The following is a 288,358-nucleotide window of genomic DNA, read 5'->3' on the forward strand; positions in this document are numbered from 1 at the left end:
TTATTAATCATATTATGTAATATCTGACTAATGAAATTAATTTTCCACATAACACTTTACAATCCATATACAGTTATACAAATATGTACCTAGTTTATATACCTATCCTTGATGTATCCGTTGATGTAGTATTAACAATTCACTGCGTGCGTTTTATGTTAACGATGAATCAACTATTTTTGAAATATTATTTATTACGTATTTATAGTATTTTTATCGCATGCAGTTCCATACATCGACCATGAACATGTTCATGTAACTCTATATGTACAAACGAATCTTCTGTTAAGCATAAATACATATTAAATATTAACGATTTTATTAGTCATAATTTCGTTAATTAGGTAAAATTATTCAATTATTATATATTTGACAATATAAAAAAGAAAAAAAATAATTTTTTATATCAACTGAGAAATTTTATTAACATTTTTAATAAATCGAAAAAATGTGGTTTACTGACTAACGCAGATAAACACATTTTAAATTTCAAAATAATTATACAGATAAAAAAAAACCGGTTGGCTCAAAGTGGCACAAAATTTAGTATAAAAAATAAAAAAAAATATAAGCATCAGAAAAAAATTGCTATTATGTAGCTTTAAGAAAAAAAAACAATTAATAAGGTGTAGAAAAATAGAAAGTGTAGTTGAAAAAAGTTGCCAAAAGTGGCTTATTACAAAAAATGAAAAAAAAAATATAAATACACGAATCAAAAACACAACAATAAAACAATAAAAAAAACACATCGGACGACAAAACGACACAAAAAAATCGATGATATGTGGTGGGGGGGGGGGGGGGGTACGAGATGGCGAATTCGGTGCAAAATATCGCGAAATAAAGGCCACTGGTCACCTCTGCACATTCTCGCGACCGGTCCTGCGGGCAAACGACGAGTATCGCGGGACCGTTTGTTCGGGCGCGCGATGCGTCGACCATTGCGGAGGACGAGGCTCGGCTGCTCGGGCCGCGCGGAAGCGACGGTTAACGGCGATTGTGGTGCTAGTGGCGCGATGTCGTGCGCTACGACGTACAGTGGAGACGAATGACGATTCTGGCGACAGCCGGCGGTGACCGGAACACGGGAAGAGCTTATATAAGTCGGCGCTACGGAACCGGCGGCGGGACCCGGTCGACGGGATCGCTCCGCAGGACGAAAAAGAGAGTCGGCGGACTGCGCCACGACGCGCGCCGCAGTCCCAATACTCTCCTTAGATCCCACAGGATCTCGTCGGCCGCGTCCGGTGATCGCCACCGTCGGAGTCACACGCGCCGCCGAACCCTGAAACCACGAGTTTCCGCGAGTCCGGCGTCGCTGACGTCCGAGTTCCTAACTCCTCTACATATAAACTCACCCCGCCAATCCTGAGTCGCCGCCGTCCCCGCCGTAACGAGTCGTCATCATCAACGCCGCCGTCGTCGTCGGTACCGTCGGGGCGGAATCGTTGCCCACGTCGGTACCATCACTAGCCACCGAGTCGCCGTCTTCCGTCGTTCCGCGCGTCCCGGACGTCCGGGTGCCCGCACAACCACTAGAGGGTCAACCGCATCACAGCGACCGCGAGCGCGCGACCCCCGCGAACCCTTCGTGCCCGCAGGTGACCGCGGAGAATGTGCTCGGGCGACATACCACCAACACCGTCCGTGCACTTTCTCGTACCCCCCCCCCCCACATCACAATTCGTCGTCGTCATCATCTTGCGACCGATGTTTCCGGCCTAGGGGGCCATTTTTCCGGGACGCTATCTACGCCGAATGCAGCACGCTCCCAACACAAAGCGCTTGACGCTTCGCCAAGCCGTGGCAAAACGGCGCGAACGGTGCGGAGCGCTTTGCGCGGGCGTCTCATCCAGGCGAAGGCAACCCACGATCTCGCCGAGACTATTTCCGACTTCCGGTCCTTTGGCCGGCTCCGAGATCACGCACCGGTCCTCCGCGACTTTCCCGTCGTCTGATTGCCCGTTTCCGTCGACTGCGGCAGGCGTTCCTAGTGTGCAGGAGGTATCGATGACGTCCTGCTGCAGCGCGTCATCGGGCGGTGTGTCCACGCAAGCCGGCGGTCCACATACCGACGACAACAAATGTTCGACGATATCGCGAATCATTAATTCAGCGGACTCGTCGGAAGATTCATCAGCGGGCTTTTCGGCGGAATCGTCGGCAGATTTGTCGGCGGACTCGTCGGCAGATTTGTCGGCAGATTCATCAGCGGACTCGTTTGTGGACTTATCAACTTCAATCATGATGTTTTCGATTTCTGAGATACGGTCTTGGATGATTTGAAGCTCACGGAACGCATAGTCCAAGAACGCATTGATATAGGTGAATTGAGAAGCCATTTTTTAATGAATAAATGTGCAGTTGTGTATACACGTCTTGCGATAATGATTGACAAATAAACTTGTTTAGAATATCGTCGGTAGCCGCCGTGGCAAAATCACCCTGACGACGAGCACAGCGTTGTTTATTACAAGCCAGCAAATACCTGTATGTTCATCAATTCTAATTGCAGTCGACATTAGAAATTTGCGGACCCGTTTGTTTTTCCGAACACTATTATTTTTATTCATATATTATATTATATAGTAATATATCATACAGATTTCAAAATAGTCAAGAAAATACAATATAAAACTATTTAACTGTTTAGACATTTTTCAAAATGTTTAACTTAAATACAAAAAAGTTAAATGTCTTTAAATAGCGCATACATTTCCAAATTTCAAATATAAGTTTTAAATTGAGTTATGAAGATGATACTACCAAAAATTCTTCTTTTTTTCCGCGGTGCCATTTTTTGAACCCAATTTAGCCACGATGCCCTGCTGTGGTTAACACGAAAGACAGAACAAAAAAAAAATTCTCATTGATAAACAATTTTACGTAGACCACGGTGCCCTTAGAAAGTGCTCGCGGAACCTCTAGGGAACCGCTGGTATATAATAATTGGATGTACTACATGTCGTATGTTGTATGTCAATATTGTCAATTGCACCAAAAAGTATCAAGATGAATTCCCAAAAATACATATTTTGTGTACAATATTAATTTCTATTACCATTGATTTTAGAACTTAAAGAATTACAGATAAGTTGTGTTGATCATTTGGTAAATTAGTAATTTACAAATATATTTGGTAACCGTGAATCTGTTTTTACGTGTTGGGTTACCTAGTTTCATCTAGTTTTTATAGTTATTAAAAATTGATACTCAAGATATTTTTCAATGACATTTAGTACAACACCAATTGCAATGGCCATACAACTCGATAATTTTTGTACCGTATAGACTCCGATATCAAACTAACAACGAATTGTAAATTATAATAACTATATTAACCATACTATTTATATAAATTAAAATTATTAAAATTAAATCGACAGACGATTTTATAATAATATGGTTAAACTGTTATTTATTTATGGCGTAATTGATGTACATATAATATTATACAGGTAGTGTCCCAAATTCGGCGCAACTAACAAATGCCGCACGTTAGCCAGTATAGGGCACTATTAAGTATAGACTGTATAGTAGAACACTAGATTATAAGTAAAATAATTATATTATTACAGGATTAAAATAAATAATAGATGACACTTGACTATATTGAATACAAGATTCCTCGTAAGTTATCCTTACAGAAATTGAAACATTTTTTTTTTAATGAAAAACAACAGAACAGTAAATTTATTCATGAACCTCTTACGATAATAATTAACAACAAACACATATCAATATTATAATATACTGGCTTAACACTATAAACAGTATAAATAGTTAAAATTATATTTGGCTGAATGAACGGTTGTCAAGTTCTAATTATTATAATATCGCCCATGACGACAAAAACAAACAACATTATTAACGCAATTTATATTTTTGTTTCTCATTGTCATTTCATATTTATTTTCAATTCATATTTATTTTCATTTCATCTTTATTTTCATTTCGCTAGTACTGTGATCGCAAACGAGTCTGTGCAAAAAAGAACACATCTTTGTCTTCTATACACACAGATTATTTGTAAAGCGGATCCATACTAACGATGAATCGGAATTATCCGAAAGCGATGAACGACACTCCGAAATGGACGTCCATCAAAAACACTAATTTATTAAAAAAACCAAATTATACTACTCGGTCTGGAAAAATGGTAGAAGTGAAATACGGCCTTAACCAATGCAGATTTTATGATAAAAAAATTACTTTAGCGTGCACCTACTTTGTGGCCAATAAAAAGTAAATATTATTAACATGAATTAAAAAACAATTTTTAGTATTTTATCCAACACGAATGTCGTTTGTTTCCGCTGACAATGAACTTTCCATTTTCCACCAATACCTTTTTCTGTCAAATTAGAACATTTTTTCCAGCTCAGATACAAATTCTGAAAATAAAATAAATGTTTATATTGGATATTTTTGTTTTCCTGTTGGTTTAAATATTAAATTCTTACTAATTATTATTTTAGCTAGATAGAAATTATTTTAATAGGGATTTATTTAAAGTTAATAGGTTTGGACCTAGGAAGAGAGTCCCTCAATTACCCTATTTCCATAGAAATATAAAATTGATTTTTAAATTTTACATACGTTTTTATAGGCATAATAGACGTCCAATTAGAAATAAATCATTAGTTGAAAACAATACCTCTAGTGATAACTTCTATTCGAATAAACACAAATTATGTACCACAGCGATTCGCGATGATGAACAAATTAATCATATTACGTAAGTAATATTAATTTATTTTGTTCAAATATAGGTAAACTAAACTATTTCATTAAACTAATTATATAATAGTAAATATTATACTAATTATTTACTGCTCCACCTAAAATATTTATGTTGAAAATTGTCACATTAGTATACATATATATAATATGAATATTGTTTACTATATAATTTTTATAAATAAGTATTCTACATGCTACAAATCAAAATTGAATATATTTCTTGAACACCTATACTATATAATTACTTATATTGCACTATTACAGAATAAAAATAAAAATTACAATTTGAAATTATGAGCAATCAAATTTTTAAATAAACCTATATATATTAATTATTTTTTCGTTACAGGGGATTGGACGATAACTTAAAAAATATTAATTCGGTTCTTGAGGATCTAGGTTTTTTGTCTACTTTTGATGATGCGTATACTCGTACAGTTTATCCATTAAAAATAAAATGTTTTAATGTTAATAAACAGTTTAATACTGGATATGGTTCAAACTCTTATACTTTGACAACACTAGAAGTAAATATACATATTTGCTCGTTAAATAAAATATTTAAGCGACTAATTGTAGATTAAATCACAAGTCTCGAGTTAATTGTGAATAAAATACTTATAGAAAAATTATGAGTGGCGAGTGTTAGGCACATAACTATAATCATTTAGTCTTTTTACATAGTTATATTGTTAGTCTTAAGATTAGGTGTTACATTTCAATAATATTTTACATTTTAGCAATTTGTATTCGAATGGAAAATTAATAGTTTAGAACAAATTTAATATTTAAAGTTATGCAGTTATTGTTTATGTTATACTACATTTATAAGTGCAGTATAAAGCTTGCTCAGGGAGGCCGATTACAAGGGATATTATAATATATATATTTATTTATAATATTATTCGCTGTATTAAATTAAAAATAATTATAATAGTTTATGAGACTGATTTAATGTTTGAGATTTATTTTTATCTTAAATCACAATACAATAATGTATCTTACCCATATTATTATTTCTATATAATTTATTTTTAAATTTAAACCGTTTTTTAACAATAATTGAGAAATTCTCAGAAAAATACAATAAATATAATGTATATAAAATAAGTTTTCAATTTAATAATAGTTTTAAACATTTCTTTTTCTCGGTTGCACTCTCGGGTAAAATTTAATAATTCAATTAATCGACAACTATTTTGTGGATAAATTTAAGAATAATTTCAACTTTTTAAATAATATTGTGATATCCGAAACTTAATGCATATCATACAATGATTTTTTTAAGATTTATAATACTTAGAACTTTTTAAGTTAAGTAACAAAATTAATAAATCGAATATTTACTTTGTTGTTTATATTTTGAATACAATTCTTTAAAGACTTAAAAAATATAACATAATAACATATTATTAAGATTAGTTATGGAAAAAAAATGTTTGTAAATAAATAGTTGATTATTTTTTTTTTTTTTTTTTGATTTTGATTTTTAATAATAATTTTTAACGTTATTTGTTATATTTTAGAACTTAACTGGTAATCCTGATAGGGCCCGGATTTTTATGCAACATTTTTTGTTAAATATGCACATATATATGCACTCAAAAATTAAAAAATATGCAAATAATATGCAAAAAAATTTATTGTTTAAAAATACAAAATTTAAAAAAAAAATTAAAAAAATAGTATTAAGTGAAAAAAAATACAATTTAAATATATTTTTTAAAATTGTATAAAGCATAAAAAGTTGTATTAATTATTGAAAGAATACCAACATGATGAAACAAAATGTGCTTTTAAATTATCAAATTGAAAACTTCTACGATTGTCGCGTAGCATTACCTTGTATTTCGAAAAACTTCTTTTCACATCTGCTGACACAATTGGTGCGTATTTGAAACAAGAAATATCTTCTGGTGACAACTCTGCAAGGTCTTCATTGTCGTTTCTTATTTCTCCACTTATAATTTCAGAAATTTTTTTGATTTGTGATAATCCGGGATTTTTTGATAATACTTCCGATAACTTAACTTTAGCAAATTCAATACCTCGTCCTCCTTCACTCAATTTATTTTCTACATTTTGAACCAATTCTAGACTTTTTCCAAGATTGACAGCCGATTTTTCTAGACACGTAATAGTGTCTGTTATGCATTGGAAATTTGACAGAATTATCGAAAGTTCATTTTTGATCGAGTTATCATTAAATAATTGTTGTGCATTTTGAATAGACTTTGCATCATTTGGGTTAAATGTTTCGATAACTTCTTTGACTTTTTCAAAGTTTTTACCATAATAAAACGCTGCATCAAGCCACGTTCCCCATCGGGTAATAATAGGTTGTGGGGGTAAACTTAAGTTTGGACATTTTTCTTTAAAAGTACCTACACGACTAGGTGCTTTTAAAAAAACTTTTTTTGTGTTAGATATCAACAAATCAACATTTGAGAATTCATCCCTAATAGCTTCTGATAATCTATGAAGCCCATGGGCCATACAAGTAATATGGATTAGTTTAGGATAAAATACCTTAAGCGCATGTCCAGATTTTACCATATAAGGAGCGGCGTCTGTGACATATAATAACACTTTGTCATGCAATACTTTTTCAGGCCATAATATACTCATTGAATCATTGAATAATTTTGAAATTGTTTGAAAATTTGTCTTTTCTAAATGTTCAACAGTTAAAACAATTGGTTTTGTTGAATTTTCAGAATACAGAGAACCAATTATTACACTTGCGACATATCGTCCTTGGACATCAATAGTTTCGTCTATTGATACCCAAATAGAGCTATTCCCTATTTCCTTCCTAATCTTACGTAATACGTCTTCGTAACATAATGGAACATAGTTTTTACGTACAGTCGATTCATCGGGTAATTTTAGTTTAATATACTTTTCAAAAAAATTGTTAAATTCTGCGTTTTTTAATTTCCATAAAGGGATATCATTTGCTACCATAAACGTTGTTAAATCATTGTTAAACTCATTTAAATGTTGGTTATTTGTTCTAGCTTGAGTAAACGATTTTTGAATAAATTGTTGACTGACCTGTTCTTTATTAGACTTCAACTTATAGTTTCCGATGTGTTTTGAAGTTTCTAAATGTTGTGTAACCTGTGATTTTCTATTACACGACACGTTGATACCACAACAAATACAAAATAATACACCTCCGCCTGTTTTAAAGATGCCTGGATATTCGGTTACATAATAATGTGCTTTATTTGCCTTTGGCATTTTTTTAAATGTTGATAATTGATATTAAAAAAAAAAACCGTGGACACACTACACCGACGAACAACAGCCAGTAACTAATATTACTATAATATTATGTTAGCTTAATCGTATGTCCCAGAAATAAGATTATGATATATATATATATATATTATATATATATTTATCTATAAGATAACGTCTATAATGCGTCTATACGTCTGTCACGGAATTCCCTTTTATAAAATATTTTGTTTTATTCGGTCGAATTATATTTGTCAGGAACGTCGGCGATCGGGCAAAATCGGCATGTATATCAAACTTTGAGTAAAATTTAAAATATTTTATCAAGTATTTATTAAATATGCACATTTTATGTAATTACCTCGAAATATGCAATTATTATGCATTTTGATGCAAATATGCAAAAATATGCAAAATAAAAAATTAACAGTAGAATCTACGTTTTACGAAACGTCAAGATATTTAATCAGAATTATTATACGTCAAATGTAGAAGAATATGCATTTGCATAAAAATCCGGGCCTTAGTTATAACGATTTAATTCGAGTAGTGACCCAAATAATTATGTGCACACACCACTTGGTGTTCGTGTAGCAGTGCATTTCAATTTAAACACACAACACACACATAGCTGGTACACGCAGAATACCAAAATGTCGAGGTTACCGTCCCGTCCACAGACTCCACACTATGTACGATAATAATTTGTGAACGCTACACAAAATTATTAAATTTTTCACTTGACATAGATGTATTTACCCAAGACCTATATAGTATAAGTATATTACCTACGGATTATAACATGTGTCACACTGTCTAAATTTATATCTCGATAAAAATTGATTCTTAAGTTCAGAAATTTTTATACAAAATTTTTCAGATTAGAATATAACTGAACATAATTGTGAAAATATGGTATTACTACAGGCACGGATGCTGTATACAGGAAGGTTTTAGGATTCAAACATCTTGTGAAATGCTTTCAAAATATATATATATATTTTTCGACATAGCTATGTAAAAGTAAAATACAATTTTTAATTTGATTTATTAATCATATTATGTAAGATCTGACTAATAAAATTAATTTTCAACATAACAAGTTTACAATCTATATACAGTTATACATATATGTCCGAGTTTATATATCTATCCTTGTTGCATCCGTTGGTGTAGTATTTACAATTCACTGCATGCGTTTTATGTTTACGATGTATCAACTATTTTTGAAATATTATTTATTACGTATTTATAGTATTTTTATCGCATACAGTTCCATACATCGACCATGAACATGTTCATGTAACTCTATATGTACTAACGAATCTTCTGTTAAGTATAAATAAATATTAAATATTAACGATTTTATTAGTCATTATTTCGTTAATTAGGTAAAAAAATTTAAGTATTATATCCTCGACAATATAAAAAAAAAAAAAAATAATTTTTTATATCAACTGAGAAATTTTATTAACAAATTTAATAAATGGAAAAAATGTGGCTTACTGACTAACGCAGATAAACACATTTTAAATTTCAAAATAATTATACAGATAAAAAAAAACCGGTTGGCTCAAAGTGGCACAAAATTTAGTATAAAAAATAAAAAAAAAATATAAGCATCAGAAAAAAATTGCTATTATGTAGCTTTAAGAAAATAAAACAATTAATAAGGTGTAGAAAAATAGAAAGTGTAGTTGAAAAAAGTTGCCAAAAGTGGCTTATTACAAAAAATGAAAAAAAAATATAAATACACGGATCAAAAACACAACAATAAAACAATAAAAAAAACACATCGGACGACAAAACGACACAAAAAAATCGATGATATGTGGTGGGGGGGGTACGAGATGGCGAATTCGGTGCAAAATATCGTGAAATAAAGGCCACTGGTCACCTTTGCACATTCTCGCGACCGGTCCTGCGGGCAAACGACGAGTATCGTGGGACCGTTTGTTCGGGCGCGCGATGCGTCGACCATTGCGGAGGACGAGGCTCGGCTGCTCAGACCGCGCGGAAGCGACGGTTAACTGCGATTGTGGTGCTAGTGGCGCGATGTCGTGCGCTACGACGTACAGTGGAGACGAATGACGATTCTGGCGACGGCCGGCGGTGACCGGAACACGGGAAGAGCTTATATAAGTCGGCGCTACGGAACCGGCGGCGGGACCCGGTCGACGGGATCGCTCCGCAGGACGAAAAAGAGAGTCAGCGGACTGCGCCACGACGCGCGCCGCAGTCCCAATACTCTCCTTATATTTCCTCCCACAGGATCTCGTCGGCCACGTCCGGTGATCGCCACCGTCGGAGTCACACGCGCCGCCGAACCCTGAAACCACGAGTTTCCGCGAGTCCGGCGTCGCTGACGTCCGAGTTCCTAACTCCTCTACATATAAACTCACCCCGCCAATCCTGAGTCGCAGCCGCCGCCGCCGTAACGAGTCGTCATCATCACCGCCGCCGTCGTCGTCGGTACCGTCGGGGCGGAATCGTTGCCCACGTCGGTACCATCACTAGCCACCGAGTCGCCGTCTTCCGTCGTTCCGCGCGTCCCGGACGTCCGGGTGCCCGTACAACCGCCAGAGGGTCAACCGCATCACGGCGACCGCGAGCGCGCGACCCCCGCGAACCCTTCGCGCCCGCAGGTGACCGCGGAGAATGTGCTCGGGCGACATACCGCCAACACCGTCCGTGCACTTTCTCGTACCCCCCCCACATCACAATTCGTCGTCGTCATCATCTTGCGACCGATGTTTCCGGCCTAGGGGGCCATTTTTCCGGGACGCTATCTACGCCGAATGCAGCACGCTCCCAACACAAAGCGCTTGACGCTTCGCCAAGCCGTGGCAAAACGGCGCGAACGGTGCGGAGCGCTTTGCGCGGGCGTCTCATCCAGGCGAAGGCAACCCACGATCTCGCCGAGACTATTTCCGACTTCCGGTCCTTTGGCCGGCTCCGAGATCACGCACCGGTCCTCCGCGACTTTCCCGTCGTCTGATTGCCCGTTTCCGTCGACTGCGGCAGGCGTTCCTAGTGTGCAGGAGGTATCGATGACGTCCTGCTGCAGCGCGTCTTCGGGCGGTGTGTCCACGCCAGCCGGCGGTCCACATACCGACGACAACAAATGTTCGACGATATCGCGAATCATTAATTCAGCGGACTCGTCGGAAGATTCATCAGCGGGCTTTTCGGCGGAATCGTCGGCGGAATCGTCGGCAGATTTGTCGGCGGATTCGTCGGCAGATTTGTCGGCAGATTCATCAGCGGACTCGTTTGTGGACTTATCAACTTCAATCATGATGTTTTCGATTTCTGAAATACGGTCTTGGATGATTTGAAGCTCACGGAACGCGTAGTCCAAGAACGCATTGATATAGGTGAATTGAGAAGCCATTTTTTAATGAATAAATGTGCAGTTGTGTATACACGTCTTGCGATAATGATTGACAAATAAACTTGTTTAGAATATCGTCGGTAGCCGCCGTGGCAAAATCACCCTGACGACGAGCACAGCGTTGTTTATTACAAGCCAGCAAATACCTGTATGTTCATCAATTCTAATTGCAGTCGACATTAGAAATTTGCGGACCCGTTTGTTTTTCCGAACACTATTATTTTTATTCATATATTATATTATCTAGTAATATATCATACAGATTTCAAAATAGTCAAGAAAATACAATATAAAACTATTTAACTGTTTAGACATTTTTCAAAATGTTTAACTTAAATACAAAAAGTTAAATGTCTTTAAATAGCGCATACATTTCCAAATTTCAAATATAAGTTGTAAATTGAGTTATGAAGATGATACTACCAAAAATTCTTCTTTTTTTCCGCGGTGCCATTTTTCGAACCCAATTTAGCCACGATGCCCTGCTGTGGTTAACACGAAAGACAGAACAAAAAAAAAATTCTCATTGATAAACAATTTTACGTAGACCACGGTGCCCTTAGAAAGTGCTCGCGGAACCTCTAGGGAACCGCTGGTATATAATAATTGGATGTACTACATGTCGTATGTTGTATGTCAATATTGTCAATTGCACCAAAAAGTATCAAGATGAATTCCCAAAAATACATATTTTGTGTACAATATTAATTTCTATTACCATTGATTTTAGAACTTAAAGAATTACAGATAAGTTGTGTTGATCATTTGGTAAATTAGTAATTTACAAATATATTTGGTAACCGTGAATCTGTTTTTACGTGTTGGGTTACCTAGTTTCATCTAGTTTTTATAGTTATTAAAAATTGATACTCAAGATATTTTTCAATGACATTTAGTACAACACCAATTGCAATGGCCATACAACTCGATAATTTTTGTACCGTATAGACTCCGATATCAAACTAACAACGAATTGTAAATTATAATAACTATATTAACCATACTATTTATATAAATTAAAATTATTAAAATCAAATCGACAGACAGTTTTATAATAATATGGTTAAACTGTTATTTGTTTATGGCGTAATTGATGTACATATAATATTATACAGGTAGTGTCCCAAATTCGGCGCAACTAAGGAATGCCGCGCGTTAGCCAGTATAGGGCACTATTAAGTATAGACTGTATAGTAGAACACTAGATTATAAGTAAAATAATTATATTATTACAGGATTAAAATAAATAATAGATGACACTTGACTATATTGAATACAAGATTCCTCGTAAGTTATCCTTACAGAAATTGAAACATTTTTTTTTTAATGAAAAACAACAGAACAGTAAATTTATTCATGAACCTCTTACGATAATAATTAACAACAAACACATATCAATATTATAATATACTGGCTTAACACTATAAACAGTATAAATAGTTAAAATTATATTTGGCTGAATGAACGGTTGTCAAGTTCTAATTATTATAATATCGCCCATGACGACAACAACAAACAACATTATTAACGCAATTTATATTTTTGTTTCTCATTGTCATTTCATATTTATTTTCAATTCATATTTATTTTCATTTCATGTTTATTTTCATATCATCTTTATTTTCATTTCGCTAGTACTGAGATCGCAAACGAGTCTGTGCAAAAAAGAACACATCTTTGTCTTCTATACACACAGATTATTTGTAAAGCGGATCCATACTAACGATGAATCGGAATTATCCGAAAGCGATGAACGACACTCCGAAATGGACGTCCATCAAAAACACTAATTTATTGAAAAAACCAAATTATACTACTCGGTCTGGAAAAATGGTAGAAGTGATATACGGCCGTAACCAATGCAGATTTTATGATAAAAAAATTACTTTAGCGTGCACCTACTTTGTGGCCAATAAAAAGTAAATATTATTAACAAGAATTAAAAAACAATTTTTTGTATTTTATCCAACACGAATGTCGTTTGTTTCCGCTGACAATGAACTTTCAATTTTCCACCAATACCTTTTTCTGTCAAATTAGAAAATTTTTTCCAGCTCAGATACAAATTCTGAAAATAAAATAAATGTTTATATTGGATATTTTTGTTTTCCTGTTGGTTTAAATATTAAATTCTTACTAATTATTATTTTAGCTAGATAGAAATTATTTTAATAGGGATTTATTTAAAGTTAATAGGTTTGGACCTAGGAAGAGAGTCCCTCAATTACCCTATTTCCATAGAAATATAAAATTGATTTTTAAATTTTACATACGTTTTTATAGGCATAATAGACGTCCAATTAGAAATAAATCATTAGTTGAAAACAATACCTCTAGTGATAACTTCTATTCGAATAAACACAAATTATGTACCACAGCTATTCGCGATGATGAACAAATTAATCATATTACGTAAGTAATATTAATTTATTTTGTTCAAATATAGGTAAACTAAACTATTTCATTAAACTAATTATATAATAGTAAATATTATACTAATTATTTACAGTTTCACCTAAAATATTTATGTTGAAAATTGTCACATTAGTATACATATATATAATATGAATATTGTTTACTATATAATTTTTATAAATAAGTATTCTACATGCTACAAATCAAAATTGAATATATTTCTTGAACACCTATACTATATAATTACTTATATTGCACTATTACAGAATAAAAATAAAAATTACAATTTGAAATTATGAGCAATCAAATTTTTAAATAAACCTATATATATTAATTATTTTTTTCGTTACAGGGGATTGGACGATAACTTAAAAAATATTAATTCGGTTCTTGAGGATCTAGGTTTTTTGTCTACTTTTGATGATGCGTATACTCGTACAGCTTATCCATTAAAAATAAAATGTTTTAATGTTAATAAACAGTTTAATACTGGATATGGTTCAAACTCTTATACTTCGACAACACTAGAAGTAAATATACATATTTGCTCGTTAAATAAAATATTTAAGCGACTAATTGTAGATTAAATCACAAGTCTCGAGTTAATTGTGAATAAAATACTTATAGAAAAATTATGAGTGGCGAGTGTTAGGCACATAACTATAATCATTTAGTCTTTTTACATAGTTATATTGTTAGTCTTAAGATTAGGTGTTACATTTCAATAATTTTTTACATTTTAGCAATTTGTATTCGAATGGAAAATTAATAGTTTAGAACAAATTTAATATTTAAAGTTATGCAGTTATTGTTTATGTTATACTACATTTATAAGTGCAGTATAAAGCTTGCTCAGGGAGGCCGATTACAAGGGATATTATAATATATATATTTATTTATAATATTATTCGCTGTATTAAATTAAAAATAATTATAATAGTTTATGAGACTGATTTAATGTTTGAGATTTATTTTTATCTTAAATCACAATACAATAATGTATCTTACCCATATTATTATTTCTATATAATTTATTTTTAAATTTAAACCGTTTTTTAACAATAATTGAGAAATTCTCAGAAAAATACAATAAATATAATGTATATAAAATAAGTTTTCAATTTAATAATAGTTTTAAACATTTCTTTTTCTCGGTTGCACTCTCGGGTAAAATTTAATAATTCAATTAATCGACAACTATTTTGTGGATAAATTTAAGAATAATTTCAACTTTTTAAATAATATTGTGATATCCGAAACTTAATGCATATCATACAATGATTTTTTTAAGATTTATAATACTTAGAACTTTTTAAGTTAAGTAACAAAATTAATAAATCGAATATTATACTTTGTTGTTTATATTTTGAATACAATTCTTTAAAGACTTAAAAAATATAACATAATAACATATTATTAAGATTAGTTATGGAAAAAAAATGTTTGTAAATAAATAGTTGATTATTATTTTTTTTTTTTTTTTGATTTTGATTTTTAATAATAATTTTTAACGTTATTTGTTATATTTTAGAACTTAACTGGTAATCCTGATGCATATAATCAAAAAGAAAGATATCAAAATTCAATACTTTATCAAAAATTCCCGGAAAAGCATTATTACAACAAAAATTATGTATAGAATATATTTTAAATTTAAAAATAATAATTTTATAATTTTTTTTTTATATTTTTCTCTTAGATTCATTATCAAAAGTCAATTACTCAAAACAACACTAACTTACAACAATCAATTTATACGAAAAAACCGAATTACTATCAACAAAAACCAATCCCTCAAAAATATTGGGAAATGAGATACATGCTGTTTTCAAACTTCGATCAAGGCATTATACTGGATGAAGGTAATTAAATTATATTATATGTAACACGTTGACTGCACATAATATGATATTTTCATGTATTTTTTTTTTTTTTTAATAATATATTTGTATTGAAATCTATAGAAACAAGTGGGTAAGACATATGTATTTATACTTTTTTGAAATATTCCTTGACTTTATTCGTCGTTAATATTTTAGCAATCACAAGCCACTAATCAGTGAACAGGAAATGTGTTAAATTTATTTTTAAATCATATTTTATTTTATAGAGAGCTTTTATTCGGTTTGCCCCGAGATCTTAAGCTACCACATTGCAAAGCGTTGTACAAATAACATAGTGGTAGATCCCTTTTGTGGAGCAGGTGGTAATGTCATTCAATTAGCCAAAACATGTAAAAAAGGTATTATTATTATTATTGTGTAACATAATGTTCAATAAATGTTTTAATAACTTGTGTTTAGTTATAGCGATTGACATCGACCCGGAGAAGATCAAGTTGGCACGGCATAATGCTAAGATATGCGGTGTTGAGGACAAAATCCAGTTTATGGTCGGCGACTTTTTTTCGATTTATCGGACGATAAAAGCAGATGTATTGTTTATGTCTCCACCGTGGGGAGGTCCGGGATATGCAATCAATAAAATTTATAGTTTAAAGTCGATGTGTCAAAGTCATTTTGGAGGAGGTTTCGATATTTTTAAACTTGCCAAAACTATTGCACCAAATATCGCATTCCACGTGCCGAAAAACACCGATTTATCAGAAGTAAAATTCGCATGATCACGGTCTTAGGTACATAAATTAAACTTTATGTTATAATATTTCAGTGTTTACGTTTGGCACAAGATTTCGGAAAAGTTGAAATTCAACAAAATATTATTAATGGTAAATTGAACTCAATCACGGCGTTTTACGGAAACTTTAATTGGAGTTGAAAACATTGTCTATTTTTTTTTTTAACTATTATGCTTGTTCGTTAAAATTACAATTTCTTCGTTTTTTCTTCGTTATTATTTGAACGTGTATATTATATTGGAACAATTGTTTATTTATTATTTTGCTTGTTAAAAATTCAGTTTTCATTTATTCTACGTTATTTTTTTAACGTGCATGTATTATAACAATTTCTTATATATTTTATTTATTATTATGCTTGTTAAAAATCCAGTTTTACATTTTTTTTCTTCGTTATTATTTTAACGTGCATGTATTATAACAATTTCTTATATATTTTATTTTTTATTATGCTTGTTAAAAATCCAGTTTTACATTTTTTTCTTCGTTATTATTTTAACGTGCATGTATTATAACAATTTCTTATATATTTTATTTATTATTATGCTTGTTTGTTAAAAATTCAATTTTTTTCGTATTTTCTTTGTTATTATTTTAATGTGTTTATATTGTAACAATTGTTTATATATTTTATTTATTATTATTTTTGTTAAAAATGCAGTTTTTCGTATTTTCTTCATTATTATTTTAATGTGTTTATATTGTAACAATTGTTTATATATTTTAATAATTATTATGTTTGTTAAAAATACAGTTATTTTTTATTTTCCTCATTATTTTAACGTCTATTTATTGTAACAAATTAATAGTTTAATTGGTGTATATATATGTAATTATCATACTTATATCTTCAACCACGGGTTGTGTTGGATACCATAAAAGCGTTTCTCGACGACGTTTGTGTCGCACAATATTGTATTCATGTACATCCAGTACATAGGTGTGTATATATGTAATAATAGGATAATTTTTTTGTAGGTGTATTGATGAGTTATTAGTTATAACAATTTAATTCGAGTAGTGACCCAAATAATTATGTGCACACACCACTTGGTGTTCGTGTAACAGTGCATTTCAATTTAAACACACAAATCACACATAGCTGGTACACGCAGAATACCAAAATGTCGAAGTTACCGTCCCGTCCACAGACTCCACAGTATGTACGATAATAATTTGTGAACGCTACACAAAATTATTACATTTTTCACTTGACATAGATGTATTTACCCAAGACCTATATAGTATAAGTATATTACCTACGGATTATAACATGTGTCACACTGTATAAATTTATATCTCGATAAAAATTGATTCTTAAGTTCAGAAATTTTTATACAAAATTTTTCAGATTAGAATATAACTGAACATAATTGTGAAAATATGGTATTACTACAGGCACGGATGCTGTATACAGGAAGGTTTTAGGATTCAAACATCTTGTGAAATGCTTTCAAAATATATATATATTTTTCGACATACCTATGTAAAAGTAAAATACAATTTTTAATTTGATTTATTAATCATATTATGTAATATCTGACTAATAAAATTAATTTTCAACATAACAAGTTTACAATCTATATACAGTTATACATATATGTACCTAGTTTATATATCTATCCTTGTTGTATCCGTTGGTGCAGTATTTACAATTCACTGCATGCGTTTTATGTTTACGATGTATCAACTATTTTTGAAATATTATTTATGACGTATTTATAGTATTTTTATCGCATACAGTTCCATACACCGACCATGAACATGTTCATGTAACTCTATATGTACTAACGAATCTTCTGTTAAGTATAAATAAATATTAAATATTAACGATTTTATTAGTCATTATTTCGTTAATTAGGTAAAAAAATTTAAGTATTATATCCTCGACAATATAAAAAAAAAAAAAAATAATTTTTTATATCAACTGAGAAATTTTATTAACAAATTTAATAAATGAAAAAAATGTGGCTTACTGACTAACGCAGATAAACACATTTTAAATTTCAAAATAATTATACAGATAAAAAAAAACCGGTTGGCTCAAAGTGGCACAAAATTTAGTATAAAAAATAAAAAAAAATATAAGCATCAGAAAAAAATTGCTATTATGTAGCTTTAAGAAAATAAAACAATTAATAAGGTGTAGAAAAATAGAAAGTGTAGTTGAAAAAAGTTGCCAAAAGTGGCTTATTACAAAAAATGAAAAAAAAAATATAAATACACGAATCAAAAACACAACAATAAAACAATAAAAAAAACACATCGGACGACAAAACGACACAAAAAAATCGATGATATGTGGTGGGGGGGGGGGGTACGAGATGGCGAATTCGGTGCAAAATATCGCGAAATCAAGGCCACTGGTCACCTCTGCACATTCTCGCGACCGGTCCTGCGGGCAAACGACGAGTATCGCGGGACCGTTTGTTCGGGCGCGCGATGCGTCGACCATTGCGGAGGACGAGGCTCGGCTGCTCAGGCCGCGCGGAAGCGACGGTTAACGGCGATTGTGGTGCTAGTGGCGCGATGTCGTGCGCTACGACGTACAGTGGAGACGAATGACGATTCTGGCGACGGCCGGCGGTGACCGGAACACGGGAAGAGCTTATATAAGTCGGCGCTACGGAACCGGCGGCGGGACCCGGCCGACGGGATCGCTCCGCAGGACGAAAAAGAGAGACGGCGGACTGCGCCACGACGCGCGCCGCAGTCCCAATACTCTCCTTAGATTTCCTCCCACAGGATCTCGTCGGCCGCGTCCGGTGATCGCCACCGTCGGAGTCACACGCGCCGCCGAACCCTGAAACCACGAGTTTCCGCGAGTCCGGCGTCGCTGACGTCCGAGTTCCTAACTCCTCTACATATAAACTCACCCCGCCAATCCTGAGTCGCCGCCGCCGCCGCCGTAACGAGTCGTCATCATCACCGCCGCCGTCGTCGTCGGTACCGTCGGGGCGGAATCGTTGCCCACGTCGGTACCATCACTAGCCACCGCGTCACCGTCTTCCGTCGTTCCGCGCGTCCCGGACGTCCGGGTGCCCGCACAACCACTAGAGGGTCAACCGCATCACGGCGACCGCGAGCGCACGACCGCCGCGAACCCTTCGCGCCCGCAGGTGACCGCGGAGAATGTGCTCGGGCGACATACCGCCAGCACCGTCCGTGCACTTTCTCGTACCCCCCCCACACCACAATTCGTCGTCGTCGTCATCATCTTGCGACCGATGTTTCCGGCCTAGGGGGCCATTTTTCCGGGACGCTATCTACGCCGAATGCAGCACGCTCCCAACACAAAGCGCTTGACGCTTCGCCAAGCCGTGGCAAAACGGCGCGAACGGTGCGGAGCGCTTTGCGCGGGCGTCTCATCCAGGCGAAGGCAACCCACGATCTCGCCGAGACTATTTCCGACTTCCGGTCCTTTGGCCGGCTCCGAGATCACGCACCGGTCCTCCGCGACTTTCCCGTCGTCTGATTGCCCGTTTCCGTCGACTGCGGCAGGCGTTCCTAGTGTGCAGGAGGTATCGATGACGTCCTGCTGCAGCGCGTCATCGGGCAGTGTGTCCACGCCAGCCGGCGGTCCACATACCGACGACAACAAATGTTCGACGATATCGCGAATCATTAATTCGGCGGACTCGTCGGAAGATTCATCAGCGGGCTTTTCGGCGGAATCGTCGGCGGAATCGTCGGCAGATTTGTCGGCAGATTCATCAGCGGACTCGTTTGTGGACTTATCAACTTCAATCATGATGTTTTCGATTTCTGAGATACGGTCTTGGATGATTTGAAGCTCACGGAACGCGCAGTCCAAGAACGCATTTATATAGGTGAATTGAGAAGCCATTTTTTAATGAATAAATGTGCAGTTGTGTATACACGTCTTGCGATAATGATTGACAAATAAACTTGTTTAGAATATCGTCGGTAGCCGCCGTGGCAAAATCACCCTGACGACGAGCACAGCGTTGTTTATTACAAGCCAGCAAATACCTGTATGTTCATCAATTCTAATTGCAGTCGACATTAGAAATTTGCGGACCCGTTTGTTTTTCCGAACACTATTATTTTTATTCATATATTATATTATCTAGTAATATATCATACAGATTTCAAAATAGTCAAGAAAATACAATATAAAACTATTTAACTGTTTAGACATTTTTCAAAATGTTTAACTTAAATACAAAAAAGTTAAATGTCTTTAAATAGCGCATACATTTCCAAATTTCAAATATAAGTTTTAAATTGAGTTATGAAGATGATACTACCAAAAATTCTTCTTTTTTTCCGCGGTGCCATTTTTCGAACCCAATTTAGCCACGATGCCCTGCTGTGGTTAACACGAAAGACAGAACAAAAAAAAAATTCTCATTGATAAACAATTTTACGTAGACCACGGTGCCCTTAGAAAGTGCTCGCGGAACCTCTAGGGAACCGCTGGTATATAATAATTGGATGTACTACATGTCGTATGTTGTATGTCAATATTGTCAATTGCACCAAAAAGTATCAAGATGAATTCCCAAAAATACATATTTTGTGTACAATATTAATTTCTATTACCATTGATTTTAGAACTTAAAGAATTACAGATAAGTTGTGTTGATCATTTGGTAAATTAGTAATTTACAAATATATTTGGTAACCGTGAATCTGTTTTTACGTGTTGGGTTACCTAGTTTCATCTAGTTTTTATAGTTATTAAAAATTGATACTCAAGATATTTTTCAATGACATTTAGTACAACACCAATTGCAATGGCCATACAACTCGATAATTTTTGTACCGTATAGACTCCGATATCAAACTAACAACGAATTGTAAATTATAATAACTATATTAACCATACTATTTATATAAATTAAAATTATTAAAATTAAATCGACAGACGGTTTTATAATAATATGGTTAAACTGTTATTTGTTTATGGCGTAATTGATGTACATATAATATTATACAGGTAGTGTCCCAAATTCTGCGCAACTAAGGAATGCCGCGCGTTAGCCAGTATAGGGCACTATTAAGTATAGACTGTATAGTAGAACACTAGATTATAAGTAAAATAATTATATTATTACAGGATTAAAATAAATAATAGATGACACTTGACTATATTGACTACAAGATTCCTCGTAAGTTATCCTTACAGAAATTGAAACATTTTTTTTTTAATGAAAAACAACAGAACAGTAAATTTATTCATGAACCTCTTACGATAATAATTAATAACAAACACATATCAATATTATAATACACTGGCTTAACACTATAAACAGTATAAATAGTTAAAATTATATTTGGCTGAATGAACGGTTGTCAAGTTCTAATTATTATAATATCGCCCATGACGACAAAAACAAACAACATTAATAACGCAATTTATATTTTTGTTTCTCATTGTCATTTCATATTTATTTTCAATTCATATTTATTTTCATTTCATGTTTATTTTCATTTCATATTTATTTTCATTTCGCTAGTACTGAGATCGCAAACGAGTCTGTGCAAAAAAGAACACATCTTTGTCTTCTATACACACAGATTATTTGTAAAGCGGATCCATACTAACGATGAATCGGAATTATCCGAAAGCGATGAACGACACTCCGAAATGGACGTCCATCAAAAACACTAATTTATTGAAAAAACCAAATTATACTACTCGGTCTGGAAAAATGGTAGAAGTGATATACGGCCGTAACCAATGCAGATTTTATGATAAAAAAATTACTTTAGCGTGCACCTACTTTGTGGCCAATAAAAAGTAAATATTATTAACAAGAATTAAAAAACAATTTTTTGTATTTTATCCAACACGAATGTCGTTTGTTTCCGCTGACAATGAACTTTCAATTTTCCACCAATACCTTTTTCTGTCAAATTAGAAAATTTTTTCCAGCTCAGATACAAATTCTGAAAATAAAATAAATGTTTATATTGGATATTTTTGTTTTCCTGTTGGTTTAAATATTAAATTCTTACTAATTATTATTTTAGCTAGATAGAAATTATTTTAATAGGGATTTATTTAAAGTTAATAGGTTTGGACCTAGGAAGAGAGTCCCTCAATTACCCTATTTCCCTAGAAATATAAAATTGATTTTTAAATTTTACATACGTTTTTATAGGCATAATAGACGTCCAATTAGAAATAAATCATTAGTTGAAAACAATACCTCTAGTGATAACTTCTATTCGAATAAACACAAATTATGTACCACAGCTATTCGCGATGATGAACAAATTAATCATATTACGTAAGTAATATTAATTTATTTTGTTCAAATATAGGTAAACTAAACTATTTCATTAAACTAATTATATAATAGTAAATATTATACTAATTATTTACTGTTTCACCTAAAATATTTATGTTGAAAATTGTCACATTAGTATACATATATATAATATGAATATTGTTTACTATATAATTTTTATAAATAAGTATTCTACATGCTACAAATCAAAATTGAATATATTTCTTGAACACCTATACTATATAATTACTTATATTGCACTATTACAGAATAAAAATAAAAATTACAATTTGAAATTATGAGCAATCAAATTTTTAAATAAACCTATATATATTAATTATTTTTTTCGTTACAGGGGATTGGACGATAACTTAAAAAATATTAATTCGGTTCTTGAGGATCTAGGTTTTTTGTCTACTTTTGATGATGCGTATACTCGTACAGTTTATCCATTAAAATAAAATGTTTTAATGTTAATAAACAGTTTAATACTGGATATGGTTCAAACTCTTATACTTCGACAACACTAGAAGTAAATATACATATTTGCTCGTTAAATAAAATATTTAAGCGACTAATTGTAGATTAAATCACAAGTCTCGGGTTAATTGTGAATAAAATACTTATAGAAAAATTATGAGTGGCGAGTGTTAGGCACATAACTATAATCATTTAGTCTTTTTACATAGTTATATTGTTAGTCTTAAGATTAGGTGTTACATTTCAATAATTTTTTACATTTTAGCAATTTGTATTCGAATGGAAAATTAATAGTTTAGAACAAATTTAATATTTAAAGTTATGCAGTTATTGTTTATGTTATACTACATTTATAAGTGCAGTATAAAGCTTGCTCAGGGAGGCCGATTACAAGGGATATTATAATATATATATTTATTTATAATATTATTCGCTGTATTAAATTAAAAATAATTATAATAGTTTATGAGACTGATTTAATGTTTGAGATTTATTTTTATCTTAAATCACAATATAATAATGTATCTTACCCATATTATTATTTCTATATAATTTATTTTTAAATTTAAACCGTTTTTTAACAATAATTGAGAAATTCTCAGAAAAATACAATAAATATAATGTATATAAAATAAGTTTTCAATTTAATAATAGTTTTAAACATTTCTTTTTCTCGGTTGCACTCTCGGGTAAAATTTAATAATTCAATTAATCGACAACTATTTTGTGGATAAATTTAAGAATAATTTCAACTTTTTAAATAAAATTATGATATCCGAAACTTAATGCATATCATACAATGATTTTTTTAAGATTTATAATACTTAGAACTTTTTAAGTTAAGTAACAAAATTAATAAATCGAATATTATACTTTGTTGTTTATATTTTGAATACAATTCTTTAAAGACTTAAAAAATATAACATAATAACATATTATTAAGATTAGTTATGGAAAAAAAATGTTTGTAAATAAATAGTTGATTATTATTTTTTTTTTTTTTTTTGATTTTGATTTTTAATAATAATTTTTAACGTTATTTGTTATATTTTAGAATTTAACTGGTAATCCTGATGCATATAATCAAAAAGAAAGATATCAAAATTCAATACTTTATCAAAAATTCCCGGAAAAGCATTATTACAACAAAAATTATGTATAAAATATATTTTAAATTTAAAAATAATAATTTTATAATTTTTTTTTTTATATTTTTCTCTTAGATTCATTATCAAAAGTCAATTACTCAAAATAACACTAACTTACAACAATCAATTTATACGAAAAAACCGAATTACTATCAACAAAAACCAATCCCTCAAAAATATTGGGAAATGAGATACATGCTGTTTTCAAACTTCGATCAAGGCATTATACTGGATGAAGGTAATTAAATTATATTATATGTAACACGTTGACTGCACATAATATGATATTTTCATGTAATTTTTTTTTTTTTTTAATAATATATTTGTATTGAAATCTATAGAAACAAGTGGGTAAGACATATGTATTTATACTTTTTTGAAATATTCCTTGACTTTATTCGTCGTTAATATTTTAGCAATCACAAGCCACTAATCAGTGAACAGGAAATGTGTTAAATTTATTTTTAAATCATATTTTATTTTATAGAGAGCTTTTATTCGGTTTGCCCCGAGATCTTAAGCTACCACATTGCAAAGCGTTGTACAAATAACATAGTGGTAGATCCCTTTTGTGGAGCAGGTGGTAATGTCATTCAATTAGCCAAAACATGTAAAAAAGGTATTATTATTATTAAGTAACATAATGTTCAGTAAATGTTTTAATAACTTGTGTTTAGTTATAGCGATTGACATCGACCCGGAGAAGATCAAGTTGGCACGGCATAATGCTAAGATATGCGGTGTTGAGGACAAAATCCAGTTTATGGTCGGCGACTTTTTTTCGATTTATCGGACGATAAAAGCAGATGTATTGTTTATGTCTCCACCGTGGGGAGGTCCGGGATATGCAATCAATAAAATTTATAGTTTAAAGTCGATGTGTCAAAGTCATTTTGGAGGAGGTTTCGATATTTTTAAACTTGCCAAAACTGTTGCACCAAATATCTCATTCCACGTGCCGAAAAACACCGATTTATCAGAAGTAAAATTCGCATGATCACGGTCTTAGGTACATAAATTAAACTTTATGTTATAATATTTCAGTGTTTACGTTTGGCACAAGATTTCGGAAAAGTTGAAATTCAACAAAATATTATTAATGGTAAATTGAACTCAATCACGGCGTTTTACGGAAACTTTAATTGGAGTTGAAAACATTGTCTATTTTTTTTTTTTAACTATTATGCTTGTTCGTTAAAATTACAATTTCTTCGTTTTTTCTTCGTTATTATTTGAACGTGTATATTATATTGGAACAATTGTTTATTTATTATTTTGCTTGTTAAAAATTCAGTTTTCATTTATTCTACGTTATTTTTTTAACGTGCATGTATTATAACAATTTCTTATATATTTTATTTATTATTATGCTTGTTAAAAATCCAGTTTTACATTTTTTTCTTCGTTATTATTTTAACGTGCATGTATTATAACAATTTCTTATATATTTTATTTATTATTATGCTTGTTAAAAATCCAGTTTTACATTTTTTTCTTCGTTATTATTTTAACGTGCATGTATTATAACAATTTCTTATATATTTTATTTATTATTATGCTTGTTAAAAATCCAGTTTTACATTTTTTTCTTCGTTTTTATTTTAACGTGCATGTATTATAACAATTTCTTATATATTTTATTTATTATTATGCTTGTTTGTTAAAAATTCAATTTTTTTCGTATTTTCTGTGTTATTATTTTAATGTGTTTATATTGTTGTATCAATAATTGTTTATATATTTTATTAATTATTATGTTTGTAAAAAATGCAATTTTTTCGTATTTTCATCATTATTATTTTAATGTGTATATATTGTAACAATTTCTTATATATTTTATTTATTATTATGCTTGTTAAAAATCCAGTTTTTCATTTTTTCTTCGTTATTATTTTAACGTGCATATATTATAACAATTTCTTATATATTTTATTAACTATTATGTTTGTTTGTTAAAAATGCAATTTTTTTCGTATTTTCTTCGTTATTATTTTAATGTGTTTATATTGTAACAATTGTTTATATATTTTATTTATTATTATGTTTGTTAAGAATGCAGTTTTTCGTATTTTCTTCATTATTATTTTATTATGTGCTTTTTTTATTGTAATAATAATTGTTTAGATATTTTAATAATTATTATGTTTGTTAAAAATACAGTTATTTTATATTTTCCTCATTATTTTAACGTGTATTTATTGTAACAAATTAATAGTATGGTAATTTTATATTTATTTATTTAATATATAAATATTAAATGTATAAACAGCTAATATATTTGAAAACCGCTGCTCTATCTCTATGCATAAAATTTACATTAGACTTGATAATTGTATTTAAATATAATTTATAATTACTAATAAATTAGTTTGGTATTACATGTTTTCATTTGCATTTCAACTTTGTTATTCAAAGAATAAAAAGATGAATTAAAGTATAAGTACTCTTTATAGAATTAAGTATCAGATTTATCATTCAGTTCCCGACAACTACAAAAGACTAGACTGCTAGAGAGTTATAAGTATTTAAGCAATGAACTGCGGTGTAGGTACAACTGTGTGCACAGGCCGTAGAGACAGGGTACAAGAACTACACGATGTAAGATGTTACTGTTATTCTGTTAGCAAATATCAAATACTATAGATATTATAGATAGTATTTGCTGTTAGTGAACAATTTTGTTAGTGATAAAGGATTGACTATATAATAATAAGATTGTTTGTATAATAATTAAAAATTTTTAATAAAAAAAACACATATGCACATGTATGAATGCGTAATTTTACGAGCTATAAAATTTATAAAGGGTCATGGTATAAAATAATGCATATATTTTACAAGAACATTAATAATCCCTATACTACGCAGGTTAAAGTAGCAACCCTAGCATACGCAGTGCCACCTGTGGCTGTTTAATCGTGTGAACGTTTTTTCATACCAGCGGCCGTACGAGTTTGGTATAGGAGATTCTAGTCTTCATTAAAAATTACAATTTATTGTAACCATTTTCATAGGTATTAAATATAAATTGAAGTAATGGTAAATGTATTACTTCCTTGATTTGCTACCTCTCTTTAGTCTCCATGTCATGATATGTTTATTTTTGTAAAAACACATTGTAGTTATTCTATGAATGGCATAATATTGAAAATACTAGGTATTACATTTTATAGGTATATATTTAAAATATTATTACTCAATAGAAATATCTATTAAATTTATGTGTATAATAACAGTGTTTACATCATATTATTCAAGTGTACTCTTTTGAAGTTATTCATTTAAGTACCTACAGCCTGGGAATAAAAAGCGACTACGGCGGGACGGGGTTAGTTTCTGTAGATATGACCCGTCTGTTGTAGGATTATTACGTTAAAAAAAACGCATCAGTTACTATTCCTCTTTGGGTAATGAGGAAAATCAGTGCCATCGGTGGTCAGGGAATTGTTTATTAATGCGTCACTGGCCGTCCAATAAGTGAATTATTGTTCAACTTAATTTGATATTTGTCTTCCCTTTAATAAAAATGATTAATATTTTGAAGACCTATCTGACCGGCCACTTGACCACAATATACTTGGATCTGCTACACCGCCATCGGCCTTGGTTAGGTCAGCCGATCCAGTGACTCCAGATCGAGGTAATGTTTTTGAAGAAATGATCGAAACACTCAAAACTATTGACAAACAAAAATGTTCAAACTAAACAATTAAACTTATTCTTCCAAATGGCGAGTCTGAAAAACGTTTAGACGTGGGTGGTGTTTTTCTAGATACAATATCAGAATTTTAGACCACTATGTATGAAACATGCACAGTTGGTACAAACATCAAAATTCCATGCATAAGACATGACTTGAAAGAGGAAGATGTAGTTAATGACTAAAATATTGTATGTTGGTTGGGTTAATGTTAAATATTTACCTATTAAACTAGCTATACCTGTAATTGAACAAATTCATGTATTAATATGTCGTGTAACTTCGACATTAATTCCTACATTTTTGCTAACACTTGGTGAAAATGATAAGCAAATATTGAACTGTGCGCTGCAAGATATTTCATCTTTTGAATATGATGACCTGTTGGAGGCATTTAGCACTCTTGAGTATAGAGTGGTACCCAATCAATTCAATCTCATTACATTTTTGGAAGAAATATTCTACAAAGAGTTCATACAAAAACCACATTTTATTATTGAGCAGTTCCATATAGAACTAAAAAACATGAAAACACTGAAAACTAAAGAAAATCTACAAGAGATATACAAAATCAATGGAGCAAACTGAACTAACTACTAAAAATATTTTATCATGCATTGAAACCAATACTGATGAAATTAAAACATTTGGATTTCTTAAAAAGTAGGTTTATAGCATTAACACTAATTTTTATAAATATGTATATATATATTTGCTATTTATATAAATTTAATCATTATATTTGGTCATTTTAAGATTTATTAAGGAAGCAACTAGGTACTGAAATTCGACTTAAATTGTTAACATTTTCTACTGGACGTTATCACACAAAATAAAATCAAAGTGGAATTTACAAACACCGTTTGCTTGGCTCGTGCTCCTGTAGTACTTACTTGTGTTCTGGTGTTTTAGAGCTCCCCTTTCCAATCATAGGCGTGAACACGGGTACAGCCTATACGGCCTGTGCCGTACCTGTAATAATTCCTTAAATCTCAGTTTTCTAACTTTCCCTAAAAATATTATGTTCTTTTAATAAGAAATTTATTGTTTTAAAAATAATACAATAATATAAAAATAAGACGGACAATAATCATATAAATGATGATAAGACAGCTGTCCTATACTCCTACCATACAACATGTTCCACAATCAAGAACAAATGTCTGTAGTTATACGATATTTTGATAAAAAATTAAATATACCAGTTGAAAATTTTATAGGTCTTCAAAGACTACTTAAAGTTGACGCTTTGTCCATTTTTGACAGTTTAAATGACATGTCGGCGAACAAATTAAATTTAGATTGGTCTGCTGTTTTAGCTGTGTGTTTTGATGGTGCTTATAACATGTCAGGTTCTTACAATGGTGTTCAAGCTAAATGTAAAGAAAAAAATAGCAAACTAATGTATGTACATTGTTATGCACACTGTTTAAATCTAATGCTTGTTGATTCTATTGGCCCAAGAAATATAATTACATTCAATTATTTTGGCATTATTCAACTAATTTATTCATTTATTGAAGGAAGTTGTATAAGACATGCTGTACTTGAAAAAGTATCCAGAGATACTAATTCAAAATTAGTTACATTGAAATCGCTTTCAACAACACGCTGGGCATGTCGATCAGAAGCAATAGCTGCTATTAAATCTAATTATTCAATACTTTTACAAGCAATTGAAGAAATAAAAAATTCAACAAGAAATCCTGAAATAAAAGCAAAAGCTAAACGTCTAATAATTAAAATGAAATCATTTAAATTTATATTTGCACTTAATATGTTACATCCTATCTTACTCTCTATAGCAAAAGTTAGTTCAAAACTACAAACGGAAAAACTTGAATTATTAACTGCAGTTGACTTGATAACAGGACTGAAAAATACCCTTTCTGAATTTAGATCCTATGATCATGACTTTGATGTGATATATAATGCTACATTAAAAAAATGTGCTGAATTTAACATAGATATTTCAGAAGTTAAGAAACAAAAATATCAAGTAGAGTTGATTCTAATAAAGAAACACAACATTTTATAGAATCTAAAACATGAAGAAATGAAATATTCTTGTTATTTTGTAACATTAGATGAAATGTTAAGTGACTTAAATTCACGTTTTAATCAAGAAACTTTGAGTATAATTTCTGTGGTTGGAAATTTAATTAATCTTACAACCAGTGAAGATGAATACGTTTGTTTATCAAATACATTTGATATTAATATCGATGAGTTGAAAAGTGAAATCAAACTACTAAAAAATTTTTCAAACACAGAAATGCCTAAAGGTGCATCAACGGTAACAATAACACAGTGGCTTCAATGGCTAAGTCATTCTGACAAAGCAGATATTTTTAATAACTTCAATAAAACATTACAATTATTTACTACAATCCCTGTCACAAGTTGTTCATGTGAGAGAGCTTTTTCCAAGCTTAACATTGTTAAGTCAAAATTTCGGGCTAGTATGAATCAAGAGCGTCTTGACAGCTTATTTTTTATGAGTATTGAACAAGAAGTATGCATAAAAATTGATTATGGGGAAATAATCAAAGAATTTAATACGTTAGTTCCAGGAAATCGACGATTAGTCTTATAACTACGTATTTAGTGTATTATGTGTAGTAATGTGTAATTTTGTATAAATATAGTCTTTTTTTTTATTTTAACCGTAATATTGTCATAAAACCATAACATAAACTGAGTACCTACCTACAAGAAAAATTGTGCCGCACCTATACAAAATTTCTGCGCACGCCTATGTTTCCAAGTATGAATACTTTGCCGATTTTCGAAAAGAGCTAAATTGCATTCTTTCATCAAACATTTGGGAAATAGATATAGTGTAAGTTATTACTTATTATATTTTAATTAATGTTGAGTTATTATTTATATAGGTATAACATATATTACGGACATGTATATACCATTTTTTTTTTTTGTTAATAACTTTATTCAAGAAGAATGAAAATACATTATATTATTTTTTAAATTTCTTGTTTTTATATTGATGGTATATAAGACCGTGGGTTGGCCGTTGGCCCTACAACGCTTCCGTACTGTAACCCGACGACTGACACCCAGCAGCTGCAGTAGCCGTCACCGCCACTACTGTAGTTTCAAAAACTAGACACCTGGAGCGCTGTTTGCTCTGCTCCAATTATTAATATTTATTACTTATTTTATTATTTACTCGAATCTCGATTCTTCTACTTATATAATGGTCGTCTCTCTTTTAAGAACGTTTTAACGTGATCGTCGCGCGACTAGCTCGTCTGGTCGTCTTACGTTCGGCCGCCCGAAAACCTTGTGGTTGATTCGTCGTACACGGTACACAGTACACACGGTTGGCGTTAATTTATATGCATCTGATTCACGAAATGGCCACTGCGTGTCGCCGCCGTATGCGGACTAGAACACTTTGTATAGTGTACTGACACATACAAAAATAATTTACGTGTAAGACGTATTTGGAAGACACACTATGGTTATTGATGCTATTTTATCATACAGCTGTACTGATTCTATTTAATGTATAAAGTTTAAACTGATCAATATATTATTAGTAAAATAGTATAGCTATATTATTATGATCAGTTAGAGCGAAAGAAATCATTTTTGATTGGCCAATATTGAAGTTCACTAGCTATGTCTTTAACACCATATATATTATTGAGATGTGAAGAATCAATTAATTGTTCAAATATTGGCTCATTAGTTTCAAATACCTTTCAAATTATTATTATATATGTTTTTTAGCTTCAACAATAGCACTTGGACCATGTTATTGTTTTGAGTTAATATACGTTATACGTATAAGAATCAGCAACTTTTTTTTTGTGTTTATTGTGAACTTTTCTTTATTTATTTTCTGATATTGAGATCCATTTAAATCATTTTTATCAACCAATGGTCAGAATCCAGACGAATGTGAATATGTTTAATTGTTTTTATTGAATGAACGGATGTTGGTTTGAAAATTGTTTTGCTCTTAGTTATAACTTGTTGCAAGGGTTTTTCTTGTTTTCTAATATTTTTTTTTAAGCTTAATAAGACATAATATAGTCTTTGAAAGGAAAACAACTTATGTTGTCTAATGGTCCATAATTATTATACAACTTCATATATTACTATATACAATATACATTATGTGAAATCATTTAGTCAAAAGTTTCAACAAAATATTTTAATAATTCTAAAGAAAAGTCAGAAGTGTACATATCTTTCCATATGAGGATTGAATAATATTGTGATAGCTATACTTGGTACCAAAAAATGTTTTTTAACAAATTTTGTTTAAAATATTTTTGAGGACCAATGAACTGGTTAGGTATCTATTTAACAAAATTAATGTTCAATGTTCTGCAGCTATCCAGTAATGAATTTTATCAAGTCCTCTTGGCTTACATGAAAAATCACTCGTTATAAAAGGTCTAAGTTTGAATAATATAGTAGATATTTCTTTTATTTGTGAGCTGCGAAGTCTAACATAAAGAACATTTACTAATCCACAAATTAATTATTTTTCTGACTACACCCAGACAAATAAGATACATATAATCTAGTAAAAATGAATTTACTGTATCAAAATTAGGTAAATTCTTTAGTATAGATATACATGTACCAATGTGGTGGTCATGATCTTTTTTGTTATAATATTATGATCATTATGGCTGCTGGCAGGAAGTGGCTCTCCAGTAATTTAATGGAAACATATACGACTTAATATGTACCTACCTCCTTATTTTGTACACCGAGTGTTATTTAAAACTTTTTGACCTTTTTGTAAGTCTAAAGCTAAACCGAAATAATAATATTCGCCAGGATTAATCGTTAATCGAGACAACCTCCAATAAATTGTTTACATTCTGTGTTCGCATTATTGTTCTAGCATCTTTTGATAATGTTGATAAATTAAAACAAGCTCGTAGAATGTTAAGTAAACCATTCAAGCTATTTTGGCAAATATTAAATGTTAATGCTCATTTTGCAAGTAATGTTTCTATGGATTCATAATTATTAGAACAGTTATTGTCTATAGTGTTTTTCACACTATTCGATAGTTTTTATTAAACAATTACTAATCGGTTATGTTAAAAACAACGAAAACATTCGAATAGATATTCGATAGTGCCCATCACTATGTTTGAATCATTTCACCAACCTCTTCGACCTGTAATATCATAATAATATAATATAAAAGTTATAACAATATATTTTCAATAGCACACACAATTTTCTCAATATCGCGAACACAACGCGTCTTACATTATACATCTTATTTATTTTAACGGCTACACCACCACTACACATCGATTGTTGATTAGCTTAAAAAAACGTCCACCGGCTGCGCGGTCGTCGGCCTGCGACGCGGCGTTCTGTAGTTGGTAACGGTTATCGAACTCTCGCGTCGTCTATCGTCTTGTATTTTACGAACGTTTTAACCGGACGAACCATCGTCGCGCGTTCGGCTGCCGAAAACCTCGTGGTCGATTTGTCGTACGCGGTACACACAGTTGGCGTTAATTTATGTGCGTTTGATCCGCAATTGCCGACAGCCCGTTCGGCCGCCAAAACCTCGTGGCTGAGCCGTCGTGTGCGGACGATGACACATACAAAAATAATATATATGTCTATAAAGATACGTGTAAGGCGTACTTGAAAGACACTATGGTGTATTGTTGTATATAAAGAAATATATTATAAAGATACGTGTAAGACGTATTTGAAAGACACTGCCGCAGCGTTGTCCAGACCGTGGTCCGCGGACACCTAGGGGTCCTCACATATACTTGAGGGGATCCACGAATGTTAATTGAAAACATTGTACCATATAGTAAATACCGACACGTTCCTAGATTATAAAAAATACTATTGAGTATTGGTAACGCACTACAATAGTAACTAAATTAAAACCATAAAATATTAAAATGCACCAGAGTTGCTTAAACATTTCAAGGCATAATATTTAATATGGTACCTGCACAGAGGCGTGTTCAACGGATGTCAAAGGGGTCGAAAATCGATGGACGTACAGTTATTGTACCTACTAATGTTATTATATTATTAACTATATAAATACTTCTCGATTGGTTTTGGCATGCCCGCATTATTGTGAGCTCGTGAAAATACTAGATACGACTGATATGGCGTGGAAGCAAGCATGCATTTTCATTTTCCCAGTTGTGGTGAATTATTGATTTATTTTTAAAAATCATTTACAAATAACAGTTTTCACTAGAGCCCGGTTATAAATGCACATAAAACCATACAAATATGCTCTAAAAAATAGACAAAACTGCTCTAAAAAAATGCATTTTACTACAAAAATGAAAAAAATGACTTTGAAATGCCATATTTGTTTTATTCAATTTTTAATTTATAAATAAGCTATAATTACTATTTATTATTTTATTAAAAAAAAAAAACGGACCATTTGAAATTATGACTCGATGCTGATAGCTGACGTGCATATGTTTTAACCGTTTTGGGGAAATATTCATTCTAAACATACCAAAATATATATTAAAATGTATGTAAAATTAAAATTCTAAGTAAGCCTATTGTACTTACTAAATTTTGAGCATTGCATTGAACAATAATATATGTTTATACACCAAAGATCTTCTATTACCGAAAGAATATTTTTGAACTTAGAAAGCATTGTGTAAGATCAATCAAAAAAATATGCACTTTGCATTGAAATTCAGGCCCTAGTTATCACTATATTATTATTGTCATTATAGTCACTAGGCAGTGCTTACTAAATAATTTGTTGTCATACTACAAATTACATTGTTATTTTTTTGAATTGAAAAGAGTAAAAAATTAATTAAGATCATTATAAGCAAATTAAAAATTGTCAATATTATCCATTTTATGTATCGAAAATAATATTTTGGAAGAAATACATTGGGAAAACATCATTGATAAATTTGCTACAAAATAAGTTATTTAAAAAATAGTATTTAATATATTAGACATTTTTTGAAATGATCAATTGTTTTCTACAGTTTACACATACCTATCAATCAATTTGCATATTGCTCTTGATAGCATTATAGTATATTTTTTTATTCGTATCTATGACAACCAAATAAAAATTTATTAAAATAAATATAATAAATAAAAAGTTCAAATGTTAATGAAATATATCAAAATTGTGAAAATTTGCAAGGAATTTTGAAGTTGAAAATTCATAAAATGTTTGTAATTTATACCTAAGGTTATAAGAAGTTGTAAGTTTAAATTAAATTCATACATTACTGATTTATAATTGTGTAGAAGCTCATACTTAGATGAGAGAGGTGATCTTTAATATAAAAATTAATCCAATATTATCAGTTGTTGTTGACATTAAGTTAATAAGTTAAAAACTTGTCTGAGCCAATTAACTAAAGATAAGTATTTATTTGATTAGTAGGTATCAATGATAATAAAATAGAAGTAATTTATTATTTTTTTAGTTTACTAAAATAGAAACTTCAAAATAAAATATTTTCAATTGAAGAATCTAGTTTAAGATTTTTACAAATTTCAACATATTATAAATATACTTATTCTTACTTTTCATAGTAATCAAATAAACTTGCCATCCGTATTCCATGATTCACAGCAAACATTCTTACTAAGTCAAATGCTCGCTGAATATCACCAGGTGGTAGCAATGGTAATGCAAATAGCATCCTTAGAACTTTTGAAGCAAATTCATTTGTATAAATTAATCTTAAAAACCCTCTTCTCATATTTCGCCAAACTTAGTTGTAGTGAAACCAACAACCTATGATTCGTACAGTCTGAAATATAAATATTAGAGTATCTCTAAGAGCAGTTTCATGATGTTATTATGACGGATGGATTGAGGTTGAACAAGTTTGCATTAAATTCATGATATAAAATAAACAAATTCTGAAATTTACGAAGAAATAATAAATACCTGATATTCTTGAGGTTCTACGAATGGTGTTATCAGTCAATTTTAGAAATTGCGGTTTTCTTTAATTAAATATCTTGATTTTTGTCAAAACTTTTATTAAAAAGCCTTTAAGTATGAAGTTTTAGTTTTTAAATAATTAAATTAAATTCATACACTATCTCATGAAAGAAAGGTTCCGTATAATGACCATGATTGATTATCATACCTCCACATGATATGGTATCTTTGACGTGAAATTATTCATTTTAAAATGTACCTACTATGTTCGTAATAATAATCGCGGCACTTTAAAAATTAATAAACATTCAAATAAATGCATTAAAATAAGTAAAATGCTTAATAATATTTTTTTTTTTGGAAAAAACTATACATAACATGAATTTATGATTAATAAGAATGTTTAAATGCCATCTCATCCAGCATACCATATTATAATAAAAAATACTAAACATATGTATTAAACAAATATATTACTATAAATTTAAATCTTATAATTTAAATGAAACAAAAATGATTAACATAACAAAATAATTAAAAGAATACTAATAATGTTTCATGTTTAATTTTTTGTCATTAGACGGGTTGTCCTCTTACCTTACAGCTTTGTGTAAAGTAAATTCCATGTAGAATGACCTGAGAAATACAATTGTAAACAATATTAAGTAAAATAAAACAATTTAATATAAATTTAATAACAGATCGAATTCTTCCTTCATTAATAGATACTTACCACTATACTACCGAGGATGTCAAATTAAGTGATGACGGGGTCCTCTGTGAGAATGGGATCTGAAGTATACCACAATCTTAGGAGTGTCATCAAGGCTAAATATGTATTGGATGCCATTGAAGGTGGTTTTGCTCCAATTCTTGATAGCAAAGAATGTTTGCGTTTTAATGAAACATCTATTAAAAACGCTGGATACATGGGAAAAATCAAAATTGGAATGGACGTTGCTGCTTCTGAGTTCTACGTGTAAAGCAATTTGTTTTTTTTACAATGGTAAGGCTTGTTTTTCCATTTCATTAATTTTTTCCTTAAACTCATTAATTTCTCGTAATATTGATTGGTAAATTACTGGAAAAACATTATAATATTATATACTTACATAAGTTACATTAATTACACACTATCAATGGGTCTTCTGACTATGAAATTTAGCGTCGCCGCAGCGTATTCCTTGTGTAAACGGCCGGCCGTACATTACGTATCTCGCCACAGTTTTGGTTTCCGCAAGCCGTCTGGGTGTCCGGCTGGAAGTATTATGTGCTAACTCTTGTCTCTTGTAATAACGCAAAAATAAGAGAAATTATAAATATAGTAAAAAAAAAAGCCTATAGTAAGAATATATAAATTTTAAAGAGACAAATACTAGGGGCACAAGCCTTGAATAAATGTCGGATCTGTAGAACCTTCTTCCCTACACTTATAAGTGCTAGAGAATAAAATCACCTATCAGATGTAAATATTAAAATTATTTAAAATTACACTTTTACCTTCCTCCTGATGGTCGGAGGGCTCTTGAGATCGTGATTCGAGAATATGATCAAATACACTGAAGTAATTAAATGTAGAAAAGCAGATTTACACAAATTAACACAAATAAAATTATGCTCATGCACCTTACCTTATTCGCCATCACAACTACGTGTGAGTTCCTACATGACCAAACAATGTAAATTGTCTCTTTCATCAATGATCAATAGGGATTATTGGTTTTTGTAGACGGCTATCTACGTGTGACAACTTAACTGTTATTTATTTAATGAAATAATAAAATATACAATAAATTATGACGTGTGAGCATATCATTACACTCTATTAACTCTATGAGAGAAGATTTAATAATACATTTTTTGGAATCAGAAATTCGTCTATTGGAGTACAACCTACTATGGTCATACGTGACTCTGATGTTGCAGGCCTAGTAATTACTAAATTGCTAAGCGATTATTCACACTAAAAAGAATATTATGCAAACATACAATTAAAGTTTGAAAAAAGGAAATATTTTTATTTTTTAATACAAATTAACATAATAAAATAAAAATAAAAAAAAAATGATCATAAATATAAATAATACAAAAACAACTTAAATTTTTAAGTAAATTAATAAAACATATTTTATTTGATATAACTATTCAAATAATAATATGCTTAAAAACTACGGGTATCTCATTACAAGTCATTACTAAAATCGTCTGTTCATCTGTAGGATCTGATTCTTCAAGTATGCTTGATTAATAGAAATTAAAATACAAAAAAAAAAAATTATAATATAGAATATTATATTTTTATATCTATAAAATATACACACTTTTGCTGTCTTGCTGAAGATATAATGATATTTGTCAGTTTGTCATGGTTGTCGATATGTTGAACGTGCTGGACACCATTTAATATGACAGCAGTTTCAACAGAGCTTTTGTCGGCTTGCCTGCCATCGTTGTTTGGACTATTAGTATTATTTTGTGATATGTTTAGGCGAGCTTCCTGTATAATGGTTTTACCATTTTTATTTTTAACAGTTTTAGTTTTGTCAGTCGGCGATGATGGCATGTTTATGACGGAAATAAAACAACGCGCCGTTGCTCGGCGTACGCGATAACGTGACGGCTGTGCGGTAATTAAGTTACTGCGGAATTATTACTAATGAACCCGAATTGCATAATATAAGAATTATCAGTGTAATATAATATTACACTCGTGCTATTTATGTATATATATAATGTTTAACAATACATAAAACATATATAGATTTAAACGTAGATATCGAAATCGCGGCGGTGCTTAACGGAGCGACGGAAAGACGTGCGTTAGGTACGGCTGCTCACGCAATGGAAAGTAAAATTAAACAGAAAATATGACTAAGTTGAATGTTCAGTTATTTGAAGATAAACCAGAGATCTAGCCTTATACATTTTGATTCCAATTATTTATGTGGTTTAGGAGAGTTACCAAAGACTGATGAGATGAATGAGGTTGACGTACTTACTAGTAAATAGTAGTAAATCTAAAAGTCTCTATTTTCAAAAACATTTTTTAAATCAATTTATTTATTTGTATTGAACCTATTGCGTTTGGTTACCAAATTACAGAATTACAGTAAAACATCGAACATATGTATTAACGCTTTTATGCAGCTTGGATTCTTAAGTCTTAACAACTTCGTGCCTTATAAAACCCAGCATTTTTTTTTTTTTTTTTTTTTCTTTATTAATATATATACAATCTGTACACAAGGCACAATAAGAATATAGGCTATAATATTACAGGAGGAAAATCTTGAGTGAAGAAGCCACCCACTGATGACACTTCGTCTTTTATTTTACATACGTATATGTTATTTTAACTTATACAAATATTTTTTTTTTTTTTTTTTTTTTTTTTTTTTTTTTTTTTTTTTTTTTAAGGGTTTAGTAGGTCTCTGCACCATTTACGCTTGAGACGCCGAGGAGGGTTACCAGGGATGGTTAATACACCTAGATTTTTTATGAGTGGGTTTGGATGTGAGTTAAGGCGTAGGTGGAACCGTTTGTAGTAATTTTTTGCCTCTTCCTGGATTGTTTTCATATGCAGGTCTTTATGAAGTGTGTGATTTGACACATATGGTGGTGAATTGGTTATTTTCCTTAACGCTATATTTTGGAACCTTTGGATTTTATCTAGATTAGAATTTTTCGCATTGCCCCATAGCTGTAGGCCGTAAGTCCAAATTGGCTTTAAGAGAGATTTATAAAGAAGTAATTTAATATTTAATTTTGAATGTTTGTTGTTGACAATTAGGGTTTTGAGCATTCGTAATCGGGAGTTTAATTGTAATCTTTTGGCTTTGATATGGTGAGCCCATGTAAGACGGCGGTCGAGAGTTAGTCCGAGATATTTAACATTTGGGGATGGGGGAATCTGAGTACCAAAAAGCGTTACTTCAGGACATGGTGTTAATTTAAGTGTAAATGTAGTATGTACAGATTTGGATTGGTTAATTTTAAAACGCCACTTTTTGTACCAGTCTTCCATTAATGAAAGATGGTTTTGTAGGTTTTTGGAGGCTATAGTAGGATCTGGACTGGATGATATTATGACTTTGTCGTCCGCATAGTCTGCTACCAATGTGTTGGGTGTGGTCGGTTGGTCAGATGTATAAATATTGTACAGAATTGGGGAGAGGATTCCACCTTGCGGAACGCCTGCTGCAATTCCTGCTATATTAGAGTCAGAAGTACCAAAATGGACCTGGAAGTAACGGTCTGTGAGATATGATTTGAGTATAATGTAGTAAGTTGGGTGTAGAAACTTTTTTAATTTGTATAACAGACCTTCATGCCATACTCTATCAAAGGCCTGGGATACGTCAAGGAATGCGCAGGTGCAGTAATGTTTTTTTTCGAGGGCAAAGGAGACAGCGTCAACAACTCTATGGACTTGGTGAATAGTCGAGTGCTTAGCACGAAAACCAAATTGATAGTCGGGTAAGATTTTTTTATCAAACATAATAGGAAGGATACGTTTAAGCAGAAGTCTTTCCAGTATTTTGCCGAAAAATGGCAATAAACTGATCGGTCTATAAGAATTTAAGGAGTCAGGTGGTTTGTTAGGTTTAGGGATTAGGATGATTTTAGAGTACTTCCAGAGAAGGGGGAAGTAAGAGAGTCTTAGAGTAGCATTGAAAATGTGGGTAAGTAGAGTGATGGCACGTTTGGGTAAGCATCTGGCGACTTCCGCTGTAATTAAGTCGAATCCTGGGGATTTCTTAAGTGAGTATTTTTGTATTGTATATTTTAAGTCACTGGGCGTCAAGTGTTTAACTGGTGGAGACATAGGGAGAGAAGAGTCTAGATACATTTGTACAGTGTTTGTAGTAGCTAGTGAAAATGTTTCAGGGTGAGGTTGAAAAATTTCATGAAGATGATTTTTAAATAGTTCAGCTTTTTCAGCGTCAGAAGAAGCAGGACTACCATCCGGGTTTTTTATTGGGGGCAATGAGGCTTTGTATTGAAGAGTTTGTTTTGTTGCCTTCCAGAGACTCCCATCCTTAGCCGAAAGGTCAGTTAAATGGTTTGCAAATGAAATATCTTTATTTTTAGATAAAACTTTCTTGAGTGAGTTAGACAAGTTATTGTATTTTTGTTTAAGAGATGGGAGACGGTACCGTTGGTATAGGGCTCTTGCTCTCCGTTTTTCCACTATAAGTGTTCGTATATGACTTGGTAAAGAGGGTTGATATGAGGAACAATGACTTACTACAGAGGAGGTTGACCATGCCGCAGACTGAATTATATTTGTGAAGCTATTTACTGCTACATCAATATCATCCGTGGATTTTAATTTGATATCAAGTTTTATATTTTGATTAACAAGATCATGAAATTTATATCGATCAGTTGTGGCATTGAAGAGTTTAGGAGGTTTCGGGCAAGTTAATGGATATGCGTTGAGTGTTAGTATGACTGAAGAATGGTCTGAATTTAAGTCCAAGATATTATCAGTAGAGTGAAATAGGTTAGATGGGATTTTTGAAACAAATATGTCAAGTATATCTGGGTTTTTACGAGCAGAAGTTGGCCAGTAAGTAGGGCCAGGGGGAGCAAGTATTTTAAGTTTTTTTATACATGTGAAGTCTCGTAAGACAAGACCACGTGGGTTATTCGTACGACATCCCCAACTTTGATGTTTGGCGTTAAAGTCACCTCCAACTATAAAATTGTTGCCAAAAGTACAAAAATAGTTATTAAAGTCTGCAACTGTAAGTATATGTTTTGGAGGTGAGTATAGTGCAGCAATTGTTACAGGGATGTTATTTATATTAATTAAAACCGCACATGACTGTAAGAAATTCTGACAGAAGTTTGGGAGAATTTGGAACGCTATGGTGGATTTAATTAATATGGCAACTCCGCCGTGAGCCGTATTATCTGGGTGATTGGCTTTCAGTAATTTGTAACCTGGAATATGTACGTTAGAGTATTGAGTAAAATGTGTTTCGGTAATTAATGCGATATCAATACGTTGGTTTTGTAGTACTGATTCGATTTCATTTACATGATTTCTTAGGCCGTTTGCATTGAATAATAAAATTAAAAGAGATTTGTTTGTGTATGTGTTATTAATCATTTTTTAGTATCTAAAAGACTAGTTATTACTTTGGTAAGTAGAGATATTAAAGGATTTATTAGAGATTTGAAATCCTCTAGAAAGCTTGTTATTGTTTTATTGATATCAGCTGACGGTGAAGGCAGATGGTGATTTGAGGATTGGCCTGAAGTGGCCTGTGCATAGGATAGGGTGGGGTTTGTATTAGTGTCATGAGCAGGGTGGCTGTCTTTTACAATACGTGACTTATCTCTAATATTATCTGATAAAAAAAAATTATTAGTGGCAGGTTTCTTACGTCTTTGGAGGTCCTTGTATACCGCACATCCTTTATAACTGGCTGGATGGCTCCCGTGACAGAGTGCACATGTTGGTGGGGTATCGCGTGGATTTGGACAGGCGGATGATAGGTGGCATGCGCCGCAGCGAACACATCGTGGAGGATAGCCGCAGTACGTTTTGGTGTGACCGTAGTTCTGGCAATTTAGACATTGGCTTATAGTTTTGGCTTTGAAAGGTTCTTCTACTTTAATTTTTGTATGTAATAGAGATGTCAATTTATAAATATCGTTTGATTGGCTGCAGGGTTCCAGGTCGACAAAAAAAAGTGGTAACGGGTGCTTATTTGTTTTATGTAAAACATTGGTAATATTTCTTACTTCAAATTGACGAAATTCTAATTCAGATTTTATGAGACTAGTAGGCGTCGATGGATGTAAGTTGCGAATTACAACTCGGACAGGTTTGTCTTGTTGAAGTTGGTAGGTGTGGTATTCGGCTTTTTCTTCCTTTAAATACCGTATTAGTGATCTATAAGCGTCTGGAGTGCTGGTTTGAATTTTTAGTCTATCTGTAGATGATTTACAGACAAAGTTTTCAACACCGATTAGCTCTATAAGTACTGTGCATAGTTCCGGAAAGTTCTCGACGCCTCTTACGAAAACTGGAGGAGGAGCTTTGATTGGCGGAACATTTGTATTTGCACTATCAGTCTGTGTGTTATTGGTATCTTCGTTATTTTTGGTATTATCATTGAGCTGGTTGTCATTTAGACCGTCCATCTGATTTGAGTCCTGATCTTCGTTTGAAGCGAGAACCTCAAAACGATTTGCTGACGCGAATATTTTTTTTTTTGGTTTAGGTTGATGAACACTTGGAGAGTTCGGCGTAGAGTTAGAAGAACTAGAGTGGTTTCTTTTAGGTTTTTGCTGTATGGTCCAACTTTCATCTGATTGCCTATTCTTGCTTACAATTTTTATCGGAGATACGATATTATTATTTTTACTGTTCATTTTGATTAAAATGAGTTGGATGTAAATAGAATAGAATTAATGAGTTTCTAAATAGTATAATATCAGTCAATCGCAGTCGCGATAAGAACGATGATGAAGACGGTGGGTTGCGATAGCTTAATTAGATTGTTGTATAATAACGAGACCGCCGAGGCGGCCGCCGATGAGACCGTATGCGTTACACTGACAATATTACTGAGGACGTAATATTTTTATCGTTTATTGTGTGCAGACTTTAGTTAAAATAGAAGAGTAAATAGAACTTAGTCTATGTCACATCTTTGATTAACCGGATAGAGAGAAAAACACAATAATAATAAATTAATGAACATTATAGAAAGATTAATTAATTAGCTTAGGCGCACTATACACACGTGCGTACCGATCGGCGGCTATCGCGGAACTGAAAACCCAGCATAGAGATTTTTTTTTCATATACCTTATATACAAACATTTGTAGGTACACTGTAATTGTATGAATATTTTAATTATGCATACTTATCATACACTTATTGTTATGAATTAATTAAATATAAGAATAATATAGGTACGTACAATTGATATAATCTCATCATTCCCATCATCGCTTATGAGATTTATTATGGAATAATTTTTGTTTATGGTTTTACCAACGATGATATCGTCCCAATAATACGACACAGATAGTGAGGGATTACAATTCCATCTTGTACTCAAGTTGTACAATTTGAGTAGTGTCAAAATGTTTATTTTGATTGGGACCATATGAAGGGATGTGCTTTTTTATTGATAACTGTTATTCTCCAGTTTGCACTGACTGGTCTAGATTACTTATATTATCATTATTTGAATTATAGTTTCAATAAAATAGTATTTTGCTGTTTTTATAATAGATTAATATGGTGATTAATACATACGTAATTATTAACTTCATCATCTACATTCCACTGTTGGTCAATTATTTCAATTTTACTAAGACGAACACTAATACTATTTTGTTCAGATTGCAATGCATCATATACGGGTATGTGCTCGTCAGATCCATCAATGATGATGATCGACAACGAGCAGTCTTTAAGCGTGTGTTTTGTAGCGTAGAACGTAATAATTTACGTTGTATATAAATATAAATATAATTAATGAATGTACTTAATTAATTATTTATACAATCGAAACCTCACAAACGAACTTTACGTTGTGTACGGTGGCACACCCCCCTTCCAAAAAAAAGAATCCTGATTGCGCCACTGGTTTGTGTTAAAAACAAAAGTATCAGTAATACTCAGTAATAGCGATTTACAGGGGACGATGACGATGACGATAATTGAAGAAACCCGAATAGCGAGACGTGTCTCATAGCGAAGATATATAATAAACCCCACTTACATTAAAATCCCCCTGTACCCGCGCACCCATAATTGGGAGACGTTGCATCGCAATATAATAATATAATATTTGGAATTACCCGCACGGCCGTATCGCGCGCATCTAATCTATTTTTATAATTCTTAAAGACTATACAGTTACTGTACAACAAAAAAACAATTTTAACAAATATTAAAACATGACGTATCATTTTTATAATATAAATGACGTTAAAATTTGTATAAATTTTATAAAACAAAATTATTTGTCCTGTGTTCTAATTTTTTAGTTAGGTTAGACGTTGTCTTATTGTCTCCTATGACGCTTCACCACTACAATGAGTAATTACCAAATAGCGAAAACTTTGAGATAATACTTACATCCGGTTTTGATTTTTTTCTGATTAAAATTATCGTCAATATCAATACGTTTGCGCTTATTATTATCCATTTTTCAGAAAAGGTACAAGCATAATAAGCCAAAATGAATTGTATTTTTATTACAATCAATTAATATTTATAGAAAGAATTAATAGATTTTGTTAATAAAGTCATCGTTATGAATAATATTTGTTTGTCGTTCATTATGTGGAAATCAACCATCGGCAATGCCCTCTTGGTTGCGTATTATTTATTTTTAACCAACGAAAAAATAAACATTTTATGATCGCATTTTTATTATTATATTACTTATACACAAATCCACGCGTATAATAAATAAGTACCTAATATATATATATTCATAGGTACGTCAAATTAAGCATCAAAATTGAGTAAATATATCATATGATTTTTTTAAAGTGTTTAATATTTTGAAGAGAGCGATGAATGTATTGATTTTAGTATTTTACAATGATGTGTTTGTTTTTTGTGTGTGTGTGTTTAAGAAGTAGTCGACAAAATGCTTCAATTTTTTTATACGGTAGGTAGGTTTCTAGAAAACCGGATCTAGTTAGTACTTTGGAGGATCAAAAGTAAAAAACTCTTAGTATTTTATATTGTAATAATATAATTAGAGAAAAAAAGGGAATTTTTAAATAAATCCAATTTTCGAAAACATCGATTTTGTTTTTTAAGTGTAATTTGAATACTTTAGATATTTGCAATTCCCATAAAATGATTATATAAACATTTTTTATTTATGATCAAATTTTCAAATTTTTTCAATTCTTTTTGAGCTTTTATAAGCATGAGAAATTTTCAATTGTTTCTTAGTTTTTTTTTTCTAGAAATATTTAGAAATTTTTTGCTAGGTAGAAATGCTTGAAAACTTCGTAAAAAACTCTTCGTAAGTTGTTTCTTTTTCAATAAAAAATATCGAAAATCTCAAATCATAATATTTTTTTTAAAAGGATTTTAAGTTAGAATTTTGAAAAATTCGTTAAAATCGGCAAAGGTATATTTATTTGTACAAGGTAAATTTTAGTTTTATACCTAAGTTTTGAAATAAAATAATATAAGGTTCTTTGTTTTGTATTGTGACTGATGTTAAGATAAAAATAATTCTACCGGAGTTAAATTCATTTTTTTATGACAGTTTGAATTTAAAATTTTTGTGACAAAGGATATTACTCATATAAATATATGATAAATATTTCTTCTAATAACATTTTTGTTTTTTATTGAAAACTAATTAAATACTTGAATTTTTTACTAAAGTGTTGACTTTTTTCAATTTTTTTATTTCATGCTTTTTTAAAACTATACATTTTTATTTTTTTTACCCTTATTTTTAATAGTAAAATCACTATCAACTTTTGATTTTCAAATTGCGGCCTATATTTAAAATTTCATAATATAATAGGGCTTTTGGCTTTTTTTCTTATGAACTGTAACGCTAAAATTATTATTTTTCATTTAACCGTTAGTTTACCTGCTAAAAGTTGGGCGGTTTTCAGGTCTTCGTCCTATATAAGTTATTACGGCTGTGAGGCATTGATTATAACATTGGTTATTATCTAGTTTAGGTATGACAATACATAATATGTTATTGATGGTTGGACGTATCTACTACAGGTTTAAAGTTCAGCTCTGTGTCAATAACGATTTTGTTACATATGAAAATGTGTACCTAACTCTTATTATTTTTTACTCATAGGATTACTGGCCTTTAGAAACAAAAAGTATTATAAAAATCGAAAACTTTCTACACTATACTAATATCGTGTGATTCGTGTAATTACGCGTATTGTCCAATAGGTGTAGTTTAAATGTTTGGCCGCCCTTCAAAATTTGCCACTTGGAGCAAATGCTTCTTTTGCACCTAGGTTAACGCGGCCCTGCGTATGCCTTGTTATTTTTTTGCCGTACGGTGGTGGGGATAACATTTTAACCGGCTGACCGTTTTTTGGTGCCTATAGTATTGTTATCTATCTCGATGACATGCAGCCGATAACAACGCTATCACCGCTATCAGTGTTATTCTGTGCTGTTAGTATCACCGGTCAATGTATAATATAATATTACGATGTTCATTGCTTGACGTCAACGGGGTTGGGGGACCGGAATTGTTGGAATTAGAAATGTAAAAGTGTTTTGGAGCGTTTTCCATTTAGAACGTAATACCTCGGCTAACTCCTAATACTACTGTGTTACCGTCATCCGAATTGAAATTCGTATTTTGTAATGTCAACTGAAGTGAACGATGTACAATATCTAGGTAGGTGGTGATTGGTCAATGACTTAATAAAATTAAATTTAAAATTTCAAAATCCAATGTTCAGCTCTAATATAACTACCAATTATTAATATTGATGTTATACACTCGCATCTCCAGGGTTGCAGGATTATTAATTGTAAAAACCGTACGACAATCTACTAGTGTTAATATTGTTATGTTATGATGGATTCCAATAATGATTCAACAGACACACAGGATTTCGAAGAAATTGTCGAGGAAGCCTTAATTCACGTCACCGTGGATAATGCTGATGAAATATCCATTTTAAATGTAAACAGCAATGTCCGAGTGTTAGCCGTGGACTCAGAAACTCCAGTATTACAAATCGAAAACAAGGTATCTACTTAACTTTTTATTAATTTTTTTAAAGTTGAGTACTAGGTATGTTTTATATTAAATTGATAACAATACGTGCAGATATTGTTTAATTTGAGGTGTACAAAAGTCAAAATCAATTTGGGGTACTATATTGGTACTAGACATTTAACTAAGTTTTCTTTAAATGACCATTATGCAAAAATTTATTTTGTGCATTATAAAAACAATTTCTAAGGACCAATGATATATTAAGCACTGAGAAACAAAATCATTTTTTTAATGTTTAAATATGAATAATAATTAAATTCATAGGAGTACTAATGGTGGTTCAATAGCCCAAAATATTATGTACAGGACAAATTAATCTGTTGGCTGTCACGAATGTGTTATTGTGTTATAATTTTTTTCTTAACCAGGTATTAATTTTTGGAAACGGAAATTCTTATAAGCAATAAAGGCGGTGAAAAGATATGTTATAAAGAATAAACTTATATTATTAAGTCCCTGGGTAAAAATTATATTACTTAGAAATATTACACAAAAAATACAACAAATAGTTCTAGAATACTAAATATTTTGTAAACTTACTTTTCAATGTCTAAAGAACATGTTTAGGTATTCATATAATATATTTTTTTCTTTTTTTTTGAAATTTTAATTGTGAATAATACTAATTTTTAATAATTATTTTGTTAAAAATTCAATAATATTTTTTAAACATGATCAAATCATATGAATTTATTAAAGATAAGATACATTTTTGGTAAATAATATTTTAGTTTATTTATTACTAATAAATTATTAGTTTATTAGGTGTGTTTAATGTTGTTAATTTTTGTTTATAGATTTTCCATTTTAACGAATGGAAGTATATAACTGGGACTGCTATGTTTTTCGAGCGGAAAAACGAGGTGAAAAAAATTGATCCTCTATATGATAATAGATGTGGTACTGTTTTACAATATATAGGTTCCACTCGCAAATGTTTAGAGATGACAAAAAAGGAAAATATGAATACACAATAATTTTATATTTTTTTTCTACTAATTTAACGTATTGTAAATTGATATTTTTAATTCTAACATCTATGTATGTTTTAAACAATTTTGTACATTATACTAGCATTAAAAAAAAGTGTTTATAAAAATTATAAGCAAATTAAATAGATAAAATGTTTAATACGTTTATAATCTATCCATAGACAAGTTTACTTATTCCAATCCTCATGTTCCTTAGTTTAACCTTAGTTTTTTAATCTGTACCAATAATAATAATGAAAATTATAAAAGTGGCATAATGAGGTTAATCTAGGAATAAAGATTAAGTTTAATATCAGTATAATATGATTAATATATTATACGATATGATTAATATATTATACGATATGATTACTATATTATACGATATGGTTGGAAACATTTTCTATGATATTTAATAGTCTTGATTTACATTTTGCATATTATGTTTTGTATACACAAATAATTTTTATTTCTTCTTATATAATGTACCTACTGTACCTAAAATTATTAAGATACTGTAATTTAAACGTTATATATTTATATGTACTTTATTTTATGATTTAAAATTAAATTTACTAATATTTTTATAATCAATTAGATTAATATGATAATTTGATTAATGATTTTATGATATATAATACTTTGATAGGTAGAGATGTCAGATATATTATATATGTTCACTTCATCATCATCATCATCAGTACCTTAACGGTCCATTGAGGACTTGCACTGTCACTATTAAGATATACCATTTTTCTCTATCTGAAGTCCACTATTATTATATTTCCACTAGGAGTCCATCTTATATTTCATATGTTCACTTACCTGTACGGCTGTACATTTCTCATATTGTCACAATATGAAATTTATCCTTATTTAGTTTTAATAAACAGTTTGTTTTACTTACCACTTTCTATTTACTTATATTTAAAAATTAAACCTTATGTTGATAAGTTTCTTTACAAATTATTGTCCAATGGGTGTATACATTTTTTTTTATTGAGCAATTTTATTAAAAATGTTTGCGACAAATATGAATACAATTAATTAATAGGTAGTGAAACATTTGTATCTATTAAATTATTTTTTACGCTAATAGTTAATAAATAAATTATATTACAATAATAAAGATAAATATAACATTATATAATGATTATAATAATATAATAGTAATTAATAAATTATAATATAAATTTATGTTTGAAACATTGATTTACCGTTCAGTCAATTTTTTTAAATTAAAAATACTAGGTAGATAACTAAAAATAATGACTTTTACAAATTAGTCAAAATATTGGTACATACATACAAGTTAAAAGTAGAGAATAGTTAAATTAGGTAATTTATACTTAGTTGGAGATATTGGTAGTATTTTAATGACCAAAAATACAAATCTATGTATGTAATTTACATTTTTAATTTTTATGGATGCTATTGAATAATTAAAAATTTAAATTTTCTCTGGTAAGATAAAACTATAGTAGTAAGTTTAGCCACTAAAAATCCATAAGATTTAAACAAGTCTATCTTAAAGACTGATCTTTGGATCACCCTGTGGACAATGTATAGAATAATACAAGTTATCCAAAATATAACCTAATCTACATGTACTCATAAAGTTCTAAGTTTAAATGTATAGACAGTGTTCAATTCGTAATACATAAGTATAATATATGTCTGTTAAACGCTAAGTGCAGTTATCATACTTGAAAATTGACAAGTTATTACAAATTAGGAACAAACCAATGAGACCCTAATTGAAAAAAAAAACATAGGTCGTTTTGTTGTCCCCTGGTACGGTTACATATTTCAATTTTCTTTATACATTTATCTTCATTTATTTATTTTTAAAAATCATTAGAGTGTAAATACTAAGTAGTATTCGTAAAAATTATCAACATCCTCATAAAAAGTAATAATTATGATGTTCTAAGCAAACACAAATGAACAATGAATGTTAACATTCAACAGTATTGTTCTCTAGCCTATGTACACATGGTAAAACTACTAATAATATAAAGAAAATTAATCAAAGTGAAAATGTATAACTAATACATATATTATCTAATTCATTTGAGTTTTGAAGAAAATATATTTATAACAAACTATAAATTATATAAATATAGTGTAGTATACATAGAATATAAGAATATAATGTAGTACGTGATTAAAACTTATTTTAATAGGTAACAGTTGGTCTATCTATGTAAATATAATTTTAATGTATAGATAAAATTATATGTTTATTAATCTTAAACTAAAAATAATGAATATATCGATTTAAATATATTGAAATATTTAAAAGTAAATCTTTTTACGCTGTTTATGTTGTAATGGTCCAAATATAAATGTAAGAATGATATCACAAGCTAGCTTCATATTTCTGAAAAATATAAAACCAATAGATTTAGTTATCATACTATTTTGGTAAGTTGACAATTTAAACAAGTGCATTATAGTATATTATGATTTAAATACCTACATAAGGTTTCTCTTTTATTGCTTTCCTATTATTATTACTGTATTCGTATCTTAATGTAACTATTTTATCTGTCAGTTCTTCATTTAAATGTATTGAACTCTTTCTCTTTTGCACAAGGCCTAGCTTTTAAAGTGAGAATGAAAAACATAATAACATTTTTATATATATTAATATGCATATTGTTATTTTTATCATCGTTTTTGATATTAATAAGATTATAGTACGGCTTATTTAAAGTAAAATATACAATATTATATTATCTTAGTAAATAATTTGATACGATTATTTTTAAGACTATAATTTATGCAATGGCATTCTTCTTTTAAAAAGTACTATTTTAATATTTGGTCGGTACTATAGCCACTTGGGTCAAAATTAATTACTTAATTATTAATAATAGTTTGTAATAATTTATTATATATTATCCGCTTCATGTATTTTTATATTATGTATCTACCTTCAATTATAATATAATATCAAACATGACAATAATTTAAAATATCAATATTTATTGGTATATATCATTATATTTTAATTATATTATTTTGATAAACATAAATACTCATTAGGTAGGTACCTACTAATACACATTTTAAATTAAGTTATTGAAGAAATCAAAAAAACCTAATAAAACTAATTAGGTACCTATTATCTTAACTCTTAACAGTCTTAACTATTATAATTTTCATAAATAATTGCAATTCTGTTGGTTTTATAGTTGTTAAGTCGTAACAGATCACAATTTTCGATTTTTACATTGTTCTGTGCAATTTGACCTAGGGTAAATATTAGAAAAAATAAGATGAACAATAAAGTAAGTAAGTAATAATAAATGTTTTTGTATTTGTTTTTAATGCTATAGAATTAGTTGAACATTTTGTCGACAATTAATGTTTATTATGATTCGTTTTATTTATATTTTTTAATAATAAAATAATGTACAATTTTTTTTTCGAAATCTACTGAATACTTATTAATAGGTTCCTTAAAAAAAAACTACCTATTCAATTTAAAAAATAAAGTACACCAGTATCGATCTAAAGAGGATTTTCCAAAGAAAATTAATATGATAAATTGTATTATTATTATTATTATTATTATTATTGATGTAACGTAGGTAGATGGTATAATGTATAAAATATATTAAATAGCCAAATAGGTACAATATTTAAAGAGGTACCTAGTTAAAATATCGATTATTGACAAAAGCCACGTAACATTAATTAACCCAATAATGAAATAAAAGATTAAAGAACTAGAATTTATGACCACGGTGTACTACTATTTAGATAAAATGGTTACTATAGGTACCTACTTACTTTTTCCAACAGTTTGATAAAGATAATTTGCAAACTTTTTATGACGTTATTAAATGTTTTAACGTGCACTTTATTATTGGTCAAACGCCGATTAAAAGGCTTGTTTTATAGACGTTCGCGTATTTAATTTATAAATGCATGTTTTTTCTAATAAATTCGTAATCGTCACCGCATCCCCCAGCAGTCTATGGCGAATATGCCAAATGTATAAAATGTGTTTCAATGACTATCTCTAATTATCACACTCTACCATAGTACCAACGATCATGTTTCTAAGTATAATAAACAATAAATATTAACACAATATAAATGGATATGTTATGTTTGAATATTACAAACTACAATTAATTTTAGATGTTTAGACTAATAACTATCACGGATTATGATAGGTAATCTAGATAATTAGATATAAATATAATCAAGAAATTGTTTTTTGTGTTCAAAAGAAAAAAAATAAACGTTTATTATAGACTATTCGTATGTAGGTTTTGTAAATACATTTACCAATCTCCAAGTATAATCCATTTACTATTTAGTAGATTATTTGTAAATACAAAAAAAAAAAAAAAAAATACTGTTCAATTTTATGACAATATAAAATTAATCAAGTTATTAAATTTCGTGACAAAAATAAGATATTAATATAGATTAAATTGTTGAAATTATCCATCACAGTGTTTTATTGAGGATAAATATTTCGATAAATAATAGAGCTTACAAGAATTTAATTATGGTTTATACAATATTCTCGAGAACAATATATAGTCATATACGATATTAAGAGATTGGATACCCAAGAATACTTTTTTTCTTTTTATTTACGATTATATAATATAAACTCAAACCATGTGAAATTGACGGGCTGTTTAAAAATATTCTCAATTATGAAATAATAAAATATCAAAATGTATAAATGTTGACAAAATATAAATCTATATAGTGACGTAGCCAGGACTTACAAATTAGGGTAGGTAGTGGTTTTCAAACTAATAGTGATGATTTCACTTGATAGGTATTGTATATTGTAAATTATATCACACAACCTTACCCCCTCCTAATAAACGATAATAAATAAATGTAAAATTATTAAATATTAACAGCAAAAATAAATTTAATTTAAAGACTACCTATGTTGCTAGTTGTATACAATAAATATAAAAGTTACTTGCCACAAGAAAAACTTACATTATTGGAATTGATCTGACGAAAACTTGTTGAACCCAATATATTATCATGAAACGTTTATCCAACGGTCTATGCTATACTCTAGAGCAGCTATCCATCTAATATAAATCGAGAAAATGTACGATTATTATTAGGTAGGTACTTATCAATAATTGGCTATTTAATTATTATTTTTGTCCATATATAATATCTACCTTCTTTTGTCTACTTCGGTGTCCGTGTAAAAATAAAAATATCGAAATGACAGATCGGGCGGTATAAGCTCGAACGCAAATTTCCTTACGCTAGCGTTAACGGAACTTTGCACTTTGTAACCGTGGAGACAAGCCATTCCTGTGAATTTAAGAAACACAATCACGTCTGTAACGACTTAAAAATATTTTATACGAGTAAATAAATAAATGAATAATAGTTACCGTTGGCAAATCGGGTTACGCTGTCTACGAAAAAATACAGCCTAGCACCTTTAAGAACGCAGTAATATTTTTTCCACGATTTTCCACAGTGGTGAACCAACGTGGAGAGAAAACCCTGGCAGTCCGATTGCGGATCGATGGTGACCACGGATTTTAAGTTGTCCTCGTTGAGCCATTCCATCGACTGTAACATTATGAAAAATTAATGTCTTGTCAACTGAACTCGTATTTAGATACACTACATATGTGATATTATGTGCGTACTCGTGTAGTCGTGTTATATTATTTTTGACTATTGCTGTAATTGTAACATAGGTAATATTATCGCGAATAGGGACAAATAGACATAAAATTAACCTGGGTGGCTGTTTGGACGACGGGAAATTTGGATTGTATATAACATTTTAATTATAATATTTTATATTTGTATGAATTTTTTAATTTTAAACTGATCTATTTTTGGGGCGTCTTATGACAAAATAGATATCGCTTTTTTGAAATTGTGTTTTGATTTTTGATTACTAATTTTTTGCATATGTTTATTTTTTAACGTCCAATTGGCTACGTTTATTTGTCCTGAATCGAACAATTTCATTGCAGACAACTGTGATATGCTTACTGCACATTTGGTAGCTTCATTGAGCGCTCCGATCCAGCGATCCGCGTTTTCTGCACTGTTCGCTGCTATGTGTAACCTTGTTTTCTTGTGATCCTTTCTTTCCAGTCGGAAGCTGAACATCCTTCCCGTGTCCGATGTCTGCATCACAGTGAACCCTTTAAGATTAAGTGCTCCTAGTGGATGTCTGTCCTAAAGGCATAGTAATTTATTAATATCTACAACAAAAAATTTAATACATAACGGGTGCCTCAAAAACGTACTCGCTTCAAAGATGCAGATTTATAGTAGTAGAGACAATTGTCCGTCTTGAGACAAAAATATCTAGGCTGCCAACAGTTTTTCATTTTTTTCGTTCCAATGCTAAATTTCCACAGTTTACTGGCTATAACGATGCGGTTTTCGATTTCGGATGGATTGATCACTGGCGTTAAGATATCACAAGTCCTGGCGACTTCCAATTCCAAGACATCAGAACCACTATGTGCGACATTGACAAATTCCGAGTGTGACGCGTCGAGTACACACATGTCATTGATGCTGATAATTATGTCTCCCACTTGGAGACCAGAGTTTTCTGCAGCCGTTCCCGTTTCAATTGCAGACACTACGACCGGTTTAGCCCCATGAATACGAAAACCGAATTCTCCAGATTCACGTTTTACCATTAAACGTTCGTCGCTATCTGTAAATGTTTGAATTCAATGTTAATGTTTATTTAATATCCAGAAATTTTAAAGCATACCAAAAGATTTTGAAGCGATTCGTTTGAACATTTCTAAACTCGATTTTCTGTGTACCATTCTGTGCGTGATTGTTTGATATTTTACCCGAAACTCGTGTTCTGAACATGTAGATTCAATGGAATCTCTTCGTTTTAATTCGGGTGAACATTTTATATCTAGATTAAAAATAAAAATACGTAATGCATTAGGTACTTAAGTCCTCAAAAACAATAATTAAATAATTTGCATGGACGTATTATTCAATTATTTGATACCTGGCAAATCCGAAGGCTTTTTCCATACATAGAACTCTTCTATTTCATCTATGTATACCCATGAAAAAGACGTAAACGGTGTTGTATATATTCCTGACCAATCATCATCGTCTGAATGAAGGCTAGAACTACTTCCATTTAATCTTTCCATACTTACATTGGTTGATCTAGTCATTGGCCTAGGAATAAGTACGTATTATGCCAAAACATTTTAATATAGTTTAGCTTTTACTTACCTCCCTTTTTCATTTATATGTTTTACCCTTTCTTCAGATTTAGCTCGAGTTTGTTCTGACCTAGTGTTTCGTCTTCTTTCTTCTGAACGATATCGTTTTGTCGATCTTTTTATAGGCGTTGTAGGGGGTTCTTCTGGAGAATCCCCAAAACCTTCCGGCGGCTTAACAATATTAATGACATCGCTATTTGAATTATTAATATAATCTGCATCAACTTCGGTATTACATCGTGTACATCTAGACAATGATATTTTACTGCACGGATCACTGTAGAAAACTGAATCACTTCCCGGGCTAATAGATCGTAGAGATTCTGCGCTCACTGTTTTCAAGTTTAAATTATTTATTTGAGATAAATAATTAATCTGAGACGACTTTGTTTGCGATAAACATTTAGGTTTGTCTTCTAGATTAAATTCAGTTTTTGATTTTTCCATAATATCTAGATTTATTTGTGGTTTTCTAAGAATTTCAGGAAGTGATTCTCTTCGTTTTTCTGGTTTATTTACTACCGATGGTTTCTTATCAATAGAGCTGAAAATAAATATTAGTTGTAATAATGTTAAAAGATTTTAATTTTTTAACTTACTTAATTAATGTTACAGCTCCTATACTTTTTCGTCTAGGACTTGGCCTTCTGCGCCGCTCTGGAGCTTTCGAAGACTCATCAGAAGAATAGACAGGTAATGATATTTTAGTCGCAAAACCGTTGCCCATCAATTTCTAAAATACAACTTTTTTTAGCAAACTTTATTCAAAATATAAAATAATTAATTAAAAAGACATTGCCTTAATTAAATTTGAATTAGTATCATCTGTATGGCATTTTGCTGTTACGCGGTTACCTGTAAATTATTAATAAATTAACGTAGTTCATAAAAAAAAAAAAAGAAAATTAAACTATATTTTGTCATTACTTGATATTAGATCTGGATTATTCAACTTGTTTGATTCTTCTAAAGTCTTCAATTTGGTTTTTGGTATGGACCTGAAATTTTAAATTATTTATACGAAAATAAGTTTGTTTACAAATGGATGTATCGAATGCAAAAAATAGTTCGTAAAGTAAAAAAAAAAGCAATAGAGTAGTGCACAGTAAGCGATAATAGATTTTGAAATTATCTAAGCTTTACACATGCATTTTCATGAAATTTTATATTATTTGTATATTATGTACAATATATATATATAATATATATAGTATAACTCCGAATGTATGTTATTCTTCAACCTCCAATCGCAGCCTAAGATAAGAATTCTATGCTTAACGACCTGCAACGAGCGAACCCTAATAAGCTCTATTTTCTTGTCTAGAATTTTGCTTTATTACAACCTATCGTTAATGTGCTCACTTAGCCAATTTTAAGATGGATTTCGGTCTTATTCTTGTATTCTCGTCTGATGACCCAGAACTCTTATTATCCTCTAAACTGCACTTCACGCTGTAACTAAAATAGTGATTGTATTTATTCACTATCGAAATATAATGTGTTGTTGTTTGTTGTTTGTTTTCGTTGTTTTTTTTTAATTGTTTTTTTTTTTTTTTTTAGGTGAAATAAACTATCAAGTGTGGTAGTATATTATATGAAGTATAGAAAATGTGTGCTTGTCATGCATATAATAGATTGAGTAATAAAATGACAAATGTATAGAGGAAACGTAAAGAAACCAAAAAGTCATACGTGTGAGAGAACGAAAGATTATGAACAATATATTTTCAAAGTAATATAAATAAAATATGTGTACCTTCCTGACGTACTGCTTTCATCATCACTTGAGTCTTCGCCATCTCCGAGTTCTTCATCAATTGGATCAGTTGGATCAATCGTCATCTGTAAACATTTTTAACAGTCATATTAGTTACCTATATATTAGTTTTTACTTTTTTGATACACTTACGTCATGATCAAAAATAGGATGAGGCAAACTGTATTTTGAAGATTCACTGTCGAATGAACTACTTGTAACTGATGGACCTTGTGTTGGGGTAGTAGTGTAAGAAGTACTATCTGTAGCTGTCACATAATCTTCAGTAGAAGTTGAAACTTCAGACGGCTCTACTACCGTTGGACAATTATTTTCTAAAGTGTTTTGACTATTTCCTTGTTCAATTAGGTCTGAAGACTTCAACGGAAGATCGGTATATCTTATTATTTTCTTTTGTACTACATCACATAAGTTATCTTCTTTTAATTTTATTTTCTTGGATGAATTTTCAAACTGCAATACCTATGCAATTACATATATTAGTATACATTTTCTTATTAAATATTAATAGGTAATATTCAAATACTCGATACCCGATATTATAATCTATTTTAGTTTCACGTTAATATTTATAAATTATCAATATCATTAAGGTTTTTGATATTTAAATTATAATATTTATTTAATTGCCTATTGAATAATTAAATAACTAAAAAAAATGTTAAAATTTCAATTTCAAACAAAATGAATTTTTTTAATTTTATGAGACTTACATTCAACATTCTTGTTGGCTCCCAATATAAATTTTTAATCTATATAAGTATAATTAGTATTTACAGTTGGTATAACTATATAATATGTTTACGTTATATTAAAAAGAGAACATTTACGTGGTATTTAAATAGGTATTCTTTGTAGGTATGAGATGACTAAGATTTTTTTTAATCGTAAATGTTATTCAATTATATTTTACAAAAATATGTAACATTTATTACATTACTACAAATAAAATAACTATATTATATTGTTTATTTAAAATATATTATAAATTAAAAGAAAATCAAAAACAAATATTACCTTTTTACAAATAATAATTCTACTCCAATTACCTTAAAATAAAAAACTCATGCTATGATTATTTAAGTTATTTTAGATTCTGAGCAGGGCGATGATTTTATTGATTTTACAAAGATAGTTTTTTTTTGTGTTTGTGTTTGACGATTGGATCTAGTTGGTACATTAAAGTTCAAAAGGAAAAATTCTATGTAATTTTAAAATAGCGGGTGAAAACAGATTGGGAAAAATAGAAATTCTTATGCAAGTTGTTTAGTTTTCGACAAAATCGATTTTGTTGTATGTATCAATTTAAAAATGAATTACTTAGTATCTAAAGGATACTCACAATTTTAACCAAAAATATTCATACATTTTTTATTGTGAAGACATGAACATGTTAATTACAAAATGTTTTTACTAAAATCTTTAGTGAATCTCAAAAATACAAATGTGCAATTTTTATAGGAATTTCAAGTTGAAATATCAAATATTATACATCGAAATGAAAAATAAGAACTATATGGTTAACAACAACTTGTAATATTGTAAAAATTATTATTTATTAATTGTTATTTAGGTATATGCAATATCTTTTTTTATCAGAAATTAGTTCGCTTTGCCAAATAACTGACAGAAAAATAAATTATATTTATAATATAATATTATAAGATATTTTTAAAAATAAATATAGGTTGACAGACTTTCTCTGATCAGAATAGTATTTTATCGAATACAATATGTTATAATAATTGACTTTGAATTTAACACACAAATAAAAGTGATAAACTCATTGATGGAGTACAGTCAACACTATACTACAGGAAACGAATTCCCCAATTTTTATTATGCTATTTTTAATTCGAATTATACTTACAGTAGTTTGAGATAGATCACTTGGATCTTGATCATTCGAAGACGATGGCGTTTTTGTTCTACATTTATTTGGTGACTCAGATAAACAAACACTACTTTTAGACTTATAAATTCCTTCACACAGAATGCTTTCATTTTCGTGAAAATCTTCCAAAGAACCTTCAACAGTCTATGAGTAAAAATACATTTCAGTATTAGTGTTTTTCGACTACATTTTATTTTAAATTAATTTAGTCATAATTATACATAGGTAATTATTTTTATGTTCATAAAATATAATATATACGTATGTGTTTATTATGTTTTTTTAAAAAAAATATTTGATGAAAATATAACAGAACTAATTTAAAAAAATATGGTAGATATTTGCGTTTTAAAAATAATCTATTAAGTATAATAGATACTACTGTTACAAGTTAAACAAATAAAATAAACCATTATTTTTTAATAATTCTAATTATTTAATGGTAACATAGTTTTTTGTTACGGTTTTGATTATTAATTCATAGCTAACAACGTTTATGAATCGAAGACAATTATAAATGTTATGCTTATGATTCATCATGAGTATTGGATAAGTATATTATTAATACAATTATTTAATATTATGTACCTAATATTTGTATAATAGTTATACTTACACAAGAAGCAGCTACTAAATTTTTGTAGCATTGTTCACCGTCAGATACTGATGCTTCTACATCTTCTCGACTTCTACATCTTGCTATCTCGCCAATTAGAATTTCACCATCTGACACGGTTTTGTGTAAGATAGTTTTGTTTTGCTTCCGATATGGAGGATCTTTTGGCTCAAAGTCAATTAATATCTCATTACTGTAAGGTGGTTCTGATGGTCTGTGATATAATATATTAATGGATGTTTAATTAGATATAGATTATTAAATTTTATAATAATAAAAATTATTCATAATATTATGAACATTATGAAACATATTCCGGTGTATGAAAGAAACAGGAAGTTAAACATTATTTTATTAAAATATTAAAAAAAAAAATTCTTTTAAAACGTTTATAATTCTATATAATATTAAAAAGGTATATAATAAGGAATCATTTATTTAATATTAAATATAGACGAAAACAATGTAAGAAGAAAAATCAATACGAAGTGGTGGAATTGCAAGAAATAATGATTAATAAGATTAATGAATTGAATACCATATAGATAATAAATCTATTTCATCATTATAAATTTATAACTTTTATGGGACTATTTTTAATCTAATTTATTTTAACCCACAGATCTTCTAACTCTCGTGTTTTTATCATAAATATATTTGTATGTTGTATTATTGTTAACATCGTATTTATACTAAACATCAACTAGGTATAAATAGTTTATACGAAAATTATTTAAAAAAAATTTCAAAATAGTGATAAAGAATATATATATTCGGTTTATACTTTACCTAATAATTGATTTTGGTATCTCATTTTGTTGTACATTTTTTTTTGTTACTGATTTAATTTTATGCGCCGTTGCTGGACCTGTATCTCGTGCACAGTCTGTTTGCGTAGCTTGCACTTTTTGTGCTCTTTTTATCTTTTCTGCAATATACAAACATACCATTTGATTACTCAGTTGATATTAATATTAATAATAACAACTGTTCAATATTATTATGTTTATAGTTTTTAAATTTTCACTATATTGTTTATAAATACCTAATACAATTATTTTTGGAGACTCGACCGGGCAAACAGGTTCTGGAGTTTTTCTACCATCAATTAACCTTTCTAACGATTTGCTACTGTTGGCTGATTTTAAAGAAACATTGTCGAATGAGGTCACAGTATGTGACCTGGCAAAACTGACATGTCTCATTCTAAAAATATACATAGTAAAATATTATAATAAAATTTAAATTTATTTACATTCGCTCACATTATAAATCTCTGTATAGCATATATTTGTATACAAAAGGTAATAACTAATATTTTAATTTAGATATTATTAAAGTTCTTCCAATATTATCTTATTTATTATCATTTTAAGTTTTTATAGTATAAATTAAAATGGTATATGAAATAATATTTAATACAATTAAATGTTTAATAATTCATTCTTCAACATATAAACCGTTTATTAATAATAATATAAAAATATACATAGGCAAAATAAGAAATAAATGAAATTTATTTAAATTTAAAATTATGTAACAATAATTTAGTTAATAAGGATTATAAATTATCAGATTATCTACACAAATATAAATTAAATAATATTAGAAAATAATTATCATTCTATTTAAAAATAAATATTTAATTTTATCAAAAAATGTGTCTCTTAGTATTTATAAAATTATTTTTAGCGATTATAAGCTTCTAAAAGTACTGTAATACTACACATTTATTTTATATTAGTAGTTGTTAGTTGTTTGCTTTTAAACTTAATTAGGTTGTAAATTTGTAAATATTTAATAATAAAAAAAAAAAATTATTGGAGTGTGAAATGAGATTAAATTCCACATTAGAGTTGGTTGGATGTTGGCATTTATAATATTAACATGTTGATATTAGTGTGTGCACTGAGTGAATAAAGCATACAATATAGCTAATGTATTTATAATCTATGTAAAATAATATTAAATTATGGAATATTCTGAATAAAGATACAAATATCATGGTTACAAAATAATATATGCATTGTACTTATTTTACTTTTTTCTATAATTTAATGTGTATGCGTATATTGCGTGTATTACAAGCTAAGTATGCGAATAAGAAGATATATTTATATATTTTACATGAAAATGCTTAGTAAATTGTAAATTATATAAATTAATTAATAATAAAATAAAAAGTAAAAATGAACCACGAGTTGTATCGATAATATTTTATTAATATGTTTATATGATGCAAATTTATATCAATAATAATTTATTTTATTTTTACCTACAAAATAATAAATTAAAATTTCAGAATTTCAAATTTTCAAACTATTTTGCATTTATTGTGAAATATAATTATATATTTTTTTTCTGTATAGAACGAAATAATACGTATTACGATGTTAGTTGCTATTTTTTCGGTTTTCGATATTAGTTCATTCATCGGCCGGCGTGTTGTATATGCAATTTTGGTACATCATTACAATGTATATGCTTTTTAAATGGTATTTAACTTTATTTTTTATTTCGTGGCTACGACAACAACGTGCTAACTACTGGTGTGGACGAACTCGATTACTGTTTAAACGCAAATTACAGCAATTCACTGAATCTAAATAGTGCGATTATGGAGTGACTGTTTTAGTGATAGAGATTTTTGTAAATGAAGTATACAAACAGAGAAACGTGCTCTGAATTTTTATCTTATTTTTTGCTTCTCCTGCCATATTATTACAACGGTAAATAGAATAAATTTTAAAACATCAGAATACTGTAATTTTTCTTGGGTCACTAAATTATCGGTGTATAACAATATTATAATATTTATCACAACAATTATTATAAACTCGATAAATATGCCACCCCGTGCTTACTACACCTACAAAATTGTATTTTATCCCCGTGTGTAATAATTATAGGTATAATATGATTTTTTAAATATATTATTCATTATTAAACAACGTATCTATTCGATTGTTGATTTTTTTTTCTTTTGAATTTTTAGAGACCATTTTTAACGACATGTAATATCTCGGCGGTCATTGGGATATTTTATCAAAATTTTACTAACCTAAAGCTATTTAACTCGGGAGTCGGTCGTAGTATAATAAAATAATAATTTATAATAGTTTTAATATAGTAATAGTATATCTTAATATACAATATTTTAAATATTTGTATGTAATTGCTTCAATTTACAATTACCCTACTTCACGTCACCAAAAGCAAGTTTCTTGAAACATGGATTATAGCCAGATAAAAATATATAACAGTTATTGTACATTTTTATGAATGATTTTTCGATTGATTGTAATAAAAATATTTTAATTAATAAAGTGTTAATTTAATTCATATTTTATTGATTTTGTCTGGAAATATAATAATAAAAAAAAAAAATAAATAAATAATTTGTCTTGGTATAAATCAGGTAGATAATAAATAGGTAAGTACGTAATATTATAAAAAAAACTTATATCAGAACGACCACTGTACTTAACGTTTTACTTATTTGTCTAGATGTTTTTTTGAGTTCAGTTCTTTGATTTTTCTTCTGATGTTATCCAATTATTTATATAGGTTGGTTTTTATTTAATCGATACTATTAGTTTTATGCTCAGATATATTGTGTTAGATAGCTTATACTTATGAACAAAAAATTAATATCATTGTAAACTGCGATGTAATTACCTGGAAGTAGATTGTGGCGGTGCTGGCGGAGGGGGTGGAGGAGGTAAATAATGAGGCGTACATGGATGGAATTCGGGACAATCGAATCCGCCAGACCGTCCGTGGCACGTCGGATGACACGTCCTGTGTGGACAGCCCTATAAAAAATGTCATATTGTTAAATACTCTATAATATGCCATTAGCTTTATACTGTAGTTCGGGGGTTCAGCGAGAAGAGACTGGCGAGCCACCAAATATATTAATAAATATAGAAGAGCCAAAATGTAAAAAAAAAAGGTCATACATAAATATAAATATACATATAAATTAATGTTAAAAAATGTTTTTTGTAAAAATGTTACGATAAGATGCGAGCCGCGGTTTGGCCACCACTGCTATAGTTATTCACAACAGAGATTCACATTATTTGTATAATACTCTTATGCGTGCGGTATACAATATATATGAACATATAAAAGCTGTAAACCGTAAACTGTTTCATCGCGGTCATGACATATAACCCAACTATATTATTATCTTTGATGTGTTCGGATGTATTCCCTATCATATTCTCGGCGGTTTATTCACTGCTTTTGAACGTATGGCCATCGATACGACGATAAATGGACTTTACGCGGTCATTACCGCAACCGTTCCTTATCGCTAAACACACATACAACGCCGTCGACAACACACACCACACCACACCACAGCGGTCCGTCCTTCGACCGCATAACATGTCGGGGAAACGCGGTTAGGTCCAAGCACGACTGGAGCGGGCCGCCCATCAGGCCGTCTCGTTTTTTATCGTGCACCCGACACATTGACGTTTCCGTAAGACTATACCAACTCCATTATTATTTCCGCTCGCATCATTCGCCGACATTTTTCCTCGGTTCGTCTCTATATACGTTTTAATACCGAAAAGGTTTTCGATTACACAACTACAGTGTTCATCAGCCTCGAGACTATTAACCCGCGCCCGCCTATAAAATAGTAGTATTTTTTTGGTTTTTTTTTTAATTACAAGCCACCAAAAAACGGACATTTTTCTAGCCACCCTAATCAACGATATTCACTGTCACCGTGACGATGAACTATCAATTTTCCCGTGTTACAACCAAAGTTTATAATGTATTATCATATTTTGATTACTTCGTCTTCGGGAGGCCAACATTTGTGACGTCTGATAGCCGGCGATCGTTGACACAGTGGCGGTGGCGGTGCTTCAGCAAGGTCCGATTGGTGGCAGTGATGCACGGGGAATACGTCAGGATGGCAGTGATGGTATCTCGACCACCGCGAATACGGAGCGCAGTCTGCGGGCAGTCGTTTGTACAGGTCCTGGAGGTTTTCATCGCTGGGTATTCGACGTCGAACGCAGGCGGTCAACAGATTCGGCGAGCTTCTAGCACCACAAGAAGACTCCTGGGAAACGTATAAATGTAAAAAAAAAAATACACGATTTATTAAGGACAATACTTTTATTATAAATTTAAGACAATATGTCCCATATTCGTAATTAATATAAACCGCATTAAATATAAGTCACAAAACTATTAGATATTGTTAAGAAATAATAAGTTCTATCCAAATTAAAATATTTTTTTTCATTTTTGAAATAAATGCAATATGTACAACTATATTATAAAACGAATTCCATGTGCATGCAAAAAAGATGTATTCGGAAGTACTTAATAATATACAATAATTAATTTTCTTACTCTGTGACTGGATATGCATCCAAACAATGCTGGAGGCTGTCTAACCCTGTTTAATACTTGTAATTGCTTATCGCTTAGGCAGTATTGTTCCACAATATCTTGTTTGGAATAAAATTGCTGGCTCCGATTTTTTGGCCCTAGTTTTTTACTCTCGTCTGACTCCATTAAATCGGCCGAGTTCATGTTAGCCTATGTAAAATAATTTTTTATTTAATTACAGTAGGTAAAACTTTGATTATTTGCCTTGAATGGCACCAAGAGAGTGACGGATAAAAACAATTTATGTTTATATTTATTATAACAATATTAATTTTAATATTATACATATTAGTGTATATATGGTGATAAGATTATTTGAAAAAATTAATCATTTTGATTTGTTTATATGAATTCTGAGTTTCTTTTATAGATACATTTTTTTATTTTTCTACAAGTACCTACGTGTAAAATATATACCTATAATAAGAGATGGAAAATGCACTTAAAAAAATATGTCGGTAAATTTACAAATAAAGTGGTAAGAATGGTAAAACAACTATATCTTAGAACCATCGTTTCTATTGATAAATACGTTATTATTGTTTCTATTTTTATTTTTGCATACTTGTTGAATTTAGTTCTTTCTTATAATAAAAATAAAGATTTAAAATTTATTCTGTATTAGTAAATATTATGAATATTTAATTATTCATATTAAAATTAAATTATCAAAATTACCACAGCATTTTCTTTCTTTTTTTTGTTAAAATAACAAATAATAATAATAACAGACTATAGCAAGTATATTGGTATGACAAATGAAAAAAATCGCGGTAAGTTTTTTTTGTGGTTTACCTATAAATAGAAAATATGATAAGTAGGTACAATAATTATTGTATTATTATCAGTTGATAAAAAGATATCTCTTTTCAAACATTTTTGATTACATTTGATTAGAGAAGTTACTCAGCTTATTTTTTTTTTGGTAAAAATAATTTATCAATAAAAAAAAGGCTATTACAATTTACGGTAAATTTAAATAACTCACATCTTTATCTATAATACAAGCGTTCAATATTCTATTTATAATTTATGATACTATTATGGCAGATGGTGGTGACAGATAATCAAGGGTTTACTGTAATTATCATCGCTATCACAATGTCGTTGTATTATTAATTAATTCATAATAACATTGATGAATCAATAAAAATTCAAAACTTTGAAAAAGAACATTTATTATTTTACAATTTTAATTATTTAAAACCATACATATCATAATACAAGGTATAATATTTTTCTTTTAAATAATTATAACGTTTTAATTACATTCATAGTATTTTGCAGAAAATAAAAATAAAGAAAGTTTATTTTTATAACTTAAGAAATATATTTGAAATTGTTTTTCTCAGAACAAATTTGTATAGGTATATAATATTTAGATTGTGGTCATAATAAATAATAAAAAATTATTCCTTTACGTTTAATATGCGAATATATTTCTAATATATTACAAATTGGTAGTCAGTTAAATGTAATCAAGTTTTAAATTATACTAATATTATTTAATTTATTCAAATATATTCAATTATATTATCAGTAAGTAAAAAATAGTAAAAGACAGGTGGGGTCATAATACTAGTGTATACAACGACGACGACGACGACGGCATCGTACCCTTTTTTATTTCGCCAAACTTAACCACATTATACCGTCCGTCAATGAAAAAAATTATTTCTCTCTCAAGTCTCTATTTACAGTTAAATCATAAGACGAGCTTAAGACGAGAGAGATACTTAGAACCAAAATGTATCGCGGAAGATGGACGAATATCAGGTGGAACTTATATTTTTCATTTGTAGATGTAATATAAAACTATATCATATCATTGTTAGTCGTAATAATATACTCGATCAAAAAGAGAAGAGCTTAGCGTAGAGGGTACAAATCACGAAACTGTGAAGAATTTAAGAAGGAGCGACCAACACTCCGAGTAAGTTTAATGTGGTCCGGTATGATTATGGATCTGTAGATTTGAGAGGATAGGATTACAGGTGTTACTATATATTATGAGCTAAGATATAGCGGTAATGTTTAAGATTGAAACAAAGGAGTATTAATGACTATAGATTGGATAGGAGAGGGGACCGGAATTCACTGAAATTACCCTCGACTAGCCACGTTTGGCCACAGTGAGATTGGATTAGGCGTAGGTGTAATTCTGACCAAGGTTATTCCTGACGAAACGAGGTATTCTCACATCAAAGCTCGCCTGAGCTCTAGAAGATAAATAAAATATAATGATGTTTAAACTATAGAAGTAAATAGATAAATTAGTTCCTGAAAAATAAAATTTAAATATTTCATTGAATACTCAAAAATATAAGTTTTTAAATAAGTGCAAGTAAATAATTGTTAACTTAAATACATTATTGATTTAAAATTGCATGCAACATTGTAGTGTTAAAAAGTAAATATTCAAATTTTTATTTTTTATTTAATTAACGATTGTTTTGTAGTTTTAGTTAAAATGTTTGTTATAAATTGTTTTACTGTGCCGGTAATAGTAGGCCATAGTACATTAGTACATGCAACTATAATACAAACATTAAAGAGATTTATATTGAATACACAAATGTGTAATTCATCGCATTCATGCATTTTTTTCATAATTTTTCCAGAATTTCAAATACATCTAAATACTGAGTTTGTTTTCTGAACCAGAGTAATTACCCTAATATACGATCATAAAGAAAGTTTTTAATTTACATTTCGTTAGTTATTTCATTGTTGTTCATCACGTAACATAACAGGTAATGAAAATTATTTACATTAAAAACATTTCAAAGTCTTGATGATATTATTACAAGCATAGGTATGTGTTTATTATGTTAAACAAAAGAGCTTTCTAAAGAGCTCCTGAGTATATTATTGAACAGGTGGCATCGTTTTTGATAAAATTAAAATAATGTGTTGAATCATTTTTAATTGGCTTAGATGGTTCACACAATCATTTATGTGGGCCAATACAGCAAATAGGTTATTCTTTTATTAATATTACTACAATAATATAAGTTATAATACGCACGAAGTTATTATTTTATATTAAAGATGATTATAGGTAAGTTATATAAAAAGAAAATATAGCAAGTGATACCTATTTTCTCCAAAATAATATTGACCGTAATCCGTTTTCGCTAAAACCAATTTCTCCTAAAATTTAAAAATGTTCACTGCCATTCTTGCCAAAAAAACGTTTGAAAACAAATAACTATAATGTTTAGGTGATGCATTCTGTGCCAAGTAATACTTTGCGTATATAATAGTGTTTTGAAATTTGTAAATAACCACGAAAAACTTACAGTAGCAGAGATAACCTTCCACAAAGGCATTATAAGTGAGTAATATTTTTTATTAATTTTTAAAAAATAATAATTTTAATGAGTATTTATTTTATATATATACATTTTTATCATTATATTTTAAAATAATTTAATATAACTAATGTGTGATTTTTGAAAACAATAATTTAATTTATAATGTATATTTTTGTCAATGCTTAAGATATATGTAATTATATAATATATATTATGATTGAAATATATTTTTATTTTTATTCTCTTTATACGTAGACTTGTTACACTTTTACAATATTATACGGTTTCTTAGTTATATTTAACCAAAAAACCTTAAAAAAAATCAATATTTTTTAGCGGAAAAAGATGACGCATAAATCTGGAAACTATTTTTTTTGTATGCCTGAAAATAGAGATCATTACTGAACTATATATCCGTGTTATGTTAGCTTTAAGTACATATGACTAATTCAGGGAAAATAGTCGAACTTGCGAACATTTGAAATACTTTACTGTAAAGCAAAGTGTAATAGTAAAACAGGAGATAGTTTATATGAGGTTTAAGTGGTTTAACCTCATTTATAGGGTTGGTTCACGGGTAGTCTTAACAAACGAACAGCTTATATTCCTACACTATTTACATGTTTTCCTATGATAAGTAGTAAAAAAAAAGATACATCGGAAAAACAAAATCCAAGAGAAAAACATATCAAAATTATGTACCAAAAGATGGTTATTATATATATGTGTGTGTGTATGTATTTGTAGGTATGTAATAACTAATGTCTAATATAATTGTATTATGAAAATATCAAGTTTTTGAGGAATGTTTGCACTAATATGCTAAGTTTACTTGCATAACGATGTTCTCCAGATAAAAGGGATCGTGCACTACCTCTCAAGATGACTATATTAAATTATTAATAAATCATATTAACAAACTTCATAGTTACGAAAGTCACTATTGTAGGAAAGTCTTGAAAAAAGTATTAACTAAGTCATTTTGTATTACAACGAGCTTTTAATGAAAACAAAATAAGTGTAGAAAAGCCTGTAAGTCGAACACTGTATGAAAAATATTTTAAAGACGAAGAGCTTAAGTCAAGATTCTCAAAAATGACACTCGCTCACAGTGTGACAAGTATAAAATAGGTACAGCTTACTAATAACATCATTTCACGAGAACAAAGGACTAAAATAATTAAAGATAAGATAAAACATCACGACGAAGCTGAACAAACCTATGAATCAAAAAGAAACGACATAGCCACCACGTCCATGGACCATTGTGTTGTATCGTTTGATTTACAACAGTGTCTTCTAACCCCCTCATTAGAAACCTTTGTTACATTTTACAAACATCAATTGTGAACTTATAATTTAATTGTGTATATACTGAAGCAGCATATTTTACTGGGTATGAAACTGAAGTCAAAAGAGGGGCTAATGACGTTGCTTCACATGTGTACAAATATTTACCTAATTTACTGAAAATATTACACTCGTAATTATGTTCAGCTATTGCTACCCTGGGCCAAATAAAAACAGTGTTATCATGGCGATGTGGCTATTTTTATTGTATTAATAGGAAGCTATTGAAATAATTGATCATAAGTTAATGGTACCAAAAGCTACTCAAGAATGAACCACGTTAAAATTGAAAAAGCTCGGAAAACATTTCTTTCGTTTGTAGACAACCCATCTAATTGGAGGCAACTGATTAAATATCCAGGAGAAAATAAATTGTTGGTTGTAGAAATGTCACGAAAAATGTTTTTGACTTCAACAGTTTGTCCAAAAAAACTTATCAAATGAAAAAAACTGATGAAAATAAGAAAAGATTTTTTTTTACTGTGATGTAAAGTGTATTTGCTATGTATGAAAAATAAAAAAGTCATGGTATATTTCAAAACATCCATCGATTTAAACACCAAATTCCATTAAATGAACTCGAACAGAAGAAATCCAATTTCGATGATCATTCCAAAAGTATATGATTTTGATTTATGCTTACCCGAAGAAAAAAAAGATCTTACGTCATTATTAAAGTATACACGAGAAACATTTCACAATTTTTTATAAAAACTTAAAGTCAACCAAAAATATCGTTGATCCTATAATATATTAATATTAGACGAAATAGAAAATAATAAACTAAAATTTGTTTTGATTTTATCATATTCTTATATTTTATTTTTTATGTTAAAAGTTATTATCTATTTTTAAATCTTTCGTATATTTTTTAAAATAGTTAAAAGATTTCAAGATTTTTATTATAACCTTAAACTAATATTATGTATATACAGTATATACATACCTAATATTATCACTGTATCAGACTGTATCATAGATTCTTTAGAATCTGATCGCATTTATAATATATCATCATTTGTAAAATCAAATTTTGTACTCTGAATATTTCATATGATTTGAATTAGTTTTCTGAGAAATGAAAGTCTTGTATGCAATAATTTGCAATTTGTTTTAATTAAATTATATAACTAAACAACTTAGGGGTAAACTATTTTTAGATTAATCTTTGTTTACCCGATACCAACAAACAACACATTCATTATTTAACATTGACAACTTGATGCCTTTTGTACATACCGACGAGTATAAAGTTGTAAAATTTGATAAAATTTGTGTTGTTAGTATCAGGTAAACAGAAATTATTAAAAAACTATTTTAAAGTTATTATTTTTATACATAAACATGAAACTTATCGTAGTTAACATTTAAATAAAATATCATACAAGAAAAAATATATTGAAATAACGAAACGTTTTATTATTTACTAAACAATTACTGTTTTTGACTTGATACTATTTTATCACAAAAACCGTCCAATTTTATTGGGTAATAGTAAAAAAAGTGCCGTAAACTTACAAATATATACTACTATAATGGATAGACACCGTATGGGGTTAATAGTAAAAAAGGCAAGCAAGTGGGTACCATTCTGCTATACATTAGGCGGCAAGTGGATCTTTGTTGTGGGTATGTTCAATTTGAGTTCAATGATATGATAGGTTAGGATAGGTTTACGGTTAACTGTTCTGAGCAGATTTGCCTATATCGCTAAGTGTATATTTCATATATTTTTTTGTATTATATCTATTAAAATTAATTATTTTACTTTTAGTATCGTGGTAGGTTGATAATATAACCTTTTACGAAAATATTGTTTTTATTATATTATTAGTTTTTAATTATTTTAGTATACCTTTATCATATTTTTTTTTAAGTTGTAAGTCTTATAAAATTCAATTTTTAGGAGAATTTTTCTTAAAATTGTCCAAACCATTATTTTTATATTACATATTATACATGTATATTAATTAATTATTATTATATATACTCATTAATTGGATCAAACAAAAAATACTTTAAACGAGATTAATTTATTAAATTAATAATGTTTGACATATTTTTGATATTTTTTGTATTTATTATTTTATCACAAACTGAAATCCTACAAGTATTTTATAAATTATGCTGAGGTTAAGTTGAAGTATGTTCATATAATTAATACACGTCATTATTTATATTTTTGTTATTTTTTTAATTTCGTCGAGACTACCGTACAAGTTTATTATGACAATCTCCAAAAAAAGAACATGTATAATTATTAACATTAATTGATTATTTTTTATGATATTTATTTAAATCATTTTTCAATTTTCAGTTAATATCATTTTTGTTTATACTGTTGATTATTTTTATAACGTATTTTTCAGAAGGATTTACAAAATTATATTGTATATGTTTAAATATATATGAATTATTTGTTTAAACGGATTGTGTTTTATAGGTACATTGAGTAACTGTTTTAGACATTTAAATACGATTCATAGGTTTGGCAGAGAACAGGAAATAAACTGACTATAATTGTACAATTTAGTACAATATTATCTGTAATTAAGCTAGAAAACTTGATTAAGTTTGGCATGGATATATGAAATGTATTTATTTATTTGTGATTTTGACTCATATAATTGTTAATAATGTAAATTAAAATCCGAGTTAAGGTTATTGCCATTGAAGTCAGAATATTCGTATTACTCATTATGGCATTCAAAATGCCTAGCCTAACCTGATAATAATACTATTCAGTACTCACAAAAATAGAAATAAAAAATAAGAAATACTTTCAAAATACAAATTGTATTCAAAAACAAAATGAATAAACCGCGGCAACCTAACATACAACATTCGCTACGTCTATATAGTTAAACTAACATTTTGGGGCAACAACCACATAAGTTCGGAGCACAGATATGTACACAATAAACAAAACTGTTAATAAATAAAATAAATTGTTTATTTTAGTAATCCGTTTGTTGCTTTGTTGCCTTGGACGACAAACTCAGGTAAGCCCATTTTGTCCAATATTTCCTATAATAGTTATTGGATTTGTACGGTTATACTACAATTGTTAAATTTTTTTTTCCTTTGATATTTTTTTCGTGCAAAAGTCAATTTATGAAAAAGTGGATTTATCCGATTTAACACTAGACCCTTCAATTGTAATATACCTGCAAAATGTTGGTATTTTATATTTTAAAATACATATCAACCTATTATTTTAAACCATCATAAAAAAATCATAGATCTATTATACCATTTTTTTCTGATAATGCAAATTCATTTTTATTACGCTAATTATTGAATTATATTGATGGTTCGAAAAAAGCATTTGGTAAAAGCATTAAAGCGTTCAGTAAAAACAAAAAGGTACGTTTATTATTTTGTAAACATTTTTTTTTCTCAAATTTATCAGACATTTTTTTTTTTATAGGAGTTTGGTTTTAGTTTAGTAAGTTTGTTTTCATTAAAGTTAACTTAAGCTATATTTTAAAATTAATTTGAATTCAATACAACATAAATTAAATTGTAAACGGTAAACATAATATTTTTATTCAACTAAATATTTTAAACAAATTGTTTATCGATTTTGAATAACCTAAATTCAATTAAAAATGGTTTTCTTAAAAATGTAAAGTTTTTTACTGCTATTCGTTAATTTTTTTTTTAGATAAAAATTATCATTAGATTCAAGAATTAAGTTCAATAACCTCAATAATATTAACATTTAAATATAAAATAGTATTTAAAAAATAATAAATAAATTATATAAATAAATATTTTATGAATAAGTAAAATATAGTAAGTCTATAGTTTAATTATGGTGTTACAATGATCTCTAGATATATCTGGTATAAGTTAAAATATAAGTCATATAGAATAGATAAATCCTAGATGGTCGTATGATTATACAAATATATATTCTCTACATCAGCTCCAATTAGTAATTATTGTGACACATTATAATGGGCAGTTTCCACTGTTGCCAGACATACAAAAGAATTTTCTTTTACGAAAGAATAATATCGATTAGGTATCAAAAATACATTACAGTTTACACTATTTAAAAACGGCATAGTCAGATTGAATAACATCACTAATACCTACCAGCAACTCCATCATATGCACATATTAAACCACTAGTATAGTAGCACTTAACACCTCAACTATAAGAGTAAGGATAAATTTCCAGCACTATTAAGATTTTATATAGGCATGATGAACCACTGGAGTCGTTTTGCTGCAGGTAATTATTCTTGACGTCCCTTATTCTAACGAAGTAATTAACTAACGCCCCTTCTCCCAGTACAATTCTTTACTCTTTAGTGATTCAAATTAATGTTCGAATTTTCCAGAATATTGGATTAAATTACAAAGTTAGTCATATAACAGAGAAAGTTGTATAGTTTTTAGCCGTACTGTATTTATTTAAATTAAAAGTTTTTATATTATTTAAGTAAATCCTTAATTTATTGGTGCACGATTATAATATTAACTCTGTATAATAATAACTCGTATTAAAATCTGTTCTTTATGAAGATTCAAGGTAGAAGAGAGAGGTTTTATTAACATTGATACATGCGGGGTCAGCACTAGGGTAAGGTGCTATTTTCAGCGAGGCGTCGAAACTGTTAAATAAAATTATTCACTTTTGGTTTTTAATTATTTTTTTGATAATGAAATGTTAAATGTACAGCTAATAATAAAAATAATTAACAAAAGGTTCGAAGAGAATTATAATTTAAAATAAGATCTAAAATAGAGTATCTCTGTTTTTATGAAAAAATCAAGAAACAAAAATAAAGTAAAAGTAGTTAACCACTCTGGTGTACAATAAGAATTAAATTTGAATTTAATGACAATTAAATGTAATAGTTTGAATCAGTTTAAATTTAACAACTATAGAAAATGGTTTAATTTCAATATAATATACTAATGTATACGTGCATTATGGATCTTAAGCCTGGTAAACTTTGTTTCTATATTATTTATATAAATTTGTTTAAATTGGAGTAATACCTTTAGTTTTTATGTTACATTATATGCTTCATTATAAGTTTACCAACATTATTATTCATGTACGACAAACATAGCAGTATTGTAGCGTTAATAAGACGTGTCAAGTATACCAGCTGCTTATACCTACATCAAACCTTTATAAGTTAATTTGAATCTTGCATTTTTCGAGAAAACTATGATAATTAATAGGCTAACTTTAATAAGTGTCAAGTTTAAATATGTATTAAACACATTGTACAAGAAAACAAAACAATTCGTATAATTATAGGAGTTTTTTTGTTTTTTTTTTTTAAGAGGTGTATTATTAGCGTGTATTGTTGCACGTTCGCGGGTATCAAATGAATAAAAGTAATTTTATTTTCTCAAGATTGACAAGAGAGATCGGAACGAGCAACTTTGTTGTAGCCGCCTAATCAGTATTTCTTCGGAACAAAACGTTTATATGTATATATATATATATATATATATTGGAATACGAATAAGCTCGTATAAAAGTTACCTACACAGCAGCCATGTACACACAATGTTCCTACGCAGACGAATTCAAAACGGCGTTAACGTTTATTTCGATCGAACGATAAAGGCGTGAAACGGTTTTTCCGCAGCAGTCATTTTCTCCTAGGCGTGAAAAAAGCGTTTTCGCTGTTTTCGCCCGGCCTTTGTTTTTTTTTTTTTAGTCCGGCCGATAAATTTTATTGCGACGACGACACGCGGACAAGAGCAGCAGCAGAGACGCATTACCGGAATAGGCGAGCGCTGCGGATGGGGATCGATGGACGAGCAGGACGAACGGAGATACGTATAATAACAGGATATAGCTTGCCCATATAATAATATGCGTTCGAAACTAATCCACTCAAATCGCCCGGACGGGAGAAAATGGCGGCATCGCCACGACCGATTTAAACAGACGTCCGGCTGCAGTAATATTATTGTTTATTATACCTGTGTTGTCGCATGATTAGTCTTCCCTTTGGTACTGGCAGTATCCGGTGCCGCTGCCGCTGCCGCCGGTGTGATGAATATCCGTTGAGACGCACGATTGAATTGCCCTGTAAACACGAACGGCACTGTACAGTACATAACGTTATAATTATTGTCGGGTAATTATAGTGCGATGGCGACGACGAGTTTCGTCCGTTTTTCATTATAAATTCGTGTCAAACACTCCACTACACACATATATATATATATATATATATATACACGGGGCGATGATGTGTGATTAATTGGTTAGGTAAAGTTTGGATTCGAACACGGAGGGGAGTGAAAAACGTTAAATACTTATTTTCGATCAACAACTATTTGTTTGATATTATATTTTTACATCGAAATCGTTCTGTTCACGAATATGAAATTAAAATTAAATGTTTTCATTCAAAAAAAGTTAAATCTTAAAGAATGATTACGAGATTCATTTAAAAAAATATATATATTTATAATTTTTCAAGTATATTGTTTTATGTACTCGTAGTCGTAATAGATTTCAATAATATAAAAGAAAAAAATGCTTTCAAAAACATTATTCTTATCGAGACGATGTGTATCTTTCGTTAAAAGAATCATACTGTACTTTGTACGGCTATTCGTATATCACGATACCGAGTTTAATTTGGACATTTTGATTTTGAACAAACGCGATAAATTCGTTTAACTGATGAAAAACTACACGACTTTCTCGACTTTTATTCGAGTTAATATTGTGCTATTCGCACATGCCAGAAGGAAAATTTCGTAGAATTTAAACTCCTATACAACTATATTCTACGAGTAAAAGTGTTGCGATAAAAAGTTTTTTTTTGCTCAACGGATATATATATATAAATTATGTTACAGTAAAAGGTCAAATAGATACTAGTAAAAATTAGGTTTTATTTTGTAAATGCTAGATTTTACTAGTAAATGTTAGAATTTACATATCGCATTAAGAAAAAGGTGAAAGCGTTTGAATAGTATCGAAATGTTATATTATTTGATAGACCGGTAATCTACATAATACGTTTTAAATCGACTGTTTATTACCGTTATCGCTGTTTCGGTTACAATCTCGATTTTCTTCACTTATAAAGTGTATTACAGTGTAACTATATCGATTCGATAATAATATCGCAGTTTAATTATTTTTTATTTAATTTTAAATTTCACATTAATAATATTGTCAATCAAATATTGCATTTAATAAAATAGTTAAATATAGTTACCAATATCTTGTTAAAAAATAAATTAATAATTATATTTCCAATTTAATTTTTAATTTTTTCTTAGTTTATATAAATTTATAATATTGTAAAAATATATTGGTATCTTTAATAATTTTTCTTCCAAATTTCTTTTAAAATATAAAATTAAACTGAAAAATAACAATGAAGTTATGATAAAAAAAAAAAATGATTGATATTTTAACGGATCATAGACCTTTGCCATTTATATTTTATAATTATATAAGACAGAAAATATAATAATATTTATGCAATCATCTCTTCGTGCATTTTATAAAATGATTAATAAAGTCTTAGAAATGGACAACAAATAATATGCATAATAATAATATTTTATCAAATTGCACAGTTTAAACACACTTTAAGTTTTGAATAAAAAGTGTATGTATTATAATATATGTTTTATATAACCATAGCACCTGTAACGTGAATCTAAAATTATTTATTATTATTAAGAAAAATATTTTTTTCTCATTATATTAATGTACCTATATCATTAGGAAAATGTGTATACTAAGATAACCCTGGGCTTCTCACGCGAGTTTTTTTTAGTGACATCCAGTAACTTGTTTGATATTAATTTAAATAAATAATAAAAAAAAATAAATTTATATATATTTAGGCTAAGTTGATTTCTTTTGGTATTAATTTTGTGATTAAACATTATAGATTGGAATTATTGTATTTTTTTTATAACCTAAGAGGAATAATTTTTTAATATTCTAATGATTATTTATTTTCCCACTTCATTATAAGGGAAATCTACAAAAAAATTCAGATTGAAGGATGAATTTTAAAACAGTTTTTTCAAGCGCTCATAGAATTTATTGACAAAATAAAGAAAAAACCCTCTAAGGACCAACTATATACTCGATTTTAAATATATAGATAGGTAGGTAACAGATATAGCCGCAACTTTTGCACAGTTTTTATTGCTAGGAAAAGCATCCATATAGAAAAAAAAGAAAGCTACATAATTGTTAAATCAATACAATCTTCGCTTCTCCTATATTCTAGAATCGAAACTTGAGAGTTATTCTGATTTTAAAATAATTACCTTTTAAGTAGTTATAAAACTGAATTGTATCAATAATCGTAGGTTAAAATAATAAGTTAAGTACGAGTTCATACTACAATACATATAGGCGAGTATGTTTTGAATTAATGCTAATTTTAAATTTAATACTAATAATTGTAATTTGATAAATCAATATAATTTTCAATATATATTTTAATGTCCACAATCTACTTTCGATCGTTAGTAAATTTAAAAACCTCGTAAAAATCTTACTACTGTTTCCATTTAACCGTTAGGTTAGGTTAGGTTATCAAACTAAATATTTTAACGATTTTCATGGCTATTTATCTATCGTCACTATTTGTAATAGTAAATTTATTAAAGACGATCATTTAGTTTAGGTTTCAAAAATTATATTTCTGAGATAAACATAAAATAATTTTAAAAATATCATCTTAGCTTCCATTCAGAATCCAAAATGACGATCTAGACAAAAAAAAATAAAAATATATCGAAGACTTAAACTCATTATGTTAGTTTGACATATTTAGAAAATAAATAAAAAATGTGCTGAGTATTTTAATTAAATATAGGGGTATGGTTGGTGCCTAAAAGAGACTTTTTTTCATTGACATACGGCGCCTACCCTCCATCTCTGGTAAAGGTCCTTCCATGTATCGATCCTTTTTGCTTTCATTTCCATACGAACCCAAATTAACCCGTTGTTTTGTGGCGAATTCTTGTTTAATGACATCTACACCACACTATCAGCCTACGCAAACTCATGGTCATGATTCTGGGTTGAAATTTATACCCCAACGCTCGTTTTTCAACTACTGCAGCTGGTCACCTCGGCGTCAGCGCGTCGGAAGAATTAAAGAATAAGTTAGCTCAGTAGCTGCTATCATAATTGCATCGATAAAATATGTAGTATGAAATCTGGCTGATTATAACATCAAAATATTAACGAACTGGAAACTAATTATGAATATGCCAAACGTTTAGTTATAACTTAAAAACTCTAATTAAGGATATGGAATATTTAAAAATTATATGATTGTTTTAACGTTACAAATTTATTCTTTTATTTTCAATTGTAAACGGTCCAAAGTTTTAATATCGAATATATTTTTGTCATTTTAAGTGATTTAGTTAAATATTTTTAGTCTGTAAGCTATAGCTGTTAAGTCTATAAATCAAAATTAGATAAATATTCTATAATGTATATTAAATAAACTTAAGTAGGTATCTGGAGTCGTATCCATAGGCATCTACAATGGATATAATTAAAATAATGTATTATAATAATATAGGATACTGAATAAAGTATAGAAAATTATATCTAGACGATGATAAGGTGAAAATATCATGTTAAGCCACTTTAAACAACAATAATATTTCCAAATATTTCTTCATTTTCTCTTGATTTAAAATGAATTTCATAAGATATGCAAATGCGAAATCTATATAATACAGCATAACAACTATATTCATAACAAAATGTATATATTATAATCTATAACTCATACTTATTCTTATAGCACCTTTATGATATTATCGTTGTTTTCGTTCAGTAAATTAATGTTATTAAACACAAACAGTTTGTATATTACAAATTACATATTAATAGTGGCTAGTACAAGGAGTTTACACAACAATATAACGAGTTATAAAATTAATATTAGGTTTTAAAAGAAACATTTCGTATACATTACACGTCATATTATAATAAGCGTAATAAAACTACTGGTCATTTTTATAAGTTTAAGAAAAATATGTACCTAAAATATAAGTTAAGAATTACTGGATTCTGAGAGAAAACCATCGAAATAAAAATATATACCTATAATATTATATCAATAATTGTATGATTGTAATGGTCGTTACTTGTTCCTATATGAATAATAAATATTATAGTGCTTTTGTTGAAAATAATTATACAAAAATTGAATAAGAAATGCGTTCTTTGTAGTAATAGTGTTATCATATTTTTACTATCATTATTATTTAAGTAGGAAGTAATGTTAATATCTAATATTATTAAAAAAAAAATTCTTAACCACTATGAGAGGTTAATACCTACACAAATACATGTTTAATAACTAATTACTATGTGCGATTGTATAAACAGTCTTATTACTCTAAGGTATACTTCTGTGTACTTTATATATATTAACACCATTATTATTTTAGCGTTATAATACTTAAATAATAAAAAAAAAAACAATAGTGACAATAGTGGACAGTGGAAATGTTATCATCGAGTAGATTTTCTAATGAAATTAAATGTTTTTAACATTTGTATCAAATCGGTTGATCAATTGATGCCTTGCAAATAGAATACTACTAATTTCATGTGTTTAATGTGTGGTCTATCAGAGCAAACAAATCCCCGTGTCCAAATGTCCTTTTATGTAACATTTTATACGGTTTTATACATATTAATTAAAGAAATTTAAAACACTTTTTTATCAACGTATTGAACGCGATTCGGGATTACTTATAAAAAGTTAAAAATACGACAAGTAAAATAATCAGTGTATGGTATACGATAAATCTTTATTATCAGGTACAATAATTTATTGGTGATTAAAACACTTATCTCATGTTAGGTGTAATTGCCGTTAATGGGAAATATTTATTTAATGCTATCTAGAGTATACCTATGTAGCTAATTAATTTAAAACATTTCTAACGAAAACATAATACATTGATATATATCACAATACCGACCAATAAGTATATAAACAGCATTAGTGCAAGTCATTATCTTAGCTTGTGCGTAGAGTGGATTGGGAAATTTGGTGCACGTAAGCACAAGTCACCGGTGACATAAAATACGAGTTGGTCGTACTAAGTTTTTATACCTATACACAAAAGTCCGATAAAATTATAAGCACTTAAAGTGTCTCTGTTTACTTTAGTTTCGGAGGAGGTTTAAATTTGTTGTGTTTTTACTTTAAACAGGCATATAAATTGTCAAGGTAGAAGACTTATTAAATTTATATTACATTAAAATGATTACAAAATTAAAGCACAAGAAACTACGATATATATAAGCCATATTAAACCAATATACCTATATATATATATATTAATTAATAAGCAATAATATACACTTATAAAAAACTGTTATATGATAATATGTTTGGTGGTCAAAACATGATAAGTTCTCAATACGATAAATATCTAATTTAATAAATAATAATATATCTAACTTATATTATACATAATATACTCATAATTAATCATTACGTATTATTCCCTTAGAAATATTCCATTTAAATTAAAATATTATGTATAATGAACATTTTATGACAGAACACAAAAATATTAAAAAATAATATATTTAATTAATTTATTTTTTGTGTAGGACATATAGGTGCATAATAATAATGCGATTTATTTACTTCTAGAAATCACATTAATTTAATATTTCATTTTTTTTTCAACTATATTATATTTTGAAGGCATTGTTTGTCTAAAATAATGTACGTATACATGTTTATGTCCTTAGTATTTTGTCTCGTTACAATTAAATTGAGTTATATTCTACATTTATACCATTTATAAAGACGGAATATCTCAAACCTATGTAATACGTAATTTCTTAACTTTAATCCAACTTTCTATTAAATGTCCCTAGAAGACATCTCGAAGGGTTGTATTGTTATAATCTATTTTAATTACTGAATAATGTTTTGTAATTTAAATTAATGTGACGGCGTCACCATTAGATGAATTTTTTCATTTGAATTTATAAGTATTTTATTGTTCTTTAGGATTTTATTAAATTTTGTATATACCTACACATTTGTTATGGTATATATTTCAAACTTGCGTATTAAATAAATTTGATGAATTTTTAATAATATCTTATAATTTAATAAATAATCAAAGTTTATCAAATATTCTGGCTATAAATTAAAATATAAAGATGTTATATTTTAGCATTCAACGACTTCTGTACATCTGAAAATGTTATAATTTATTTTTGCTCTTCCCTAGTGTATTGTAAAAACTTTTATTAGATTTATGAAAATATGCGAATTCCAGTATTTGCAACCCCTTCTTCATTTTATTAAACTTTCTTCATAAGTCTCGTATTGAATAATATTTATCAAAACGACAAAATAAAAATAAAATCCTTATAACTATTTGGATACCTAATATTAATTTACTGTACAAATATTTTAGATTCTGAACTGAGCAAGGATGTTGATTTAACGTTCTATATAACATTCTACTTTGTATATTTTAATATATTATTTAAAACGGATGTTCAAAGTAATATATTATGTATTGATATAAATATATATATATAATCATAAATTCATAAGTTGGAATAAATAAACCAATATTGACAAATGTATTATTATATATTATATATTAATTGAAAAAAAAAAATGTTATTATATTTCGCTTACCTATATTTATTTTGTAATTCACGATAACATAAAAGCTTTTAAGTATTGACAAGTGACATTATATTATAAATATACATGAAATATGTAATTATGAAATCATGTTGACTAGTTTTGGATTGAATAAAAGTTTGTAAACTGTTTATAGGTTTTAATCTAAATAAAATAGCAATTTAAAATTAAGTATACTGTATGTATAATATATTATATTTATGTACATTTATATACATAGTTTTAACTTTGACATAGGGTAACATTATAAGCACCGAAAAATATTGTAAAACTATACTGTTCCTAATGTATACCTGTTATTGGAATCTAAAATTCATTAAGTATAATGGTGTATACCGTAATAATACAGCATATGCTTCAAATATGAGTCATGTAAAATTTTTATAATAATTAAACGCAGCTATTGAGGAATATAATGACTAAAAGTAATCTATAAATTGAAATATGTAAGGTAGAGGCGATGGTAATTTAAATACACTAAAATCATATTATTGAATTATACCAACATTCTGAATAGTTTTTTAATTTGAAGGTTATATTATATTAGTTTTTAAAAATAAACTAAAAATTGAAATTAAATAATAGACTTACACTATAAACCGTAGACTTATCTGAGTATTTTTTTTTCTGTGAACAATGCTAATAAATGCATTTTTTGATAAATAACTTGGATATAAAGCTGGATGAAAATTCAGCAACATCATACGTTTTTTAAACAAATTAATATAATTATCTAATATATTTTGTAGCTTTTAAATTGTATTTTTGAACAACGGCGTTTATTTATACTTGCACAATTAATATTAATAAGCAATGCATCGCATAGTTTCATAACTTTAAATTTTTTGGAACATTAATGTACTTACTAAATCGATCTTAAAAAATATAATATATTATCTAACAATCGCAAAATATTATATTATTCTTAGGAGTTAAGTAAATAAACGATTATGTTGTAATTATTAAAATAGGTCAATGTTATTTTGATTAAATAAAATAATTGAGTTACCTACTAACTTCCTAGTTTTACATACTTAACCGAATAACTCAATTTTGATTTAAAATGTAATTTTATTACTTTATAAGGGTGTGTATAGCTAACTAATATGGATGCAAATATTTTTATTTATTGCTTTGGCTAATAATTTCAAAATTTATTTTCCATAGCATACGACCTATTTTGTTGAATAACTATTATATCCAACAATTGTATTTAAAATAATTGGTTTTTAGATGAAATCATAAAACTAAAAATGTTGATGCATTTCAAAATGACTATATTATAATTATTATCTGAAAACTTATCATCTGTTATAACTATATTTTTTAATATAAGATATAACATTTTTATTGCCAGCATAATTCATTCATAAATTATTAAATTTATAAGCATCACTAAAAACATTTTATTACGTATTTTTATTTTTGTTTACTACTATAAATCATTATTTAACATTCTCTCAAAGAATCTTTAATATTGAAAATGTTATATTATTCATATTATCATAGTTAGTGAATTTATGAATTAATTTTAATACAATGAAGAAGTGTTGAAAAAGTTTAAAATACCTAGTATGTTTTAAAAGCAAGAATGAAATTTATGTGAGCGTTTTAGGAGTTAATGTTTCATTACCTAGTATTTTTGAAAGTAAATAAATATTAGGTACTAAAAATATTGTATAACATTTTTTTACGAAATAAAATCTAGTAGTATCACCAATTCCATTTCAAACCGAGCTCCACTTATAATTGTTTTTTTTTTTTTAATTCAACAATTTATCATTACTTTTAAATTTAATTTCATAACGTGGTAATCATATCATTGATACCAATAAGTTTTTTTTTTTTGTATACAGCCGACATTTTTATTATTATTCAACAGTATTGATTTTTTAAAGGATAGAAAACAATTACAATTTTTACAATTTTTAATTTTTCTTCAAAAGACTTGTATTTAATAAATTAAAAGTTAATCTAAATAATATAGTTATCAGGTAAAATAGGTACACACATTATTGATAAATTAGAAGTAGTAGATTTATCACAAATGTTCAATAGTGATTAAAATAATTTTTAATTATAATTAATAGGTTAACTATTAAAAATCACTTTGTTTTTACTTATTATTTATTAGTTATATACCTACATAATTATTTAATACATAATAATAATTATTATTAATTATTTAATTAGGTTGTTAGTTTAATAAAAATAAATAAATAAATAAATATTATTTAGAATGTATAATAGGTGTGTACCCTTAGGCGCAACTAGACCTCTAAAATGCGGGGTGCTAAAACTGTTGACGGTTTACCAATTGATAGTATTTCACTTAAATAATAATTGTTAGGTATAAAAAACAAGATCTGCTAAATTTTAACTTGGGGATGCTAAAGATCTTTTTGCACCCCCCCTAGCTATGAAACTGGGTATACCTAATGTACCTTCTTACAAATACCATTGATATTTATTTACTTTTACATTACATATTATAAGTATTTTTAATAGTATTATTATTTATTTGTTTATTAATTTTTTACAATTTAGAACTGAGCAATTGAAAAAATAATCACCGAAATAATATAAAATATTCAAACATAACTATTTTAATAAAAAAATGGTGGTGACTATATTTTTAAATTTTAAATTTTATAAGGTCTGCGAAAGTACAGTAGAAAAACTTAATCCGTATAGGTATAAAAATCTGATATAGTGTTTGGTTCAGAAAAGTTTGTTCTTAGTGTCACGGTCCAAAATTTACATTAAAAACTTTTAAAGCACAAAAAATGAAATACATGAAAATATCGTTAAGATGGAGATGAAACAATAGGCAGTATGATGACCGAATATTTAGTCTCATGACATTTTGAAAAATAACTAAAAATCAATATGTAACAGCTAATGAATTTATATTAATGATTAATTATAGTTAAAATCAAGTAAAAAATCACGTAATTTATAATACATTGATTTTTGATATCTTTATTTAAGTAAATATTATTTATGCTGATTGTATTAAAAACTAAAAACCCTTATATAATTTAATGGCGTAAAAATATTTAAAAATATCATTCAAATTATTCTAAATATCTAAAGGTATTTATAAAATATTCTATAACATATTATTATTATTATTAGTAGTACCCTATAAGAAAACTGTATAGTTTATAAAGATCTTTATATTACGAATATAATCATAAAACACGCACACACGCATTGTACATATATATAATTTATTATTTCAAAAGTAGATTTTTTTAAATAAATTTAATTTGTTGATATGAACGATTGTATTTCCAAGTATTGAGACTGCTTATTTTTATAGCTTTTTAATATCTAAAAATATTTTTGAAGAAAAAGTAATTTTTAGTAAATATTTTACCCAGCGTAAATTTGGAAACGGTTTCGTTTGTCTAATTTTATTTATTGTTTTTAGTTATTTGAAGTAAATATTATATTACCTTATTTGTTTGTTTAATTCTAGAAAAAAAACATTAAGATAAAATATGGTGTATCGTGTAGGGTTAAGGTTAGGTGTAGTATATGATATAATTTATGATGACTAGAAATAATGTGGCTTAATCGAATTTTGCGGTATTCTATTTTCTTATGAGATAATAAAAGAGGTGCTTACACCCAGTTAGAGTTACCACAAGCATAAAACAATGGATGTACTTTCTCCATTACATATTTACATATGAATGTTAATGGCGAAATAGTACTAGAAAATTCAAGTACAAATTTCCTGGCATATTTCCGATGACATAGCTTTAATAGAGAATACCGAAGGAGAAGTAAGACAAATATGTAAGTAATGTTTGGAGATAACAGCAAAGGTCGAATTGTGAATCAATAACGAACAAACTGAATATATTGTTAAAATTCAAATGGATAAAGAATGTAAACTGGGGAAATTCATGGATGCATAAGGTAGCATATTTAAAAGGGTTACACATTTCAAGTGTTTGGGTCCCCTTTTAACACAATAAAACAACCTAAAAACGAAAGTTAACACTAAAATATAAAAAGGCAACAAGTGATACTTTGGATTAGGGTTAGCACTTTCAAAAATTTCTGGACTGTTCATAATGAAAATGTTGTGGTTTAAAATAATAAAATTATTAAACAAACAAATAAAAAAATGAAAAAATGAATGTTAATTTTTGTCCTTAGTTCGCGATCTGACATAAATTATATATAATTTTTATGTACAAGGTAGGTGAAACCATGAAGTTTTGATCAATTGAAATAGGGTATCTCAAACTATCGTTCTAAACTTGAATTGAATTATTAATATGTTATAAACACTAATATCAATTCAAAATGTAATTATTATTTTAATTTCTTTAAGTGAAAGAAAAATATGCAGTTAAATAAAATCATTTAATACATCGCGGATCCTTAATTATCCTTTTTAATTGATTTATAATAAAAAATAAACCTTGATAGTTTGTGAAAATAATTTATAGAGTAACAATAGATTAACTTAAATTAGACATTAAAATTAAAATGGTTTACAATAATTAGCATAATTTTTTTTTGTCATTCTATAATATTTTGAAAGTTTTTACTAATATCATTGGCAAAATAAAATTTTTTAAAACGGTCAATTTGACTTAGATACCTTAAAATATTGCATATTAGTTTAAAATTAAATTTTTGTCATAGATAGTTACTATACTTTATGACTTATGTTAGAACACTTAAAAATTGATTTTTATATTTGATATGAATTTATAATTGTATCATAATATACACAAAGCTCATAGATGAATATTATTTAAAAAAAGTGTAGATAACGACTATAAAAGTGTATTGACTAAAGGGATTCATAAAATATTAAACTCTAAAAAACAATATTATATCTTATCAGTATGGATTACAACCCCCAATTGAGTACATAACATCAACTATATCACATTTCAATAGTGAATGAATTTGAAGACAAATTATACACAATAGATCATACCCTCAACTATTTTTGACACAACTATAGCTTTCGACAACGTTTTTTTACCAAGAACTACACTAATCAACTTATTTCAGCAATATACTTATAATTGTTTTGTAAAACATACTTTTCAAGTACGAATAATAGGATCCGATATCTATCGAGTATTACTTAATGTTTAATTGAAATCAATGACCAATAAAAACTAGTCAACTAAACACCTTGTAATTATCTATCATAAAAAAACTTAGTTGGAAAATAAACATCAATAAAAACATAACCAAGCCTATTATGCCACACACGTTTGAAAATCATTAACCGTTTTGTAAGCCGTAGCTCATCAATGCAGATTTTAGATGTGATGTATTCAGTAATATTCTATATATCAGTCATAAAACTACTCCTAAAATACGTATTCCAGAACGAGATGGCGTACTCAAACAAAAATAAATAAGCTGCAAATAATGCTAAATACATTTCTTGGAATAGCTTAAAAAATCCCATTGGTGTATACGTAATAAGCAACTTCAAAACTATACCAGCATACAGCATACAAGACCAATTGGATCAAAGAACAAGTAAAGCCGTTTTACAGAAAACTTAACTTTAAAAAATCTCTTCATTACGAAATTGAAAAAAATAAACCAAAAATAATCGATTGAAATCATTCCTATCACAAGATGCTTTGTTTTAATCATAATCAAAATCTAATGATACCAACTTATTTTTTCATATTTTTATTTAACTTTTATATTGAAATTATTAAATTTATTAAATTATATAATTATTTTATGTATTTAGAATTTGGTATTTACCTAGACTACTGTAAAATATTGAATAAATTATTAATAAAGTTGGAGTCACCCATGACCAAATTCAGTTGAACGAAAATTTCAGCATTTTATTAATGTGTTACTACTCGTATAACAAAATATTTTTCATTCAAACATAAGTATATTTATAGAGATTGATCATGTGTGTTTTCAGAATTGTTTCATTTTTATTTAGACAAAATACATTATAACATAACAGAACCCGACTCTTGATTATCTATTTGAAAGAACCGAAACAAATAATTTATCTTATTACCATAACAAACCTAAACAGAAAATATTCATTAAACTTCTAGTTCCATGTACATAATGTATTATAATATATTGTTTATTTTATCAATTTCACTAATGAAAGTCTGTGACAGTTTAATATATTTGTGATGAGAATGGGGAAGTTTTTGAAATCATTTAATATAATATGGTGTTTTCTCGAAAGGGCGTTTAATTATAGCTAGATCTGTTTTACTTGATAATTATTTCAAATAAAATTGAGTGATACAAAAATGAACGAAAAACAAAATATAAAATATGTATTACATTACTCAAGAAAAAATTATCATGTATTAGAATTGTATCAGTTTCAGAATCAATATTATGCATATGGATTAAGTTACGTTAAGGTAAGATAATAAATTCATTAATTTGAAGTTTAATTACGCATTTGTGAGTAATTTATTATAGCTTTGTATACATTGATTGCACCACACTTAAACACGTACAATTCAGTTTTAAGCATATTGAAGTAATAAAAATTCAATAATAATTCATGTTTAATTTTATTACTCAAAAATAATTAATTTTCTTATACCTAATAACAATTATATTTATTCATTGATATACTTTTAAAGTGATACAATTTTTGTTATATTAAAATTAATAAGGAATGTGATAGTATTTTTACTATCTTATGTGTATGTGTACTGTCAAAATAAATCCCAACATTCTCGGTCCATTTGAAAAATCTAAAATAAGCTTTTAATAGTAATAATGTGTGACATGAATTTGATTTCAGCGGTGGTGTTTTCAAAAAAAGTGCTGTCAAGTCAGGCTTATGAGAAATTTCAAAACAAATGGCGGACACTTGATTTACATAAATTCCCTGTTGAATATTAAGTATATTTAAAAAAACATTTTGTATATTACACATTAGTTTATAATAATTTATATGTAAGTACTATTTTTCAATTAATCAAACGGGTTATTTTATTCTTTGCATTGAAGAAAAAATGACAGTGTAAAACAAATATTATATTTATATCAGTTAACAAGTATAATCATTTTAGATATAAAATTTAGTATAGATATGTAAAATATAATGTAAATTAAATTAAAATTGATGAGCCGAAGATCCATTTGAGTTAAAATAAATATCGTATATTATATATAAATTTAAATTATTATTTGAAAGTCAAAATATCTTATGGCAATTAGAAATAAAAGTTACACATTTAAATTTCAATTTATTAATATGCATTGTTTCAATTCACATCTTTCTTCACTGATAATCACTATCAGGCAAATTATATATTCCCTAACGGGGGCGGGTATAGACATTCAATTTTTATGGGTGCTAGGGCATACTGGCATCGCAGGTAATTAATTCGCTGACAAGTTAGCAAAAGCCTCGGCATCTATCATGGTGCCCTCCGAGCTCCAAAATTCCATGGTCTGACTTTATCTTCAATCTTAGGATTGCACAACCAACCTATGGCTTAAACACTGGGAATCATTTCCTCCTTACTTTGCCACCTGGTACAGAAATATTTCTCCAACCATCTCACCGCTACCTTGGTTTCACAACCTCAATCTCTCCAGGAAAAATATAGTATCATTCTCCCGTCTACGCTTTGGCCACACCCTACTTCCTTCTCGTGCCTTCAAATTTTCATTAAATGATTCTCCTCTCTGCACATTCCACTATGGCCCAATGGTTTGTGACATAACCCACCTCATCTTCAACTGTCCCAGCTTTTCACTTCAACGTAACCACCGTTTATCCCTTTTCAACACCAAATATATCCTCTCTTGTCAACAAAAAAACATCATTGATAACATATTATCTTTTATTAACCATACAGGCTTTTTAATCTAAGTTCTTCTTGTTCTGTTTTTTTCACTTTATGTATATAATTCTTATATTATTACTCATGTTTTAATCTTGCTTGTTATTATTTAACTGTTGAAACTAATTGTAAATAACAAAGTTTAAATGAAAAAAAATATATATATGTATTGTATACGGTTCAAAACCAGAAATATTTACAAGATTTTGTTAAAAATAAAAATTAAATATTGTTACACATTATTTTGAAATACATTTGAGGAATTATTTTTTAATTTTAAATTTGGAAGAAGATATTTTTGAACGCTGTAAATTAAAATAATTGTCCTAGTTAGACTTTTTAGATTCTGAGCTGAGCGTTGATATATGTGCTTTATAATAGTGATGATATGCGTATTTTTGTCCAAGGATACTTTTGTAGTAGAAATAATGCTTCAATCTCAACTTTGAGAGTGATCTCTAGAAATAAATCGGATTTTAAACTTTTGAGGGTCAAAAGTTGGAAAAGTCCTAGTAAGTGTACTTTTAAAAATAATAGAGATAACCAAAAAAAAAAAAATAAATAAATATAAAAAACAAGTAAAATGGATAAATTCGACATTTTATATACAGTAGAGTCACTTCTTTCGTTTTTTTTTTTTAATAATACTATTTTTAACAAATAATTTTAATCATACTGGCATGTAGATGTATTTATACATTTATATTCGTTATATTTTAATTAAAATAAATACTTATCTTTATATAAAAATAAAGTTTTTCAAAAACACTAAGTTTCTAAGTTTTGGTTAGATTCTGAAAGGAGTGAAAAATGTATTGATTTTACAATAATATATGTTTTTATTATTTTTTTATTTTTGTGTCTGTCATCACGTTTTGGAGTAGAAATAATGCTTTGATTTTTGACTTCAGCCTCTCTTTGAAAAGGAAAATTCATCTAGTAATTTTTATAAGCGTTACGAAAAACACTAAAAAAATAACGGAAAAATGGGAATTTTTAGGCATACTGTAACTCAAAAACAAATCAATGTAAATACTTGAATTTTTTACCAAATGTTTATATTAGCGTTATCTATTTACGTTTAAATTTTCGTTTGACTTTTTTTAACTATTTATAAACAATTGAAATGATTTTTCTAATTTTTTTTTCTAAAAATGTTGATAAAAAAAGTTTGGCAATTCAAAAAATCTTTAAATTTAATACAAGGTTTATTATAAGTTATACTTATCTTAAAAAAAAACATCAAAAATCGTTGCTCACAATTTTTGTTTATAAGCATTTAAAGTTCAAATGTTTACGACATACCTATAACAAAATCGCGAAAATGTTCAAGTAATTTTGAAGTTGAAAATTCGTAAAATTTTTAACCTAAGGTTAAAAACCCCAATACAAAGTTATCCATAAGTTTTCCTTTAAGTAATTGTAAAAAAAAATTCTAGCGGCAATAAAGAAAAAAATGTATGATTGTATGAAGTTTAATTTTTTACGAGATCGCGTAAAATAACAATACATTACAATTTAATATAGGTAATAATATAATATTATAGCCTACTAATTATCCTAGACTGACAAATCATCTCCGTTCAGAATCGTTTTTCGTATACAATGATACCCGTACATTGCATTAAAAAAACATCCATTATAGAAACCTACTCTCCATCTCTACTATACTATATCTACTATTGCCCACCTTTTTTTTTTTTAAATATTTAAAATATTTTTAAAATTTTACGTTGGATAACTATTAGAGAGAGATAAAAATCACCAGTAGTATTTATATACTATAAGATAAAATTGGTTATAAATTAGATATATTAAGTTAAAGGTTAATATTGAAAAATGTTTTCTAAAATATAAGTCATTAATTATAAAGAGATAAATTATATAAGTTATGATAGACACTCGTATCAAATTTTATTTTTTTTACGGATCATAAATTATGATTAATAGTTATAAGATACATTCTTATATGTTGAAATCATAATTCATATCCATTTAAATTGTTACATATATAGGTGTATATTATACATACAATATATAGTTATTAAATGTTAGAATAGTTAATAATATCGAAATTTAAAGTTTTAATTAATATTTGTGTTATAAAAACGGTGCGCAAGTGGGTATTGCTTTGTAATACATTAGGTGACGAGTGAATCACTGTATTAGACATGTTAAATTTGAATTTATTGATTGGTACATCACTGACTATAAATAATACAATTCGATCTATCAAACTATATCACTGAGTATATTATGATATATTTTTTGATAATGCTATAAAAGTATTAGTATTTTTTTTTTATTTTTTTTTATTATTAGTAGTTAGTATTAAGGCAGTATAATTTAATTTTTTTTGAAAACATTTCATTTATGATATTATTAATATTTAATTATTATTATAGTATTTTCATATAATTTTATATTATTGTTAATACATTTTGAGTTTATATCACCTGACCGTTAAACAGTGTGAATAGTTTCATGGTAAAATAGCTTAAAATTAATTTATATTTTGAAAATGCATATAATAGACGTTAAGTTTTAATGTTAAAGTCGTTGCAAAAATAGGGGGGATATTTTGGACATTATACGATTTCCGACAAAATTCTAACTTTAAACGATTATAAAAAAATATTGTGACTATTTAAATATTCGATATTGTTTATTAAGTAATCTGAACATTTATGACAACTCTTATATTATATTTTTAGCCAGCATTTAATTGTTTATCTACAATTAAAGAAAAAACTTAAAAAAAATATATTAATTTAAGAATATTTATAAAGTATAGTTAAAAAAGAATTGAAATATTTTGAAAATTGTATCATGCCATAAGATATACTGATATAAATATTTGGTGAATATTTAAATTATTCTTTATTGATAGGTATAGAAATAAAATATTTTTTGTGTAAAATTGTAGTTTTACGTAAATATTCTCGTTAACCGTATTTTTTTTTAACCTAATCTAATTTTAAAGAAAGTACCTACTGTTAAATTTTCACTTTTCATGTACTAGAACCAATTTTTCACGAGAAACTGCCATCAATATTGAAGATTATAGTATTTTTCTATCATAAAAAGTATTTTCCAACAAATATTATTGACCAATAAATTGATCGATACGTTCGGAATTTAAGACGACTTGATCGTCTTATTTTTAGTTTTGTTATGTTCACTGATCAATGGCTAAAATACGAAGTTATTGCAATAAAAATTTTTCAAAAATTAGTGTGGGCCATGAGCTACTAAACGAAGAAGTGGTTTAAGAGAGTAGAAAAACGTCGAAAATCATTTATTACCGACCACGCCAGCTATTCGGAAAACTAGGTCAGGTATTACATTATCTGCTTGGGTCCAGGGATGAATTAAGATTTAAAAATATTTCGGTCTTTATCCGACCCTCGTCAGAAGCTTAATAGTAGTTAATGAGGCTACGAGATAAAAAACTTTTGAGTTTCTGCTTTCATTAAAAACAGAACTGTCACATATATTAAACATACAAGTTTGAGTGCATAATATAGGCAAGTAAATTACAATATATAATTTGATTTATTTAAATACATTGTAGAATAATTTTTCTAAGATTTAATGGATAAACTACAATTTATAAAATAATTAATAAAATTAATACAATAATTATATTATTAAGGCTTTGTTAATAATTTGTTGTTGAATAGAAAACCGTATAACTTATACGAATGATTTGAGTTGCTTGCAAAAATAACGGAATATAAAGTATTTTAGCACTAAACACCATATTAAGTAAATTTTATAGTGTTAACTATATTGATGAATAAATTATAAATATAAAACTTGCTGTGATTTGTTTTTGAATAAACATCATTAAAGTTTTAAATAAAACACTATAGCTAATATTATGTTCCTTGAGGTAATATAATTTATAGAAAATTTAATCAATGATTAATGAATAAAAATATCATTATATTTAATGTATATTACATAATGAAGACAGTATACATTTTGTGGTCTATATAGTTTTAAACAATAGCATAAAAACAAATTTTTCGAGTAAGTACCTAATCATTTTTCATGATAATAAATCATTTGATTTTACCTAGGATTTTTCGTAGTGAATTTCATTGAATTAAACGGTGATATAAAACAAGAGAGGCATAATATCCGAGTACCTAAATTTAATAAATTTACACCATAGTATACAGTTTATATCAAATAGCTATTATACAATCAATATGAACGAATTTTATGTCATAAATAATAATACTTATAATATTGTTCACGCCGATGAAAGCAACTTAATTTGAATATCGTAAAATATATTTAGTTTTACAATAATATGATGTTCATTAAAATATCATAGACAGTACCTATTTAATATCCAAATATATTTCCTATGAATGTGTTATTTGAAATAGTTGAATAATCAAACATCAAAATAGCTTGCTAAACTAAAATAGTTATTAGTTATTCATGTTTAATAGGTTTTATTTTATTGTTCATAATGTATCAAATAAATATTACGATGAAATTATTATAAATTTATAATGTTAAGTAGTAATTTTTAAAAATGATATCGAATTTTAGTGTATTAATTATCATTGGGAAGATATGTAGATGGCCAACAAAGAAATTAATTATAAATATAATATTTTTTTATTAATATTATTACATATTTTTTTTTATTGATACAAAATATGTACTTTATAAATTTATTAGAAATACATGGTATTTAGGTATATTTATTTGATATTTTGAAACCATAGACCTTATAAAGTTTGTGTTTTGACCTTTAATAATCATTGACAAAATAAACAAGCAGACATTGAAATAATAATAAAAAAATATCATGTTTAATATAGACCTGTATCATATCATTTTTTCTGATATTGATGAGAATAGTTAATAAGTACTTATTTTAAATTGAAAAAAAAGCATTTACATCGTTTGACTTCAGATCATTGCTTTGTAATATCTTATTACACACACACAATCAAGTCAAGTGCATTTTTAAATTTGTAAATATAATTAAAAGATGTTGAATTAAACATCACATGTATAATTGTCTGAAAGACAAAATTAATTACAGTGAATGTTTTCATCATTTTCATCAACATTGTCTTCCATTTGAAGGATACATTGTTAAAATAATTAAATTTTAGAATAAATATAAATTTGTATAGACGTTTTACGTATAATAAATTAATATATTTATGAGTTGAACTGTACATGGTAAATTGCATTTTATTCAAATTCTACGAAAAATTAAAATTGAAATATAAACAGCTAACACTGTTAACAGTTATTAAATATTTAAATATAGACGATTTTGATAATTTTTTTGTGTCATTAATTTGATTTTTTATTTATAAATTGTGTTACCTACTAAAAACAAACGTTGAACTTAAAAAATAAAATTCCAATCCAATAATGTATAATACGATAAAATTGATTTGTAACGGACGAATGAAACATGAGACGAAAATTATAAACATCTTATATTGAACTATAAAAAAGGTTTCAGCGTTTTTAGTGAATTTATATGTATTTAGGTTTACAATTGTATACAACTATGAATCCAATAATATGTTATGTCACAATAATATCGGTTAGTAGCAGTTTAGGTACGTCCTACAGTTTTGACGTTGTTTTCGTGTTTTTATTTTTCAGATCTAAAATTGTTTCTAATAATATATGGGTATTTTATGTTATAATAATAGTAACATGCATTTGACTCACCGTTATTATTCGATGCGTTTTCCCTTACCTGCAACAAAACAATACGATTATTATAATATTACATAACTGTTATATTTTCTTTGATATGAACAATGAGTTTATCGGCTGAGGGTCAATCTGATATTCGTAAGACGATTTTTTGTTATACTCGCGGAAAATTTGGTATGAAAACAGAGCACTTGTTATTTCCACAAAATATGCGTAAATAACGTGTAATTAAAATAGGTACACTTAATAAATGGTACGAGTTGATATAGTGTCATCACTCATTACTACGACGAACGTATGAATAATTATAATTATTTTCGTGCAATCGAAAAAACACATTCATAATTCAATGTTTTTTTCCAACAACCTCAACGAGAGATAATTATTGTTAAAGATCTTTGAAATACATATATCATATTATTTTGTTCCACCTTAGAAATGTATATATGACATTTTGAACACGAAACGAACTTATTTATCATTAAAACAAGGAAATATTTTATAATATTCAATGTTGTAATATATATATATATAAATATTGTTATTACATTTTCAATTGTGAGTAAAATATGTTCAAAAATTAATTCACAAATCATATTGTAATAATATTATTTGCATATAAAATATTTTTATTTTATTAATGTATAAGACGGCAGTGAAAAAAAAAAATAATAACTACAAGAACGTTGTAACTCAATATTATATTCATATGACTAACAAGTGTATTCTATAATTTATTTTATATTATATAAAAGTTTGTTTACTTGTTATAAATTCGTAAATATAATGTATTGAAGAATTACTATAAAATAAGTGCATATTATATTATACATCACGTGAACTATACCTAATACATTTTATGACATTCATTTTATTTTATTTCTGTATAAGAAATGGCTGCAGACATATCAAGCAAATATTATTTTTTCAGCGGATATACACAACACGCGTTGATGGAATATAACACTTTCAAGGCGTAGTTGGTTGTGAATTTATTATTTACCTATCTTACGTATTTTCAAAAATTCGCCACACGTGGATAATATTACCTTAAAGCACATTATATACATAGTGAAATATGTTGTCATTTTACTTCCTTCTTTTTTTTTTTTTTAATCTCCTTATATAGGGCTTATATAGGGCAGTGATAATATTCTACTGCGAGAAGTAGTGTAGGTATGTCATATACACCGACATCAATTTCAAACCAGATATATATATGATAAAAAATTCCATAAGCCGGATTATTAATTTAGCTGTATACGAAATATTTTAATCTCGAATTCCATGATTATTTTCATCACAATGCGGTTTAATAATGTTCGTGAATCTTTATAGTAATTACTATAATGGGTTGGGATATCACTATTTTAACAGCTATCTATATGTTATATTATCGCGCAACGGCGGCGAGAACGAATCGGTATAATATTTTGATACACCTAAGTAAAGACCAGTAGTCACGTTGAATAGTATAATTATTATGCCATCATCCTAAATGTTGAAGATTAAAATATATTATAATATCACGACAATACCGATTCGTGAATTCTGTACCTACTATAAAAAATATTCATACTCGATGAAAAAAAAAAATAAACTTTTTTAAAATTCATGGTAAAACGAGGGGAGGTTTATGGGTTGTATAGGATTTAATATCGAATAATGTTTATAGTTATTTAAATATTGAAGTATACATCTCAAAAATGAGATTCATAAAGTGAACGGTTTATATTTAAAGCTTGTGGTAATCACGCTAGAGTTGCGGTAGGTAGGTACATTAGGGATGTATTTAAGTACCTGTATTATTGATTACCTAGCTGGGAACCATTATTGCGTGTAAAGTTGAATGATTCATGTATCAATATATTATACGTAGGTAGGTTATTTTCATTAAATAATAATAATTATTATTTATGATCACATAATACTTATTTTCCTATATTTTTATAATCGTATGATCAAATTATAAATTATGATTATGTATGTTGATGATTCCAGGCATGACAAATTGGGCTTTGCCACGAAAAATACAAAAGTTATACATAATAATAAAAACATGAAGACGTTTTTACAAATTGTAGCTAGTTGTGCTAAACTAATTTTTTTTCTATAAATTAAAATGATTCAAATTGTGTATGTATATGGACATAAATAAATTTAATGGAATCAGTTATTTGCTTAGTAATTAAATTATAAATTCAACGAGACAGACATATTAGACATACCGGACATAATTATGACAATAAAATATAGTTTAGTATAACTACTAAATTGTAGTATAGGTATAGGTACACAAGTATGATTGTACCTAACGTTTTACACGGATATCTAATGCTGCACAGTCAATAATTATGTAATAATTCAATTTAATCAATAAAAATTGTAGTTAAAAATTGTTAACTACGACAACAGTGGTGCGGTATAATATTATACAATTTAAATGGTTTATTATAAACATAATTCGACAAAAATACTGTAGACCGATTGATCACATTCATATTGTATGACCATTGCAGTATGTATATAATGCATTAGTGGAATATTACTAGGAGGGAGTGAAGGAGTTATAGGGAACACATATAATATAGATTGTAAAAAAATATTTAATTTGTACATGCGCAATTCTGTTTTAAATAAACAATAAAGTACATTTGTATAAATTCCAGGTACAAATTTTTTTAATTATTTCAACAAAACATATTTTGTATTCCTAAAACCCGATTCTCTGTTTGCTCATCAATATATTTTGTTGATACTATAAATAATCGTGTGAAATTTGTATTATGTATAATTCCTATAAATCTATGTAGCGTACACGATTAAATATAGTGTGATAATAATTATGATTATATAAACATACTTCTGACGGAACCTAAATAATGCTGTAGATCCTAAACAATTGAATGATGTAAAAAAAATGGTCTGTAAATTAATATTTATCTAGATGTTTTCAATCTGTAATTATAGTCAATAAAAAGTTATGAATGTATAGGTAGTTATTATAATTATTATAATATGGTATGATAGTACTTTTAAGTAATACCGCACAACACGGTTTTGTTTTAGCTTTAATATTTTATCGTGTGTGATGTTTTTTTATGTCTCAATACTAAACAATGATTCCGCCACCTCGGGAGATCACTAGGTTTACTTTCAGATGCTAGTGGATTGAGGTCGGTAGCAAGTTTGAAGTACAGGTGGTCCATGGTGTATTGCCGCTGCATTAGGGATGATAAATAGATTTAGATTTAAGGTCTTATGTACCTACCTCTATCTATAGGGTATAATTGAAACAAAAAAAAGAGAGATTTGGCGATATTCTTAAGGATTTTTTTATTGATATATATATACAATGATATTACTCTAATATTTTATTTTTTATCAGATTGTTTTCAATATAATTAATTACGGCTGGTTTAAAATCATAAAAACCGACATTCCTCAAATGATTAGTATCTGCCATCGACGAACGGAACAAATATATCTACACCAAGTGTCAAACATTATTATTTTGCCATATAATGAATCTCCATCTTTCGCTCAGTTGAGTACTCAGTCGCGTGCATGTACACTTATATAATTAGCGAATAGTCTGGTCCTACTTGCGATGAATGGTCTTATCATTGATTTTAGTCGGGACCTCTTGTGTATTTAATTTATATTTTTAAATACATTACAGATTTCTGTTATTTATTTATTCCTTTCACACCGAGGATCAATAAGTATTCAATGTCTAGAATAAGGATAACATGTATGATTTATATTATTTATATTTTGTTTTTTGATTTTAAACTTTAGGATACTGTGTACTTGCTCAGTTCCAAAACATTTGACCTCGAGAGCTCTTCAGATATTCGGATATAGGGTTTAATGTAAAATTTTGCTCGTTATTATCATTCTATGACAACAGTATATTATTTTCATAACTTTTACGTTGTTATAATACATGTTTGGATGTTTTTTTATTGTTCAATGATTTTGCTGAGCTCTAATTATGTTTTGTATAGGCTAATAATGGTTTAAAAAGGTGTTTATACATACGTATTTTATTGTTTTATTTGACGTTATATTTTAGTGTTTATGTGTATTGCCCGGACGAGACAAAGATAAAATGTTATTTCTTAGTAAATACACTGGGAGTGGTTAGTGGAAAAAGTATAAGGCGAAGTGGATATTTTCTGAGTTTTAAAGTGGAACTGAAATATACGAGTATCGACTTATTTTCGTTAACCTTAATTCCCCATTCGCTGTACCAGAGAGAAAAATATATCTAAATGCGTTTTACACATTATATTGCACAGCTATTTTGTGATCCGTGTGTATGGTGAGGATTTTGTCATCAGAAAAGTCTCCAACGACAGTGCTGGAGATATGGCTGATCTGTAACGGATAGGTTTAATACCACGGAAGCTGTTATTGCTTTTCGATAATCTCCGCTACAATTTCGATAATGGGAAAGTGAATGTGCGTTACTCTAAATGCGATTTTATTAAAAGAAATAATTGTTTTATCTTTAATAATAGATCTAGATGACTGGGCGTGATCAAATACCTGCGCTCCCCCGAGGAAAATACATATAGTATACAGAATATTTTTTTTTCTCAGAAGAAAATTTGATAATAATTATTCTTAATAATATGTCGTACTATGTACTGTATAGAATGTTTACTCTACAAAACTTAATTTGGGATTGTGTAAGATTCCTTCAGTTGGTTAGATATTTTTGTACAACTAATACAATACGTACATAATTTTTGAGCCAAAAACGTCCAATTGGGGTATAATCCGTTTCATTTAAAAAACCATAGTAGTTATTTTCGACATATATTTAATAATAATTATATTATTGATAAATACGATTCAGGTGATAATATTATTTTATATTCGCGGGCTGGCCAACTGCGTAGGTACAGTCGATTTTCGTATATCGGCGTGGGTTTCGAACGGTAATCCGTGTTGATTTTGACCCTAAACGCCTTAACGAATATTATGCTTGTTATGGATATATTACTCGGAGTCAACTGCCAACTACCCGGGAGCGATTACTAAACGAACTACTATCAATGTAAATGGATTTTAAATAGTACGATAACGGAATCATTTTATTTATGATAATATCCCAGCAACAAATACATTTTCGTATAAAATTATATTCATAGTCTGATGAATACAAATAATAAAATCTTTTTACAAATTAAAAAATTTTACGATATAAAAATGATAAATTTTTTGATATATCGATTATCATCGTTATTATTATGCAATGCGGGATATGTATTTAACATACTGCTATAACAGCCTATAATTACCTAACATTTGATATAACAGGTATTATTTCCATTACAAGAAATTTAATATAACTACGTTATAATAAAAATTTCGCGATAAATCACGAATTATAAATAAAATTATATCACTTGCGAGTGTGCAGGGTAATTTTAGTATATTCAGTATTTTATTCTAGATTATATCATCGTATTTAGAATTATATTGTAGTTTAGTGAAATTTCACGATATTAGACGTTGTTTTGTGGACTGTTAAGTCATAGTAAAGAAAAATTGTATTATTATAGTTTACACTGTTTACATAATATATCCAATAGTAGTCTTTATTCGTACTAACTAACCTTTTGAAGTACCTACCTTCCGACTAGTCTTGTACTTCAAATGATGAATAGATAAAACGTAATACATACATAATGAGTTGACGTTTATAATTCAAAAATTTTCCTACAAAATAAAAAGTTCGATAGAAAAATAAAATTGACCTTATTAATTGAAAACTATTTGATTCTTACAAAATAAATAAATAAAATAACTATTTTAGATAACTAGTAAAATAAGTATATATTAAAAATTGTATAAATTACATTCCAGGAGTATTAAATTTGATTAGATATCAGGGTACAAATAAATAAGTTTTGATTTATTTTAATTATAATGATTCACCATAATTTCTTCTCAATTGCTCTTAATGCTTCGAAAAATGTTATAATTTAATTAGATAGTTTTAACGGTGATGAGACTGTATGTTCAAGATTTTGTACATGAGCGGTTTGAGAACTTAATTCTGAATCTATAACGGACACATAAATATATTAATTAGATAACATGATAATGAAAAGTGATGGGTAAGTATTAATTAATATTTATTGTTTTCAACTATAGTTAAAACACTATTCAGTATGATTTACTGGAACTGTTATGGGTAATTGGATTTAGTTTTTGTACGTCCATTGTAAATTAACTGGATATAAGTTCTGACAAAAGCACAAAGTGTAACATTAATAAATATGAAATATAGACAGGTACATTTCAAAAGTTATGCGCAATGTAATTAAAAAACCTATAATAAATGTAAAAAACTGTCTTGTGACATGTATTTTTTTTATTCTATCTAGAACTTTATTACTCGTGGTTATAATAAAAATATACATGAAATACGAAGTTTACTGCTTTCTATCCCTTTTTTGTTGTTACTGTTGTAGCGGTTAGGAACTAAAATATGAGGACGAAGTCACTACATACCGTGTTTACAATAATGCATATATTTTGTTTTCACGTTTATTAATGTAATAGTTTAATACAACATATCAGTGCGACTTATATTCACAAAATAAACTTTAGTGGCACAATGAGTTACACAGACTGTCTGCTATATGGAATGTATAGTTAATTGCTTTAAATTTCATTTTATAATACCGTTTTTCAAAACTTAAAAAATTAGTCATATCCCGTGTTTCCCCGGAAACTTTCTATGGGTCTATTTTTTTTTGTTTTTTTTTTTTTAAAGTTCGCTTGTATAATAGGTTGTAAATCGAGAAGAATAAGCAAACACATTTATTTCCTTTCTATTTATGCAGTGAAATATATAAATTTTATTTAAAATATTGCAGTTTCAAATATGTTTTGATATTGATTTTTTAATATTTTTAACGATATGTGTATTATACTATTATGTATAATGAATACGGAAATAAACAGCTGATGTAATAATAATATTGTATTATTATATTATTTGAAATGTATAGATATTAAAATATAATAATTAAGAGATACTTAGATATATATTATTTTTTATTTCAAATAAAGTATGTGTTTGCAAAAAATCATTTTAAAATTATACATTATTTTTGTCTCATGAATATAGGTACATAAATTGTAATTATTTATTAAGATTTAAGACATTTAAATATATATTTGTTTTAAATGATGGTTATTACTTATTATTACATTATACTATAATGTAGTTCGATGGTATTTAGTTTTTGGCTGTTATAAATTGTAATGTCTTATAATAATATAATCGATCAATTGGAGTTACTCATTGATGTTAAAAGTTTGTTTAAAGTAAATTAAATTAATTTAAACAAACGGATAATTCTTTAAGCAATTATAAGTAATTTTTTATTATAATTAAGTGATTTAATTGTATTTATTTCATCAGAAATCACTGTGAAAAACTGATAATATTTTAAACAAATTATTAAAAATATGACTAATTATTGATTGTTAAACATACTTGAAAAATGTAAACACATTTATTATAAATTGCAGCGCTATTTATTTCTACTTGCTATGATATATGTTTAAATAGTTTTGAAGTTTGAATAAAAATGTTTATGGTAAAATTATTTTTGGGTTAGATCCGATATGGTAATAAACTCAAACTTTAAATGACACCTCTTCTTTCTTTAAAACAAACTTTACAGGCAATTGAACATTGATTTGAATAAGGTCAGCGCAAGGTTTACTTGTTATTGAGTTTATTTTAAGACTTGGCTGGCTTAAAAAAAATGTTAGCTGTATTCCTGCAAATATTTTTAACTCTTGTAGATTTCAGTGTTCTATATTATATCGATAATATTGAATTAAATTATTTTAGAAATGTATTATGTTGAATGTAGCTTAAAACTATTTTTGATAGAAACGAGGAAAATATTAAAAATCCATTATGTCTAATAGCGTTAGATGAATTAATAACACAACTTTCATAAAGATCATTAATAATGATTAATAATGCGATTGGAAAATGAATATTTGATATGAAATTGTATTCACATTACGTATGTGAGTTTTGAACCATTTTTAAATTACAATATTTATGGCTATAAGCACAGAAATATTTCTTGTAAGCGATATTTTATGCTCAAACCGAAAAATATTTTCTTTAACAGAAAGTGCTTAAGCAAGGAATTGAATACTAAAATTCAACAGCTACTGAATTATATATATGTGCGTATAGGTAATATATAAAATAAAATAATAGTCTTTTGCTTGAGCGCTATATCAAATACCTGACAATAGATAGGTAAGTAATATATTATTGACTACTTACGAATGAGCCTTTTCGTAATTAAGAACAATTTTTTAATATTATCCAGTGAAAATGTGACTATAAGAATAAATCTATTAAGGTTCATAAATTATATCTTGACCAAGAGTGATTATATCTCCTAAAATTATTGTAAACTATTTAATAAAAAATGTTATGAATAAATAATTGAAGGCACTGCATGTGCATTATAAAATTAAAATAAAGGTTATACTATTAGGTTGAAAACAAATAACCAATACAGCTAAAATATCACATCACTTTTAACTTTTTAAATGCTAATAATACCTACAAGTCCTTAAAAGTGATTACATTAATTATTGTATGTTCCACATGCAATGAATTATTTTTAAATATAATTATTAATAAAGACTTAAAAAAATTTATGTTTATATGACTATAGTTAGGCAAGTAAAAGTTATGAAATACTAAGAAAAATTTATTTTTTAAATGCACAAATATACAAATATAAAAATATAAAAATATAAAATACAAATAATTATAATAAATTTAAATTTTGTACATAATAAAATAAAATATTTTACACAATAGGTACACTAATACATTACTTTCTTTATAATAAATACATTAATACGTCACACGTCATGAGTAATATGTAGGTATTTGTAAGTCAACAACATTTTTTAGCATAGAGATTTTTTAAGTTTAAAGGAGAATATTATACTCCCCAAAGCCATTTTTTTTCGGTGGAACATAAAATAACAGTTATTTTTAAAGTAAAAGTGTATGTTTATTGTTCAAAGTACTTTTTAACAGAGAGATAATTGAAGCATCAGAATCTCCAAGAGGTGTATTATTGCTTGTTGTTCATTAATTCACGATCGTATTATGGAATATATACCTTTTTTCTAGGAAAGTAAGAAAACTTGTGTGAATAATTTAGAAATAATTTGTTACGTTGAATGTGCAAGTGAAATGAATATAAGTATTAGTAAGTAAAACAATAGAATAAAAAAATATTAGAATATATTATACTATGTTTTATTAATCCATGTTCTCTTATAACTTGAAACAATTATTTTTCGAATAATTATTTAAAAAAAAGGTTTGTGTAAGGCTGACATTTTAGAATCACTATGATTTTGGGTTAAATAAAAAAAATCGATTTAAGGGAAATAATCTCACTTAAACTTTAAAAATTCCCCTGTTACAAAGTACTGTAAACATACAAATATATAATGATAACTTTTATATTATAATAGTTTAATACTATGATACCTTCTTTGGTCATTACCATTATTTAGGACAAATGTCAAATAAATCAAATTTATAAAAATCCATTTAAGAAATTTAGATTTGATAGTATGTAAATAATATATCAGTAAAATTTGATAAACAGACTGACCGGCTGTTGCGGTCTTATATATCTTAAGATTTTATAAAACTCAAGTAAATAGAATAAAATAAAATATCTATTATTTCAACTTTAATTTTAATTTATTATAAATACTATTTAAAAAGAAAATAGTGAAGTTTATTTATGTGGTGTTTTAAAATGAATTTGTCAGTTTAACACTGCCGATTGAGGTCAATTTTAATGTTCCTATAATAATTATAACCCATTTACTCGTATAATATAGAAAACTGATATTGATTGGTATGATTATGAAATGTGATACGTATTAGTCATAACTAATTAGTAATTATTATTTAATTTATCAGCTGCTGCGATTGAATTTTCTTTCACGATTCGTTTCGTATTGATTTTGGTCACGTATGTTTGAATTATTTGATTATATTGAAGAATATAAAAAAAAAAAATGTAAACAACGTGGATATTTGGAATTCATTTTAAGAGTTCAAATTAAATATAAAATTAAGTATATAGGTATATTGTAGGACATCCGTGATATTTAAAGATAATAACAAGCATTGTTCTTGGGTTTCATAGTTTACTAACTACTTACCACTAACTATATACTATACTCACCACGAATATACCATTTTCTAATTTACTTTACAAATTATCTTTATGAAATTCCATTAATGATAACTGTACGTTATCTGTATGTTGTATAGGTGCACGTTCTCATGTGTGTGCTTTTAGAATAGTTAGTTCAAAGTGAATTTCTATATGTGTCTCTTAAATTCACGTGCAAATACCTTAGGTATCCAAGTGAAATTATATAGCATGCCATAATTTCTACTTTCTCCTAGAGGGGTAAAAATATTATCTTCTTACTTTGTAACTTTTGGATAAAAGTTTTTGTTTAATTGCCCTTAAATGTCTAGCGATAACGAAAATTAATCATTGGTGCGATATTAAATTCACACTGTGCGTGACAAAAATGTACTCGAATAAAGTTCTAATTTAATTATTTCAAGAAATAATAGAATATTATTTTTAAATCATATTTGAATGGATAAAATAGATTTTATTTGTTGTAATCTCCAAGCAGAAAATATATTAAAAGAGCAAAACACTACAAATTATAAGCGTTTGAAAAAATAACAGAAATAAGAAAAGGAAAATACAAGCTCAATTTATAAACAATTTTGAATTATTCTAAAATAAATAAGGAAATACATTTTTTTTTCATTATTTATTTTAAATATATCAGCACATTTTATGCTCTAACAAGTTTTACAAATTACAAATGCGCAATAATATACATAAATATTTATTTTATAGACATTTTGATTGTAATGGATTTTTAGGATTAATTCTATGTTTTCGCTGTCGTCTGATGTTACTTACATAAGTCAGTAAGTCTCGTAGAAATCGTGGTTTCATTTGTCAGTTTTTTGTTTTGGTTTATATAGAAGTAGAACCGTGCTTCCTCGGAAGTTTTGAGATTGGTGTGAACATTTGGAAATTAAGTTTTTAACCAGACTTAAAGGAGAGGCATTTCCATATCGTTATGGATTTACTTGTTTCTCATGAACCATGGGACTTAAGAACATATTCTCAGGAACAAGTCTTAGAGTATTTCGATTTTATTTAGTTTTAAATGAGAATCTGATGCTCATACTAGACAAGCGTACGTGAATAATGGATGGATAATTGAGATGTATGGTAAGATTGATGATTTTATTTGGAGCCGTAGATTTTTAGTTTACTAAGGGTTGGAGTGTGCTTAATGCTTATCCAGGAACACACCAAAATTTGTTACTCATTCGACATTTTTTGACGCTTGGTTGTCTGTGAGGATGCAAAGAAGATCTTTGTATCTTATAAGGTAGTAAAGATTTACGTAGTGCTTTTTATTGGATTTAAGGTATGTTTCCATATTTTAAACCAGGTGGTCATAGCGTTTAAAAATAATTGGAAGTTTTGAATAGAGTTTTCCAGGAAGATATCGTGGCAATAGATTTTGAAGAGGCTCGGGTCGAAAACTGAGCGTTGGGGGACTTCATCTTGTATTTTTTGAAATCGGTAGAAGTTCCTAATTGACTTAGAACGTGTGATTCGTTATAAAGTAGACGATGGTTTTAAATCAGTATTCAGGGAGACAGTGGCGCAATTAGAAAAAAAAATTGGGGGGGGGTAACATTATTATTATATATATACATAGATTAGATAAGTTATTTTGCTAGGCCTCGGAGAAATTTCGAGGAGGTTATAAACTTATCATAACTCATTAATCCCCCTCCCTAGTTACGCCACTGCAGGGAGATCTAGCGAGTGCAGTGTTTGATTTTGACGGTTTTGTAGAAATCATTATGTTGGTGTGCGTAGTTATTAACGTATTGATAACGGATTTATCACTCGTAAGAGCTAGTTTGATTCGCGGTAATGTATTACGTTAGTCGACCTTGAGATAATGTAATATACACTATCGAATTGTGATGGCTTGGCGTACACTCGTATACTGGCCGCTTTCAAGAGCTATTTTAAAACGTTTCGTGAAAATAACGTGTGACCTCTGCGATATCCAAGTACCGACTGAAGAAAAAATATAACAATCGCTATATTATTAATATCTATTTGGAAATAATTTTTGTTTCGAACATTTTTTTGTTGATTACCGATGAAATTTTAAATTATTTGAATAAACTATTTTTAAATCAAAATAATATTATTTAGGCACCATAAGTCAATAATATCTTATATAATAGGAGGTAGGTGATACTATAGCGGACAAAAATATTTAATCAACCTGTTATTTGGACTTCTACTTAATATTTTTACCGAATTTGATTTTTAACATACTCGTATAACTAGATCATAATTTTTCTATTAACTAACACTATTTTCGAAAATTAAATTTGTTTCGTGAGTGTAGATATGAGTTTAAAAACCAAAATGTTGTTTGTGTAATATACTATACATATTATACTCTCCAATAGGTGCTAAATGTATAAACAAAATATCAATATTTATTTTAGATATTCATCGATAATACGTTAAGGCAATGTATTTTCACATCTGATATCGATTTAATTAAATTAAAATATTGTATAGGCAATAGCTGTACATATCAATTAACGTAATTTACTAATAAGTATAATAACACGTCGTTAAATAACGTAGATATGTATGAATACGTCGCACGACTCCAACGTCGTATATTTATTATGACAGGATATGCATTTCGCAAATACAATTTAATATTAAATATTTCAACCATTTTTTTTAAAATAAATTATTACATTTAGTTTTTTAGCAAAAATGTACATACCTATAATTGTAAAATAGCAAATTAACTATAACTATTGTAAAATAATATGTGACTATGAATTATTTTTACATTTAACATAACATGTTGCACACAACAACTATATAATATAATTTATAGGTATAAATAAATAATAATAATTATGAAATTAATGACTTCAATGCAATGAATACAATATGTTAAGAATATAAATGAATAGGGCATACTTTACAATATTTATTTTTAATTTTTTAATATTTATCATATTAAAAATATTATTTTTAATATTAGATTTAATGATTGAATTTGCATGTAATATAGATTTTTGTCTTATTGCCGTTTGCGAATGTGCTAATGAATTGTCTAATTTAAAACTAGGCTTTTTCACAATTAATATATACACTTATAGTTCATAAAATACTATTATTATAATTAATAAATATGAAATTATCAACTTGAGTCCATTAAAATATATATAATTAAATACTATATGTGTTTGTAATATAATGTATATTATTTAAAATCATGAAAATAGTAAGTAATTACCTACACATAAATTGCTATAAGTTGAAAACGTAATTTAAGCATTAATGGTATAAAATATAAAAGCTTAATTTTACACATCATGTATCACTGTTATATTATACTGGAGGGAAACATACATTTTCTACTTTATATAATAAAAATGTTTTATGAATCATTATTTACTATCATATAAGCTTAAACGCCATAGTTATATGAACAATATACAATTGTAGAATCCGTCTTTATAGTTTTCATATAAATTTATAATGTAAAAATTATGGTATAATTAAAAGTATCTGTGTAGAAGAAAAGCTCTGTATATAATTGTATTACTGTATAATTAAAAAGTAACTTTTAAACGTGCAATGTGCATATATATATATATGAATTATTATGACAATACATCTCTGCTGTTATTCTGTCATGTATTTTATAAAGTATCTCGTTTGAGTTACTATTATTTTTTTTTTTTTATTTCTTCTATTTATTCATAAATGAGTTATTGTGTAATTGGCTAAATTTAAGAACTGGTTCAATAAACATACAATATTTATACATATTATGATAATATGTATGATAAAAAAAAAATATAACAAGTAAATGTGATAAATGAACAATAGTATGAGGTATGCTTGGATTTCACACTGAAGTTCATACATCACGAACTTTAATGTTCTTATATTATACTATTCGGCAAAATTGAATAACTATGAGATAATAAAAATTATAATAATATGATTATAAAATACGTAGGAAACTAGTTTTATAAAAAATAAGTAGGTATGTGGTAAATGAATATCAATATATTATACGTATTCGCCTACTATTGAATAATTAGTGTTTCACGTTTGATTCAGATAATAGAAAAAAAAACAAAACATATATACTAATCTAGTATTAACTCAATGTATCTTAAATAATCAATCACATTGGCTCATATCAGTAGGTACTATATTTTTTTAATATTCAAGAGACCTATAATTTTAAATATAAGGTTTTGACGATTTGAGCAAAGAATGGAGATGATTATCATTTACATTTTCTATTTTTATTTTTGCAGATAGCCACTTCATCCAAAAATGGTAAACAAGTACTCACAAAATATTTATATGTTTTTAGTATGAAATTTTATCAAAATCACTTATTTATTCTGACTCAGCAGTTTATAAAATTGTTTATAGTTATCAAAATATTATTATTAACAATAATTTGATGTGGATATAGGTTAGTCATAGAGATGCATAACATCTGTGATTTTATTGAGTAAATTAACAATTCCATGATTGCATTCTATTTTTAATTTACGAACTTAGAATGTATATTAATTTATTTAATATATATATATATTATAATTATATATATTAGTGTTTTATTAAAATTGCATAAGTTATAAATTATTTTTTTAAAATACCTATAGGTACTATATTATTCGTATTAGAAAATTGTCTAAAAATGTTACTATAATTTTAACGCATTCAAAGTTAATTTCTTTTTAACAAACCGTTAATACATTGAATCTTACACATAGCTTAATAATTGGAAAAACCTTAAAATTATACAATTTTGTGTTATTTAGTGGAGATTTTTAGATTGCCAAATCCTGAGAACATTAATATAAGAATACCATGGCTAACGCCCCCGAACACTGAATAATCTAAGTTTTTTCGTTTAACATATTTTTCCAATATAATTTTAAAATAATTTGTTGGAATATAAGTGCGTCCAAAGTCTTAACATTCTTGGTTATTTTGAACATGTTCTATGAATTTAAGATTATTATTTACAAAAAATTTTGTTTTTATTAATATAGCGATTACATTTTTCAATTGATTATGGGGATGAAAAGAACGAAATTGTGAAATGTTGTGTTATGCTGATCATATTTTATATTGTTTAAATAAAAGAAATGTATCTATTAAAGGTTATTACGTGTTCTATGTTGGTCTGGGTTTGGTTGTTTTGTTGTCTTTGTCCTCCGCAAGCTTATATATTTTTTTTATAAGCCAGTCTTTACTGAAAGAGTTTATTTATCTTTATAATATATAAATTCATAGAGCTATATGATACAGCTATAAATTATAATGCAGGTAGATATATTAAAAAAAGTTCAATTATTGGTCGAGGGGTTGAAATATTAAGAAATTCCAACTAAGAGAAATTTAGTATGGAATGATGATGACCTCCGTAGACCAAACGTTATTTACCGGTTAGGTCCGACAAAATTGAATCGACAATTACTTGGAACACCGCTAGTTGATAAATCTAATATCGTGATTGGTTATTAGTAATTATGTTGGTTTATCGTTGTAGATACAACGTTGTTACTATAACCACCACGGGGCACGAACGATCGTATCAACCGCATGACGTTTTCCAAACCTTCATCAATATTCCGCAAACTTCAATCTCGTCCGTAGGCTCCATCACGCCGTATTCTATTTAACACACCACCGACCTTTTGAAAACGATTTTCAAACACGTAGGTAGACTTTTAAGATTCCTCAATTTTCGGTCACCAGCTATTAGGTACCTAACCTATCTGTAATGCCGTGATGGCCGTTATTGTTTTCCAATTGACCGGAACGGTAATTTGAAAAACGGCGATTACAAAAGGTAGGTACTGAGGAACATGCCACTGCGATGGTTATAAATGAGAATGGTCCAGATACGGAAAACGGCTTAACAAGGGTGATGTGGGTATTGTATCACTCCCGTGTACCTTTTTTGTTTGTGGTTGTATTTGCAGTATGATAACTTACGTCTTACTTGTAAGGGGTATACATATACGTAATGTAAAATATAAAGATAATATTTTCTACTTAGCGATCGCACTGATCTTGGCGAAATGAGATTAATAAATTATTTATAGCAGACAGTATTGTAAACATTTAAAGAATTAAATAATCATATATCGTGTTTATAAAACATAATTATCTTAAGTCATCGCGGTAGTTACTCACTGTTTTATATTTAAAAACGGAGAGGGGGGAAATCACTCAACCCACCGTAGTAACCAGCCAGTGTTCTCACCACTTGGTCGCTGCACTACGTTTATTTAATGACGAAGGCACGTCTGATAAGTTTGTGGTTAGATGTGATGAACGATTCAAACTCAATTTTTAAATAATTAAATTTAACTTGTGAATCGAGTAAAAAACGTATTGAGTATTTATAATAAGTTTTTCGATAAAATATGGCGAGTATTCTACCGAGGTGTATAATTAGTCTAGCACTGGAAAGGTACTCGTCGACCCACACGACAGCGCTGTAAAGTTGGGATGACGATTTAACAATCTCTCAAGCTCTCTAAAAAAAGGGTTTCTATATTTGTACGGGACACGCCGTTAAGTAGAAGACGATTGACGTCATTACGTAGGTATATTCGTTTTGTGCTGGCTAAGCACTAGCCAATGAGGTGGCAGTATCAGTGGCCTAATTTGGTTGCGTGATGTCGTTGTGATGACTGTGCTTTGGACCTATACGTTTTTCTGTAGGAATCGTGGGTTTACTATACATCTTTAAGGTAAATCACAAGCTACACACAAAAAGCTTTTACATTTTTTTAAGTACGTACGCGTTTATCAATTATTACATGAACGTAATATTATGAAAGAGTAATTATCATTTCAAAAACTATATGTACTCAAGATCATCTGTGGCTCAACTCATCTCATTTCAGGAAAAACATTTTGATTTTTTGTTGTTTCAAGTAGTGATAATCGAATCCAAACCAAAGCTATGAAAGTCTTGATCTTGCTGCAAGATTAATTGTTGCTTTGCTTTATTTAAAAAAACGCAAAAAAAAATTAAATAGGTAGGTATTTCCAATAGAACTAGAATTTTCTAGGGATTTTTATCGTCTAAATATATAACTTTTTATACATATTTTAAAATATACTAACGTTAAGGTTTTTCATACCTTATACGAAAATACTGGCGTATAATTATGATGCACTAACACGCTAAACTACGACAGTATGTTAACATAATACAAAACGGAGTATCACTCGAACAACTCACGAAATAAAAATATACAATCAATTGGTATACCTACAGGCTACGAACTACCATAACGACTGTTATTAGTATTATATTCAACATAAAATGTATTTATGAACACAAATAAATTGTATCGGCGAGTTTTTTAGTATTGGTATCCTATTTATTATGTTATTGTGCTCACGTATCAACGTACAAGTCGATTTCGGGAAAATAAAATAATTATTCTATAATTAACTATAATATTTTATAATATTATTTCCAATTATTTATTATCGTGTTTTCAATAATATATTCGTCAATTTCTCGAACACCGATAAAATGAAATAATAATTGTATGTTATAGGTATTCGTTATAAATAAATAAATTTGACCTAGACTAAATGTGTTTGACTGGGAAAAAAATGTTTAAAAAAAATATTATGGCTTCAACAAAAAAGCTTTGCAGCGTTATACTTATTTTGATATTGGTTATATGTATATTCGACATTGATCTTAGTTTTGCTAGTACCAGTATTTAATTATTACAGATAAAATGTATTTATGTAAAACAAGTACTCTAGTGGAACCATTAAAGTCACATTGTCACTAAAAATCATGATATAGTATCATGCAAGAATTTTTTTTTTTAAAAAAAAAACATTATTTAGTGCTTTCAATTTCAATAATAAATTGGAACTCATAGGACTTTTCAGATATAGCTAGTAAATGCGAAAATAGAATAAATGCGTTTGTATGATATGTAGGAATATAGAACATAAAATTGTGTACCTATTGACGTAAAATGTTGATCATTTAAAGAGATTGAGTATGGCATTTAGAGACAGTCAATTTTGAGATCTAACAAATTTGCTATCGTAAGTCATTAAATTGCCAGATTTCCTATTTTATTCCTGTTTTAGCAATGTTTAAAATTGTTTTAAACGAAATATTTTATAGACCCGTGCTGAATCATTAATAGGTGTATAAGCTTTAAAATATTATAATTTACGTTTAAAACAATTTATTATAAAATATAAATACTTATAATTTATATTATTAAGGGTTAAAAGTAAACATTCAATTGTAGGTATTGTGGGAAATTCTGTCGTTAAACATGAACGTTGAGTATAAATGTTAAATAATGAAATAACATTAATTAAGGTCTCATTATTAATTAAATAATAGATTATATAGACTTTAAAAATTAAAATAGTCATGAGGTTCTGTTAGTTAGTATTTATCTTTTTATTACAGACGGACACGTCGGTGTTTGAATTATTATTTATAATTTAAGTTTAATTAAGCTCTGATTATGCATGTTAAATACTTGTTCGTCATGAGAAACCTTGTAATAATTTTTCAACCCCTTGGGTATTAAAAAGCAAAACTATACGAATTAATAAAATAGTTTACAAATGTTCGAAACCTGTATTCAAGTACGTATTACGCACTATTACGTCTAAAATTATTATTTTTATACGAGAAAAACTAAAATAGGCTTATTTTAAAATAAATTGGGTATAATACTTGGAAGTACAAAGCCGGGATCACGTCATCCGTCGTGTTGTGTTCCGTGTATAGAGTTCTGATCATTGGCCGTTGTGATCATGATGGTGCCATTCACAAAGCAGTCTAACCATGATCTACAGTGAAATTTACAACGTTGGACCAATCTCAATTTTTGGACACAACGCGCGACGGACGACACATATGATATTATGTGAATCCGACTTAATAATAGATGACTTGATTGATGTTTAATTCAATTGAATCTATTGGTTCAAATATTAAATGATAAATGGTCACTGAAATTTGATGATTATTAATTAGCTTTTGCGTCATGTTAACAATAGATTAACAGGTATTTGATAAGGGCCGATTTCCGAAAATCGACAGAACTACTTTTGATTTATAGTATTTAGACAAATTTATAGAAATATTATAATAAAGACCCGTAATGTTAATTTTAATATTGATCACACAAGTATCGTATAATTATTCTTTGTTTAATCAGAAAAGAATATGTTATTTGTTTATTTCACGATTGTTAGATTTTTTTTTTATGGGATTCTCCAATCACAATTTTGTTATTTTATTATTTTCTACTTTTTCTATTCTTTATTTGTACCTACTAATGTGCACCAACAAAAATTAAATCATAGTTAAAAATTTTTTTGAAGTAAGTGTACAGTCTGTATTAATGTTATATAATGCATGTCTATAGAATAAATATTGATTTTCTGCTAACGCTAAATATACACGACCCTATTAATCCAAATTTTAACAGTTCACTATAATATGTTGTACAATATTTTATTTATATAATAGGTATTCAATTCATTATATGTATTATGTCTATATTAAATTCATCGTATACCTTATAATACTTAAATGAATTAAGGATTTCAATAAATTGCGCGTTAGACAGCATTTATTTTTATAAATACGAACCAAGTAAATGTTGTAATATAAAAATTAAATTTAAGTGTTTCAATTTGTATTATCGGGTTGAATTAATTACATAGATGGTTATATTATATTGGTCTGAGATTTATCTATACATAATTTAAGTGGTAACTTGATTATGGTATTTAAATGTCTATACTATTTTTTTTCTATTGAAACTTTATTGATTTTATATTTTCATCAGTATTGTTTTTTTTCATATAATACGAAAGTGAAAGTTGCACACGAAGATAAGATAACGTTAGCTATAATGAATCAAATTATGAATTCCAAATTTAAATGTAATATTAACTTAGCATTTATGGTATTCAGATATAGAAACGTATGCTGTGAAACACGATATTAAGTCACTTGACGTCAATATAACAACTCGAATTGCCTAGAGGGCAACTGTAACGTTATACTTGTAAAAGATAACTTCACGAAACATTTCAAACAATTTACTTTAAATTGCTGTTGGTATATTCTTGTACTCTTATGAAATACGCTATATATATAGACGATTAAAAAAATAAACCTACGCATATTATATTTATATTACTTTGTATTATAAAATATAAGAATAAAAAAAATAATATCAAGGAAAAATGCACGGAAATGAATCAGAGAGAATATCCATTAGAGAGGAGTTGATTTTTTTTATTATGATAAGCTACACTTACTATGATACTAGATTACACATTTAAATGATTAAATAGATTTATAAATTATATTTTAATTGATTAAAAATATAATCAACTATAAATTAACTGAAATGTTTTCAGAAAGTGAAAGTCGTTCGATCTCCAAGAGACGAAATTTTTTTATTTGATTAGTTTTAATATTATACATAAAGATATATTTAGGCAGAGATTTTTTTATATCTAATGGCTTATATGCTGACTTAAAAAAATTAAAAATATAATGATACAATACAAAGAAATATAAAAATACACACCATTTTAGTTTTAATTACTTATTTTTTACAAGTCAGGCACGAAAAACTAGTGCAATTGTAAAAACCTTTGTATAATTTTTGTATATTTATGGTTATCTAAATATGCAATATAGCTTTGAAAAAAATAATACATCAAGTATAAGTAGGTAGCAACCGCACTATTTCACAGTAGGTGTCAAAATATGTACTTCGTCATTGAGTACAAGTGAAATGGAGATGTGTTAAAATTGAATTCGATGATATATCGATGATATGTTGTATACGATAACAAGTGATTCTGAGCTTTGACTTTTTTTGGTAATCATACATGATTACCATGCAATTAAATAATATTAGAATTTTCAATATAATTCGTAACTCTGTTGTATTTTCCGATTATTATAAAAAGTACAAGGAAAATTCTACTTTGACCTACTTGATGTACAAACTAGATCGAAATTCCAGAAACTTCACCCTAAGTTATTGATCGAAGCATATTTTAAACGGGAAAAAATGTATTCAGACAAAAAAACAAACTTATCGCGTTTTAAAATAAGTACATTCATCGCATCGCTCAGAATCTGAAAGATATTAATAAATATAACATCGAGTTTGTTTTTATTTTAGTAATATTGGTAGTAATACTATCTAGTAACTTTTATTATATTGGCGTAATATTGTAGCGTGTAAAGAGGATGTGAGTTCAATTGGCCCCTCAACTCTAAAGTACCTACGTCAATTTCGTATTAGGTACCTATCTATAGCTTGCACATATGCTTGACAATAAGTCTAGCACATTAATTGAAATTCCTATCAAAGCATTGATTACCAAACGTCTAGTACTATACTATTAGTGATGTTATACACCCTGCGAGTTAAACAATTGAAAAATTCATATTTTCTTAACAATATATGTTTGAGGTACAGATTTTGCATTTCGCATAATTTATAAAAAAAAAAAAAAAAGGTATGTTTCTCTGTCTAAATTATGAATGTGTTACTATAATTATAGGTAATTAAGTAGCACAGACTAATGCGGTTAGGTATATAGAACACAGACCATAGTAGAGATTAATAATACTTAAATCAACAAAAATTGTACATATTAGTAAAAAGGTCAAAATATGACTGAAGTAAAAATTATTTACTTTTAAAATTATTTAATTTTGTGTACTAAATATAAACATTTAATATCCATTTCTGATAAATACGTTACTCAAATAATTATTTATTGATAAAAAGTTATTAGTTTTTTTTTTTTTATGACATTTAGACTATTTGCAAGCTATTTAAAAACGTTATTTTTGTCTAAAATAATGTTCGTTTGTTTGTCTGTATATATATAGTTGACTGACATTTGTGACTATTGTGTTTGATTAAATGCTTATAATAATATTAAGAAAGAGACTGGAAGAATAACCTTTTAACAAATCTTTCAATAGTTACGTGTCAATGATTTGGAAATAAAGTGATAAAGTGTATAGTACGTTCAAATGGTTATTACCGTGATCATTATAGTATTCACGTATCTATGTGAAATGAAGGAGAAGTGATAATTCACGATAATATTGAGAAATACAATGCCTCTGAAACTATTTGGTCTAGAGCCAAATGTCATATGTTCTACATTGATATCTTATTCTATAGTAAAATATTATAATTTTAGTAAAAAAAAATTGAGTTGAGAGATTTTTTTTAATTGATAAATTTACATAAGTTGTAGTTTATAAATGTTCAAATATTATTTCAATTGGAGATATAAATTTTCAAATAAAAAATTAAATAAATAACGTTACCATTAAATTAATATAATTTATAAAATTGCAGCATAATGTAAAAATTAATAATTATAAGGTGTCTTAGTTATAAGATGTTGAATCACAGTCTGTGAGTTACAGACCCGAATAACTAGTATTTCGTCTAACTGCAGTAAACATAATATACCTATAAATTACGATATTAATTTGGTTTACAAGTATATACCATAATTTGAGTTTAATTTGTGATGTGTAAAATTGTATTTACAAATATAAATATCATTCATGGGTTTTATTAGTATACTGTAGTGTGCAAAAAACACATTTATATAGTATCAAACGTTAGTTCTATCATTGTTCAATAGATTAATGTTGTTGATTGTAAACAACTGCGTTATATATTTATTTATTTGTATATAAACTATCATTAGTTTCATACTTATGTATAATGGAGGTACCTATTAGATGAAAAACATAAAATTATTTTCATAATCAATAAAAATCAACAATTGTTGTGTATTAACGATATACCTATGTATATTAAGTGATTCTTTTAACAACAGCAAACACGTATCATATCAATAACTAGGTACAACAGTTTTTAAAAATATTATTTTTTAAACAATTTAATGCCACAAGACCTTTTTTTACTGTATTTTATTGTTATTATTTGTTTTATTTTTTGTAAAACATAATATATTTTAAGTTTCATATTTATAAATAAAACTTGAGTTAGAAGTAATAAACAATAATTTAATTTTGACGAAAAGGTCAAAATTAGTTAAAATTAGTTATAATTTTTTAAGTTTACATGAGCTGAATAGTGAACTAACATGTTGTGGCTTAAGCCTGTGTCACACCGCTCAGTTCATTAAAATATTAAATATATATTTAAGTACCTCATTCAAATTCAAAATTCATTATTTTGAAAGATATCATTTCAGAATAAATTGAAAATGTATGGTACCATTGAAGTGGAGAAAACTTAAAGATAACTATAAAAATATATATACATATATAAATAATGTATATATATATATATATATATTAAATATTTTTTGAAGTAAAATCAAATAATGTAAGAAAAAATATGTATTTAAAAATATGTTGATTACTACTTATTTAAGTAATTTGAGTTTACTATTAAGCACGTCAGCTACATTATAATATATGGTTAACCCATATATTGGTACCCATTAAATATTAATTATTGTATTATACAGATATTGAATAGTTATTGTGGACCTAACAACATCAACCATCCTATTTATTAATTAAGCTTCAACTTATCTATATATTTTACTAATATTTCTCTTATACATTTGTGGAACAATGAAAAATAAATATATATTCTATGTAATAATAGTTTTAATAAGATGTAAATGCAAACTCTTTACTTTTATACTAATTTAATTAATATTTGTATTAACTTCTTCGTACCTACTTAAGATATTTAATTTAATGGAAAACTATAATTGGTTTCCTGAAATTAGTGTTCAGTAAGCATAGGTATATAATGTGTATATTATTACTAAAAATATTTATACTATTTAATAAATATTATGTATGCATATAAATATGAATGGTTTCAGAAATAATTTAAATAAAATATATTTTGTGTTTATTAACTTACTGAACTACTTTTTTACTTCATTCCATTCATTATTCAAATAGATAGATAAAGTTTTTAAGTGTATACAGCCATATAAGATTTTGTATATTATACAGCAGATATATGCAGATACAATGACTGAGTGTGTACGATAAAAACCTTGGTGGGTAAGTTTTATTGTATAGCTATATAGGCAAAACCGCAGATATTACTTTTGTTAGTTTTTAGATTTCGTATGATTGTTCCGATTTATTTTTTAATGCTTTGAGTCGGTATTTAATATTTATTATAAGTGACTATGCAGTATATCGTTTTGAAATGATAGTAAAAATAAAATAATGATAAAATAGGTATTTATACCAAAAATATTCATTTTTATTTTAATAATAAGCTTATTGTTTTAGAATAATAATAATCCAAACAAGTGTTTTTTTTTTTTAATGTTTTGATATTTTAATATATTAAATATACCTACATAAATGTAATATAATAGTACTGTATTATAATTCCATTTTTAGGTATGGATAGCAATAAGCTAAATGAGATCATTGGTTTTTGAACTCAATATTGTACATGAATATTTTTAAAAAAAATGTAAATATTTGTAAATTAAGCAGTATTATTGGCTATTGTAATTTTGAGATTAAATTGCAATATGTATCCATATCTGTTTAACTCATTTGGTTAACCGTTGTTCAACAATTTAAGCTTTTTGGGTTGTAGAATTTAGTAATCTACATTCAGATACAATTTATCCATTTTATAAAAACTCTCGTTATGTATCAACATATTTGATTTCTGTACAATATTTTGGTTCCATTTCTTACTCATTATACACTAGGTATTCGTTTTTACTGGGAAATACATTTTATTAACATTATCTCCGCAGTTATTAATTTCTGTAACGATAAGAATCAGTCTATTGCCGATATGTATGATGTATATCAAGACATTGTATACTCTACGCACACGGTTGAACGGTCGAGCGGATACTGGCAATGAGTCCGGTTAATCTTTATCGGTCGGCGTGTATTCTGGTTTTTCAGTGTATACAGTTTTGAAGTTGTGGTGAAGAATACAATTGAAGTGATCTTTGTGGACTTGACTTGTCTTTAGATGGGCGGTCGAGATCTATTTAGAGTTTCAAGCGATTTCCTACGCCTCTGACTGTGTTTGTTTGGGGGGGGGGGTCGTTGTTGTTGGTTTAATGCTGCAACATAAGTTTTGGTGGATAGTTTTAGAGTTTGAAGATTATGAGGATGTTTGTACATAGATGCTTTGTAGAGAAGGGGTTTTACTGTGCGTTTGGTTTCTGCTCGAATTGTGTTCGTGTTGGTGGCGGTGGGGAGAGTTGAGTTTCAAGTGAGGTAGTGTGCACCGGTAATTGCTCTCGGAGCGACGGACACGATTTTCGTCCAGCTTGTGCTGCTGATAAGCTGATAAGCCTACGCCACGTACGTCAATATTAGTTTTATGTAGATTTTGACGATAGACAGTCCGTTATTCGGTGCAGGTATTGGGCTGTTGTTGTTAAGGATTGGGTAGAGCTTTCGCTCTTTGTATGGTTTTTTGGACATGATCGATGAATGAGAGTTGTTTATCAATATTGTGATGTCCAAGTATTTAGCGTTTGACAACCATTCGTTGGCGGAACTTGATATCTGTAGATTGTTCGGTGATTTTGTGTTGGGGCCGTAGAACCCACTACTTCTGCTTTTGCTACGTTGAGTTTGAGTCTGAATTTTGTTATCAATTTTAATATCAGATCTAGTTGCCTTTGAAGAATGGCGCTTGTGTTCTTTAAGTAGCTTTATACAACCTATTTAGAGTGTCGTCCGCGAACAACGAGTAAATCGTGTGTGTATGTTACACACAACAGTGGGAATAGACAATATCCTTATGGGACACCAGCTTCAACGCGGGCGCGGATCCAAGGGGGTGAGAAAGGGATGATAGCCCCCTCCCTATAGACTCTGCCACAATGATGAGTTCTAGGATGTCTGTTTTTGACAGCCGATAAAATATGATGCGCACAAAGTCATCGCTCCCCCCACAATAAATATATTTTGGATCCGTACCTACTACAATATGTTTGGGGGTCGCGAGCTGATCACCGACTTTGACATGGCATGTTCTGACAGTTATAAGCATATAATGAGATGGGTGAGGCAAGTTGGAGTTCTCGATTTGGTGGAGCTTGTGAAGCAGACCTTTGTGCCGAACGCGGTCGAATTGTTTTTCTATATCCAGGAAGACGGTTGAATTTTTTCGGTATTTTTGTAATTGTCTGATAAATCCTTAAGCAATGAGGTTAGCTACGTCGTCGTGGAGTGATTTTCTCTGAAGGAGTGCTGTTCTGCGACCCATATGGAGGCGTACCCGTGTATATATTGTTTAAATTTTAAAAACACCTCGTCGCTGATTGGTCCTCAGTGTTTTGTTCATCATGTTAAACGCGTATTTCCCTTAAAGGCCGGCTATTGTATATGTGCGATTTTATATCAGCATGTTGACCTAATCTAATCCATGTAAGACTACACAAAGTATATATTTTGTTTTATTTCACTCTGTTAAATTTGGTAAGCTTTATAATTGTTAATAAAATTCCTCACGTCTTTCTTATTTCTTTTCTTGTACCCATAGTCTTAAACGTTTTTCTATTTGCTAACTACCTGATTTCCCTCAACGTACATTTTCAATACGTTATTTGGTAATTAATGCTGACATAACTCCTTCTGATATTTTATAATCTCTTTATGTGCTAATTTTAATATTAGTGCTTTTGAAAACGTATCGTATCACACATCTAATTAATATATCAAAATTTAAATTGTTCATCATTATTTATTTTTGATATCGAACCCTATTATATACGCTGAACTCTGATTGAAAGATTTTTTTGTAACTGCACACATATAATATGTTTATTTATTATTTTTACTACCGCGATTACATTGACTTTTTATTTCGTGTTGCTTATCATAATAACCTAATTAATAGATATAATTTTGTAAAAAGTTTGGCTTCGTTTAATAATATTTTATTTTAATTTATTTTAACTTATATTATAATTGTATTACATTCAATTTATACCCTATACTATTTTATTTTATAAGTACACAAGCTTTATTTTATACCGACAACGACGATTTTTGTAGTATGAATTAGTTATTATTTTTATTAGACAATTAGTTACCTGTATTGTTATAATTATTATTGATATTATTTTTATTTAACTTTGATAACATATATTGTATTTTGTATTTAAACAAAAAAAAAACTATGTGCGGACTTATAGCGTTAAAAACAAAACTTTGTATGCGGAGTTAAGGTGATATATTACAAAATGGCTACGATGCATGCGCAGTGACGGTGCATCGAAAAATGCATGTCCCCCGTGAATAATATTTTTAAACTTTAACAAAATAATGAATATCGTTAATTGTTTAAACATGTAATGTCATTCAAAATTGCTTTTAGGCTGACTATAGTTTTATTTTCCCCAGTTATTTTGAAGAACATTAGTCATTTTTAATTTTTACCTTTTTTAAAATACAAACTAAATTAAATTTCAAAGTTTGAAACATTTGACGTTTACAGTCTACTTATCATATATATAGACAAAAAAAAATCATATAACTGTGAAATAAATAAGCTCCGCTCAGAAACTAAAAAATTCAATTTATTTGCACTCAATTTTGTGTTGCTTATTATTATATTGTATACAATGTATCGTTTACAACAGCTATCATTAATACCAATGCGATAATCAAGTGAACAGACTGCAAGATGTTTCTTATTATATGCACATTTTTAATAAAATATATTTTTTTTTTGAAAATTGAAATTTTTAAATATTACGATTGTCGATTATATTACATACATTTATGTAATAAATATCCGTCAATCAATATTTATTTTTTTTGTTTTGCATGGAATATAATATTCACAATAGCACTATTATATCCATCATCTTTAGTACTCATTGTAATTATTTATATAAAAACGTAATAATTAATAATGGTATAATATAAATCTGATAGAGAATTCAAAGCTGTAAATGCAACTATAAATGAACCATAATGGGCATGATGCATTGTGCATAATACGTAAACTGCAATGCACGAGTAGGTACACCACGACGGAGGACGGTGTTCCGGCAATGGCGTTATTGGCGAATTTCTCTCATTTTATTTTCATAAATTTAGGAGTGAGGCAACGTATATAATTCATTAACTTTGATGAACATCTGCTTATTATATCTCAGTTAGAGAATTCTATTGAAGTTTTCTTTATACTATATAAAACTATAATAGCTATACCACTGTTGTATACGAAACTTGTCGTATTTATTTTAAAATGGACAAGTGGATTGGAAAAGTTGCTGTAGTAACCGGTGTATCTTCTGGTATTGGAGAAGAGACGTGTAGGCAATTAGTTAAATGTGGAATAATTGTTGTAGGATTTGCTAGAAAAGAACACAGATTACAAGTATGTGACGAATATGTTATCTAAATTAAATGAAAATGATAAGTTTAATTAATTTTTTAATTTCAACTAGAATAAATGTGTGTTTGAATAATCAAATAAACATAGTTTCGTTTTAAATTTAATATAAATTAATTTAAAGATTTTAAATTCAATTTAAGTAGATTTTAACTGATTTTGCTTTACAGGAATTAAAAGACAATTTTTACTATGTAAAAGTTGATTTATATTCGGAAAAAAACATTTTAGATGCTTTTCAGTCGGTAATAGTTACATTAAAATCCATTGATGTTTTAATTAATAATGCTGAAGTCTTGAAGCTAACTAATATATTTGGTAAGTTTTAATAATGATAATATGTATATTAATTGTGAATGAAATTTACGTGATTAACTAATATGTCTCTATTTTTGAATAGGGTTTTAAAATATTGTCATTGATTTTTCAAAAGAGCTAACATTTTTATAAATTCACAATATTTTCAAATTTACTCAAAGTAAAAATTATACACTCGTTTTTTTACTCTATAAAAATCCAGAATAGCATGGTTTTTAACTATATGAAATAAAATGTATTTTTAGTGTATTAAATTACTAAACTGCTTTTTACATAATTCTATTATTTATTAAAATGTATACAATCATACAACATTTAGTATTATATTATAATAATTATATGAACACCATAAATGTATAAATATTATACAATATTTTAGATTCATTTTCTACTGACTATACTATTCGCTTCTATCGGAAAAGCGTTTTATTAACATTACATCCGTGATGATTTATTTCCGTAACTATAAAAGAGTTCATCACAGACATGTATAATGTCTGTCAGATATTGTATACTTTAAACTCAGAATTTATTATAATTACAATCGTGATACCCACAGATACATGATGTTTTACAATTATTTATTGTCGTTATTATTGTCAGTCCTATGATAAATCATTATACACTATATTTTAAATAATGCATTTTACACATTGAACCAAATTCTACTTAATTAACTGAAATTCAAAACCTATAAGTCTTTCAGAATTACGTTTTAGGTAGATGATTTAGTAAAAAATGTTATTAAGTTAGAAGGAGCACGTTTCTTTTTTCATTTATAATGAATACCGACTTTACCAATGTAATTATTTTCAATAAATCGACAGATGTAAATTAAGTGTTTGCGATTGGTACTAAACTTTTTAGCTAGGTAAAATTCGGTATTTTCCCCCATCTCTAGATCTGAAATTTATGTTTTTTATGGTTATGCAGGCACCATAGTTAATAAGCTGTCATAAAAAATAAATTTCATACATGAATCGATTCTGAAATATCGGTTTATTTTACAATAGCTGTTGAGCTGATATTGTTTCATTACTATAGTCGTTTAAAATACGTAAACATGTATTGACAAATTGAACGTGTGCAGTGTATTTGGTTCATGAGATTATAAAATATTATAAAATTATCGATAGTAAATTTGTAATATAACAAAAATGTATATGAGTTGTTACTATAGGAGACACAAAAGATTGGAAACTTATGTTTGATACAAACGTCATGGGTTTAAATATTTTCTGTAGAGAAGCAGTAAAACTAATGAAGGAAACGGAAATTAAAGAAGGGCACATAATTAATAGGTGAGTACTAAACAAAATATTGTAATTTTAATATTATATAACTGAAATCCCGGGAGTAGCTGGGACCTCAAATAGAATTAACTAATAGAATAGTTCATTATCTAAAATAAATGGAAAAATGTAAATGTATAACAAAATATATAATTTAAATATAAGTTATCAATACCTATCTAGTAGAGTACTATCAATTTTTTGTTAAAGCTTTAGATAAAAAAACCAAAGTAAAAAAAGAATACAACAATTATGTACTGAGATTTTGAGTTAAAAGATTCAATGTGAAAAGCAGACTATATTTAGTAGATCACTTAAATTTTAAATGAATTATTTCCATACCTTAAACAGTATTGAACTTATTAAAATGTGTTATCATAAATTATTAAATATATTTTAAACTCAAATAATGAAATCAGCGAAATCTTAAAATGTATTTATTTTTAACTTGTACAGTTCGTGAAATTATACGCAAATCAAAAACAATAGATGTGTAATATACAATAAAAATAATTAAACCATAGCCACATATTGATTATTAAACCTTACCTTAACATGTTATATTAGATTTTAAAGTATAATCGCATAGTTTAATTTAAACAAAACGTTAATTATGTTTTATGACCGGTTTTACTATTATACAAATTAATATTATAATCTGTAAAATATAATATACCAATAATACTTTTAATTCACAATATTATATTTAATATCTTGAATGTTATGAAGAAAATATTTTTTTTAAATGTATATCTACATAATTTTGAAAAATTTCACATTTAAACAATATTTATTTATTTAAATGAATATTTACTTAGCGAATATTTTATAAATTTTAGTATAACCGGTCATTACATAATGTCTGGAATGAAAGATTTTACAGTTTACGGTTATACTAAGTTAAGCGTAACAGCACTTACAGAATACTTAAGAGAATTTATGAGCATGGAAAAATAACATATCAGAGTTACGGTACGATATTTATTCGATTTATATTTAACAATATTTAAAAGTTATGAATATAATATGCTTATTGATAATATATTAAGTTTTTTTTGTGTTTAGTACTTATTTTATTTTATTTATTTTTACAATAATATGAGAAATTAATATTTTTATGATTAAATTTAAGTATAATATTATTAATTTAACACCGTTTTACTTTAGGAAAGGTTGAATTATATGAAATCATTTATAACAAGCTTTAAACTATATACTTGGATTTCTAGTAATAATAAACATTCTATAGACATAATTTGTATTTTTTTTCTTTTCGAAAAATGCAGATAGTAAAAAAAAAGTATTATATTACATATACAATTTAACCTAACTTTAAAAATTCATGAAACTGATTTTAATACATTCCTAAGAAACTTGAATATAATATTTAAAATTGTTTTATTTAAAATCTACTACATACCATGTATAAAAAATGTTTATTATTAACTGATATCACTTTTAAGTTATTATATTTATTTGTTTACCAATTATTTTATTGTAGTCCTTGTGTAATGATTTTACATAAATACAAAAATATAACATTTAATGATTATAAAAGAAAATTTCTATTTAGTATTTATTATATACTACATAAGTACTTTTAACGAGAATAAATACATTTTTTTTTTTTAACCAGAGTATCAGCCCGGGATTTGTTGATACTAAAATAATCGCAAAATTCAAATTTGAGGATAATACAATATTACAAACAATTGATATTGCTAACGCCATTTTATATGCATTAGATTCACCTAAACGTGTTAATGTAAGTCTAAGATGTTTACATATTCAATTATTATTGATAAAAAATATACATCTTCACTATTTAAAAAATAATAATTATTATAATTATACATCTTTATAACATTATAATATATTGTAATCACTAATCATCAATAACTATATACTATGTATAATATAATATACACTATTTATCTAATGACTTTTGTTTAAACAATGGGTCGATGTTCGGAACAATATTTCGTTAGCAAGGTGTATACATAATAATAATTATAAGTAATATACGGTTAGTATTATATACATAACTAATATCAACCATGTATATAACATAACGTACTTAATGGTATATATTTTTTTTTTTTTTTAATACTATGTTGGATGTTTTGCAGGTTGCTGAAATAATCTTAAGACCATTGCTTGATAATATGTTACATATTGTAAACAATTCATAAAATATATACTGTTAATTTTACGATGGGAAAATAAATATTTTTATATTAGATTGATAAAATAGAACTTTAGTTATAGACTTTTATGTCATTAATAATAATTGTACTTAATAAATCTTTGGAATTATTATTTATTATTTATTTAATTATTGATTGTTTTAATATAATAATTGCAAATTTACTTGGATACGATTAGAAACTAAGCTTAGTAAATTAAAATATAGAACTTTGTTTAAAAACCTCAAAATGAGATCCAGATCAAACATTACTTGAATAGTTGAGTGTCTTCACTAATTAAACGGATTTAAAAATAAAATACAATTGTTTTTTTGTTAAAGTTATCTAAACATATTTAAAATATATTCATGAAATACACATGTTCGTCTTTTAAATTTAAATACTTTTTCATAAAACTAATATAATAAATATTATATAACACAATTAACATAATAATAGTATATACAAATTTGCAATTAATCATATTATTATGGTGTTACCATACACGTGTATCACGATTTTTAAGTAGAAGGTACCAACCATACTTTTATATTTTATTATTTTATTTGAACTAAAAGATTTTCCGAATTTTACATAATCATACCCAATGAAATTTATATGAATAAATAATTATAAATACGAAATAATCAATTTACTTTAATAGAGTAAGCGACAACAGTTTCGAAATCAATATACAGTCAATATTGTATGCATTTAATTATATAATAAATAATCACTATTTAGGACAAGTTAAAATCAATTTATTAATAAATACAAATTCTTCAGAGATCACGTATTCATACTACCACTTCAGATAGATGCATTATTTTAATCAGTGGCCTCATCTTCGACTCAACAGCCTTAGATTTTGATTATTAGAGATCAGTATTAAATTGGATATATACAGAGTACTGTAGTTTTATATAATATGATATCATCATTACAAAATTATAAAATTTATATTTGTTTTGCTTGGAAGATTTAGTCGTAAGTGTTGAAAAAATCTTGTTGAAAATGAATAATAATTGTCCTACAAAACATCACAATGATTACAACGAACCGCGAGCACTATACAACACTTATACATATCCGAGTACTAATACATAATTAATTAGGGACGCACATTAGATTAGAATTGAGAAGGAATTAAATACCGAGAGTCAGTTTTATTCTGTGATAATATTTTGAATTCAACCAAGATTATAGCTTTTAATGCTTTTAACAAACTTATCTATTATTAAAGGGTAAACAAAAAATGCAGTTCGTAATAACTTTTGTACGCTTATTACTTCTCTTGAAACCAAATGTACAATATATCTTGGTCGTGGACTGCCAACAACCGTAACTAATGTTACCTATATCAATAAGGGATCCCGAAAAATTATGTTAATACTACTATGGTAGTCGAACGCTGTTAACATATTAGCTTTATGACTATATGCACTTAAAAAAAATACAATCATCATTCATTCTTTCTTAAAACTATAATTATATAGAAGGATTTATGGAAAGTAGTTACTTTCGTGTTTATTGAAAATTACTTAACCGAGTGTAATTTACGACAGCTAGTAGGATATCGTCAAAGTTAATTTATCCGGTGAACAATAATTTAGTATTCTAATTGACTTTTAATGTTTCACATAGGTGTATAGTTATTTAAGATTAAAATCTATGTGTTAAACCCATCGTTCGTAACATATTAATAATTCATTTTTTATTAATGTTTTTCGTAAGAATTTATTAGATTATATTTAATCAGTAATTTTTTATTGATCATAATAACAACTCAGAAGAAAAGGTCATTAGTTACCATTACTATTACTAATACTTAATTAAAGTACTCACAAATTATATTACAGATTAAATTTTGTTGGTTATAACAATTTCAGAATTATCTTGACTTAACCCCAGGGTTGGGTCAGTATTTAGTTTAAAATACAATAAATTACTTTATATGTTTACACTCGAGACAAAAAAAAAAAAAAATAGTTTAAAATGAATTATTATCTATTTAAACACTTTGACTAGGTATCGGATATCAAGTTAATTTATGACTGTATTTTATTAGTTAAATAATTTAATTATCAAAAATATTGATGTTTCAAACTTTTTACGGATTAATTTTACTTTATAAATTTATACGATCAAAGACGTTTATGTCGTATGTAATTGTGTTTTAGAGTTTAGACTACATCTGTTATAATCAAAATTTTAAATATTCTATTACAAAATGGAAAAGTAGGTAGGAAAAGTTTCAGTAGCCACAGGCGCTGTGTCTCGATTTGTAGGCGCATTAAATAGATCGCCGATTAAAAGTAGAACGATCGTTGATGGATTCGACGTATAAGAAAATATATTTAATGTAATATTTTGTTTTAATTAAAAAATATATATTAAACAGTTGTGTAATAGAAGAGTGAAATCAATAAATCATTTAAATTGTGTGTTTTCAAGAATTCAATAAATAATTTATTAAATGGTGCCTGAAATGTATTTTATCACATTATTAAACACCTATATGACTTATGTCGGGAAAAAAATATTTTGTATGCTTTTGAATATGTAAAAAGAATATTGAAATGTGTTGATAATTCTGTAGTTTTAAATAATTTCTGGGTATCTACACTTTATTTTAACCATATATATTTTGCACATACTACGTAGAACTTATGATTTAATTTATTAGTACTATTAATATTTAAATCGATATAATATGAAAATGTTTAAATGAAAACGAAATGAATATTTTCACAATTTTTCAAGTTCTGGGACTTAACGCGCTATTGTTCTATAAACTTATTTACTTTAGTCTTTAAAATCCGCAATTGTAAAATTGTATAAAGTGAATAAACATGAATTATTATGTATTTATTTTATTATAAATGAATTATATATTTTTATATATAAAAGATACACTTAAAGTGATTGGAAAACAATGTTTGATACGAACGTCCCAGATTTAGTGTTTGTGGTAAAAAAGCTGTGACAATCATAAATGATATGAATACAGAAAGTTATATTATAAATATTAATAACAATAATAGCAGATAATTTTTATAAACTTGAAAAGCCAATTATTTTGAATAGTTTTCAAATAAATCTACTTAATTTACAATTTATAATAACAGATACACACCACATTACGGATAGACTTATACGAACTAAGAAATTACAATATATACTTTACAATATTTTACTTAATATACTAAAATATACACATTATAATATGTATTAATATATATCTGTATAATATATATGTTTAGTCAAGTTGGTCATTTACCATATTACCATTTACTCTATTTAACTTCAATAAGCGAAAGTTTTAAAGAATTTATGTGCATGTCAAACTTTTCAATCAGTCACACGATATTTTACTTAGTTTAAAAAATTTTATTTCATTTTATACCACGCATTTTAAATAAAATTGGAATTTAGCTGTTGACATTCTAATCACGCGCGAGTTTTTAAAAGCATATTTATTTTTCACGGTTTTGAACATAATTCATAACTTTTTTGTTCTTTTCAATTACAGAGTCTCAGTACTGAGCTAATTGACATGGAATTGTCTTCAGGGACCTCTGAAACGGAAGTACCGAAATTGAAAGCCACAAAAGTAGCTGATGCAATTGTAAATATTTTATCTTTCCCACGAAATAAAAGTATAAAAGTAAGTGGTATAAAAATATTTATACGATTATTTGTTAAAGTTAAAAAAAAATAAATAAATACAAAACGTATAATTACTGGTTTAAAAAACTGAATCATTAAATAATAATAAATATATTTATGAGGGTGCTTTATAAATACTGTAATTATATTTCTTAAAATGCATTTAAATTTTTTTTCAGGATTCAGAACTTTTAATTATACCAAGTAGCGAAACATATCAACATTTTTTCAAGAACACATTTAGTATCCAATGGCACTTACTATACTTGAATATTATTAATTTTGTTGTAAGCATTGTAAACATTTGAAAATGTATTTAAGTTATTATTATTGGATTTTTTTTAATTGATAGTATAATGATATACTCAAATAGATGATAATATAGTTATTTTTTGGTTTATTAATTTAATTAAATTTTGTCTGAATTCGTGGAAATGTAAAAATGAAATAATACAGAAATGCAGAAACCTAGAGAAATTTTTAAATTTAACTTCATATGGAACAATAACTGATATAAAACAACAAACTATAAAATTTATTTACATAATATAATAGTTTAGCAATAAATTTTTACGAAATTACGGAATATAAAGCAAAATATAAAACTTAGTAGCTAGAAAAAAAGATATCGGATATAATATTATTTTTTGAAATTTCGATTATTATTATAGACGAATGTATTATATTATAGCAATACAATAAATATCTCACAAGTTGTAACGAAATCTTGTTTTTATTATTTATGTATTACGTTTATAAGCCATAAACTATTAAAACATTTGAAAAATATCCTCCCCGATTAAAATGTCTGGCTATATTTCATGTAGATAAAAGTATAAACATCCTGGCCTATAGAATACGATGTTGAATAAACAGTTAAACATGACGTTTTTACCATATGCGTCGAAAAATGAAGAGAAAAATGCAATGTTTTAGCCAATATTTTTGGAGTAATCGGCTCAGATACAAATAATTCAATAGAGAAAAGTCGTCCGTCTATACATCGTCAAGGTGACTGGAATTATTATACTAACGATACGATCCATTAAATAACTATAAATTTATAAATTAATAAAAAAAAATATATATAGGTACGGGTTTTATACTTTTTCAGGCGATGATAAATGTTACTTTATTTAAATTTAAATACAATATGTACTTTATATTATATAAGCCATGTATAGCTGTTTTATTAAATATCGTATACTAATCATAAAAATTGATTTTTTTTTTCTGTAATATATACAACAGTAATACGACTCATATTAGCGTGTTATTCGTTTATTTCTATTTATTAATATCTTAAATTATTAATGTTAAAACTTACTTTTAATCTTTTAATAAATGTTTGTTTTGTTATTGTTTTTCATTTCTAGTGTCTGTCCAGGATAAATAATAACTGAATTATGTTAACTGTTCAGCTTGTCCCAAAAATAATGAAACAAATACTTTTTTTTTTTTTTAAACCAAATAATATTACTATTTATTTGTTTTATTTGACAATAATATTATTAAGGACTGTTGTCATTTTATATGAATTGGATGGCTCACAAAAAAATAATCAATCGTTATTTTTGACACCTTTAAATTTTTTTTTTTCACAAAATATTTTGTTAAAAAAACCTTTGTATTATATATATATAAATATTACGACTTACAAGGTTATATAAAGTACATATAACACATATATTGTAAGTTATGACAGAAAAGCACAGTTAATAACTTTTAAAATAATTAATGTGTTTTAATAATTAAGTCACAAATTTTAACAAGTCTTACTAAATATTATTAAAAGCAAATGAGTTTTTAAAAAATAAGCTATTTTTAAACTATTTTATTATTTTAATTACTGTCGTCTTAGATTAGTGTAGATTAATGTATATTTATGAATATTAATGAAGCTATCCGCCTACATTATGTAGTTTGTGAATAAATTCACAACATAATACAATATTATAAATTGAATGAACAAATAAAGAAGTAGGGTAAAATAATATTATATTATTATTTTCTGAAAACATTTATTCATAAACATCTCAAATTAAGTCAACTCCACGTCACACCTACTCCACCCATTTTTTCGATCCAAGACATCTGCCAGGCATAAACTATGAATTAATAAAGCAGACCAGTATAAATATTGTATGGCATTCAGGTATAGGGCTATGTAAAATATCCTTCCAATTTATGAACATTTCAGGTCTGCCAATCAATTTACCTCTGTAAAATTGGCTCTGTTCCTCGGTTTATCAAAAATAATAACCTCCATAGTGACTTGAAAATTCTACTATTCACTCAATCAACCAAATCATAGTACCTTTCATTTCATTCAATGTTAACCTACCGTCAACAATTCAAAATCCACTTATAAATCGACTATATACCCGTTCAATCTCTGATAACCCCTAGAGACCTCAAACGGAACTAACCTAGAGATTTACTAATATAAATTATAATCTGTCGGTTAACACAACTTGGTTGGGTTTTCTGAATTGAGTTATTCCTGTCATTTTAAACAGGTAAACCCTAATATTTTTTTTATGTATTTACTGCATTGACGAATAGTCAATATTCAATAATAATAATAACATACATTTTTTAAAATAAATAGATTTGTGGCGTCACAATTATATAAAATATGTATATATATATATATATATATATATATATATATATATATGTTTGTGTAATAGCTTTAAAAAGTAATTAAAATATTGCAATTGAAATAAAAATAGAATTTACATATATTCGACAATTGTATTATTTTTATTACAGGTACTCCAATTTTTTTTTCTTGTTATTAAATAATTTATTATTACCTACGATCAACTTTTATATGGTTTTCAGCATTTATTTAATTTTTCATTATTAAATTGAAATACGAAAATAATCAGAAAACCTCAGCCATCTGAATGCACTTAATTTTATAACCAATTGATTAATCACTACAGCGATATACTATAAATAGTATTAAATACTATATCTGTGATAATAAATTGGATTAAAAAGCTTTAAAAATAGTACACACAAACCATAAACGGGATTTCTATTTGCCAAACTTCGATTCAAAATCCACTTATATTCAAACCCTATCCTCTCTATCGCAAAAACTCTCCACTGTAATAAAAGATAAATTATACGTAAATTATATTACGAATTAAAGGAATAAAATGTACAAAATGCACTATAATAGCTTTATTTCCTAGTGTAAAAATACTAATATTGTTGTTGAGTTAAATTTTTTTTATTTCATTAATTATGAATAATTAAAAATTACATAAACAGATGTAAAGGAAAAAAATTGATTTTAGGTCATATTTATTTTCAATTTATTTATTTACACTTATTTATGATGATAAAAAGGATGAGCCCAATTACAACGGTATGTGGAAACATAATATATTAAATGTAGAGAATAAGATTTTTTGAGAGTTATAAAAGTAATTTAATTGCTAAGATACAAATAAAAATAGATGACGGAGTTACAACATAAAAAATATCTATATTAAAAGTATTTAAATGTCACAATATGGTTCTAATTAAATGAGGGTTTTTACCATATAAAGTACGCTGGAATGGCACATAAAAAGTATCGATCTGTCTAGTCACATGGCCTGGAACTAGAAATGTTAAATTCGAAAACAAATCTGGACAGTAAATATAGCCATTTAATAATTTGTATATAAAATATATATCATATTTTATCCTTTCAACTTGTAGGATATCAAGTTTCAAACATAATAGTAAAGGTTTATGTGATGCGTGGGGCAAACGTTGAATATGTCATGTATTACTAACAAGTCTTAAAAAGCTATTTTGAATCGCCTTAAGAGAATGGATTGGACCAGTAGAGTGTAAGGAGACCAAATTATTGAATTATAGTCTAAAATTGATTTAACAAAGGCACGGTAGAATGATTTAAAGGCTAATGGATTATCAAAATCATTACAACTTCAATTTATAAAACCTATCATTGAGGAAGCTCTATTTTAAATATAGATGTAATGGCCATTGAATGAAAGAGAGCAGTTAAGATAAATACCGAAACGTTTCACGTGATTGACTCGAGCTACTTCAATATTTAAAACATATTTGTTTAATAAAGACGGACGTTTTGTAGAAAAAGTAATAACTTTACATTTTAAAACGTTCAAGTGCAACTTGTTCGTATCACACCAATTACTTATGTTATTATCAAGATCTCGTTGAAGCGATTTAGTGTCAAGTGAAGTTTTTGTCATACGGAATAATTTATTCATTATTTAGCTTATATTATTTGATATTTATATTTTAAAAAATATGTTTGAAAAATTGTTAGTTATTGTGCAAGATTATAGGTTAAATTATTTAATTTTCAACATGTAATGCTCCATCCACTCATCAATTACCTTTCGGTTGTCATTTTCAACTTTTCATGAATGATTTTTTACAAGTATTTCATTAAAAATATTTGAAAAAGTTTTGACATTGTTAAAAATAAGGAAAAAATTAAATTTACAAAAAAACTTTCAATCATTACATTAGTAATTGCTTCTTACGTTGTACGCATAGCAATGAGTTTGTCGATGCACTACGCAGAACTTAGAATGTATATTTCATAAAATATTTGAAATCAGATTTTTTTGATTATTTTTTTTTTTAATTTTTTAAATATTTAACAATATAATAAAATCACTTTAAAGCGAATCTCGAGTATAATTAATGCTTTTGTACATTTACTTGAAATTTCGTATCTCTGAAAATGTCATATTAGTAATACTATGAAAAATAGACGATTTTTTTTTTTTAATAATTTTATTATAATGAATAGATCGTTTAAACGTATTTTAAAAATATTTTCTCTAATTTTTCACTAAAATGTAATATGAGTATTGATTGTAGTGCAAAATATTAATATAAAATATCATAATATTTATAATATCGATTTTTTGATATTCTGTTGGGTAGTCGTTAAATTCTACAATTTTCAGATCATAATTTATTTTATAAATAATACAAATAATATAGTCCTTTCTCCTTGCAATTAATATATTATGGATTTATCGTTGAGAGATTTTTTGTAGGATAATATTATCTCACAGTCATAATCGAGCAAATTTTAGCGGAAGAATGTCCCATACTAGACCTTACCTCCAAAACAAGTGGTATCTGTCAATAATAAAATAGATAAATTTTAAATAGTATCCAATGTGCCGAGTCATTTGTACGTACTATACGTAGTCATTTCATCGCATACATTTAAAATCATATTTTAATATTGTAATAAGATTAAAAATCAAATATGTCAAATGTTTGTATTTATAACGTAAATTTAACATTCTCATTATATTTGTTTGAAAAGCCAAATTGTCCCCAAATCGCACGGCTAAAGTGAAAAAATTACTGTGGCCAAAACACGTATAGATACTCCTATATATTGTACCTCTATATGCGGTCACACTATTAACCTGCAGTTTATAACCGCTAAGGAGTTTGTCTTGATTATATTGAATATTATAAATTTATTTTTTTTGTTGCTGAATAATATAACTGATATTTTATTAACAGTAGATTATTAATTTTGTTAAATTGTATAAAACAATTTTTTATTGATGTATAAAAGTACTACGGACCGTCACCTGATGGCGCAATGATGAATATTTTTACGATACGTTTGCGGGGCAATAACCAACAAGATATGTCTTACTCTGCATTAGCTATAGCTCAATAGAAATTAATTATAACTAATTGAAATTATTTCAGAAAAAGTAGGTCTATGAATTACATGTATATATGTATCTAAAATTATTATATTGGATTTACGAGTAAGTAACTAGTTTGATAAATATATAAAACAGTTGTATTTTTCAATAAATTCAATAATTTATTGTGAACCAATACAATAAAGCTATTGACTCGAGTCAATTAACAACCGTTTAGCTGGAGATTTAATACAAACACAAATTTTGTTTTCAGCGCATATTAGGTTGGTTACCTAAGTTGTACCTATAATCTACAAAAAACACATAACCTGTGTAACATGAATCTTATAATGATAAATTTCTTATTTCGAATGTTTAATGTTTATTTGTACATCTTATTCCTGTCCATTTTCACCAGGGATATAACAAAATGTTATTTATCGATGTATTAAAGAAACACAAATCGTGATGGACAATAATTTGAGAGATTCGCGATTTACCTAAACTAAAAATACTTCCGTTTATGTATATCAATTTAGTTCATATTACCGATATAATGTTATTAACACATATATGAACAAATTTTTAGTCGTACGTTGAATTCAATTGGATAACATTTATAAGTACCAATAGGGAGTGTATACAATAGCTCCCTATTGTTTACCGTATTGTTGTCATGCATCTTGGCGGTCATATTATATATTATTATATATTTCAACTAATGTCCTGATGTAAATATTACACAACTTACACGTATTATGCGTATATATATCATACGTGTATACCAACCCGGAAACAGATAGACCGGAAGAGCGGTTATATTGCAGTATACAAAAATATTGTTATAATATCGTATGCGTCATGTAAATTATGCTGTGCATGTAAAGCAAACAGTTATAATATGACATCGGTTAAAGTCGAGATACGCATAAGACGACCATAATATTATTATCTACTATTTAATGTATTACTTTATGTTCAATGGTAGACTATACCAATGTAATTTATAACTCATATAAGTTATATAATTCTACAATTGGACTTTGGGCTTTAATGGTCGTTATTTCGCTACGATTCGATCTATAATGTTATGTACATATTCAAAACACGAAAAGAAATTGTTTGACAGAAATACATTTATTTCCAAGTCAAGTGACTCCTATAAAAAAAAAAATAGGATAAGGAGAATGTTTTTTTCGTTATTATAATGTAGACTATTGAGGCTTTTATTATTTCAAAAATATATTTTTTGTTCGTTTAAAGTGCAAAATTTACTATTATACATAATATGTATAAATAAACGCAAAAATCTATTACATATTTATTTTAGTTACTTAATTTATTTTAAATTTTTATGAATTTTTTATTAAAAATGTGTAAATAAATATAAAAATTAATCAGTAAGTTTTAATAACGTTTCTACAAAATCAAGTGAGACAAGATATGTACTAAAACTTACCTATACTAACAACTAACAAGTATGAAACATTCGGGATTTTAATGATATACCCTTTTGACTGTGTATATAACATCCTCCTTTTTTGAAACTCGTTGAACACAGATTTAAAGTTTTATAGGCTTAAGAAAAACTCCATAACATAAATTATAGAATATTAAAATTAGTAATTAGGTTTCTGCTTCGTGAAATGTAAAATTAATAAAAACTTATAATCTTTACAATAGATAATATTGTATAAACATACTGATCGAGTATACTATAATACCATAATATAGTGTAGTTATCATAAAAACGTCGCTATATACATTTTTAATGTAGTATAGACGATAAACTATACAGGTACCTAGAATAATTTATAATAATACGTGCCCAACTGAAATGCGGAAAGCCTAGGTCAAAGGCGGAAACAACAAGTTGTTCTTGCCGAATCACTGAAAAGCAAGATTATAATAGGCCACCAGACGATTACACATCGTATTGATGGGACCTATATAAATACGGGTAGAGCGCCTAGTTGTCCTAGTCGTAGTCAGAAGGTTGTCACAGTGTTGGACGGGTTATTCGCCATTTTCGTAAGGCTACTGCTCACCGTTGACCTTATCACAGCCACATCGTAGAAATTACTTAGTCATTCCCCCGTACTAGTATTTTTTCCATAGCAGTTAGATATTTTTCTAGTTTGTTTTATTATTTAAATGTTCAACGCATTATTATGATTTATTTGTACTCTGAAATACAAATGTTCTATTCATTACCTATATCTTTTCACAACCATCTCAAGTCAACCAGGAACGTTCTAAATCGTTTATACTGTTGAACCGTGGCAACGGTCATTATGACGTCCTGCACAGCAATCACTACAATAGTATGACAAAAATATTAATTTATTAATTTAAGATAAATTTTATATTTGGTTGTTATTTTTTTTTACTTTTATTTAAATAAAAATATTATGCAAGTAATTTTAGTAAATATCATTCGTGATTTCATTTCATTTGATTTTAATTTTCAATGTTGGTTTTTGTAGCTTAGTTTCTTTGGTATGATCCTACATCCTAAATTATTTTCGTAATGAATTTATGGTTTTTCCAAAAATGTATTTTTTTTTTTTTGTATTTAAAATAAAATGTGCATAGTTTTCTGTTGAATTGATTAAAATGTATCTACTATTAATACTAAGTATTTATGAAAAATCTAACTACATTTTTTTTTTTTGTTACAGTTATAAATTAGTATTTTATAGTTTAATTTCATAATTTTAATTTTAACTATTTATTGATGATTTAAATGAAAATATACATTGCAATTCAATCAAATCATCTATAACTGTTAACTATAAAATATAATTAAGCAATGTTTACGATATATTTTCTCGAATTATTTACGTATTTGAAGCTTATATTCTGCACACAGTTTTTATTTTTATTATACCTGTGTAAACAATTTATTCAGTTCAATAATAATTATAATATGAGAAGGATAGTGTTGAAACTCGACAAACATAATGATAACAATTTTAAAAAGTATCATTTATTTAAAACACTGAACAGCAAAGTTAAGTACAATAAAGATTCGGAAAACTGATTATTGAGTGTTTAACGAGTTGAATAAGATTATAATAAGTGCTAATTTTGTTTAAAACATTTTCGATGAGAAGATTAAGGCCACTAAAAATACGAATTAATACAAAACTAGATTTAGATAGAAACTTAGATAATATTGATATCAATGATATCGGGTATTTGAATTTAAACCAAAATGTAACTTTTACCTAGGAGACTATAATGGATTAATATAAGATTTTTGGATGTCGATGTAAAACACGGTAAATAAATTAAAAATTATATTATTTGCTTACAATTTTTTATTTTTGTGACTTAATTCATATTAAATTGTTTTCATAAATAATTTATGAATTAAGTCATTATTAGCGTTGATTGTCATAATGATTATTACTTATTAGTTTATTAATATGTACGTTTGGGGTTTCGTACGTTAAATGGACACAAATAATATTATAACCTAAACGTCTTAAAGTTATTTTTGTTGATATGCGAAAAATACTTCATTTTCGAGTGTCACACAAAACTAAATTTATAGTACTGCAAGATGTCTAAAAGTTTTTGGTCGTTTTCGATAGAAATAAATTGATGCCTCAATCTGTAATATCTCTATAGTGCCCGTAATAGTTGAAAACTTTTAAATTGATAGTCACATGTCTTCCAATAAACCAATCATTTTCTTTTATTTAATGAATATAACTTCCTAACGCTAATCAAAAAGAAAGCGCTAAGATAACTTGATTAAATTAAATTTATAAACATTTTTTATTTTGTAAAAAATCGAAAAGAATTGCTGATTTTTAGTGATTGATTATAAAAATTCACTTCGATAAAAAACATTGTAATCAATAGGTCTCGAAAATTTATCAATTCGGGTCAAAAACATTTATTATTGATTTTTGTAGGATCTTGATCATTACGTTGCTAAATTATGACAATTAATTTAATATTTTGTTTATGATTTTCGTGAACGTGATATAAGTATATTCTTTATGACACGATATAAAATGTTGATTGTTTTCACTAAACAGTTATTTTCTCGTTAGAGTGATACGTATTTTGAAGATATTCTGCTTCGAGACATATCATGATGACTTAAAATCGAGTGGAAAAAAAAATGGTTTTCAAAGCCCAATAAATGACTGTTTAGTGATGGTAGAATTAACCTGTGTATTGCGTACGTTATCAGTAAGTTATCACTTATCGATGGTGTTGACCTATACATTCGGGGCTGTTGTAGGCACGTACGATGTAGTCACACAATAAAAATGTAGGACATATTATTTAAAATACAACCGAGTCCGCTAGCGACTTTTTATAAACCCGGAGGAGATGTCATCCGGCGGCAGTGGGCCGTCGTCCAAAAAACGAGTCTAATAAATCGTTTTCGGATGCGTTAAGAATTGTACAGCACTTATCGAAAATTCGAAACAAACTCAAACGAATTTAAACCACCACCGCGCCGATGACACTCGAGGAAAAAAAATAACAAAAACCTTAACGGATCTATATCATATATATTTTTTTATTTTTTCAACACAATGCGGTGGCGTCCGGTAAATCCTAAAATATATTATGCATATAGGAATTTAAAAAATGTATTGTGTTTATCTGCCCGAGTGCTCTTCGCCGGAATTTAGTATTGTAACACGTCGAGTAAAAATGTTAATTTGTTTTTTTTCTACAGTAATTTTACGCCCTACAGGACTGCAAAGTGATTTTGGGCATATTTTTTTCTCTAGTACTAAAAAAGTATGGCTTTTTATGTCGGTACTCGTAAAAATATTTATAACTTAGAAATAATTCGATTGTTTTTATCGTAATCAAATTTCTACACACAGTGCATACTACGTTTCTGTGTTCGATCGACAGACGGTAAAATATTAAATATCATATTATTTTAGTTATTAAGAATTTAAAAAAAAACATAGGTATATATATATAAATAGCACCCTTTTCATCGAAACCATATAATTAAAATATCAACAATACACAGTCGAATTATCAAAAATATAGAATTCATATTATGAACTATGATAACTATGTATTGGTATTATACATTTTGCTTAAATTTTCTCAAATCGAGACCGTTATACAATAATATATTCAATAATAAATATAAACTTGAACGTTATCAGAAGCATTATAATTCTATTGAACCTGATCAATAGGTAAGATTATGATGGGAAATCTGCATTTTTAGTACACAGATATTGGTATTTAAGTAGGTACTACTATTAGGTCGTACCTATATATTATTATCTTCTCGTTTATTCACTAATTACTTCAATACGATGCTGATGTTATCCTGCCATCAATAGCTTATACCAATATAGGCTCCGAGTGAATTCCTTACTGTACTATGCTGAATATTTTTAATATTATAGCCAAACGATGTGAATTTCTGAAATTAAAAATCAAATTTTTTTTTCTTTATTTGAAATATACGATCTATACCTTGAGGCTTAATTTAGTATATTACACGACGAGATAGTCAGTTTTTATTTTATTTTGTTCTTTTATAGGTATTTGTATACGACGAAAAATTGCTCATTAACATTGCCGCAATGAATTAACCTATTATTTAAATTTCCGATCATAAAACGTATGTCAATCATTTTATTGTATTAACGAATAGGCGGCGAGATCGAGTGACGTGAGGTCGCGAATAACCTACTTAACGAGTAGGTACACAACGGTACGTGTCCTGTATAATCAACCAGCAATTATTTTATGCACGTGGCAACAGCTGCATATTATACGAGTATGGTACTCGCAAAGGGCAAATGATATTATGAAGTTATCAGATGACCTGAGGTTAAGCGGCGCAGATAGGTCAAAAACACGTCGCTAACCGAAGACGATAAACCGTAGTAAAACGTCGTAACGTCAGTGTTTTCAGACGTTACTATGCCAGTGATATCTACAGATATGTGTGATACGATTATTTCTCTATATTGACGCTGAATGGGATGTCGCCTTTTTCGATAAAACTGTATTTTAGTATTGGTTTTTGTCTTTGGCAGAGGTTGCCGTATTAGTACTCGAATCAATAACGTTTTGCAGATATACGTGTCATATAAAGTGAATTTTTTTTTTTTGTACAAATCTTAACTCAACGTTTGTGTGGCTTTTAGTTTTTATTTTGAACAAAAAGCCGTCGAAGCCATTGAACATAAAATTAAAATAGGTATAATATGTTAACAAAATGTAATATATATTATAACAAGAAAACTTTATATAGCCACTCTTTACAATAATAAATGTTTACGCAAGTCGTTTTCATCCGCGAGTTTTCTGAAAATAATTGTTCATAAACTGCACATAGAATTAAATAATATAACAGCAGAATATCATTCCGTTTCAATTAAATGTTCCGTCGACTATAATAATAATATTATATTTTTAGTACTCTCGATCGTTATGGCTTATGAATCTCCATTATGATGATTATCGAATAAAAACACATGTCATAAATTATATTATAATCACAATAATATAGGTAATAAATCGTTTACCATTATCACGGGAAATCAAATATAGACTATCGTACATCAGATTTTTAAAATATTTTGAAACAAATGGTCATCGTTTAAACACAGACTTTATCGTACCTATAATCTAAAATATACGATTTGCATTTATGTTACCTACACACTGACACACTGGGGCGTGTGCAAAAGTGTATTCAATATTAAAAGGTATTATATTATTTAATCGGAAAAAAAAACAATCAGTCACGTTGAATTTATCTACGTATACGTGAATTACATTATTATTAAATTTATTGAGCTTATATAGTATAAAATTCAATCAAAACACTCGGAATACATATTTTATCACGTGTTTTGAAAATTTAGTGCGGCTGGTATAGTATATATGCTATAAAAACTATAATATTAAATCTCTTACGACAGATTCAATATAGGTTTTGAACATTAAATTAAACTGACAAATTTAAATGAAAATAATTTAATAGAATTGTATTCAGTAACGTCATCTCCGGTGTATTAATAGAAAATTTTATCTAATATTAGAGATCCGTGGGCGGTGTTGCAAAGAGAGACCATTCATTCAGAAATGTGTTCGTCTGGTTAAGCAACAGTCTCACGGGATGTGTGACGGATCGCCTCATCTTGTTTGAATCACAGATTGTCAACATTCATAATAACATCTTCCAAAACAGATCAAACCACTAAGATGTTAGAAACCATACTGTGGTAACGTTTTCCAACTGTCCCAGAAAAAAATCACGTCAAATTCAAAGCCGTCGCTACATTAGAAACACCATATTTTTAATTATTTCATATTGCTATTAAAGAACTATATGCTTTATAAATTATTTGGTATGACATCTCTACATATCCATAGTATTTATTCGACCAATGAATAATTTAGTTAATGTTTATTTTATAATGAGATGAAATCCACTCAGCTCGTTTTTATTTCTATACCTTCAAATTAATCTGAGACTAGTCCATTAAGAGTAAATATTAATGTTTAAATGTTTATACTTTAATATACTAGTACCATTTCTATTGCAGATACAAAAGTATTCAACTAACAACGTTTTTCATTAATCAGTATGTTGACTAAATGCATCAGTGGTTGAAATTAATTGAAAAATAAAATGCAGAATAACGCTTAACCGTCAAGGACATTACAAAATGAAATAATAATAAAATTACCAGTATTTCAATTATAAGCTTAAAAACGTTTTTAGTTGAAAATTAATTGGTAAGAAATATTTTTGTATATATATTTATTTTTTAATAAAGATTGAAGTATTTTAAAAAGAATATTCACTTTAACATAATCTATGAAATGTTTAGCCCGTTATTAACAATTTGACTACATATAATATTGAATATTATTTTTCGGTTTATTTATGAATTAATTCGTATCAGATTGTTAATTTTCCACCTACAAACAGTTAACTATAATAAATTACACTTCTTTCTGAATGAAATATCTATAAATACATAAATTTATAATCAGAATTGGTTTTATATAAAAATTATAAATACATTTTTATTTTATTTTATAATCATTCATTAGTTTCAAATGTTTTAAATTATATATATGTTTCACAATTATTATTATATTAATAAACCAAAATACTCATTGAAAAAAGTTTATTAAAAATAATTGTATAAATATTTAATAAAATGAATTCTAGCCAAATTTCCAAACATTTTAAACTTTAATATACTTTAAATATAAAAGAAATATATTACTTAATGTAATAAAAATTTGTATATTTTTTATCAATTTCGAATTAAGACATAACTATTTTTTTCAAATTGAAAAATATTTTAAACAATTCTAAAAATAAATATCTTATCTTAAATTTTTAAATCAAAAATCGACCTTGCGGTTTATCTTTTTTCTTTCAATCACCATACATTTTTAGATTAATACATAATGGTTCACACTAAAAAAAACTCTTATTCATTACTTTTACTTTAAGATTTTTGTTTAAATGTGGATTTGAAATATCCACTATATTTAATATTTATGCGTATTATTATCATAATACAGTTTTAAAAATATTTTTTCTCATGTTGAGCTCTCTATGGATTTTTAAAATATCTTACTTTTTAATGTTTTTTTTTTTCGATTTATGTTGATATCGTTTTTGGTTCCTAGAACAAAATTCTTGAAAAAGTATGTAATGTTCTTGATCAGTAGCTCTTACAGCAGTAAAATAATGCCAAAAATGATAACCTTATCCAAACCGATGATTTTTACATAGTTTTATGTTATGCTAAAAACGTTATCTTTAATATCGTTTATCTACGGCGTAAATAAATATTAAATTCGAGTCTAATAAAACGAATAACTATAAGGACACATATTTTAAGCTCAGGCGTGTCGTCACTAATCTAATATTTTCAATGAGTCGCCCGGATGAAAAACGTAAGTGCCTAACTGGCTTCTAAATTGTATTGTTCCCTAAACGTGTTTTTCTTTGTCTAGTAAGATTTTTCCGGATATAGATTTATTTATGTTTTCATAAATAATGGACGGAGCCGCGAACGCGTCGTAAGGTATGTGTGCACGTCAAGGGTGCGGTCTTGAGAAAACAACGAAGAACGTTAAATAAATACTTTGGCGTAAAACGCAATATACACGTGTACCGCAGTTGTACAAGCGTATACGTATAGTGGTACTTGTGCACCACTGAAAGCGTACGCGACCGGCGACGAATCTCTCTCTCTATCTGTTCATTTCGAAAAAAAAAAAATACATATATATATATATATATATATATATCAAAAAGTCAAAAGTTACTGTACGGCGCGCGTTTCGTTTTCTTTAAACCGCGAACAAAGTAAACGAACACGTCGTATACGCTCGATTGCAACAAACAATAATATCGTTTTACTACGCGTGAACGATCATGCGAATTCGTTAAAATGTCGTCGGTATATAGAGGCACCTGCGATGCCTGCTATAGTTAAAAGCATAATACTATTATGGACTACATAGCGAGTGCACGAACGCGTCAAAAGTCGACGTTTTAGTAGACGTTAACCGCCGCCGCGGCGTTGTTCTAGTATACTGCCTACGTATTTTGTTTCGCGTGTGACATAAATGGTATCACATACTGATTGATAACTCCTCATGGAAAATTCCAATATTATTTATATATCCGTATTTCGTGTAGCATAGTTGTTACTTTGAGCCGCGCTAACGCAAAACGATTATGAAATATTTATTATAATAATATAAAATATCGTATATTTTTAGCTGAAAGAGTTTTTTATTATTATTTTTATTATTTACCATTGTGTATTACGCTCATTGTAATATCCAAACCGACAAAAACAATGCGCAGTTGGGGCGGTTTTAGACTTTAGACTTGAGTTTAACTACTTCACTTTTTTTTTCCTTTCAAAGTTTTCTGAAGCCGCTCTTTTAGTACGCGACCACGCGTACGCAAGTGACGATCTAATTCCTCACGATTTGTATTGGTAAAGACTCCGGGCCAGTTTAATCCTTCAATTACAACCGGATCAGTATACAAGATAAGTGAGATTACAATCGATATTTATTACATTATGCATATACACGTCGAATAGTCCGTTTGGATTATTATTATTAGTATTAGTCGCACGAAAATTATATTGGCGGCGATTTCATACAATATAGCTACTAATTTAAATATACAACACCCTTAGTCCTTTTATACGCCGGTGTGTACTGTGTAGTATATACCTAATATGTATTTCACAAGTATAATGAAATTAAATCGTATGGATCCAAAAAAACAAAAAAAATAAAAAAACTATATATATATATATATATATTACACATGTTATTGTAATATATTCGCCTCACGTTATACTATCATATTAATGATGGAGAGAAAACAATTTCCGCAACACTGTGAGTTAAAACCGGAAATAATTGGATTGCGTTCGGTCGCCTGGAATTGAAATTTTAGTAATTAAACATTTTTTTTTACCCATTTTTTTTTTCACGATTTTTACTACCTGCACGTTATAAAACTATTAATCTTGCCATGTTGTTGAAAAGTCCGGAACAAATAGCATTAAAAATGTCTTTGTATTTTAATGTTATGATTTTTATTAAGGAATTGGACATTAATGTAAATTAATGAAGTTCGATTCAAATAACATTCAAGCAATTTCAAGCAGCTTTCATAGATTGACTGTATTTTTAAAGAATAAGATTTACTGTATTTAACCCGATAAAACAGCGTACACGTTGATTTTGAATATTCTGATAAAAAATAAAAATACAAATGGGAAACTAGCTCTAATGTATACTAGATTTTAACTGTAATGGATAATGTGTTAAATTTTGAATTCAGCGATAAATCATTGTAGACGAAAAACAATTTTGTGCAAAAGAGATAAGTGGATCAGTTCTAAATCTCTATGAATAATTAATATTGTGTGATATTTATTTTATTGTTGTTAATTAATGTTTCTTGATTAGGTGGGTTGAATCTATTTCTACAATATGGAGTATTAAACACACAAATCATTATGATACCAGCACATTCAAATATTCAACTCATAAGTATTTAAACTATAACCATATTATGATCTTATTTTAGTCGTAAAATCTTGCTTGAAATGGAATATCACACTAATTTGATTGTTTTTAAAAAACTATCAAAACAATTTTCCAAAAATATGTTATCTTGAACAAATTAAATATTAGTTACATTTAACGTCAAAAAAAAAAAAATTGGTTGTAATATTATGTAAATAGTAATTGAATGCAAATTTAGAACCAAATTTACCTAATTATATTGTATATTTAATTATATTATCAATTATATGATGTATATTGCATAGTATGAGTATAGTATTAATAATTTTAATAATACATTAACAAATAAAATAACAATTATATTATTCCAGAAACATTTACTTTTACAAAAACTATTTAGTTTTATTTTTTTAAGTGCTTTCAAATGGCCTTATTTGTCTACCATAATGTTCCACCGTATTTAATATTTATTATTTTTAAAAACGTGACCTATATTTAATATTAAATCATTATAATATATAAATTATCTTATTATAATAATATGTATTAAATTTTAAAAATTTTATAAAAATATTGATGTTAAATATTATAAATTATTGAATGAACAATCTTTTAATCATTAACTATATTTTTAAGTTAAGATATTAGAAGTTAAGTAGCAAAGGACCTTCTTTAATATATTTTGTGATGTACACAACTACACTTATATAATTTTTAAAAGTTTATAATTACAAAATGATTTATTTATTTTTTGATATTATGCAGTATCGCAGTATTTGCATAAAAGTATTTTACTTAAAATGATTACATTTGAAATACTAGTTGTCATTGGTAATGGTTGTGCTAACAATTTTATGGTCAAAAAAGGGAAACATAAATTCTACAATTGCACGAATCTTAAATCTTAATTTTCTCGAAAGACAATGTTTGTATAATTTAATATTTTTTCGTTAAATGAACGGCCTGTTTAATTTTAAAATTATCATCCCGTGTAAAAAATAAATGGTTGAATATTATATTATTTTAAATTATATACGATATCATTAATTTTTAAAATGGATTAGTTTAAGCTCGGTTTCCGCATTGTTTCACACGATACATTATACCATACCAGATTTAATTTAATGCAAACAATTCACTGACTATTCAGCCTGATTCAAAGTTACACGGACGGACGTATACTATGCCGTATTGTTATGCGTCAATATTTTTCGTGAACACGACTTGCTAAGTTATAACCAGTAGACCACATATCGATTATTCATGAACGTCTTTACCTGGTTAACCGTATATTAAATAACGATTTGATTATGTTTTTTAAATTAAGTGGCCCGGGTAAAACACATGTTTTTATTCTAAAAACAGATAATTTTTAAAATATATACGATATCAATAATCAAAGTAAAAGATAATATTATATAAAAAAAATTAAAAACTATAAGATTTATTAGAACCTCTAAAACCCACATCTACACTTATCTCGAAACATAAAAGTTACGGTTTTTGTTTAAACTAAATATGATTAAGGTCTATAGTTAGTCCGGTGTCACAGATTTCTGATACACTCAGACGGTTTTGAATCCGATAAAAATTTATAACGAAGTGGCAAGTTTATTTTAACCCTTCCCCTCCGATTCCACGATGAAATTATCCTAGGCCTATTTTATACCCGGTAAATCGGTTCCAGAGGAAGGTAAAAACAAATAATAATAATTTGTGTTTATCGCAGACGCGCGGTATACGCTATCTTATGATTATAATAATATTACAACACACTCGCATTATATTATTATTATAACTATTGTAATATCATGTACCCATTAAGTGTAGTATACCATGAAATGTATTGTACTTTGTCCCAAAAGTGTGGTCAGTGGTCACAGCTCCAAGATGATGTACGACGAATGCGGCACATGGCCGTACGCCAAAACCCATATCCCCGTTTACTGACTGGTACTTTGTTCGCGTAAAAATATCGTGCACCAGTGGACAAATGAACGTATGTCGCACTTTTGGTACACCCTACGCCGAATAATGACTAGCTGTGTGTGGTACAGCGGCAGTTTGCTCGGAAATACAAAACGAAATATGTACAAATGTACAATGATAAAATCCAGGTGCGCATACGAATCGGTCTAAAATAGTCGAAAACACTTCAAATCAAATGAAAACATATTATTATTGTAATCCGTTATTTTTAGTTTTGTGAAATTCGCTGAATTCAATTACCTAGTGCATTGCGTGTCGTCGCTTAGGTTAAAATTTAAACCGTCCGATACGTACAACAGTGTTAACCTTACCGTGTACATTTTAAATGGTATTATTTGGTATAGAAAATACCTGTACAACTTACTCCTGTCGCGTCGCTGGAGGTTTTGATGCATAACAATATCTGGACATATAAAAAATGTAGTTTGGACACGGGCTACAGATGCAGACATCGTTTTACAAACGTGTTGATATAAAATACAATTAGTATTTTTATATTAATTCAAATTATCATAAATCTTGGCTGTTATATTATGGTTAAATGGTACATTGTAATATAATATATATTAGAACGGAGCTTAATGCAATGAGGATTATTTATACATGTATGTTATATAAACAGAAACCACTATGGAGTTGTAGCAGATGTAAATAATTATATGACTCATTTAATATTTAAATAAAATGCTATAGTCTTGTCAACATACAAAAAGTCGTTTGCTATTTTATTTATATTTATTATTATTTACATAATGTACTTGAGTTTTTGTACTGCTGAGGAATAAAGACGTCTAAATTAAAATTGTGGAATTTGATTTACATTATTATTCTGATAACTACAATTCTTATTCGATTTTTATACAATAACTTTTTATTAGTAATATTATCACAAAAAAAAATAAAAAAAATACGTATTACATATTTTAATAAATTAATTGTATTGAATCATATCTAATACACTGTAATGTTCGTATAATATTCTACTTCCACACACTCGATATTTATTACGAAATGCCCACAGATTATTTGTTAGGTACTTGTTTGAATTGCGTATTAATACAATAACATAACAATGACGTGTTGACTAGTATTTTATCATGTATATTATTAGTAGTAACAAGGCGTAATATTATACCTATTGTGTATAGAAATAATAACATAAGAACATATCATAATATATAGCAAATGAAAATGTTGAATAAATTCGATACAATATTATGGAAAGTTATAACCAATCAATCCTGTAAGTACCTTTATGGTATATTAAAAGTATGGTAGGTTTATATGATCCATCCAGTAAAACTATACTAGGTTAATTTTACCCCAGTATAAACATCTGTGCGCAAGAAAGGCCAATTAAATATATGTTTCAATATCTTATTCTATTACTATACTTCCTCTAGTGTCATATTATTTAATTGATTTCTACAATGCTATCATTTTTCTTTTAGCGCAATCGTTTTAACTTTATAAGGTATTATATTTTGTAAATAAATATATGTTTTTTAGTCTATACCCCAACGCCTTTTTAATTCTAAAATTAATTGTAAACATATTAATTTTATATTATTAATAATACAACTATAAATAACCATAACAAAATTTTATTTTTAAAAAAATCACAACATCAAACATTGATATATTTTGTCGTTTCTATTAATTCTCATGTTGCTGGTTATATTTTACTCTCGTTGAGCAAGATAAATGCGTTAACATATTCTATACGTGGAAACATTTTGTTATTTTACCACGCTTCACTAACATAACACAAATATTATCGAACCGTGGACACTGTTTAAACATATTTTTATATCAAAGATTGAAATATCCTATTTTGATAAAAATAAATATAATTATAGGGGAAACTAATGGTTTTTAGATTGTATTTTATAAAATGTTTAATACAATATGAACATAATATTATTATAACCTAAGACTGAAATATTAAATATACCTTTATAAGGATTATAAAATATCGAATGAATTCAAAATTACAATACTATACTTGTAGAAATGTGTGTATAGTCTTTGTTTGTTTGTTTGTTTTTTTTTTTTTTAGTACAGAGATTGGTCTGGCGAGCTACAGAGAAAAACTCGGTGTGCCGCTCAAAATATGGGCTGGTTTTAAGTGTTTGATCGTACTTTTATTTATTTTTGTAATTAATTAGTACAAACATTAGTAGAAAATAAAATCTATTTGAATGATTTAAACCGTACAGTAGCTGTAGCTGTAATCAAAGTTAGAAATTCTAAAATTTGGTATGTCGATATCTTGCCAATCCGGCGATGAGCATAGCCATTATACATAAAAACAAAATTAATTACTCATAATAAAAATATATATCATTGATAAGTTTTATAATTTCACGATTTAATATAAATATTCATGGAATGACAGTTATATTATCATTTATATTAGGTATTATAAACTTAAAAAATTATAATTTGTATTTGACAAAACGGACACTGTGTATGAACTATTTATATTAATTAAAAAATAGCATAATTTTTTATTTTATTACTTTTATTCAAGGATGCTTTCAGCAGCAGTTGTTAGCGATTCACAGTTGTTCATTTAAATATGGTTTACAAGATATTGCCGTTGAAAAAATTGTATCATCTTAAAATTTAAATGTGTAATTAAAATGCTTAACGGGTTTGGCATCTTTCCATTGATTCAATTAATTTTTATCTTTAATAAATCGAATTTTACAGAACTTGTTTTAATGGTACTTAAATGCGTTTCTTTGTTTGTATTTATAATTTCACGTATTATATTTTGATACTTGTTTCCTTTTCTCTCAGATTTTTTTCTCACTAGAAAAATGCATGTCGATCATTGGGTTTTTAAGAATACTTTTATGTAAATCGTTTTTATTATAGTGTTTCACAAACAATTTTCACAGAGTTTAATAAGTCATATCTATTCTGTGTTTTATAATAAAACTTGGGTACCTATAACCTATGTTGATTTCATAATGTAAAAATACAGTAACGGTTTTTAGGTTGCTTTATGATTAGGTGCATTTGTACGTGTGTATGTCCACATAAATTAAATAGATGTGATGACAATATAATTCACGATGAAGTAGGTATTAAGGAAGTGATTTTAATGACCTCCGCGGGGAACTGGGTAAGGATCAATATTGGTCAAAAGCGGAAGCTGCTAAGCACTAATAGAAATAGTGATAGTCTTAGGAGTCGTCCTCACACAGTAATATTTATATATATATATATAGGTTAGGTTAGTTATATATATATTCCAACACCAGTAATATGTAATTAATATTAAGCCAAGTTAAGTTTAATATAAGTTTAAATAATGAATACATATATTTTAATAAACGTGGTTGAATAATCTATACCATTTTCGTAACCTATATCTAGTTCCTAAGCGTTATAAGGACTATCGCCCGTCGCCTAGCTAGGCCTCGTTAATAAAGGAAACTTCGCAAGAACAACCCGAGTTTACCAACGATAAAAATACCAGAGATGTAATGTGTAGAATCTAACACAAGTTAGTAAGTCCATTTTCATTACCACAAAGGTAATAATTGTAATAATTTGAAGTTAAACTATTATAATCAAGGAATATGTTAAACGGATATACATTTAACTAAGAATAATTTTAATTTTATTCTAATTATTCCACAAATGAATGTCTTTTAATTAAAAATAATTATTAACAACTATTAGCGGTTTTTTAATTATATTTTATTTATGTTATTGTTATACATTAATTTAATTTACAACATAAAAAATAAAATAATTACGAGTAGCAGGTGTATATATAATATAATAATCTAATAGTTTTTCGAATAAAAATAAAAATAAAATATTCCGTTTTTGTTTAAGGCAAAAGTAATAAATAAAAGAACCAAAGATTTATTAGTTCTAACAGTATATATGTCGTGGTAGGAAAATACTTTTACCTCGAAACAGTCCAAACATTTTAATAGGTACACTAAAACTTAAAAGTTGGTACTAGTAATAGGTATGTAACATTATATGTATATTCTTAAAAGCTTAATCGTATTAATTGAATACATTACCCTTCAGTCGTGTATTGTTGAATTTTATGTTTTAAAATATTTTAAAATATTTCAAATAAATCATAATTTAGATTGTTTTTAATAAAACGTTTCTTTATTGATTTGAGTTGTGTAAATCCCAGAAACATACAATTATCTCAATACTTAATGTAAAATTTCGTCTTTTCTATATACAATACAGTTAATAAATTTTAATTTTGAAAGAAAAAAGTATCTATGGTTGACTATTGCGTTCGGAAAATCGGTTTCACGAAAGTTGTATAATAGTGTATCAGTAAAAGTTGGTTTAATTTAGTTTGAGTATTGATCTGGACGTTTCGATTCTTTTTGTTTCCAAAAAATGTTTTATTTAAGCAAAATATTAACGAACTAAATGTTTAAGTTTATCATAAGCTCAGTATTTTCAATCGGATGTTATCAAACAAATGATCTTTGTGTAAATTATATTTTATATTTTTATTGCATATAAAATAACTATATTTGACGATTTAGATTCAAAATAATTAATATTCAGTATCTTTTTTAATTCGATTTTAATGTATTACTACCTACTGTATTATTATTTTTGATCGCATTTAAAATAATATTTATGTGCTGTATTAAAGTAATCTTGTGGTGAAAAATACACAAATTGTGTAGTATAACTTATCGGTTTTAATATAATTGAATATTAAATAATGAATAGTAAATATACAATAATACCATTAGTTAAGTTATAAAAAATGCTACTTATAATGTTAAAAAAACACCATCTCGAATTTTTTCCTATGACAGATAGTATAATATTATACAGTATTACAAATCCATAATATTACCCATCATAAATGATTAGAATGTGGTTTAAAATGTATTTTAATTTATACTTAAGCTTTAAAAATAACAATTGCAATGACTAAATAAAACCCTAAATAAATAATGATATATTAGAACATATGAACTGATGTAAATTTATTTAAATTAAACTATTTTTTAAATACTAGCTAGTATACAGTTATAATATTGTCTTCATACTGTTAAATAATAATCTTTGATGATGGTTTTATGAAAAAAAACATTTAAAAAATACAAGATTTCAAAATAAATGTAATATCACACAATGCACCGTAGTAACAATTTTTTTTGTACCTGATAAATTTATTTTTGTTTAAGCAAATTTTATTCATGAGAAAAATTCTAAAATAAATAACTTTCAGACTTTTTTAGCGCATAAAGATGAAGATTTTTACTGTACAAATTTATTTAATTTCGAGTCGTCATCAGAACATACAAACAGTTCATAACCAATAAATCATTAGTAGAATTTAACTTTTATCAAGGAAATTAATGTTACGATTGTATTTTATATCTTGTTAACTGTATATTTCAATATAGCTTAAATTTAAGATTTTTATTTAATGATTGTTAACTTTTAGTAATTAATTATATGATCTCACTCAATTTAAATCATGACGAAATTTAGTATTTATATTTAAATTAACGATTAATTTTAATCACAATTTGTATTTTATTGTAATTTCAAAATGAATAACGTGACACTTTTTAGTATTGACTCAAAATGTTATAATATCAATATATGATATAAATGTATACTATTTAGTCATTAAAAATTATTAATAAGTAAATAAAATAGATAAGTGTGATATAAAAAAATCTATTTATAAATGTAATATTTTTGTCAAAAATGAATTCAACCAACCACTGTACTTATTGCTAATAGTAAAATAAATTATTTATTATAGTAATATTAATGACTCATCATAACATTTAAATTTTACACATATATTACAGTAACTCAATGACAACATTGAAAAGACACACTCGTCTCAAACAGTATAATAGCAGAGTATTCTACCATCTTTCCCCTTTTTTCTTTAAGACATTTAAATTAGCTTTTAACTATAATAAATAAAAAAATTCTTACATTTGTTTTGTGTAGCACTGTTATGTCAGTTTAAGTTTATTATATTTATTTTAAACTTATGATTTTTTTTTTAACTTTTGTATATATTTATACTTGAATAATAATTACTATTAAAAACTATTTGTTGGTTTTTATTAGTTACTCGTTTGAACATAGGTACTACAACTAATAAAATGTATACATATAATATAATTAATTAAAAATAAATTAATTCATATATAATGCATGTTTGATTTTATTTTAAGATTGATAGTATAACAGAATGCATGTTAATCTAAATAAGTAGTTAATTTAAGTAGATTTTTTCAAAACATTTAATCTTTCAGATAATATATGTTTATTCTGTTCTATAAAAAAAAAATGTTCATATTTTAGAAAACATTTTGGTACAGTTTCATCATTTTAGGATGGTCCCGAAGGAATCTCAAGTGAGTCATTATTCATTCCAAGATATTCCCACTACTGTAGCTACATTAGTTGTTTTAGAGTAAACTACGAGAGAAAAAAATGATTTTTTTTGAGGCTCGAGAATAAAATGTTTCATACGTAAATTTGGGGTTATAAATTAAGCCTGTCATATGATAGGAGTTTTGAATCTTATATTTTTCTACGTCAAAACATATGCATTAATTATTTTGAGTTTATGACACACTTCATTCACTTGTTACTATAATAATGGGTCTCATCTTGTAAAGTGTAAAATGTATATTTCTTTAATTTTATTAAACGTATTATATACATACTCAATAGCTGCTAATAGATATATCGTATCTAAAGGGCGCTGATTCAAGATAAACTCTTACGTCCATTTTTAACATAATTTGATAAATTGGAATTTTTAAATATATTTTACTTACGAAATATATTTTGAAATTGACCCCATAGAATGTCTTATGACAATAAAAACTTTTGTTTTTCCAACGAAAATCCCCTCCTCTCTCTTCTTTAACTGTAAATTATTTTTTAGATATATTTTTTAAATTTTGATGTATTTAATTTAAAATTGAAACAAGTAGTGTTTTGGTTTTTAAAATGTTCGTACTAAGGAATAAGTCCAGAAAATTAGCTATAAAAAAAATATAAGATATATGTTACATTGTATCTAGTATTAATTATTGTACTTAGACCTTTTTCTTAGAATGCAATTATTAAGATAGATTAATATAAATTACTAAAATTTTAAAATTACCATAGCATCTATATTATTAATTTTGTGCTTAGTACACAAATTGAAATAACTTAAAAACTAATCGTTCGAATTTTGATTTTGTTACGTTAATATTTTCGAAAAAAATAACTGCCAGATAATTTACGGTTTAAAAGAAGGCTATCATTTGTAAAACAAAATTTTGTATATTTAAAGAATATTCTATAAGTATATTTAAATATTCAAAAAATTAGATTAAAATAAATGTGTTGTGTTATTGAAGAAGAAAAAGATAGCGAGTATACTTGGGAGTCACTCTGTATATACACGGTAATAATATTTTATTGAATTTCATATAGATTTTTATCACACACACACACGAATTGTATTATAAATTACAACTGTCATTGTCCGTGGTACGTACAAGTATACAATAATATAATAATTTGTGTGTTACACCATACATTTTTCTGCTGAACGAAAATTGTTTTAAAACTGATTTGTATGGAGATTGTGTTGTTAAAATGTAATCGAAAGGTATATTATTCAAACAAAGAGAAAAATGAAATGAAAATATAATATGTACCTATTGTACCTTTGCTAATTTAATTACCTTTATATTGAAAAATAAAACCATTATAATACAATAAATAAATATATAACATTAATAAAACATTTCCGTGTTTTTCAACCTATCTGAAATACAGTTGACAAAAACATTTGAAGTCAAAATTGTTAAAAATGCAAATTTAATTATAAAAACACAAAACTAGCTAATGTTTTTATGCATGTAATATATTATTATCTGACTAATGCCGTTAATTTACAATTCAAGTTAAGAGTTAAAAGGATTTTACATTTTACACATTAACCAAATTTATGAATTGTTCAATATTTTGTTGTTAATATTATTTTTTTATTATTTATCGACATTTTGGTATGTCTAAGTTCAAGTTCTGCTTGCACGAAAAGCTTAATTGAAAATAGTCAGACCTAAAGACATCGAAAACCAAGCAAGTAATTCAAAAATTAATAATTAAGAAAAAAATAATTTGTAATAAGATAATTGTTTGGTATCGTGACATTTTAAGTCCAATGCGATTACACGCATTTAAAATAGTTAAAAAATATGTAAGAGAATAAAGTTTAAAAAGGGTAGGTACGTATTAAAATAAATATTTTGATGTCAGTATTTTGTAATGCGTTAAAAAAAAAATAATTCAATCAATTTATACATACTATTATATTATTCTAAAACTGTATCCAAACGAATATATTAATCATTCAGGGTTCAATTGTTAATATCAATAAAAAAAAATAAAAATGAGATTTCGGACTGCATGTGAAGTCCGAGAGTAATGATAAATGTATATTATATACGTATACGCAATATATTCCACTCGCATGCGCATTTATGCATAATGTGAGTGTTGTTCGGTTTTACGCTCAAAAAGTAATTTAACTGTATTATAAAAGTGGCGTTACGTTATTGTTAGTTTTTTCAAATATCAATGCTATTTGAACTGGTGAACTTTGGTAATATTAGTGCTAGACAAGAAAATACATGCTTAAATACATAATATCAATTATTGTAAAATTCAAAGTAAAATAAGTCTAGTAATAAGTTTTTCACAAAATGTGGTAACTTATCAGCTGTTAACTGTAAAACACAAGCAAGGTGGTTAATAATTATTCGACATGAACTCATATTATATTGACGTATCGTATAAGATATTATAGATTTCTCTTTTCATATACTGGTGTGAAAAACTTAGGTGATTTTTTTTTTTAAATAAATATTAACGCGGAATTATGTCGTTTATACACCGATTGTTACATCAAGTTTTGGCATAAAAAATAAATCCAATACACATTTTACGAGTTTCGTTTAATGTAAATAAGAACGTATTTATTAATAATAGCTCATCTAAAACCGTAAAATGTATAATGTTTTAAACATGAATCAATGTCGTTAAGATAATATTTAGTATGCGTCTGATTTTATATTTAAGTTGTTATTCCCGAGTTTACAATATTTATTTTGATTATGTAAATTCGAATAAAAATATAATTACGTGAAATAAAACAGTTGATTCCATAACCTAACGCGTTAAAAGGCTTAGCTGAGTTCGGACTTTTGCTCGTTTTCTTTCATTAAAAAACCATGAACGACTTAAAGTAATTTGATTTATAATGCTTATTTTTATTCTGAGCGTATTAAACGTAGGGTTTATATATTATTCACGCTATGCATGATTAGCCAAGTCGTTATTTCAAACTGTTGAACAACCTTATTTCTGCGATGACAAATATTGAGCTGTATAATAATATTATTATTATACTGTGACACATATATCTCCGCGTTTTTATCGAATGTGCAATTATTTTCACTCACGGTTATATGAATATATATATATAGCGTACGTATCCGTGGATTAACTGTATAATATATTGTTCATGTTCAACTGAATATTCGATCGTCAATCGGATTTTGCGTTCCTCGCGACTTTGAATCGTATTCATTATTATAATATATTCTAATGGATAATTAATTAAATATACGGAAACAACGAGACCAACGGTGATCATTGTTCGTCGGACTGAGGTTACGTAACAATCTTCAATGCAGTGGAATCGAAACAGATCCCGACGTTGCCAATTATATTTAATGAAAGTACTCCTATGCAGCTCTTAAATTCTTGAGAATAATTCATTGTTTCGAGATTTTCATTAATGTACTAAATGAAACGAGGAATGGTGTTTAAATGAAATGTATACTTTAAAAATAATATTTTTATTCTGTTATCAGAATAGCAATTAATATTGTTATTTGTTTTTGAATTCGGATCTAACGACAAGCTACAAGCTCGGAAAACCATTGATTTTATTGAACTGATGTTGGTTGTTATCCACATAACATCTATCAATAATGGCATCTAACGCGTGCAAATGTAACAAAATATATTAACTGGATTTATAGATATTATTCATTAGAATTGAACAAAGATGTATGAATAAGGGTTACTATTCACACGATGGAACAGAATAATATTTCATAATGATAATATAATATGTTTTAATCAATATACGATATCGGTTTAAAATGCATAAGAATTATTATTTTACGGTCGATAATATCTATAATCCACAATAATTATGTACACAAATGTACCATTATTTACACGGATATTTATGGTGAAAAAAGATGATTAATCTCAGTTTTAAAATTACATTTATAACTGTGAACTGGGACATGCCTTTAAATGTCTTCAACTATGCATTAATTCTAGTAAAATATAATAAATATTGCTGGAGTCATCACGTTTAAATGCGAATGCTAAATGGTTGAGGTTTTGTTGTACAATTTATTCACTTCAAATACATTAAAGAAAATTACTGACCTAAAAAACAAAATTTCAATATTACAACTTAAATATTGTATAATATTATACTGTTAACTTTTAATTTACAAAATTATTATAATCATTCTACTCCAGTATACAATTAGTATGTAAAACTTGTGATATGAAGTTATAGAAGTTAAAATATATTTTTAAAGTAAAAGAGCAAATTGCATCTATATAAGTATAGTATTATATATATATATACCTAACCTATATATATATATAAGTGATGTAATTTTCGTTGTCCTCATTGAACATTAAAATCTCTTGAACCCCTAAAACCTCTCCTTGTGTACATTCCTGTATACGTATATATAATATATGTGTGTGATATGTGTACAGCATAATTTGTGTTAGTCTCTATTATGTTTGCATAGGTATGGATTAAAATCACGACTTAAAATTTCTAGCACATCAGCCATAATTATTATTATTCAATAACTTATAAATATACATTTTTTAAATTATAATAGCATTATAAGACGTGCTTACTAAATATTCCATTAATTGTTAATTCAGTACAAACAGTATTAATTTCAAGTTCTATGCCATCGTCGTTTAAAATAACTTGAAAATCAGTTACAGAATCGTTTTAGCTAAGATTGATTTTATTTTAGATGAGAGAAATAACATCAAAAAATCAACTCGAATCTTCGTTTCTTTTTTTTATTGTAAAACGATCAGAGTCATATCTTTTTTTATATTGTTTGTTCGTAAACGATTGAATTTCTTTTACAAATTGGAACACCTGTGAACCGTGAACCCATTCCCTGCGCCTTCATCTAACATTTCATTTTTATGCATTCAAATAAACTATCTTTTGATACACGGGCAAGTACTTCCATTTTAGCATTCAAAATGGAAACGCATTCTTCCGATAAGGTATCACAAATACATCATCTTTAATAGTTTATTATTATTATTATTATTATATGTATTTATTTGTTTTTGGTCACATTTCTTCTTGCAGGATATTATTTTATAACCCACGTAGAAGGGTTAAAATAACAAGAAGTATTGCACCCATAAATAAGTCCCAAATGGACCATAATAAGGATACTTTGCACTGCATGGCGAGTTTACGACAGTGCAAACTTTTTATCCTTATTTTAGATTTAACTTCTCCTTTTATTTATCTTCGTTATAATTTTTAGTTTTTAATTCAATCGACCCAATTTTGAATAAAAACTAAATTATCAGTGACCCTGATATATTCTATTTAACGCAACATTTTTTTATATTATGATAAACCAACTTTAGAAATAACAAAAACAAATTACATGAAACTTCAAAACAAATAAACCTTATAAATATTTCAATAATATTTTTACAACATCGAAACATAGTAAAAAAGGCCAAGCTACAACAGACAAAACACAGAATACAGTAACATTGTAATAGTTTAAAATATTTTCAATAAAATATATTTTAAATAATATTGTCATGACTCAAAAACTATAATAATATTAACCTACTCGATTTGATATACTCGTATATGTGTGTTTTTTTTTTTATCAATACTTAATTAACTTGTGATAGTTGGTTATGAAAAAAAATAATAATAATAGTTGAACATGATTGAACTTTTTTATGACTATCTTAATAATATTTAAGCCTTAAAATGTTTTTACTAATATTTAATATATTTTATGTATTAAACTGAAAATATTGAAAAACTAATAATAATAATATGTTGTGAATATTGTATATTATAATTTAACAAATAGGTTAAAAATATGCATATTATACAATATATACTGTATTTATTGTTTATTTTTTATACCATGGTATGCATTATAGTTTTTGCGTTCACATTTGATAATTATAATATTATTATTGACGAGGGAGAATGGATGAAAATCAAATCTTGTTGATTTTAATGATAATAAAGTATAATAGCACAATTTAATTTGTTCAGTTAACTCTTGAATTTAAAAGTATTTTATTTTTATTTTTATGTAAGTTAAGGATTATAAGGAAAAATTCTAGGAAACAGTCTAGAACGATTTTGTAAATAAACGAATAAAATTACTAATTGGTTTGCTTCAACAATTTGAATATACAATATTTTCAAATCTCTATTGGATTTCATTCTACATATGCATATTGAAGTATAGGTTTAGAATGATTTTATTGTTTGCTTTATTGATTAATATTTGTTTTTATCTATACTTGATGGATATACAAGAAAAAATAGTATATAGATCTTAAATTAAGTTATAAATACTATTGTACCTAGTACTTATCATTATATTAATCAATTTTGGAATTGGAAAATGTATATTTCCTTAAAACTAACACAATTCAATTGAATAATTGACATTATAATCATATTTTAATTTCAAATTTGGACTAAAGTTGAACAGTAGAAAATAATATTAAATAAAGAATTAAATTTAAAATTAAGAAACATGATGATGAAAAATCCTTTTTTCATAAATTATATTTTTCATATTGTATTTCTAATTTCTAGAATTGCCATTAAAAAGTACATAGAGAAAATTTTAAAAGAAATATGGGTTATGCTGTAAATTAAATAAACTATAATATAAAATAAGTACGACCTTGTCAAGAAAGAATACTGTAAAAATAAACCATATTTTAAAATGTAAATTACTTGCGGATAATATTTTTTTTTTTAGATTGTGAAGCACTAGAACTCGTAATGTTACTTCAACTTTCAGAAAATTATATATTAAATATTTTCTTCCGTCATCACGAGATAACAAAAAGTGTTTCATACAAATATTGCAAAAACAACATTTATACGAAAATGTTAGTTTTTGAACGGCTTATGTGGTGTGAAGAATCTATTGTTTTTATAACTACGTATATATTTTCACGAAGAAAATGTATTTAACATTTTTTTTTTTTTTTTTTTTTTAAAACTCTTATAATACGAAAAGTGTTCGATGTAAAAAGATTTCTAGAGGTTAACTACATTTGAAATGTTTGTAGAATTTAACAGTACTACAGGTTATTTATCAAGTAAGCTTCAGATTGACCCGAAAATGTGGGCAATAAGAAATTTAGTTGGTATTTAAGGTTCGAGCAGGATTGATGATTATGATTTAAAATAGATTAACGATAGATAGTAATTTGGCTTCATATTTTAACGAATATCAGTACACCACAGTCCAATTAATGAACCCAAGTTGATTAACCGTTTATTTTATATAGTAACACATGTATTGAACGAATCGATTTGATCATTTTTATGTAAATAGATACGTTAGCAGTTATCATGATATATAATAATGTATTATTAATACTAATATACGGTTATTTAATTTTATGCAACAATACTGTATTTTATAGTTTATGATAGTTCATTTATTACAAATACAACAGCTATTTACTCTATTCAAATATTTTAACTCTAGTAATGGATTCTCATTTATAACGTAACAAATTTATAAATTATTTTGCCTAAATATAACTGCTGCAGGTGTGCACCGTTTATAATATAACATAAATAATTGAATCATTTACATTAAGAAAATATGTACTTATATGATTGGTGCTCCCAGAAATTTATGGAAACGATCATAGTATTCGATATTCTCGGGAATACCCGAAACTGCCAAACAGTGACAATTTTTTTTCAATAATTATCGTTTGTTATTATAGATAGTCACATACTCGCGTCCCTTGATCTGCGCACTTCTTAATAATTTCAAAATATATTATAATATCCCATCTTAGTTCATTATCAGATACAGTTGATATTTTCTTATAAGTTCTTACTACAGTTTGACTACCTATATAATATTATTTGTAATATATTACAATACTCGATTGTTGATGAAAAATTTTTAAAGTTATATTTGGACTATTAGAAGAATTTGAAAAATATAAAAAAAATCACATAAATATTTCATTGATAACACACATGTACCTAATACATAGTATTATATAAAAAATGTACAAGATTTTAATTTCTATTTATTATACATAGTTTTATAGGTGGCATACTACGTATGTGATCTATACTTATATGATTTTCTCTAAGCTTAAAATAATGAAAAATTCTCCTCGGCGTGACAGTGCGGGCGGTAACGTTATCGTCTTGATATATTTGATAAAAGATAAATATTTATACTGATATACATATTAAAATAACACCTAAACAGCTGTGTTGGAAATACAGAATGTAAATTTGGTATAATAATAATACATGGTATTCGTGTAAGACAGAGACTACTACGAACGAATGTGTACGAATATTATTGTAGCGTCCTCTCAACGACGTATACGTATAAGCGCGTCATAATGTTTTTTTAAATTTCCAAGCGTAAAAATTTATATATATAAAAAAAAAAAACATTTCCACCGCGGGTATCTATAATACGTGTTCTGTATTTGTTATGTTATATTATCTGTTGGTGGATTATGTGGGATAAAATGCTAAACAAAGAAAACGATACGTTCGCGGTCATAGGTAGGTATCTACCTACCCACGTTCCGTATATATATATATATATAGTATATATACACCTATATGTGTATAAATTGTTATAAACATAATAAATTCAGTCGTGTGTGTGTGTGCGTGTGTGTGTGTGTGTAAAAACACAAGCAATGTAAATATAAAACTTAACGATTTCTAAGTTTCGCGGGCGATGCGGACGTGAGGGGTACTTAAAAAACACACACGACGCATATAAATTATTACACGGGGCTGAAAGAAGACGGGAAAAAAATCGGGCGCTCTTGTATTATAATAGCGTGCACCGCCGTTTTCGCGATCGCATAATATAATACATATCCGTGTGCGGCACTGTCGCGTTCGTCGCCCACTCGCATCGGTCGCAGTCGCCGAATATCCGCGGAAAGTTTTATAAATTCAATAACCCGCGAACGCCGCGTAGTCGTTCTTCGGTTGCCCTTTTTCCCCGAGGCTATTATATCTATAATATATAGTCCCGTTCGTTCGTTTTTCTTATTATACCGTACAAGGTGTTTTTTGGTTTTTCTTTCGCGCAAACTTTGAGAACGATATCCTCGTGTAGTAGTAGTTAGTATGAATGAATAATCGAAAACTCGTTTTACGATTTGCTACTGTTTTCGGGATTTATTTTTAAATATACACGACATTTCTATACATAGATAATAATATATATATATATTGTCATATTCCCGATCGGGGTAAGGAGTAAAAAATAATATATTTTTTTTGGTGGGAGGGAAAGAGGTTGTCTATATTAAATCATTTACAAATTAAGTAAGTATTTAAGCCTGTGTCACAAATATACAATATATTTTACGTTTAATTCTCGTAATCGGAAATCACAAAACAGGTTTTCGATAAAAATCCGTTGCTCATTAGATTAGATCATCGGGGCAAAGTGTGAAGAAAAAGCACGAGTACATATACCGTATGTATTATACATATAATATCATATGAAAAGTTAGCCTTACACGTGTACACTAACGTACATGCCTGTGGATAATATCTGGTTTGGAATGTTTGTCTTCTTTTCACCGCACAGTACTTGCCACAAATATAAGTTTGGTTGCTGTAAACTTAATTACTCGCCTTTAATTTTGTTTATTTTATTTTATTTTTTTGCTTTTCCATTGTATCCTCTTTGGGTTCGCAAGGTGCGTTTTTATAGATGTAACCGTTACCGTCTGAACTGCACTACGTATACACTTTTGCGCACTCCGAAAAACTGTTTCGCGCCCGAAATACCAAGCCCTACTTAATGGGATTACAAGATAATCGGGGTTTCTGTGAAATTAAATATTTACACTGCGCACTATATTATACTTGGCAATTTTCATTCGTAAAGATAAATTGTTATTGCAATTTCCGCCATAGTATATAGGTACAGCGCCATAGAATAATTTCGAAATGTGAAAAAAGAAACTTCAAGTGTTATAAGTAGGTATCTAAAGGAAATTTAAATAAAATGTGTGGGCTTGGCATTTTTTTTTTTTTTTTTTTTGGCATATTATATTTGAAGTCTTTTTGGGAGCGATTATAGTTACCAAGCGTTTTCAGAATGGACGCGAAAGGGAAATAAAGCATATATTATAATAACGAGACGCTATTGCGAGTAGAAATTTACGGCTGTAACCGAGTTTAATTGACCATGAATGCTGGCCTGAAAAATAATTCTCGTATCGAAAACATTTTCCTGTTCTTCTATTCTTAAACAATTTATGACCTCGGTACATTTTCAAGATCTTTTATATTTTATATTCAAAGCAATATTCGTACAAAAATTATTTCACAAACTTTAAATTTTATTCCCGACCAAATCACCAAGTCTATTTACGTATAATTTCATACTATAAAAGATCTATAAAACGGGAATATTAACATATTTGTCATCGTATGTTATACCGTTTGTCTACTATATTTTTATACACGATATAAATAATATACTACGTACTCTACAATCTAGCTTCCAACCTAAATAAAATAAGGTCCTGTGATGATGTATAATTTACTTCTTATGTACCTACCTAATATTGAAATAATAAATTAGCCCTGCATTATGCATCTCAAATTTTAAATAAATGATAAACAAAAAAAATAACATTAAGTCAAATGTTTATAATTTAAATAAATAAGTGCTTGTGCCTATTTCATATAAAATTAAATTTCAAAAATACTAATAAATAAAAAAAAATATATGTAAAAGAATACTATATGATGAGCCACGAACGACTAAAGTACTTAATGAATGAAATTAAACGTATGTAAATTGAATTTTATACATAATATAATGTTTATTACTTTAAACAGAATGATTTATAAACATGTAAAACAGTGGTTCTCCAGTATTCTATTAAATTCCGTCCAGATTTTCAAATATATTTCTATTGAGTGTCTCTATTGTGATTATTACCATAATAATTTTATCATGTTATAATATAGTTTATTACTTTATCTTTTTAAAAAAAACTAATGTTATGTTTATAAAAAAAAAAATTTTAGACAATTATCGGATCTAAATAAGTTGTATTTGTAGATAGTTTGTTATTGAAAAGATTATTATTTACATTTTTTTCCTGTTAACATTATAACGTTTATTAAATATTCAATGAAAGCTAAAGTTAAATAAAATTAGGTATAAAGAAATTTTTAAAATTGTAATATTCAATAATGATTGTATTCAATCAAATTTTGTTTTTAAAGGTATATATTTTAATGCTAAATATTTAACTTAAAGCGTTGTTTTGAACGTATTTCTTATGTTATGGAAAACTTTTTAACTATTTGGTTCTCTATGGAGATTCTTTTTGAATAAAATTGAGCTATAGTTAATAATTTCAAACAATTTTAATTCAAAATATATGTAAGTATATAGGTACAGTATACTATTTCATAGATTTTTCGTTTAATGGCTATATAATTTATTTATATACAATATACTTATTATACTTTCAAAGCGAAATACATAGCTTTTTATACATGCAAAATATAGTTTTATTAAATAAAACTTATGTTTGTCTTATTAGAACTTATTTTAAATGATTGATTGTGTAATAAACATAAACAAATTATAGTTTAAAAATATAAGTGTAATAGAATAGTTTGGAATCAAAAAGACGAAATTTTAGCGATTACTTTCCTAGTTTATTTAATTAGGATGTCATTTTAAAGCTATTTATTTAGTGTTGACCTGTGATATCGGGTTAATGTAAATATTTCATGATGTTTCTATTATAAACTTATAAAATAGACTAATATATAACTTTTCAAATAGGATAATGCTAGACTGCAAACATTGTACTTTGTCTATTATAATATTAATACAAACTTATATTAATGTATAACATTACGCCTTTTAGTAGAAGATCAATAAAAATATGGATAAACAGAATAAATAATGATCTGAATAGAGTTACTGTCAATAAAAAGTCCGGGGGCAAGGGGCAGAGTTTTATGGAGGTGTACGACAAGAGTGGGTGAATCCATGTAATTCGGGATCAAAAGCAAAGCAAAAGAAGAAAAATAATAATAATAATAATAAGAAGAAGAAAATAAAAAAATAAAAAAAATTTCAGGCCTTTTAGAGTTGTATATATACTGGGTACTCGACAATATAATCAAATGTATTAAATTGTCTAGAGTATTTTAATAGATTTATACTTCAGTTGGACGAAAAAAAATATAAATAGTTAACGGTTTAAAAATAATAAAAAAGTAATAGTAAAAACCTCCCACCAAGTTGTTCTAAGAATAATAAAATATATGTATATTGTCTTTTATAACATAAAATAACCACTATTTTCATTTCAAACGATGGGTATGGGGAATTTAGTATTTCAGTATGTTTATCATTATCTTAATAAATGTACTCTTGAAATGAGTACACTGTAGACAGTGTAGATTGTTAAAGAAAAAAAAATCATCAAATTATAATACATTCTATTCTCTCATTTATTTTGTCTTGATTTTCAGTACAATTTACTATTGATAAATAATTTATGTATTGAAGAAATTGTTTTTGATTTTCATCTGTAATATCTAAAAATTCGCTAACTGATTTTAAAACGCACGTGAAAATGAAAATTTTATAAAAAATAACAACAATCTTTTATGTTATTTATTGATTATCTGTATTTAAAATAATATTTATTTTTATGAAAAATATTATGTGGTTTTTAAATAGTATTATTCATAAAAAAATATCAAAAAACTCAGCCTTACGCGTCTTACATTTAATAAGCTAAATAAAAATAAATCTATTCTAAAATATAATTGAATCTCATTGCATGATGATGTTTTTTTTCTGTTCATAAAATGCAGTCATGTAAAGAACTAAACTAGACATCTCTAATTACAAAAAAAAAAAAAACGAATTCACCGATATTATAACATATGTATAAAGGCATTTTATGCTGTCTTATGCTGAGCCGTACGTTTGTGTGAGCTTATCTATCAAATATAGCTGTATCGATAGTACGATATTAATGATAACGTAAATATTTAAGAAGTATTTTTAATGATAGGGGTGAGAAAACTTGTAAAATTCTGCAAGCAGGTTTAACCACAATAAAGTAGTAACAGCTTAAGAAACTGTTTGTTTCTGTACAGTCTATCATAAAAATAATACCTAATACAATTAATATTAAGTTTAGTATTAGCTTAGTATAAATGTATTTAAATACATTGGATTGGGCCTACCTTTATAAGGTGAATAATTTACAGACCACTATAAAATCTAACCCACTAACCCAAATGTAGTAGTTACTTGTTGAGTTCGAAGACTATTGGCTAATAGTTTTGTTAATAATAGAAAAACTTTGTGAGCACTACTCTGATCAGTTAAACGTATAAAATTAATAGGGATTTATATCGAGAGCGATTAAATATTGTATATTAAATTGAATAATAATTAATGTAAAATTGATAAGTTGTATCAATTATCATTTGGTTTTATAGTTTACCAAATTCTTTCTTTTTTCAATCTAAAGTTGAAAGATTTACTGAAACATTTTATACTTTAGATTTTTTTCAATATCACGGTTTTTATTTTAAAAATTGTAAGCAATAATAATATAATGTTGTGTATTATACATATTCTTTTAACTTTTTATCAAACTAAGTTATATAAATAATTTAAACTTTTTTATGGTTGAATATGAAGATTTCATAAGATAAAGAAAAATACTGGATTTATACAATTTAAATATATCTAATAGGAATTGTAAAAGTTTTGAATTTACTTATGGTTTATACTCAGTTTTGTTCTACTGGAAATCTTACCAACATTCATAATAAAAACTTCTAAAATCAAAAAACTACAAGATACCTATATAATTCTTAATTTTTTGAACATATTTAAATTAAAAATAATACATTATCACTATATTCATACAATGATATGTTTTTTTTTTTTTAAGAACAAAGAATGTGTACTATTAGTACACAGTTTAACTAATTAAAAAAAAATCAAATAAACTGTATGGTTACTTTAGATAATATTTTATTTATTTTAAATCAGAAAAAAATGTAATTTAATTATATCGTTCGTCGATAGTTAAATATTTAGATTAGTTCGTATACATACTGTTATCTGATTTTTTTATACATGTTATAAACATTTAATTTGATTTAACACATCTATCATATTTACACGATTTTCTTTTATTACAGTTATAAATAACTAAACGTAATTAAAGTTATGCCGAGGGTTATACGTTAAACAAGTATTTGTTTTACTTAATACATCCCAGTTGTTTATGTATCATGAAAATTTAACAGTCAATTTGTCGATCAGTCAGTACCGATTTTTAAATAAGTCATTTGAATTTTTAAATTATCAAATATAGTCTAGTTCAAGCTGTACACGCGTATGCTATAAACGTATTAATAAAACACCAATAATTATGCCCATCAATATTGACAGTTAGATTAATTAGTTACAACTACTCGTATTTATCAAAATCGAGTTGTTTGTTAAAATCGGCACTTGTTTCTAGATAATAATATTTTTGAAAACTATTTATCATAATTTTATAACGATAGTACTCAATACTTAATGTGTATTTCTATTTCTATAGGTATTTTTTGGGATACGAGTTGTATTTCGTATTCCAAAAAATTACCTCAGTAGTGCTATATAAATATTATTCGTATTTATTGAACTTTTAACATAAAAAAAAAAAAAAATGGTAAAGGGTGTTATAAATTTAACATAGATTCCATTTCCATGTCAAATTAAAAAACCCATCAATAACCAGATGACTTTTAATTCGTAGGTATCAAGACCATTTATTTTTTCCAATCAATTTACGAAAATCGATCGATTGTAATCATTTGATAACTACTATAAGTTGGCAGAAAAAATAAGCAGCTTATCAGCATCGAGGTGAAAGATTTTCGATTATACTTACCTACACGTAAGTTTCATACGTTAGGTATGACATATACAGAGTGATTCGTCAAGCTTGTTCACCCCCATTATTTATGAATTATTCAATTTCTAGTATTTTTAATTTTATAAATATACTTTTTATATTTTCAAATATTATGTAGATTGTATTCCATTGAAAGAGTGCCGGTAAAAACTTCACTTTTTAAAATGAAAACAACAGTTTTATGGTAAATTATTATGAAGTTGGTTATTTTTTTTTATGTTTTGATATATCTTACGAGTGGTTTCTGAGTTATTAAACTTTAGTTACTAAGGATAATAGTTTTTCTTACTATTTATAAAAGAAATGGTCTTCGGATTAAAATGGGTGTTACTATCGGTGTTTACGACGCGTACATTATTAGTTAACATATTCAGATCTCCTCGCGAACCCGTTCATTGGGACTGATTATTTTCTTAAATAAATATATATCGTAGTTATATACAAAATAGTTTTATGATAAATAAAAAACATTTTATTTTATTGATGTTTTATCATTTAATATATTTCTATTTGTTCACTTTATTTAATTAGGTTCAAGAGTGTATTTTCTATATTTTCTTTTCTATGGTGGCTATCAGAGTTAAAATATAGTTTAATGTCGAATATGTAAGAACTGACACACTTAATATCATACATATTTTTTTTTTACTGTAGTAAGTATAACATGAAAATCAATAATTGTATACAATTTTACATGCAGTTATAATAGATAAACGTGATACAATGTTTCTTGATTAAACGAAGGTTTTCACGTTGGACAGTACACGCCAATATAAGAGTTAGTACGTATTTTCGCGTTTATTATTGTTAATTTTTATAACTAATGATTACTATTAACAACGATGAAAACAGTCCAATGCGCCATATTCGTTAACAATATAAATAGTATTGTACGCATCGTGCAATCATATACAGTAATAATATAGTCTGGAATCGGAAATCACGAAATCGCATGTGGCGAAGTCGTACAACGTGCATGCACCAAAGTTACGTGCGATGTATAATATATTAAAATCGAATAGAGGTAGGTACCTACGCTTTTCGAGTTAACGGAATATACTCACATACTTCTCAAACGGCCCGTGAACCGACGGCCCGAGTGGATTGTTAACGCGGTTTCCACCCCCATCCCGTCGTCTATACGATCACTGGCTGTACGGCTCCTAACTAAATTACCGTACTCTAAACAAAAAGTAAAATACCTACCTATCGTCGAGTTACATGATATGTAGTGAGTCGGGTACAAGTGCCTCGATCGGATACGAAATATCAGACCGACGACGTGTGTGAAAGGTGGTCCGCAAACGGTTCGATCGATCGGAACGGGAGATTATTGATTGCCGGTATCAAAGGTGTATACATATATATATATATATATATATATATGGTCGAGGGTGTGACAAACGAAAATAATAATATTATATGCGGTGCCGCGGGTAAACGAGGAAAACAATACACGTCTATAATTACACACGGGCAACTCTTATCGGGAGAGCGTGCAATTTACGGTACACCACGTTATAATGTTATAATGTCGCATCGTTCGTCTTTTCACCACGTGCCACGTGGAGTATTGTAATGTGTATCCATATAGGTACACGCATGCATTTGGGATAATACGGTGATACGGTACTTTAAAAAAAAAAAAAGAAAAAACAATAATAATAAACAATCTGTATAATATTATGTTGTACACCGATAATGTGAATTTTCCAGGTGGTCGGGTGAATAATATCCATTACCTACTTCATCTATGTATTTTTATTTAATTTTGATTTATCATAAAAAACGTATCATCATTATTATTCACTGATATTATATGTTTTAAATTACTGTTTTCGATTTGCAATAATATATTATCGTAAACAATTACGCATAGGGAGACTTGCATAAAAATCATTCTATTTTAAATAACTTATAATTTGTTTTACTTTTATTCGGTAACTCTATACATTTTTAATATAATATTAAATCTTTATGAGATAAGTAACTTGTTTTGTTAAATGTATCTCAAATTTATCTTAATACACTCTTAAGATATTTATATCTGTATCAAGATACTCATTGAAAGTATCTCATTACACACCATTCTGGCCACTCTGGCCAACGTGTTATGAAAATACTACGACACTTACTATTATAAAATATACGTTGAAATTAATATAAAAACAACGAGGATGAAAATATATCTGATTCGGTCTGCGGTAAAAAAAAAAATAATGTCATAATAAATAATATTTATAAAACAGTTATTCTAATTTACGTGATATAATAATGACATAGTTTAAATATTAACCAACTAAGGGAAATATTAAAAGTTAATGTGGTAATCAGAGTTTATTAAAAAAAAAATAATAAATAAACATTAAATACTAAAGTGGGCATACGATGTGATAATACTTTATTAAAAACATAAATTCACATAGTGGAATTAATAATGATGTATTAATTGTAAATTCAAAAACGTGTGAGATAAATACGTAGAGGTATAATATAAAGTTTTATTAATTTAATCGTCTCAATAGAGAAATTGATAATTTTATGGAGCGGGGGAGGGAGGGGTAGCATAATACAATATTAGCCGTTAGAGCGATATGTGTGAAATAGCCATTCGAGTCCTTGATTTGCCGGAGTTGATTTTAAAATTTAGACGCTATTTGTGCTTACAATTTATATTGTACAGCATACCTGCTATATATTTATACAACTGCAATGCGGAGAAAAACAAACACCATTGCCACGCCGCGATCGGTACGGTCGTCGTTAGCCGTGACCAATAATAATAATAATGGATGTTTTATTTGTTCGGTTATTTTTACACTGAAATTTCGAAGCACGCGTATCGAATCGTATTCGCTATAAATAAACTACATAATGATGTATATTATTATTATGTGCGCGAATAAAATACAGCGTAGACTGCGCAACGTTATCGTTTGGAAATCGCACTCGCGGATACGATCCATAATAATATTATCCCATCGTCGTCGCCGTCCACGACCATAAACAATGATATTCGTGACATAAATTATTACCAGTTTTCATTCCGGCAAGGCCGAAAGACTCCGAGACGACGGCATTAATATGTTTGGCCGATCGCCGCGGAGGACCGTGATCGTGTTTGATATCCAGCTGGTTTAGCCGTTAAACGTACGGGTATATGTAATTTTTTTTTTATTTTTTTTATTCGCCTCTCCTCTAGTTTCTATCGTATTCATCCATGTAGACATCCTTCGAATGTCGTAGAAAAATATTGCAAACCACACGGAACCACCTCTGGCCCCTACAAAATGCGTTCGTGTATTGATTTCGGTCGTCCCCTTTTCCACTCCAATCATCCCTCTCGTTTGACCCTAGCCACACACACCAGCCTCTCCTATCGGTGCAATATAATGTCCTATGCATACACACGCATCAATTTCATCGTAATCTTCTACCTATGTCGCGTGTCACAACCAAATAAATGTAGATTTTATAATTCATAAACATTTTTGATTGTCTATACCTTACCGGGTTTTAAGTATGGACAAGCTCTATAAATTATAATAACACGATATTACGTTAATGTCCGTGCTCTAAGGCCTTGGCACGAATGTATCACGTAAGACTTACATGACTATAAGGGATGTGACCCAAAATGTTCCTCTATGCTATCACTTATCGTATTTAATTTTATACTATCGGCATGAAAACTAAATTTTAAAAATGTTCTCGAACCTCTCTACGCTACAACAATAATTTTGAAACTATTTTAACGCTTACGGAACATTTGATGACGCCAACTCACGACGTAAATAATTTTTCTTTCGAAAGAAGAAGCAAAATTTGTGAACTTTTAGTAAAGTACGCGTGTAATTAACCATATTATACGTAAGACGAGGGCGGAGTTTAACTACGTATTGTGGTGGCCTTTCTATTAAAAACAATTCTTTGTTCTTTTTGACGCATTTATTTGCCACGAAATAATTTAAAAATATACATATATATTTTTTTAACCGTCACCGACACACAATCCTCATGCCGCGGTAGGACATAAAAGTAAAAACGACCCAGAAAATATAAATAAAATACAAGACTAAAGGACGCCATCGCGGGGGTATCACCCCGGGGAAATGAGAAAATATCTCGGCCATCAAAAAATGTCAACAATGCGTCCATAAATCTCGACGACGTGATTCCGTTGGTGCATGCATGGGAAGTACCATAGGATTTAATGTGTTGTTATTCTTATACATGGATATAGAAGAGGCCAGCTGTACCTGTACACACGTTCGCCAAGTATATAGTGCAATATGTATGCGAAATATTACAGCAGTGGTGTAATAAAAAAAAAAAAAAAAAAGGAGAAGAAAAAAAAATGCACGAAAAACTCATACCGTAGAGATTCGTCGTAAAAGCACGCTTTCCGTTTACGTAGAAAACCGCAGCGGACAAAGCGCGTTCACTTCATCTGTCGGTCGACCCTTTTTGTCCGAAGTGATTTTAAAATTGCTTTCATTATACACGGAGTAGGTCGAATTATAAAAAACGGATCAAAACGGCGAAAAGATAAATCTAGAATTAAGGGGGGTTTTTTTTTTTGAATGTGAAACGCTTAAATGATTGGGTAACTGGTATAGTTATCGGCATACCAAAAACTTATTTTATTGATAAATAGTGCTGTGTTAGATTTTTTATTTTTAAATAATTGGTCACACTGTCCTATTTATATTTGCGCCAAATGTTATTATTGTTCTGTGACTGATAAGATACAACATTTTATTCAAAAGCCGTTGGTGAAGAAGACTTGAAGACGTCAAAAAAGGTAAGACATTACTTAAAATCGTGATGGAGTACTGCTATGAAAATAAACATTTACTCGTATATAAATGGTCGCACACAGTAATGTTTTGTTGATTCTGAATCCTACAGCTTACTTATATGATATTAAATGCTTTAATATTTTTCGTTGAAATAATATATGTACGTTATATATTATTACTCGTCGGGTTATAATATTATTAGTTATTATGTCCGTAGAAATTGATTACCTCCGTAAACCTAACACAGAAATGTTCGAGTTGATAAGTATCTAAAAAAAGAAAAATTCGACCGCGACATTCGACGAGTGAAAACGAACGTGTCATACGTAATGATATTATATCAACGCCATTACATTATTATTGAATCACTATACCGCGGAAATCGGAAGGTCTTTTCGTGTGATTCGGCGATGGAACCGAAAATTACGGCGACCCGAACACCGCGTCGTCATCCACGTCCATGCGCGATATTATAATACCCACCGGCCGCCGCACGCTTATTTGCAGTCGTTTTCGTCGGGACGAGGAGTTTTCATTTTGTTTGTCAATATATATATATACCGTCTTACTGTCATAATGTTTTTGTCCGCACAACAGAGACTATAAATATAAATATGACCGGGTTAGACGTAATCGTCAAAAGTCGAAATCTTCGTGCGTCATTTTTCACGTGGCTGATGCCGCTGCCGCTGCTATTGCTCCGGAGTATGATATTATATTATATAGATTTGACATTTCTGTCGGGTCGTTTGTCGTTAGGGTCGCCGAGGAGAAGACGACGTCGGCGGCGGTGGTGGAAAGCGATTATAAATGTGAGCGAGCGCCTTTTGTCAGCCTCCCGACCCGCCGTCCGTCCGCGCGCGGTGCAGCTATAGGTAGGCACGCGTATATATATATATATAATAATAATAATAATATAATGGTCGTGTGCGCGTATAATAATACTATACGTATATTATGATTGTGCCGCCGCCACCACCGTCGTCTTGCCGAGAGCAATAGCGAGCGACTCCGAACGTGACCCATTTCACCGATTATTAATGTTATTATACGCGGCGGCAGTGGACGAGAACAACTACTACGCGTCCATTACGCGGCGGCGAGCACCTCCGATGCGGACGAGCGCCGAACAAAACTGCCCGAGCTTTTAACGCAGGCGCTTCAGCTCGGCAACAGTGCCATAATTATTATGATGTCTATATACCTACGGCTACAGCGATAACAATGTTAACGATATGATGATGATAAGACGAAGAGGAGAAGGAGAATATAAGAGTCTTTGATCCGTCCACTGTAAGTCACGGCTAGTCTGATTTTCCGAGTCAATTTTTGAGACTTTAAAAATAAATATCACTAATAGTATATTTTATGTGGTTCGAAAAGCGTGTGTATGTATAAAAAGTTTTCGGCAACGATTAAATCAATTTACTCTGTAATTCTAATAACGATAAAATCAATTACTTTAATTACTTTCGAAACACATATCATTATGAAATGTTGAAATGTACTTGTCGATTAGTGGTTTTTAGTGGTCGTTTACACGTTGTGTTGTTTTTTTCAACGATTCGCTCAAATAACTACCAAAAGACCGGTTTAATTTATCAAGATTATTGATGCAATACAAATTATGTTCTCGTTTCTTTTATATAATGCACACTACGAATATTTAATTTGTTCAGATAATTGTATATAAGTTATATTTTTTTTCAGTGGTATTTACATAGACACGGCCTTAGATATAATATTATGTTTATCATAATTATTATTTACCAATATAAACTTCAGTCAGAATGTTGTCTTAGAAATTGTGCAAAGAAACATAATAATATATTACTATATATTCTGTCTACAAAAAACTTGATAAAATATGCTAAACATATTATTTTGTTAGAATTATTAAATTTGTATAACATCAAGTGGGTATAGTATTTCACTCTTTGTAAAGAAAAAAAAATATGCACTTTTAAAATATACCGAACTAAATCCAAGCAAAGCTCCTGCATATTAAAAACGCTTTTTATGACTAATATGATGCTTGAATATTATAGCCTTTAGGTCATAGTAGTACGGGATCAATATTATAGTGGTGTTTTGAGATTGGACTCTGGGACACATTTTCAGAAAACAAACAATTCGATGAGTGATGATGGAGTATGAATGATGGGTTTTGATAACGCTTTTTATTTTTACTTTAGACGAGAATTGTTTACTAAAACATACCTACTCAATTTTTTTTCTATAAGCTGATGGTTGCTTATAAATAAGTTATAGTCAATTCGTAACCTACCAAGGAGTCTTTGTACCAAAGTATATGACCTACTAACATGTTCGTGACCTTTTTTTATATATTTGAAAATAATTTCGATAAGAGTATATTTTTTAAAGAGTTATTTTTAACTGATTTTTTATAAAAATAATTTTACTAATAGACCACGTGTTGTTGTTATTTTTCAACTTCTCCATACTTTCTTCCACCACAATATTTACAGCAAAATTCAAAAATGGGGTTGTTAAAAATCAATGAATACATAATAATTCTTATCATGTGCGATAAAAAACATAATATTTCTGATACTTACTACCATTAATAATTATGTTTATACATTATAACTATATAGACAATTAAGAGATTAAAAAATCATGTACATATAATTATACCTATCTCTTGTAGTGAAAGCATTGATTCAAAATCGAAATATTTCAAGAATTAATTTTTTATAATATTTCGAGAAATTAAACATTTTTAAAAGTACTGTTAAAAGTTAAAATACATCAATGATATTTTTACCAAACAATCCAAATCCAAAAATTTATTCAACATATTATTATTCTCTTCCCACAGCAACTCCATGTAAGTAACATAGTTTTTAAAATTTGTGAAACTAATCCGTATTGTTTATAAACAGCTATAATTGTTTTCTATATTTATAAGACTAAGAAGTTACTTAATTACGTTTTTACACTCAAAGTAGTAACGTTTAATGTATATGTGGTTATTACTAATATTATTTACTTAAATTTACTTATTTGTTCTACTTTATTTAGTTTTCCATTTATTTTAAAAGCTTATACAGTTATTTGCATCTGTTTTTGATGCTTTTCTCTATAATATTTAGTTTTGTACCATATTATACGTCAATTTATAACTAAGAGATAAATAATTTTTTTTTTTTGAACATTTTCGATAATATTTCATGTTATTAATGTAATTCACTTCAAGTGTGCATGTATTGTTTTAACCAAAAATCAATTTTTTGTTTGCATTATTTATTGTAATTTTTTTAATATATTCATCTGCAATTGACATTTAACTGTGAGCATTTATTTTTGTGGTATTTTTTCTTTTTGATATTACCAATACATTTATGTCTAATAAATCTAATCACAATTTTTTTATTGTTTTGTCATGTTGATTTAAGTAGTATGTTTTAGATTTTTTTTAAATACTTAAATATAAAATATTCTTGTATTTGCAATATCAATGATAATAATTTTAATAACTTACTATAACATTGGATATTTATTTTATAAATTATGTATAGATATTGTAATATTTATTATTTTTATATTATAATATATTATAATAAAATTTCAAAAAAGATTTTAAACTTATAAATTTATATCTTTAGTTATATGATCTTATTTTATATGCAATTTAATTTATACTAATTTTACTATTGTTTATTGTAAACTAGTTTAATAATAAAACGATCATATAGTACTTAAGGTGGTAACTTGATATCTGGCATTACAATAAACGTTCCAAGTTATACAAGTATTTTTTCACTATTAATTAAAAATAAAATAAAATTGTACAGCCAAAGAAAGTTTCTAACCCACATTAACAAAATATAGCTAATTTAGCAGCACTCAAGTGCCAGTAACTAAAAATTAAACTTTCAGCATACGTTTTTACAGTTACATAAAAAAAAAGATAAGCGTAGATTCGAGATGTCTTTTAATAGGTTTGAGGTTGCGTCTTGAATAAAACATAACACTAATTATTCATTAAATACCCAAAATTTACTGAATAGTTTATATTTTAATATCATAGGATTTAATTTTGTTCCAGCGAACCTCAATTTTAGAGTTCTATACATCCCAACGGAGGTAGCTATTCTATATTTTATACTTAGGTCATTTAGGTAGATCAATGGATTTCAATGAAAGAGAATCTAATATCCAACTGTAAAATAGTAATTTATACATTTTCAATTATAAAATAATATTATCATCCCTATCAGATATCGAAAATACACTGGAACTTACTGTTGTACTAATGTAGCTAGTTTGCCTATCCAACACGCCGTGTTATCCAAATATTAATATAATATAGTAACTCAATGCATCTACTTTAACTTAACAATAGTTTGATAGATGCCAACGTAGGCATAAAAATATCGGTAAAAGTGCACCGCAAATATATCTAAACGATTTTTCTGAATTTTGTGGTTGTCGGAAATCGCCTCGGGGATTGTGAATCGGTTAAAATCTAGCTGAATGTTCGAACCTTTAACCAATGTTCATTTTAAGTATTTAAACGTTAGCAAAATTATTTCAACAGCGAGAACACAGTGATTTTTGCGCCTGTCTGGTGTTTTATATTCAATCATATATGTCAAATACGATTATAAAAAATATACTATACATTATTATATCCGATAGAGTTTCAATAGAATATTGGTTTTCCGGTCTCATCAGCGTACCCTATCGTGGTATATTTTAGAAACATAAGAATAGTAATATAATAATCATTTATAAAGTATTATAGTGACTAAATGTTATACCAAACAATAATAATCAATAGATATTTTTGATTTAGGTGTTTATTTAAATTATACATTTGTACCCAAATATGTTCCTCTGAAGTATTGTGGAATGCCTGAGCAGATTATTTCGAGCACTTGATATTTATATTCATAATAAAAGAAAATTCTACTTGAGTTTTATTGTAAATATCTCTATACATTTTTACCTCATCTTTTTATCCACAAAGCACAAAATTGAACTTAATATTGAATGTTACGTTTCAGCTATGGTATCTAGGTAAAAGGTTTTTTTTTTTTTTACAAAAAATCTATTTTATTATTATTGTAATAAGAAGTCACAATGTATAGTATGTATTAATGTATATGTAAATTATATATACTATATACTTAATACTTTTAAGCTTTTTACTAGGCATTAATCAAAAAAAAAAAAAAAAACTCATAAATATTTCTAATCTATTAGTTTAAATTTAATTAAAGTTAATTTTTTTGACAAATTTTTAAGATTCTGAATTTACTGTTAAAACTATAACTCATAAGGATTTAAAAATAAAACAAATTGATAAAGATTTATACCTCTTATCTGCACACGCTGTGAAGTCTCTTTCACTGTCATCATATTTTTATCGAATGTAGAGTATTCCATCAACAGAAAACTTCAAATACCTAACTATTTAATGGAATTATTAAGCTTTAATCCGGCATTTAATCAGATTCAAACAAATTCTATCTATTGGTAATACATCTCATTAATCTAATATTTAATACCAACAAATCATCACATTATAACAATATTACTATGATTTATATTCATTTATTTATATTTGTATATTTGTTCAGGTTTTTTTTTTTTTATTATATTTTATCATTTTTTTTTTAAACAATTGTTTTTTAATTAATGCAATTAAGACATTTATACTATTCTTGTAATTTTTGAAAATGTATCCAAAATCTTTAATATTACGTTAACGAGTCATAAATAAATATGAAATAATGGTTTTAAAACACTTTATAGATTACTGGTATACAAATTTATCGCAGTCTCATTAATTTAATTTTTCACATGTTTTACGTTTAAAAAACTCACCAATTGTTAAGATTGATATTTAAATATCGTTCCATTGGTCGTACTATATTATAAGAACCATGATTAAATACTATCATTTTTTCACTAAATTGGTAAATTCATTGTGACTAAATAGTAATGATATTTACCATGGCCCGTTTATGGATTTTTTACTTATGTCATGATAAACCAAAAAACGACTTACATATATACACTCAGATCAATAATATAATATTCTCCGTTTAGAAATATCAAAATTTAAAGTTGGTAAATAAATCCTAGGAAAACAACAGAAAAACCACGTTTTCTTCTTATTATTATTAATAAGATAGTAGTAAAGTATATTATATTTAAAATGTAGGGTATTTTAAGTTAAATTAATGAAAAAAAAAAAAGAAAATTGTTTACAAATTATTATTCTATTAGTCCGTGAAAGACTGCATACAAATTTAAGATTATAACTAATTGAGTTATAAGCGACTTATACCCTATAAATGCAAAACTTTGACCGTTTTTCGATTTGCAAAATTATAAAACTCCACTGAAAATTATTTTAAAACATCCCATACATATTATAATTACTTAAATATAAATAAAGTTCCTGTTTTATGTTACCTTTACCATTGCTTTCAAATATTAGTTAATAATAAAAATATTTGGCTTAATATCTAATTCTGGGTATCACTTTCGTACTTTTTCATGGTCTTAGATCAAATTAATTTCAAATTTAAATCAAATTCAATTGATTAATTTAGTTATTCGCATGCCTAAATAATTTGTCATTAACTCAACAACAAATTCCGTAACTAATCAACTTACAACCTGTACAGATGAGTACATATACACAATCCTAAGTCTTAGGTGAATTTAAAGTCTCGGACTCAGTTTGATAATGTAATGGAAGTTGGAACAAGTTAGACCTAGAATGTTTAATTTGACTTCTATCAGTTAATCAATGTACAGAAACAATTTTATACGAACATTTCATATAAATTATTCCAGATTTATCGGGGTTTCAATAAAACCTAATTGACATTTGTTGAAACAAAAATTAAAATATAATATTTTGTTAAAAGTTAACATTTAAAATTTAAATATGTTGTATTTTTTGCTCTAAAATAAAACAAATTCTTTATTAGAGTATATAAAGTAGTTTTCTCCTAATGGCTAATATTATTTTTTTTTAATTATAACTTTTATCAATGCCTAATTTTATCTTACGGTTTTTTTTTTTTGAAAAAGTTTGGTGAAGTGTGCACAATCTATTTTATTACTTTCACTTTTTTCTTTTCATCTGTGGCTCTCGGAATTCGTTTGATTTGAAACAATATTAAAACAATGTTCACAATAATTAGTTTTTTTAATAAAGTTACGCTACAGTTCGTTTTGGTATACAACTTAACTATGTATACTAAAAAAAACTAGCTTTTCTGCTAAACGACTGACAAAATTTGATTCATATTATATCTTGTGTAAGAATACTTTTTGTCAAAGACTAAAAAGCATATTACAACTGATAAGATAAGATTTAAGTTTTTTAGTCGCTCATTTTTCTAAAATAAAATAAATTTGATATACCTATCAATAATATTGATTTCATTATCAAAGTCACTTTTTTGTACAGGATAATTGTTTTACAGATGGACGTTAAAATTAAATTTGAAGTGTTTATCATTAAATATATTCATTATAGTGGCTGATATTATAATAATATAATTCTTAAGGATGTTGCAATATAAATCATAGTTTTAAGTAATTATATTTACATATTTTTTATTATTGTATGAAACCTCCTATTTAATTTAAATACATTTTATCATTCGTGAAAATTAATTAAAATCGTTGTTTGTGCAAACACGGTATTCTCAAAATATCTTAGACGTTACTCATTTAATATTACTTTATTATGTTAACAGATTAATAATTGTACATACTTAACATTTAAAATAATTATGTATGATAAATGGTCACAGCTATAAATAAATAAAGAAAAACTAGTGCATTCACATCTGTTTTAAAACAATTGCATAACATTAAAAGAATGTCGACCATCATAATTAATATAATATAGTTATTATACATTTACTTTGTAGTCAACGAAAATAAAAATAACTATTATGACGGTCAGTTATAACTATAAAATAAAATAAGTTAATGTACCTATGTGTGAATAACTATATTATTTAAATTACGAAAAAAAGCTCGAAAAAAGGAAACTATAAACCATTAATATATTTTATTACACTATATAGGTAATATTATTAAATTATTATAATAGAAAAAATATAAAATACTTTAAATATCGTTTTTCGTGTTGTTTAATCTGACATAACTCGCATAAATTTCAATTTATTATTTTAAATTCTATCATAATTACATTTTATTCATCGTCAATGCTATAAAGAATATTAATTCATCAGTAACCAACAATGATAAATTTGATTTTGTAACCGTAAATATTTTTCGTCCAGATATCGTTGAGTCTTATAAAATAATTTAACTTTACACATTACTCTAGGCCAAACTAAAAATCATTGATAAATAATACAAAGGACATGCGTTGTAGTGTTATAATTAATTCACGAAAAAATTACACCACCGCATTTCAAGTGGCACTTAAATTACAATGCAAACTACTGTCCATTCACACGCGAGTTTTCATTATTTGTTGGCATTCAAAGCGCACAAAGACCTATTTCATGCACTCGATAATGGACCGAATGCTATTTTTATTATTATTATTATTATTATTATAGAACAATAGAGCCTGTAATATAACTGACATTATGTTCAAAAATCGATTCAATATTATTTTATATTATGACTTCGTTGTTTCTAGTTGACTTCTGCGAGCGAGTGTGTTTGTATGATAATACCCAACAATATCAGTCCACAGAATACATAGTACCTATGTGTACAAAGGTTTCATATTAAGTTTAACATGTTTGAATATAAATAACTCGTCATTATGATATACACAATTATATACACTAAACACGTGTATAGAAGTTCAATGTAGTAAAATTATCACTTCTTCTTAAACCGTCGTTGAATATAAAATTTTTGTTTCGTTTTATCTAATCGAAAAATAATTATTTTTCATTACACTTTTTATGATTTGACTAAATATATAAATTGTCATTTTTTGTATATTTAAGTGTAGTGTAAGATATTTAAAATATTTGATGTAATATTATATTTATTGCAAGAAAAAAATACTTGTCCTGGTAATGTATTTCGTTGTTTGGTATCTATAGCTTTTCTCTCTGTACTAATTACTGATTGCAATAATTTAGTCGATAGTAATATCAACTATCGAGATTGGTTATAATTGAATTGTTATAATCTTGGACTTAAATCAAATATTTATCGTAGGTGTATAATACATATACAATATGAATATGATAAATAATGTAGCTGTATTGCCTAAAAACATAAATTGTAAATTGTTTTTATTTTTATCTTATCTTTTATAAAGATAATGGACTCCACTGAACTGGTTCTTATGGGGCTCGTGAAATCTTATATTTAACATAATTTTAGTATTTATTCACTTAATGCAGTGAATTACTGAATGAAAATAGTTAGACTAATTAATAAATACATATCGTTTTTGACAAGGCAAAATCAATACAAATAAATATACAGATTAAAATATTTTACAATTTAAAAAATTAATTAAAATAATTTAGGTTATAGAATATAGCAAGTTAATCTAGAAATATCATAGATTTATTAGACAATATATGCGTGCAATTTGCATCTTATTGCTGAAGTAGACATATTTTCATAATTATAGATATAATTTAATGTTTTTATAATTAAGAATGTTTAGATGACGTAATTCTAAAGGAAGATTATTAAATATAAATGGCCTGACAAAAGAAAATACAGCTTGAGTGATGGTCTTGTGAGTTTTGGAAACATCGACGTTATTCAATTTGTATCGTATATTAAAATTATGTTTTTCGTATAGATATCTACCATTTTGAAAAAAATTTCTTTTTTTTTGTTAATACAAATTAAAATTGAATTCTGAGTATAAGTTTACATTACGAGAGCGTCTGTTTTTATTTAATATAATTTTTAATAGGTATGTTGTATTATGTAATTTGAAATTGATTAAGTTTGTAATTGCACGCAATGCTTCAGGAAATTATTCCGTAGGTTAATAATCATTCAACTAAGGCTTTATATATATATTTAAGCTTGACAAGGTTTGGTATGTGTTTTTGATGATTAATGTGTGAGAAAGTTGACTAATACAGACTTTGGTTTCAAGCAAATGTATTATATGTTCTATCGATTTAAAATGTCTACTCATTTCATTTTTCACTTTTATTTTACTAATGTACTAATGTTTATTTCCTTTTGACAAGTACATTTATTTAAATTACAACAACCATTCGAGTGCGATAAAGTGTGATTTATACTAAGTAAGTCAGTATTGCATATGTAGTAAGGCAGAATGAACGTTTTGTCGATATTTAAGAATATACTGTTTTCCAATAACCTGCAGCAATGAATGCTATTAATATAATTTTGGATTTCTTGAAGGACGTTGCTCCAGGAATCCCTAGTTATTATTAGTGCTGTATCGTCAGTAAAACATACTAGTTTCTATCTTAAGGGCAGTGATCCAATATCATGTATTTGAATATTAAATAAAAAAGGCAATGAAGAGTCGCCTTAAAATTGTTAACGATAGAATGCCATAGTCCTCTGTATCAAAAGCCTTTGTTAGGTAAAGGTAAACTGTTGGATATTTTTTTTATCGTTATCTAATTCAGTGTAACATATTTATATTTAATATTTTAGTATTAAAAATACTTACCCTCGACGAGACAAAAACAGGCGTCGTCATCTGAAAAAAAAAATTATCATAAATGTTAGATAATACTATTTGCTTAATTTTATAATAATGCATACATATAATATCAAAATATAAACGAATGAAATTAAATAAATATATTAAAAAATATAATCCAAAAATTATGAGTATGACGCTGAAAATAAATTGAAGTCATCAAGTCAGAAACAGTCTCATCAAGTAAATTTTTAACGAATATAAAAATGATGATAACCATGACATATATAAAATTTAACATTAGATCAATATTGCATTTGCTAGAAAAAAAGCGATTTTCACAACGTTGTTCCTTCGCTTGAAATGAATTATTTTTAAAATGCAATTTATTTTATATCAGATTAAAAACTTTAAATATGGTAAACCACGACACGATGGTTATACTTAATATATTGTGTGTTTGCATATAACAAGAAAATAAAAAATAAAAATAAATCATTCAATTCATGATTACATTAAAACTTCGATGAAAAAAAAAAAATTAAATGATTTCATTTTTACATTTATTTTTCATACACATTATTTTAAACATTTTAATAATTTAAATCAAGGACGAGATAAACTAATGCGTGAACTGTTTTCAGTTAAAGTTTAATATAATAAACATATACACATTTTATGAATCGTATATGTACATATATATACCTACCAATATACATACATATTACATACATTTATTATATATCTTATATTTTAGAATATTATAATGTGCATACATATTTATTGAGTCTTAAACTAGTATATGTTTTTTTAGATTTTGAGTGCACAGAGGTAGCTATTGATTCTACAATAATGTCATATTTTTTTTCTGTATCTAGCGGCTATTTAGTGGAGTAAAATACCTCAATAAGTTTTATTTAGTACCACACTGCTGTATATGGGGTGTTGAACACTGATTGTACTTTACAAACAAGTCATTTTTAGAATTCCCCAGTCGTTTTTAAGAAAATTGTGAAAAAGAAGAATGAAATGTAAGCGAACACCAGTTTCTTACAGTCTTTAAATTTTTGGGTATAGAAACACTGATCTCCAGTTACAATCTCAATGGTCGTATATTGGTTGAAAATGGAAAGGTATCTAACTTGTATATTACACTTTTTGTATTATTTATCGCGATTCAAATACGTTATACAATAGCTGTCTTCAGATTTTTTTTTGACCCAGACTTACTAATAGCATATACTATATTGTACACCTAACGCCTTACATAATTTTTATAAAGTGAATTCTACTATATATTATGTTTACAAAGCACAATCCTATTTACTGATTCAAACATTTAATGATAATATTATATCAATTAATTTTAATTATTTGATAAATACTTTAATGAAATAATATCAATACAATATTTATGGTCTGCATCATTTCGGTCATAGGGGGTCCTAGCATTCATAACAGTTTTGAACATGTACATAATATAATTTGTATAAGATTATATTTTAAATGAATAGGAATATTTGTATTGTCACCATTAAATACTTAAAAAAATTAATTTAAAAATGGTTTATCAATTATTTATGTTTGACAATAAATATGTATTTATTACAAAAAAAAAAAAATAATAAAATAATAATATTAAAAATTGTCAGTTGTGCTAAATATTAACAAATAAAATCTAAATCAAATACGTTTTTAGTATCGAATAACCCAAATAGTGGTGTTATAACGTAATTTTATTTTTTTTCAGCAATCCATATAGTTTATATATTGAATTGTATTTTATAAATATTATTACCAACATAGTTAAACCTCGATTCCATAGTAATATGGCCTTAAGTTTTTTTTAGAAATAAAATAAAATACAATACTTATACTAACTTTATATTTTAGATAAAGTACAAGTTCATATGTTATTTGACATCGCCAAAATACTTAAAAATATATTATTTGTTCATATTATTATGCTTACTACCCTTATTTCATACTTAATCATAACATGATATTTGTAATTAATATTTTTAATAAATCTATCGCTTTTAAAAAAATGTATTATATTATTTTTAGTTATAGTATATGCTCTATATAATCATATTAAAATATGATTAATGTGTAACGTGCAATAATAACATCAAATTAGTATTGACCATTTAAATAATTAATAAATCTACGCTAAAAAAGTGATAAATTGTTCACATAAAATACAAACATATATTTTGAGCAATAAATAATATGGTTAATTACCAAATTTAAGTATAAGATATAAATAAAATATTATGAAAAATGAATAATGAGTATGTTCAAAATATATAATAATATGATCTATAGAAAATGCATGTTTGTATAAATGCAAAAAAATATAAATAACTAATAAGTAAAAAATGTATTAAGTAATTTCGTCTGAATATTAATTCACCGCATTTATTATATAATACAAGAGAGGTATAACATTATGGCTATAATCTATACCAACTATATTTTTTTTTAAATATAGTAATGTGATGCTTGATACTTTAAGCTCTATGTATATAGCAGTTTCGTTTTAATGAAGTACTTCATTGGAATAATTTTACCACATTTACATTTCATCATTATTATAGTAGAATAAAAAGGTATCTTTTTGTGAGATTTTACCTTTAGATTTAGTTATAATATAAAAAATATATTATGTATATCTTATTTGAATTTAAAGATATATAAGGTATTGATAAAATTTTGAATAGATTATACATTGTACAAAAAATTATGAGTACTCATTTTTTTTAAACTATAGTAGGTATTTTGGTTAGTTTTTGGTCGTTTTATAGTGTGTAAAATATAGGAAATAATTTTTATTATACTCATTTATCGTTACTTTTAGGTCCTGCTGTGTTGAGCACACACAAATTGTAATATGTTTGTTTTTTTTTTAATACAGTCAATAAATTACACAGTCTTACATTATAATAACATTTTATACAAAGCACATAATTAAAATATTATATACCTATAAGACTATAGCCAATAAATAGTAATATATTTTGCTTAAACATTTACATATTATAATGTACTACTTAAAAGCATATATTTTGTTTATATTATTGGTTTGAAAAAAAACGTAGTAGATATATTTTTATTATGCCAAGATTTTTTAAAAACATAATTTCATATTATTTTCATAAGTAAACGGTAGGTATTATATATGTAAATTAACTTAATAAAGGATTTTAATGTATAATAATTATGTTTATTATTTTGATCATAATATAAAAATATAAAAATAAATAATGAATCATAATTAAATTTATGTAATAATCACAGCTATTATTATGGAAATTTATTATTGACAAACAATTTTATAAAATAATAATAATTATGTTAAAATATCCGTTTGACAGAATCGTTTTTATAGACTTTGGTATTACTTATTATTTCAGTCTCATCAATTACAGAAAACTACGTACCTAGGTAATATTATGTGTATTTATTACACACATTTTTTAGATTATGCTCATTATTCATAATAATTATATATAGGTATCCATTAACTTATTGATGTAAATGATTTAATTATTTTCAATTTGGATTGTATTACGGTAGAAATTATGTATAAAAAGAAGTAATTGATTTTTTTTTATGAATTTAAAAATACAAAAAAACACTAATAATTGTTATCATTGGTATAAACAATTCGATTTCGAGTGAAAAAAAATATAATATTATCTTTGTTGGTTATGACTTTATGAGAAATACATAAACGAATTGGATATCATACTATAATATGCTTGTGAGTTTTACCAAACGATAACCTTACTAATACATACACAAATATTGTGATTTTATTTAAAACCCACCATTATAGCCGATGATATACAAATACTGAATATGACATTGCTTGTTTTTTAAACCAATGGGGCTTGGAAATGTTTTTATTAAATCAATATTCAATAACGATCATAATTGCCACCAGATTTTCTAAGGCAACTCGGGATAGATATTTTTAATAATATAATATTTATTTTATGCTAAATGGGATTTTATTCTCAACATTTTGGAAAACGATAGATTATATATGCAATCCTTATACATTTATATTAAGGATAGCATCTACCAAAATACACCTTACTTATAATGTAAATGCGTATTTATAAAAAAATAAAAATGATTGATTTAATATTCTTAATTTATACATTAATATTTTATTAAAATAATGTACTTTGATGTATTAGATTTTTATTATTTAAAAAAAGCGAAATCCTAAAGTATGACATTAGTAAAAATAAATAGTACAATAAAACTATGTTTTACAAATTCTTTAAATTAGTAAACGGTACCTATAATACTATTTTTTTTTTACTTTTGGTCTTCTAAATCGATGATCTATATTTTATAGAAACCAACCAAACGTATCAATCCATAAAAAATACCATTTCATGTGGTTTTTCATTAATGCACTGTACCATAATATTAATAATGATTTTATAAAAGGGAAACTAAAATAACACGTTGAACAGCTGTGTAAATAGTCAACGTACTTCAATAGCGGAAAAAAAACTCTTATACTTCGTTTCTTCAGTGATTTGGAATCAGGAGATCGTAATGAGATATTTTTAAAACTAACTTCGATCTATGAGATAGTCACACTAAAAATGAAATTCGCAGACCTTGTCTATCGTCAAATTATTAAAAGTAAACGTTTCCAAATGTTTGGTCTTACGCAAATTTATGATAAGTTAATCATAAACCACGTGGTATTAAATACAATCAATCTTCATTGACTGAAAATAATCAAAAACTCAAATGCAATTTATATTTATTATTATCATAACGGAACATTTTTATTAAACCTTTAATTGCCATCAGCCAGTAGTACTTAGAAAGTTTAAAGATAGTATGTCACTGAGGAGAAAAAGATTAAAAATATTAGTAGTATTAAAAGTTACGTATTGACACATTGATTTTATGAACATGCGTACGATGATATTTAGCCTGGTTATACTTACGTTTATATTGTATCAATGAATATACTGGTTTATTTTCAAGTGATAAGTGACAATTTTCATAGTAATATGCAGATGGTACTGGTCTATTAAAATAAAAATGAGAACTACTGCATAAGGTAATAACTCTGAATATTAAAATAAAATATTTTGAAAAATATATCAAAATAATATTTTGAAGTCACGCAATAAATAGCATTTTAATAGCCAGTCATATAGTTATTAAAACAACAATTACTCGCAATTTTACAAATGTATTCGTCTCGTTTGTAAATAAACTCAAATCAGTCCTCATAAATCCACTTATCATACAACTCATAACACTTGGTAATTAACAAATTCCTCTTAGAAATATAACTAACTATTGTAACTTGAAATTAACAAAATACACTGCTCAGTTCAAAATGTAAAAGGTATAGAGAACTAGCTATTATTTATCAAGAGGTATTATTGATGGATGACTTCCTCATCATGATTCATGTATGCCATGTTTTATTGTATATTATTAATTATATTAATTATCAAATATACGCATTGTTCCGTTATATGTAGGTACAGATTGTACATTTTCTTGTTTTTGGTAATAAAAATAATATACCTATTTTATAAGCCACCTATCAGCATACATAATATAATTATACATCAAATCGATTTTTGTACAACAAAAGCCATTGTTTGTTTTGTTAACTAACTATATACGGTATGTAGAGTATGCAGTAAAGTATATATATAAATGTAAGAATATTCATTGTTTTTTTTTTTTTTTTAAGAATAACTTATTTACAATCTATAATTTATATTTATTATGCTATTGCTGCTGAAACTAAACATGAAAGGCGTGAAAAGGAGCCCACAAAAGGTCCAAAAGAAAATTCATATAATAATTTAATTTTGTTCCTTTTACGACGAACTGTAAACATGACGTCATATTATAGTCAATAGGAATTACGAGACCGCAATACGTTTTTATAATAACATAATAAATAATAATCGAATGAAATAATATTTGAACAATTTTTTAGTTATTTCGAATACAAGAACAAATATGACAAAGAAAATGTTTGTAGCAATAAAACCTTGGGACAATACATTTTTGAGTTAATTCTACGACGAAAACATGTCGGTATTATTTAAAACACGTTGATAAAATATTGTTCTGACAAGAATAATTTTTCAGTACAAACCTTTTAAAAAAAATTTAGTTTATTTAAATTGTTTACATACCTAAGCATTTTAAATTGTATTTTATTATACACATAGGTATGACATAGGAAAATAACCTTGGGTAAAAATACTACGTAATAAAATATGAATTGCAACTTAATATATAAAATATAATAAATTCTGTATCTTGTTAGTGAGACTACTATTAATTTAGTATCCATTTGCTATATTTTAAATGTATAGGATTCAACAAAAACTGGAGGAATAAATAAATTAACTTGTTAATGAAAGTACTTAAAAATGTACAACTTATAATAGGTTAATTTTAAATAATTCAATAAGCTAGGTAGTAGTAGTATCATTTAAAAATAAAATATAAATACAGAAATTATAGAAAATTGTACTTCGTGAGTACAGAAAAGAGTATTCTTAAATACATTAGGAAAACTTTATATCAATTTTACTTTATACACCTAGAAACTAACTATCAAGACCAAAGCTTTCCAATTTTTTTTTTCGATTTCTAATCAAGTTTATTGCTGATCAGATAATTGGAGATTAAAGACTCGAAGTAGAATTGTTCAAAATGTCAATAAATTTATAATGAAATGAAAAAGCCGTAACAATTACGATAAAAGTTTTTTAAAGTGCCTTTCTGTATTTTTATCTATCAAGCAAATTACAAAATTACGATTACGGTTTATGTTGACGTATTTTCTGTGAAAATAATGTACCGAAATAACAATAATCATAATAAAGCTTGCACAAAACATAAAATAATATGGATCTAACACAAATATCAATAAATAAAAAAATACATTTTTTTCCGTATCACAATGTGGTCTTTTGAATACACATTTTAAAGATTTTTAGTCTAAACATATATATATATAGTATTTAGTATTGTATTTTAAGTTTCAAGTGTTCCTCGCCATTGAATAAATCACTGTGTAAAAGATATATTAAGTTACAACTCAATAATAAATCATTCGATACAACTATCGATAATGTGCCCCTAAGTTTTGTTCAGTTCAGCTTCTAAGTTTATGAATATTATATAATATTTATAAAATAAACTTAATTATTTGGTAATTTATTTTTCTATTAGTAATAGTATAGACAGACCAATGTTGGCCAAAAATAATTACTTTTTATTATTATTATTTTTACTTAAGAGTGGGCCGATGACTGTATTGGTTTTACAACAGTGTATGCTTTTTTTCGAATATTTGGAACAATAAAAATACTTAAATATTTTTTGAAGGTGGTTTCCGAAAGAGAATTTGTTGTATTTAATTAATAAAAAATATTTAAAATATATGGTTGCAATTTTTTCGGAAGAATTTGAAGTTAGCATTTTAACCAAATTAATTTTTTTGTACAAAAGTTAATAAACTTTTTTATATTCTGTCATCATATTTGATAATGTTATACAGAGTTCTTCATAAGTTGTAGTGTGATAGAATTCTTAAGTTTTAAAAATATATAAGTGTAATTTTTTTTTTAATATATTTATATAATTTTGAAATAATTATATATTTTAAAGAAAAATAACGATTTTTCATACAACAATTTTAGTGACTATGTCTTAATAAAAAAATATTAAAGGGATTGGAAGTGGTGACTTTGTGTCTTTGTCTAACATACGTGGAACATAGATATACGCCTGACAAAATTAAGATACTTCTAGTTGTTCGATTTAAAATATGTAAAGATGATTTAATTGGTATACAAGTTTACTTTGCATCGGTCGAAGCACTTTTTCGATTGTTTTATTATTTAAAATATGTAAAGATGATTTAATTGGTATACAAGTTTACTTTGCATCGGTCAAAGCACTTTTTCGATTGTTTTATTATTTAAAATATTTTAATGAGAATAAATATTTTTAATTTTATAAATTTGTCAATTTTTATTATTAAATATATTAAATATATTAAAAATATGCTTCAACCGATACAAAGTAAACTTTTATAGCAATTCAATCATCTTTACATTTTTTAAATCAAACAACTAGAAATACCTTAATTTTTGTCAGACGCGTATAGCTATTTTTCCTTTATTCCACGTGTGTAAGACAAAGACAGAAAATCACCGCTTCCAATCCCCTTAATAGCAAGAACATTCAATTATTCACCATGATGCATATAATTATTTTATGTACAGATATAATGATATTTCAAAATATTTTAGACTTATTATAATATATTATTTAAATTATGTACACACCGTTTTATGCAACACGATATAGACTTAAAAGTAATTTTTCATAAATAACAATAATGCATATTATTATAAGATAATATAAATTATATTCGATATTTTTGGAAAAATATGTTCAACATACTATACTATATATATAATATTTAAGAAATCCATTAGTATCATTACTCAATGACGAAGTTAGGTACTCTCAAAATATACTATACAGCAGAACAAATAACTGATTTTTTTTTTTTTTATCGAGACTATTAGATATTTATGCCACCAGGATTTAAAACATTTGCAGATGAGTTATTAATAAATCATTAATTGATTTATAATAGTAATTAGGAAATAGATAAAAAAAATTATATTTATTACATTTTATAAATTATTATTATTATTATTGACCTTTAACTTATAATTCAATATCAACTCAACATAGAGCTTTGTAGTTGTGTGAGTAGTTGCATAGTATAATAAGTTTGAATTAGTCTAAACATTTTGAAAATACCATTGTGAAAATAATAATGGACATGATTTCAAAAAGTTTCAAGTTTCGTACGGTTGATATTTGCTGAATATTTAATTCCATAAATGTCACAGTGCATACTCATCACTTACCTACCTACCATATTATGTATGGTGCGTGTATATTTATTTTAATATATTGTATGTTTATTGAAAGTATGTATTAATAGTATTTTAACGACTTATTTTTATCTTTTGATTGGTTTTTATAAATAAAATAAATACTTATTATTATGTAACTTGAAACTGTTCTTAAAGTTAAATCTAAAATGTGCACTGTAAATTTACGATTTCATACAATTGCATACAATTTTTAAGAATAAGAATACATTTACAAGTAGCACAGGTATTGCAATTCTTACCATTTAGTTATAGATAATTTCCTATTATATGTTATAAATGGATAATATTATATATTATTAAATAATATATTTATATATTACCAACAAGACCCTGGAGTCATTTCCAGTCTAAACATCTTTACTTCAAGAAATTTAAATTAATCCGTTTGAAAACTTCTATTTGGGTCGACTAAACAAACTTTGGACTTTCACCGATCGTTCAAAGCAATTTTCGACTTCGGTGTAATTAAGCTTGTAGAAAGTAAGGCTATGATTTTGAGGATGTTTCGAAAACACGTTTACGGATCTCTGTGGTAACTAGCAAAAAGTTAAATCGGGTTTTTTCTTAAAAATAAAAGTAAATAAGTTATTTTCTTCTATATGGTATATTTATTTAAGTGAAAATTATTAACAAAATGAAAAAATAAATAATATACGTACTTTTTTGTTTTATACGTTTACAATGATTGTCTGCTATTTATAAATTATTAATATATTTGAAATTAAATAAATCATTGGCCAAAACTATTTTTATCAAATATTATAATTATTGTTCTCAAGAAATAGGTTGAGGTTGTTTTAAAAATTACCAATGCTTAAATGTATAAGTACACTGGACAACACTAAATCACATCATGCATTTTTCACTATTTGACTGTTCATTTAAAAAAGTGTTTATAGTGTCTACTTAAACACGGTGAGACATGAATAATGTAAAACATTTTTGTATTACAATTATAATGAAATAAAATATTTTATTCTGTAAATATTTTACAGAATATGATATAATAATGTGATTAATGTTTAGTACTAACAATAAAACTTAAATAAATGGTTAAAATTGGTCTAGGTAAAATTTTTTATAATTCTCAAATTTAGATAATACCTTTAGAAATCATACTATGAGTCATATAGATTTATATTTAATATAAAAAGCAAGTATGTATATAAAAAACCTGGACACAAAATAGAGTCCTATAAATCGGGCGTTCGCTTGCTCTATTTACCCCGATACAATATGTAGTGTGTTAGAGTAATACATTTTAAAGCAATTCTATATTTTATTATTTAATAAAATGGGTCTGGACTATACAAGCAGCGATTTTGAATTGCTCTTGCATTAAATGTTCAAATTTGATCGTTCGCAGTTGGTTATTTTATTCCTACAGTGCTATCAAAATTATTATCGTAAAAATTAAAATATAAATTATATTATGTAATATCGATCTCTAAATTACAAAGTTTCTACAAACATTCAATGTTTTCTTTCCATCAAAAACAATTGTCTGTAGAAAAAATAATAAATAACATATATATATATATATAAAAAAAAAACATTTTATAATAATTTGTTACTTTACTAGAATCCTAAAGATGAATTAACATTCATCTTTTAGATACTTTTGTTATTTATTCTTTAGAGTTTGAAGTTTGGTAATTTCGAATAAAATAATATTCATGACTCGTTCTACATAAAATGTTAAACTTTTTATCATCGTTATTCATTATTTTATTCCAGCGGGATAAAATATGACTTATCTTTATGCCTATCATTTATTAAAAATTATATTCTTGACCAAATATAATTAACCTAAATAAAACGTATTTAATGTAACTTACTAACTTAAACTCAATATAATATAAATAATCTGATTATCCTTTTTTAACTTATAGTATAATATTATAATGAACATAACTTTTATATTTTGAAATAGGTATATAAACTCATAATATTTTCATTCAATTATAAACAATAACTTGAAGAAAACTAGGTAGAATTTTTGTTTTGTTATTATTTAAGAAAATTATTTTCATACACTATTATTATAATATCTAAATTTAGTTCTTAACAGAGTTAGAAATAAAAAAAAAAAAAACAGTTTATTTTATCATGCAGCAAAAATGTACAAGGTATTTACATGATACAAAGTTTAAAAAAAATAATTCAAAAACTATGTTTTAACTTATTAACACCTTACTAGTTTATATTAGTAGTTAAAAAAAAATGCATTTAAATAATATATAAAAACCTATATTTGTATTTATAGAAAATAAAATTGAGTATATTAAGGAAATTAACTGTACTTGCAATGTTCGTTTAAATGTATTATAATATAATGCTCGTTAATAAATTGAGAACTAAATGGCTATAGTCAGTTATAACATTTGTGATTGTAAAACTCAGATATTTTTTTAATCACGCACGAGAAGCCTAATTAAAATATTATCGGTTTCGTGCAATGTTTAAACCATATGCAAAATTAATATCCTCTCTAATACACCTGTATTATTATGAGCAGGCTTATTTAATTTATTCAATTAATAGTTTTCTGTTCGCTATAATCTTCGTAATCCGATCAAACATAATAGTATACAAACATTCAAATTAATATAGGTATAACATTTAATCACTATCAATCACTGTCATGTTATCGAGTGACTATTAGTTGACAGTGATGTTTTTTTTTAATAATATAAAGTAAAACACGAGACAGTCTTCCAACAGGTGTCAAGTGTTTTTTTTTTCAGACACTTTTCAATAAAACTAATTTTTATCATCAACTTAATTTTAGAACACGGAACTTTAAACCTATACTACATATGTAATGTATCTGAATAACCATTAATTATTAAGGTTTTAAAAAACAAAAACAAATTACAAAAGCAAAATTGTTTACAGTATAAAGTGTATTAACTAAAATAATTTAATTTAATAAATAATAAAAATGGCTGTTAGTTTTAATTTTCTTTTTAAAACATTTGAAGCGTGAAATACGGTTATTGCACGGGCAATAGCGCTCAGTTGAAAGACTTAGATACCCTTTGGACATTTTATTTCAAAATAAATATTAATTAATGAGCTGATGCACCGGTTGCTACAAAATATATTATGACGATATGATTGTTTCACTTTCAAAAGGATCAATAATTGTCCATTTTATTGTTTGTGTTAAGTATAATATAATAATAAACATTAAATTACAAACGTTCAGTCATATTTGTATTCGCATTATTTTTGTCTGAACCCATATAAAAATTTATTAATATACAATTAAAAAAAGGTTGATATTATGCTTCTCTCAAGTACTAATATTGGAGACATTCGATTAATCTTACATTCGTCTTCAATATATTTCTCCTTATTGGCATGTTTAAAATATTTTAATAATTTTCTGATAACTCATATTTCATAAATTTGCCATTTCTATACATTAAAATTACTAACTCAATTATTACAATTCGTAGTATATAATATGAAGTATACCGTATTTAAAGTTGGATAGGTACGCTTTTAAAAATTAAATATAATGTAGTAACTCGTGAAATAGTATGCTGAATACCCTAATTAAGCATTCATAAATCACACATTATAATAACATTGGATGTTTTTAAATATATATGTATATCGCGTTTAAATGAAAAATATGCCGTAGGAAAAATAAATGTTAAAAACGCGTGTGTTATGAGTAAAATCATTTTTTATTATGCTCATTGAATAACGATGCGCTGAAATAAACATGATCATAAACTGTGTATACTATACAATTAATTTTTTATACTCACTGTGCTTACCGATCGAATAAATAAGTAATAAATGAAGTAACCTCCATAAGTGTATAATATCCATATCTACTATTGTAAAATTACAAAATACGCACATATTTTAAGAACAAAAATAATGAATAAGAAATAATCATTGTTGGCTATTATGTCTATATAGTATATGGACACTTTTTAAATATCCAAAAATAAAATTTTGCATTGTAGCTGATGAATAAAAAAAAAACATATCCTGTGGATAACATGAGATAAAAAAAAAAATTGAGCAGTAATATAATATGTACTATAACTGTTTTTGGTTTCTGGTTTTTTCCAAGTGTTGTATGATATTAAATTAGAGCAACCATATTTAAATATAAAAAACGGAACAACCAATTTTGACTCAACTATAAAAAAAACCTTTAAAAATTGTACTAATTTTATTTTATATTGGTGATGATGTTTGACTAACACATGCGGTGAATGTCACCTTTGTTGTGGGGTTTCATGATATTACACTATGGAATACGCCAAAAGGACATATCTCACGATTATAGCTTACAACTGTTTGTCGTCGTTATTCCATGCTCATTGCACAAAGTTTGTTGTTTATAAGTTATAGGCTATATCTAAATTATTAACTTTGGTTTCAATAATAACTAATACAAAAAGTAAAATTTTTGTTTTTTTTTTTTCGTATACAGGTTTTTTTAGGTGCACAAGTATAATAACATAGAAATAACGAAAGAATTATAAATAGACTATCTATTAAAAACAAGATAACAAAATGTCCCGTTTGAAGTTTGTAAGGATAAAAGGACGCGATACTCAAAAAAGTGACAATTTCGTTTAAACGATCCGTATAATGTTAGTGGTCACTTTTCAGATGAGTGATTCACCGATTAGGTTTACTTATATTTTTTATTTTAATAATTATTAACTTAAAATTAAATTCTTTAAATTTTTAAAATACCCAACATATCGTTACACTAATTACAATTCCACATATTTACAAATATTATTCGTACATAAATCAACCTAAGACTTTTATGTGATTTAAAGAGTACCTTGTTGTATACCAATTGCTTTTTTGAAATTATATTTACCCTTTTTATAGTAAATTGTTAATCACCAAGTTCTTTTTTTTTGAAAATTACCTAAATCAAAATTTCAACTAGTTATTTATGAGTTATTAGAATGTAAATAAGTGCTATAAGAATATTTATAGTTCATAAAATAGTGTTGTAAAAATATAAAAGGTACGTTAATATTTATTATTTTCTGACTATTTTACACAGCACGAAAAGTTAATAGATCAATATTAATAAAATTAACATAATTTTTAAATCATTATTATATTTTTTTTCTTTTTCCACACCTATATACAACCATTGATCTACGTTACTAAGTATTCAAAGTTGAATAACTCAACAACTGTTAGTTTGACATTTTTTTTTTGAATACAATACAATATCCAAAAACCTTATCTAATAAATAATAAACTGGAAAAATGATATGTAATGATTTTTGTATGAAAAAAATAAGTTGATATCACCACAAGACAAAAAAATATTGTTATAAGAAATCGAAAAATCTACTAGAAAATTTGCCATCGACTTTCAAGTCTAATTAAAAACTCCAAAACCAAGATTAAAATAAATTAATTATAAGTAAAAATACACGGTTGTGAACATGCTTTGTCAATCACCTTGTGTGTCTGAAAACATAAAAGTTCTTGATTGAAGTATACTCTTAACTATACTTTATGATGTGCACTATTTTTCTCAAACTTTTTAGATTTAACATGTTGCAAGATATTAGAAATATATTATAATAACGTGCAATGACTTCACAGAACCGTCGTATTTTGTAATAATGACTCAATTCTCAAGTTATAACAATAAAATTATGTAATTTTAAATAAACCAAAGTTGAATATATATATACAATATTAGTTATTATATAATATTAGGAAAACATATTTGACATTTCCTCTTGGAAACGAACAAACACTTGATTTCTTTATAAGAGTAAATTAAAAGTTAGTTTGCGTTTCAATTTCTATTTCACTAGTACTTATTTTATTTTCTGAAACTTAAGACATACATAATATATATATATATATTAACGTTATTTTCAAATGTTTAATAAATGGACAAAACGTTTCTAATTAAATGTTGTACTAATATCATGTGGAAAACATTCTGAGACGTAACAATTATATGAACATATTATATATATTTTATATAAGTACAGAATATTACAACAAATAAATTGAAAAAAAAGTCATCGTTGTATTTTGACTAAGCTTAAGTTTAATAATATACGCGGTCCTTATTTATTATTAATTGGATTGTTTTACGTCAAATATATAAGAATTCAAAATTAATTATCATCACTGTAGAATATCTAATTTTTCCTACGTTAGAAAAACCTTTGATTGGCAGAATAGGAAAATATATACATATAAAAGGAAACATAGTTAATTTTTATTGCCATGTAAGTATAATTAGATTTACTTTATTTGTTTGCCTTAACCTACTTAAGTTAAATTTTTCTAAAGACACAGTAAATTTTTATTTTTTTGTACGGCAGTAAAAAATAATATTGTACATGACGCACAAAATTGTGAGTGCTTTAAGCAGTATTTCTTCAATTTTCAAACATAATTCCTTATAAATATTAAACGCATTTATTAACGGAAACGGTACACTTTAAACTTAGAAATCGTAACTCCAATTAATTATCTCAAAGAACGGGATGAATTCAACGTAAAATAAATTACTAACCATAACAAATAAAGTTCAAGATGACGTGGTGGCTAAAGAAGAAAAACAGCAACGATTAGTAACAAAAATCTCTACAGAAACCGACAACCCTTATCGTTCATAAAACGGGACGGTTGCCGACTTTTTTAATTATATTTTTCTTCTGAAATATCAAAGTAAAGATAAATAATGAAAAATAACTACGATACAATGCAAATATAAACGAAAAAAGAAAATTACAAATAAAAGGATCTGATAATTGTTTAAAAAAAAACTATACAATTAAATTGCTTTTTTTTTCAATAATTTAATCATTCGAGTCGATAGTTTTTACAATAAAATTAGTTTAAAATTATTATAAAATAGGTAGTAAGTACTATACAAGTATACGATATAAATTGCAGTAAAAATTTATGTCGTAAAATAATATTATTACAAAAGGCGTTCTACATATTGTATACAAATGGTACCTGAGTGAAAGAATCACGCTAAAATATCGTACTAAATGTAAGACACTTTTTTTTTTTTTTTAAAATTGGTTCTATATTTGTATTACTCGTGATTTTATATAACATGAACAAATTTCGTCAAACTAGTAGTATAAAGCATGTAGTAAGTAGTTATTTAAAGAAACTTATCCCGTTAAATCTACTCTTGAATGGAATTTGCGCATATTACTGCAAAATAATGTACAATGTACATTGTGCATGTGCGTCACGAACAATGACATTTTTTATCATTTTACTAAAATCAAGATAATAGTATTATATACATTCGAAATACTTCACACTACACAACATAGAGTACACTTTAACCTGTAAAGAAATAAAAAATAATATTCGAATTGAAAATGTTATTTTTACATTTTAAAAAGCGTTAAAACTAAAACAAAATAAGAGTTATAATATATAAAAATAGAAAATTCTGGATTAAACCCATCTCACTCGTTACATAATCTACCTGTCAGTACTAACATCGCTTTTTTATAATTAAAAAAGAAACTTTAATTTATTCATAATTACTCATTATAACCTTACACAAATTAAATTGAGAATGAAATAAATCAAAATTAGAAAATATAATATTATTATTATGACAGTAAACATTAAGTTGATTATTAAAATTAAATAAATACAATAATTATATCATAACTTTAATAAACTTTTTGTTTCCATGTTGAATTATTTATATTCAAAAATATATTTTAAAATTTCCCAGAGTAAACAAAATCGGAAATCAATTGTTAATAACTGCTCCATAAATTTAACTATGCAAGGTAAAAAGGAGAAGAAAAGTTAGGGACTAACTAGTTGTCTTGTGAAAACGAGTCATCAATCATCGTCTTATGTCGATTTCCATAGAAAAAGCTTCGAGTCTTTTTTTATCTTCAGATTCCCCGTTTGATCGATAGCAAAACAGTCACTTTGAAAAATGGATTGACAGACTAAACGGGTTAAAAAAAAAAGAAAACATTCCTATCTGTCTAATGACACTTTTTATCTTAATACTATATATTTCTATGTATACCAATAAATGTAGAATATATATATATATATTTATATGTTTATATTGTTGCACAAATATTATATGTTTATTGTTTAACATAGAAGTACTATTGTATTTCAGAAGAGAAATAAGGATCTTCGCTACGAAATCGCAATAATGTAATGGACATGATAATATCGTTTTTTGTAAAATAATATTATGAAACATAAACTAATTGTTACATTACAATAAATACACCTACTAGCTATGTATGATTATGACGATCGTATTCCTCAAATATAATCATGTGTAGATATCCAATCAGTTATAATTTGATTAACGGAAATTCATAGAATACAATATTCAGTTTGCGATTAGAGTAAATACAGTCGTTGCAATTTGTATAGTATATATCTTTACTTACCATCCACAAATATAGATCGTCTTACTGTGGATTATATTTGAACAATAATTTAACAAAGGTTAATGGTTATGTTTTCAGTTTAAACTCAACATTATATAGCGTCCTTAAGGATTAAAATTTAAATTATGGCAGAAAAAAATTCATTTTTTCTAAATTTACAAAATTTAAAAAATATATACAATAAATTGTTATTTTATAATACTATAAACTTTGCTGTATTTTTAAAATAGTTTGATATTAAATAATTTCGCAATTTTCACCAGTCATCAATGATTATACAATGATTGCTTTAATTTGTTGGGTCGCTGTTTTTAAATATGTACACAGACTAAGGCCACTAATTCTCAGACTATTTGATTCATTTTATCTACCTAAACCGATCCGTCAATAGTATGCCTCTGTATGCAACTAAACCGTATACCTTCATAAATATTTTACCACCAAATGGTAAGATTTATTTATGTTTGTAACTACTCAAATATTTGTGATGTTTTTAACAAAACAAAGATTTAATCTTATTTACCATACATTAATTTAAGGACAATTTGATGCACCTAAATACTGTCTAACACTATTATGTTTTAGTGGGTATACAATATTATTAAAATAATATGTACTTAATAAAATATGTATAATTATTTAAAAAGTTATTAATTTTATATTTATTTCAAAGGTTATATTATTATGATGCCATCAAACTATATGTTAGTTAAATTAAATATTATTATTAACGCCATAGTTTTTAAAAACAGTTATTTTCATATCAAATAAATACCGTTATATTTTAACGTGATTTAGTTTATTTATTACTAAAGAACATAAAAACAATAATAATTAAATGTATCTTAACGACAATTCCAACCAGTACCTAATAATAAGTAGGTAATAAAAATGTAATTATATTAATAGTTTTTCAGAAGTCAGAATGTTCAATTACTTACTCGTATTTTAAATTCATTGTATAATGAGTAATGTATTGGTTTTAAAGTGATGTTTTTATTTATTTACTTTTTTTTTTTTTGAACAATGTTTAGGTCATTTTTTTATTTTATCAACAGTTTCAGTATGCATAAACAAAAACCTATACTGACAAACATATAAAACGATGGGAAAAACATAAATAATATACAAAGTTTCGAAACAATGCCTGCAAACGCACTTGTACGGGGTCCATTTAAAATCATTTTTTGAATGTGATGATCTATATACACCATTAAAAAGAATCAAGACAAAAGTCAAACACCCGGTTCGTGTATCACGTATGAACTTATTTCAATTTAAATATACATAAATAATACTTCATAAATTCGATTTGTTTTTAAACTTAGACAGTTCTATATAAATCAAAAAATAATATTTTATTTTGATTGTTATAAACAACTACTTTTCATACTCGTAATACGTTATATGATAACTAACAAGTTTATACATATTTTACTAGTTATTATCTTTCTATCATTATGTGAGTTTTGAATTTATTATATTTTGTTTTTACTAAAAATCGAATAAAATAATGTAAAAATAATAATAGCCGTCAGTGAAATTATTATTTAAAATATTGTAAGAAAATGTTTAAATCAAGAATATCTTTTTTTTTTTTTATCGCTCTTCAATAATAGTTAGTGCAGGTGTGCAAGTAATTTAATATTATTTTACATAAGAAAAATTAATAATATAAAAAACATTTACGTTGAGGACAAACGTATTTGGATATGATATAATTACGGTACGAGAAAATATTCGAAAAAGTAGAATATTATGATGTTTTTAATAGATAATAAATATTAAACCGCATCTATGCACATTTCTGTACATCGGTGGAAAGTAGGTATATTATACGGATGACGTGTGGTGAAAATAAGTTTTTTTTTACCTCTATAATACTGAAAAATAAATTCAAAACATAAGATGAAATAATAAATCTCCCTAGGTAATTTATGCGACATACATAAAGTAGTGAAAAGTTAAGTTGTCGTTGATATTAAAAGTTTTAAAGAGCTAACATTTCTGACGTATTACACCAGTTACAAAACCTACTGCTCACTTTTTGACGATCGATGAGTATTTTAACTTTAATTGGCTATGTGATAAGAACACGTTCTACTACGTTTTTTTTTTTATTACTATTATTATTCACGTGTGTCAGTATTTTTAGCTATGCAATTTTTCGCGGCTGTCGTGTTAATATTTTAAACGGCATAAGTACCATATATAGTAAGGTTATTACAGCCGTTTACCGAGAATCCTTTGAGTTATTGCGTATCGATATATACGTTTACCGGTAGCTGACCGTCATGTTTACAAACGACACGAGAACGAAATATAAAAAAAAAACCAAACACCAAAAGTCCAATAACTTAAACCGTGTCAGAGAGCCCTTTGTTTCAGGAAGGGTTAATTAAAAGCAAATATTCGACAACCCCTATATTGTTTACATTTCATTATACTGCAGCAGACATACAGTGACCGTAATATTATAAATTATGTGTATTATAATATATTATAAAACAGCGAGGTGCCGCGCCGAGTTCGAGTAAAGCGTTCACAGGTACCGTCCCCGAAAATCGGAACGGTATTAATTTTTCAGTACTTTTTCTGTGAATTTGTGCTGCTAGTTCTACGTGCGCCATAAAACGTGCACCACGAGTTTTCTCTTTTTTATATTATAATTCAATTTACGTATTAGCTTTCATATCGATGCCTACTTATTATGCAAGTCTTAAACGGTATATTATCGGCCGGTCAACTGGTGCTATTTATGGTTGGGATTTTGAGCTTGGACACCTTCCCTCTTAAAAAGTACCTACACGAATGATACACATACCTTTTTTTCGATATCAATTTAAATCGCAGTAGCCATATTAAATAGTTTAACCATATATCATACGAGTACGTGCAGCTGGCACCGAAGATTATAATCACTTATAATACCGATATATCAATATAAATATTAAATATACACCACCGTCTCGGAAAACTTCTAGTTAGTATAGAGATTTAACGTACGCTATGTCAGTTCTTAAAACGTATTATTTTTACATGTAACGATAATTGACGTTCAATCAATGCTTTATCTACTCGATCATGTAAATTTTATATATTTGTTCATAAACATAGCCACGTGGGTATTAAAATAATGCTAAAATATAAGTGTATGTGGTAGTTAGAGTACATATTATGTGCTTTGGCGAAGAGTCACATCTAATGGACTTTAATAATTTATATTCAAATAGCCAATGTTAATTACGAGAAAATTAATATGAGATATTTTAAATGTATATACTGTATTGTTATATTATTTGTTTATTATAAGCGGCAAGCGCTATAGAGATTTTTTAACTGACAACTTATAATAACGTATTGTAACTAATAGTTCGGCAAAAAAAAAAAAAATTGTAATATTTTAAAAAATGAAAAAGAGGAAATTTGCTTGCGACATACAATGACCGAAATGTTGGTTTTTTTTCTTAGTTTAAATGAAATACGGTAATGTGGTATATAACAAAAAGACATATTGTGGTGAGAGAGGGTATTTTAAATTTTTTTTTTTTATATATAATAATTTAATGAATTCCATTTTTCTATAAAGTAAGTTTGTAATAAAAGTTAAATTAGCTGCATTTCCTCGGTCTCATGAGGAAAATAATCGTGGATTTTCTTACACAAGAATATAATCTTAAGGATGGCAACCATAACAGTTTATACGCTCAACATTTTTATGTTAAAAATAAAAAGTAGCTATAAGAGGATCTCAGATAACAGAGAGTATGGACTCTAATATGTCACGAAGTCATGTACTACTCGCTTAATAAAACTTAAGGCTTTGAGTGCCTTATAGCAGAAATTATCAATTTGCATATTAGGGTTAATAATAGGAGTAACGATGATACCTAGCTGGATTACAGACTGAACTTTTATGTGAGAAAATAGAATTGCTATCGACGAAGAACGAATATTTAGATAAGTTTTTTTTTTGGCGTGGGTGTATCTACGGAAAGAAACACAGGTCCAAGTACGTCTAAGACATTATAAATGATGGTACAGTAATCTATTGAATTAATACAAAGGCATATTATGTTCATATCGTTAGTGAACGCTAAACGCTGAGAATCACTTAAAACCCGATTAGCGCTGTTAACAAATAAAGAGAAAAGTAAAAGGGTATGTTATTTACAATTTTTGTATATATGCTATACAAAAAAAAAAAAGATTAGGGTAGTATAATTATAATGATTATAGCCTAACTTAAATTTTACAGGTAATATAATATAATGTATTTGGTAATACATATTTTAATTATGTGAAAAACGTTTATTGCAAATTGTAATTATCCAATTTTGTATTAACTAATTAATTAATTTATATTTAAAATTGTGAACTCATAGGCCCCAACACGAACATGTTCAGTGGGGCCAATTGTCTTATTGCAGAGTTTATAAAAAAAAAAAATGTATACAATTGATGGCACTGCCATCAAAACGATGCCATTTTAATACAGCATCATACTTGTTCGGAATACCGTTGAGACGTAACTATAATTTAGTTATCAATCAAACAAATGTATATTCAATGGCAGTAAGTATCATATTTTGTTTTAGCTAGAACACACAGTATAACCTTTATGGTAACGGGTTATGTATTGTTATTACTGTTGGCAACGTACTTTGTGTTTAATTAGTTATGCATTTACCACAATAATTTTAAGGCATCTCGAGTTCTGAGGGGTGTTGAGAACGAATTGAGATTCGTTCCGCCTTTATTACCCATGTGTTTATCAGTGTGTAATATAAATAATATAATACGGTAGGTATAATATAATATAACGATGGTGTATATACACTGTACACTGTATTGTGGCGGTGCGGAGTGTACGTTATAATCATACGATTGCGCATAATATAACATATACCGACAGGGTTGAAAGTGAATATTTTATTACTCTTCTGGTTAAATGAAAACAATGACAGGGCAAAAGTAATTATTATTAATGGAATGTTGGCCGATGTAACTATTGTTTATATATGCCATCACTGCTACCGTATAACGTGCTACTTCTACTATAACAATTATAATACTAATCTAGGTGCTGTACACTACTATTACTACACTACTACTTGTTTGTTATTCTACTTACTGATTACGCGTGATATTGTATTATTATTTCAAAAATTTTTTTTCGTTCAAATCGCATTCCCTGGAGATTACTTTACTCTTTTGGATAGTAATTTTCCCATAAAGCATATTGTTAATTATGTTCTAAAAAACAGTAAAACATCTTATCACGTATATTTAATATTAACACGATTGTACGACATTCATCTTTACACATCGCTTAAGGTTAAGAGCTACAATGATAAAATAATCAAAAATTAATCACGCAATGTATATATAGATACATTTTGAATTCATGTTTCCACCAATCTGGTTCTAATTTACTAATGACCATTGGCCTTGTCCGTATTTCTATTCTCATTTTGTCTACACTGATACTAAATATCTGCCGATGACGTCCTACTTCTATCTTAATCTTTGAAATTTCACTAACTAAGATTCTTGATTTCAGCGCTGCCTCGATGTCCACCTCAAACTACTAATACTACCACTACTACTACTACTACTACTACTACTACTACTACTACTACTACTACTACTACTACTACTACTACTACTACTACTACTACTACTACTACTGCTACATTTTTAAAAACAAAAAAAAATAACTAACGGGTAAAATGAGATCAAAGTTCAAAAACTTGTCCATCAACTAAGGATTTCTGGAAACTGATGTACAGCTTTTAACTCGCTTGACTTATAAATTGCTAAGGCTGGCAATGGTGTCTTTTGAATGTTTAATGGATGCCGTTATTTTTGAAAGTGCATTATATTGTTCAGCTTTTATCTGAATTATTATATGCAGAAACTACATCTCGAAAAAATACAAACTACACAACACTTTTTTATTATGTGTATAGTGTGTACACTGTACAATGCCATTATATAAAATCGTTCGATAATCATATGACTGAAAGGAAGATGTGAAATGAACATAACTTTAACAAAACATTATAAATTATTTTAAGTACATAATAAATATATATTCATAATATACATACTTCGTGCAATACATACAAAATAAAAAAAAAATAGTCCGTGAAAAGCCTTCTTTTTTTATTGCATAAGTAATAATGTATACAATAAATTGATAATTGTCTATGTTTGTCCAAATTATAAAAACTCTATTATAGGTAAAATTTTTTTTGCAACACTCGATTGATTAAAAATATATTATATGTAGTAGAAATATTTCATATTTACTCTACTAAATAATATTATTTCTGTCTACTCATACTTACAAAATAATGTTTTATTATTAGTATTTAGAAAATATATTATAAATAATAATAATAATAGAAAAATATCGCTTATATTTTATTTTAGTGCTTGTTACTTTTATAGCGTTTTATGGAAAAAAATTTCAAACTTTCTCATAAAATACGAGTATAGTGCAAACATTATATAATTTTGAACGAGTTTAAATAAATCTTATTGATTATTATATATTTAAACTTTGCGACGACTGCCGATATTCAAGACAAACAAATACAGTGGTTCATTATACAAATACAAGGCACATTCAGATTTAGTTTTTTCTTGTTCATTGTTCACAAATAATATTATACATTCCATACCTACTGTGGATTTTTTTATTTTACGTGAAAAGCTTAAATACATTTTGAGTTAAGAGAATATTCTCATTTATTAATCGATAATTGAACAAAATTTGAATCAAACACTTAATGAATAAATTCAGTTCCGTTGAAAAAGAAAAAAAAGAGCACAACATACTAGAGAAGTAGAGAAACTCTATGAAATCAAAAAATATCATCAGGAATAGAAAAATACATTTTACACAAACAATACAAGAGTTTAGTACCTAATCATAAATCTCTATATTGTATTCACCAAATTGTTGTTATTTAAATCTTGTAAAAAAAAAAGAAAAAATTATCTCAATCACATAAAATAGTATAAAGTTATACTAATACTACCGTATTCGGAAACGATAAGAAGAAGAATACTACCACATTAAATCAATACATCTCATTGTAATACACCATCTATAAGTGTTTAACGCCATCACAGAATAAACAAATGTATATTAATTTATGTTATATAGACTAACCTTGACCGCCCGAAGATAGATGAGAATGCTGAATAATAGTGACTCGCTGATAGTAATCCGAATGAGACGCATATAAACGAAACAATTTCTATGATTTTCCTTCGTTCCCATTAAACTTAGGCAATAGTAGTAAATAGAGAGAGCTATTGTGACGGTTGAAATTGACTTAATCACATTGTGGTTCACTACAATTTTAAACAACCATATAATTAGAATACCAGGTGTAACCACTGATACCACTAACCAATTGTAATTATAACTAATAAAATAGTAATGCATTTTACGTTCATCCAAATTAAAATAAATTCCTAGTATTAACGATTCTATATGGACATTTAACTCTAATCCGTATTTTATTTGGATTTATTTACGTGAACATTAACTACCATTACAGTTTTTAAAGTATCGTGTAAAAAAAATAAATAAATAGTATTTCAATGTAAAATAATTTATAATTATATTGAATAGAAATTAAAATCTTATTAGTCTCAGAATATATGGTTTAAGAATACAGGTAACACATTTAAGAAATCATTCTTTTAGTTCCTATAATGGCAAACTTTTTACTACACAAATAAATTATCAAATACCTACATCAGTATATAAAGCGCTTATAATAATAAAATTATGTATTTCAGAATTCTGCTTGTTAAATTAGCCATGGTCGTTGATTTTGAAATAATAATATAAAATGTAAAGATAAAATAAAACCTAATGAAGATGGAAACTTAAAGCTATTAAGATAAATCTAAAAGATGTACAACACGATAAAATCTAATAAAAAAACAAAAAATCTAAATTTTTTCTTAAGTGTTATATTTTGAAGTAGTATCCAAATACTCATTTTAAAATATACCTTTTAATTATTGATATCGAATCTAACTGAATGATTTATAATATTATCAGAAACATATTAATCAATCGTGCTAAAATACTCATCCTTAGTACCCTATCTATGAATACGAATCTTTATAATAGTAAAAAAAAAATTATTTTTATTTATAGTTTATACATCATAAATTAATTATAACTACGCTAAAAACTAATCATCTTGTAATTAAAATTTAATAGTTGGTCTGTTAACTTGGGTATATAATATAATTATGTGTATTTTAATTTAAAGCCTGTGAAATATAGCTATCGTTTATCAAAATTTGAAAAATATAATTAATTACAATATCATAAAATATATGAGATTATCTAAAAACTAATAATAATCCATAAAAACACTAAAACATAAATATCAATAAAATAAATGTATAAATATATTGTTTTTTTTAATTGCACAATAATTATAGAGAATAGCGTTGTATTATTTTTATAAATAAAATGTATTTCAATAATAATACTAAAATAAGTCATGAGGCGTTTTCAATAGGTAATTTAACTGTAATTATTGAAGATAATCTTATAATATTTTATATAGTTTTATTGTTTATTTATCTATTAGTTCATGTATATATATATATATATATTTTATAGACACTAAGCAATTATTAAAATTGTTTTTGATATAATTTTAAATGTATTTTTTTAAATAAAACTAGTTTGTTCCTATCAGTAAGACGATTTTGAATCCTTCTTTTCTATATAATATTAACGTTTTGTAAACAGATTAGTGTTATTATACACATTATAGCTAAGGGAACTTAACTATATAAATTAACCGAGTATCATACTTGATAATATAAATCCTTTTATAAGCTCGCCTGGATACAGGGTTTTCTGATCCTACATATTTAGTTTGTTTATTTAGGCCACTTCTAGGTATTATTCACACGTTGCTATGGTAAACAGAATATACGGCGATAACCATCACACTTAACTATTCTTTATTAAAAAATGGAAATATAGTAAATGCAACAGAATTACAGCGGGCACATACCTTAATAAGTTATTGGTGCTAATATTCTTATTGTATAAATCATAAACAATTTCAACATGTAAATGGTTTGTGAAGTATGGTGGCGAAAAATATATAATAATAATTACATTTAAATAATTTATGACTACAGTTTTTAATTTCCAAGTTAACATGACTTAAACAACGGTTTCATGTTTTTGCCATAAAGGAAAAAAAATTCTAACTAATGTAGCATAATATTACTAAATTGCAAGAAAAATGTTCCTCTACTATACTTTAAAAGAAAAACGACAAATTTATTATTTAAAAAAATAAAAATACCAAAATTGTGAAACTAATAGAAGAGAACTATATTAAAAAAATAAAATTGTAAAAAAGTATTTACTTTATAATAATAATTACTACCTTCAAAACTTAGGTAACCAAGTCAAATCTAAACAATCACTAATTCAGTGACGTATAATGCACCTCCTGAGCTGTATTGTTCGTTAGACGTCAAATGAATTTTTTCTTTCAGTTGTGCCACAACAAAATCAATTTGAAAAATATACTATAAAAAAAAAATATATTTAAATAATGAACATAATATATTTTATAGCATGATACTTATTAGTTATTAGTTTATTACGTTTGGAGAACAGTTTAAAAAGAGACATTTTAATATTACAATCATGTATATTCATCGAATATTCATCTATCAATGTATATAATATACTTTCAGATATTAATTAATACTAAAATACTTATGAAAAATAATACTCTAATTATAAATTAGAATATTTTATGAAAATAATATTTTGATTTAAGTATTTAAAATACTATACAATATTATAAGAAATACTTTCAAAATAATTCAGAATACAGCAATAAATAATTTTTCGGGAACAGTAATTTAAAAGTATTCCAAGTACTCTACTAGGGACACTTTATTTATATAACTACCCAAGTCTGCATAATTGCATGAATATTGTATTGCATATATGCATATTATGCATTTTTATGTAGATTATATACATACAACTTATTAATAAGTATATTTTGGAAAAAGGATAACGGATTTTCTGTACATTGTTCTCGTTTTGAAAAATAAAAATAACTGTGGTGTGTATTTAACACATGAAAATATACATAAACAAAATATGAAAAGGAACCACATTTTGATATTTTTGTGATGAAAAAAAAAATATTTGTCTCTTATTACTTTAAAAATTCAATTCCCACAAGTACTTTGGAAAAATAGAAATAAAATAATGTTTTTGTGTATTTATCTGGTTTTGTGTAAAACATTATACTTTTCTCGGGTATAGGGTAATTTGTTTTTCATACTCCGCAGATATCATCCTATAGCTTTGAGAAATATTTTACTGTAATGTAAATATTTCAAAGCTTAAGTTTTAGAACCTATCGAAAAGCTAACGATTAAACACTCATATACTTTTTTAAATGTTTTACAATGATTACTGGAAATTATAAAATTATAAATGTAGGTACCTGTAAAATTATTAAATTAATATTCTAATTTAGTAACATTTGTAAGCGGATGTACACACACGTACCTATAAACGTAATTAAAGAGTTTAAAATAGCAAAATTAATAATGTAATTAAATTATTGACTTTCGTCAATCAGCAAAATACCTATATCATGCTGTTAAAAGAACGAAGAAATCGGTATTTTTATGATTTTATGTGTTTTTTATTTTGTGTTTAACTTATTGTATATTATTATGCATTTTTATACTTAAAGTTTATTGAGATTATAAAAATATTTTTATTTTATACTTTAAAACAAAAATACATTATTTAAATTACCAAAATTCAAAATTACCATTTCATTTAAACGTCTAATTAATATTCACAAAACTGTTTCAGATATTATTTATAATGTCATGGCCACATAAATAAACAATATTTTAAGATTGAAACACATATTTTATAACCTGAACAAATACAATATTTTGTTTCGAAATTACGTATAATACTATCGTATATATTATATGATATTCTCATTAAAAAAGTAACATAAAAATCTTCAATCAAATTGATATTTTAAACACTTATGTAAAATGAGAATTTCTTTTCAAAAATAAAATCAATCAATGGCTATAAATTAAAATACAATTTTATTTATTAAAATATATTGAAAACTTAACGCAACACTTTTTTTAAAAAATCAAATATTATTATTGTATTTTTAAAGTTTTCATATATTTTGAGTGATAATAACATTATTATATTGTCGCTATACTCAACGCATTAAAGTCGAATTTCCCGACCGTAACTGTCAGTACGTTTTCACAAGGCATGAGAAAAACAACTTGGAATAGAGCATAATATACTATATATTATTCATACCGCTATAACTTCATAATACGCTTGGTTTAAAAAATAAATATTTGATTGCATTCATAAATCCAAATAAAACCAGTGATGGGTGACTACTCCGTTGAACCTATCGGCAATAAGTTAAAGCAGCGCAAGTAAACGATGTGAAAAAAAAACGTACATTTGAAGTTACAAGAAAATAACTCAATAACATAAATATTATGGCGTTGTATAATAATAATATTATTATCCGCCCACGTGTATACCGTATAGTGACTGCAGTCGCCAAACAATATATTAATACACGCGTTGTTGTTGTTGTTGTTGTTGTTATTACTATATTATTATTATCACCGTCATCGTACGCACGGAAAAATCATCAATGCGTGACGTTTTAATAATACCGTGTACACACTTGTACAGGACTTTAGACCTGTTCGATGCTGCTGCTCTCTCGTTAGTCATTTCGACTCGGCCACTACCGCCTCCGCTGGCGAGGACTGTGCACGATACGACTTTTCGGTCCCAAAAACGATTTCCGGAAGCGAGAAAATTGGACTCTAGCCATTTCGTTCTGTACGAGCAAGTATATACTCGTATGATGTACAGACGCATTACGCCCCCTCGCATCGTTTCTGTTTTACAAGCGCACGTTTCGTATTTATAATATCGTGACGTGGTGAAGGTAGATATGAGCAGCACAGATCGGTCCCTACGACGACGCATCTACGGAAGCACACATTTCTCGCTACGGAAATCATTGCGAAAATCTCGTGACGTCAAAAACGCTTACATTATAACTCTGAAGGCGGTGAATAATGTCGTGTCTATCAATCGATATCATGTCGAGAGCTAAGTGCCATCGCGGAGTAGTCGGAAACACACGTGTGTTAATGCTCGACGGGCAAGGAGATGATAGGGTGACAAAAAGCAAAACTCATAGACCTACCGGCTCGGACGAAGGACTGAAAAAACGTAACCTCGTTAAGGACCGGCACGACAAACGAAAAAAAAAAAATTTTTGGAATACAAATAGACCACTGAAAACGCACTTAATGATAATAATAAAAATAATATTATTATATTATAAACCCCGCGAACTCGCGACTGTCAATTAGTCACCGTCCTTCTAGCCGCGTCCGCCCGGCCGGCACCTGCGGTGCCGTCGCCGTAATTATAGCGCGCGTAATGCGTTTTTAAAAGCAACCCTCGGCGGCGGCGGCAGTGGTGACTACGACGACGACGACGACGACGACGACGAGACGGACGAGGCGGGTAATGCAAACGTCACGATACGACTTTTTTTTGCCGTAGATTTTTTTTTTTTTTTTGGGGGGGGGGACGAAAGGACAGTTTTCGTCTCGTGTCGTCGGCTACAAAAATGTGTTGCGTCGTACGTAAATTATTATCATCATCATCATCATACCTGGGTATACTCGCGGGAATCGGCGGCGGCGGGTGCGTGGTGTCTCGCAGTGGTGGCCACTGGCTGCGACCGGCGCGTGATATATTTGTCGCGACCGAGTATACCGCGGTTTCGACGAGAAACAACAACACTGAACGTGTACCGTGCGCTGTTCGCGGTCCGTCGCAGGTATAGAACGTGACGTCGTCCTGTGTGCGTCTGCGGCGGCGGCGGCGGCGACGGCGTGTGTGCACACGCGTATCTGCTGAACCCGCGGCGGCGACTTCGGAGTCGGTTGTCGAGCGGACCGGTGCGCTCGCGAGATAACCCACGGCGCAGGACGCCGGACGACTGACTCTCCTCGTCGGTGCGTGCGGGAAGCGGCCGGCGCGCGCGGTGAGATTCTGCGGCGGAGGGACGCAAGCGCGACGCCACGCACCCCCGGCCAAAAGTCTCACCACCGCCACCCCCGCGGATCCGACCTCACGGTTGATCCCCCGCGCTGCAGTGTTTCCTCGATCTCCGCCACCCAAACCATACATTATGTATATGCGCGCGTGTGTGTCCTCCTGTCCGCCCGTCTCTCTCCACCGCCCCTATCGCACTATCTCTCTCTCTCTCTCTCTCTCTCAATGTGTATATATATATACATATCATAAGCGCGTGTATAGGCTATACATCAAATACCCGCGAACAGCCGTCTACAAGGTATATTATAACCTCAATAATAATAATAATAATAATCATCATCAGCGGTCGTTGTTTTATTTTTCTTCGCTTATGTATAGAGCGTGCCGTTTATAGTGGCGGTGACCGATACGATTTTTCGCCGTAAATACCGTGATTTTCGAGAGGATTCGTATTTTTTAGCTAATAACATAATTGTTTATTTTACTTCCGGGACAAACTGATTGATTATTTTGATATAACGATGATCCAAACGCGATGAGCAATATACACGTCACAACAATTCACGTCACTGCCTTGTAACGTTATCGATATATTATTATAATATCATACTATTTGTATTTTGTATTTTCTCGGGCGTCGGCGAATTGAACGGCTGCGGCGCGTGGGATTTACGGGACGTATATCATTTTCTTAGCTAAACCATAAGCTTTATTTTTTGTTTTCATTCGAACAAACCACGCGGGTGACTGTATAGCACCAGTGTGTTATATAATAATAAGCTTAAACGTATCGACGAGTCCCCCGACTCCCGACCACCGGAAAACTTCTAGAGATTTAACGACTTTACATTACTATAATAATAATTGATAAGAGCTGAGTGGCCCATAATAATATTATGACGTCTACGAAATCGACAAACAATTAGGTATGTAACACTCGTGCGCTGCGAGTTGACAACCCAACCGGCACGTTTCAAAGGTTTCTCCGTGTGCGCATAATAATAATAACAACAACAACAACAACAACAGCAGCAGCAGCGGAAATAGCAATAATAATTTACTGTCCCGTTCCCCACGTTGTCCTGCAGCAGGAAAACTTTGAAATCACGCGTGCGTCAAATCTCGACGTGGTCATACGAATCGGTGTCGTTGACGACGACGACGGCGACGAACACGTACAATTATTATTACTACTACTACAACTGTATACGAATCATCAGCGGTGAGTGGTCGCGTGCCACGGAAATAGTATATTATATACCGTCAGCTGCTGCACAGTACATATTATTATTATTATTATTATTGTGAGCGTTTGTTTCGGTGACGTCGACGTGTCGTAATATAAATAACGTTCACATCAAAACCACCAATGCCGTATTATTATTATTATGATTATTATACGGTTTGATTAAAAATATCGTAAAAACTACGCAACTATAATACAGCGCCGCGGACGGTCATCGTACGGTTTCTTATTATTTTTTACGACACGATTAAATAACGATAGTAATATATAGTAAATAAAAAAAATAATCCATTATTATTTCACTGGTCGACAGTGATTATATATATATATATATGGATGTATACTGTGCTAGGGCATACCGTATACGGACACTACACAGCAATAGCTAAGATTTTTAAAAACGACTTACTGTGTGTGTGTGTGTGTGTGTGTATGGTATTCCGCAAATAACGTGCACGGTGCTTATAAATATTAATATTAATAATTAATGTACTGATGCGTCGTTTGAATCATAAAATTCTGGTCGGCCAATAGAAATAATAATATACGGCATATCATAAGTTCTAGACGATGCTCGAACTTTTCTAAAGGATTAGTCATGCTTCAGAAACATTAATAGAGTTTTAATTAATCAACAATAATACAGTAAGCTTCGGTGGCATGTTAATGACAGTTTGAGGTGTATAGCATACTATTATATAACAATAACTATAACATAACAGGCGTAAAAACGTTGCAAACGCACAAGAAATATCATTTGAAATCGTTGTATATAACAGAGCCGTGCAGTCTATTGGTTTACAGTGATGTGCGTTTTTTATTTACTTTCCAAAATCGCTTTTTATGAAAAAGGAAATCTCAAAAAGTCACGTATATACTCAATTGAAATTCGGGTTTGTTCTAGTAAAAAATCATTAAATTCTTATTTTCACGGTGTAAAATCGAAAAATCAATTTCAAATAAAAATACAATATAATATTATAAAAATATTAAGTCCATATAATATTATAAATATTATTATGTTTACAGTTATTTATTATACTCTACGTAGACTTGAGGAAATAAATAAGTTTACTATATTTTTATAAAGTTTAAAATTATGAAAACGAACGAACTTGGTGATGTAAATTATATTTAAAAATCCATCTTTACTTAATAATCTTCTCTTACAATTTTAATTCAATATACCTTTCTCTTTAAAAGTATGAATACCTACTGAATAATAAATGAGTAAGTGAAAAAACTTCTCAAATATCAAAAGTTTTTATTTTTACCAAAAATAAAAATAATATGTTCTTGGAATTGTTCATTATGATACCGTAGTACGAAATTAGACTAAATAAATTATTTATGCGGTTGATGTCAGAAAAAAAAACTACTTACTAAATAAATAACTACTTTTAAATAAATGGTAAATTTTTTTAAGGTAATTTTTTAGCTAATCATTTCTGTTATATGGTATTTTATAAATTATAAGAACATATGCATACATTTTAGCTGATTTATTAGTTTATAAAGAATTTAGGAATTCAAGTATCAATAATTTACTAATAAATACTAAATTAAAAAAAAATACAAAAATGTAATGGCTTTAACTTTTAACATAAACAATATTATGCACTAAGAAATAAAGAGAAAATTGATCATTTATCTTACTGTCGTGCGCAATGTTCTTTTTTTTTGCATTGGAGAAACGAAACGAACAATTTAAACTTCAATTACATTAAAAAAAAATCAGTGTTCTTTTATTTTAAGATCAGTAGGTCACACAACTTTTAAAAGTTATAAGTATAACAGGCAGACCCTATGTTTAAACAAAAAATATATAAAATAACAAATAACGCTATAATCGATTGGGATTAAAAACCGTTGTATTGTTCTAATAGTGTAGTCTGTAATCTATTTTTATTTAGATTATACGGTAATCACCGTGTTGAAAAAAAAGTCAGACAGCATACTAAAACAATACGTCGAAAACTAGTGTAGTATTTGTATTATAATTATTTGATATTAATGCAATCGTATTTTGTTAAAGCAATTTTAAGCAAGTAAATTTATTATTAATAATTTTGCTTTAAAAAAATGTGTTGATTTTTGTTAATATTCAACATTTACACTTTATAAATAGTACAACTGATTTATTTATAATATCAACTTTTTATACAACAATTGGTGAAACCTGTATTAAAAATGAAAACTTAAAAACTACTCTTTTAGTGACATATAAAAAAGTGCGAACACAATAACTCAACGTATCAACACTTTTAACTTTTAAAATGTGTTATTTGTGTACAAAATAAATAACTATAAATATAAATGCGTTTTAATTTCTTCAAGGTATATGAATTTCAGTCTTGAAATAAATACCTAAAAAAAAAATAAAGCAGACGTAGTTAAAGTAAATTTATTATATAATGTACATACTTTTTAATTTATTCACAAATATTGTGTTACGTGTTGTGATTTGTATGATTTATTATAATATTTACTATAATTACACGTCAACGTTAATAAATTATACATTATTCAAAATTGTCTGACAGTGTCAGTCTTTATTAATAATTTCTTGCAAATTCATCTTTGACAGTAAAGTACGGTACATTTCAATATTTGAATGCGTGTTGTGCACTATGAAAAAAACAAAATATTATCAGAAATGTACTCCGTGTTAGCGTGTTACATTACATAGTTATGATTTTCACGGAATATGAAAACGTTACCAATGTCCATTATCATTTTTAATCAAGTAATAATTTACCAAGACGTATTTATGTAAAAGTAATAATGGTACCAAACTTATAACTCTAAATAATACAGACAAACGAATTAAATTATTTCATGTTTTTTTTAAGTGTGTTTAACTATTTTTCACGATAGACGCGTAAATGTAATAATGACTATTACGACATGAGTGAATATTTGAAAATGTTTACAAGCACTAAATAAACTCAGATGATTTAATTCAAATGACTATAATTAATGAAAATACCATAAGCTGGAATTAAATATATACATGTTTAACAATGTCTTGCGTAAAGCCGGCCATAAATGCACCAGATTTATTAATGATAATAATCTTCACTACAGTGAACAATTGACAATACAATAATATTTAATTAATTATGTCAGCTTGCTCGCAATTTTATGGCACCGAGGCAGGACTTTATAAATCTAGGTTTTATACAGAACGCACAGTGTTGATGAAACCCAAATAACATATTATATTGTGTAGCTAGTCGGCTACAGAAACAATTTTCGTCCCATTTCTCGACATTTCTATAGAAACATATTTGAAATATGTATTAGTGCGTTAAAGATAAAATTTAATAATTTTCAAGTTAATATAAAATATATTACCAAAATTTCATATTTTATCTGTAGCTTTTATTATCATTGGGAGGATTCTAGTAATTACACTACATAAGTTCAACATCAATAGACTTGTATAATACACTATATTATAATACCTATATAGAATATTAATTAATACTAACATTGTTGTATTTTTTTCACAATACGAAATCAAAATTAAGCGACATTTTCAACAACCACAGAATCAAGACTAATGTTTTAAAATGATAGTTTATTTTTCTCGTACGACAATAATTCGTTACATTTAATTAAGTTATTTTGTATGTCTATAATTGTATATTATAGTCTAAATTGTTATATTTTGTTTTACTGGCTATATTTTACATTTATCATATATGATTTTACAATATTAGATATTATTTATTTCATCGTGTAAGGAAAATTACATCTCTCTCTTTATATATATATATAATATAAAGTGGTTTAAAGTTAAAACAAAATCTCTCACAACCATATTATTATACTTTTCGAAACATACCATTTGCTTTTAGTAATTAATTTTTAAGAGTGTATTTTTTCGAATTAATAATAAACAAAATTACTTAGTTACATATTAATTATTTTATGATTAAATAGCTCATACATTATACTCATTTACTGTAACATATTAAATATCTCTAATATTCCTTGTGTGTATACGCGACTTTTTTTGTTATAATTCAATACTTAATATTTCAGATTAAGTTTATCGTGCAGATTACGTATATATAATTTATTTTTCACGTCGTCCATTTATCTTGCAATTATGTACAATTACTTATTGTATCCCATTATTGTACAGATGGTTTCATCAAAGAGATTATACAATATAATAAACTATCAGATATCGTTTTATTTAAATAAAACCGGTAAGGATTACTAGGTAATTTAATATTATATACAATACGAAAATATTAAAATCATCTAGGTAAATACTTTGTCGATTATTTATAAAATTTTGACTTAATTTGACCTGTAAGTAATATAGAAGTCAAATAAAAAACTGAAAATAATTTTGTCCAGACTGTGCTGCAGGATTTTATTTTTAATAAATGTATGTCTAACAATATATTTTATTTAATATATTATCATCAAAGTAATGGGCTTATTTAATTTTACAATACAGAATTTAGTTGTTACTAACAGCAAAACGACAATCATCACATTATTTATGGAAATGAGATAAAATAAAATAGGGAATTGAAACTATAAATTAGTAGAAGTAATTATATTATGTTTGTGGGTTTTCAATGTAGTTGGTGATGTTAGTTGTTCAACTAAAATGGAAGACGTTTCGCAAGACTAGAATATATGAGAACATTTGTTTAATTTGTTATAAAAAATTCTTTTGTGCCATTCAACTCTCCAGCTGTTATAAAAGAACTTTAATTATTTTTAAATTTCTAGTGACAATAACGAATATATAAAGGTCATTTTCTTAATTAAAAATTACTTGAGAGGTATATAGAACGACAGAAAAGTCTCAGGCCTCACTACTTAAGTGGCCTAGAATTTGTATAAATATTAAATATATACAATAGAACTAAAGCAATTTGCTTACAAAAAGTAGAAATAGCACTAAAACAGATTTAAGAACAAAACCATTTATTATTTAATTACATATTTTTATTAAAAATGACTAACCACATATTTCTTAAATAAATAAATTGTAATTTAACTTTGTTTTAAAGATCAAAATCCATTTGTTTTTAGTATTTAAATGTAATATCTTTAAGAGGGGATGATTAAAATATTATAAATACATTAGACAATATATAAATAATGATATTATAGGTAATTTGTTTTTAATAGCACAATAATTTAGTTATAAGGTGATCTTTTACAAAAAAAAATGTTTATAAAGTGTTACCTTATTTAACAATATTTATTTTAAAATAAGTAAACTCTAAATATAATCTTCAAAAAGTTATTATCAGGCTTACTACGTGTCTACGTTTTGTATTACAATTTAAGGTATTTTTTTAGTTTTAACGCTTAAAATAAATAATTTTCAAAAGCATAATACCTATTAAGAATCAAAATGATTTTGCATAATAGTTTTGTGATAATATATTGTTACTAATAATTCATTACAAATCGTAAAAATGAATCTTAAATTTATAAATAAAAGGTTGATACATGATTTTCCACCTAAACTATAATTATTATTTTAGACCAATACCGTAACAAATAATTCGGTATTATATGACTTTTTAAAACTATAAGCTTTTGACAGAATACAAAAAAGAACAGATATTTTATTACACCACACATATTATTTTCTGTAAAATGCATGTTTATGTATCAATTAAAATCATGGGAATATAAAAAGTAATCTAGTTGGCGTAATATTGTATTTATTTTAATGGTTTGGCTAAAATTTTAGATGATATTAAAATAAAACGCAGAGTGTATAAAATGGGAGAATGTATTTATAAATCAAAATTCAAACCCAAACTTTTAGAAACTGATCAATTGTTTCAAATGAAATAAGAAAAATATTGACAAAATATCAAGTACTTGTACTTATAAAATTATGGTTTCATATAAATACTATAACTGTTAAAAACATATTTTAAGGTCGATACATCACTGGTTTCTTTTCTTTCTGTCATTTCTAAGTTGGTAAATATTAATAATAATATAGGTATTTAAAGTAATGAAAACCAGACAATGATAATTTTAGTTATTAAAAAAATTGAAAAAAATAATATTTTATTTATTCGGTATAAATTTAGTAAGTTAAAAAAATATAATAACCAACATTTGTTGTAAATATAATAGAAATAAACCACAACTATTGTAAATATTAGTATCTGATATAACTAGAGTATCGTCATTTTGTTACTAATTATACTAAATAGTATATAGTGCAACAAACCGATTAAGCTGATAAATAGCCATAGCGGTGGTGAAAACTTGATTTAATTTATCATTCAAACGTGTATCATGATGATTATGATGGTGACGACAACTGTTATAGAATATCGGTTAAAAATCAGCTAGGTATTAACGTTTAAATTATTAAATAAAAGATTTTATTTTGAAAACAAAACAAATCTCTCATCGGCAGGTTGTCAATAATTGATCGCTATAATATCATATTATTTTTTTTTTACTTTTTCATTATACACAGGTAGTTTTTATGTAAATTTTAGTAATCGAATGTCGGTGGCACTGGTCGGGAAAAAAACGTATTTGTCATACAACGAGGTAAAACGTAAATGCGAGCAATTGGCTTGCTAATCCTAAAACGCAAATATTATTTTAGGCAATGGACCGCATTGTCCAGTCAATTCACTCGTGTAAAGTACTGATGGTTAAAAATGGTTCGACAGGTAACTTACCGCTATTGTTGTTGATCCGTTTCAAGTCGTTCGCTTATTAGATATTTGGTGCACGTGTCCGGATACAATTGCAACCTTTTACCTTGACCGTTCGAGAAAATTCAAAGCCAATCGTCGTCGTCCACTTTAAATGTCGTCATCCAAAAGTTAATGAAACAATCGAATAACAACGTCGTGTTCCGGCCGACCGTGTGCCTGTGGGCGGACAGCGACGGAGGGCTTTTGTGCACGCCATCGCACACGCATACACGCAAACCGGCCCGTCAAAATCGGCGCACTCGGTGTAGGTAGTCTATGCGATTCGCGTGGATATAGCCGTGATAAATGTGTGATATGGGAACGTCGAGACGAATGATTTATACGGTTTAAACGAAAAATACCGTCGCGCAAAGACAATACGCGCGCCGTGCACATCCTCCGCGTTGGCTTTATATTATTATAATATTGTAGTGATGATAATAACGAGCGCCGCCGCGCAACAACGGCGATAGAAATCAAACCGATCTTATAAAACAAAAGCGGCGGCTGCGTCCCTTATCCGTTATACCTCTGTAATGGTCGTCGCCGACAACGCGGAAATAATATTAATACCCGTGCCGATGCTACAGCGGTGCACAATAATCACCGCGCAAGAACAAAATGCATAATAAGAATATGATATAATAATTTAATACGGTTGGCGTGGCAGCGTACTGCGCGATATTAAACGCAACGCTTACAGGCCGTAAGTGTGAATTCGAAAAGCTGTAGCCGTATTATACATACACGGGGTGTCCCACAAAGATTTGACAAATCAAATTAATAACTTTTGTTCTAATCAATATTTAGAAAAAAAAATTCTTTTCAATATAATTCATAGACACTTGCGCTACATTTTTAAACTAAAAAATTGATAAGAAAATTTTCAATATATTCAAAATTGCCAATTTGTGAGTCTAATTAAAAAAAAAAATTAGATGGTAAAAACATTTATTTAAGTCGAGTGCCTGATTTTTTACAATTTTTTTAAATATCAATATTCTCGTTCAGTAAATTACGATCTAGTTTATGTTAATCAGTAAAAAAATAGTTAGGTTTTTAACATGCATCTATTTAAAAATGTTCATAAAAATATTTTTAAAAAAAAATTATATTTTTTGAAATTATATTTAATGTTTCTAACATAAAATAGATTGTAATTTACCTAACGAGAATATTGATATTTAAAAAAATTGTAAAAAATCAGCCAATTGACTTAAATAAATATCATTCCATCTAAATTTGTTTTTAAATCAGATTTACAAATCGGCTATTTCGAATATTTTTAATCAATTTGTAAGTTTTTCATATTCGGTTTCAAAAAATAAAAAATAAAAATTTTTACTAAAAATGTAATGCAAGTGCCTATGAATTATATTTAAAAGAAATTTTATAAAAATATTGATTAGAACAAAATTTATTTCACTATTTCATTCGACAGATCTCCGTGGGACATTCTGTATATACTATTATGTGCCGTATACATATATAAGTAATGCGTACGATTGTGATGCGCGTTATCGAATGATTATAATATATTTTTTTTTACCATGACTATGTGTGCAAATGTTTTTTATAAGCTGTATACATGTTGATATCGACAAATTGTTATAGTTCTTACAATGAATTTTTTGCCCCTCCTCCCCCCCCCCCCCGAGAAGAAGGAGATTCACGACGATTTTCAGACGCAGCAATAATTTTGCATTTTTAACGCTTTCCTTAATGTTATTATTATAATAACAACGCATGATATCTATACGTATAACATGATAATATTAGTGCATTTTGTTACAAAGTACGAGTGTCAGTTGCATGCAACGTCTCGTGCGGCGTTTTAACAGTTCGACGCATTCGCACGCACTTAGGCAGAGTATCTTATCGACTACATCATTATTCACGGTACCTACCCCTAAAACTGTAATTCCTTGTGGTGTTGTAAAGAAGATTAAAGAATACTGCGATGTCAGTTTTAATTTGATCGCACCAAATGTGCGTATTACATTACATTAAATGCTCTTACGGTCTTAAGTGTGTACACACATCATGTGTAAGGAACTAATAATAATTTAATGTTGTTCTATTTATAAACTTAAAACTCATGACTTCGTTGAATATAAAGTATGAATGCACAACTTATGTGTAATAAGTACGCATAATAATATGTTTCCGTGATGTATTGATGCGTAAAATAAATGTGTATATACAGAATGATTCATCAAACATCACCATCGTTTTTCTACTTCAATATTGTAGTTATTCATAATCTGAATTTTTGAAGTTTTTAAATGTACTTTTAGACCATGTTTACAAATTCTTGAGATTTTTTTTGTACAACTTAAAGAATATATTGTGATGATACAAACTTTTTTTTTTAATTAAGTAACCTGTTATTTTCTTTTAAATTATTTAGTGGATATATATATTATATACATATACATATTATATATTTAATGTTAACGTACCTAATTTAAAATTTAAATGAGTAATTTTTCATTTAATAGAATATTTATATTAAGAATAAAAGTACTTAATAATGGTATTACAAAAATATAAAATATTTATATAATATCGGATTTAGTGTTTATTATACTTTAATCATTTTTTTTTAAATTTTTATATGTAAATTACTAAAAATTTTAAATCGCAATATCACGCATATATTTCAAGTCCATTATTATAGGTCTATTATACTTATAATACACAAAGTTAAAAACTGTTCGTTTGAATTTTTATTTCGATACGTCAATATTTTAAGAAAAATTATCCGCTAAATAATTTACAGTAGAAAATGAAGTAACAAAGTTACCCATATGAATAACTAAAGTTTATACCTTTACAGAAAATGTCTTAAAAGTAGTACATAATATCTCAAGGATTTGAAAACATGGTTTAAAAGTATATTTAAAAATTCCAAAACTTACATTTTTAGGTAATTAATCAAGTTTGAATAGGTAGATACGCATTTGTCTCTATAGTCTATTACACGACTATACACAATAATAAAATTATCATATCAACGTTGAATTGTTAATAACACATAATACTGTAAAATATTTTAATCTTGATTGATTTAAGTAATTGTATATCATATAAATCAATATACAGCATAATACATAAATAATAATACAGCAAAATTTTTTTGAACACTTCTGAATTATAGTCAATTCTTGTTTTGAATAATTTAAATACCTAAATGCAAGGCTAATATAATGAAACTGTTAAAATTTAATAACATAAACATTACGAAGCGTCTGATAATTTTAAAATTAACTATAATTTGTTTTTGTATATTTGAAAATAGGTCAATCACATTTAGAACACAATGAAATATGGAGTAAAATAATAAATTATAATGCAACTGAAAATTTATCTTACTTATTATTTATTTTTGTCTGTGTATTTATAATGAAGTTCAAATATTTTTTTTTCAACACTGAATATATAGAATATATATATTTATTTATATATTATAACCAAACTGACAGGAAATAGTATGTAACTTTGTTTTTAAAAACAATATAATACTTTTTTCTTAAACTGGCTTTTGTACATTATTCTATATTTTAGTTTTATTATTACTCATACCCTAAGCACACATAATATGTTCGACATACTGAAATATATTTTATACCGAATCCAACTCTAGTATTTTTTTCAGGGTAGATATCTGGGAAAATATTAATCATTACTTTGACTAGGGTCGAGAATGTGATTCACGGACTGTACGAATACGACCCATACAGCGCTCCCATTAATAGTGTCGTTTCCGTAACGATTTATAAGCAGATAAATCCCGAAAATAAATTACCTCTAGTTTCACAGTTCTGGTAAGTCGTCTCTAATTGTTTAAACTCAAATGGCACATCGCTGACCGTACTACCCATATCAACCGTATGACAAGAAAAAGCATTGAAGAAAAGTGGCCATTATATTGTTGAACGTGTCATTCAAAATAATTCTTACATTGTGCACTTTAAACTCTTTTATACGGTTTGATTATTTTTCTCTTTTATTTTTATTATTTCTTTGGTACTATAAAAAAAATATTAAAACGACAAGCTGCTTTATTGATTTAAACACCATTGCAATTGGTACTTTAACTCTTCAAAAATAAATTATATTTATATATGATTACAATCTATGCTGTGCACCTATTTAAAACAAAAATAGTAATCGATAACATAGAAATTGTAGATATATCTCGCTGTATACATAAATTGTTATACACCTTAAAAAAATTAAATAATTAAATTTGGAACGTCAATATATCGAAATTTAAAAAAATATGTATAGTATAAAAGTATTATTACAAACTTAAAAAAAGTATTTAATATTTTACATTGAGATTTATTCGTATACATGTTTGTACTTACCTTATGAATTGTATTTTTTACCACATGCTGAGCAGAGCAGAGCACATTTTATTGTTCACATTTCTAGATTTTTCGGCAAATGTCCTTAGCAATAATATGACTATACGAGTGCAGTTTTAGATCGTTTCACTGAAACACGAGTTGCTAGATGTTTTCTTTGATGTAATCAATATCAGCTGCTGTGCACGAACGAAGTCGGTTATATTGTCATCGCCTGTTATCTTAACAGAGAGTTGTCCCTTCATCGATTTCTACATTATTTTCTAATTATTCTTTCGTAGTTATCAGGGCCTATTATTTATCTGTAACGATTTTTCGATGTTTCAATGTGTGGTGATCCTCCGACACAAGTAAAATTCAACACGATGTAAAGTGGTTGTTGCATTTTTCGAAGATTTATCAATAATTCGCATAACTTATAGAACATTGATTCTAGTGGATTTTTCGTCATCCATATCTTTTATTATTTTCTTTTCAATTTATTTTCTGTAAAGCGTGTTAAATGGTTTTATTATCACTTAATTCTTAATTTAAAGATTATGACTATAAATGGTTTGCTTTTTATTTTAGGATAAATCCCCCGATACTGATATTGGCGTTGCTTAAAAAACTTAACTAGACATTACTCTTTGTTCAAAAATTCGGGGTCTTCCGATCTGTTTTTAAATCAATTTGTTTATTATTATTTCTTATGGTAAATTGTGAGCTAACTGGTTTTCCTAATTCTTCAAAATCTCCTTTTTTCATTCTTCCAATTTTCTTTGCGTTCAAGTACTCTTTGTTTTTCTACAACGGTAAGAGTTTTGAAATTACATGAAATTTTTACTTTCACAACACTAAAACCCACACATTTGCACTAACACGTGATTGATTGATCAAAACTGACAATACCGAAACCGAATGTAGTGACAATAAACCGAATGAAATAAAAAATACATAACGATAATAACTCTATAAAATAGCAATTTACTTAAATTATCGGCGCATACTAGCCGATTAGATAATAATTCGTAAAAATAAACAACAAGTAATCGTTATTATCCGTTTATATTTGTTACATATGATAAAATAGAATATTCGAGTTTTTTATAGTTTTTCTTTCAAGTAATCGAAGTTTTTGCAAAGGAACGGGCATTTATGTCGAATTATCAAGGTTTTCGACTTATCGAGGTTCCACTAAATATAAGGGGAAATGGAAGATTAATCTGTATTACTCAAGCTTAGAGTATTTTTTATAAAAATATAGAAATAATATTTCCATCTATATACGAAAATCTACTGATAATAATTACATCTATTATGGAAAAATAACTTTTCGGTTAATGTTACTTAATCACTTTGAGAGTTGTTAAGACTTTAAAAGTATTAATTTATGTTAGATTCGAGTTAAATATTTAAATTATTATAGGAGGATAATAATACAATTAGAACATTATTAATGCAACATTTTGGTTATTAGATTAGTAGGTACCAACGCGACCGCATTTTTAATCTTTTAACAGGTATATTTATTGACGTAAGTCTTTTGATTAGAAGACTTGTATGGTTTTGAAGATTTAAGTTGAATCGTTTGTAAAATGTTTAAGCTACATGAACAGAAAAAATGGTAAGATCATTATAAATGGACTAATTTTAAACATAAAAGAGTACTTTAGTTATAGCCTGTAGGGTTTTAAATTTAAAACGCTGAATACAGTTCATGTTTGAGATTTTTTTAGGGCCCCATAATTGAATTCTGTATGTTCATATTGCTTTAAGAAACATTTAATAGGTAAGTGGTTAAATTTTGTATTTCGATGTGGTTGGAAGTTAAAAAGGAGCGGAAAAAAAGTATTTGATTATTATTTGAGGATATGAGTTGATTGCACGTAAATTTGGAAACCGAGTAAGAGGTGTTTTGTCAATAGCAATACCTATTGATAGCGAATACATTTTCTGTTGAGAAGATAGACATTTTTCCTTCCCAGAAGTGATGGTGCAGTGAAAGTACCCATTATATGCACGATTTTTCGAGAAAGAAAAGATATTCTTGAATTTGTGTGAAGTCATTGGTCGGATCATGGCTTTAAGAGTTTTGTCATCGATTAAGTCACCAATACGACTAGTAAACAGAATAGGTTAATCAAATAATATTTTTAATAAAATAGAAATAATTAAAAGAGAAATTAATATTATGGCTTAAATTAAAAAACTCTAATGGCTATACACATATAAATTAAATTTTATACTTGCTGTCTTTAATAAACACGCATAGCTACATAAAAAATGCATTATTGGATTAAAATGAATAAGTTTCACCTATAATATCATTTTAACCACAAATAAGTAATAATATTAGTTATTTTATAATTACAGTTTATTGTGAATAAATAAAATAAAACATAACGATTATTTTTTAAATTTGAAAATAACTAAAATCTATCATGTAGCTCTTAAACTTGTGACAAATGCTAGTAATACAAACAATTGTTAGTTATTTGATCGCATAGTTTTAATCCCTCTCGTAGGCTTAATATTCGATAGAACTTTGTTAAGTATTTCCTCAAGTTGAAACGTTAAAAGTTCAAATCAAAGATATTGAAATTAATTGAATACGTTTTAAATTAATAGAAAACTATGTTAATTTATTACATTGTAGGATTTAAACCAAATAACCGTTTCTAATGGTGGAAAATTGTACGTGATAATGTTTACACATCTATTAAAGATAATACGAAACAAAATCACAATCGATTTAGCTGTGACTCGGTTCGTAAATCGCATTACATTTCATACAGATAAATAAATCACATAACGTATGATCCACTAGGGATGTTGATTCTATATAGAAGAGTGTGAATTTTATTACATATTTTCTTATCAAATAAAATGTTCGCATATTTCGAGAACGAAAATCGTTCGTAGGTATTTTCTATATTATTGGTATTAAATTCAATTTGGATATCTATGTTCTAATGTATGTAAAAAAGTTATTCCTTTGCATAATTACGGCCATTTTCAGAACTGTAGTTTAATCCTAACTTTAAGTAAAAAATGGGTCCCGGATTTCATAGAATGACTATATATTTAACAAGAAGTGGAAGACGGCGGTTATGTGTAATCTATTCGACTATTCGACTGTACCGTGAAACAACTAGAAAAAAAATATATCCAATTTCCCAGTATTTTCATTGCGAATATTTATACTCTATGCAGTAAGTGTATCAGTATAACTCTAATAATATATAATTTAAGTAAAAAATTATGCTCTTTGTGTCTGGCGTAAAAATTTGCGCGCGGTCATCAACTCGTCACATATACTTAATCTTCGTACCATCATTTGTGACATTCACTATCCTTTGTTTTTTTTTCTTTTTTTAACCGAACACTACTACTTTAATACAGTCGAGCGTTGAATAAAACGCTGACGATGCTAGTGAACTTTTCCGTTACTTTATTACATGCATGCTATACCCATCATTGATTATTTTAACAGTAAGTACAGATTACGATTTCGAAAAGCTATTTTAAAAACATTCTTGAAAAAAGTTAATAAACAGAAAAAAAAATCGTAGACTTTTGTCTCCGTTAAAAATTCCCATTTTATAATAACGTCGACACTACTCGAATCGTTGAGTGGTGTACGTCAACTGTTAACACAATCACCCTGTATACACCGTATTTGCGAACATTTTCCACGCGAATCCGTTTGATTTATGACACGTACGTAAGAGTTTGTAGAAAAATAAGAACACTAAATAAATAAAAAAAAAAAACGTGCAGCACATTACGGGTCGTGTCGGAATCAATTACACTGTACGCACTACACGCGTTGTAGCGCTCACTACGAGTACCTACCCATAATTTTTTTTTTTATATATATATATATAGTGGGATATAATAGTATAGTTTCAAATATAAATTTTCAGAATTTCAAACGTCCCGGTGTTGGGTTTTTGCTCGTTTAACTTCCAAATACCATCCTCTACACATCAGAATACCTATCACTCGTCGGATCAATCATATCGCACACGGGCGTTCGTAACGTGTGCGCAAGCACGCGTGTTCGCTTTATTAATTTATCACTATAGTAGTATAACAATCGAATATTAAACGTCGTCGGGAGTGTGTTATAATAACAACACTGTTCGTCGTCGTGCAGTGCGAGTCACCGCGGTCTACGCGTGTATGCTCGTAGTAATATAATAGTCGTGAGCGCACGAGATAATATTATAATAGTAGTGTTTCGGTTGAAGTTATACGCGCGGGTAAGTACGGTGTCGGTACAATGTTCGGGACGAGTTGAATTATACGGAGACATTAAAATGTGTACTGCAGCGGGGACATAATAACGATATCGTAGAGCGAGGGAACTCCGAGCCACGCGCGTGCATAAAAGGACACGAAAGGAATTACATTACAGCGGCCATGACAAACTAAACGCCAGGAAAAATAATTATAATATTATATTTCACGGGTATACGCACATAGGTGTACATGGCAGGTAAAACGGAAAAAAAAAAACAAAAACAAAGACTCTAATATTTGTCCAGACGTTTAACGTTTAAAAACTCGGCGGGCACTGTATACAAAATATACCCACGTTGTTGTGTATAGTATCATCAAACGTGTTGGCGTCGTCGGGCGTCAGTTGTCATCTCTCTTTACGCCGATTTTATAATTCGGTCGACCAGTGTTGTCACGCAAAATGGCTGTGAAAACGGTGAAATGACCAATCCGACATTTATAAAACTGCAAACACACACACACACACACAAATACTATTTATGAATACGTCTATACATACGGGGTGTTATGTTATACGAACACGATGATCCATATTTTACGTGCTACACTCGCATCGTTGTCAGTTATTCGAAACAAAAAAACCAAAAAAAAAATACATTTTCGATTTCTTGGGCGTTTTCCTTTTTGCTACAACTGGCAATTTCCTATTCCAAAAACGTCGACCGTATAATATTGTGATGATGTCCAACAGCAAATAAGCGGTTTCCATATAATTTATAATTCTTTTATGGTTCGGACGACCCCGAGTAGGTTAGTAAGCATACTCGTTTTAAACGCCTCTACTAAATGACATACGAAAATCCGGGAACAATCCGCAAAGAGCGCGATACGCCATCACTTCGTAGGCGCGTGTGTAGTAACACACGACATTTTTTTTTTCTTCGCGAAATCATAATAATAATATATCGATTAATCGTATCGACTCGGGAAAATTGCTCGGCGTTTCGCGTCGCATCCGTAACCCTCTGTATACGCGCGCGCACGTGCGTCTTGTGCGTGCGCGTGGTGGTGTGTGTTAAACGCGTTTCGGCCGTGCGACCCATTTTTTTTTTTTTGTTTTTTTTTTTTTTCGGGCAACGGTGTTTACGACAGCCCATTCAGTGCAGCTCACACACTACACGCCGGTGGTGGTGGGTCGTGGGATTAAGTGAAAAGTTCCAAATCCGCCCGCAGCGTGACGTCTCGTCACACGACGCATTCGTCTACCGCTGGTCCTTCGCCCGCCGTCCGCGCGCGTATAATATATACGTCCGTTCGCACAGTTCACCGGCGGCGCGGAGTGGCGGCGCAATCGATGCGAACGATTTAACCTACTCCGCCGCCGCCGCCGTCACCACCGATCGTCAGTGGCGGCGAGACTATGATATAATATATATATATATATTTATTTATTAGGTATATAATGAATACTCACACACACGCGCGCGCGCGTAGACACTGTCATACCAATCGCTCTGACGACGCCGTTTAAGCTATTCAATACGCAGTGTGTAGTCCGTCGTACGACAATCATTTCCTCTGCCACGCGCGCCCTACCAAGCAGGTGGTCCGTAAATGAGTACTGATCACTTCCGGCGGCAGTGACGTTAAGGCCGTCGTGCAGAAAAAATTCTATGACGCTAGCCGGACGACGTAATATCCATGTTCGCGATATCATTACGGTATACGAGGTCAGGTTTATGACATGGTATTATATACCATCGTCCCGTTTAGCTTGAATACCGCACGGTTGGACGGGAGCATTACTAGAAATGTAGCTATACCGACCTAGTGGAGAGGCATCGGACTTTCTAAATTTTTTACCAATGATGTATATTTGTTAGAGACATTTTTGCAAAAGTTTACAATAGCAATCATGATTAAGAAATTTTGATATCGTTTTTAAAAACCTGAAACCAATGTTAATAACCCGAAAAATTAACTCCAACCAGAGATAGGTTTGTATGTACGTATGATGTCTAAATGTTTTAAGTTATAATGAAAACGGACGCTGGCTTCCATCAATTTCTATTTTTGGCAAAAAATAAAAAAAATCATTTATTGGTTAATAATAATAATAATACTTAACTGATTTTCATATAAGTACAACTAATACTCAAAATAACACGAAAATTAGTGTTAAAACACTAATTGTGTGTTTAATAACACTGTTAGAAACTTATAATAATTCAATTTATTATCCTAAATAAGCGCACAGAACAAAAACAAAAATTGTATTATATCTATAAACTATAACAGTTCATAAATTTAATAATAATATCTAATGGATACTCACCATAAAATTACTATATTTTTTTATTAAAATTCCAATATCAAACAAAATTATATCTAGAGCTCACTATTAAAATGTTGACATTACTATATTTGAAAAAGTTTGAACAAATATTTTGAAATATGCATTGTCTAAAATAACATTTAATGCATGTAGAAATATGAATATAATAACTATTAAATATTATATTAAGCATAGCTGTACATTGTACACTCAATCGTGAGTCTAGTTATAGTAAATATTGTCATTATCAAGATTAAAGTCATTTAGACCAAAAATGATCCTCATAATGTAGGATTATTGCTTTCAAAAATTTATATTTTATGTTTGTGTACTTGTTTATCTTCTTCTTGCAAATTTAATTTTAGAAATAATTTTAATAATATTTCCATGTATAAACAAAATAAATCTAAAATTGAAATATGCAATATCATATTTAAATTCTTTGAAAGTAGCGGAATTAATATTTGCAGAACAAAAAATGTGAATAATATTTCTTATAATTTTCGAGTTAATTCAATAGGTAGGTACATATTAAAAGTATATATATATATAAATAGTAATGCATATTATTTTGTAGAAATATTATAATATATACGGAAGAGATAGATAATACTTAGGAATTAAAAGATTATTTAATATTTTTTTAATAATAAAATATTTATTACATTACATGATTAATGATAGCTCGATGATTTCAACAAAAAATATGGACATAATTATTTTGAACTAAACTTATGAACACAGTTTATCTCATTATCTTTAATTCTATGACTTTAAATTAAAAATACTATATAATTATTAATTATTTAATTTAGATCGACATTAATCATTGTATTTAATGTTTATATGTATGTTTCTTGTCAAGATCGTTATACTTAACACTAAACTGATATTTACTGACTGATAAATACAATTTTACAATATACAACTCAAATCCATATTATTAATTTGCTGAACTGATATTATTATAAAGTATGTTTCTATTTAGCTCGTAAAGTGTAGGTCATATTATTACAGTGATAGGTAAATATTTAAATATTGTATTTCTGCATATTATTATAAAATACATATACAACAAAATATCCAATATTATAATAATATTGTGATTTAGCTTATACAACTAATGTGCTATATTTTTTGATCCGATTATAATATATGTTACAGATTCTTTTATTTTAAATATAAAATCTTTAACAAAAACGTTGTTTTAAACAAAGTTTTGTAATATAGGTATTGTAATATATTTAAATGTACTTACAATAAATATTAACAATATTGAGAAGCATCTACTTATATTGATCATGTAATGTATAGACAATGGAAGCAGAGTAGTCAACCTTTCACGTTTAAACTTTTAACTATTAAGTTGTTAAACTATTTGTTAAGTTTAACATGAATAGGTATCTACACGTTACTATATTCAAAATAATATTATCTATCATAATATTTGTAATAAGCGAAGAAATGTATAACTGTTATAACTAATAATAACTAGGTCATCATTAAAATACTTAACCTTTATACATTTTGCCTTTTCGGAAAATAAAAAAAAAAATAAAAAAAATTGAAACAATAAGTTTCATTTATTCAACAAAGAAAATGGTACTTGAATAAGACTCATTAATGGATCTTATATTTTTTTTTAAGTCATATAATTCTGACGCATATATATATATATTTGCTGTATGATTTATATACAATATATTAATAACAATCATTTTAAAGTACAGAAATTCGATCGAATTTACCACAAAAATGGAAAAAGAATAATTTAGATTATCATACACAATACTAATAAGCTAATTATTTCGCTAACGAGTCATATAAATATTAAATATCCGACGAATTTTTAAGACTTATCATGAGAATAATTTCCACATAACATACTGAAAACAATAACAATCACATAATAATACGTCATGTAGAAAATTCCACGATGTATAAAACTTGAAATTGCTATGAAAATAAGAGGAAAGTTTCTCGTTTCTATAATTGGATAATTTATCAGAGTTATCAAACATTCTTGTTTTTTTCAGTTGTTAACTTTAACCACAACAAACTATCATTTTCTTTCACAGAATTTCGTATTTTTTTTTTTTTTTTTTTTTTTTTTACTATCTGTCAATTACCATACTTAAAGGGTTGACTTTACTAATAAGAGAGACTCGACAACCAATATCCACTAACCATCTTTATTTTATGTTATTATTTTATTATATCTGATTACAAAAACATGTTTTCATTTATCTCTTTGTACAAGTCACAGTCCAGATATGATCTAACTATTTTTTTTTTCGTATAATTCTTTTGTCACTTATTGAGTTTGAAATAAAAAATATTATTATTGTATAAGCATATTCTGATTTTATTCACCAATATTCTTAGAAATTTGGTTGTTACATATAAATTACTAGTCGACTAAAATAACTTTTATATTAAGTTATTTGTTAATAACATAAATTGTTGAATTAAATTATATACTTAATAATAAAAATAAATATTAATATTCATTTATTAGTAGAAAATAAATAGTTGAAAAGAATACCGATAAAATTTGCTTTAGTTCGTTAGAAACAAAACCCTTTATACATACTTCAACCAAAATTTACATAAAAAATCTAACGAACAATTTTTTCAACCAACTAAAACATTTAAGTAGTGTGCTAATGTATCAACTATGCACTACCCTATTCTTCTTTCACTAAAACATAAATAAAAATATTGTTTTTAAAAAAAATAACGAAAAATAATGAAATTAATATAATTATCCTATATGAAATAACACTAATCGTATTTAATTTAAATTATTAATTATTAATACTATATATACTACAAATTTTACTTATATTTTTATTTTTATTACACTGTATTTTATATTGTTATTATTATATGAATTTATTTTAAACAACATTTTTATATAAATACTTACATTATTATTTTTTTTTTTTTAATCCCCGTAAATATTCGTAAATAATTCATCGTTATATATTATTCAATAAAATTTAAAAAAAAAACCATTTTTGAAATAACATATTGTAAAAAAAAAAAATGCTTGATAATAATAAACCTACGAAACACAAATAAATTAGACACTGATATTTCACAATAATTGATATTTACTAACATAATTTAATTTGTTTTTTATTTGTTAGATGAAAAACCACTGACAGATGGCTGTATAACTGACAGCAAATATATTAAACATATTTGACGTTCGTTTAAACTTTGTAAGTTAGACTGCGTCAAAGCTCAAATTATTTAATATTGTTACATACAAAATCATATACAGTAAACAGATATGATGTCTCAGAACTGAGCACGCAAAATGTGGTTAATTTATAATCAAACAATATATAAGTACAAATAGCTCTAAAATACGGCTCACAACTATAACTTAATGAAAAATTAAATTCAAATTACAATATATGTAGTGTTAGTAAGCTTTTATGTTGATAACAGTTTTAGATAAATTCATACAAAGATATTAATTAAACTTTTTTAGATGCATCACTTAAAATGTTCAGTTTGAATTTAATGGTTAATTAAATGACAAATATTATTTTTTTTGGCTGCATAAAACATATATTAAATAATATATACAATTATTAAAAATTACTTGAATGAAACATGTTTGTTTACAATATATTATTTTTGAATTCAGTTTTAAATTATATTTTGAAAAATCTCTCAAGACAATCAATTTTGACTAGGATATGAATTTAACAATATTATAACATAATGATAGTTATAGTACAATAATATGTTCGTGTAGTACCAATAATTAGACCCAATGTGTTCTAATTTGTGTCATTGAGTCTTACCCATACAGCATCAGTATTATTCAGACATCTCTCGAAACAACATAATACGAATAATATACGATGAACATTACAATTATTACATTAAATGCATGTTAAAATGTAATATGGTATACTCGTAATGAACATTTTACGACAATTTGACATTTTCCAACTCGTTCTTGAATTTGTCCATTTTTCATGTTGTTAAATAGGAATAATAGGACCTCTCAAATGCCCCCTTTAATAATAATAATAACTAACGATATTTTATCGTAGTTTTGATCACGTCATGATGCCACCCATAAGAATATTGTTATTTTTAGATTGAAGGCACACTTAAGCTGAATTTGTCACAATGATAACAAATGGCGTATTCTCTATCGTTTCCGATTCCCGTCTTTTGTTTTAATGACAGTATATGAGCGCAATATGCCAATAATATTATTGTTCACAATAAGAGATCGAATAAATGCCCTTTCAAAAAATGCATTTATGACCTAAAAACTCTAAAAATATCAAAAAATACATTTTTTATTAAATAATTTCAAATTATTATGTAAAAAATATAAAAAATGAGTAAAAAATTAAAATATTTTTGCATTAAACTGTAATAAGAGCAATTTACAATTTAAACCTTGTTTAATTTAAAACTGTATTACCTGATATTTAGTTTAAAATAAAAATAATTTATATTACGTAGTACTATTTAGTACTTATATTTCAATGAAGTCAATTCTTTTAAATCATAATACGAGAAATAGATCAAAAATGTTCTTAAAAATTAAAAAATGTTTGTTGTCAGAGCACATAGTACTTGAAACACATTTGTAACTTAGAAAGCATTATGTAAGACATTCCAAAAAAAAAAAAAAAAATACAAATCCATTGAAATCCGAGTCTTACTTATAATAATATTATTATAATTTTACATAATATTTAGGTACACATAAACGGGGTTGCCAATAATATACGATGAATTGTGTGGTACTCGATATTAAGACGTGACTAAAATAATTAACGTCGATGCTACATATTTTTAACAATATTATATATATATATATATATATATATTGTTACAGCATTGCAATTGTACTATTATTGAAGACAATAAGTACATATTATCGTATTGTTTATTACAATAACAATTAGTAAATTTGAACACGTCATACAGACATATTTAAGTACTTTTATAATAGGATTAGGTAAGTTTACATTTTATAAATATCAAGTATTAAGGATTAATATTAATACTATGAAATAAGTAGCTTAATAAATACAACGTCATAACAAATAAATAACAATATTTTATAAGTACGAATTTAAATCATTATATTCATTTTTTAATTACTTACTCTCAGTACGTATATACATCATATAATAATAATTATTATTATATTCATTTTTTTATTTTTTTTATTCGATTTCAAGACAAAGCAGAAGCGATAGTATATGAAGAAAAAAAATATAGTCCCTATCGTTACCAAAGCAGTTAACGAATAGTTATATTTCAGCTGTCGTAATGACAGCGGCAACAGGTAGCTGAGATAAAAGTATGTATCTGAAACTCTGAGATGAATATAGTTGAGCTAAACTTTTATCGCAAAGGTGGATACAACATTCGTTTTAAATCGCGGCCGACTACGCTGGTGGCAATGGTTATATTATAATAAAGGGTAAACATAAAGGCTACGATATCACTGCCTTGGATGGTTAGAGCCTCGTAATTGTATTAGACGTCTTCAGCTTGGCTGATGTTTTGGGTAGCGACCGACTCATTTTCACGGTAACCATGGTTACAGCTGATGTGTCGCACGCTTGACGACAATATCTCAATGACCGAACGTGAATAATGAGACAAAAGCCGAATTTTCATAAAAGATGTTTTTAAGTGCACTTGACACGGTTCATTTGGCAAGAATCGTTAATAAATCCAACAACGTTACTCGCGCTACACTTTATGTATATAATTATATAACGTCTACAGGAGGCTTTAGCTTGAATTGATTAAGCTTTTTCATTTACTCGAAATTCCTCCATTTACAAAACGCTATTAGTAAAACACCCTATCACGCGCCTTTCTAACGCTGTCGCCCATGTTTTTCTTATACAAACAGTTGTCTTATAATAATTATTTTATTTTATTTTTTTTTTATGTTGCTTTATTATTGCGAGCATAACAACTTCATCCCTCGAACCCATGCATATATATAGAATCTAAAATAACCATTACAGTGCAATTTAAATTCAAACTATCTGTAGATATATTATGGATATCAAAAACAGTGATGAATTGCAAATTGTTTATCGTTTAATTCATTTATATTTGTTGAATGAAATTTGTAGAACGTGTATAACTTTTATAGTACGAAATAGATGCCAAATTTGTATTGAAAAGTTTCCATTTCTTTTTTAGTTTTGCTTTGATGAGTCTATAATGAGTTAACAAAACTATACTACAGTAAATCTACTATTATCGCTAGTTTTATAAGAAAAATTAGCTTATCCTAACTTTTTTTTAAATTACACAAGATCTTGACTGTTTCTTAGAAAAGGAATAAATAACTTGAAGTCAACAATTTGGTATAATTGTTATAAACTTAAAAGTCTAGTATCATCGACTTAATTATATTATTTGTTATTCAATCTATATAGAACTATTTTAAAACTTATTATTTTCTCTTGTTAGTAGTTTCTTAACATTATAAGAACAACATTTCTTTCAATTATAATACAATTCTGTAAATTTTAAATTTAACGGATAAAATGATTTTTTTTTTTACAGATTTAAACTATATCAAACAAATACAACAAAAACGATCGTATATTTATATATATATATATATATAATAAATGTAGTTTACCCACATTATACTGTATCTTATGTTATCTTATGTTATAGCTACATACAGTTTTCTAGAAACGAGAACAGGAACAAAACTAGAATTAATTCAAGAAGTTCGTAAACTGGAATATAATATAACTCGTGAACATAAACGGTAAAAAAAAAAAATAAAAGGATATTGTGTTACTCTCAGTATAAAAAAAGTATTATTTTTCTCTCTCGTGGGCGAGTGCAGTACATATTATAACGTTTACGATTTAAATTCCACCAAACCTCCATTTCCATCACCGATACCATGTTTTCGTTTGTGGATTTTCGTTCTTTATGTTTTATTCAAAATGATTAAAGTACCTATCAAAAATATCTTTTTAACAAGATTTATGGATATTTAAATAGACTATGGTTTTTGAGCCCTTACAATTAACTTTGGCAATGTATGCTCTGGTTTATGTGAGGGCGCGTGTACCACTCAATGCCTCGTTAACTTTTACAATTGATTTATATAGAAAATTTGTGAGCAATCGTAATTGTTGCGTGGCATAACGTTAATAATAAATTCAGTAAGCGTAGAGAAATGTTTAATAAGCTCCCCCGAGACGAAGAGACGAACATATCAGCATCTTGACAACACCAGATTGCCCCCGGAAATATATATTATTTCACAAAAAACCTTATTAAAGGGTATGCCCTTTGTGTAACATTTAACGATAATGGTAGTGGACAGTAATTTTACTTGATTTATAATTTTTGATTTTATTTTTTCATAAACTATTCGAGTTAAAACACCTTAATAATATAACTACTAAAAATTGTTTTCAATTTAAAACGTTAAAACGTTTATAAAATACTGAATTTGCGAAAGAATTCATTATAAATTATTATTAGATTTGTTCTTTGGTTATTTCAAAATATAAACAAAATTTTCGTGCATGGTGTATAATAGTCTTTACGGTTACTCATAAATTATAACTCAATGAGATCTTGTTCAAATTTGAAATTGGTTTATCCCGCTAAATATCATATTTATGTTTTGCTCATTAGTTATTATTATCGTTATTATTGATACTCGTCAAAATCGAGTTCGTTATCTATTTGGTTTTAAATTGCATTCGTTATATTAAAATGTTACTCATTTATAATACAACTCGGATAATGACGTTAGAAACGTCTTGATTAATATTTGATTCTGCAGTTTATATAGATTAGAGGCTAATTATTTGTAGGTATATACTCGTAGTAATTTTTGTATTAGATGTAAAGCACTTGACAGGTTTTAGCTTCCGCATTTTCAAAATTTCCCGTGACCTTATACCTTATATTCGTTTTTTTTAATATTTTATAAAAGTTTATTATATAATAATAGTGTTTATAAACATTTTCAAATACATTGTATAATTACAAAAAATAATATACGACGGCACGATGAATAGGCAAAATGGATGCATTGATGTAATAGCGAGTAGAGTATTATAAGTAGGGTTATGAGTGTGAAATATTTCAATGAAATATTGAAAAATATTTTTTTATTTTTTTTTTAATAATTTTTATTTTTTAGTTTGTTTATTTATATAATTATAATACAAATTATACTATATTATAAATTTTATATTTCCATTTTATTTAAATTTAAATAGATAATAAGCAAAACTATACAAAGGTTAAATAATATAGATAATAAAAGGATAAATATAATAGTGCATTTGGTTATAACTTTATTAGTTATAACTATTAAAATTTAAGTTATAAATAATTAATAAATCTACCTAATTTTTTATATCTTATAATCTATTTTATATTTTTTTTTATTTTTCATAAAAATGAAATATTTCAAAAAAATAAATTTCATGCAATTTTAGAACCCTAATTATAAGAACACGTCATGTGATAAATAACTATAATAAATTCATTCCACAAATCGGTTGGAAATTAAGACAACGCCATGCACGCATATGTTGTCTCCGTGTTACTGAAGTATAAAATGGTAAATATTATGATCAGAATAGTATATTTTACTTTCTGTTTTTTTAATATTGCTTTCAATGTTATTTTAATTTTGAAACAAGGTACGGACATTTTAAAATTATATAATTTTTGTAGATTTTAAAAATTTTATAACGTTCATAACTTACTCTTGATTTAAAATATCTAAAATTTCTACTTGGACCCTAGATAATATATTTTACCCTTAAATTATATAATTTACTCAGAGTAAAATGGATAATTTAGAACATAATATTACTTTCTATATTATTATACGCGTTACTGTAGCATGTAATCCATTCATGTGGATATGACGTTCTTTCAAATATTATATTATTATTCTCTTTCATAGTTTGTGATGTATATATTTGTATAAGCCCAGATTTATAAATTATTTTTTCTTATATGTATAATAATTAATCAAATATGAATAATCACATTTTCTATATCATACAAAATCGTAAATATCGTAACTACATGATAGATATTTGAATTTTTAAAAATCTAATTATCACACTAGATAATAAAACTAGATTATTATACATGTATTCTATATTATTATGTTAGGCTATAGTTATAAATGTATAATATATGTGTTGTCGGCTTGGCGTTATTGTGTGTGTAGTATCAAGTGTAAAAACTAAAAAAAGTATATCATTAAAAATAAATATTAATCAATAGTCCCTGTTAGATTTAATACTAGTAATCAATTCTTACAAAAAAAAAAAAAAAATATATATTTATATATTAAGAAAATATGTTCCTGAAATGGCGATCAATGAATCTTAAGGAAATCAATTTATTTTATGTTTTTCAGTGCATCTAATTACCTATAATATTACTGTACAACAATTGTATTAAATAATCTATATTAGCAAATCCAAAATACAATGTGGTATCGTAAATTATATTATAATATTATATTTGAATTCAATTAAAACAATTTTATAGCAATATGTGTAGATTATTTCTAATATAATAAATTATTCAACCATAACTTTTAAAAAAATATTATCTTTATTTTTAATAAACTATAGATGAGCTTAACTTAAATGTAATTTTTACGTTGCAATAATTTTTATATTAATATTGCTTTTTATTATTTACACGGGTAACAATGATAGAAATTACAAAAATGCTCGTGTCAAGTCAACTTTTGTAGTCAATAAGGTTGGACCCACAAAACAAGTCTTTCTTTTTATTTATATTATTGTCTGGAAAAATGACAATAAATATTAAATAAAACTTCTAAAGAATTTGTATTTTTAAGTATTATTGACATTTTGACGTTTACAAATTCACGCGACTAAGAAACTCATTTTTGTATTGTATTGTCTTCTCAGATTATTACAACTAAAATATAAGTATATTTTTTATAAAGAACCCATCATGAAACTATATCCATTTCTAAACGCACATCATAAACCTACTCAATTTTTACAAAATATAACTGTCATTCCTTTTCTTTGTATTAAATCCTTTGTTCTGAAAACCACAATCTACCTTATATATATTTTTCTCCGTAGGTATTTGTGTCATAACACTCTATCTCATCAAATAAATGTAAGGACATTAAATATTTATCTATGTACCAAGTTGACAAATTTATATATATTTTATTTTATTTATTAATATTTAAAAACAAAATAAATAAATTTATTTTTTATAGAGATTATTTAAATGATAAAAAATGATATAGTATCATGTCAACCATATTCCATAATCTACCAAAAATATGAAAACATTTTACAAAATATTTGATTTTCCGTCATTGTAAGTAGGTATACCCATAATAGTATATTAAACATGATACAAAATGGTTATTATGAAAAAGTATTTATAATATTTTAAACAATAGTATTTTACATTATACAACGTATTGTTACAGTTTCCAAAAAAAAAAACACACACACGTGGACTGTAGTTTAAAAAGTTGATATACGTATATCATAACAACTATATCAGTGGATTATAAATTTTTAAAAACAAACTACTGAAATAACAGTAGTATTTTTAACATTTTCATATGATGGATGTTTCGCTGTTCCACAACAACACTTTCAGACAATGGATTCTATACTATTTATATTATACTTAAGTTTTAGTTTTATTAATCGTTTATTTGCTTTAAATAGCACATGTTATTTCTATTAATTTCAGGAAAAATATCTTATTAGATAATAATAAAATAAAATATATGAAATTGTTCGTTTGTAAACACAATATGTTTTTTCCCCTATTAATTCAATTTTTCTAAAAATGATTTTAATTAAACGATTATATACGTACAAAGTATTTGTAATCCTACAACAAATACACTTTTTTTATGATAAGAGGTATTAATTTCTCACTGATAATTAAAAATTGTCTATTGTTATTTATTATTAGCTATACGGATTATATAAATTTAAAAATGATCAAATATCTTTTTTTGTAATTTTTCATATAATTGTTTATATTATTTTTAAACCTTGAGAAAACACATACTTTGTACATAATTTTAAACCTATCAACTTAATATGGTTAAATATATATTTTATAATATTATATATAGTATATAGTAAAGTATATATAATATAATATTATATTATTATAATATATTTTTCTAATATCACTGTAACTTAAAAATATAATGTACCTTTACGGCTTTACCTATTATTTTAATACAAATTACACAAAAATAATACACTTAATAATTTGTATTTCGATCCTGTTCGTGTAACCCTCTGAATACTTCGTGGAGTGCCAACCCTGTACACGAATACCTTATTACATTTGCATTCAAAATCTTAAAACTTTAATTATCATATAAAACTAGAACAAGTTAAGTTATTACAAAATTCTTTTTTTTATTTAACTTAACTTAAAAATATAGTATAACAATTATTATATTTGTAGTTGTAAATTATAATCGTTCGGGACAGTACTATTTATTGAAGTAGTAATAGTGTGCGTTTTTAAAAGTGTTGTTTTCGTGATTTTTTTTTCTAAAATAAATCAACGAATAAAAGTTTCAATATTCAAAATGATGCTTTTAAATAATATAAGTAAATAACCAAATTTAGACTTTAAGCAAACTAATAAATTATATATGTTGTTAATTTCGGTCATAATGTAATATTTATACATTTATAGTAATTTTTTGATTTTATTTTTAGCTTCTTTAAGTATCGAATAATAAACTTTCCCCGAATTACGAAAAATGTAAACATTTACGGTATATCCGTGTTTAAAATTTTATCAATCTTTATTGTTTGGTTGTGACATTATTTAATAAAAATAAAAAGTTTTGCATTATATGATTATTATTTAATAAATCCCATTAATGTTTAAAATCCATAATGATTAATTACTTTTATGCAAAGCCTATAATTAGTTATGAAAACATTATGTAAACTAAACTTTTAGTAAAAGTAGTTTTTCGAATTCTATAATTTATCATTGTTACAAAATATAATATATAAGTGTAAGTATACTTATCCGTATAAGTATAAGTAGTCACAACACAAATAATCTATTGATATTTTAGAGTTTGAGTATAATAATGAATATTATATTATTTTTAACTGCAGTAAGATTTGTTTTTCATTTTTTTTTTATTATATCTGTCGTCACCATTGGAGTAGTAAAAATGCTTAGATTTTCTATTTCTATGTCTTTTTTGGTAGAATTGTAAATAAATTTAGTACTTTCGGCAGTAAAAAAAGAAGAAATTTCAAATTATTTTTTTTTTTGTATAATCTGGTCAAAAATTATGAAAAAAACACGATTTTTCAACATATTTTTATCAAATTCAATTTAATTTTTTGACATAATTTTAAATATAATTGTTCTTTAAAATGATTATATTATCATTTCTACTAGTAGTATAAGATTTTTTAACTATTTGTAGATATATATTTTTGTTTTATATATAAATGTCGATAACAAAGTTTTTATTTAATTCAAAACTTAAAAATGTAATACAGGGTATCCTATATAAATTTTAATTAAAATTATAATTATAAAATTATTTTGTAAACAAAAATGTAAAATTTATTTAAGTTTTATAGATTTCTAAGGCTATAAAATTCATTGCATTGCTTCTCGTAAATATTACATATTTAAACTAAACAACTTAAAAATATATAATAATTTTTTTAATATAACATTTGGTGTAATTCAAAAATATTTTTCGTTAAAATTTGAAACATTCATGTATATTATTAATATTATTATATTTATTCATTTATATACTCAATGATATGTTCAAAACATTTAGATTAATTTTATGCTATTCCTTGTTTATTGTTTATGGTTAACCTAACCGTATTACTATTTACCAACAGTAAAATATTTCAACAATTATATACTAAACCTGAAAATATATATACTATTATAATAAATGTTGATAGACTTTTTCCGCATTCAGAATCGTTTTTCGTATACATTATTATGTGTAGAATCTACTACCTACTTTATAGAAGAAAGGTTACTCATAGTTATCCCCTTTTTTATTTTTATATTCGTTTTTCTTCTTTAGTTTTACATAAAAAAAATGTTATTAATAAAAACAATCATTAGGTTTTTACAAATTGTTATTAATTATGAATATATTAGTGCGTTGATTTTTAAATCTGAATGCCGTTTAATGTATAATAACAACTCTCGAAATTCCATAACTGCTAGAAAATTATTAAATTTATAACTTAGGTGGGCAATTAAACATGACAATATTATCATTATCGTCGGTCGTCGTCAATACTTGCTGGTATAAAAATAATAACGATTGACTTCAGCAGACTACGAATTTATGCACGAATAGCTGAATTTATAGGAAATCTAAACCCTGTATCTAAATCCTTCATTCCCACTCACGCACTGTTCTTCTCCTCCCTCACCGTACACAACTTTCTTTAAACACACATATACGCATATACACACGAATTGATAGAAACTCTAAGAGATAGTTCTTGCCTGCGTGTACGATGATTCTCATTCCCTGTGTGAATATTGGCATTTTAAAACATTTTCTTCTTATTTTCTTCATTGTTGTTCTGAATTCTCATACATTTTCCATTAGTTCTTTTCACGATTTTCCCGGTGCGTTGTATGAGAATTTTGTTTTGAATACATTTCTTGAAACGTGTAAAAAAACTTGCTTCGGTTCCATTTCAATAGCCGGACGTTCGTCGAGTCCTGGACATGGTTCACAAAAAGTACTTTATTACGTCTTTCTTCGACCATGTCGAGGTTTTCATTATGCGTTTTGGGCTACCCATTTCACTAGATTTCTTTATTGATGACGCTGCACGTTTGCAAAATATGAGAATCTACGGGTTTTTCATCCGATCGATCCTATAACGGGCTTTTATGCGTTATAGTACAAACAATAATCCCTGCACGGTATATACTTTTAAGAACAACATGATAATAAAATAAAATTTCGAAAATTCAAAGACTTCTCGTTAAGCGTTAATAATGCATTTCGGGTGACTTGAAAAATAAATTAACAGCAAATAAACGAATAAATAAACAAATAATACTTTATAGTTTATATGCCTAACGCCCGGTATTACTTACACTAGAATATAAATATTGGATGCCACTAGATTACATATTTTATTCATCGCTAGTGTTTAGAACACGTTAGAATAAGATTATAAATCAAAGGTAGGTAAATAAAAAACTAAAGACGAAAAAATTAGCTATGAAATTCACTTAAGAAAACAGCCATGGTTCAGTGAAAATAATCGTTTTTAAAATTGTTTTCTCAAATATTTATCACACCATTTTTGTAAGTACTCCTTAACTTAGATTTTAAATTTCATGGATATTTTATTACCGAAAAATCAAAAATAAATAGTTACCAGGAGACCGGAAAAGGTATCGCCTTTTTCTTAGTAGTGAACATTTAGATTTTTGAAATAATTTAAAATGAATACTTAACATACTAGTTTTAAATTTATAAGATACATGTTTCCTCAGAAAATCGAAATCATGTGGATAGTTATGTAAACATGACTACATATTAGAACGGTATGCTAAATTCTTGCAAAAATAAAGTTGATAATATTTGTACGGCTTCTTACTGTTAAATTAAATATTTTTTTTACTAAAACAGTTCAACAGATTTTATTTAAAATTATTACAATGAAAAAATGATTTAATTTAATTTAGAAGCTTACGGGAAATTTAGCGTAATAAATTTGATACTTCACTCGGATAACGATGACATGTATAATGGTAATAATATGGTAAACAAGATATATTTACTAATTATCTCCAAGAAATGTTAAAGCTATAATAAGACACAATACTGTTAGCGGTTGGTTTACAAGTTACAGAGCTACCACGTCTTTGTTTAAGTCTATTACAAATACTGCCAATTGAGAATCAAATTTAGAAATAATACACGTTGACAAATTTATCAGTAATAAAATCGTCTTAATAATATGGTCAAACAACTAGGTATAATGGAATAATAACCACTAAATTCTTATAATGTGAAGAGTAAACGTATTCAACGAAATCAATTATCAGTTCGAATTTGCCTGGTTCGTGAAATCATTAACCATCTAAAAATCATTAAATTTCCAAAAATTCCAAACATCAATAAATTTAATATATTATGTGAATATTAAAAGTAAAAAACGTTTAAAATAACTGAATTAATAATAGTAATAATAATAATAATAATAATTTATTCAATTATTATTGTTTCATTTATTAATCTTCTTTTCAAAACATAAGTGTATATAGTATGTATATATTTGAAATATATTCTGTACATACATATTATTGTAGTTTCATATATAACGTTTATATTTTATTTTTCCCTCGTACGGTTTTATAAGTATAAACTTATATACTGAAAATGTACCACTAATGGCCAAGTAGCAAAAAGTAAAAGGCCAAAAAAAAAAAAAAATATAACTATAATAATAATGATAATTGAAATCATTACATAACAATGTACTTAACTGTTAACACATAAAACTATTTTTCTATTGTCATCGTGTGATATTTTAATGTTAAGAATCAACAATGCAGTCTTATAGGAAACAGCTGAAGAAAGTAAACACTTTCCCGAACAATAATATTATTCAACAATTAACACTCTCGAACTCCACCAAAGCCACTCAACTGACCTAAACTCATAAAATATCACCAAACTGAACGTATACGGGCTAAATGAAAGGGAATTACCCATTTGTGACAAAATAAAAAAACTAAAAAAAGAATATTTTTTCCGACAGTCATCAAATGTACCCGTGTAAACATTTTACAACAACAATAATTCATATTTTAAGACATGACAAATATAATATGATAAAATTTAAATTAAAAAAAAAAAATTAAAAAAATTGTCTCCTTTACTTCCTAAAACTAAATATTCTCTTTTGGTTTTAATTTATATCTACTGGATTATCGTAAGTATAAATTTTAATTAATAATATTAAGCTTTTTTATACTTTACAATGTATTGCACGGATAGTAATGTAATTATTGTAATCGTAACTAATTGGGCACATAAAATATTATATATTCGTTATTTACTATTCTAAAATTAAATCATGTCGAGTATTTATCAAAAAAGGTAATCGTGGGTCAAGTTTACAGTTGTTCTCATCGCAATAGCCCACCGAGTTTTGATATGAATATTAATATAACAGTTTAAATAGTTTAATAGTAATTAGTAACTGTCATCAGTTATCGTTCATTATTTCAAAAACTATTGGCGTTTTGCAAATTTTCTTTTTGAATATAGTAGTCTTGCTTTATTTTCCTCTTTTTTTTTTTATTATATTCCACCAATGCTGTTAATTTAATTTCATAAAATAGTCACTATATAAAAACCAAAGGACAGATTAACCCATCAACATCTCACCGAGTTTAATATACAATTTTACGATCATTTTATCGTTTCAATCTGGTTTTTTTGGAAGCGAAAATCTGCAACCGATATCAATATCACAATAATAATAATATAATTCGCACTGCATAATAATACATTAATAGTTGAAGCGGGTAAAACTAACCACATGCCACCCACATGTGTTAACGGCAAGTCCTACAAGACTTTACAACTATCGCCGCGAGTTATGTACGCAAAACAACATTGTAATATTATAATCCCGTAAACCGCAGCAAAAGCGGAAATACTTGGAAATCGCTTCACTGCTTCAGTCAACCTGCGAGCGCCTATCATTTACACCGCACTGAAATGCGCAACTATCTGCCATCGTATAATAATAATATAACGTTATATTATAGGTATGTGCGATACCGAAGAAACTATATTGTGTTCTTCGCTCACCGCTTGTCATTTATTATTACGTGTAAACCGACACAGCGATATAAACTGTGCGTAATATGTACGATATAAATGTTTATAATTTTAGGTTGATCCGCGTACCAAAAATTCAGTTATACTGATCGCGTGATGGGACAAATGGCTGCTGCGGTCTTTTTGTGGGGCGGATGAGATGGTTCCGGTGCCGACACGTTTTAATTAGACGAATCTCCGTGCGCATATCGCACATTGAACAATATTATCTAAACACCGCCAAAAGTTAAGTCTACTCCGCCTAACGCGTAAACCGATTAAATCGCATATGAATTGTACGCGCGCTATAAAGTATACTCGTAAGTCACGTAAATGATTTCTGCTAGATTTTTTTTTTATTCAAACTTAAATCAAATTCAAACTCTGAAATCAATATGCCTGTAAAAAATTTAAAACATAATAAATGGGGAAACACGATATTCCAATTGGCAATTCCCCTAAAACGGCTAAAACCCTACAGAACTTTTTATCGATTACCACAAATTAGAGTAAACCAAAGTATTTTTAACTATTTTAATTTATTTAATAAATATATACATATGTATCTATATGACTATATACTTACTATAAATTCTATCAAGTCCTCAATCTTAGGATCCGGTCAAAATCGAGAAGCTATTACTCCGACGGCGAAATAAAAATAACAAAAATTAATGGTAAACGGTACATTAACATGTATGGTATATATGTTCATGGCTGCACATGTATAATCAATCATACACCTTATAAGGGCTGCGTACGAGTTGATTCCCGCGGGTACCTGTTTACCTACACCGATACCGTTGAATTGATTTCCGGGTCATTAAGAAGTATGTACGAGTTGATTCCAGGATCGTTATATATTTTTTTCAATATATAATCAAATATTCAGCTTCATTCTTTTAGCGTACCTAATCCAAGAGACACCACAAGGAGGCTGACTGTCAAGTTTCTCAAACGTGTTGTTCTTTTTAGTTTAAAATCATTCAATTTTTATTTATTGTATTCTATTATAATTTACTATTTATTAAAAATTATGAGTAAAAAAATTAGTTATTAGGTAAAAATTTAAAACACATTGTTTTTAAAAACTGGTATCTGGTAACGAGATTACCAGTGTACCGTGACATCACTTATTTCAAAAAAAATTTGTTTTTCTCGGTTTTTCGTGGATTTTATAGTTACATTTCTCCTGCATTTAATATATGTTTCCGACTGCATTTCTAACAGGTCAGTCTATTCAGCAGCGATTCTCAACCGGGGGGGGGGGGGGGGTCGCCAATTCGTGTGGGAAAAAAATTGTTTCACTTAGAATCTTATAAGTAATAGTAAGTATTATATATTTTCTTTTTGGATGGTCCAATATTCAACCTATTCAAAAAATAAACAAATAGTATATAGTATAGACGATAGATACACCGAATGCGATTCAACACCGCAGCGACGGTTTCTGTTCGACGATTGTCTAACGCACTGCGTAAATAATATCATTTCGAACACGTGTATTGCAGCGACTGCACCTTCACAATACGCCACAATTAACGGCCTGCAGTGGTCAGGACGAGACGAAGTCCTTCCAAATAATATGGGTAAGACACCGTGCAATTAGTCACTATACAGGGATGGAATTCAACGTTTAATTCGGTTTCGTAATCTCTTTTTTTCCGTGCCAGAAGAAATCCTCATCCCGTCACGACGCACAAGTCGCGACTGTCCATACTGGCCATAGTGTTTAAATATTGAAAATACAATAAAACAATGGTAATGTAATACCGTAAACCTAATATTTCAGATCTAAATATTCTTTGTTCAAACACAAAAACGGCGTGTTCTATTATCATAATACAGAGTACTGCAAAATGCATGTACCAAACTGACACCGGTGCTGGGACTGAGTGCCTGCGCAATAATTTTAACGCTTCCGACCTAACTCTCGTGGTCGTACCGATGGGTGGGCCACAATATTTTATCCCTGTAAAACGACGGCGAATACTCCTCCTCTTGCGCGAAAAAGCTATCATTTAAGTGACCTATTTATACGGAAAGGACGACAAAATTCATGACCAATTACTATTATACTTCGAAATTATCAGATTACACGTGAAAAAATCTGCGAATTCGCTAACAAAACCGTGTGTATTATAAATGGGGCGTATCATGTGTATAATATAATAATATCTGGGTCAACAGAGCAAACAGGATTTTTATTTTTCTGAGCTGCAGGCTGTTCTAACAATATCTTTACCGAAATAACGTACTATTGAAGATACTGATGACTATAATCATGATATAATGGTTTTGTGTTATTAAATGTCATTATACCAAATTTATATTAAATTAAACCATCACGAGTCGAATATTATGATTAGAAAAATTACTCACGCTTTTATAATCTGAGTTTCAATACTACAATAATTTATTAACAGGTAGGTGGTATAAAAAAATGATAGCCATGTCATATCGCTGATATAAATGATGATAAAAACTAATACCTTCCGGAAAACCTATTTGCATTATATTATTATTTGTCATAAAATATAAATATTAATTAATTCTGAAATTAACAAAATTTTCCTATATATTTCCAAAATGTATATGAGTTTTAAAAAAGAATAATGTGAATATTATTATTATCATTACAATGATTGAGCACTTTTTTATAAAATAATATTAATGTTAAAAAAATATATTTATAATCCGCAAATATATAATATTATTATATAAATGTAAATAAAAATACTTATTGAGAGATTAATTTTAGGACATAATAATATTAATATTCAAAATTCTGCCAACCAGTAGAAGAATCCTCGAAAACTCATAATAACATGTTAAATTGGAATAAACAAAATCACGATACTAATAAACTTATTTTAAATTATTCTAGTACAATTCTAGTAAAAAGTTTATCAGATAGTTTTTTCTTTAGATCGAGGTAAGCCAATTAAAGTGTGATAATTTAGTTTGATTTGAAATATTTTTTTAATAATTTAATGTTGTATTATGTTAAATTAAAGTGTTTTGTTTTTTATATCTTTAAGTATTTATTAAAAAATTAAGGTTGTGGACGTTTAGATGTATTTGTAAAATATAAACCTTATTTGAAGTAGATAATTTGGATTCAAACCTTGAATGATTTATATGGTTTTTAATGTTTATCAACTAGATATGGTTTAGTCATTTTAAGGGAATTTAGATTTAAGGATAGGGTAACCACTTAAAATTATTAAAAATCATTAGGAAATTATTTTGTTTTAAGAATAAAAAAATAAAATAAAATAATATATTCAACTAAATTATACGAATCCATTAAAGAAAACGATTTGTAGAAATAAGTTTTATCTCTGAAAACAGGACGGAAACAATACATTTCATCGTTTACTGTGATTATGAGATAGGCACTACAAATAATAACATCGACTGATAATAACTATTAAGTTACTTGCTAGGAAGCATATATTATACAAGTTTTTAAGCTTCCTGCAGAAACAGTTAGTTATTCGTTTCGGTAATGGGAATAACTGACTACGCATTTGCTAAATTAAATAAATGTATTTAACCAAACTGTGCATTTGGATTTAATATATAATATTTAAACGCAAAAGACTTTATTATTGTTAAAATTTAATAAACGCGAAATGAGTTGGATGACTTAGAAAGTTTAAATTGAATTTCTCATTATTTTAAATCCAAAAATATATTATAAATAATCTTTTTTATTCAAAATCGATATATTTATTTATTTTAAATACGTAAAACGTACTTTTTATTGCACACCCGATCAGTTTTTTTCTAAATAAACAAATACATCAAAGTCGTGTTGGTTAATACTTATTTAAAATTAATTACTAATCAAACTTACAATTTTATTTATGATGGAAAATAATATTTTTTAAATTGATTTTTGACGTAAGTAGCTTAACAAAATATTATTTTAAATCTGAAATCATTTCAATGCTAACGTAAAAAAATTTAAATTATGTGTAAAATAAAATAATATGTCGTAAAATTAAAAAATAATTAAAAATACATTACTAGAGAAAAAAATTGCATAGTCTGGTTCGAAAAAAAAACTCGATATTTAAATAATAATAAATTATTTTATTTATATGGATTCATAAACATAAATAGGTATTTATCTACATTTTAAGAAATACTATATGAATATTTTATATAGTGTAAGTTAATATTATATTAAATTTACACTAATGTGATTAAGTATTACATCTAAATCAAATGAATATAATAAAATCAACAGTATATTAATTATAATAAATTATAATAATATTATTGTATTATGTAATATTTTACTATTTATAATATTAACTTTAGAATCAAAAAATGTATATAATAACCAATAAAATATAAAATAATTTTACCTCTTTTTTTTTGAGTAATTTTTCATTTTTGTTTAAGTAAATGGATTAACTATAAAAAAATTCAAAATTATTAGTATACTCTTTAATATTATATAACTATTATGAATTTTAAATTTTAAATTGTAAAAAGTTTAATGAAAAAAATATGAATCTTTAGATCTTGAGATGTAGGTCATAATATAGTATTATGTAAAGAAACTAATCAGATTTCAGTATCGTTATTTGAACACATTGGTTTATCCAAAATTGTGTAAATAATAATAAACCGCTTTTGCTTAGCCACCTATATATTATAAGCTAAATATAAAACAAATACTCATAACCCATTTTTTTTTCTATAATCTTCATTGAACCTGTATATCATATATATTAATTTATTTCACTATAAATTAATTTGGCCAATTGAATATTAAATTAGCAAATTATTTCATAAAAGTCATAATGCATTAAAATAATATAATGTTAAAACCATTAACGGACACTTAAAACGATCATTTCAAAACGTTATACATCGTGCAATTGATATTCACTAAATTTTATAATATTCATAGAAATTACCATTATACACCATGTTTTTGGCGGAGTTTATTAATTGTTACACTACGATACGCAAGAAGACGCGAAAAAAACTTAAGGTTGTCCATAGCCAGATATAATATATCGTGTAAACTATAAATGCTCAAAATAAAACAGTCCAGTGATGGTGACTAATTTAACTTGCATGATTATAGTTCACCGCTTATAACAATCACGATAAACGTAAACCTATTAACTGGACCACTACTTTGAGGCAGGCGAGTGTTTTGTTTATAAATACCGAGTAAATATTACACACATAATAAACACGATTTATTCTATAACAACTGAATGATACACAAACCGTTCAAGTTTTTTATTTTAATATAATATAAATATTGGAAACATTTTTTTTTTTTTTACTATTACTGTGTATATAAATAGAGAAGTGTCAAATAGTGTTGTTTGTATTTTCCTCTTTAACAACTTTATTCATGATCGTGAAAATATATTTCTATATTTTTGTTTTTGATTTTTGAGAGTTTTTTTTTTTAGTTAGAACCAGAATATTATGATTTTATTAAATATTTAAATGCATACAGTCGAGTATATTAAACGGTTTACATTTTAATAACGATTTGACGATTTGTATAAAAAAAAAAATACAAGAATTTCAATAAAACATTTGAAAATTATAAACAATTAAACTGAGAGTATTTAATAAAATACGACAAAATATATATAAAAAAGAAAGCTTAAAATTTGAACGTATTAGTTCTCTTATTAATTTGAAAAATATTCTAGTTTTTAACATAAAAAATAACGATGAGTCGATGACTATTATTACTATACATTTTGAGGTGTTTCAGTTAGAATTTCAAATGCCTAAATATATCTAATTTTATTCTATCTGTTGATCATGATAAAAATTAAAAATCTGTTAACAGATACTGTAGTATCCGTATTATAATATTATTGTTATTATTATTTAAAATCAGACCTATGAGTTTATCGTGCATTGCACGCAAACTATATCTACATTTGTGCTTTTTAAATTAAACTCATAAAATCTCTATTTGGTAAAGTTTACAGTAAAATATAAAATAATAAATAGAACTTATTCGTTCTTTTTTTTTTTTTTTGATCCAAATTACGTTAGCAGCTTAAGCCATAAGTTTAAAGTTTAATTTATAATCTATAAAAATATACAATAGGTATACTCGTTTTTTCTAATCGAAAAGTTTATCATAAACCATGCGATCATACAACAAAGTGCTCGTATTGACCCATTATAATAATGTTAATATTATTACGTAGGTAAGTAATATAAAAATGATAAGCGTATGCCTAATTAAAACCGTTTGTTATTTACAAAATATACATTATTGAAAATTATTGACGGTGAGGAATAAAATAACTTTGATTCAAACCTATGCCAGTGTCTATCGTTAATAAATACAAAAACAAGTTTTTCCTATTGGCTATGATTAGAAAAAAAAAACCGATTGAACACTATGATATAGCCATTAGTTTATATATAAATGTATGACCGATACATTACATCGTGGAACTGGGCGTACTCGACGACAAAAGTATCAAACACATGGTATCACGAACTTTGAAGTCATTCGGTCGCTGTTCACTGATATTTTGACCAACAACGATTTCAGCATTTTCATTATAAACGTCAAACACATTCTCGACATTTAGCTACTAACTTATAGCGAAACTGAATTTGATAGTACCTCAACAACACGGCTCTATTCCTCGAAAATGTGACTTGTTGTCTATTAAAATCAATTAATCCTGGGTCATCCTGGATTAACCATTGACATGGATAACTGAGTGTTGTTAATTGATTGGTGCTATATATACGTATGCAATTCAAATTATCTTATCAAGCTTATAAAAATATGACTATTTATCTAAGCTAACTACAATATATTTTAATAGCTTGCCTAAAGTTTCCAATATCATGGATAAATATTGAAATGTCAAACTTGGTAAAAAAATTCAGAGTAATAGCGTATAATACCACATTCAACAATAAATTAACAATAACTACTATAGAAATGAATCTGTGATTTTGATAGGTAGGTAATATAAAGGACAAAGGTTCAGATATACCATGGTTGTTAATTTAAATTTAAAATCGATAAAAAAAAAAGGTAAAACCAAGTCGAGATATTTTGGTCTCGTGTTTTTAATAAATAATGATCCTGATTCAATAAATCGTTTTTCCATAAAATATCTGATAAACCCCGGATCTATAAATAAAGGTATAATGCAATTTTTCCAATTTTTGTATTTTTTTATCATTTGTTTTATTATTTTCAAAAGATTTTAATACTAGTATTAACTCGATTGGGTGAAAACTAATGATGATACAAAAAAAAAAAAAATAATAATAAAATAAATAGTTCTTTCTTCGTTTCATTGGTTTTAATGTAAAAATAAAAATGTTTATCATTCCATATTATTTTATTAAGATTAATAATAAACATATCTATATTTTTTTTATCTACGTTACTTGAATTTAATCGTAAAAGTAATCAGTTCATTTAACTGATTAAAATTTTCTCTGTGTTGTTTAATTCTTATACAACTTAAATAGTTTCATTAAAAAACGATTAAGACTGTTTTAACATACCCTAATTAAATAAATAACCTATATTTTTATAAAATTATAATTATTTATAATTCTATCACATTCTCTCAATAAAAACAGTTTTTCATAACTTTTTTCAACTAAAATTTAAAACTTCTTTTTATTCTTTGAACATGGAAAACCACATAATTTTTAACTTTTCAGAACAAACAAAAAGGTGCATAATCAACTTAAAATCTAAAAGAAACTTTAAATTAAACTTAACTAAAAAAAAAAAAAAAACCACACAAGTTTACGAGTAAAATAATTAATTAAATTAAAATTAAATTTGAATTAAAAAAAAAAAAAAAAAAAATGTTTTAAATAATGCAAACATACGAAAGGCGAGAGGCATTGTACAATAAACCAAATAAACTAAGTATACGTATTATTGAAAATTCGTTTCACTGACTTTAAGTTGGCCGTTGTCACCAGATTGTGTATTTTAACACTCATGTGGAGATATTAGAGATATTGTATAACATGACGTCTTACTATCGTTTACTTGACGTGGTCTTTTTTGTACCGAATCTTTTCTTATCGCTCTCAACCGTAATGGTCGCAGGGGCGTCGCTATCTCTTGCGGCCGACCGACCAACCGACAATCTGTTTTTATACTAGCGTTCTCCCAAAACACCGCGGCGATGTCAATTCTAAGAGCCTCCCAGCTGTTGATTTTTTTTTTTCTTTATAAACGCTTTTCATTTAAACTTGCACAACATTATTAATATATATATATATATATATCATAACCGTTATGAAATTGTTCATTGTATAATAAAACATTTACGTTTTTTCTATGGTGGTGTTATATTCCATAACTGTGTTATACCCTTTTTAAATGACCACTAAACCACCTTTCCTCGACGTAACGGTAGTACTGCTGGTTGAATATGTCATCGGCACGGCAATACGACTGCGCGCGTCGGGTGCCAACACTTTTAAATTTTAATTATTTGTTGATATTTTTCCTGGTAAATATCTTACTAATGGATTTAAGTAATAGTAAAATGCATTTTATCAATGTCCATCGTCCCGACATAGTCCACGGGAGACTTTACAACTGTGTCTACCAATTAAAACTTCATTACTTAAATATGTCACAGTAACTCATCAAAAACAAACAAATAAATATCTAAATAATAATATTTACTGTAGTAATATAGTTTAAGATAGGTAGATATATTTAATTATTAAATTAATTTTATATCTCAGGTAATTAGTTAAGCAGGATATTTTTTTTTCAATTATAACTATAAAATAGGGATAGTTTGTTGGTATACAATATAGCTAATAGTGACTACATTTTTTTTTTATGAAATGAAAATAATATCATTTTTTAATTCTTATATGGATATAGTTTATGCTGCTATAAAAGCATAATGTCTCAAAAACAGAGACCTTTAGAGTGGGTATTGTTGTTGCAGAGCTATGCTCCACTATGACCCCTTAATCTAGACATGATACATATTTTATAGAAATAGTCTTGTCTGAATTGATAATTATTTCATCATTATTGTATAAAAATATAATAAATACTAAAGTAGATAATAAGGAACTTAAATACAAAATAGTAATTAAGTGCCTAATAGAGTTTAATATGTATTATATAAATGTCTGAATTTTTTTTAGATCTGTTTGGCGAATCAAAGAATTTAATTACAATGTTACAAAAATTCGAAATCATAATATTATTATAAAACCTTTACTAGCAGATATCATAATAATATAATTAATTCCTAATACAATAGTACTGGATATAGAGCTCAGTTTAATTAAAATGTTGACCAATGAAAAAATATTATATTCAGCAGATTTTTTAATTTCCTTAATTTATTTTAGCAATTGAAAGAATTAATTTTTATTTCTTTAGTATTTATAGAAATTGTAATCTTCAAATCATTAATTAATAAAATACAATGAGTAGCTTATACTAAAGCAATGTCCTTTTACAAAGTAAAATACAATCAGATTTAAACTATTTGATACCTAACATTGTTTCTTAACATTTTTTACTGTATCCATCATCACTACTACTTTGATTTTAAAGTGAAAAACTTTATGGAAAAAATGAAAATATGTTTTAATTTCACACTGAATCTTTCAATGGTAATATTGAATTAACAAATACAATTGAAAAATATACTGTGTGTAAATCATAATTTAATTATAAATATTTTGTTTTTATTTTCAGTAATGATTTTATGAGAATTTGTTATTAAATTTTAATCTAAACATTTAAATAGTAGTGCGAATTAGAATAAAACATAACATTTTTGCATTTAGTAAGCCATGATTTGTATTATATTACATTATATTATTAGATCTCTCTACTTGATTTTGTATAATAATTTTAGCTACTGTAAATAACTCAAGTATCCTAGTAATTTAATGGATTCTCTTTTATATTTAAGAACTTAATTTTACTATAAATACTAAAATAGGTACCTAATTACTGTATTTATTGTAATTATATTTAAATTACGTGCTGAATCCAGTAGTACTGCTGTTAAACTAATACTGGAAAATAAAATAAAAACAATGTATAATATGTAAATCATATTATTAATTTTAATTAATTGCCTAAGAATTTGATAACTTACAATTTTAATCCTGTTTAAGTTATATAACTATTCTAGTGCTATCGTATATTTCTTTTCTTTTTTTATGATAATAGTTACTTTGGGTATTGTATAAGTTATATTAAGTATACTTTAGAATTTATATTTTTGTTGTAAATATAATTTATTGTATCATATGCCGAAGTTCAATTTAAGATGATAAACTAAATACATTTTTTAGATGACTTCATTTATACGAATTACGAATATGTTTATTTTAAGGTTATAACAGAAATTATACGACCAGTAGACGATCATGGTGTATATTACACTATAATAAATTGCATTCATTAATTATTCATTATAGCCTTATAGGACATTATGAAAGTATATACAAATGCTATAATTAGTGTATTAGTTGAGCAACTTTATATTACAACGATATGTACTATCAATATTTTCGATAAGGAAATTAAGTTTAGAGGTTGCTAAACAACGACAAGAATTAAAAAAAAAAAAAACAATGATTACACATTAAAATATATTATATTAGTAAAATAATTTTATAGTATTTACTACTTATACTTAAAAATCAGAATTAAATATAATCTCTGTACTGTAGTTTTTTATTTATCAAACATTTTATGGACTAAATAACTTCATCACAAAATAGCTATAATGGAATTAGAATTTTCACCTTACTACAGACATCCTGGTGCCAGCGAATTTGTCCTTATTCGTCCTTCATATTGTATCAGTTGTCGTCGGCAAACAGAAAATGCGAACCCTCCAGAAGTGCGTGTGTTAAAAAATGGACGTCCGGCTGTGATGTCTTACTGTTTTTTCTGTCACAAAAGAAGGATACGATTGGTTTCTTTTGATTGGTTTCGCGCAAAAACCGGGAACAGGTAAATCGTTACCAAAGTACATAGAAAGAGGTATAATACATCACACCGTCACATTTATTTTATGTATAGGGTGGTTCTGAAGAAAAAACGTTCAAGACAAACAAAATATCGTAGGACTCGAGTTGCTTAAAATTGAATATAATATGATATACCGAGTGTCCCGTGAGGGGTTTACCCATTGCGATATCTCCTGAAACAATAGAGACATCATAATTCTGGTTTTTCAATAAGATTCATAGGGACAAGAACTACAAATATTTCATGTTTTAATTTATTTTAATGTTTTGGTAAAAGAGTTAAAAAATATATTGTTTTATTATTGTTTTCAAAAAAATTGAACTTGGTTGAGTTAATTTTTTTGAAAATATTAACCCTTAAATATTTTAATTTCATTAATCTCCTGATTTTAATATTTTTTCTAGTTTCGAAAAAAACTATGAATTACACTGTTAGCGTTCGCTGGCCGTACGAGCAGGTGAGCCACATGTTTGATACATTGATACCACTATTCGCAGTTTTTCTCGAAACTAGAAAAAACATTAAAAATCAGGAGATTGATGAAATTAAAATGTTAAAACGTCAATATTTTCAGAAAAATGAACTCTAAAAAATGGTTGTCTTCAACTTTTTTGAATGTAATTAAATAAAAAAAATATATTTTTTTAACTCTTTTACCAAAACATTAAAATAAATTAAAACATGAAATATTTGTAGTTCTTGTCCTTATGAATCTTATTAAAAAACCAGAGTTATGATATCTCTATTATTTCAGGAGATATCGCAATGGGTAAATTCTCACGGGACACTCTGTAGAAAAAGAAAAACTGTCATTTGAAGTAGATTATATTAATTTATAAGTGGATATAATGTTAACTTCAAATGAAAATTTTTATGTTCTAATAAAATCCTACAATAAACCAATAATAATTGCTTTTTGTTGTACTTACCTATTGGTCATTATAAATTTATATAATTAAATTGTTTTGTATAAAATGCTTAAAATACTTATCAAAAGTATGAATAGTGAATACCTACATAATATAAAGACCATAACAATATGATAAATAATAATTAAAGCATTATAGCTATTATAGGGTGTATAATGTATACGAAATAATAGTAAAATATGTAATAAATTATATTATGTCAATAAATCACCACATTAAATACATATAAATAGGTACAACCAGTTTTGCTGTATCAACAACAACAGGAAAATAACAATATTTTGGTAGTTATTTATAATACTTATTATTTTAATCAAACATTTCATCAATACGGTGTATATTAATTTTATGGTGGATGAATACAACAAGTATTAATCAATATACGAAAAATCTAAAAACATATCAAATAGTTTTGCTACTAAAGTAGTTACTACTCAATTTAATGGTTAAGATAATATTTGACATTTTATTTGCTTATACAAACGTTATTATAACCTCACGTAATTTAAATCGTACACCTATATTCAAAATGTAATAAGTATAGAAAATATTATTTAATTATTTTCTTTATATACCTACTTATAAGGAGTAATTATTAAAAGTAAAGTAACTCTTTTAGTTTGAAAACGAATTTTATCTATTAAGTGTATTTTCGGTCGTTTTTAGTAGTTTAGTACATGATATTTTATGTTCTACCTAGCTAAAATTTTTACAATTTTAGGAAAATGTAGTGATCGCTGTGCAGGACACCGTTTTCACATTAGTTATTTAAACGACGTAGCACGTTCCTGGTTGGCTTGAGGTGGTTGTGAGAAGATAGGTAGGTAATGAATAAACAGAACACTTGTTTTTTTGAAGTATGACTAAGTCACAATAATTTATTAATACGGTAAAACGATGAATAAAATAAAATAAAAATAGTTAACTGTTATGTAGAATTTACTAGTACTGAGAATGACAAAGTACTCGTGACGATGACGTGGCTGTGATTAAGGCCACGACGAGCAAAAGTCTTGCGAAAAAAATTAATAACCAGTCTAGCACTATGTATGACTACCTTTTGCCTAATGCTTGGTGATACATCCTTGTTTTTACGATTTCTATCAATGACGTCGTATGGGGGTGTGATGTTATTAATATTATGCTCTATGCTTATTATGGAAAATACTACGACTGCTCTGCTGTTAAATTTATTATATTTTAGTATATAACGGAAAAACCGTATTAAGTTTCTTTCATCCTTTAACCTCCTTATTCCTTGGAATGCATATCCCACTCGAGCGTAAAACCCAAAGCTTATTTTAAAACTAAATTAATACAAAAAAAAAAAAAAAAACAGAAAATTCACAGTACCAATAAATAATGAAAACATATTGTGTCAAATATTTGAAAACATAATATTCGTATTGATCTAAATAAAATTCAGTCAATTGAAATCAGTCAACTGAAATGTGAACTATTGAAAAATATTAAATGAACCAATCAATACGCTCAAATACTCACTTTGCGCGTTGACAATATAAACATATTTTTAAATGTTTCTAATAATGTATAAATATTGAAAATTATTATCATATTTATCATATTACAAAGTAGGGATTTGAGTAAAATCGTTTACTCCCTTTTGATAGAATATATTATTCTGTTGGAGAACTTATATTTTATTTAAGTTTGTTTCGCACGCACGTAAATTCGTGTATCGTGATCATTTTGTAGAGAGTACGTTTTTGAAATAAATAGTATATTAAATTGTAAACGTATGTGTGAATGATATCTTTAAGACACTTGTACACATTGCAGTAGGTATATTTCGTGTAAAAATAGCAACTGAAGCGTATGATATAATATAATATCACAGGCATTTTATTTTTAATACGAATAGTATTTTATTTTTATTTTTTTCAATCGTTACAAGTGAAACTTTTAACTTAATGTTGCGTTGAAAAGTTTTTTGAATTATTAAACGTCACCGAACACAGTTCATGTTGGCAAACTCCGACGGGGCGATAACTGAACAACGACGATAAAAACTCTCCGATAGTGAACGCAATTTACCGAATGTGTATGTATGTACCTGTCTTAAAACAAAGTGTATAGCATAGATTTCTACCGTGAAATGTTGATGGTTTCGACGTCGCCGATCTCCCGCGCCCCGGCGGTATATTTATATCGTTTGGATTTATCGTGACGCGCGCAATCTGTCACCGCAACGTAATGTGAAAATAATAATAATAATAATTATAATAATTTATTTGCCGATGACAACTTGACATGACGCAACGATGGAAATAATAAATAGTCTTTACAACTCGGAGATTTGTTTATTGCGCGATTGCGTGCAAAACGCGTTGTTTTGGGCAATTTTAGTGTCGATGATTTTTTTCTCCCACCCTTACAATAATCGTTTATCCAGTAAGACTTATTGGAATCTTTTGTCTTAACGAAACCTAAAGCTTATGTTTAGGAGATAGCATCTACCCATTGAAAATGTGTTAAATTTAATATAACTGGTTTTTTTTTTTCAGATATTCCAATATAACAAATGATTCATACGATATTGATTATAAATAAATTAATATAACCGGTAATATTGGTATTGTACGTATAATATACTGTGTGCTTCTGTGTAACTCCTTTTGCCACGAATTTAACTTTTTTATTCGTAGTAAATTAAATTGTGCCAAATCCACATTTTTATCATTTTTGTACTGATTGGTCGATCTTAAATTACCCGTTTGTTACGTGTTATCATTCGGTATTGTATCCCTATTCATTAATGTTTTTTGTCGCTGAATTCCAGGTATGTCGTTTCATCATCCACATTCGGCATACTTTTCTATTAAAAAAAACATTGGTTGATTCTAGGTTCATTAGAAACAATTTAATAACAAAATAATTATAAATTATAAAATCTGAGAAGTGAAAAGGACGCTTGTTTTTTGTACAAAAACGTGTGGTTGGCGATTTCTTGTTTCAACACAAGTAAAGTAGATGGGAAACACAGCCATAGATAATTTTAGAATTTGGAGTACAGCTGAAGGAAGCAACCAGTAACAAGGAAGAAGAGTCTAGTTCAGCCGAGAATACTAATGTAATTATAGTATTGAATTAAATATTAGTTTACAAATAAATGATAAATATAATAGTATGTGTAGTTTAATTATTGAATAATATAAGGTGACTAAGCTAATGTACCACATCGGGCTCATCTTTTAGGCTTTGTGAAGTAATTGGAAATTTCAAACCATTTACAAGGGGTGAGACGTTACATCTTTTTGAATAAGCTAAAGATTAATTAAAAGCGAATGTTTTGAAAGTATTTCAATGGCTATAAAAATCATGGATAAAAAAAAAAAATACTTATTTTACATTTTAATTTGGATTTCCCTAATTATTTTCCTAGGTTATCAAGATAATAAATATTCAGACACTAATTAAGAAACATTGCACTACATTATTTCAAACCAAAAAAGGGAATGAAAATGGTAGATTAAATATGAGTTATTATTTAAACAAATAATTAACCCGCCACCGCATACTTAAAGGTATTGTTATTGTTTATTTAAAATTAAAAAACTACAAAACGCTTTCTTGGGAAAAAATAATTAACCGAGATTCACAGTATCAAACTTATTGCACTGTTTGCTATTTATTTTGTTTACTTTTAAGTTTTAAATAAAATATATACAATGCTATAAAAATATCCTAACAAAAGATATGCGTGCATCAAATTCAATAAAATCCAATTACTAGTAGGCCTATAAGAAGTGATATAATTTAAATTAATAATATAATATAATACGTTATCTAACGACTATCTGTAAAAATATAAGCCGAATTCGCCCAGAAAAAAAAAATGATAAATATAAAACCCTGTGTTTTATTGGTTTACCTCAATTCGTTCATGGACAAACATAAATTAACGTCGTTGAAACATGCTTTGCAAACTAAATTGACTGAGATGGCAATCCACCTGTATTGGATTGCAATCGGTGTACTTTATGTTTTTGAACGTGGTTCAAGCTCTACTCTAAACATACCTATCCGTTAACTCTAAGATCGAGTTGTTCTTGAGCCTATAAGCTAAAAACACGTAGATATTGCCTATTAAATATTATGCAGATTATAGAAAAGTCTCCCATCTATTTCGTTTGCTTATTCCTAGTTGCCATTGGTTACAAAATATAAACTATTTTATCCTCTGTAACTAATGTCACCCCTGTGCACGAAAAAAAAATATTCGATTTCGGTGAGCCAAAATAAAACGCACGTGTAAGCTACCCTATATCAATCTATATAAGATGAAAAACGAAACTATAAAATCTCCCGAGTTTTAAGGAATTTGTATGCAAAATTTGGTGCTAACTGGTCCAATAGTTGCCAAATCTATTATAGCTCAATCCGGTACATATTTTATTCTTGTATACATATTAAATGTTTAAATAAATATACATTTTAAAACCCATTCAATAGTATAATATCACATAGAATATAAATTAATATTATAGATTTATTTATTTATTATTATTTAAAACCCGTAAATGTGTATAGGTATAGATTTTAAAATGTACGAACGTGTTAATTTAATACCACTGTAAATGGTTAATGTTTGGTGGTTAAGAGTCCCAAAAGGTTCACCAATTACTTGGTAGAAGTAATCTATTTTATAAATATATATATATATATTTACAAGCACACAAATTAAAAAAAAAAAAAAAAAAAAAAAATACAAATTCGATAGGTACGTGTGTATCTAGGTAAATAACTTTGTTGAGAGGTTGAAAATAAATTAACTCAGGGATCATATAGTTCATACAAGGTTTCGATCCACTGATATAATAGTATAATATAGGTGTGTAATAATCTGATACGACCGATCTCGACTCTTGTAGCCTGCAGGTCAGGCAGGCTTAATCGGACAATTTGTTACCCGTTAAATTGTTGTCACGTTTCTTCCTTCATAATTCTGTCTGTATCGCTCTCTCTCTCTCACACACACTCTCTCTTTTACCACACTCACTGATTTACTGTAATGATATGATTAAAATTTTTTTTTTACTTAGTTGTTAGCTAGTAGGCAATTCATACACGATTATATGAGCCTACAACCTACCCAATCCATTAAAAAGATTTCACTAAGCATGCTCATTTTTTTTTTCTATCATTTAATAATATATTTATTACATTTTCAGTCTTACTTAATTTTTTTTTAAATAAATATTAGATCATTATTTCAAATAATTTGATTTTTCATCATTTAAGAGTGTCCCGTATTAGTACAAACTATTTTTTTTTTCAAATGAGAAGCCTTTTTCTATTAAAAATTGTTAAGCTGTTATGCGGATGATTTTTTATTTTAAATTACTATGCATTCTATCTGCAGCAATTTGAAAATTTGAAAGAAAAGTTTTTGAGTATTAAACATTAATCTTTAAGTTGTAATGATAATATAGTCTTTAATAAAAGTTTCATATCATAAAATATAAGATAATATGTTTATGTAATATTTAGTTAGTTTAATATAGTACTAATTATACTAAAACAATTTTTACAGATTATGAAATACTCCATAAAATTCATATAATAATAATATCTTTATTTCACATCAAAATATAAACATAAAAGATAAGAAAATGCATTATAAAACCTAACCGAAAAACAAAGCTTGTATGCAGCTGGTATATGGATCAATATATCAAAAAAATCATCTGTCTAGATATTTACAGTTAAAAAATATGGTTCTCATTAAAAAAAAATAAAAGTTTGTGTCACTTCAGGACAAAATACCTATCTATAAATTTGAAAATATGGTCTTTAAATATCCTACTTAAAAATCCCAAAAACTATATCATGAATAATTTCATTGTTAATTGAAAAAATAGAGATGAACATATTTAGTTCATCACCCTGTATAATACAGTCACTCGCCCGCGGTGCGGTCACGGGCAGATACAGATTTTTCATTGAGTTCGTCCGGCATTGCATATACTCGTAAGTATAAACAAGTATGTTTTGTTATTGTTGCTGTTGTTAGGGTTGCCGTCGTCGTTATTGTCGTCATCGCTAGAGGCTAGACAAGCATTTTTAACGTCAAGACCTCAGCTTACAAGTTGTGGTTTTAACAAAATAACAACTACATGTTTTGTTTAGTTAGGTATATAATAAAAATATATTCTATACCCAGTAATGTGGCGATAAATTTGTCCCGAGAGGGCGTGTGTAAAACGATGTTCAATCACGTCCTCAGCAACTAGACATTTTTTAATTTTTAATTACCCCTATCACATGAATCGTACAAAAGTGAAAATCATTAAGAACAACATACTGATTTTCGCCATTTCGCAATTAAAGTGATAGGTGTAAGTTCAAATTAAAAAATGTGCTTGAATGTTTACATAATATTTTTTTATATTAAGTATTAAAACACAACATTATATGTTATTTAAAAAAAAATGTATAATACACAAATATTTATATTTATTTTATTTTTATTTAGCAAAATATGTAGCTACAAGTTATTTAATTTATTTGTTACACCATAATATTCATAATATATTTAATTCATATAGGTATAAATTTCATACAAATAATGTGATCGACTTAACTCTTATCTAATTGAATTTAGAACATAAACAAGCTCTGAGAAAACATGCGCTTATAAAAATTATAAAAAATAACAATATTATAATTTTGAAAAAAGTAATTAAATGTAAGTATGCATCATATATTTTATTGATAAAAAACAATTATATTAAAAGGGTCCGATAAAAACGTTGAATGCTTTCTTATAAATATAACATTTTAAATAGTATTAGGTACGTATATTATTATGACTTATATATCATAGTTTGTCGATAATATTCATAAAAAATGTTTTAGGCCGGATCTATCGTTCTCGTCAAGCTTATCATAACTCATAAATATAGCTCTTTCATCATCATTTGCAAATCAAATACAAATATAATATTTTTTCTTTATCATATAAAACTCGAGTAAATGTATTTATATCAAAGTTAAAAAAAAAATTTCAATTATTTTCTCAAGCATAAATTACTAAAATGAAAATTGAATTTTTTTTTTATTAATGGTCCAAGATAAATAAATTGAAATTCTATGTTTTCAATTTATAATAACGAATTTAATGCAAAAAATATAATTAGATAATAAATAGTTCAATTCATAAACCATAGTTTCAAAAAAAAATGTATAGAGATTTACAAACTATTTTGTATGAAAAAACAATTGATTTTATTTTCAGCCGCACCGAGATGACATTAGTCGGTTTCCATTTAGTGGAAGTGTAAATATACTTCGAGAATCACCGAACAGCACTCTGTTTACTAATACCCACCATACCGAACACGGTCTTTTAAGTAGTCGTTCAACCATTTTACTGTCAAAACAGAAGTATAAACAGTATATAAAAGTATATAGACAACCGCAATTCATGTCACTAAATAATTGAGTATTTACCCGAACACTTTGAAAAGAATTCACAAAAACAGGTATCGTACAATAAACATTAAAATAATATAGACAAGACCGCACTAAGGAAAATAAAATAGAGAAACTAGAACGCGCCTGTTACTGTCGTCGCGTTTCTACGAAAATAAGTAAAATAATATAGAACTTAATTTCGTTAATTTTATGTAAGTATTAAAAAAAAATGTTAACGGACAAAACGTTGAATTTACATACAAATAATAGTTGGTCTCGTGACAGCTTCAAATATCGACATCGCCGGTGAGCGTAAAAATTATGTAAGTCCCCCACCCACCCCCCAGTTGCCTTAAAACTGTCGCTTTAATAACGCGGTTCTTACGTATATAGGTATACTGTCCCATTGCATATAATAGTTCCGATGCATCGTCTCAAGAACAACTACTGTACGCTTTGTCTTCGACATCATCATCATAATATATGCATTAGGACACTCGCACAACTCGAAACTAGTCATTACTACCATACGCGCACATATAATAGTTTATGTGCATTGTATATCGTATTGTGTTCGGCTTCCGTCAACAACTACGCTATATCGCTTAAAATCATCACCGTCAACATGGCATTCAGTCTTCGCTCCACAACATCATCGTAATATTCCCGAGTCCTGCAGTGAGTCGTCTTCAAGATATGCGTATTATATTTTTGTTATTATTTTGATGTTTGAAATGTGAACATTAATGTTATTATTATTATTATTATTGTTATTATAATTATCATTATTATCACCTCGTACCTTCCACTGACATCAATCTTTGTCTTAAAGTAGAGTGTTTCAGCTCGTTATTATCATTACGCATTATCTGGATGTATCGTATAGAATGTTTATTTGTTTTTCGTATTGACATTGTGGTTCTTATTTGCAATTAATCCAACACTGTAATTATTTCACTCGTCGATGGCATTTAACTCCTACGACAATTATTGTACATAGGATAGTGTGTAAAATAATTTAAGTATGCGATTGTCAGTCATTGGCCCAGATGCCAAGCCTATAAAAAAAAATTTAAAAAAAACTTGATTCGTCATTATAGAAACGCAGAATAAAAACTTTTATATTGTCGATCATATGCATTAGTCTATGATCTTTTTACTTTTATCTAAAAATGTTTTAATATTATGCATATTTTTTTTTATAGACCACCATCAGTGAAGAGTTTTTAAAAATCAAATTACCTTTTATACTGATATATAAGTATACAAAATATTATATTAAATATGAAATATTACATTCATTACTCATAGCTAAATTAAACTCTATGCCTATACAATATATTCCGTTTACATAAATAAATAATCTGTAAGTAACTAATTCCTAATATATTATTAATACATTTAAGTAGAAACTTGGGTGGTAGGTAAGGGAAAAATAATTGTTGGGTAAATCGTGAATAGTGTCCGTCCAATACAAAAACGTGAAAAACTTCTGTTGTAAGTTACAGGAATGATGTCTGAAAAATAAAGGTTATTAAAATAAAGTTGGTAGATGTAAAAAATTAAGAAATGATGGTATTTTTAAATTACATTTTCATTTCTGAGCAATCGAAAAACTAAATTGTCGTGGAGACTAATTAACTATTAGTACCAATTATTATTCATTAATAATTATCATTTAACATTTTAAAGAATCTATTAAAAATTGTATAATTTTTTCTATTATGTTTTCTTCTAAAAACACAACTATTTTAAACTAGTTTGTACATTCATCGCTCTGTTCAAAATTTAAAAGAATTTATTAGGAACTTATTATTTTTTTTTTTAAGGAGTATATAATATTTAAAACTGAAACCATAATTTTAATATTTTAACTCATTGTTGTTGCAGAAAAAATCTACAGTACCTAAATTCAGACCACTAAAAAAATATATATATATATAATTCATAATTATATAGAAAATAACTACCATTTAAAATACATTTAAACGAAATGATTTTTATTTGTCTTTTAAATATGTATTTTAAAAAGAAAAAAATACATTTCTTCTTAGGTAAATAAAAAGATATTTTTTGAGCTGATAAAATGAACAAAAGCAAATGAGGTGAAAGTCAAAATATAAGAATAAATTAAATTAAGTAAAGTAGATTTAGTTCATAAAAAAATAAATAAATAAATAAATAAGGTTCTGTAAAAATAATAATCTTATTAATATATATTACATAAGTTGTAAGTCACACTTTTGCGTAATATAATATGTTCCTAATAATTATTTTTATGGTTTTTAATTTAAAATAAGGATAAATATAAAGTATAGTATAAAATACAAAGAAAGCAATTCAAACGTGTATTGAAAATTGGAACAAAAACGTTTATAATTGAGTGTGTTTTTTAATTTCGTTATACAGTATCAATTATATTGTACAAAATATTTAATGTGTATTGTATATTATATGATATTTGAATTGTTTTAGAATAAAAAGTGAATATCTTTATCAACATAACTAATCGAAGCTTTATAAATTAATCAGTAGTTTTAATACTTATAATTATTAAACAACTCTATTTAGCTAAATAGCTGATTACATTTATGTGTTTATTTACAAAAAACTAAAAAACATTTTGAAATCCTATAAGTATATTATTATTTTTAAATCATTATTTTTTTATATAATATACTTACTTATTTTTTTTATTCCGATTACAAGTTGTTTTGTTTTTTAGTTGTACTTATAAAATAAATGATTTCACAATTTCTGACTTTAATTGTTATTTTTCTTATTGAGCATATTATAATATTTTTATAAATGCTTATGCCTGTTTAATCGTAGGCGCAAGCCAGTTCCTTATATATTATTATATCATAATATTTGTCAAATATTTTATTATAGAAAAACATTTTTTTTATCTGAATACAAACATTGGTTATTATGTTATATATGGATGTACGTATCAAAGAGAACACACCAGTTAACTATAATATAATTAGATCACCGATCAAGTCTTATTATAAATTTAATTAGAAAAATCTAACTAACTACCTTATGAAAACTAATACTATTTACGCTGGTAAATAATATTTATGTATAGACATGTATCATTATGAATGTATTAAATTTAAATGGCCAAGATATAAATGGTTGCGTATGTCAAATGTTGAATGCTTAAAAAAAATGATAACCCACTAAACGTCGTATTGTGCAACTGATGTTGTACATCGTTATATTCCCCCTTCCCCGGGTTTGTACGATCTGCTGTATTATATATATAATCTTTCAAGGTATGCCTATCTACTTTTTATTATAAATAGTTCAACCCGTCTATAAAATGCATAGCCAAAAAATAATTATCGTTGACAATGTTGAGATATTTTTGGTTCACGTAGTCATAACTAGCATATAACTATGTCACATACCGACTACGGTACCTATAATGTCAAATATGTAAATAAATGAAAATCTCGTTTTTTTTGCGCATTTATACTGTTCTTGATAATTTATGGAACTTACTTATCGAAAGCGTAAAATATATTTTTAACAACAAAACCCTTATAATATTATGTATAAATTGAATAATTGGTTTTATATTGCATAGTGCATTGCACAATAATAATACAATTGTAATGCTTCTACTTGAACATTTTTATACGAATTCTATTTCCAAATTATTAATACCATTTCTTGTTAAAAGTTATTGATTTCTATTAATCTTATTTCACAATTAAATTACATTATACATATTAACCAATATCAGTTTGAATACAAAAAAGTGCTGGTGCGAGTATTTGTTATAATATATGTATATTTAATATAAAGCCATATTTAACAGCATGGAAAATTCTTATATTTTACTGCGACAGCCGACAAAGAATTATGGTTTAGGAGCAAATCTTTGACTGAATAAAATAATAAAAATTAAAATAAATTCTAATAAAAGTTCTTCAAAGCAAAAAAATTACAAAATAAACGTGGGAAGACACTTCAATCTTCGAAAACTGCCTACAACACACTTTGTGTTATATAAATAAAAATAAAATACATTTAAAACGACCTGAATTGATTTGTACTATTATTATAGCAATAAAAACATTATTAATATTAATAATCAATATTTAAATATATTAAATGTGAAAAATTGTATTTTCATTCATTAAAATAAAGTTTTTATGTTTTATTTTATTTACTCATATTTTAAAAGCAAATAAGCATAATTATTTATAAATTAATGTAATATATAATATAAAATTAAATTTTATTCAATGATTGATGAAAATAAATTGAAGTAGTTATTCAGAGGTACTTTAGCCTGGTACCCTCAATTTAAAATTTTAACTTCAAACCAAACTCGAAAATAAGTTATCATTTTTTAATAATTTTGAAGAAGATTTTTAAGACTGATCATATGATATATTGTAATTTTAATTTATAGAAATCATTAAATCAAAGACTCGACAATCTATTTTTTTGGTCAAAATGTATCAAAAAGTAAATGTGAAATTCTATATATTAATATCAAAGGATTATTTGATAATGAACAGGAGTATATCTGAAATAGTTCCTTTAGTGGTGAACTTTATAAAACTTTTTCCTTGTTGGTCTAGTATTGTTATCGAAATATTTTGTTATACTAAAAAACCACATCAAACAGTAGAATTGAAAGTAATTTTAATAATTTAAAGAACATCGTTTTTTAATAATAACACCGTACCAAAATAAGAGTTGATAATTTTGTTGAAAAATAATTTAATTATTAAAGAAGTGATTATATTATTTTACAGTAAAAAAAAAATATGTCTTAAAAATAATTTATGATGAAACTGCAAATACAAACAATGTAATTCAAAGCAGTGTAGTTACATGTGTTTCTATAGAAATTATAGTGGAGAGGAAAGTAGACAGACTAAAAAAAGTTTTCTATAAAATATTTTAATAGAATTACACGGAGAAAAAACTGCAATTTAAAATTGGAATAATCAGAATTTAAACAAAAATCTCGTAAATAAAACAAAACCATTTTTTTGGAAAAGCATCCAGAATTTGAGGATATTAAATTAAATGAAAGAGAACCTATATGTAAAATATCGCTGCTAAAAAATAATTCCGGCTTTAATAATAAACCTTTATTTGTACCAAGTGACGATAAAGTTTTATGAAGTAATATATTATGTTCTGCTAACTCATTGTTATCTGTATTAGCCGTTGCTGTTGCAGAAAGTAAACACTACCATCAATTTTAATCAAACACATAAAATAAAACTCCTGAATTTATATTAGAAACGATTGGTAACAGACGTGCTAAAGAGATCTACAAAAATATAATTTATTTGTTGGCTCTCCATTTCATAAATCGAACAAATCAGTATATTGGAGATATTGCTTTCTTCAATATAGAACTACAAACAATTAATATTTATTGACATCAGTATGTCTAAAATAGTAAAATTACTAAAAAAATTGTCTAAATTTCAATATTGAATATTAATAAAATATTTAACAGATTGCTGTAAAAATAATGTATGCTTCAAACGGTAAAGAAAATCAAAAATAACTAATTTTATTTCCTGCCATTGATGGTCTTATTGTCTTACATTTACAACATAAAAAAATAGAAATAGAAATTTTTTTATGCCTTCAATAAAGTTATAACAATTTACATATTAACTATATTTATTTAATCCTTTTCAATTATTTAAATACAAACACTTTTTTCATTTTTTTTTTTTTGTATTTATTTTATTTATATTATTGAAGTAATATAGTATTATATATAATTAGTAGATATCAGTTATACAATAATAATGGATAAATTATTAATTTGTTTTATTTTAAGATGATCATTCATAGGTGGCTGGATCATTCGCTCGTAGTTTTCATTTTTATATGAATAAAAATATTGGTAACTCGATGTAATAATAATAATAAAATGATTTTGAATATTTTTTTATAGTAAAAAATTTTACAATTTAATTATTTAAATTATTTAAGCTAATTTTTTCTAAGAACTTCAGAAATTGCTAGTTTCCTGAAAAATAAAAATGTAATAAATATTTTATGATTAGAATTTTATAATAAAAGGCATGAGTATATTTTATGATTTAAACATTATAAAAAACACAAATGTAATTTGTATAACGTTTCATTTCAGAAATCAATATGACTATTAATAATTAACTTTTCTATGAAAAATGTTTTTAATAGATAAATTTGATATAAACTCAATGTAAGCTATTTAAAGACATACGATTAATTACATTTCGGTGTTGATAAAAATTCGTAGGGTTGGTCAAAAACCTTTATAATTAAACTTTAAATCTTACATACATTTTTATATTAGCAATTAAAAAAAACTAAAGTCGTGAAACCATGTTTTTTTTAAAACAAGCATTTCAAGTACAAATCATTTTATCCAAACTCTTCAAAATCACGAAAATGTACACGTCATTTTGTAGTTTAAAAATGCTGAATTTTATAATTAACTCATGAAAATTTAAAACGAATGCTATAATATAAAACCACCTATATGTTAATATTTGTATATCTTATAATAAACAGTAAGTCATTGTTTAAAACAGAGGTTAGATTCTTACAAAATAAATTACCGAAAAAAACATTAAGTGAAACAAACATTATTATAATATGTTCATGCCAATAAATATCATTGAGTTATATTAAATATATTATTTATATGCAAAAAATTGTATGATTTAATTATTTCCGGTTCAGCCACCGTTCATAAAATTAGTTTAAACTTATTTATTGTTTTCAAAGTAATTACTTTAAATAGAGATAAACACAACACTGACTTGAAATATTGTGTTGAAAAACAATCTAATTCTCAGTACATTATAATATTGTAAATACGTATCTGTGATCTACAAAATATGCCGTTCTCTCGGAAAAACAATCTGACCAAACACCAGTGGATGCATACGGTTGAAAAACCGTACCGATGGTGTGGCGTATGTGATAAGTCGTTCTCTATAAAAAGTAGTCTGACCAGTCACCAGCGGACACATACTGGTGAAAAACCGTATCATTGTGACGTGTGTGATACGGCGTTCTTAGTAAAAAGTAGCCTGACCAGTTACCAGCGGACACATACGGATGAAAACCCGTATCACTGTGACGTTTGTGATATGACGTTCTCTCAAAAAAAGAGTCTGACCAGACACCAGCAGACGCATACGGGTGAAAAGCCGTTCCAGTATAACATGTGATGTCAGAGTCAAGTCATTCATTCGTTATGACAGTCTGACGAGTCACGATAAATGGATGAACCAGAAGTCGATGCACTCCGTGGACATATAAAATGATAATTTATCACATGAATAATCATGAGAAATAACAGCGGTATAAATGTTAAATATTTTTAAAATGTAGCAAATAATAAGCTAATTAAACTACAGTTAGTAACAATATAATATGATTATTAATTTGTCACAACTAAAAAAAAAAATTAATTTATGAAAATTTTACACCACTGTACTAGATGATAGTGTAATAACACAAAAATAAAACAAATAAAAAATAAGAGTTATTAGGAGATTGAGTCTATAAATTGTGTGGGTGGTAATGTGCATCTTAACGTGTGAGTGTACAATAAACCTGAAGTGACAAATACAAGGGACACAAGCCTTGAATAAATGTCTATTCTGTGGAACCTTTTCCCTACACTAACAAGTGCCAGAGCATATAGTTACCTATCAGATGTAAATATTAAAATTATTTAAATTTACGCTATTGCCTTCCTCCTGATGGTCGCAGGGCTATCGAGATCGTGATTCGAGAATATGATCAAATACACCGTAGTAGTGAAACGTAGAAAAGCAGATTATACAAATTAACGCAAATAAAATTATGCTCATATGCACCTTACCTTATTCGCTGTTGAATTCGTTAAGCTGCAGTTGTCTTAACAAAATTAAGTGTTAAACACACGGATCTAAATAAAAACAACACTGATATTTTTCGTTGAAATGAAAATGGTCCAGTTGTCGCTCGCAGTCTCCGATGTGGTGGGAGTACCTGATACTCGTGCACTGTTGAAGGGGTTATTACTAAAATGGTTGGTGCTCATGCACTCTAAAGAGATATGTTATTAAAATTACTGGTGCTCCTGCACTCAAAAGGGTGATGCGCCTGCACTGATGAGAGAAGACGACGCGGCCAAGCCTACCAGTGTCGCAGGCGGCTTCATCAAAGGCTTTCGCGTCTTTAGAGAAATCGGCTTTCTCCCCGACGACGGAGATGCTCATTGGGCCATCCCTTATCTCTAGCGGCACACGAAATGGATCACATACTTTGCGCCATTTGTCACAATTACGTGTGAGTTCCTACATGACCAAACAATGTAAATCGTTTCCTTCATCAGTGATTAATGGAGATTATTGGTTTTTATTGACTGTTATCTGCGTGCGACAACTTTACCGTTATTTATTTAATAAAATATACAGTTATGATATGTGAGCATATCATTACAATAGGTACCTAAATTAAATAATAAACAATTTTAAATTATTTTCAAAAGCATTATATTTTAATGTAACCTTCATGTTTAACAGAATAAATACTAGAATGTATTCTGTTTTGTGAGAAAAAACTTATATTTATACTATTTTACAAAAGTTGAGAATTAGCTTTGTATAGGTATATTAATAAAATTCGCAAAAATATTAAGACTAGTATATTTAAAATGAAATATGAATAGAAAAAATTGAAACAGTAAATGTATCTGGTATTGGTAATGTTTTTTTTTTTGTTTTTTCACCTTCTGTTATATCAACAAAATTTTTTTAGGGGACCACTTCTTGTTCTAATAAATAATATATAATAAATTATCATTTGTCGAATTGCCATATACAGCTAGAGTGATTCTTTTATCATAAAACACTCATTATTTCAAAAAGTATTCATGTTTTTGATAACATTTTTTATATAGTTTCAAGTTGTTAAAAAGACAACGTTTTTATTAAAAACGTAAATATTTTTTATTCTTATATTTTTTTTAAGTTTTTTACTTTTTTGAATGACAACATAGTTTTAATTATTACTTATATTATAACTTACATTATGACTTATAAGTATTAAGAGTTTAGATGCGTGGAGTGGAGTGGTACGGGGTTAACCGTAAAATGTGTGTCCACTACTCCGCTTATCAAAATTTTAAATACGTAGCATTTATGTCATGAGAATATTTTAAGATTAAATTGATCTGAGTCTATTTTAAAGAACTCTAATTTTAGACTTAAATTATCAATCACTAAATATTTTCATTTTATTTCTAGTCTTTCTTACATAATTTATTTTATGCGATGTTTACATCGTTCAACAAATTAACGGAATATACTTAATTATGACTTATTTTGCATTATTAATATTATATTATACTATTTCTGACTTTGTGATTCGTGTATTATAATAAACACATTAATCAATAATCACTATTATAAATACAAACCATGTGAAACGAACTTATTATTATTTACTTCTATTCCATTGAATTTCTTCTTAATGTTAAATAATAATATGCTCATTGCTTGTAATCAACTCCATTGTTTTGACTTCCTTGTTTGAATTGCATTTAAACATATAGGTACTAGGTAATGAATATTTATTATGGTTGAATAAAATGACTTTGATCTTATTCTCGCCTACCTAGCTACTCTAAAACTATTCAAATATATAATATATATTTCAGTTAATATATTATGTACCTTTATTCAAATTATAATGTATACTAATTATTGATGAAGCAATTATTTACTGTCAAAAATTATTATTTTGAAAATTAAACTATTTTTTAACATTTTTTTTTTTTTAATTTAGAAAATTGAAGATTATTTCACATTTTATGCTATTGTATTTATTAATAAATTTCAAATGTAATTTTTAAATTTTAGTTTTAGTTCAATAACAAATACTTTTATAAAAATAATAATATAGAATATAAAAAAAAAAATATTGTTTTTTCATTACTGTATCAAAAATTACATGAGTTTATCCTATCTTATGTCTAATTATCATTTTTTTTTCTTAACTACTGGCTTGTGATAAAACTATATACAAAGACTATTACACGAATATTTATTAATATTTTATGACTTGTCATTTTTATAAAAGCATATTTTATTTCAAATTATTAACTCCAAAATATAGGTCATGGAACAATATTTAATGTTAACAAAAATTCATCAACAACCATATATGTTTTAAAATAATAAATATAATAGATATAAATGATAAATTTAAAATTAAATGTTTACAAAAAGAAATTTCTAAAACAGGTAATAATTTTTAAAATACTTAATCTTTATTTGAAAAAGCCTCTTGTGTATATGGCTGTTTTATTGTATAAGTATTAATGATTGATTAAATTAATATTGAATTATAACTCAATTATTTTATAGATTTTACAACTACTCTCGATTTTTATAGTAGAGAAAGGTGTTTAATTCCTTATGGTTATTGGAATCCATACTAACATTTATTCAGCAAAACGGTTAATCTAACTTGTCACTAAATTCTCAACTATTTACTACAATTGCTTAACTTTAAAACAAAATAAAAATAAATGTTACTATACCTGCAATAAAAATTAAATTTTTCATTTGATGTTCAGGATCCTTATTGAGTCGGTAATTTACTCAACATTTGCGTATTTCAATATTATTTTGATAGTGTAAGTTTCTTACTCGATATATATATATAATTAATGACAAAGAAATAAAAAAGAAGAGGATGCTAATGTATCATACCTCGTCATGAAATATTAGTTAATAATAAACATAATAGTAAAATTGATCTACGTTTATTTTTTATATTATTATTTTGGAAAAGTAGGTTTTTGAGATTATTTGAAATATCTTCTTATAATAATCGGATCCTTAGATAATAAGAATATTTTCATAGTCAGTTTGTAATTTAGTAAAGTATTTATAATGGAGCTTTGCTAATTCAGTGACAGCTTTTATCTTGAAATCTGAGAGAAGAGTATTATTGGAAACGTAGAATGGAGCTTCTTAGATGATATAAAGGACTTTGGATTGGAATCTTTGAACATAGTTGGTATTAGAAACTTTGGCTAAGTCCCGTACTTGAATGATATAAGACCAAATGAATCATAGCAGTAGCAGGTAACTAAATTGTACAGCAATAGCTCGGTTGGTTGAAAGTTTTACATTTTTCAAAGTTAAAATCGAACGAAAAAATGAGAGTTGGTCATTGAGTAACCATACTTTATTGTTATAAGAGATTACTCAGAACGTTATCGATCGATGTCTATATCCTAAAGTTTCTTACGCATTTGGTAAGAGTTGATAGTTGAGGAAGAGGGTCCGGAAACTCCCTGTTATAGTGAGAATTTATAATGGATGCATTTAGTCTAGTTTATTTTTACTCCCTTTCCTATACCAGACTGAGAAAATATAAATTATTTATAAAGAACAGGGAAATATGATAGTAAGACCGTTTTCATAAATATTTATTGTGAGTAATTTAATAGATTTCTAAGGTAGATGTCTCATTATTGTAGCAGTGATTAACTCGAGACACCGGGAGATTGTTTAAGGATTTTTTTTTTTTTAATACGATAGTAAACATCGTTAAGAGATAAGGTTCTAGAAGAAAGGCGCAAATGTATGGAGAGCCAACAAAATCGTCGACTCATTTGATTTTGGTGATAGGATATTATAATGTGGCTAAAATGTGTCTACTTACTGTTTAGTAAATATATTTACTTTGTCTTGATCAGGTATAGCTCAGGTACCATCATTTTTTTGCAAGGTAGGGGTTGGATTATGAATACGAAGGATTTTTTTTAGATGCCTTCTTAAGAGTGGTACGTTTATGTATAAGTATCGATGTACGCTGTACCCGTGGTCAGTTGGAAGTCGTTTAACCTTATAAGCGTAAGTGCGTTGTAAAATCGTTTATAGGTTGGGTACATTGTATTTTTCCAGACTATTTGTGCACAACGTTTTGATGATATAAGGGTCCGTGTATAAATTGGGAAGTTAATAGAAATATTTTCCTTGGACATAATTAAACATGTTCCAGACTTATTATCGTATGTTCTTTGTAAGTAAGTTAAGTGCATCTTTAATATCAGAAGTTGTTCACGCAAGTTGGCATACATGCTACCGACATCTCCCTTGGTCGAGAAGTCAAGTGCCGCGCGTTCAGCTGGAACGTGCGGCACCTGCAAGACTGCGCGACGTTATGAAAACATGTCCACCGTTCGTTGTCATGCGCTCGCTCGCCTCGCTCGCGGCTGATATAAATTTTATTATTACAAAAATGACGTGATGTAGCTGTCAAGCTGAGGAAAAGCACGTTTTCCTTTTATTTGTTTCGCTCTTTCTTTTATTTTCCGGTGCCAGTTTCGGCACGGACAGTGATCCCGTGACCAGCTCTGGCTCGGGACACTCGGCTGCAATTTTTCAATATTCACCAGTTCCGGTTCATTTTGATATTTTGTCGCTAGTTCCAGCTCAACACAAGAAGTGGTCCAGTTTACCCTCGTTCCTTTACGGTACCGTTTCTTTTTATTATATTATTGTTATTTGTTCATATTACAATCAAGACGAATTGTCTATGATAATGCCAGCTGGCGTATTGATATAATATATAATATATATAACATAATTTTGTGATCTATTATGTTTTCGTTTTATTTGAAATATCATTTGTAAAAGTTTATGTCACGTTGTTGTTTATTTACTTGTTGATTCTACCCTCTTCTCATTATAATGAGAACCATAGTCGTCGCCGTCCACAAGCCAAACAAAGGTAAGTCTGGCGTTGGCGAAACAGAAGTTGTTTTTTTAACAAACTATCTCAAACGTTCTCGAATAAGGTTGTTTGCGCTAAGATAGACCAACCGGTCGACTTGCCATAATTGGCAGAGCGATAAGGCCGGTAATAGGTGCGCGGTCGAATCACCATCCTCCTCCTCTCCATTTATGTAAATATTGTATATAATTGTATTAAATGTATATTGTCTTTGTCTTTTTCTGTGATTATCATTGTTCATCTGTTTTACATATTATCAATTATTCTGTATCTTTGTGTGTGTTAACTCGTCGTCTTCAATCACAACGCATCTTTTTTTATTACCACGTACTGTACGTGTAAAATATTATATTTTTGTTCTTATTTTTCTCTCATCGCTACTACGGCACGAATTAAGTTGTTCTGTATAACATTGCAGTCGTCTTAGTGCGCTTCTTGTGTATAATAAATAGATATCAAGTGCTATTGCAGTATATTTGAGCAAGTATTTTTTATTGTTATACACATTAATTCCATCAAGTTCCGTGGTCTGGTACAGTTCGAAACAACCGCAACGAACCACCCAAACGTAAGTCCGCCAGCAACACAATATTGCGTGTTGTGTGAGAGGCCACCCTAGACGTCGAGACGATATTCGGGTGCAGTTGCTGCTTCCGACAACGCCATCGAGATCTGGAAGCTGATACCTAGCTTTAAGTTAATTTTAAGTGCTCCTTTTTCAATAGCGCTCTGTGGTCATTGCACCATACCGATTCGACCACCGGAACCCCCTCCCTATTATTAACCTGCATCATCCCGTTTTCCCATTGCATAAACTGTAACCACGCTCCTCGATTTCTCCGTTTTTTTCCTCGTGTCACCGCCACCAATTAAGTTACCTATCTAGTTCTTACAAGGTGCAAACAGTCGGTTGCCTACACAACTCGGAGCCGGACGCACCGTCATGGTTTTCTAACCTACAAAGGTTTTGTCAACATTTTCAACCATTTGATATTGAAATTACATTGCTGTGTCAGAGGGTTGGAAATCTATAGAACAAAATTAATTTAGAAGTTTTTATATTTATATATGGAGATAATTTGGAATTTAGGCAATGAATATATCTAAAATTGCAATCATTTTGTCACAATTTTTACTATTCATACTAACATGTCAAAATATTATTGTGTCCAGTTTTAATTGAAAAAGAGAAATTGGCTTTATATTTTTCTTGTAATTAATAATTACTAATTTTTAGTCAGGTAGACGCTCTTGGGAGACAAGGAGCTTTTGCCTCCACCCATTTTTAAAAATTGTAAATGATAAAATATATAATATACGATAAATAGTTCATACATCTTGAAATCCATTAATTTAAATTATAAGCGATTTTATTACACCTAATATAGTTGAGCTGTGTAATGACAA

At 27.2% G+C, this 288,358-nt stretch overlaps 5 protein-coding genes and 1 pseudogene across 10 annotated transcripts; 5 read left to right on the forward strand and 1 right to left on the reverse strand.

Moving 5' to 3' along the window:
• The first annotated feature begins 13,108 nt into the window (after positions 1-13,108).
• LOC113555180 lies at positions 13,109-16,576 on the forward strand. Its single transcript, XM_026959544.1, has 8 exons — positions 13,109-13,302; positions 13,667-13,795; positions 14,151-14,328; positions 15,330-15,431; positions 15,498-15,660; positions 15,909-16,040; positions 16,102-16,406; positions 16,469-16,576. Exons 1-8 carry the CDS (start codon positions 13,109-13,111, stop codon positions 16,574-16,576), a joined length of 1,311 nt encoding a protein of 436 aa, XP_026815345.1.
• Positions 16,577-22,009: 5,433 nt separating this feature from the next.
• Positions 22,010-28,029, forward strand: LOC113555181 (trimethylguanosine synthase-like). Its single transcript, XM_026959545.1, has 10 exons — positions 22,010-22,203; positions 22,568-22,696; positions 23,052-23,085; positions 23,181-23,228; positions 24,231-24,332; positions 24,400-24,562; positions 24,812-24,943; positions 25,002-25,306; positions 25,369-25,471; positions 27,869-28,029. The coding sequence occupies exons 1-10, from the start codon at positions 22,010-22,012 to the stop codon at positions 28,027-28,029; spliced, it is 1,371 nt and encodes a 456-aa protein (XP_026815346.1).
• A 19,078-nt stretch (positions 28,030-47,107) lies between these two features.
• Positions 47,108-48,801, forward strand: LOC113554323 (general transcription factor 3C polypeptide 6). 2 transcript variants are annotated; one of them, XM_026958111.1, is made up of 3 exons: positions 47,108-47,345; positions 47,463-47,702; positions 48,530-48,801. In XM_026958111.1, the coding sequence occupies exons 2-3, from the start codon at positions 47,526-47,528 to the stop codon at positions 48,707-48,709; spliced, it is 357 nt and encodes a 118-aa protein (XP_026813912.1). In that variant the 5' UTR covers positions 47,108-47,345; positions 47,463-47,525; the 3' UTR covers positions 48,710-48,801. The 2 variants fall into 2 exon arrangements, with proteins under 2 accessions (XP_026813912.1, XP_026813911.1); XM_026958110.1 differs by having other exon boundaries at positions 47,554-47,702.
• A 2,100-nt stretch (positions 48,802-50,901) lies between these two features.
• On the reverse strand, positions 50,902-218,863 carry LOC113554088. Of its 5 annotated transcripts, XM_026957777.1 has the most exons (26): positions 218,552-218,863; positions 215,207-215,351; positions 188,348-188,377; positions 96,580-96,607; positions 76,284-76,390; positions 65,617-65,805; positions 65,048-65,320; positions 63,913-64,049; positions 61,280-61,440; positions 61,024-61,162; positions 60,235-60,448; positions 59,595-59,762; positions 57,857-58,186; positions 57,704-57,789; positions 56,875-56,945; positions 56,747-56,802; positions 56,547-56,680; positions 55,958-56,491; positions 55,722-55,900; positions 55,467-55,622; positions 54,985-55,406; positions 54,725-54,913; positions 54,106-54,289; positions 53,884-54,022; positions 53,689-53,787; positions 50,902-51,090 (listed from the first exon to the last, which is right to left on the reverse strand). In XM_026957777.1, exons 3-25 carry the CDS (start codon positions 188,375-188,377, stop codon positions 53,736-53,738), a joined length of 3,978 nt encoding a protein of 1,325 aa, XP_026813578.1. In that variant the 5' UTR covers positions 215,207-215,351; positions 218,552-218,863; the 3' UTR covers positions 50,902-51,090; positions 53,689-53,735. The 5 variants fall into 5 exon arrangements, with proteins under 5 accessions (XP_026813578.1, XP_026813579.1, XP_026813577.1 ...); XM_026957778.1 differs by lacking the exon at positions 215,207-215,351 and having other exon boundaries at positions 50,902-51,086; positions 53,690-53,787; XM_026957776.1 differs by lacking the exon at positions 215,207-215,351.
• Positions 125,141-129,089, forward strand: LOC113554089 (annotated as a pseudogene).
• Positions 218,864-281,043: 62,180 nt separating the features above from the next.
• Positions 281,044-281,379, forward strand: LOC113555194 (zinc finger protein 248-like). The gene has a single exon (XM_026959572.1). It carries the CDS (start codon positions 281,044-281,046, stop codon positions 281,377-281,379), a length of 336 nt encoding a protein of 111 aa, XP_026815373.1.
• The last annotated feature ends 6,979 nt before the right edge of the window (positions 281,380-288,358 follow it).

This window comes from Rhopalosiphum maidis, chromosome 2 (genome assembly GCF_003676215.2).
Source record: "Rhopalosiphum maidis isolate BTI-1 chromosome 2, ASM367621v3, whole genome shotgun sequence".
Taxonomy (NCBI): Eukaryota; Metazoa; Arthropoda; class Insecta; order Hemiptera; family Aphididae; genus Rhopalosiphum; species Rhopalosiphum maidis.

Coding starts and splice junctions, on each gene's coding strand:
- LOC113554088 (XM_026957778.1), bottom strand. CDS start 188,377: ATGACGACGCCTGTTTTTGTCTCGTCGAGG. Junction 65,806..76,283: donor CTAATCATGCGACAACACAG/GTATAATAAACA, acceptor TATTTTACATAG/GCTAACATGAACTCGGCCGA. Junction 65,321..65,616: donor GATGCATATCCAGTCACAGA/GTAAGAAAATTA, acceptor TACGTTTCCCAG/GAGTCTTCTTGTGGTGCTAG.
- LOC113555181 (XM_026959545.1), top strand. CDS start 22,010: ATGAATCGGAATTATCCGAAAGCGATGAACGACACTCCGAAATGGACG. Junction 24,333..24,399: donor ATTATTACAACAAAAATTAT/GTATAAAATATA, acceptor TTTTTCTCTTAG/ATTCATTATCAAAAGTCAAT. Junction 24,563..24,811: donor AGGCATTATACTGGATGAAG/GTAATTAAATTA, acceptor TTTATTTTATAG/AGAGCTTTTATTCGGTTTGC.
- LOC113555180 (XM_026959544.1), top strand. CDS start 13,109: ATGAATCGGAATTATCCGAAAGCGATGAACGACACTCCGAAATGGACG. Junction 14,329..15,329: donor ATACTTCGACAACACTAGAA/GTAAATATACAT, acceptor GTTATATTTTAG/AACTTAACTGGTAATCCTGA. Junction 16,041..16,101: donor AGCCAAAACATGTAAAAAAG/GTATTATTATTA, acceptor ACTTGTGTTTAG/TTATAGCGATTGACATCGAC.
- LOC113554323 (XM_026958110.1), top strand. CDS start 47,312: ATGTCAACTGAAGTGAACGATGTACAATATCTAG. Junction 47,346..47,553: donor GAACGATGTACAATATCTAG/GTAGGTGGTGAT, acceptor ATGATTCAACAG/ACACACAGGATTTCGAAGAA. Junction 47,703..48,529: donor TATTACAAATCGAAAACAAG/GTATCTACTTAA, acceptor TTTTGTTTATAG/ATTTTCCATTTTAACGAATG.
- LOC113555194 (XM_026959572.1), top strand. CDS start 281,044: ATGCCGTTCTCTCGGAAAAACAATCTGACCAAACACCAGTGGATGCAT.